This window comes from Phascolarctos cinereus, unplaced genomic scaffold, assembly GCF_003287225.1.
Source record: "Phascolarctos cinereus isolate Bilbo 61053 unplaced genomic scaffold, phaCin_HiC Scaffold_8;HRSCAF=390, whole genome shotgun sequence".
Taxonomy (NCBI): Eukaryota; Metazoa; Chordata; class Mammalia; order Diprotodontia; family Phascolarctidae; genus Phascolarctos; species Phascolarctos cinereus.
Genome location: NW_027556291.1, coordinates 640,979 through 905,970, shown reverse-complemented (window position 1 = coordinate 905,970; position 264,992 = coordinate 640,979). Strand labels below are relative to the sequence as shown.

The window sequence follows — 264,992 nt, the reverse complement described above, 5'->3', positions numbered from 1 at the left end:
GTTCTGTTGCCTCCAAATGGCTGCTGGCTACTTCCCATCCTTGATCCTACCTAGACCCCATTCTCAACCTACTGGCCACTCCCATCAAGATACCCTTTTCCCCAGATCCTTTCCTCCAGTCACCCCAAATTACTTGGCCACTCCTAGATCCCTCCCACAGTCTTTCTGTCTATAAGGTCCATCTTGTCTCCATTAAGGTGCTCAGATTCTTTAAGAGTTTAGCCGATAGCTCGCAAATGTTCAGATTCCTTAAGAGTCTGGCCACTATGGCTGATCTTTAATAAACCTTATCTTTGACTGAAAGATGGTTTGGGTTGAATTCATTCGGGCAGGACCCGGTGTTGCTCTTTTGGGGTCCCAGCACCCCTAAACCTACACATATGGTTCTGTAAACCTCAACACCACTGTCTGCCAGAAGTCTTTCCCTATGAGATGATCTCCAGTTTACCCTGTCTCTAGGTTGCTTGTGGGCTCCCTTCAGAGCAAGGATTGTCTTTTCTCTGTTTGTACTCCCAGCAGGGTGCCAGGTACTTTGGAGGTGCTTAATCAATGTTTACTGACTGGCTACTGTAAGAAAGATTTTAGGGGACTGGCCTTCCACAGCAGGATAAGAAATTCCAAGATCTCGTGGATAGTCCCTGAACCAATCAGAAAGTGCTCCCAACTTTTCTGTAAACAACTAGTTCCTTAAGAAAGAGCCCTGGAGGCTAAACCAGTTCAAGGACCGGACTTCAGTGGGGCAAAGGCTTTTCTCCACTGCCTGGCTTAATAAGCTTATTGAATGTGAACCGAAATGCCCCAAGGGTGGAGATAGCCCCCATTTTTGAACATGGGACCCATGAAGTGGGCAGAGTTAACAGAACATGGACGAACATGTGATGGGCTGTCCAGGAAGGGTGTAACTCAGATGAACTAGACCATTGCGCTCTTACCAACGTTTAAAAGTTGATTCTGCCACTGAACCAGTGCCCACATGCTACTAAAGTGAGCTGTGCCCACTTCTCTCATGGCAAGTGTAATACTTTCCTTCACTCACTCACTGTAGTAGATTTTTGTTTCAGATTTTTCTAACAGCTACCTCTCACCTAAACTATTGGAATAACTTAAGTGGTCTCAGTGCTTTTACTCTCTTTCCCCTCTCTAATCCTTCCTTCAAATAGCTGCCAAAATCAGCTTCCTAATTTTTAGGTATGGCCTTGGCATTAGTGGTTCTGATGCAGTTTGAAGGGCTCAGGGACCCCCAAGGACTGTAGTGCAGGACAGGGTTATCGGGAATGAATTAAAGGACTCAAGCATTGTATAAGTCAAGTGGGCAAAAGTTTGTTACACATTCAGCAGGCAAAAGTTCTTAAGTTAAAGTTTACCTATGAAAAACTATAGTAAAACATGTGCCAAATATGCTAACTAGGTGATTCTGCGAGGAATTAGGGAGTGGTTTAAGGAGTGGTCAGTTCTTAAAGGAACACTCACTTTTTGTATCTACTGCACAGGTGTTTTACCCAGAGTTCACCAGGAAAAGCCCAAGGAGGCCCTCCTCCTCCCCCCACAGGGAAGTGCGGTTTTTAGGTCTGTCACATCACTAAGTTAACTACAGATCAGGGCCCACTGAGGATTGTTCCGTCTGCCAGCAATCAATGTCTTGTTTGACAAGACAGATATAGGGAGGGTACACATGTCTCAAGTCTAGGAGTTGGTATAGATAGTCTGGTGGGTACCGAACATCTTCATGAGCCAGTAAAAGCCAGTTGAAACTAATAATTGCTACAGGTGTGGTTTGTTACTGTACCACGGAGAGATAAGTGTCCTGCTGGGACGCACTCATGAGTCATTGCTAAGCACAGTGTCCTTGAGCTGGGGGGAAACTGCCAGGGATAGTGGTTCTGAGGCTAGGGAGAAACATGGTCTTGGAATTGGGATTCCAGCACAAGCAGATCCTCAGTGCACACAAAAACCCCACAAACCTCCTGATTTGGTACCGGAATCTCTACATTTTGCGGGGTCCTCCCGCTCCTGATTTTCTCTAGGCATAAGCCCAGCTGTGGACTCTTCTCCGTCCTGTTTCTGTCTCAGTCTTGCCTCCTGCTGTACTTTTGCTCAGTCTGTCCCTCAATGCCTGGATTAGAACTGTCATAGCAATTAGTGTAAAAGTGGAACCCAATGCTTTGGGTTTCCTTGGAGGTTCTCACAGGCTGGAGGTGGAAGGGATTTTTGTTCACCTATGGGCTGATCAAGAAGTGATCAGTGTGGCAGCTAGGTGGCGCTGCAGGCGGACCCCCGCCCCCCCAGGTCAGGAAGACCAGAGTTCAAGTGCTGCCACTGACACTTCCTAGCTGTGTGCCCCTGGGCAAGTCACTTCCCCCGTTAGCTTCAGTTTCCTCATCTGTAAAATGAGCTGGAGCAGGAAATGGCAAGTCATTCCAGTATCTCTGCCAAGAAAACCCCGAATGGAGGCACGAGGAGTCGGACAAGACTGAAAAACGAGTAAACAATAGCCTGGGCTCATCAAGAGGACCAGGAAAGTTGCTTGAGCTGACGGTGTGAATGAACTCCCGCCCTTCCTCCCCACTCCCCCATCATTTCAGTCTCTTGGGTCCTAGCAAGTCTGCTGCCCTCTCCTGCCTCACGGGAACGTCTTTGTAAGATAATCACTTGGGCCCGCTTGGGTGTCACCTTGGCCTCCATGACCTCGTGTGCCAGGGGAGGGGACTCGGCGCGGTCAGAAGGACGTGGGAAGGGGGAAAAGGCCTTGGGGCTCATGGCCCCAAGAGCAGGACCAACTCCAGGAAATCCCAAAGCAAACCCAAGCTTCCCGCCCCGCCCCTCCCCCGGGGGCCCACGGCTGTCCACTGCCGGCTCTCATGCTGCCGCGGGACGCTGGCACTGCGCCTGCGCCCCTGCGCGGCTCCGGCCCCTTTTCCTTCCCAGAACCCGGAACCTTCGCCCAGGAGGGCCTCCCGCCTCGTCCCTAGGCAGTGCGCCTGCGCGCCGCCCGGGCCGCCGAGCAGAGGCTGGAGAGCTCGCGGGCCTCGGAGGCCGCACTGAGTCTGCGCACGCACGGCAGGCCAGGGCCTGGGAGGCCTGGAAGGCACCGGAAGCGGAAGTGAGTCGGAGGACAACTCTCGTTCGGAGAGGCTCCCGTTGTTGTCTCGAAGGAGTCTCGAGATCCCGGCGCCGCCATGGTGAGAACGAGGGGCGGAGCCGGCCCGGGGCAATCCCGGGGGGCGGCCCGGGGGAGGAGGCTGAGCGGGTCCGGGACGAGCCCGGGGGCCTTCCTACAGGACGAGGTGGCTGGGGGGGCCCCACTTGGGTGGCTTTGGGCGCCGTCCGGGGAGGGAGGGCTCCCCTGGGGAGGACGGAGGGGGAGGGGGCGGGAGCTGCGGCGTCTCTTGGCTTCCCCCAAGGTTTCGGGGGGCTACCGCGGAGAGGGGCGGGGGGCGCCGCTGCCGCCATCGCCATAGCCATCGACATCGCCATCGCCCGCGCCGCCGCCGCCAGCAGCAGCTCCGGCCCCGGCCCCGCGATCGCCATCACCGCTGTCGCCGCTACCCCCGGCCCCCCCAGCAAAGAGGCTAGGAGAGGCCCCCCAGCGGAAGGTCGTAGAGTTTAGGAGCCAAGGCCCTTGGGGAAGGCGGGCCTGGAGGCCTCCCTGGAGGAGAAGGAAGGAGGAGACAGTGACTGGGAGAGCCTAGGGACAGGACACCCTATCGGGCTTCCCGCAGGAAGAAGAGGTTGGGGGGAAGCAGTTAAAGTCACCCCGAAGGGTTTCCCATCGGTAGAAGAGGAAGAAGCTGAAGGGGAAGGTCTGAGGTCACCGCTGGGGGACGCCCGGGAGGAGGTGGCTGGATTGTTGGGGAGGTTTCTCAGGGAGCTGCTTAGAGGAGGTGGGGGCGGGGAAGAGATTTCCGGAGGAGGTTCGGGGGCAGCCCTGGGGGCAAGTCCTTAGCTAGGAGGTGGGAAGTGGTTCCAGCTGGGGGGGAGGGGGGCGAGTCCTACATGAAAAGGGAGCATTTAGGAGGGAAGACTTGAGTTAGTCCTAGGGGAGTCAGGGCCATTTCCTGGAGGGAGGAATAAGGTTGGAGCATGGAGTAAGGTTCGTTTGGAAGACTGTTAGGAGAAGGAAGAAGGGAAGGCGTCTGGGAAATGGTGGGGGGGGGGGCGGCGGCAGAGTTCCTTAGAGGAAGAAGAGTGAGTAGTTCTCTCTGCTTTCATGACCTTACAGGAGACTGAGTTTTCAGACCCGGAGCCTGGGGCTGCTGGAGGGGAAGAAGCCAGGTCTGAGAATGTGGAGAATGCACCCATTTACTGTGTTTGCCGCAAGCCTGATATCAACTGCTTTATGATGTGAGAGCAGAGGGATGTGGGTGGGTGGGTGGGAGCGAGCTTAGTTGAGATCTGAGTCTGGGCCACAAGGAAGATCTCTAGAGGAGAGCTGAGGGCTCCCCCAAGAAGGATGATGGGGTTCAGGAAGGGGCTGGGCTCCCTAGAAGAGGATGACTGAGTCAGAGCTGGGATTCTGGGCCCATCTTGTTGGACTCTGGGGGGGGGGGGAAGAGAAGCCCAGCAGAGTCTGGCAGCAATACCAAGATCCTCCTTCAGGGAGCAGGTCTTGGTTTGCCATGTATTCCTCCAAGGAGGAATGGGGGAAGGATCAGAATTAAGTTCAGAAAAAGCCTTGAAGCTGAATGCACAGGGGAAAAGGGCTCTCTGCTTTCCAAGCCTCAAACATACCTCATCTTCAGTTTCCTTCTGTTCCTTATGCAGCGGCTGTGACAATTGCAATGAGTGGTTTCATGGTGACTGCATCAAGATCACGGAGAAGATGGCAAAGGCCATCCGAGAGTGGTACTGCCTGCAGTGCCGGGGTGGGTCTTGGGGGAGGGTGGAGCCTGGGGATGATGGGGGGGGCCTGATTTGGGGAGATCTTGGCTATCACCAGAGCAGTGCCTCAAACTATGCTCATTTCCTGTACAGAAAAGGACCCAAAGCTGGAGATCCGATACCGACACAAAAAACCATGCCGTGAGCGTGATGGGGAACATGAGGCTGAGCCCAGGGACGATGCGGCCACCCCACGTAGGAAGGTTGCTTCAGATCTCCTTGTAGAGCCTGTGGGAAGTGGGCCCATGACCATCCCCAAGGGCTTCACCTCTCCCCACAAGGCCCCACCTCATTCAGGACCTGGGCCTGTGCGAGAGGTATCCAGCCAGGTGAGTTGGAGGATCTAGGGCTTATACCAGGAGGAGGGAACCTTGAGTTGCAAAATAATGTGAGGCCTAGAGTGTTAGGCTATTGATGAGGATAAAGGGGCTGCTTAGAACACTGCTAAGCCCAGGAGTGTCTCTCCCCATCTTCTCTCCTTCCATACTCCATCCCCTCAATAGCAAATCAAACGATCAGCTCGGATGTGTGGGGAGTGTGAGGCCTGCCGAAGAACTGAGGATTGTGGCCACTGTGACTTCTGCCGCGACATGAAGAAATTTGGGGGACCCAACAAAATCCGCCAGAAGTGCCGTCTGCGGCAGTGCCAGCTCCGAGCCCGGGTGAGAGAGCACGAGGTGGCTCTGGAATGTTTGGGCCCAGTCCCCACCTGACCTGGACCTCCCCCTCACCTCCTGTGTTCTTCTGTTTTTTCTATGTATAGGAATCCTATAAGTATTTCCCTTCCTCGGTGAGTCTGGCATCAGCTGTGGTGAGTGTTGGGGTTAGGACTGGAACACATTCGGCTTCTTTGGGGTACTGCCCTTACGATAGCCCCAAGTCCAGGAAACATGACAGGGAGGGACACCTTGGCCAGTTTGGGGGGCAGTTGCTAGAATGGAGATACTATCGCTAATTCCTTTGAATCTTTCTTTGTCCCCTTTTTCCTTCCCTCTTCCCCACAGTATATTGGAAGGACCCCTGGGAGAGTATCAGGACCTTCTTCGACCAGGCCCTTCCCCCTCTCTGGGCCTCACCTTGCTCCTGGCTCCATGATCTAATGTTCTGCTGACCTGCTATACCTGTTGCTTCCTCCACAGCAGAAACTTCTTCGGGCACGGGAAGACCATTTCCAGATGTTAAAGGAGCCGCCGGAGGCTGTGGCCACGCCTGAGGCCCTCTCTGATGAGGATCTGCCTTTGGACCCTGAGCTTTATCAGGATTTCTGTGCTGGCGCCTTTGATGACCATGCCTTGGTGAGGGGGTGGGGTCCCTATGCCAAGACCCCTTTGCTTAAGTCCTTTCTCTGTTTTCTCTGCCGCGAGCCGTTGAGTGTCTTCTCTAGCATGAGTGCCGAAGGAAAGAGACAGCATGGGATCTGGACTGGGTGCTAGATTCAGGGTCTAAGGATGGGGGTTGCAATCTGGGCTCTGCTGCTTGGGCAAGTTTTTTCACCTGTGTGTATTCCCCCTGTCACAAATGATAGTGTTGGATTTCTATAGCCTCAAAGGTCTGTTTTAACTCAAAATGTAGGATTTTATGTATTCAAGGGGAGAGAAAGAGGATATCCTTTTTTTTTTCCATGGCTTGGAGCCATGATGGTCTAGCCATAGTGGTTAGACAGTCTTGATGTCAGTGGTCAGAGCTCACGTTCCCCAAAGGGCCAGTCAGTGCCTTTCTGCCATCTCCTTTTTAAGCTGGTCAGGATAGAGGGGTGATGGGCTCAGTGGCCTATCCCTTCCTGCCCCCAGCCATGGTTGAGTGACCCTGAGGATGCTCCCTTCCTGGACCCAGTACTTCGGAAACGTGCAGTGAAAGTAAAACATGTGAAGCGGCGGGAGAAGAAGTCAGAGAAGAAGGTGAGTAGCAGGAGAGACAGTAGTGGCGGGCAGTGGGGAGCTGCACAGGAGGCTCACTGCCTTCCCCCTCCTGCCCCAGAAGGAGGAGAAGTATAAGCGTCACCGGCAGAAGCAGAGGCACAAGGATAAGTGGAAACACACCGAGCGGCCAGATGCCAAGGACCCGGCCTCCTTGCCCCAGTGCCTGGGACCCAGCTGTGTCCAGCCTGCCCAGCCAGGCTCCAAGTACTGCTCTGATGACTGTGGCATGAAGCTGGCTGCCAAGTGAGGATGCATCCTTCTCTTCTCCTCCCCCCCTGCCCCCCCCCGCCCCCGCCCCCGCCCCATCTGTTGCCCACATCACATGAAGCCTAGCTCCTTCCACTGGCAGAAAGCTGCTGTGACCCCTGGGAGGGACTCCAGAGACCAAATGCCCTCTAGGGTCCCTTGCCATGTGCATCTTGCCCTCTTACCCTGGCAGTCGCATCTATGAGATCCTGCCCCAGCGAATCCAGCAGTGGCAACAAAGCCCATGTATCGCAGAAGAACATGGAAAGAAGCTTCTCGAGCGGATCCGGAGGGAGCAGCAGGGGGCTCGGATGCGTCTGCAGGACATGGAACGTCGCTTTCATGAGTTGGAGGCTGTCATCCTCAGAGCCAAGCAACAGGTGGTTCGAGAAGATGAGGAGGTGAGAGGAGGCCAGCTCCCAGGGAGCCCCTGGGAAGTTGGGGGGGGAGGTGTTCTCAGTCTCACTGTGTGGCTGCCTGTCTCCTTGTTTACAGAGCAATGAGGGAGACAGCGAGGACACAGACCTGCAGATCTTCTGCGTCTCCTGTGGCCACCCTATCAACCCGAAGGTGGCATTGAGGCACATGGAACGTTGCTATGCCAAGGTGCCCCACCCCTCCGCAATTTGGGGAAATGCTAGGGAAGATGGGTGATGGTCCTTCTTGGCACTAGGAGTGCAAGCATCAGCAGATGGGCAGGAGAGGAGGGTTGATCCTTGGAGTGACTGACATGTATTATGGGGGGAGGGGGCGGTGGGGAGCGGGAATAGTGGCTGCCCTCAGAACAGTGCAGATTGGACAGACTGTCCTTGGCAAAGTGGGTGCCAGCTAAAGAGACTTTCAGGGGAACAAATACCTGCTAATAAGGGCCCTGGCTCTGTGAAAGGCACATCTGGGACACCGTGGGCTCTAACTTTGTCTTCCACAGTACGAGAGCCAGACATCGTTTGGGTCAATGTACCCCACCAGAATTGAGGGGTGAGAGAGGGCACCTTGGGGGAGGGGAGGGGAGAGCTGGGCCATCTTCTCCGATTTCTGATAATCACGTGGTTCCCTTGCTCCTCACCCCCCCCCCAGGGCCACTCGACTCTTCTGTGATGTCTACAACCCACAGAGCAAAACATATTGCAAGCGCCTGCAAGTCCTGTGCCCTGAACACTCCAGGGACCCCAAGGTGAGTAAGTCGGTTGGGGACACTATGTTGTTTGAAGTAGGTCCTGGGGCATGGTCTTTGCCATTATTTCTCTGGAGGACATTTGTCAAAGCCAGTGTCGGTGTGGCTGTAATGGCTCATCTGGCTTGTGTTCCTGTTTGGGGGAGGGGCAGGTGCCTGCGGATGAAGTGTGTGGCTGCCCCCTGGTACGGGACGTGTTTGAGCTGACCGGAGACTTCTGTCGCCTGCCCAAACGACAGTGCAATCGGCATTATTGCTGGGAGAAGCTTCGGAGGGCTGAGGTGGACCTGGAGCGTGTGCGAGTGGTGAGGCGTTTCTGCTTTGCCCAGGTGGACTTTGGGCAGAAAGGAGGCTGGACCAGCTGGCGTGGAGTGTTGGGCCCAGGTGGAGGCTTCAGAGCAGCTTGCCCTCTCCATTCATCCATCTGGGAGAGCGCACTGTCCTTTTCTATCCATAAGGGCCTGGAGCCCAGGAGGTGGGAAGAAGAACAGTATGAGGCTGGGCCGGTGAGGTAGCCTCCCCTTGGAGCTGGGGGAGAGGCGAGGCTCACTTCGTAGGCGATGGGGAGGTCACCAGGCTGAGGTCAGCCAACAAGTGTTTATGAAGCGCTCAGTACTCTGGGGAAGACAGAGAAAGCCAAAGGCACCCTGCTGTTCAGGAGCTTGCAGTTGCAAACAGCTCTGTGCAGATAACTAGGCAGGATGCATTGGGGGCCTCTCTGTGGGAGGGCACTAAGCTTATGGAGGATCAGAAAAGAGTTCTTGCACAAGGTAGGCCTTTAGTTGAGACGTGACAGGAGCCATGACATCAAGCAAGTGGAGATGCAGAGGGAAAGAGTGCCAGGCATGAGGGACAGCCAGACACACCTGAAGTTAAAACTGGGGGAGGGAATTGGGACTGAAGCCAGTCCCCAACCCTGGGGAGGGCTGGGGTGGAAGGATGGTGGAAGGGTGCAGTCCTTGGGGCCTAGATGAGCAGGTATGCAAATTCCTCCCCACCCCCCACACTGCCAACAACAGTAACAGAGCAAGCTGGTGAAGGAGAGAGAGCTGGGTTGGAGGGGACAGGCTCCAGAGCCCCTTCTTTTCCCTCTTCTCATGCAGTGGTACAAGCTGGATGAACTCTTTGAGCAGGAGCGAAACGTCCGGATGGCCATGACTAACCGGGCCGGCCTCCTGGCCCTCATGCTGCACCAGACCATCCAGCATGATCCCCTTACCACAGACCTGCGCACCAACGCCGACCGCTGAGCCACCGGGCCGGTGTGATTCCACCCCCACTGTCTGAGTGTGGCTGGAGTCCTTCCTCAGCCTGTTGGTCTCTGCCAGAGAATCTTCCACCATTCTGCTCCCCGTTTCCCCCTGTGCCCTTGTTTATTTGCTTCCTTCCTTCGTGGGTCTGCCCCTGTCCCACCCTCCTCCCTGACCCTTTGTTCACTTAGGTACCCCTTCCTAACCTTGGTAGCCCCCACTGCTGTAGCGACTGATGCAAGGAGATGGAGGCCCCAAAGGGGAATCAAGGAAGAATTTGAGGGGGACCCGGGGTTGATGCTCCACCCTGAAGTTTGTTCACAATAAACTTTGGAAGAAATAGGCCACTGGCTTCCTCTTGCCCGTTGTTTGACTTTGATCTGCAGACACCACACTGGGTGGGGTGGTGTAGAACTGAGGTTCAAGATGGCAGACATCCTGGGGTGGCCACTGGAAGGTCACTGCAGTTTGAAGGAGGGGGGGCCCTGAACAGAAACAGGACCCATTTTGTCAGTGCTTCCTCTGAGGCCGTCTTACTAAGCGTTTTAAACTTGGCAACTCCCTTTGTCCATCTCAGTTCCTTGAGCCCACCCTGGCAGGTAGGTGCTATGGTCGTCTCCATTTTGCAGATGAGGAAAGTGCCTGAAGGAGCGTTACAGTCACACAGTAAGTGACTGAGTTAGTATCTGACCTCAGAGCTGGCCAACCATTCCAGTATCTGCCAAGAAAACCTCAAAGGGGGCCCTGAAGAGTTGAACCTGAACCCAAGGCCTCGCTTGCTGGTCTTTGTGGAGACTGGGATGGAGAGGAAAGACCAAGGCCCCAGCTCTTCAGGTGCCAGTGCCCCTGATCTCAGGCTCTACCCTTTCAATGCCTGGGGCCGCCACGGAGGGCCCTCCGTGGCATAGGCCCCCTGGGGCAGCTCGATCCAGGGGCAGACGCGGAGGCTGGCTCCCGGGGCCCAGCTTGGAGTGCAGGCAGGGGACACCTCCCAGCCGCCTGGCCCTTCTCCTTAGGGGGTCTAGGGGCTGGGGCGTCTGGGCCTGCCTCCCGGCCCCGCCCCTCGCCTTTGCTTCGACCTGGGCTGGGACTGCACTCGAGCGGGGGCGGGGCGGGGCCGGATTTCCGGTTCCGGGTTCAACGGATTGTGGGCTTGCAGCAGGGGCGGGCAGGCCTTCGGGAACGGGTGAGGAGCGCGAGCCAGGCCGGGCCGGGCCGGGCCGGGCCCGAGGGAGCGGAGCAGGTAGGAGGGAGCCGGCTCACGGGGCGGGCGCTGGCCGAGCTGCAGGGGCCGGGGCGTGGGAGTGGGGGAGGGTGCCGCTGGGAGGGAGGAAACTGGGGATTCCTCCCGTGGGGGGGGAGGGGAGGAAGGGGACGGACTGCCCACCCCCGCCCAGGTCACTGCGGGTAAAGGCGCGGAGGCGGGCGAAAGAGCAAGTTTTAGAAAAATGCCAGCCTGGGCGCCGGGCTGATGGCGACGGTGCAGGAGAAGGGAGGGAAAGGCCCGGCCCCCGGGCTCTGGAGAGGGAGCAGGCCTGCCTGGCGTGCATCGACCGGGTCTGGGCCCGGCCCCGGCCCCGAGGAAGGAGTGGGGGCGATCCTGCGCGTGCCCAGGGGCTCCTGGGCAGCCTCCTCCCCTCCCCCTCCCCCCTTCTCTTCCCTCCTCCCCCCTTTCCCTCCTCCTCCTCCTCTCCCTCTTTCCTCCTTTCCTTCTCCCCTCTTTCCCTCCTCATCCCTTCTCCTCCCCCATCCTGCCCCCTCTCCTCCCCCCAGAAGTGTTGGCCAGGACAACCAGCTTCAAGCAGTGGGTTAGCCTCCTGCCTCACTAGCAGCCGTGGGCACCATTCACCAAGGGGCAGCTTTCATCTGGGTCTGAGGAAAAAAGAACTGAGAAATCCAAGTTGGGCAAAGAGGGCAGTGGTTGGGGCTCCCTTGAAATGGCAGCAGACTGGGGTCAGTGCCGTTTGGGGCCTCAGTTTCCTTTTCTGTAAAAGAGTGGGTTGGCTTTGACTGCTAGTTCTAAATGTAGGACTTGATGACCAGATGAAAGGAGGGCCTTCTTCCTGATTTCTGTAGCTTCATTCGGGGGGGGGGGGAAGGAAGGGTGCCCTGTGCCTTTCCTTTGCTTCCTCTGGCCGGCCTGGTACCAGGGTGTTTAGCTTGGTGGCAACAGGAGTAAGTTGCAAAGGAGGGAGAATTTGGGCCCTGTTGAGCCAAGAACCAGTTCCTGGTTCGAGGGTAACACCTTGAATTCTGTGTGCAATGCCCCAAGCCCTCTTTCCATTGTTTCTTCCTCTGGTTGGAACCAGGGAGGGCAGAGCGCTGGGGTTGAGAAGTAGGAAGAAGGCCTGGCTGCTGCTTGGCCTGGGGGTCTGGACCCTTGGCTAAGTCACACCTGCCCAGCCTTTGCTTGATCTCAGACGTTCTGAGGAGCCTGTGACCCATCAGGGAGACCATTTGATGGACCCTGGTTGGGATGAGAAGTTACTGAGGCAGTAGGCCCCTATCTGCCCAGTTCCAGAGCAGGGTTTTAGCTGCAGATGAGGGCTTGGAGGACGTGTCTGAGGACAAGGAAGGAGGGGGGGAGACCTTTCCCTAGGTAGCCCAGAGGCTGAGCCAGGATCAGAAGGCCTGAGCTTGCTATGTCCTTCAGGCGTGCCAGCTTGAGCTGACCCACCTAACAAGTTCCTGAGTGCCAGGGCCCGCTAAGCTCCAGGTGTGCAGGCAGTGGCATTGGTGGCTACTGGTCCCCTGGTGGGATGGGACTGGACTCAGGACCTCTTGGGCCCCTGGCAGTGGGCACCTCCCTTCCTCCCTCCATTAATCTTCCATTCTGACACTTTTTTTTTTTCTGTTCCAAGGGAGCCATTTTACCTCTGCTTCCAAGGAGTAGCAGCTCCCATCTTAGGGCACCTTTACTTCCCCAGGTTTTCTTTCCTTTTCTGGACTGAGGGCCCTTGGGACAATTACCTCATTCTCTGTCTCAATAGGGAATGGCTGTGGGGGCCTGACAGTCAGACCTGGACTGCTTTAACCTTGAGCTCCTCCCTTCCCCTCCTTTGGTCTCAGTTTCCCCATTTTTATGTAATTCATACTAAACTCATTGAGACAAGATGCTTTTGCCTTTCATTCATTGGGAGTGGATGGGACCTCCTAGGAAGGTCTTGGTCTTTACTTCAGGGCTAAACTGAGGCTCTTAGGGGTTGTGGACGGGGCAGGCCTATTCCTGGAGTATAATTTATACCTAAATGCAGGCCTCTTAGCTGGAGCTTTGGCCTGCTGGCCTGCCCTTCCTGGGCTCCCTGCACACACTGACTGACCCCTCCCCTCCCTCTTCTGCAGGCGGCCACCTCTGGCGCCCACCACTCTCTCCCTTCCCCTGACCCTGGTCCTCCATGGCGGAGGACTGGCTGGATTGCCCAGTGTTGGGCCCTGGCTGGAAGCGCCGTGAATCCTTCCGAAAATCTGGGGTCACCTGTGGTCGTTCAGACACCTATTATCAGAGGTAGGCGGGAGCCAAGGTCTTCACGGGGCACTGCAGGGAAGGTAGGGGAAGGGCATGACAGCTTGGAGCTTCTTGGCTTTGGGCAGGCAGCCTGCCATGCTGTCACTCTCGGTGCCATGCCCGAGTAGCACCCTGGGTGGGTTGGAATGACTGGCTTAGCCTGGCAGCCTTTGCCCCAGCCCCAACCTCTCAGTTGGGTTGAGGTAGTCATGGGGAGGGGAAGGGAGGAGGGAATGAACTTTTCTAAAGTACCTTCTGCATGCTAGGCCCCATGCCAAGCACTTTACACATATTCTCTCATTGAATCCTCACAACTGCCCTGGGAGGTAGGTGCCATTGTGATCCTCATGTTACAGCAGAGGAAAGTGAGGCAGAGGAGAGGTGACTTGCTCAGGGCCACAGAGCCAGTAAGGGTGTGAGGCCAGATCTGAAGCCAGGCCTCCAGGCCTCTAAGTAAGACCCTTTCTTTTTTAGGAGCAGAGGAAAGCTGTGGGCTCAGCTAGGGTGGACCCAAGGGAGGGGGCAGCTGTGGCCATACTGGGCCTTGGAGTAGGGGTGGCGGTTGGGAGGAGCTGCTCCTGGTAAGCCTTCCTGCCTGGGCCAGGAACATTCAGGGAATTGTCGTCGTCCCCCCCCCCCCCGGTCTCCCCACTGCAGCCCTACTGGAGAGCGGATCCGGAGTAAGGTTGAGCTGACCCGCTTTTTGGGGCCTGACTGTGACCTCAGCTGCTTTGATTTCAAACGGGGTGTTCTCCAGTATTTGCCCGCCAAGGTAGCTCTTACTGCCGGGGTGAGGGAGGAGGCCAGGGAGACTGCCTGGGAGGCTTAGGGCCCTTTGGGAGACCTGCTCTCGTTCTCCCAGGCATCTCCTCAAAAGAAGAAGACACAAGCTTGGCCCAAGAAGGCGGCATCATCCCTCAAGGAGAAGCAGCCTCAGGAGCCCAGACTCACCCCGCCTGCTCCCCAGGGCGCTCTAGATATGTGAGTGGGAGGCCTGCTGGGGGCTCGGCCTCCTGGTCTGTGAGGCTGCTGATGTGGTGTGTGCCCTCGGTGCCCTTGGGCGGGGAAGGGATGAGATTCATGAGTGAATCGGTCATCGGGGTCCTCCTTGCCCTCCAGACTTGCCTTCTCTCTCTCTCCATGCCTTGCCCTGGGGGTTTTACTGGCTAGGCTCCCCTTCTTTCTCAGATGGTGTGAAAACTGCGGAGCCCACATCTCAGGGGATAGCGCCGGGCGCCGGCGCCTTCGGTCTCTGTGTAAAAGCTGCCGAGGTGGGTCTGGGCCAAGCCTCTGGCTGCGGCTTCTCTCTAGGAATTGGGGCTGGAGTTAGGAGGAGGCATTGCTCTTGGCTATTCAGACAGTCTCTTCCTTTCCTCCCCCAGCCCAGAGAAATGCCTTCAACCGGGAGCAGAGAATGTTCAAGGTACTCTTTCTTGTTCCGAGGCCCCACCTGGGGCCAGTTCCTGCCCTCAAGGGGCTTGACGGTCCAGGGTGGGACTTAGGCCTTGGGATCTCCTGTTTCCCTGGCAGCGAGTGGGCTGTGGCGACTGTGCAGCCTGCCGGGTGACTGAGGACTGTGGCGTCTGCTCTGCCTGTGCCATGCAGCTTCCCCAGCTCCCCCGAAGTCAGTGTGTCCAGCGCCGCTGCCTCAAGATCATTAACAAGGTGAGTGAGGCTCCTGGGGCTGGCCTGGGCCAGGCCAGGCTTGGGCCTGGGCCCTCACGGTGCTATTTAGTACCTCCTGCTCCCTAGAGCTTCAGCTGTGGTCTCTGTTCTGGCTGTCAAACCAAGGAGGATTGTGGGACCTGCCGGATTTGTGAGCGCAAAGGGAAGCCAGGCCTCAAAAGGCAATGGAAATGCCTGCAGCGGCGCTGCCTCAAGGTGAGCTGACCCCAAGGGATCAGGGTCTCGGGCCCAGTCGGCACCTTGTGCGATGGGCACGTCAGCGAACGGACCTTCACTCATCAAGGCTAGCCTCCCCTCTTTGTTTTTAATTACTTTCTTTTTCAGTGACAAAACTCAGTTTTCTTGTTGCAAATATCCAGCTCTCTCATTTTATGGATGAGGAAACTGAGGCCCAGGGTTCTACCACTTCTTCCCCACAAAATGGCCCCATTGAGGCTAAGGCCAGGGAGTTATCAGACTGGCCTAGTGTTCTCCCTTCCCACCTCTTCCCTCTCTGCGGTTCAGGCCCTAGTACGGTGGTCGGGGGGGAGTCCCCAGGCATCTAGGCACTTCCCTGTGTCTAACAGTCTCCTTGTCTCCCAGAAGCGGATAATGACGAGACCCCGAGGGTTGGCTGCTAGGAAGCTCCCAGGCAGGTGGCGCCGAGGCCTGGTACCACCGCCTGCAGCTCAAGCCGTCAGCCCTTCCAGCACTGCTAAGGTGGGGAGCACAGCAGCGTGGCCAGTTGGATGAGTGTGGGGAGAGCCAGGTTCTTGTTGTTGACCCCCCCCACTCCTCTCCCCCCGAATTCCCTCCCCTCTTGCCTCTGCTGTGAGGGCCAAGGGAGGTACTTGGCTGCTTCCTGGGGACTTCTGGGGGCTTCTGTGTTGCAGAGGGGTTGGGCATCTTGAGCCCTGCTTTGGTACTGAGGGCTTGGAACCTCGGGAACCTGGGAGGGGGGATGGGGGGCCTGAGGTCTGGACTCTCCAGCTTCCCCTCCCATTGTCCTGCCTTCCTCACTGACAAGTTCTGCTGGGGGGGGGGCACAGCACCCCCCGGTTTCTTCCTCCACTTGTTCTGCCCTCCCTCCTGGGTGCTTGCTTATTCTCCCCACCCTGCCATCACTCCCCAGCGCTGTGCCTAGGGTCTCACCAGGTCCCTCTTCTCTTTTCCAATGTCACCCAGAAATGCATGGAGCTTTGGGGGTCCCGCTCCTCCCCAGGCTCAGTGTCTGCCCTTGCTCTCTGTTTTTTCCTTCGATCCCCTTGGGCCCCATCCTCCCTGCTCAGGACAGGCCACCTTCAAAGCTCCCCAGGAGCCAGGTTCAATGTCTGACAAGGCTCCCCACAGTGGTGACAGTGAGTGGGGCCTCGGGGTGACGGCGTGCATGGTGCATGTGGGGACAGGACTGAGCCAGGCAGTGTGACTCAGCTGCTTCCTTTCTGCTTCTCACCCCTGGGTCTGAGCTACCCTATTGAGCTTATAGCTCCATCTTATCCTAATCCAGGTTTGTCTGTCTGTCTGTCTGCCTGCCTACCTGCCTACCCGCCCACCCGCCCTAGTGGGTGGGAGGCCCTCAAAGCCTGGGAGTGGGCCCTCTGCTTGTTGAGGCCTACCCACCTGCCTGCCTAGTCTGCCAACCCCAGGTTCCAAGCCCCAGTGGGAGCCTTGTGGTGCCATCACTTTGTGGTTGGATATGGCCTGATTTCAAGGAAAGGGGTGGAGGGCTAGGGGGAGGAGGAGAGAAGGCAGGAAGGCCTCCAGAAGTTCATCTCTTTCCCTGCTCTTCCTCATCATCTTTTCTCTCCCTTCCTTGCCTCCCCCTCTTCCTAATCTCCTGTGATCCTCTGTTCCCTCCCTCCCCTGGCCTGGCTGTGAAGGCTCAGGGCTGGCAGAGAGGCGTCACTGCGGCAGCTACAGCAGTGAGTGGATTTTAAACTCAATGTCTGGTTTGAAAGCTGGGGGCAGTGCCCTCCTGGCCCGGGGGGGGGGGCCCTGCCCTGCCCCATCCCGTCCTGCCCCCCCCCACGTAAGTGAACCCTTCATGAAGACCAATCCCATCTCTTTTGTGCAGGGGCCACAGAGAGAGAGAGAGAGAGAGAGAGAGAGAGAGAGAGAGAGAGAGAGAGAGAGAGAGAGAGAGAGAGAGTGTGTGTGTGTGTGTGTGTGTGTGTGTGTGTGTGTGTGTGTGTGTGTGTGTGTGTGTGTGTTTGTAGACGTCTTCACTTCCTTTGTTCTGACTTTTGCTGCCTGTGTGGTTTGTCCACCCTGTGTTCGCAGTCAGTAAGCCACCACCACTTTTGGGGGGAAAGCATGCATTTCTTCCAGGGGGGGGGCAGAGCGGCCACCAAAGTGGGAAGGCCGCAGATCCCTGGCTTCCCTCCGAACTTTGGCTTGTATCCCTGGGGTAGGGGTGGGGGCAGGGAGTACAGACTATGATGCTACATGAGGAGCCCAAGCCCTGGCTCTGGGAAAGGGAAGTATGAGGGAGGGCCCTCAGCTCCTTCACGCTTGAGAGGAACCCCAGGAGATTCTCTGTCACCTGCCTGCCAGCCTCTAGTTCATTCTCCTCTTCCTGTCTCTCCCTGCCATTGCCACTGATGCAAGCGTTTTAGGGTTAATGCCGCCGACTCTAACGCTAAGTACCCCGAAGTGCGTATGCATGCGTTTGCTTGTGTTTGTGTGCACATATACTATCCCAGACAGGGAAGGGAAACATTTGGACTCCTTCCTGGGAATAGTTGTATCAGGCTAGCTTCTAGGAGGCTAGTGGGATTGGAAGTGGATTTCTGGGCAGACCTTACCTTCCCGGGGTGCCTAGCAGAGAGGCATGCTCTGTCTTTGAGGTCTGGCCGAGCCCGGCCCAAGATTTTCCAACGTCTTGCCTATGGGCCCCATCCCCAGAGCTAGGACCTTGATTCCTTGTTAGAGGGCATTGTCCTCCTGCTCCCCAGAAATGAATCGCCTCTGGAGCCTGGCAGAGTAAGTGAGCTAAGGGCTGTGCCCTGCTATCACCTGCATACACACACACACACGCAGGTCTTCACACCCGTGTGGTGCAGGCCCTCCTGTCACTTTGCAGGGAGAGCGGGAGGGGGTGGAATTGGAGGTTCTAGCTGCCAGCTGCCTCCTTCATCAGCTTGTTCCCCCCTCTCCCCCATCCTTGCAGCACGACATTGGTCGTAAGACCAGAGAGCCAAAGCGGGGCCAGGGCTCCCCTGCACCTTCCAAGCTGGTAAGGCCCTGGGTAGGCCATGGGGGTACTGGGTAGGCTGGGCCTTGTTTTGAGTTGGGGGTTGCTTGTAAATGCAGAGGAATGATGTGAGGGGAAAGGCTTGGGGTGTCAGAGCTGGGATGGGGTCTTGCTGCCTGGCCCTGTCACTTCCCAGGGAAACCTCCTGGGAAGCCACCATGTGGCCCCCAGTGGCTAATAAGTTGCTGCCTCTGTTTCCCTCTCCCAGGCTGGGTGTTCAAGGTAGCAAAGTTGCCCTCAGCTCTCATCCTTCTGAGACTAGCTTGCTGCTCCTACCCCTTCCTACCAGGCTCCCTGCCCAGCTCCTGGCCAGTGTGTGTGGTAGAGGTGGGAAGAGGTTTTTCTGGAGCTCCTGGGGGCCAGTAGAAGTATGAGAGGGCAGTTTTCTGTGGGAGAGATGGCCAAGGTAGTTTAAGGAATGGCTTTGGATGTGTGAGGAGCAATTAGCAGGCCCCACTGCCCTGGTGCTCCCTACCCCACCTGTCCCGGCCAGCAGCACTGGCAGCCCAGGTGACCTTGTCTCTCTCACCTGCTGCCCAGCGCTACTCCAGCCGCCGGCAGAGCCGCAGATGTGGGGTGTGTGCAGCGTGCCGGCGCTGTGTGGACTGCGGTCAGTGCGACTTCTGCCAGGACAAGCCCAAATTTGGGGGCTGTAACCAGAAGCGCCAGAAGTGCCGGTGGAGGCAGTGCCTGAAGTTTGCCATGGTGGGTGTGGCAGCTGGCTCTGGGGAGGTTCTGGGTAGGCAGTGGCTCGTGAAGGTGCTCAGCCAAGTGTCTGCCTACAGAAACGTCTGCTGCCTACAGCCAGGTGGGACAGCCCTGCTGTAGAGGGGGCAGCTCTGCCTCGGTGCCGGTCACGCCGTAGGAAGGGGGCCTTGGTTAAGCGGGCCAAATCTGGGGGCCTGCAGGGCCAGAGGCTGGTCACTGAGGCACTCAGCAGTGGGCTTGAGGTAACCCTAATTCCCTACGGCTCCCTCCTTTCCTCCTCCCCTCCCCTCCCCCCAGGATCCTGAGCTGGACCCACCCCCTGTATGGCAGTTTTGGTGGCGGCGCTGCCACCTTCCTCTGATTTCCCTGGGCCCCTGGAGGCCATCTAGCCATTTCCCTTTGTACTCACTCACGCTGATCCCAGCCCCGTCCTTCCTTAGCAGAAGGGGCTCCCTGTGCTGGCGGAGGAGCTCGGTCCTGGCTTTATGCTGCCCCCAGGGACTGACCTGGTCATCCTGCAGGAGCAGGAGGGGGGTGAGGGCATCCCTGTGCTTGTGCCCAGCACCAGGCCACGAGGTTCCCTGCTCCCTGCCCCCGGCTGCATCCTCCTCGAGGTGAGCACTGGCTGCCAGGCCCAGGTTTCCCAGCCCCCTCTTCTCCCCTCCCCACTGTGTAACTCACCAATTCCTTTGCTGGAGGGGCAGTGGAGCAGAGCCCCCTTCAGGATGGGCTGAGGTTGGCCTGACTAAGAGGGGGGGCCATTCAGCTCCTAATGGTCATCTTGGAGAAGTGTGATGTAGGAGCCAGGCATTAGAGGGGCCTGCTAGGCTTTTGGCTCTGAGAACACAGGGCTTGAGCAGACCTGCAATGGAAGTGGAGCCCTGGTTAGGTGGTGCGGGAGGAGAGCCAGAGTGGCCTTGTGCCATCCTCTTGGCCAGGTGGCTAGAGTCTGCTATGACCTTTCTCTTGGGCCCTCCTTGCAGGAGTATGAGTGTCCAGGCCTTGGGGTGTTCATCTCATCCCCCCCAGTGAAGCAGGAGGTTGAGACTTATGGGGACCGAGCTCCTGGAGCTGCCTCCCCACCCCCTGCAGGCTTCTTTCCTGGCCTCTGCAGCAAGGTAACCAGGTAGAAGGGCTGGGGGGGATGGGCACCTTATCGGCACCTCTGCCACCAAGCAGGCCTGGCTCCTGTGTACAAGGCTACCTAACCCTCTTGATGCATCTTGGATCAAGTTTGAATTCTGGCTCCACCTTTGCTCTGCTGCCTTCCCAGGGTTTGCTTCCTGTGTATGTGAGGTACAGGTTTCTGATGTGGCCAGCTCTCCCGGCTGTGCCACTGTCATCCACAGACTGGAAGCTCCCTGAGCCCTGGCCATGCCACCATCTCCCCCACTAGACTTGATGCCGATGCCGATATTTTGACTTGTGTTGGGTTCTTTTTGATTGTTGGGTTTGGTTTGGTTTGGTTTTCTTTAGGGAGCTAATAGGGCCCAACGACAGCATTCCCTGAAACAGGAAGAAGAGGAGGCGGCCAAGGCAAACACTCCTGTGGTGAGTGACTGAGGGCTGGGCCGTGGGTAGTCAGGAGGGCGGGAGTGGACGGCAGCCAGGGAGTAGCAATGGGACTTCTCCCTCCAGATCATGGAGATTTATAGTCTGAGCGGCGCCACCCCAGCAGCAGCAGGGCCCTGTGGAGGCCTGGACAGTGTCCTACGAGAGTTTCTAGCAGAGCTGAATGAGCTGCCCCTGCCTGCTCACTGGGAGGTCCTGCCGCCGAGGGGGCCAGACCTGCGCCTCATCCAGCGCTCCCCCTTGTCCACCATGGCTGCTGCGGTCATCCATATCCAGCCAGGCCTCTACTTCCACGTGGTGGTGCAAGATGTCCCCGTCCCACCCAGCCATGAGCTGTACTCAGCCCACCCATTGCGGCTCACCACTGTGGATGAGGTGGTTGAACTCATCTGCAACCTGGAGGCTTATCATCTGTGCCCTGGCTGGCCGGGCAGCTGGCGGCAGGGCCCACGTTCTCCAGACTGTGCCGTCCTAGTATATGAGGGCCGCTGCCAGGCCTGCTGCCTAAAGCCGTGCACCTCAGGGAGCAACAGTAGCTGAGTACCTGCCTTTTCCCTGGGTTCCCATGCACTGAGCTGGCCCGTGGGCTCCCTTTCCCCTAGCTCTCCCTACTACACTGTGTACGAGTCAGTCTACACTGGAAAGGCTGAGGTGAGGACAGATGTCTTCTCCCCCTGCCTCCCCACAAAAGCCAGCATTTACCCACCTCCCACTATGGACTGCTCTGAGGATCCCCACTTTTCTGGCCTGCCCTGGCTCTCCATGTGGTTTCCAAGAGAACTGTCACAGTCCATGTCCCCATCATCACCCCCCCCCCACACACACACACACACTTTCACCCTAACCTCAGGGACACGGGCTGGGCCCATGTAGAGAAGAGTGAGAGTAAGGGGGGCATGGGAAGCTTGGGTTTGGATTCTGGAAGTGGAGCCCCTAGAGAGGGGCATCTGCAGGGCCAAAGAGCTACTCCTTCCTCCACTGTGCCTTCCCCCCCCCCAAGAGAAGCGAAAGGAATCTATTGTTTTTATGTACTCTAGTGGCCTGCTTAGCTGGCCAGCTGGGCCCTGGCCTTTTCTTTGCTGCCTTTACCTTTATTTTTCTAAATAAACTATGGTGACAGTGTTCTGAGGGAGGTGGGTTCTCTTGGGCATAGACATCAGTCAAAGCTAGCTTGTTTATACATGGGGGTCTTTAGGCCTGGGGTGGGGGCACTATACACTCAGCCCAGAAAGGAGGTTTCCTCAGTTGTCTACCTGCTATAGCCAGACTCCGGTGCCAGTGAAGAGCGAAGGAAATCTGATTGTGACCCACCTGACTTCCAGGGTGTTTGAGAAGACTGGGGCTTCTTGCTATTTTAGGCTGCCTTTTATGTGGCAGTTCTAGCCTTGAGGGTTTCATGGGTTAGTGAGAGGTTAAGTGACTTATCCAGGCAACGCTGTCAGTCTCCTTAGCTTCCTTAACCCAATTCCTCAGGGTTTGGTCAGAAAGTGAGGAAGGCACAAAGCAGGGGGAACTTGGCGTGCCCCTAGTGCATCCTGAAAGGTCAAAGGAGGGGCTCCCTCAGCCTGCTCAGCAGCATTTCTAGAAGTTCTTGCTATCTAGGTAGAAGCCAAGTCCTTTACACTAAGGCTTCCCTGCCTGTGTTTCTGATCGCACCAGCAACTGAGCCAGTGTGCACTGCCCTGGTATTTTGACTCAAGTTGAGGCCACAGGCAGATCCCAACCACACATTATGCCCCCTGGATCCAGCTTGGCTCTAGTCACAGATTCATCTCTACCTTATCCCCTTTCCCCCCAGTTCTAGAATGCCCCCCTCCCGCCAAACCTTACATGATCACTTGCCTCTTCCAATCGGGGACAGGACAGGGAGATGAAGAAACTGATATTGCGCAGGGTTGGCTGAAGTCTTGCCCAAAGGCCCACACACATCTGGATTTTTTTAAACAATATGTTCTTTAAAACACAGATTAAAAAGAAGAAAGACAGTCCCTGCTGCAACACTTTAATGTTATTTGAAAGTTAAAAGCTGTAGTCTGAAGTTTGTTAAGACAAAGCAGTTCCTGGGAAGCTGCCATTGGGTAGAGAATGAATCCGGAACTGAACTAGATTTCCACATCCCATTCCTCTCAGGCCCCTTTGTGCTGTGCTGGCCAGGCTGAGGTTAGTAAAGTGAGTTTTACAGAAAGTCAGGCCCCCGGACGGAAAATTTTGGCCAGCAAAGGCTCATTTGGCTGGGCCTTCTGGGCAAGCTCGTGTATCTGGGCTCCTAGTTGTTGTTCCTTGCCCTGGCTGGCCTGAATCTCTTTGTGCTTTCTGATCTCCAGTTCTGTGGGGCGCTGGATGAAACCCCAGCTCTTCTCTTGGACTACTGATCCCTCCCCATAAGTAGCCAAGGCAGTTTCTGCCTTCTTCAGGAAATGTTTGCTCTTCTCCACGCTCTGCAGGTAAAAGTCTGTTTCCCGCTTGGCCTGAGAGATCTCTGCCCGGACACGCTGCTGCCGGACCTGCCGCTCATAGGCCAGGCGCTCACTCAGATGACTCCACTTGAATCGATGCAAGTACTGGGAAGGAAGGCCACCAGCAGGTCAGCGACGCTGCCCAGCCCGGCCCTCTGACCTGCCCGCCATCTGCCCGGCCTCACCTTCAGGTTCCATAGGTCATAGCGGAAGGGGCTGCGGCGCTGGGCGCCCATGGGCGTGTTGTGCAGGCTGGCAACCACTCGCTTGGCCACCCGCTTGTCCCGGAACTCCACCCAGCCCTCGGTGTAGTCCAGCCCCAGGCGGCGGCTGTCCCCGGAAGCGCCCGTCACTTTCTTCCTTTGGCCTAATCGATCTGGGTGCCGGAGGAGGGCCGGCCAGCCGGAAGGAAAGAACGAAGGAAGGACGGACGGACAGACAGACAGAGACAGACAGACAGACGGGTCAGGGTCAAGGCCCAAGCCTGGGGGAAGGGGAGAACCCCCACCTCTGCCCACCACTAGCTCAAGTGAAGCCCGCGGGAGAGACCTTAGCTTACTTTGCAGGAGGAGAAACTGAAGGTCCCACCAATCCACAGCCTTTGGAAGGCGTTCCTCCTAGCGGGGGGGGTGGGGGAGGAGCTAGGAGCCCAGACTCCGCCTCCTCGCTCCCCTCTTCCTAGCACCCCCACTGGCCGCGCCTGCGCACTAATCGCCCTCCCTGCCCGCCACGTGTGTGCTGAGGCTCACCCTCAGGCTGGAAGAAGACGCGCCCGATCTCGCCATGGACGCTGAGCAAGTTCCGCACGTGCAAGGGCCGGAAGCACGGCGGGATATGGCCCAGGTATATGATACCGGGCACCACCCGCTTCCTGCTCGTCCCGAGTTCCCCTGCCGGCTCCGACGACTCCGACGACGCCGACACAAACTCTGACTCCGACTCCGACTCCGACTCCAACTCCGGTGGAGAGCTCGAACCGAACTCATCGGAGCCTGGCTCCAGCCTTACCGCTCTCATCGCCATCCGGGACACCTCCAACGCCGACAGCAGATAACGCCCAATGAGGAACCCCGCCGGCTGGGCCTGCCCCATCACTGCTCCGCCCCCTCATTGAAGCCCTGGGCGGGGCACCGAGAAGTTGGCTAAGGTGGCCAATCCGGCGAGGCTGGGCGGGGGGGCGGGGGCCACAGGAGCGGCGAGAGCGCAGGCGCAAGCCCCAGGGGGCTGCCCAGGTTGTTCAATGACTTCCGGCCGGTTGTGGAGGTTCGCGCGCTGGGTCGTACGCACGCAGCACGTGCGGAGTACGCACGCAAGGGCGGGGCTACAAATGCACGCACGCACGCAACAAGCAAGCCCGCCCTCTCTGGGCTTCCTTCTGCCCTAGGTCGGTCGCGGCCACTTCTCACCCGTCTTTTCCCTCTGGCGCCGACTGCCCCCTTCCCTTTCGCTCTGCGCACTTCGGTCTGTGCTTGCTGTCTCCCGGCCCCCCCCCATGCTCAGCCCCCCGAGGGCTGCCCGGACTGGTTCTTGGTATCTCGGGGCTTGCGGAGACTGACGGAGGGAGCCGCTCCTGCTAGCGGCCCCCATGCTCTTCCCCAAGCTTCCCAGACACGGGCCTGGTTCTGTGGTGTCTATAGTGGAGAGGCTGTAGAAAGGCAAGCACGTGGGTGGAACGCCGTCCGGGAGCTCCAAATGAGAGCAGCCCTTCTGGAAGCAGCTGGCAATCGGGCAAAGAAAGTCTCTCCCCCGCCCCGAACGAATTCCCGTGCTCTCAGCATCATGAGAATGCAGGGGAAGCTTTGTATGAACTTAAGCAGAGTAAAGCAAGAAAAATGAGGAAAGTAGCATGAGAGTGACTACAGCAAATAGAACAACCTCAGGGGGCAGCTGGGTGGTGCGGTGGATAGAGCACCCAGTCAGGAATACCAGAGTTCAAATGCAGGCACTTGACACTTACTAGCTGTGTGATCCCAGACAAGTCACTTAACCCCCTATTGCCTCACAAAAAAAAAACTACTACAAAGTAACAAAAAATGGATGTTGCAAAATTACAGAGAATAATCTTGGGCTTAGCACAGTGCCTGGTACGTAGTAAGAGCTTAAATGTGTTGCTTGGTTGGTCCCAAAGAAGAGAAAAAAGGGGGGAGGTGCGCAGCACGGTGCAACTCACTAGTTTGCAGAAGTGGGAGGTCAACAAGTGTGGAACTTTGCAAATAATTTAGGGTTAGGTGGTGTTTGGTTTTGGGGGGTTTTTTAATGCATTCTAATGAGGCAGTTTTGCTTAACTTTTTTCTTTTTTGTAACTATTTTTCTTTTTGAAAAAGTTTGTTTTAAGAGATGGCTCTCTTGGAGGTGGCAGGTGGAGGGATAAATCTAGGCAATATAAAATCAAAAGAATCAATACGACCTACTCTGAAACTAAACAAGAAAAAGCAACTTCTTCTGATAGACCTCTCTGTGCACTTAGAACAACATCCAGTTGTCAGCCACTTCCCTTGGACTCTGGGCCTTCAGCCCCTACTCCTGTGACCCTTCCCCCACCCTTTAATCTGGGCCAATGGTTGCTAGATCCTAGGTCCCCAGTTAATCCTAGGCCTCTATCCTCCCCCAGCCTTGCCTTGCCCTGAGAAGATAATCTCTTAAAAGAGCCAACATAATCATCTCATCGAAAGCTCCAGCTGGGATGGATGGTGTTTAGACATCATTTTCTCCAGTCTTACTACTTCAGAGAACTTGGGGCTCTCCAACAGTCTGGGGGACCAGTCTCTGATTAGACACAGGTTTGGGTCTTGTGATGGACCCAAGAGCTTTTCAGTTTGCCCCCCCCTCCCTGTTTAAGACATTTACTTAGTAAATGCTAGAATAGTGAGTGTCCCCTTGACCCAGTAAACGAGGCTCAGAGAGAGAATAGGATTGTCCCATTAGAATGGAAGCTCCTTGAGGATTTTCATTCTCTGTGTTTTGCACATTTCTTGGCATATGGTGGGCATATCCTAAACACTTGTCAGTGATGGATTCTTAGAGTGTGGAGTAGGGATCCAGTTACCAACGTGCTCAATGTAACCGTATTTCACAGCTAAGGAAACTGAGCTTCCCCGGGAAGGGTGGGGACTTGCCAGGGGTCACACCATGGGCCAGAATGGTCTTTGTAGTTGAATGACTGTAGTTTTTAATTAGAAAAAGTCCTTAAGCTAAGAGAAGGCTTGGAGATCCTCTAGCTCACTGTCACTTATTTGTTAAAGGGAGAAACTGAGGGCCCAAGGAGGGACTCATCTGAAGGCACGGCAAAGTTAGGAGTCCAAGATGTCTGTGAGAGACTGTTTCTCCACTGGAACTTGGCCATGGCTGAGGAAATAGAAGGGAAAAGGCTTAGAGATCCAGTGCCCAAAGACTTGGATGAGGGGAGGGGGCAAGATTCGTTCTACTCTAGTTTCCAGTCTCCCTGCCTACAAAATGAGCAGTGTGTTTGGGGGGCTGTGTCTCTGGGGATTTGCTGGGTTTAACCCTAAACCCATCGCCTTCTATTCCTCAACATCTGGCACTCAGGCCTGGGGCCAGGGAAGAACCCTCCCCACTCCCTCCCCATCCAGCTGGCCAGAGGATGCCTGGGCTCCTCTGAATAGGCAGCTCAGTCTCTTGTGGGGGAGCTCAAAGGACAGGGATCTGAGGAGTTCCAGGCTTCAGAGATTGGAATAGTCTGGCAGAGCTGTCCAGGAAGAGGAGGACAAGGTGTAGGAAAAGCTAGAGCCTTGAAAGACATAACTGGTTGGATTTGTAAGCAGTGAAGGGGGGGAGGGGGGGCAGAAATGAACCCCGCAGGGCTTAGGGAAGCCAGGTGTGGAAGCATCAGCTGGAAAAGGATTCCCTTGGAAGGCAGCAGGAATTTCCAGGCAGGTAAGGACTGGGCGGGAGGGGATTGTCATGGAGAGAAAGAAAGGATAAAAGCGGAGGGTGGGGGAATGGGCAAGCAATGTTAAAAACAAGCTGGGGAGGGGTGGCCCAGGGAGAGATTCTCACACCCGTTTCACAGGGTGAAGTGAGGCCCAAAGAAGGCACGAGGTATTTCCAAGGTCACCCAGTGAGCTGGCCAGATGGGTTCCGAATGCAAAGGGCTTCAGGAAAGGAGGAGGGAAAGAGGGAGGACGACCAGAGGAAGGGCCAGCTGGCAATAGAGTGAGCTAGCGACCCTGGGGAAGTCAGGCTGGCAACTGTCTGGCGGCTCAGGGTTGGGTTCTGCATCCCGGATCTCGCTGTCCCCTTCCTCAGGATCCTGCGGCTGCTGTGGCTCTCGCTGGCTGCGGCCGCCGCCGCCGCTGCTGCTCTTGCTGCTGGGACCCTTGGCCTGCATCGGGGCGCAGCACGCTGTTGGGGAAGCAGTGAGGCTCCCGGGGGACGTGACGCTCGGCGGCCTGTTCCCGGTGCACGCGCGGGGAGCAGCAGGAGCCGCCTGCGGGCCGGTGAAGAAGGAGCAGGGTGTGCACCGTTTGGAGGCCATGCTCTATGCCCTGGACCGCATCAATGCCGACCCGAGCCTGTTGCCTGGGGTGCGCCTAGGCGCTCGTCTGCTGGACACGTGCTCCCGAGACACCCACGCCTTGGAGCAGGCCCTCACCTTCGTGCAGGCGCTGCTGCGGCCAGCCTCTGGGGCCCGCTGCCCAGGGGGTGGCCAGCCTATTGGGGCCCTGCCCGAGCAGCGCGTGGCGGCGGTCGTGGGCGCCTCGGCCAGCTCCGTTTCCATCATGGTGGCCAACGTGCTTCGACTCTTTGCTGTGTGTGATCAGGGGTGGGAGCGGAGGGAGGGTTGGAGAGAGAGAGAGAGAGAGAGAATGTGTGTGTGTGTGGTGTGTTGGACGAGGGGAGGGGATCACTCCCAACCCATTGACGGAGACCGAGCTCTTCTCCCCAGATCCCTCAGATCAGCTATGCATCCACAGCCCCCGAGCTCAGCGACAATGCCCGCTATGACTTCTTCTCCCGGGTGGTCCCACCAGATTCCTACCAAGCTCAAGCCATGGTCGATGTTGTGCGGGCTCTGGGCTGGAACTATGTGTCCACTCTGGCTTCTGAGGGCAACTATGGGGAGAGCGGGGTTGAGGCCTTTGTGCAGATCTCCCGAGAAGCTGGTGAGCACAGCAGAGGAGCAAGGGGGAGGGAGAATCTGCCTGGGAAACTGAGGCCACCAGAGAGGTCAGCTAGGCCAAGACCTTCCCACCCAGCCCCCCATTTGACAGAGGATAAAACTTAGGCAGCCCAGAGAGGTGAAGCAACTGTCTCAAGGACACCCTGTAGAGGGATGATTTGAAGCCACATCCTTTAACTGGCTTTTGCCACTGCACCACAAAGAAAAATGAACAATGGCAAAACAAACACAAACAAAAAAACCCCAACAAAACAATGCTTGCTGCCCCCAGGCAGTTTTCTAGTTCCCAGAGGATCCTCCCCATCCCTCCCATAGACTAGATAGACCTTATCAGCTACAGGACCACTGAGGGCCAGTGGCTGGACCCAGTTTTCTGCCAGGGCACTTCCTGAGGCTCAGGAGACCACCCCCCACCCTTCCTTACTCATGAGATTGAGGGTTCTCTCCCCAGTCCAGGCTACAACTGAGCTAAGGTCTCAGTCTGCTTCTCCTTGGGAAACTAATGGATGCAGGAGCTCAGACAGCTGAAAGCAGCATATGGGCTAGGGGGTGGTGAGGGCTGTGAAGGGAAATGGGCCACATCTCTTGTTTGGGGTGGGCCCCAGGAGGCGTCTGCATTGCTCAGTCGATCAAAATCCCCCGGGAACCAAAGCCTGGAGAATTTGACAAGGTCATCAAAAGGCTCATGGAGACACCTAATGCCCGGGGCATCATCATCTTTGCAATTGAGGATGACATCAAGTAAGGAGATGGGGCTGCTATAATAGGGAGGGACCCTTGGTTCAAGAATAATGGAGAGGCCAGACCCAGAAAGGCAGTACAGTGTCTGTTGAAGAGAACCGAAGGCTGCTTCTCCTGAGAAACCATTTTCTTTCTTACCACTGGTCCACAAGGACTCAAGGACCCACAGACACACAGGAGTTATTATTTACCCTGTTGCTGCCATTCAGCTCTGTCTGCTTGGGGTGAAGTACTTGTACGGGAGGGTGGAGGGTGATCCAGCTGACTCCCCTTCCCCCCCCTCCCCAAGCCTCATCGTTCTTTTGGCCCCCATCTCCCTAGGCGGGTCCTGGAAGCTGCCCAACAGGCCAACCTGACAGGCCACTTCCTGTGGGTTGGCTCAGACAGTTGGGGGGCTAAGACCTCCCCCATTCTGAATGTTGAGGACGTGGCAGTGGGCGCCATCACTATTCTTCCCAAGCGGGCTTCCATTGATGGTGAGTAGCTTCTTTGGACACTCAAATGTAAAAGAGGATTCTGAAAAAGAGGGCGTGTTTGATGTGAACACGGGGGTGGTACGGGGAAAACGAGAGGGCTCCTTGAAGGCGAGGATGGTAAAGGCGGCTACCAGGGATCAGAAGGTGCCTTCATTTGGCAGCTTCTTCAGTCATTAGCCTTGAAATGTGTAAGGTGACGTGTAAAGGTAACCCTCGAGTGAGCCTGTGAAGGAAATAAAGGACAGCGTGACGTGGCCCCTTCCCTCACTTCACCCATTCTCAGTACTAGCTCGGTCTGCATCAGAGAGTGTCCCCAGCCATGAGGTTTCACATCCCCTTCGTTTGTTTCCATGTCTCTCTCCCTGCTAAGATCGGGGAAGGCAGTGACTCAACCTGACCTCGAAGCCTGCCAGTGCCCAAAGGCCCTCGCCCCTCTCCCCCCCCCCCGGGCATGCCCTCTTCACTCCTTTCACTCCTTCACCATCTTTCCCTCTGCCAACCAGGGTTTGACCGGTACTTCACCACCCGCTCCTTGGAGAACAACAGGCGTAACGTCTGGTTTGCCGAGTTCTGGGAGGACAATTTTAACTGCAGGCTGCCAGCGAGCTTTGGAGCCCAACCTGACGATGCTGCCGCCCGGAAGTGCACAGGTCAGGGGGCGGGGAAGAGAGGGGCGGGCACAGAGGCGCGGGGCTGGGCCAGGGAGACTGGCCACAAAGCCTTGCCTCCCCTGGGCACAGGCGAAGAGAGAATCGGCCGAGACTCAGCCTACAAGCAGGAGGGCAAGGTGCAGTTCGTGATTGACGCCGTCTACGCCATCGCCCACGCCCTCCACAGCATGCACCAGGCTCTGTGTCCTGGCCACGCTGGCCTTTGTCCCGCCATGAGCCCCACCGACGGCCGTGTGCTCCTGCGCTACATCCGAGCAGTGCACTTCAATGGTAAGCTGGGGCCAGAGCCCCAGGGGGTGCAGACTGGCCCAGGTCACCAAGAATGGCCGACCATTTGCTATTATTAGAAGCCTCACAAACCTGGCACCTTCTGGGAAAGGAGCATGGAGCCAGTCATTAGGAGACTTGGGTCCAAGTCCTGGCTCGGAAAGTCATCGGTTTGGGAACTAGAGCAAGGCCTTTTCTGTTCTCGGCCTCAGTTTCCTCTTTAATAAAATGTGCTCTTGAAGGTCTGACATTAGAGACTTCACACTCTCAGGGGTCCTTCTAGCAGAGCTGGGCCTTCCCCTCAGGAAGCCTTAGCACAGTAAGCCTCTATGTTGGCCGAACTGACTTTTAAGAAGTTTCTGCTCTATTCAACTGAGTCTGTGCGAGAGTAAGGGGAATGCTGGCATCAGGTAGGCCTGTGATGCATGGCTTTTCCAATGATTTACTTTGTTTAAATAATGTACACACAGAAAACTCCCCATCAAAAAGGCAGGACTTAACAGGGATACATTTATATGGCTCTTTACAGTTTGCAAAACGCTATGCAAATATAATCTCAATGGAGCCTCCCAGCATTCTGATCTCCATTTGACAGCTGAGGAAACTGAGGCAGAGGTGAAATGACTTGGCCAGGGTCACACAGCTTGTTAAGTGTCTGAAGTCAGATTCCAATTTGGATCTTTCTTATTCCAGGTCCAGGACTCTATCCAGTGGACCACTTAGTTGTCTCTAATTGTGTTTATAAAGAGCTTGTAAAAAAGATCTGCAGAGGCCTTTCCATGTGTTAGCTCATTTGATTCTTCTAAGAACCCTGTGATGACCCACCCACGTAGGCCTTGAACTGTTTTCCTAGTCTAGACGGGCGTCAGAGATGGAGTCTCTCTTTGGACTCATGATTTGGGCAGGCTCAGACAGGGGCAGTAGGAAGACAGGGCAGGCAGATGTGGTTTCAGGGGAGCTCCTCCAACTCCAGGCAGTGCTGGGACCCCTGTGATGTTCAATGAGAATGGCGATGCTCCTGGGCGCTATGACATCTTCCAGTACCAAGTGACAAATGGTAGTGGAGGCTACCGTGCTGTGGGCCAGTGGACTGAGTCCTTGAAGCTCAATGTGAGTGAGTGGGGCTTGTAGCTGAGAGAGCAGGCAAGGGCGGGCAGGGCACAGGACTTCAGAGTACTCGTGGTCAGATTCCGAGGCAGCCGTGGGGGACACCCCTGCCACGGCAGGTTTGGCACCTTTGTGGACCTTCGGGACTTTCCTTACTATCAGAACCCATGGTGACTTCTTCCTTGTGGATGACCAGCAGGAGCGGGGTGGGGGTGGGGAGTGGGAAGGGAAAGCCAGTGAGGGTCAAGAAGGAAGGGGACTGAGAAGATGCAGCAATGCAACTCGAGACTTGAGATCAAGCTGGGCTCCATGAATAGACTTCAGCGGGGTCCAAGCACTTGGATGGGAAAAACGTGCCATCTTGATTTTCACTCATCTCTAACTCTAATTTAGCATTTCCTTTAATTATTTAAAAAGATGATCCTAGGAGGGGGTCCATGAGGCCCCCCCAAAGGTGAAGAGGGTGTGTTTGAGATGATTCCCTGTAGCCTCTGCCCTCAGGTAGAAGAATTGGAGTGGTTAGGCAGCCCCTTGCTGCCACCAACTTCCCTGTGCAGTCTCCCATGTGGGCCTGGGGAGCGAAAGAAGATGGTGAAAGGCGTCCCCTGCTGTTGGCACTGTGAACCTTGTGATGGCTACCGCTATCAGGTGGACGAGTTTACCTGCGAGGCCTGCCCACTAGGAGCCAGGCCCACGCTGAATCACACTGGCTGCCGGCCCACGCCCGTCATCCGCCTTGACTGGGCCTCTCCCTGGGCTATCTTGCCCCTCCTGCTGGCTGTGGCAGGCATTGTAGCTACTGCCTCCGTGCTGGTCACCTTCATAAGGCACCACAATACCCCCATTGTCCGGGCCTCAGGCCGCGAGCTCAGCTACATCCTCCTCACGGGCATCTTCCTTATCTATGCCATCACCTTCCTCATGGTGGCTGAGCCAGGCCCTACCATCTGCGCTGCCCGCCGCCTCCTTCTCGGGCTAGGCACTGCCTTGAGCTACTCTGCCCTGCTCACCAAGACCAATCGCATCTACCGCATCTTTGAGCGTGGCAAGAGGTCTGTCACCCCCCCCCCCTTCATCAGCCCCACCTCACAGCTCCTCATCACCTTCAGCCTGACTTCTGTGCAGGTTTGTTTTCGACACCCTCTCAAGCAAGTCCCTGCACTATTGTGGCAAGGCCGGAGTCCATAGGAATGGGGGGGGGGCTGTTTCGGCAAGACAAAGACCCCATTCTGGTAAATTCTGTTCCCAAGAAGGGTCTCCTTTAAAAAACGATTAAGGCACTAGAAAGTCAAGAATCTCTTCCTGTAAAGTAGGTCACCAGCCTTGTGTTCTTTTTAAAGTGGAAAATGTGACAGATTCTCTAAACTGGCTTTCCTGTAAAGCTGATTTTTCATGTCTTTTTAGGTCATAGGTGTAGTAGCCTGGTTGGGTTTCCAGCCACCACACAGTGTCATTGACTATGAAGAACAGCGGACGCCAGACCCGGAACAAGCCCGGGGTGTCCTCAAGTGTGACATGTCAGATCTCTCCCTGATTGGCTGCCTTGGCTACAGCCTGGTGCTCATGGTGACCTGCACTGTCTACGCCATCAAAGCTCGTGGGGTTCCGGAGACATTCAATGAGGCAAAGCCCATTGGCTTCACCATGTACACAACCTGTATCGTGTGGCTCGCCTTTGTCCCCATCTTCTTTGGCACGGCCCAGTCTGCCGAGAAGGTAAGGCCCCACCTCCTGCCTACTTGGCAGCCTAGTGAAGAATCTAGAATTCAGTCACTTCTGCATTTGAATGTTCACCAATTAAGTTCATGTCATCGTTAACCTGTTCATACATGTTACCATTCATTTTATCATGTGTTCACTTGGGGGTTTTATTCATTCATCCTTTTCCTTCTCCTCCACCCTGCCATAATCGACCTTTTCTTGCCTGCGGGCCTTTAACCTGGCCATCCTTTCCAACCCCCAAAATGCCATCTATCCTTTTGGCCAAGCCCTCCCCAGGAGAGGCATCTCTTGTGCTTTGCCCATGGGGGGGGGGCCCAATGCCAGGGACAGCATTGGGAAGAGGTCTGGACCAGGCCAACACCCTTTTCCTTTGGATCAGATATATATCCAGACTACAACACTGACTGTGTCCATGAGTCTCAGTGCCTCGGTGTCCCTGGGGATGCTCTATGTGCCCAAGGTGTACACCATCATCTTCCATCCTGAGCAAAATGTTCAAAAGCGCAAACGAAGCTTCAAGGCAACCTCCACCCTGGCGGCCCCCAGTGAGGAGGGCAGTGCTACCAAGTAGCTGGAGGAAGAAGGCTGGCTCCCAGTAGGTGGGGAGTGCTTTGAACAATGTTGTCTTCAAGGCAACAACAGGCTTGACATTGGGCTGTTCTTCTGAGTGTAGCTACTGGGTGTGAGCTGGGGGAGGACAGGAAAAAGGGGAAGTTCACATGGGATGGGAAGGCTTGAAGCCAGGGGGCCTTCGGGGAGGACTGAGATCTCTTGGTGATTACTGGCAGAATTCTTTGTTCTGAGTGGTCTAATGGAGTCAGGTCCCAATCTTCCTGGTGGTCTGAGCAGAGAGCATGGGGGGGGGGGGGTCGGTCTCTGCAGAGGGCAGTCCCCACCCCCTCATTAATCTTGGGAAAGAAAAAAACAGAGCTGAGACCTTTATTGGGCATGCCTTTGTGGGGGTGGGGAGGTGTTACTGCAGAGAGCTTGCTGCAGGTGTTCCAGAGAGGTTTCCATTTCCTCCATCCCCCCAGCACCATGCAGCATCTCCAGAAGTCCTAGGAAGGCGCCAAGCCTGTGGGAATAGAGGCCGATACTCAGCGCCCTGCCTTCCTCTGGCCCCCGGTCACTTTCCTCTTTCCCACCTCTCCCTTTGGGCCCCAAGAGGCAGATCCCTACCTGTGGGCATTCTCTTCTTCTTCATACTGGAGCGTCAGTGCCCGCTCCCTGTTTTTCTTGGCGTTCTCCAGGCGCTCACTCTGGCCTTGGGCTCCGGCCACTAACCGCTGCCTTCGCTTTTCCTATGAGGACAGAAGTGAGACTGCTGCCATGCTGTTGTTGCCCTGGCTTTCTCCCTTCCTCCGCTGCCCTCACCTGCTCTCGCTTCTGCCGGGCCTGGGCCATGTTCTTCCGCTCCTCTAAAGCCTGCCTTTTGGCCTGGGCCTGTCTCAGAGCACTCCCCAATAAAGCCTGCTTCCTCTGGCTGGCCTCCAGTTGCTCTAGGGCCTGCGGCAAGGCAGCCTCAATGGCTTCCACCTGTTTCTGGTGCTCAGCCTTCAGATCCTTCCAGAGCTTTTGGACTGCACTGGCTTCTGCCCCTGGACCAGGGAAGAGGGAAATGGAGTTCAGTTCTCCCTGCTGCCAGCCTCACCCTGCTCCTCCCTCCAGGCAGCACCCACCCCTACAAGGGGTTCTAGAGCTCTCACGAATTTCTTCTTCAGTGTTCACAGTCATGTCCATGTGCTCCAGGAATCCCTGAAGGGCATCTACCACCTGCAGCTGGCCCCACAGCAACTTCTCCTTCTTCCTCGAGTCCTAGAGGGGAGGGTTCAGGAACGCATTTCAAAGCACCCTCACCTCTGATAGAAGCTACACATGAGTAGAGGAGGGCTGCCCCTAAAGTCAGGGTCTCAAAGGGTGGGGAACATTTCTCTTTGAGCTCTGGATGTCAATGGGCTTCACCGTCATGGGGGAGAAGGGGCAACTCTTTAGCTGCACGTTCCAAAGCACTCTCTAGGTATGGGAGGATGGGGGAGGATCTCGGAGCGCTCACCTTCAAGAACTCTGCCAGTAGAGCAGGTGAAACATCCTCCTGAACGCTGGGGGCTGCTAAGGCAGCTGAGGCTGAAGCCAGAGCCCTGAGGGGGGTGGGGGGGGGTGGAGAGGGGAGAGCAGAAAAGAACTTGGAGGGAAGCAGGGCTAGGCTGGAAGAGGAAATGAGCCCCAGTGCAGAGGCACACTTCCATTCCCGGCCCTTAGTCGTCGTTCCCACCCCCCCCCCTTCGATCCCCGGCCCTTGGTTATCCCCGCCCCCCCCCCCCGCCACCTCCACCCCGGCCCTTAGTCGTCGTTCCCCCCCCCACTTCGATCCCCGGCCCTTGGTTATCTCCCCCCCTCCCCCGTCACCTCCACCCCGGCCCCAAGCACCCCCAGTCTGCTTACTCGCCCGCGGCTACTGCCGCAGCCGCTACCCCTTCGGTACCACCCTGAGCCGCCATCACTTCGAAAGGGCCACTGTCAGAGCGCCGAAAGTCGGAGGGGCCGCCGCCGAGCACTGATTGGCTGAGGCGGGAACCTGCGCTCTCCCAATGGCTGCTGCGACGGTCCTCGAGCGCTCATTGGCCGCCCTTGAAGTCGCCCCTTCCTTTGATCCGGCCCTGCCTCCGCCGTCTGGGAACAAACAGTCTGGGTCCGCCCCTTCTGCCGACGGTGGCCTCCTATTGGCTCAGAGGAGCACGGCGAGTGGCTCCTGGCCAACGGCGCGCGGTAAAACCGCCCAGGGAACGCCCCTTTCCGGCGGCGCCGCTAGAGGCTGGCCTGCTCGGCTCCGCGGCCCAGCGTGGGCGAGGGCCCAGCTGCTGGGACTGGCGGGGTTGCGCTGCTGTGGCTGAAAGCGCAGAACTCGGGGGCGCCCCTTCTGGCCCTCCTCAGCTCGGGAGAGGGTGCGGGGCAGCCGTTGGCACTGCCTGGTCGGCTCCTCGCCAGCTTTCCCCGGCTTGCCTTTTCTTTAGCAGGCGCGTTCCTTGTGGGGGGTGGGGGGGCGCGCGTGCGCTCCCGTTCTGGCTTTTTCGTTGGTTCCTTACCAGATTTCTCTGACTTCTCCCTCTTAGTCATTTCTTTGTATTCTCAACACTTAGCGCAACGCCTGGCACATAGTAGGCACTTTGATAGGTGGGGGACAACACCGAGAAAGCTCCACTCTAGATTGATCTTGTCCCGTTTGACCCAAGAGGCCAGAATTAGGAGCAACAGGGGAAGGGAGCAAGGAAGCCTGTGTAGAGAGTTGAGGTCAAGAAAGACTTGCCCCCCATCCCATGGCACTGGAGAGCTTTAAGCAGAGGCTGACTGCCCTCCGGGACGGTGTGATGGGGAATCCTGCTCAGCTGAGTGCCATCGACCCCAGAAAGCTGAGGATTCTTCCTCTACTCTTCAGGGACCTAGAAAAAGCCTCCTAGGGCCAGTAGGCAGCCCCCCCTTATTGCTCTCGAGCCTTCTCTCCACTCGGCCGCCCTCGGGGTGGGGAGTGGGGCGTGGCCCAGGAGAATCCCAGCAGCTCCTTTTGCTTTAGGCCTCAAAAGGAGACAAAACACTTGACCCACAGCAGCCTGGCCTGTCTCAAGGAAAAGTTGATTGGCAGTAAATTCTGCAGCTCGTGCACAAGCCTACCCGAAATTGTGAAAAATTAATCTTTCTTTCATTTCAATTGAAATTCTATCCTATGAGACATTTTGAAGTAGCATTAGGAATCTGGAACAAGGCAAATTTCACAAGGACAAGGTAAGTGAGCAGAAACAGAAGAACGTTGTACACGGTAACAGCCATGTTGTGCGATGAGTAACGTTGATAGACTTAACCCTTCTCGGCAACGCAAGGATCTAAGACATCTCCAAAAGTCTCATGATGGAAAATGCTGTCCACATCCAGAGAAAGAACTATGGAGTCTGAATGCAGATCGAAGCAGACTATTTGCTTTTTTTTTTTCACTTCTATTTTGTTTCTTCTTTCTTGTGGTTCCTCCTATTGGTTCTCATTCTTCTTTACAACATGACTAATGTGAAAATATGTTTAATAGGAATGTATATGTAGAGCCTATATCAAATTACATGCTGTTTTGGGGAGGGAGGTGGGGAGGAAGGGAGGGGGAGAAAATTTAAAACTCAAAAGTTTATGGAAGTGAATGTTGAAAACTAAAAATAAATTAATTTTAAAAAATTCACTTCTCCCAACTCAAACTAACAGAACAAGAGGCACTGGAAAATTATCCTCCCTAAAGCTTGAACCCTTCTTAAAAGACCCCCTTCCAGGACCAAAAAGGCAGCTGGTCACTTTGAGAATCCAAAGCCCTGCTCCCTGGGTGCCCTCCTCCCTGGGTGCCCTGCTCCCTGGGCATCCTCCTCCCTGGGTGCCCTCCCCTAAGCCCTTCAGAAGAGAGGGGGTGCCACCCTTAGGCCTCCCTTTAGGCAGATCAGTGGAGGTTCTCCAGCTCAAATCTTATCTGGTCACTGCCCTGATTGCTTCAAGAGAAGAGTCACTTTTTCCTGAAGCTGATGTGCAGGGCGAATGGACAGGTAAACAAGCAAGTTCTAGGGGAAGGCACCAACTCAAAATCCCACAGCCAGAAAGTATGGACCCTCGTGTGGAGCCCCCCTGGTTCTCTTGACCTCCTTGTGACTTGAAGTGGACATTGTGCCAGGGGATTCGCCATTGGATTTGGGGCCCAAAGACCTCCCCTCTTCTATTGACCCCCAGTGCAACCTTGGCCTTCCCTTCTCTAGGCCTCACCCTTCCATTCTGTAAAATGGACATTCACTAGCCAATTTCTATTATTCTTTCCTATGCAAAGTCCCAGAAGCTTACTTGGGGAAGCCAGGCAGACTAGACCCTGAGTTTTTCCTCCCCACCCCAGAACTGGGATGCTTCTTTCCATACCAACTCCAGATGTAGTCACTTTCCTTAGCTCAGTGGAGCCCTTCTCAGCAACTTGTCAAGGGTAAAACAATCTGATTAAACGAAGCCACTCTAAGGGGAAAATTGCTTGTCCCAATTTTGAGACCTTGTGACCAAGTGGAATTCAAACAAATGAAGCTGGATAGTGGAAAGAAGGCTGAACTGGGACCTATGCCTCTGCTCTGCCTGTGGGACCTTGGCCCAGTCACTTTGCTCTCTGAACCTCAGTTTCCTCATCTGTGAAACAAAGGGGTTGAAGTCAATGGTAGGCTCCAGAGTGAGAGCACACCTCCCAAACCAATCCTGTCTTTTCCTCCTTCCTTTTTCCAGTTTGGAAAGTGCCTTGTGACCACCCTCTCTGGAGCATTTTTGGTGCTGGGAGCACTGCCTCCACTTTGGACCCATTCAGGCTCCTGCAGTTTGGGTCTCGATGGGAGGCTCTTGGTCATTTGGGCCCAAAGCTCCAGGGAAGGCCCAGCTGCCTCTAGGTGACCATTAACACTGAGAGAACTCTGCAGAAGTGTCAGAAAGCAGGGCACGTTTTGAGCCTGCCTGACTTGGCATTTTTGAGGCAACACTGACACCTAGTGGCAGTTTTTAAAACCGCTCCGGAGCTTTTCTGCAATCTCGGTTCTGTCAGATGGGATAGATTGAGTTACACTCTCCTTGGGTTTGTGAGGCTGATTTTGACCCTAAGCTAACCTTTAGCCTGTACAATTTCATTTCTTTATATCCGGTCCAGGGTTCTTGCCCACTCACAACTTTGAGCTCCCGAACCTGTCCCAATCCTCCATGGCAGCTCTCTCTCTGAGCTGAAGCTTTATTCACAGCACTGAGAAAATTAAACATATGGCCACACTTACCTGAATTGATGCAGAGGGAAGCAGGGCCAGAGAAAGACTAGGCTCCCGGACTCCGACAATGTAAATAAAAGGAACCGCGGCTCCGCCACCCAACCCCAATCAATCGCAAATGAGTGAATCGCTGTGAATTTGCAAAGAAAGGCTGGGAGAAGCTCCCTCGCCCCACTTCTTGGCTAAGGTGGGGCCCACGGGTGAGGAAGACTGCGGACAACGACAGAGCTCTCTTCCTGTAGTGATTGGTTTTGCTGAATGGGTTTTTTTTTCCCCTTTTCCTCTTCGTTATTTTTCTTTACAAAAGTTCTTTATTATAAGGGAATGGCTCTCTTGGGAGGGGGCAGGATACAGGGGAAATTCAGGCAATGGAAGGGCAAATGATGTCAATACACATTTATGTTTTAAAAGATGTTGAGGGGCAGCTAGATGGCGCGGTGGATAGAGCACCGGCCCTGAAGTCAGGAGGACCTGAGTTCAAATTCGGCCTCAGACCAAACACTTGACACTTACTAGCTGTGTGACCCTGGGCAAGTCACTTAACCCCAATTGCCTTTAAAAAAGAAAGAAAGAGAGAAAGAAAGAAAGAAAGAAAGAAAGAAAGAAAGAAAGAAAGAAAGAAAGAAAGAAAGAAAGAAAGAAAGAAAGAAAGAAAGAAAAAGATGTTGAACAGCATAGGACCAAGCCCAGATCCTTCCAAACTGACATGAAACCTTAATGAGTACTCCTCTGTGTTTGGCCGTTGAATTGCTTCCGCGCTCTAGTCCCCACATTGCTTCATCTTGTCCAGGAGAACAGCAGGAGAGTCTTGGTGGATGAGAGCTACGGAGTTCGGGATGCTGATTTTGCCTAAGTCTGCTTCTTTGTCAAAAGGCAAAGCTTATGCAGAGCGGGGCCAGGGACTCGGGTGTATCTGGAAATGACTGTGACATCAAATCAAAATCAAAGGCCTCCAGCCGAAAGTGTTATTGGAGCCGGGGCTGGAAGGGACCCCGGAGGGAGGATGAGGATACAGCATGCCAAGCACAGGGACGTGGTATGGGGGGATGCGAAGAAAGGCAGGAGGCCGGGCCGCTGTGTGGAGGGGAGTGAAGCCGGGCGGGGGCAGAACTGGGCCCGTGGTTGGGTCGGGCTGGACGACCTCGGAGAACGCTTGTGGCTTTAAGACTGGGGGAGCCTGGACCGGGGTTGGTTACAGAATCATTTTTGAGAGGCAGTTAGCCATCCGACCACTAGGTGACACTATCGGCCAAAAAAAATCAGATTCGGAAACCGTCTCGACCCGCCCCCCACTTTGTTCTGCTGGAAGGCGCAGGCCGCGCAGGCGCAGGCACCCTCCCCCGCCCGGCAGAAAAGGCGGGGCTGGGGGCGGGCCTGGGCTGGGCGGGGAGGGGCGGAGGCAGCCAGCGGGCCGCGTCGGGGGCTCGAGGGACCCCCCCCGCTTCTCCGCCAGCGGGGGCTGGGCCCAGGTAAGACGAGGTGGGGCGGCAGGAGGCAAGGTGCGACAGGGGAAAGCGGGGGGTGGGGGGTGGTATGAAACTTAGCTCCCGCCCCACTCCACGCATGCGGAGGCTCCTGGGGGCGGGGGAGCGCCGAGCGGGTCTGCAGCCTCCCCTGGTCCCGTGGCTCTCCCGCTCCGCCCGGGCCTGGAAGGGTGAGGCCTGGGGCGGGCCACCGGGCGGGGGGGCCGGAGCTGGGGGAGTTTAGGCCCGGGCCTGGGTGGGGCGGGGCTCGTAGTGTTAGGCCCAGGCGGGTCACGTGGGGAGGGGTGAGGTGGGGTGCCGGAGCTGGGGGGGAGGGTACACCGGGGCCTGGAGGGGACGGGGTGGGGGCGGGGGGGGACCGGAGCTGGGGAAGTTTAGACCCGGGGGGGCGGGGCTCGTAGTGTTAGGCCCGGGGCGGGGGGGAGGTGCCCGAGCATCCTCCCCTGGTCCCATGGTTCTCCCGCGGGTTTAGACCAGGGCCTGGGGGGGGGGTGTTATAGGGCGGAGCTCGGGGGTTAGGCCCAGACCTGGGGTGGGGGCGGGCAGCTCTCCTGCAGGTTTTAGTTACTTTGGATGTCAGGACTAGGGTGGGCCTTGGGCTCCCCATGACTTTGAGGGGTATCTTTCTTGCTGTTGCTTCCTGGCTTGATACAAATGCCAGCAGAGGCTTACTTTTGCTTTCTGCTGTCTTTCTGAAGCTCTTAATGAGTCCAATGTGCTATTTGCCAGTGGGTTCACTTTGCTGTCTTCTCCTTTAACCAGGCAGCGTGACATGTGATTCTCAAACAGACCCTTCCAGTCATTTATTTCTGAATCCCCTTAAGGGAGTGTTGGAGGAGCAGAGACCTGGCCTTGATGTCACATTTCACTGGAAAAAGCAATATGCCCCTAGACTGGATGCTGCTGCTTTAAACGGAGTTGATTCCAGTTCCTTTGATTTGGAGAATGACACCCCACCCCCACCTCATCCCACCTTCCTCTTCACAACTGCTGAAACCTGGAGTTCAGCCAGAGCCAGAGATGGAAATGGGTCTGTGCTGGACAGGACAGAGGTCAGCAGAACCTTTTGACCGTAAGTGAAGAGGATGACACCTCGATTCATTTTCATGGGTATGAGGGGAGGGGAGAGAAAAAATAAGATCAAAGGTTTCCTGCAGCAGATGGCCTAAAGCAATGGCTAACAGCAGGGAGGACACACGCTTGTTTCAGTCAATGAGAGAGGTACCCCGTAAGCTTGTCTTTGCTTACTCTGGTAGGCACTGAGGGAGATGCTAAGGGGGCAGTGAGATGTTGCAGCAAAGTGTGCTACATTTACATGGAATAAGGAGGGCATTTGAGCCCTGATTTCACTACTTACAGGGAACTGTGTATGTGGGACCTTGGTTTTCTGGAAGGTAGGAATTGTGGTGGGTGCTGCCTTGAAGGCCGTAAGAAAACATGGGGAAGGAAGAAAACATTCCAAGTTTAAGAGGCAGCATGAGCCAGGGTAGGGAACCTGGAGGTCTTCATTAGAGTCTATCAGTTTGGTTGGGAGTATAAATAGAAATTGAAATGCCGAGCATTAAGTCTCTGTGTGTCCTCAGCATTGCCCCATCCTAAGGCTGAGGCATAGCAAACTAAAGACAAGTCCTGAGTTCATGCTTAGCCAGTTCTGCTACCAGGAGAGAGAGAGAGAGAGTGTGTGTGTGTGTGAGTGAGTTAGTGTGGGAGAGTACGTGTGTGTGTGTGTGTGTGTGTGTGTGTGTGTGTGTGTGTGTGTGTGTGTGTATGTGGTAATTAAGTGTAAATCCCATGCTGGTGTTCCCATTTTCTCTTGGCACCCTGGGATACCTCTGGTCTAGGTAGTAAGTAGCTTAGAATTTAGAGCTTTCTAGGTTGCAGAGACAGCTCTGAGGAGATTTCTCTTGGTCTAGGGCTGGGCCAGAAGCATTTGTGACAGCTCTCTCCAACACATATAGGATACAAAGCAATACTGGATAGAGACCTGTGTGTGTGTGTGGTGCGCCCATGCAAGCTGAGCCCAGGCCTGTAACCCTCAGGTAGGCACACAGTAAGATGGGTGTGTCTGTGCGCGCGCATGCGTGCAGGTATGTATGTATGTATGTGATAAAGATTAGGAAAGTCCCTCTGCCAAGAAGTTGGTATCTTCTCTGCAACTTACAGATTCAGGGAGCTGCCTAGAGTATAGAGAGGGTCTTGCTCAGTCACTTGCTCAGGATCACACAGTAGGTATGTATCAGAGGTGAGACTTGAACCCAGGTCTTCCTGGCTCCTAGACCACCTTTTTATTTGTTACCTTTCCAACCCGTGGTGAGGGAACCTATGATACCCTTCTAATTGGCAAACATAATGTGATAGCACTGAACACTGGGTTGGAGGCCAGACCTGAGCCATTCAGGTGCTGCTAGTGACAATGTGAACTGACCCAGTCTTTTGGTAGGCAAGTGTTTATTTATGTAGGCCAGCTTGGTGACCTGCTTGTACCCTTGCACTGGTGAGATCGTGAAAAATCACGACAAAAGCTTTCTGTTGGCATCATGAAGTTTATTGCTATACTACTTCATCGTCTTAACAGAAACAATGAGTTGAACAGTGCAAGTGCATTCAGTTCAACATGCATCTCATAGACACATACTCAGTGCTAGCTTCTGGAGCTACAAAGCCAAAATTGGAAGGCTGACTTCTCCAAGAGCTTCCATTCTACAAGGAGATAACTATGGAACATCGCTGTGACAGACTCCTTATACTGCCAGAAAGAATGACACATTTGTGGAATCTTAAGAGAAAGGCTGAATTTTAGAAAAGCAGAACTTGATGGACGTGGCTGGAAGTTATTAGGGCAATGGTGTCCTCCAACAGCTGTACAAGATGGCAAGCCAGCCAGGCCTTCTTGTCCTGTCCTGGGGGCTGGAGCACTTTTCTATGCAAGTTCTATTGGAAGCCATCTTCTGAGTCCTTTAACAATCCATGAGGGCCATCGTGCTCCGCAGGCTTTACAGACTGTACCCACATCTCTTTTTTTTTTGTTTCTAAAAAGAAAGGAAAAGAAAAAATGAGTGTTTGATCCCAGGTACTGAAAACAGATTAGATTTAAATTGACACGTTCTCTTTATAATGTTGGGGTGGCAAAAAGTTTAGTTTAACATTCATGGATTTTGATCCGATTACAACAGTTAAGGATTTAGAGCTACAAGAAACATTCCAGATTACCTAGTCAACCAATTCCCACATTTTACAAATGAAGAAACAGAGATCAAAGCCAATAATTCTGTCCGTAATTCCTGGGGCTGCTAAAGTCCAAATAAAGAAGTGAACTTAATCTCAACCATACAAACTAAAAGATAAACAAAAATAAAGCCTTCAGTGGCCTCCAGAGCTCATGATGGAATACCCCCTCCAAAAGGACACATTTCAACTTCCCACACCTTCTTACCTAGGGGGGACTCTGGTCCATGTCTGCACTTCAACAAGAGAAACCACATGTAGTTCCGATTTAGATAGCCCTCATTCTTAGTATCCGATTTAGTGGATCTCTTAGGGTCCCTTTCAGTAGGTTTTAAATGAAAGGAAGCCCCAGGTGGTACCTGTGAATTAGAGTGACAGAAACTGTGACCTCCCAGATTTAGGCCATGGGGAAAGCAAGCCTTTATTGATAATTTTGCTTTGTTTACATGGTTACTTCTATATCATAAAATAAGGGACACACTGGAGTCAAAAGATCTGTATTTGAATCTCAGCTCTGCTCCTTACTACTGGTGTGACTGAGCAAATCTTTTCTTACCCGTATAATGGGGGTAGGGGAGACTAGATGCCCTACAGGGTTCCTTCCAGATCTATGTTTTCTGATAAAAGATAAGATAATCAGACTTTCATCAAGTCCCATCTGGGATATGGTGGTTCAGTTCTCATTCAGCACTGCATTTTGGAAATGATGCCAAGCTAGTCCTTCAGGATGGAGGTAAAACTTGAAATCATCTTGACGACAAGCAAATGAAGGAGCTGGGAATGTTTAGCCAGGAGGCCAGAAGACTTGAGGGAGACTGTCTTCAAGAGATGGAGGCAGAAGCTGCAAAAAGAAAAAAAACACAAACAGTAAGACAGGAGATAGGGGCCACAAAAAGACACAAAAGATAGCACTTATAAGCCAGAAATCACCCCCCTCCCCCCTAAAAAACAACAAAAAAGAGAGGACAGAAGCTGTAAACAAGACTGGAGGCAAAGGCTGTATCTCCTTCACCAAAGGAAAGGCACAGGTGGTATCTCCCAAGAGCCAGACAGTGTGGCACAGGTGATATTTCCCAAAAACCCAGACGGCGTGGCACAGGTGATACTTCCCAAGAGCCCAGACATTGTGGCACAGGCGATACTTCCCAAGAGCCCAGATGATGTGGCACAGGCGATACTTCCCAAAAGCCCCAACGGAGGCATAGGCGATATTTCCCAAGAGCCCAGACGGTGGCACAGGCGATACTTCCCAAAAGCCCCAACGGGTTTCCCAAAAGCCCCAACGGAGGCATAGGCGATATTTCCCAAGAGCCCAGACGGTGGCACAGGCGATACTTCCCAAAAGCCCCAACGGAGGCATAGGCGATATTTCCCAAGAGCCCAGACGGTGGCACAGGCGATATTTCCCAAAAGCCCAGACAGTGGCACAGGCGATATTTCCCAAAAGCCCCAATGGAGGCACAGGCGATATTTCCCAAAAGCCCAGACGGTGGCACAGGCGATATTTCCCAAAAGCCCCAATGGAGGCACAGGTGATATTTCCCAAAAGCCCCAACGGAGGCATAGGCGATATTTCCCAAGAGCCCAGATGGTGGCACAGGCGATATTTCCCAAAAAGCCAGACAGTGTGGCACAGGCGATATTTCCCAAGAGCCCAGATGGTGGCACAGGCGATACTTCCCAAAAGCCCAGATGATGTGGCACAGGCGATATTTCCCAAAAGCCCCAACGGAGGCATAGGCGATATTTCCCAAGAGCCCAGATGGTGGCACAGGCGATACTTCCCAAAAGCCCAGATGATGTGGCACAGGCGATATTTCCCAAAAGCCCCAACAGAGGCACAGGCGATATTTCCCAAAAGCCCAGACAGTGGCACAGGCGATATTTCCCAAAAGCCCAGATGATGTGGCACAGGCGATATTTCCCAAAAGCCCCAACAGAGGCACAGGCGATATTTCCCAAAAGCCCAGACAGTGGCACAGGCGATATTTCCCAAAAGCCCCAATGGAGGCACAGGCGATATTTCCCAAAAGCCCAGACGGTGGCACAGGCGATATTTCCCAAAAGCCCCAACAGAGGCACAGGCGATATTTCCCAAAAGCCCCAATGGAGGCACAGGCGATATTTCCCAAAAGCCCCAATGGAGGCACAGGCGATATTTCCCAAAAGCCCAGACGGTGGCACAGGCGATATTTCCCAAAAGCCCCAACAGAGGCACAGGCGATATTTCCCAAAAGCCCCAATGGAGGCACAGGCGATATTTCCCAAAAGCCCCAATGGAGGCACAGGCGATATTTCCCAAAAGCCCAGACGGTGGCACAGGCGATATTTCCCAAAAGCCCAGACGGTGGCACAGGCGATATTTCCCAAAAGCCCCAACAGAGGCACAGGCGATATTTCCCAAAAGCCCAGACAGTGGCACAGGCGATATTTCCCAAAAACCCAGACGGTGTGGCACAGGCGATATTTCCCAAAAGCCCCAATGGAGGCACAGGCGATATTTCCCAAAAGCCCAGACGGTGGCACAGGCGATATTTCCCAAAAGCCCCAACAGAGGCACAGGCGATATTTCCCAAAAGCCCAGACAGTGGCACAGGCGATATTTCCCAAAAACCCAGACGGTGTGGCACAGGCGATATTTCCCAAAAGCCCCAATGGAGGCACAGGCGATATTTCCCAAAAGCCCAGACGGTGGCACAGGCGATATTTCCCAAAAGCCCCAACAGAGGCACAGGCGATATTTCCCAAAAGCCCAGACAGTGGCACAGGCGATATTTCCCAAAAACCCAGACGGTGTGGCACAGGCGATATTTCCCAAGAGCCCAGACGGTGGCATAGGCGATATTTCCCAAGAGCCCAGATGGTGGCACAGGCGATATTTCCCAAAAGCCCAGACGGTGGCACAGGCGATACTTCCCAAGAGCCCCGACGGAGGCATAGGCGATACTTCCCAAAAGCCCAGACGGTGGCACAGGCGATACTTCCCAAAAGCCCAGATGATGTGGCACAGGCGATATTTCCCAAAAGCCCAGACGGTGGCACAGGCGATATTTCCCAAAAGCCCAGACGGTGGCACAGGCGATATTTCCCAAAAGCCCCAACAGAGGCACAGGCGGTATTTCCCAAAAGCCCAGACGGTGGCACAGGCGATATTTCCCAAAAGCCCAGACGGTGGCATAGGCGATACTTCCCAAAAGCCCAGACGGTGGCACAGGCGATACTTCCCAAAAGCCCCAACGGAGGCATAGGCGATATTTCCCAAGAGCCCAGATGGTGGCACAGGCGATATTTCCCAAAAGCCCAGACGGGGTGGCACAGATGGTATTTCCCAAAAGGAGATGGAGAGGCACAGGCTGTAGCTCCTGAAAAGGAGGAAGTACATGCTATACCTCCTCAAAGACAAAGATACAGGTTGCCCCTCCCTAAAATGTGATACAAGCATAGGTAATATTTCCCAAAAGAATACAGGCTGTTTCTCCCCAAAGACAGAGAGACTCAAGGCTGTTCCTCCCCAAAGATGGAGAGATTCAGGCTGTAGCTCTGCACCTTCCCCAAAACAGAAAGGCACAGGCTATAGGTCCCAAAAGATGTCTTCACACAGAGCCACAGGCTATATTTCTCCAAAAGGAGACAGAAGCACAGGCTGAAACTCCCCAAAGAGAGCTCCAGATATAAGAACAAGTTGTAATTCCCAAAAACGAAGTTGGTAGCTCAGCTGATAATTCCCAACAAGCGATGTAACCACAGGTGGAAATTCCCAAAGGGTGATGTATCCATGGATGAAAATTCCTAAAAGGAAATATAGGCACAGATTAGGATTTTGAAAAGGAGGAAAAGGTACAGCTGTACCTCTCCATAGGGAGAGATGCAACTTGTACCTCCCCCAGGGGAGAGGCACATGATGCATCTTTCTAAAGATGGAGGCTTAGTCTGGGACCCCCCAAAAGAAACTGGTACAGGCTGTACTCCCCTATTGAAAGCAGTACAACTTGTACCTCCTCAAAGTGGAAGGCTCAGGCTTCAGCCTCCCAAAAGGAGACTGTGGCATGGGCAGTAATTGCCCAAAGACAAGGACACTTGGCTATACCCCTCCCCCCTAAGATAGCACACAGGTAATAATTCCCAAAAGAAGATGGTGACACAGGTGGTAATTCCGAGAAGGCAATGCAGGAGGCACAGGTGGTAATTCCCAGAAGCTGGCTCCAGGTTAATTCCCAAAAGACAACAAAAATATGACCTGTATCTCCACATAATGGCACAGGTGATAGCTCCTTCAAAACCAAGATGAAGGCAGAGGTGGTAATCCTCAAAATACCACAATGAAGACAATGGTGGTCATTTCCACATGGAGATGCAGGCACAAGTGGTCATTTCCAAAAGCGAAAACAGAGGCACAGGCAGTAATTCCCAGCAGGTCACAGAGGCACAGGTTGCAATTTCCAGAAGGCAATTCAGGTACAGGTGGTAATTCTCAGAAGGTGGCTCCAGATACAGGCACAGGTGGTTAATTCTCAAAAGGAGACAGAAGTATGGAGATTGATTCCAAAAATGAAAAATAGAGGCACAGATAGGTGATTCCTCAAATAAAGATGAAGGCGTGGATAGGTGACTCTCACAATGAAGTGAAAAAGCACGAATGGTAATTCCCCAAGTGGGGTGCAGGCACAAGGAGTGTACTTCCCCAAATAAGAGATGGAATGGCAAGTGATAATTCCCCAAATGAAAAGATAGCATCATGGGTGGTGATTCCCCAAATGAAGTGAAGGCACATGAGGCCATCTCCCAAATGAAGAATGGCTCTGACTAGAGCTCTGCTGGTTCCAGGTGGAGGCAGACTCTAATTTCCAAATGCTGGAGGCACAGGCTGGAGCTCCCCAAAGATGGCTCCAGATGGAGACCCAGGCCATATAAATTTCCCTGGCCACAGAGGCCCAGACTGTAGCTCCCCTCCCCCCAAGGACCAATGCACTGGCTATAACTCCCTTTAAAAAATGGAGGCACAAACTGTAGCTCCCCAAATATGGCTCCAGATATAGGCCCAGGTAGTAATTTCCAAAAGAGGTGGTAACTTCCAGAGGAGTTAGCAGCACAGGTGGTAATTCCCAGAAGGCAATGCAGGCACAGGTGGTAATTCCCAAAAGGAGATGATGGTAGATGTGGTTAATTCCCTGAAAGCAACCAGACATACAGCCTCCACATAATGGGAGGCACAGGCTGTAACTCCCCAAATATGACTCCAGATGGAGACCCAGGCCATAAACCTCCCTGCCCTCAAAGGCCCCAGAGGCCCAGACTATAACTCCCCTCCCCCCAAGGACCAACACACAGGCTGTGGCTCCCTCTAAAAAGATGGAGGCACAGGCTGGAGCTCCCCAAAGATGGCTCCAGATGCAGACACAGGTGGTAATTCCCAAAAGGAAGTGGTTATTCCAAAAGGAGGCAGAAGCACAGGTGGTAATTCCCAAAAGGCAATGCAGGCACAGGTGGTAATTCCCAAAAGATGGCTCCAGATGCTAGAGGCTAGCTCCCCAAGTGACTCCAGATGGAGACTGAGGCTGTAGACCTCCCTGCCCCCAAAGGCAACAGAGGCCCATTGTAGCTCCCCTTCCCCCAAAGACCATTACACAGGCTGGAGCTCCCCAAAGATGGCTCCAGATGCAGGCACAGGTGGTAATTCCCAAAAGGCAATGCAGGCACAGGTTGTAATTTCCAGAAGGCAATTCAGGTACAGGTGGTAATTCTCAGAAGGTGGCTCCAGATACAGGCACAGGTGGTTAATTCTCAAAAGGAGACAGAAGTATGGAGATTGATTCCAAAAATGAAAAATGGAGGCACAGATAGGTGATTTCTCAAATAAAAGATGAAGGCGTGGATAGGTGACTCTCACAATGAAGTGAAAAAGCACGAATGGTAATTCCCCAAGTGGGGTGCAGGCACAAGGAGTGTACTTCCCCAAATAAGAGATGGAATGGCAAGTGGTAATTCCCCAAATGAAAAGATGGCGTCATGGGTGGTGATTCCCCAAATGAAGTGAAGGCACATGAGGCCATCTCCCAAATGAAAAATGGCTCTGACTGGAGCTCCCAAAAGCTGGTTCCAGGTGGAGGCAGACTCCAATTTCCAAATGCTGGAGGCACAGGCTGGAGCTCCCCAAAGATGGCTCCAGATGCAGGCACAGGTGGTAATTCCCAAAAGGCAAAGGCACAGGAGGTAATTCCCAAAGGTAGCTCCAGATGCTAGAGGCACGGGCTGTAGCTCCCCAAATATGACTCCAGATGGAGACCCAGGCCATAAACCTCCCTGCCCTCAAAGGCCCCAGAGGCCCAGACTATAACTCCCCTCCCCCCAAGGACCAACACACAGGCTGTGGCTCCCTCTAAAAAGATGGAGGCACAGGCTGGAGCTCCCCAGAGATGGCTCCAGATGCAGACACAGGTGGTAATTCCCAAAAGGAAGTGGTTATTCCAAAAGGAGGCAGAAGCACAGGTGGTAATTCCCAAAAGGCAATGCAGGCACAGGTGGTGATTCCCAAAAGATGGCTCCAGATGCTAGAGGCTAGCTCCCCAAGTGACTCCAGATGGAGACTGAGGCTGTAGACCTCCCTGCCCCCAAAGGCAACAGAGGCCCATTGTAGCTCCCCTTCCCCCAAAGACCATTACACAGGCTGGAGCTCCCCAAAGATGGCTCCAGATGCAGGCACAGGTGGTAATTCCCAAAAGGCAATGCAGGCACAGGTTATAATTTCCAGAAGGCAATTCAGGTACAGGTGGTAATTCTCAGAAGGTGGCTCCAGATACAGGCACAGGTGGTTAATTCTCAAAAGGAGACAGAAGTATGGAGATTGATTCCAAAAATGAAAGATGGAGGCACAGATAGGTGATTCCTCAAATAAAAGATGAAGGCGTGGATAGGTGACTCTCACAATGAAGTGAAAAAGCACGAATGGTAATTCCCCAAGTGGGGTGCAGGCACAAGGAGTGTACTTCCCCAAATAAGAGATGGAATGGCAAGTGGTAATTCCCCAAATGAAAAGATGGCGTCATGGGTGGTGATTCCCCAAATGAAGTGAAGGCACATGAGAGGCCATCTCCCAAATGAAAAATGGCTCTGACTGGAGCTCCCAAAAGCTGGTTCCAGGTGGAGGCAGACTCCAATTTCCAAATGCTGGAGGCACAGGCTGGAGCTCCCCAAAGATGGCTCCAGATGCAGGCACAGGTGGTAATTCCCAAAAGGCAAAGGCACAGGAGGTAATTCCCAAAGGTAGCTCCAGATGCTAGAGGCACGGGCTGTAGCTCCCCAAATATGACTCCAGATGGAGACCCAAGCCATAAACCTCCCTGCCCTCAAAGGCCCCAGAGGCCCAGACTGTAACTCCCCTCCCCCCAAGGACCAACACACAGGCTGTGGCTCCCTCTAAAAAGATGGAGGCACAGGCTGGAGCTCCCCAGAGATGGCTCCAGATGCAGACACAGGTGGTAATTCCCAAAAGGAAGTGGTTATTCCAAAAGGAGGCAGAAGCACAGGTGGTAATTCCCAAAAGGCAATGCAGGCACAGGTGGTGATTCCCAAAAGATGGCTCCAGATGCTAGAGGCTAGCTCGCCAAGTGACTCCAGATGGAGACTGAGGCTGTAGACCTCCCTGCCCCCAAAGGCAACAGAGGCCCATTGTAGCTCCCCTTCCCCCAAGGACCATTACACAGGCTGGAGCTCCCCAAAGATGGCTCCACATGCAGGCACAAGTAGTAATTCCCAAAAGGTGACGTAGGCCCAAGTATCAATTCCCGGAGAGTGGTAACAGGCACCGGCACTAACTCCCACAAGATGGCTGCAGGGGTAGGCACAGGAGGTAATTCTCAGAAGGGAATGGACATACACCATATATCTCTGCATAATGGGAGGCGCAGGCAGTAATTCCCCCAAACCGAGGTGTAGGCAAAGGCAGGAATTCCCAAAAGGTCATGGAGGCACGGGCTGCAATTTCCAAAGGGAGACAGAAACATGGGCAGTGATTCTCTAAATGAAAAACAGAGGCACAGATAGATGATTTCCCTAAGTAAAAGATGGCGGTATGGAGGGATGAGTCTCCAAATGAGGCAAAGGCAGAAATAGTAATTCCCCAAATGAGGTATAGGCACCAGGAAATGTGTACTTCCCCAAATATAAGATGGAGTCCTGGGTGGTAATTCCCCAAATATAGCAGAGGCCTAAGTGGTAATTTCCTCAGATGAAAGCTGGCTCCAGGTGAAGGCAGACTGATTTCCAGATGCTAGAGGCACAGGCTGGAGCTCCCCAAATATGACTCCAGATAGAGACCCAGGCCACGAGCCTCCCTCCCCTCAAAGGCAGTAGGGGCCTTACCGTGGCTCCCCTCCCCCTAAGGACAATGGCACAGGCTAGAATTTCCCCAAATGGCCCCTGATGGTGGCACAGACTTTCCAAACAAGAGATGGGTCCAGATGGAGGTAAGGTTTATACCTCCCAAATACGAAGACAGAAGAAAAGAGCAGATGGCGAAGAGCTGGCTTCTGGTGCAGGGACATGGTGAGTGCACTGAGGCCTCCTGGCTTTTTATCTGATTCCTTGTTCAGGTTACACAGCTAGTTGGACAGTGTTTCTTTTGCTCTTTTAGCTGTAAACATAAAATTGTGAGTAAGAAAGCTATAGAAACACAGCGTACCAACAAAAAGTCTGCCACCAGGGAAGCTCTCTAAAACTTGGACTCAAATGGCCACATTCGAGGACCTAGAAAGCCATGCGTGGCCTCAAGGCAACAGGTTCCCTACCTGGGTCTACTATAAAGGGGCCCTGTTGCTTCAGCCCAATGGTGTGCATGCAGGATGACATGAGGCACAGAAGCAGCTTCCCTAGACCTGTCTGAGCTTGAGGACGTGTGGGCCAGGCCCTCTTACCTCACTGGCCAGCAGTCTCTTCCTCTCTGCAAAGGAAAATGTCCTCAGAACTACTAGCCTTTAATTTTCTAACTACTTTTGCCAAAAACATACTGAAAATATTTGGGCATGTCTTTCATGTTTACCTCAGTCATTTCGTAGTCCCCCCCCCTCCAGCCTACACCCAATGCAGAACAATCCCATTGGGAACCCTTCTCCCCCCTTGTTTGAGGGAGGAAAAATGGCTTCTGGGGTTGGTCCTCGGGGGCCATGGTTTCCCACTTATTCCAAGTTCAAGCTTTTTTGACTGAGCTTGGCGTTTGTATTGCAGGCATCACTCTGGGTGGTGCTTTACTGGTGCTGCTTACCGAGCAACCGTATCTGCACCCTTGAAGTCCTTGGTGTCTTTCAAAGTTGTATTTCATTGCCTGCAGGTGCCAGGGCTTATCTAGCTAATCCTTTGGCAGTGGGCACCCTCTTTGTTTCTGACTCTCTGCTACCACTAAGAGTATTGTCACGAAGGTCTGGGTATCTGTGTTTGGTCTTTGGCCACCCTGGGCGACAAGCCCAGGAGAGTGAGAGCTGGGCCACCCACTATGGCCAGGCAACCTCACTTTTTCTGGCAGAATTCTAACCCACACCTAGAATGGATGGGCCATTTTAGAACTCCACTAACAGTACATCCATGTGCCTGCCCTCAATGTTGTCACACCCTTCATTTTTTGCCAATATCTGGTGTGATGTGAAACCTCAAAGTTCTCTTTCCGTATGTTTCCTAGACCAGTAGTGATGTGGAATAGGTTTTTATGGGGTCATTTATACTTTGCAATCCTTCCTTTGAAAAGTGCTCATTATCCTTTGACTTGGTATCTTATTACGGAGCATTTCTTGTGGTAGGTTAACTCCTTTTGAACACAACGGCTGAACAGATTTGCCAGTGTGAGGGGCACCGAAGTCTGTTTGTGATGTATCCTCCTGGTGCAGGCCTTACTCAGCTAGAAAGGCTTTGGAGTGTGAACTCATCACCCCCCCTGACCTCTATGGGCTTTCACTCTAGTTGCCATCTGATTTCAACCCATCTCAGTTGATAACAATCTTGTTCATGTACGTGGATTTTCATTTTTTGCAGTCCTCTATGGAGGGCCCCCTTAAAGTGCTTGGATTCTTCTCTAGATAGCAAAGAATAGAAAACAGAGTTCAGATTTTTGGTGTGTGTATACCTTATCCTGTCCACCCCCTCCGCCCCACAAGTTGTAGGTTGGGTACAATTTCTCCTTCCTCTCTCACCCCAAGCCTGTGACTTTAGCTCAGAGCCTCTGGACATGTTTGTTATTATAGACTGCTATCTCCACACTCCCCAGTGCTATGCCAAAGGCTAGGGATGCGCCCCTTCCCTCAGAGGAATTGCTCAGTGTGCAGTGAAGTGATAGAAAAATGAAGCCAATATCCAGGAAGGCCATTGGACTGAAATGTAGATAATAACTTTTTTTTTTCTTAACATTCCCAGACTCCAGCTTAAAAACTCTTGGACCAGACTTGCTTTCACACGAACCTTGTTAGATTTATCATCTGCTGATTCCTTGGTAAGAAGTCTCTAGAAAAAGAATGAACAGCTTGCTTTGTCAGACAGTACAACTTGGACATTCTTTTAGAGGAGGGAGGGGGAGGAGGAGTGAGGGAGGAGCAAATACCATCTGGGAAGGGAGGAGCGAGGGAGGATTGACAGAGGTGGGAGGAGCAAATGAGGTATGAGAAGGGAGGTGTGGTCTAGCTCAGGGCCCGCCCACAGAGGCAGGCAAAAGGGAGGGGGAGGGAGAGGCAGATGGGGCATGCGCGGGAAATGCCTGATTCTCTCTGAACCACCCACAAGGGGTAGCAATGCCGCAGTCAGTGCAGTTGTTTTTTTTCTAGAATGATCTGGCCCTTGGCTTGCCGGCGCCATTTTGGGGTGTTGTCCGCCCGCTCAATCCCACAATGAAAGGGACCTTCACGCACTCCTTTCGAGCCTTGCCTTGCCCCCGGCGCAGTCTGGGGGGGGGGGCGCGCCAGGTCAGGGCTGAGCTTTACTAGCGGGGAAAGCCCCTTGTCTGGCCCCCTGCCCCCGGCATTTTTCTTCCCTAACGATCTGGCTTCTCGTAACCCCCCACCCTCCCGGCCATTCGCCTCCTCCCTACCTGGCTCTCTCAGGGAAGACTGAAGGGCTGTCCGGGGCGTTGTCGGGTGCAGCTGGGGCCACCGCGCGGCGGGGTGGGGGCTTCGCATACGGAGGATGGCCCATCGATCGGCAGTGCCTAGTGGGGCACCGTGCATCATTCGGCGCCGCCACGAGCTCCAGGATTGCCCAAAGCAGGATGGGTAGGTGGCGAGTGGGGGTGAGCAGCATTGGGCAGTGGCGGGGTTGTGGCTATGGCAGAGGCGGGAGGCAAGATCGCGGCGGCGGTGGATCATCGGGCGGCGGCGGATCATCGGCGGTTCCGGATCTGCCGGAGCCGCAGATGCTCGTCAGACTGATAGGTGATCGCCGCCACCGCCGCCAAGGCCAGCTCAGCAGACCATTGGGGATGGGGGGAGGGCCGACGGGCCTAATGCCGCATTGCGGAACTGCGCAGCTCTTTGCCAAGCCGCCAGCCTTATCGAGAGCTCGCTGCCCACTGCGGCAGACCCAACCCGATCAGAACTGACGTGTGCTTTGGTGACGTTACTGAACCCAGGGAGGGCAGGCGGGCGGGCCAGCGGGCATGCGCAGAAGGGGATGGAAAATTCCAGCTGCCCCTCCACTCGCCAGCCTGGCCACTCCTGCGGAAGGCTCGTTGGCCCCTTCCCCCACAGCCCCCTCCCCACTCCTATTGCACTTACCTTTCTAGGTCACCAGGGGCCAGTGGTTGCATGCCAATCGAGCTGGCTGGCCATCCTTGGGTTCTAGCTTGGCTTGATCCCAATTGGCACACAATTGCTCATTTCTTTTCTTTTCATTTTCTTTGTTTTAATAGCACCAGATGCAGATGTGCTATATGTCTACCGTCTCCCTAACCATCAACAAACCAAGTGGTTTTTACTCTTTGAAAAACAAAGATTCGAACCAGCATCAAAAGGATCTAGGGATTGAAAGGAGAAAACCAATTTAGCCACAGCTCAAGCTAGCAAAGTGCTCCCGACCTGGGCAAATGGGAAAAGATCGTGGAGTCAAGGTAACGAGCAATTATCAAGTGCCTATGGTATACCAAGTACTGGGGACAGGAAAAAAGACAAAAGAGAGGCCATGACTTCAAGGAGCTCCCAGTTTAATGGGGAAAAAATATGTAAATAACTATGTCAAGCCATTATACAGACAAGAGAGATTAGAGATAGTCACTGAGAGAAGACACTGACATGAATGGAAATGGAGTGTCACTGCATTGGTGAGTAAGGAAAAGTAGGAGAGCTCCAGATTGCCAAGGGTGTGAAAACACCAGAAGGTTTTATTTGTGATCCTTGAGATGATAGGAAGCACTGATGTTTATTGAATTGGGTGAATGACATGGTCACACTTTAGAAAGATAAATTTGGCAGCTCAGTAGAAGATGGATTGAAGTAGGGAATTTATATATGAGAGAAATTGTACAGATAAACTTGCCAGGCCTTAGCAGCTGATGGTGGGATAAGAGAGAATGCAAAGGCAAGGAGAACACCTGGACTGGGAACTTGGGCAATGGTGCACTTGACAGTAATAGAGAAGTGAATTAGGGAGAGAATTTGGGGAGAAAGTGAATTCTGTTTTGGACACATTGAGTTGAAGAGGTCTACGGGATAGCCAGTTCAAGATGTCCAATAGACAGTTAGAAATGGGAGATAGGAGAGGTTCAAGTAATGGAGATTCCTCAGCGTCCCCCCCCATCCTCCTTTGCTTACTCCAGGCTCCCCACTTTACTGTGAGACTCCTCCACATCATCCCCTACCCTCTCCTCTTTTACTCCAGTATCTGAGGGGGACATGTCTTCTTCATGTTAATACAAGGTACCTTTCTACTGTCTTCTTACCTCCTGGGAAACCTTGTTCCTTCAATTGTCCCCTTTCTCCCTAATTTTCAACTTTTCTGTATCTACTGGTTCCTGTGAGGCTGCCTATAAACATGTCTCGATTTCTTAGCCTGTGGTCTCCTTCAAGGTCGAGAAACTGTTGACCAAAACTACTTGACTTATTGGCTCTTCTTTCTCACCTCTGACTCACATTTGAACCAGTTATAGTCTGGCTTATGTCCCCACCACTCAACAAGACTTCCTCTCTCTCAGTCATCAGTGATCTTTCTATAGCAAATGTCAAAGCCCTTTTCTCAGTCCTTAGCCTTGATTTCTCTGGACCGTCTTACCCTGTTGACTTCTTATACAGTCTCTCCTTCCTTGCTTGTGGTGACCCTGTTCTCTCCTGGTTTTCTTCCCACCTGTCTGACCACCCCGTCTTGGTCTCCTTTACTTTTTCCTCATCCAACTCCTTTAGGTCTCCTTTGTATGATCTTTGACCCCACCCCACCCTCTCTTTCCTTCTCTCTCTTTCCTTCTCCTCATCTTCTACATGTTTTCTCAATCTGAGTCAATAGGCACTTGTGGAAGGGCTGTATATGCCAGACACGGGGTACAGTCCCTCCTCTCAGAGTGGGGGGGGCACATAAGGAGGCACAGAATGTCTACAGATACAGAGCCATTTCAGGGAGATAGGGTGGGGAAAGGCATCCTGTGAGAAATATCACCTAAGCTGTGTTTTCAAAAGAACTAGGGATTGTACTAGGCAGAGGTGAGAAGGGAGATAGGCATAGGGGGTACCCTATGCAAAGGTTTGGAAGTGGAACACAAATATTTAGGCTGATTTGGCCTGAGCACAGAGTGAATGATGGGGAGTACCCAAGGAGGTATGAGGGGCACCACGGTGTGCAAAGCACTGGGCCTAGAGTCAAGAAGACTTGAGTTCAAATCCATCATCAGATATTTATTAGCTGTGTGAGCCTGACCAAGTCGAGTGACTTCTGTTTGCCTCACTGTCCTCAACTGTAAAACGGGGATAACAGTAGAGCCTGCTTCCTAGGGTTGTTGGTAGAACCAAATGAGATCATATTTGTAAAGCACTTAGCACAGTGCCTGGCACATAGTAGGCACTATATAAACATTCCCTTCTCCCTCTCCTACTGTGTGTCAGTCTGAAAAGATAGATTGGAACCAGATTATGAAAGGTTTTAAATGTCAAACAGGGGAGACCATATTTTGTCCTAGAGGCAATAGGAAACTCCTGGAAGTTCCTAAATAGGAGATTAACATAATGACACCTACGTTTTGACGATGTCAACTTGGCAACTGTGGACGATGAAGATGAGGAAGAGAGAGAACAGAGGCTAGTTGCAGGGAGGCCAGTTAGAGGGGATTGAAATATTTCAGGTGAGAAAGGACGAGGGCCTGAACCAACGTGGTGGCCTTGTGAGTCAAGAAGAGGGAGGGGATGGATTGGAGAGATGTTGTGGAAGTACCATTGACAAACTTGGCCACTGATTGGTTATCTGGAGATTAAAAAGGCAAGTATGACTCAGCTTGCAAAGCTGGAGGTATCTGGGAAGGTGCCCTGAACAGAAAGAGGGAAGTTGGGAATTAGGTAGCTCCCATAGGTTCATGTGTCATACCTATACAGATGACTCTGAAATCTTTACATCCAAATGGAATCTCTCTCCCTACCTATTCTGTAGCATCACCAATGGCCTACTGGACATCTCTCATGGGACCATAGAGGTCATTGAGTCACCTCGCCAGCTTGGTGGCTGACTGGATACAGTGCTGGGCCTGGAGTCAATAAAGCTGTTGTTCAGTTGTGACCCCATTTAGGGTTTTCTTGGCAAAGACAGAGGAGTGGTTGGCCATTTCCTTTTCTAGCTCATTTTACAGATGAAGAAACTGAGGCAAACAGGGTAAAGTGACCTGCCCAGGGTCACACAGCAGGTAAGGGTCTGAGGTCAGAGTTGAACTCAGGGCTTCCTAACTCCAGGCTCAGCATTCTATCTACTGCATTGTTTAGCTGGCCACAATCAAGAAAATCTGAGTTCAAATCCATCTTCAGATACTTACTTGCTGTGTGACCCTGGGTAAGTCACTTCCTCTCCATTTGCCTAAGTTTCCTCAGCTATAAAACAGGATCATAATAGCATCTATCTCCCGTTGTTGTTGTGATTGTATTTGTAAAATGCTTAGGATAGCGCTAGGCACATAGCAGGTGCTCTATAAATGCTTTATTCCTTTCTTTTCCCTTCTCCAGTTCAACTTGTAGATTAGATGCTCAGGCCTAGAGAGGTTAAATGATTTGCCCAAGGTCACTCCATTGGTAAGTGGCAGAGCTGGGATGCAAACCCAGGTCCTTTGCTTCTAAATTGAATGCTTTTTTCACTGGACCAGACTGCCTCTCAGCTGTCCCACTGGTCTGTCAAACCTCAACATGTGCAAAACAACTGATTCTCTAACTTCCTAAATCTGCCTCTACTCTAAATGTCTTATTTCTGTTTTTCTTTTAAGTGAGGCAGTCAGAGTTAAGTAACTTGCCCAAGGTCACACAGCTAGTACATGTCAAGTGATTGGTCTGAGGCCGGATTTGAACTCAGGTCCTCCTGACTTCAGGGCCGGTGTTCTATCCTCTGGGCCACTTGGCTGCCCCTCATTTCTGTTTCTTACAACATCACAGAAACCTTTGATTCTTCCTTAACCTTCTCCCCCCCCCCATCCAGTCTTTTGCTAGATCCTATTGATCCTAACATCCATCCACAATGTCTCTTGCAACAATCCACTTCTTTCCACTGCCCTACTTCAGACCCTCATCACTTCAAAACAAATCAGCACCTTTGAAACATACTCCCCCAGAAGTGTCCATAAACACTCTGGCAGCAGCCATGGCTGAGTCGCTCTTTGCCAAGGTGTGATGTCTTGTCTGGCCTTCCAGTGTGATGACATTGTTGGCCACTTCCCCCGAGAGGTTCATGCTTTCGTCAGTCTATCATCGTAAGGCACCTTGGTGGTAGTCGTTCTGACTAGCCTGGACTACAAAAGAGCCCTTTTGTCATTCAGTGATGTCAGATCTCTTATGCTGTACAGACACAGGCACCCACTGCTTGGTCCAATCGAATTTCTCCCCCCACCGATGCCGTTAGGGGAGCCAGCCTATCTGGGTCTGGGCAGTGATGGACCCAGATAACCAAATAAAGAAATCAGTCTGATTTCTTTAGATGGAGGAAGTCTTTGTCTGGCAAGGCAGCACTTTTTCTGGGATTTGTGGCCAGCTTTGGTAGAACTAGCTCTTGCACGCACCAAAGATGGTTTGGGGTATATGGAGGCCGTATCTAGGGGGATGGGAGCTGCCTCTTAATTGATCTCCTTCCAGTGTGTCTTGCCCCTGTAGAAGCCAATCACCACACAGCTGCCAAACTCAATTCTTAATGCAGGTCTGACCATGTTACTCTCTCACTCACAAGCCTTTAATAGCTCCCCATTGCCTGGAATGCCTGGAAGTTAAAAAGTAGACTCCTTAGCCTGACCATTAAGGCCTGTCCCGCCCACATTTCTGCCCTAAATTCATTTCCTGTTAGAAATCTACATTCCAGTCCAAGTAGGAAACTTTTTCCTGAACAGCACACAGATTTACCCACTTCCTCCATGCGAGTACATGGAGCACACATGCCATATCCCATATTTGTGAGGTTCTCACTCATTTCTGGCTCTCCAAAATCTTTTCTTTTTTTAAGATTTCACCTATTTGCCAACTCCTCTGAAAAGTCTTCCCTGATATCAATTGTTCCTGAGAGCTCCCTGCTCAGTTTTTCTCCCATTAAATGTCTTTGTGGACATTTGTATCTCCACCCACGGCCCCCAATAGAACATAGGCTCTGTGAGAGCAGAGACCATTTCCTCATTGTCTTATGTCTTTAGGGCCTGGCACGTAGGCACCTAGTAAATGCTTGTTAAATTGGTAAATCTGTTCACCATCCAGTCTATCACCCTTGCTTTATACAAGAGGTCACAGGCCCAGACATGATCTTCAAGATGATCTTATTTTAGAAACTGGGATGGGTACTTATCTAGGCTTCTAGGGAGCCTGTTGGCCAGGAAGGAAGAGTCCTGCTTCTCAGCAGCAGGAAACAGTGTGATCTGGAGGTCTTAGCAGAGAATGGAATTCTGTGTTGGGTCCTTTGGACTGTCATTGCTGGCTCCTGCCAAGTAGAGTCAGAGAGCCTTTGCATCCAAGGGTCAGTGGCCAAGTGTCACAGGAGGAAGAATTTCCTTGTCCTTGCTTCTCAGAGCTCAGGCCCACAAATGGGCTACCCCAGATAAACAAGGGACTGTAGGAGAGTTTTATTGTGGCCTTATTGTTGTTTGTATTTCTGTCACTGCCAGGTAATGAAGAATATGTTTTTATTTTGAAAGTATCAGAGAGAATGAAGTGTTTCTTGAAAACATTTTAAAAAGGGGTTTCAACAAGAAAATGATGAAGAAAAATAATGTCGAAGCAGAGGGAAATTCTTCCCTCACTAGACCAAGATGCTGGAGGGTGGATGATTGTGATGCAACCAGTGAAGGGAAAAGGCAGGACCACTGCTCTGGGGGAGCTTTCTAAGAGGGGCATCATTTCCTGGATTCACTCTGGAAGGAGCAGCAGGGAAGAAGAGGGCACCTGGAAGCAGCTAGGAACTTGATGGCCAGAAAGAAACCACAGAGAGACCTGTTGTTTGCCTGCCTCGGCTGGGGTGATGCAGGAGAAGACGGTACAAAGGAAGGAGGGAGGGAGGAAGGGCAGACACACTGGAGGACAGAATCAAGAACCAAAGAGAATGTGACAGCTTAGGAACTGGGACAAAGGTGAAGCACATGAAGTTTAATAGGGATTAATGGAAAGTCATATACAGGTTCAGAAAGGAGAAGTTGGGAGAGACATCAGGGCTGTTACCAAAGAGCTCATAGGATTAGTGAGCAGTAGGCTCAATGTGAGTAAACTGAGGGAGATGGCACACTCGAAACCTGCATTGGGGGCAGCTAGGTGGTATAGTGGATAGAGCAGCGGCCCTGAAGTCAGGAGGACCTGAGTTCAAATCCAGCCTCAGACACATAACACTCACTAGCTGTGTGACCCTGGGCAAGTCACTTCACCCCAGTTGCTCACCAGAAACAAACAAACAAACCTGCCTTGAACATAGTATAAATGGATAGAAGTAAGGTGTTAAGAATTAGAGAAACAAGTGGCTCTGGGCCTGTGTATTTCCGCCTTTCCTTGAATGTCAATGTGACCATGAGAGTTTTGGGGGGGATCTCCCTTCATTTTTTGGGGTGGCTACGTGCCGAGACATTGACATATGGAGCTTTTTTTCCTCTTTTAATATCATTGTGTTCATTGTTTTCTGAATATCATATCACCCTTGAATCTCTGGTATAATTCTAACTTGGTCATTATCAAATCTGGTTTGGATTTGACATAATAATAGTCCTAGTCCAATTGGGTTGTTTTGCTTGGATTTTATTTAAAAGTGTTGGTCAGTGTCTGCTTCATTTCTGCATGATCTCAGTATCAGAAGCATCGTTTTCCACATCGATGGAGATGGGCTGACTGCTTTCCTTTTGGCTTGCTGAGAATCGCTTTGGTGGCAGGGGTGGGATTCAGTTGCAAATCCGTCTTGCTTTCCTACTTTGTCAGTTCTTTTGTTTGTTAGTTTAGTTAGTTCTTTTCTAGCTTGTTCAGTTTCAGTCTCTGAGATTGAGATAAAGATTGAAGATCTTTCCTTCCTTGCCTAACAATTTAGTTACTGTACATTTTTGTGGGTTGGGGTTGGGGTTTCCTTTAAGTTCTCAATTTTGTGAGCATTGGATTGTGTAAAGATTGGCATTGCTGATGTTGTTTTCTCTCTCTTGTGAGTTCATCTTTTTCATTTTGTTTTCCAGATACGGGACAGATATTTATCTTGTCTACTACAAAAACACTCCAGAATTCATAAGCATGCACTGACTGAGACGTGACATGTGGAACAGTAGCTCGTAATTCCTATTATGCCTCCCTGGAAGGCTAAGACATAAAACAGGAAAAGAAGAAAAACCATGAGATTGCTGAACTGCCATCTTTCCTTCCCACATCTCCCTGCAGCTGGTTATCAGAGCCTCTCCTCCTGTCACCTGGACACAAAATAGATGGTAAGCCTGTGAAAGCATCCCTATCAGAGCTGCTCCGAGAAAGAATCCCTGAGGAGCAGAGAAGCCAGGGCCTATCACTGCCACATTCTTCAAGACTCCGTTCAAACACCACCTTGTGCCAGCCTCCTCCGCCACTCAGGTGTTACCCTTTTCAGACTTGAATGCCAAACATAGGAGTTTATATTTGATCCTGGAGGTCATAGGGAGCCACTGAGGTTCATTTAGGGGGATAGGGTAGATGCAGAGTAGGATGCAACCTTGGCAGCTGAGTGGAGGATGGAGCAGAGTGGGGAGAGACTTGCAGCAGGAAGACCAGTTAGTTAGGTGACTATTGCAGTAGTCAAGGTGAGAGGTGAGAAGGACCTTGGTAGGCTGTGACTGTGTCAGAACAGACTTTGTGAAGGTAGAATCAACAGACCTTGACAGCAGCTTGGCTGTGGAGGGGTAGGTGGTGAGTGAGAGTGAGGAGGTGAGGATGACCTCTAGGTTGTGAACCCTAGTGATTGGAAGGGTGATGATGTCCTTGACAGTAATAAGGAAGGTAGAAGGAGGGACTGAGCTTTTATACAAAAGCTGAAGAGTTCTGTTTGAGATGCTTAGGGGACATCCAAGAAGCAGCTGAACACATACTAGAGAGGGAGCAGTGAGCTCACGTGCTCATTTTTTTATTCGGATCATTTTGTAATTCCCTCCTCTCTCTCCCTCTCCCTCTCTCCCCCTCTCCCTCTCTCCCTCTCTCCCCCTCCCCCCTCCTCTCTCTCGCTTTCTCTCTCTCCCCCCTCCCCCTCCCTCCCTCCACCCCTCCCTTCCTCTCTCTTTTCTCTCTCTCCGTCTCTCTCTTTCTCTCTCTCTCTCTCTCTCTCTCTCTCTCTCTCTCTCTCTCTCTCTCTCTCTCTCTCTCGCTTTTTCTCTCTCTCTCCCTCCTCTCTCTCTCTCCCCCCCCTCATCTGTCTCTGTCTTTCTCTCTCCCTCTCCCTCTCCCTCCCTGTCTCCCTCCCACCCCCCTCCCCTCTCCATCTATCCATCCTTTTTGAACAGGTTAGCTAAGGTTTGTTGGTTTGGATATTCTTTTGGGGGTAAAAAAAGCCCATTTGGTTCTTCCTTAGGTTTATTGCATCTGTCATGATCATTTTTGGTTTTCCATTGTATCTATTTCTTCTCCAGTTTTGTGCTTCTTTTGAGATAGCTCAGTTTTCTATTTTCTCATTTTCAAAAATGACCTGCTCAGTTCATTAAATGTCTCTTTTCTGATTTGTCAATGAACTTCGGGTTTCTGAAGAGTTTCCTTTAAGGACTCTTTCACTATGTCATCAAAATGTGAGGATGTCATTTCATTATTTTCCTTTACTTTTATTTAGTCAATCGTTGTTTCAGCAGCCCTGACTCATGTAGGCTTGTCTACTTCTCTTGTAAGAGACCTACATCTATGAACTGCAGGTGGAGTTCTCATGGGAAAGGTTGAGAAAACTTTGACTCTTGGCATGGCCTGAGGTAAGAGTCTCCTGACTCAGTTTCCCCAATATATCTTTTTTTGAATGGAAAATATTCTACCTGGCTCAGTGCAATTGCTTAGGCCATGGAATGACAACAAATGCAGATCAAAAGAGCAAGATCTTCCTCCTTTCAGCTTATTACGGTAATTCAGATGCCTCAATATTAATCTAATAACTAATAGATTCAGTATTGCAATAACGGCTTACAGATAAAATTTAGTAGACCTTCTAAAAATCACACAAAAGTTGTTTTGGTTTTTTTTACAAAAGATTTTTTTTTAAACATTCCTTCTAAAAGTATTTCTCTTTCTTAAAAACAGCTTAAAATTTATCCTGATGTTAAAAAGATAATCACTAAACTTTCATGAAGTAAATTAGTTGGAAACATCTAAACTTAGAGATGTCTTTCTTATTAAACCTTAAAGCAAAAATAAATCTTTAAAATTGTGACTTATCAAAACTGAGTTGGTATAAATTATCTTTAAGTATCATAAATCCCAAAGGTCTTAAAAACAAAATAAATTCCTAATCATCACAAATTTTTAAGTACCACCCTCCTCTAGTTAAAAGATGTTTGCAATGGGGAGGAGATTCAGTTTTTCTAAACCAAAAAATATATATACCCAATTAAATTAGCCTTATCACAATAACAAAGTTTACCAGGCCTTTAAAATTTTACTCAAAATCCTTTTCTTCCCTTTATCTTATGTCACTAGAAATCAAGAAAAATAATTACATTTTGGAATCCCATATAGATAGTGAATATGTGGTAGTTCACTTAAATCCCTAGGAAAACAATACTGACCAATTGTTGTAAACTTCCAGATTTTTTTATTCATATGTATATATATATGTATGTATGTACGTATGTATGCAAGTATATGTATATGTATGTGTCTAAAACTTTAAATGAAACTCACTCTACATCCTAAGCAGGCTTGAAAATTACACTCCCTGTTTTATACAAAGATACTCATTTACTCAGTGGGAATTCCACAGCACAGGAACCTCTTGCACAGGACTGATAAGAATTTATGACTAGATGGTTCCAGGAATCCTTGTAAGTTTACAAAAGAGATTTGCCAAGGTCTTTTCTTTGTACAATTACCAGTTTTCCCTGTTTTAAAAATACCTATGTAAATACTTGATGGGTTTTTTAAATGATGACAGTAACACCAAGTAACTTAGTTAACAGTCTCATCATTTTCCTAAGCGATAGCCAGATAATTTGAGGTGGAACTTCCTCTTAAATATAGTGACACTTGAAAGTTTAACAGCTGGGGGTGCAGTGGCTAGAGCTCTAGCCTTGGAGACAGGAGGACCTCAGACACTTGACGCTTTCTAGCTGTGTGACCCTAGGCAAGCCACTTAACCCCAAATGCCTCACCAAAAAAAGAAAAGAAAAAAAAACTTGGAAGTTCAAATTCTTACTGTGCTTCAGAATATTGCAACACATGGTCAGCAGGGCTGATAAAATGACCTAAGAGCTTCCTAAATCTTTTTTTTCTTTTAACAGTACAATTCTTAATTTAACAGCATCTAGATTATAGGAGAAATTGCTTATTGTTTACCAGATTACACAATATAAGAAAATTTAGAAACATATCAATGCCATAAATAACATCATGTGTTTGAAACTTGAAACAAAACCTGTTACCAATCAGGTGATCTCATTTCAGGTGAATGAGCTTCCAAATTACCTTACACAGAAAATCATTCATCTCTTTGCCATTGGAATTGTATACTGATCACATCTAAAAACCCATATGAAGTTATCAAATATGAAGCAATTACATCTAATTAAAGAAATAATAAAAATAGTTAACATTCATATGCCAAGCACTGTGTTAAGCACCTTACAAGCATCTGATTCTCACAGTGACCCCTTACAGAACAGTAAACTGAGGTAAATAGACATAAAATAACTTGCTTGGGGCCACACAGCTAATAAATTTCTTAATGGCAAAAAACAAGTGTCTTTTGTGTTAGATTCTAGTTTGCCACAATTATCCTGATTGGAGAACACACTCAGACCCGGTTCTTAATTCCTTCAGAACCGATTTTGGCTTAAATTAAATCAAATCTGGATTTATAATCACTAATGTTAACATTTTAATTTCCAAGGCTCTTAACACTTCAGAAGAAAAAATATTATTATCCATAAATGCATGTGTTTCTGTTTTTTTAAAAGGCACATGATGACATTTCCCAGCTCCATATAATTTTTTCCTCTACTTCAGTTCTCAATCCCCTGCCTCCCTTTACCTTTCTTTGAGACTTATCAGATAAAGAACTGCCATAAGCATTCCAGCTTCCAATTCCAATCCTCCCAGGAATTTCAAGCTGCATATTCTAGGAAATACATGTAAAGTTTTACAAACAGTTTGAAATCACACCTGTTATCATTAAGTTAGCTTAAATTGTGCTAGGCTAAAACATTATTAGATTCTAAGTTGAAGAAAGAGCAGAGGGACCTAAGGAATTTGATTTAACACTTGCAGGGCATGGCTGCTTTCCCTGGGCCAAAACCTTCAAGAGCTTCCATAGAGGGAGTACATGAAATAGTTGAATTAAATAATAATTGAACAGTACAAGGAAACATGGAAGACTTTTATATAATAATCACCAATAATTTAACCATATCCAGTAGTTTGTGTAGTGTTAGATTTAATAAGGGCTTCCTACAGACTTAGCCTGAAAGGTGGGTGGACATGATTAACCAGTTGATTATCCAACCTTACTCTCAGACTTAAAGCTAGTTACAGCCTGATTTCTAAAACTCTTTTCCTTTGCAATTTCAGGTTCTTAACTGAAGTCAAATCATTGCATTTGGACCACCTAACTGTGGGGCTAGATCCTGAAATGTCAAAAATACTGATACCCTAATTTAGTTACTAATCTGCTACAGATTTTTGTTGCATGTTTACATCAGTCTTTTAACAATTAAATCCATAACCTAAAGACAATCAGGGTGGTGGCTCAACCCTATGTCATTTTTGAGGAGGCATATTCTGATTGGTTAAAAATTAGTGAGAGAATGAATGTTACAATGAGGGGGCTGGGGCTGGACCTGAACTTTGATTGTCCCCACCCAGACCTGAGCTGAACACAATGGCTGCCCCACCTGGGTGGGGTCTGGCTAGAGAAGGGTAGCTCAGCCTTCCGAGGTTTGAGGTCTTGAAATGAAGATGAGAGAACAAGGGGAAAATCATTGGTTAGTTATAGAATTTTTATGATTTTTTCTTTTTTTTTTACAATTCATTTGTCATTGGTTATTAATAATCATTTCTCACTATTTCAAAGTAGCATATCAAAGATGCTGGTAAAAACCACAGCTGCCCAACAAATAGAGGGAATCAAGCTCCTGATATACCTTCTTATTACTGATCCCCAACTGAAAAATCAGAATTGCTCCTTTCCAAACTAAAAAACAATAATCTTGACTTACAAAGGTGGTGTGATTTTCCAGGTCGGTTGTTTCACCAATGAGGTATTTTAAGTTTCCATCCATTTTTTCATTTCTGTTTGACTGATTCTTGCTCTCTCATAGAGTCATTAGTTCACATTTGTCCAATTCTAGTTTTTAACAGATTGTTTTCTTCTGTTAATTTTTGTACTTCCTTCTTCAATTGGCCAATTGTGCTTTTTAAGAGATTTGTTTTCTTCAGTGTATTTTTTTTCCAATTGGCCAATTTTATTTTTGAAGGACTCTTCTGCCTCTCTCATTAGACTTTTAAAATCCTTCGTGAGCTCTTCTAAGAAGGCTTTTTGGCTTCAGACCAGTTCATATTCTCTTTTGTTGTTGCAGATGTGGGTTTGTTGACAATGTCATCCTCTTCAGAATTTCTGTCTTGATCTTCACTCTTCTCATAATATGAATCTGTGGAACGTTTCTTTTTACTCATGGTGTTTCTTTATTCCCTGGCCTTTAAAGATATTGAGCTCTCTTGCTGGGGAACAGAGGGCGCTGACCCAAGCTTCTTGTGTTGGGAGCCTAGGTCTTGGTCGGTGGCTTTGTATGCTGGAGCCTCTTATGTTGGCAATTGGAGGCTGTAGATTTCTGGCAGCTTACCTCGTGTTGGGCTGGAATCAGCAAGGCTGGAACTTTCAGGCAATTCTAGGTTGCCTGCTTTTCCTTTCCTTTAGCTTTCTTCTGCTCCTTTTAGATGGGTGCTGCAGGATGTTTATCTTCCTGGGGCCCCCTGCAGTGTTGTCTCCCTCGTTTCTGCTAACGCACTGGGAGATTCCTTTGTGGTGGAGTGCCGAGGAAGCTGGTAGTTTTCTGAGCTGGTTTCTCCTGGTTCCCCCTGCCCTCACTGAGGCACTCGGAGGTCCAGGTGTTGGTGTTTGCCTGCTCTACCACCTGGGCTTCAGGATCTCCTCCTAGTTGACAGTTGGAGTTGTTGGGCTGGAATCAGCAAGGCTGGGACTTTAGGAAGACTCTAGGTTGTTTTCTTCAGCTCCTTGCAGATGAATGCTGCAGGGTGCTTATTTGCCTGGGGCCCTTTGTAGTGCTGCTCCCCTTATTTTTGCTGAGGCACTGGGAGACTAGTTTTCTGGGTTGCTGCACTACTGTTCCCTGTCTTTCTTCTAGTTCAGGTGTTCCAGGCGTTTTTTTTCTGGGGTGATATTTTCTGGGTTTTCAGAGGTTGATAGGGGAGGGTGAGAGCAACTACCTTTTCACTCTGCCATTTTGGCTCCTGGAAGCGGAAGTCGAGGCCTACTTTCAAGAGTACAAAGAGTAGAAAATATCAAACCACTTGGTTGAGTGTGTGCATGTGTGCACGTGTGTGTGTGTGTGTGTGTGTGTGTGTGTGTGTATGAGAGAGAGAGAGAGAGATGAGAAAATTGTGTTTTGGATTTGTTGTTTTTTGTTGTTCAATCATTTCAGTCATCTCTGACTCTGTGACCCCACTTGGGGTTTTCTTGACAAAGATACTGGAGTGGTTTCCCATTTCCTTCTTCAGCTTATTTTACAGATGAGGAAACTGAGGCAACCAGGGTGAAGTGACTTACCCAGAGTCACACAGCTAGTAAGTGTCTGAGGCCAAATTTGAACTCAGGAAGATGAGTCTTCCTGACTCTAGGCCTGGGGCTCTATCTACTGACGCTCTGCCTTGCTGTTCATGTTGGATTTAGCTTTTTCCATCAAGTGGCACAGAGGTAATGCTTACTACATATCAACTCATTTAGATACCATTTACAGTTAAATGTCAGTTTGATCACATCTTGTACCTTTGGAATTAGTCCAATGAACCCAGTGCATCTGGTAACAAGGATGGGATATGGTTTGGGCTTTTTTTTTTTTTTTGGTGACCTGCCTGCCATCACAGTGAAAGATGATATAGGTTCAATAATAGGAATCTTATTCTTGGCTTTCAGTTGGCATTTTAATTGTGTGGATTCTTTCAAAAAGATTGTTCCATGGTTTCTGTAAAGGTGGGCCTAAGCAGGTTTAGTTGTCTGGGAAGTGGCTCCATGACTTGTGGGTGTTGACCCAGGGTTTGGATACAAGTGCTGAGCCCAGCTGGCAATGCCTGAGTAGGACTGACCTGAGTTCTGCCTCTTGCTAGAGTATCCTTAAAGGGAAAAGCCATCACCATTCCTGTAACCGAAACACAAATTGGGGGCCCTTTGAGCTAATACTATTGCTTTAGCAAGAAACCCTTGCCCACCTCAATGAGCCCCTGTAGATATCATAAATCAGGGGGCCACTAAGAGTTGGGACTTCCACATAGTTGGGAATATGAAGGTCTCTGGGAGAGTCTCTTTGAGCATTGGCCAGTTGAGAGGGCCTCCCACAAGCATAACAGTACTGGGACAAATTCTCAGTGCCAGGAGTTTCCTAGCAAAATGTGGGCTCAAAAGAAGAAAGTGAACACTGAAGCTAGTTTCCCAAAGATAACACAGTGTACAGTGTTGCACCGCAGTGGAACCCTAGCCCTAAGTTGGGAATTTTCTCAGGACAGGACCCATGTCCCACTGGAGAAGGAACATGGGTTGTCTAGGTCAGAGACGTGTCAGAAGCATTGCAGCATCACCATATACCTGAAATAGGAAAGGGATCTGAAGACTTCAAGTCCAAGTCATGTGGCAGAGATGTTTGTAGAGCCTAGAAAGGCATTTGGGTGGTGGTAGGACACTGCAGTGGGCATATACTGAATTTATCCAGTCTACTTCTCACCAAAGTAGATAGCCAACCACATAGACTGCTGACTGAGACTTGAAGGCACCTAATTAGTCTTGAGTTGAAAGAAAAGACACCATAGCTTGATCTGATGCTGAAAAGAATGAGTTTAAGCACAGTTTCCAAGCTGCAGAGTATGATCTGACTGCCTTAGGAAGCTGAGTGAAAGCCAGGAACCCAGAGAAACTGCTGAGAGATGTGCCAGCAGAAAGGAATGTTTGACTTGGAGAAGCTGGGGTCCAGGGACCAGTGGTAGCATCATGACCATGTGACCCAAGGATGCCCCCATATATAGTTATATGAGTGATAGTGTCACTTTGCTGGGTCCAGACCCAGAGATTATCTCTGGTTTATCATCGTGGAGACAGCCTCTAGCTTCTTGAAGATGCTAGCAGACTTTGGACAAGAGGACTAAAGTTGACCAACACACTACACCGGTAGTTCAGGATGCTCTGGTCAACTTGATAAGTTGTTAGTGGTTTTCAGTTTTGAGTTTGCTCAACAGATACTTCCAGATCTTGATGGCAGAGGAAGAAAAAGAGAAGGCAGTGTTCATCTCTCCTGTTGGATTTGACATCTTAGGGAGCACCTACCAATTTTCAGCAGCTTATGGGAGTGTTGGGAGACCTGGATGAGCTCATTTTCTTTGGAAAGATACTGGAAGAAGATGGGGATAAACTTATGAGTATGTTAGGCCAGCTAATTGAAAAGTGCCTCTGTCAGGTACACATAGTGTCTCAATATGGAGTGAGCACTGATCCAGAAATGAGAGAATCACCCAAAGAACCTTTGCAAATTAAGAAATTGTCTAGGACGGGGTGGGGAACCTGCGACCTCGAGGCCACCTCTAGGTCCTCCAGTGTAGCCTTTGGCCTGAGTCCAAATGTTACAGAACAAATCCTTTTATTAAGGGGATTTGTTATACAAAGTTCAGATTCAGTCAAAGGGCCACCTGTGGCCTCAAGGCCATAGATTCCCCACCCCTGGTCTAGGATTCAGTGGCTGCCATCACAGTTTTCCAAAGAATAGTTCAGCTGTTGCTTTACTTCTCAGCAGTCTCTCTCAAGCCATCACTGGGAAAAACCAAAAGCAGAAAGACAACAAAGGTCAGTTTGGCTTAAACTCTTAAAGCCTTCTTTTGAAGATTATTGGGGTGGGAAACGAGCACTTTTTTAAAAAATTAATTTATTTTGATTTATCAACAATCACTTCCAGAAGCTTTTGAGTTTTAAATTTTTCTCCCTCTCCCTCCCCAAGACGGCATGCAATCTGATAGAGGCTCTACGTATACATTCCTATTAAACATATTTTCACATTAGTCATGTTGTAAGGAAGAATTAAAACCAATAGGAAGAACCATAAGAAAGAGGAAACAAAATAAAACAGAAGAAAAAAAAAGGAGCAAATAGTATGCTTCAATCTGCACTCAAACTCCGTAGTTCTTTCTCTGGATGTGGATAGCATTTTCCATCATGAGACTTGGAGATGTCTTAGATCTTTGCATTGGTGAGAAGAGCTAAGTCTATCAAAGTTAGTCATCTCATGACGGGCTGTTACTGTGTACATTCTCCTGGTTCTGCTCACTTCACTCAGCATCAGTCCATACCAGTCTTTCCAGGTTTTTCTGAAGTCTGCCTGCTCATCATTTCTTATAGCACAATACTATTCCATTCCATTCCATTCATATACCACAACTTGCTCAGCCATTCCCCAATGGATGGGCATCCTCTCAATTTCTAATTCTAAAAACCTAGGCTAGTCATCCTAGTGACCTAGAAATGTGTAAACCTAGCAAGATAGACATCTAGAGCCTGAGATCTGGTAACCTGGAACCTTCCAGATCAAAGTACTTAGAATACCAGAGACTTAAAGAAATAGAGCCTAGACCTAGAGATGTAGAGCTTTAAACTGAGAGATTTTGAGCTTTAAACCAAAAGACTTCGAGTCCTCAGCCTTGATCCCTAGAAACCTGGAGTGCGAACGAGTACTAACTAGTCACTTAGAACTAGAGATCTAGAAAAAGTCAGATCTGTCCATTGAACCCTAGAGACTTAGCCTTAAATGTGTCTCCTTCTAGACCCAGACTTTGAATAACTTTGAGGCCTAGTATTCTAGAGAAGACTTAAGACACCCAGAGTTCTATAGACTAAGGCTGAGAGTGTTAGAGACAGAGAAACTTGGAGAACCCTAGATGATTGTAACCTGAGGCTGGGAAACCTGGAGATCTAATGAGCAGTAGAGACTTAAGAGGTGAGTGTACAAACTAGAGACAGAGTTAGAGCTGGAAATCTAGAGACCTAGAGAAGTAAAAGCCTAGGCTGAGAACAAAGAAGCCTATAAACTTAGCCCTCTCAGGCTCAGAGTGACCTTGAAATCTTATTGGAGAAACTTGGCACCATAGAGCCTTAGACACCCAGATTTCTAAAAACCTAAGCTTGTAGTTGAAGAGACCTAGAAATTTAGGGACTTGGATTCTAAAAGCCTACACCTAAGATCGGTAAATGTAGGGGTTGATTTCCAGCACCTTAGAAACTTAGTCAATGGGCATGTGTTAAGCACCTCCTATATTCCAGGCACTGTGCTAAGTCCCAAAGATACAAAGAAAGGCAAAAGCCAGTCTCTGCCCTTGAGAAGCTCACAATCCAATGAGGTAGGGGGCCAACATGTGAACAAGTAAGTACAAACAAACTCAATGTAGAATGAATAGGAAATTATTAATGTGAGGGAAGCCAGGGAGGTCAGTCGTGGGAGCAGAGGAGGGAGAGCGTTCCAGGCCCAGAGCCCAGAGATGGAGGGGATGGAACACCCAGGAGGCCAGAGTCACTGGATGGAAGGGGACCAGGGTGGGGGAGTGAGGTCCGGCAAGACTGGAAAGGGAGGAGGGGGCGGGGCATGAAGGGCATTGAACGCCAAGGAGACCATCTTGTATTTGCTCCTGGAGGCCCTAGGGAGCCACTGGGGTTTATTGAGTAAGAGAGTGACCTGGTCATATTAGCACTTTGGTGGCTGAATGGAGGATGGATGAGTAGGGAGAGCCTTCAGCAGGCCATTAGGTCAGACATAAGGTAAAGAGGGCCTGCACCAGGGGTGGGGGGCAGTGTCAGAGGAGAGAAGGGGGGCATATTCGAGAGATGCTACAAAGGTGAGATGGTCAGGCCTTGGTGAAGGATTGGATGGGGGGGGGGTTAGAGAGGATGAGGAGTCCAGAATGATTCCTGGAGTGGGAGCCTGAGGGCCTATGAGGATGAGAGCATGGGGCCAAGGGACACCTCACACATCCTAGTTGTTGCAATTCCTTTTCTCCCATTGTGTCTCTGCTTCATGAGCAGTTTCTCAGGCCCTTCTAGAGCCAGTCGTGTATTGCTGTATGGAGAATGATCTTCTCAGGGGGCTGCTAGCCTCAGAGGAGGTGGAACCAAGTGACCTGTGCTTGGGAAAGAAGTCAGACCGCTGCCTTCATGGACACAGGTGCCGCTCCAGCCTCTTGGGGAAATGACCCAGATGCCCTCAGTGAGCTCTCTTCATTCATGAAGATTACACCTCCTGGCAGGGTTAGTGTCTAGGTTAGGCTCTTTGATCAAAATTTGAATCCGTCTTTAATACAGCCTTGTCAGGAGTAATTACAAAACCCTTCTGGATCTATCCTTCTTTGTCTTCCCTGTCATCTTTGGAAATTCTGGGCCCCTCTTCTTTGTATGTTGGAATAAGCTCCTTCCAAGCTCTGCCTCCCCCACCCTACCCCCATTTAATGGGCCTCATTTCAAAACCAAATCAAATCAAAGCCTCAAGGTAGTGAGATCCCAAGCAAGTATCTTTTTTGGTTTTTTTTTAAATTTTTTTTTAAGTATCTTCTTCACAAGAGAGACCCCCCCCCACCCCATGTACCTGCAAATGAGAACATGGAACCCCTTGGACCTTGGGTGGTCAACTTGGAAGGAGTTTTCTTTTTTGAGGGGGGAGATATTCTCTGAAATTCTCAGGTATCAGTCTGCCCTTTGAATCATATGCTTTTATTTTTTAAAAATTGTCTTTTGTTTTTAACATCAGTCATTTTAGGATATACCCTCTGCCTTCAGACACACAGACTTTTACTTTGGATCAAAACACATGTGAACACACATGTACACACGCACACACCAGGCCCATTGAGAGCATTTAAGCTTGCTTTACTTACCCTGCTAGGCACTGTCCACTCTAGGTGAGAGGGAAAATACAGAATTAAAGAGGGAAATCTTCCCTCTCCTTTCATGATTTATTGCGTATATAATTAATCTCTGTTCTTTGTGAAGAGAAAAATAGCCACAGACAATTGAGCAATTATAATCTCTGTAACAATGACCCTGTTCCACCGGTCCTGCTTCTAGCCCAGCCCTTACAGCCATCTCCCGCCACCTGCCACTAACTGAGCAGCCAGGCCCCCTGAGGGAGAGAAGAGGCCGCATGTGCCAACCACGACCAGCTCCCCTCAGCCCAGGCAGCCCAGGCCCCTGAGCCCAAGGGCCTTGGGACCAGCCAGACTTCCAGCCTCAGGCCCTCAGCCATCCTCCTGGGAAGTAAACCCTGGGGACGGCCAGCTCCTGAGGCCTCAGAAAGGGAAGTCCTGGCCACGGTGCTCCAGTGGCTCCACAGTGGAGCCTGTTGCCGTTCTATGGGTAACATTAGAGAAGAGGCCTGAGCGCATGCTTGGCCGCTCCACCCTAAGCACCCTGGGACCTTGACTTCCATTGGATTTATGGTGAATGGGAGCTCCTCTAGGGCAGGGACATCTGGCTTTTCTGTCCGTGTTCTGTTGTTTCAGTGGTGTCTAACTCTTTGTGACCGCATTTGGGGTTTTCTTGGCAAAGATACTGGAGTGGTTTGCCATTTCCTTCTCCAGCTCATTTTACAGAGGAGGAAACTGAGGCAGACAGGGTTAAGTGACTTGCCCAGGGTCACTGAGACCAGATTTGAACTCCCAAAGATGAGACTTTGTGATTCCAGGCCTGTCATTTTATCCAGTCCAGTGCCCCCTAGCGGCCTGTAGCACAGTGTGAGCACACAATAAATGCTTAATCAGTTTTGTAGAATGTGAGAATGATGTCTCACTGGCTCGTATATTAAATTGCACAAAGTTCCTAAGGAGTGTTGAAGATTCCAGTGAGGTAAAATGCAGCCAGGGTGATTTATTCATGGGACTAGAAACTGGCCATAGTGTGTTGTTATATGGAAACACTGGTGCTTTATCCCTTCAGGTTTTTCTATACCTGAAAGAATATTAACTGCATATGTAGTTTAAAAGAAAATGTTTAAATTGTAATTGTCAATTGAAAGGCAAACAGCCTTGAAAGATAAAGAAACGCACATTACTGTCTTTGCAAAGAGCAAAGCATTGTGGATTTTTCCTGAGTTTAAAGCCTCTAATAACGCTAACCCTGGGCTCGCTCTGCTAGGCTCTTGTCTGATAAGGCAGATTTGGAAAGTCCTCCCTGAAATGGATGAATGCTTGTGATCATGTCTCCAGTTAGGGTAGACTGGGGAGCGAGTCAAGCCAGCAAGCATGGGTTAAGCACCTACTGTGTGCAAAGAGCCAGGGATACAAAGAAAGGCCAAAGATTGGCCCTGCTCTCAAGGAGTTCTCAGTCTAATGAGGAAGTGGACACCAGGAGAGGGAAACAGCCCCAGGAAGCAGTAGCTGAGAAGAGGCTCCTTCCCTCCCCACTACCCCGACTTCCCCCTTCTGTCTCCTAGTGTCCCTTAGCCTTCAGATCTGATCTTGCCTTAGATTCTGCTTTTCCCATTCCTAGGGTCTTTAGCACCTTCAGCATCTTAAAATCAACTCTAATTATGCATGTGTTTCAGCCTCCGATGACTCTGTCACTACTTTTCCTAGTTATTGCTATTAGATTATTTTTTGAGTTGTAAATAATTATGGACAATTGTAAAAAGTTTATTTGTTCTCAACAGCTCCCCAACTTATCTGTTGACCTAATGTTCCTTCACTAAAGATGAATGCTAGCTTCTCTGCAGAGCCGTAACATAATGGACCTGATTTTAAAGAGATAGTTAACACAAAACTCAATTACATGACCACCAGATTGTATTTATTGCCTTGAATCTTGAAATCTAAATTGAAAATTTATTGAAATTGAGCTTGAAACTTATGGACTGACATGTAATATGAAAAACATATGGAACTCTATATATACACATATATACATATGTATATATATGTATATATATACACACACACACACATATACACAATTCTCTCTATATATAGATATATAATATCTATCTATATATATTAATAAAAATACACACCTAGAGGAAGCCCGGTGGCATGTGCTGGGCTTGGAGTCAGAAAAGTCTTACATTCAAATATGACCTCAGACATTTACTAGCTGTGTGATCTTAAACAAGTCACTAACCTCTTCCTTGCTCAGTTTCCTCACTTGTAAAAATGGGGATGCCTCCTAGGATTGTTGTATCACATGAGATAATATGTGTAAAGTGCTTTGCAAACCCTAAAACACTCTATAAATGTGTGCTACTTCTTCTTACTATTATTATTATCCTTATACAACTACATTTCATCTGCAATCTGCTGACTCCACATGAATGTAACTCTTCAGAAATAAAACTGTCATGAAGTGAAACTGAAAGTTTTATTAACATTGCCAGAACCTGTAGCAAGCAGTAAACTACCAGAAAGCTGACACTGACCTTTAGGTGGAGACTATCGATTTCTGTTCAGTGTCAGTTTTCTCAGACCTAAGATGAGCAAACCGTGAACTCTAGTCAGGCAAGCTTAAGTTCTTCTTTATAGGAAGAAACCATGTAATGCCCTTGTGAACAAGGTAACTTCTTATGAGGAGAATTTTGGATCTTGGCTTATTTCAATTCTAAAGTCACCCAGCTCTCTTGAGACTTCTCTCTCTTGTAGATGGCATGCCTGCACAGCTTGCTAGACATATTCCCAGAAATGGCTGCATTGATGACAGCTGCACGTCTATACTGCAGTTGGCCAAGACCAAGAATTCAAAGAAATGGAAATGAGGGTGCATGGTCGATTATGTCTGCTCTTGTCATGTCTGAGAGATCTTGGATGACTGCCTGTGAAATCCAAGTAACCCTTTATTTGCTCATATGCATTGTGAAATTAAACATATGACCAAAGAGTTGTTGGCAGCAGACTACTATGGAATCATTGAATGATAATGATTAGATAATTAATGGATAAATATTTTGCCCCACAGATGCTTATTTTCCTTATGCAACAGCACAAACTGACTGCATACCCCAAAGTTTTTTACTTGTCCCACCTGCTAGTCACATAATGTTGAGAAATAGCAGCCTCCTTTACAACTCTGTGTATGAGAAACTATTCAGATGTTCTAAGACAATGCCATTGTGTGTCCACAGCTTTCATTCTTAGGCTATTGAGGAGAAAGAGTGAGCCATGAAGCTTGCTGGGAAAAGACCTCACCAGATGCCCTGGGCCCTGACCTTCAACCTTAGATCCACAGGTAAAAGTAAAGCAAAAGGGCAGAGTGCTTGTCTTGAAGGTACCTTCTTTCCTGCCCAGAAACAAGATAAAAAATGATGTCTTCCCCAGAACCTCAGAGATATCTTTGATAATGATGTACTTTATTTTATTTTTTTCCCCAGTTACACATTAAGAAAATTTTTAGGGGCAGCTAGGTGGCGCAGTGGATAGAGTATCGGCCCTGAAGTCAGGAGGACCTGAGTTCAAATTTGGCCTCAGACCAAACACTTGACACTTACTAGCTGTGTGACCCTGGGCAAGTCACTTAACCCCAATTGACCCCCAAAAAATATTTAGCATTCATTTTTACAAGATTTTGAGTTCCAAGCTTTTCTCCCTCCCTCCCTTCCCCTCTTCAGAAAATGGTAGGCAGTTTGATAGAATTTATACATGTGTTGTCATGTAAAAACATTTCCACATTAGTCACAGTTGTAAAAGAAGAAACAAATCAAAAGGGAACAAACCCACAGACCTCCAAGATATTAAACTCCCTTGTGCATCATAACATGAGCCTTTTGGTTTTGTCACTTTATTACACACTGTCGTAATAGTATTTTGGTGAATGTTTGTTATTAAAATTGTTCCTGCTTCACCTGGCAAAGGAAAACGCCAACAGCTCATACAGGCCTAGGACAGAGCCCTTGGGGATACTTGTGGTTCCAGCAAAGGAGATAGAGCAGGAGGAGAATGAGGACATAGACCTCGAGTGAAGAGAGGATTGAGGAGGAGACAGAGGCCGCAGAGAGGTCAAGGAGAATGAGGATGGATAGTAGGCCACTGGATTTGGCAACGAAGAGACCCCTGGCAACTTTGGAAAGCACAGTTCTAGTGGAAGGGAAAAGTCAGAAGGCAGATTGTCAGTGTGAGGAGAGAGAGCTAATGCCCCGAGTGGAGATGGACTTTCCGACAACAAGGAGATAGAGGACGTGATCGCAGAGATGAGTGAGGGGGTTTTCAGGGTGGGGAGACACAGACCTGTTTGCAGGCAGTAGGGAAGGCGCCAGGAGCCAGGGAGAGGGTGAAGATAAGTGAGGGAGAGGGGGTGGCTGAGGGGGCCATCTGCTGGAGGAGATAAGATATAATGGGATCCCTTGTGCAGGGGGAGGGGTTAGCCTTGGTAAGGAGCCAGGCAGACAATAGTAAAGAAGGAGAGAGAGAGAATCATGGGAAATGGGCATTTTTGTTCTGTCAAATATGTGGCAAGGTCCCCAGCTGAGAGAGAGGGAGGAGAAGGTGCAGTGTGTCTTGGCGGGGGTGGCTGAGGAGGCTGTGTCATCAGCAGGGAGAGGAAGATTTTCCTTCCATGTGTCTGCTTTTGAATTTGTTGAATTTGCTGTTGAATTCTCCATCAAATTGTATTTGTCCTTCCTTTGTCCACTTTATGTGAGTGAGTCTGATGTTATGGCCACTCCCTTACCACTTCCACGTTTGCACCCCAGTTATGAGAAGTGACAAGTTCCTTCCTCCTTTCTACACTTTGTTCCTTTTCCCCTCCCTTCTTTTTTCCCCTCTCAGAAAAGAACCAATCTGCTCTCAGTTCCTGTTTTTCCTATTTAACTCCCTCAGAACCTTTTGAAGACATTTAGGTTCTAGAGGGATATTTGTTTCTTCTCTGCCTGTATAAATCTTACTACAAGGAAAAACCCAGAAATAATTGATTGTGAAAGGGATGACCTCACCCATAAAACCAAGGAGGCCAGCAGAATGGGTTTAGAGAATTATCTTAAACAATGCTTTTTGTTCACCAAAAGCACTCAGAGTTAACATGAGGTAAGTGCTAGGGATGCAGAGAAAGGCAGACCCGTGGTCACTGCTTTCACGGAGCTCATTCAAATGAGAGAGGCAACATGCAAGCAACTCTATGTGAACAGGCTGTGTTGTTTGTTCTTTGTTTTTTGAAGGGGACCAAAGATGTCCCAGGTGATGTCTTGACTTGTGCATGAATTGGATGGAAGTGAGGCCAGGCTGCATGACGTCAGCAGCCTCACTCTCTCTTCCTGGGTCACTGGAAGTCCAGTGGCGGGACAAAAATCAGGACTGGTGATGGCCCGGGATTCAGGGGATGACCTTGGTGTCCTCGACGTCCACCCAAGCTCCAAGCACTCTACGGCGCCTGCTTCGGCTGCCTTCACGGACGTTGGAACAAGTTGTTCTCATCCACTCATTCCACCCGAGCAAGACTTCACATCCATGGGGTAGATGTCCCCCTAACTCACCAATGGTTTTGAGGTCTTCCTGTTACCCTCAACCTGGTTTAGCCCGTTTGCCAAGACAGTTTACCAGGGTGTGGGCACTGCATATGCTCCAGCTTCCTGGAGCTGCTGGTGAGAGTTGGGTGACAGGTAGACACCAAAGGTGGGTGAGGGGCGAGTCTTCCTGGAATACCCCTACCCTCCTACTGAAATAATTTTAAACCGCAAGCCCCTAGATTGGGCACCTTTTCTCTCTTAATGCCACCCCAGATCCTGACCATCCAGTATGATCCCAGCCATCCTGACTGAACAGCTCTGACATGGCTCCTCAGCTTGGAACTTGGAGCCCTCCATAATCTGGCTCCCATCTTACTGCTCCCTTGTAGCAGTCCTTGCTTACAAGCTCTTCCTCAAGGTTTGCCTCAGATGCCACCTCCTATGAGTAGCATTCTCTGAGACCTCCCCCCAGATGTTTGTGCGGCTGCAGTTAAGACCACTTTTGCTCCTTATCAGCTGTGTGACCTTGGGTAAGTTCTTTAACCTCTCTAGGCCTCTGTTTCCTCTGTAAAATGGGATAAATAATAATAGCTGGCTCAGAGTTGCAGTGAGGCCCAACCAAACAAGATAATATAGGTGCTAGAGAAATCCATGACTATGCCGTGTCCTCCATTCGCCTCTGGGGGGCAGGAGCCATGTTCTTTTTGTCTTTGTACATGCAGCTCCTCATACAGGGCCTGACACCAAATCAGTGTGTAATTAATCCACCTGAAGTTACTCTCCAGTGAGGGAATGTGTGGACAAGCTTGTAGGTGCCAAGGGTTGGTGTAGATGGGTTAAAGTCTCCCCAAAGGATGATGTGTGTAGACCAAGTAATAACTCTCTTCCACCCCTACCCCAGAGGGTGTGTGTAGATGAGTTGATATCCAGATGGTACAGAGGGATTAGTACCCCAAAGGGGAGAGTGTAGAGAGGTTAAAATGCCCCTAGGGACAATGTAGATGGATTTGACATTCCATGAGGGATAGTAATATTGCTGTTTAGTTGGGTCAGACTCTGCGTGACCCCATTTGGGGTTTTCTTGGCAGAGATACTGGAGTGATTTTCCATTTCCTTCCCCAGCTCATTTTACGGAGGAGGAAACTGAGGCAGAGGTGAAGTGACTTGCCCAGGGTCACAGCTGACTGAGGTCAAATTTGAATTCAGGTCTTCCTGGCTCCAGCCTGGGTGCTCTGTGCACTGTAGCGCCACCTAACTGCCACACAACAACAGGGACAGTGTAGATAGATTTAATATTCTGTGGGGGGGTAGTAGAGTTAACTAAAACCTCACAGGGGATGGTGTAGATGGATTTCCATCCCATGGGAACACTGGAGACAAGCTACTTCTGACACAGGATTGTGTAGAAGAGTTAACAAGACACGAGGATTGTGTAAATAGGTTGCCCCTTTCTGAGGAGGGCTGGAGGAACCGGGGGTGGGCCGACGGTCGGCCCGGCCAGGTGCAGCCCTCCCTCGGGAACCAGGTGTGGCCCAGCTCCAGACCGAAGAGGGGGGAGGGGCCGGCCGGCCGGGCCAGGTGCAGCCCTCCCTCGGGAACCAGGTGTGGCTCCGCCCCAGACCCGCGCAGACTCGGGCTGGGCCGGTAGTGTGGCGGCTACTCGATGTGGCAATCCGGGTGTGTGTGCGGGCTAGTCCAGGGGCCTTCGCTCCCGCAGATGGCCCAGCGGGGCCCAGCCCGAGAACACCGTCCCCCTGGGGGGCGGTCTCTGCCAAAGTAAGGGGCTGGGACGGGGGGGGGAAGTGGGGGGGGAAACGGACTCTGCTGGACTCGGCGCACGCCGCCTTTGGGTTGCGTAGACCCTGAGAGAAGTCTGACTCGGAACTGGGGGGGAGGGAGGCGGACGGCGCCATGCGGGGGCGGGGCCCCGATCCCTCGCCGGGGGAGGGGAGGCGGGAACAGCTACGCCAGCCCCCCCTCCCTCCTCTGCCCTCGGAGGGCGGGGCCAGGCGCCTGCGCAGAGTCCAGTCCTGCCAGGAGGCTGAGAAGGGCCTGAGGGGGCTCTGAACTGGAGCTGAGCCGAAGGTGGGGGGGGGGAGTGGGAGGGAGGTGAAAGGCGGGAGGTGGACGAGCCCCAGGCCCCGCCCCATAAGGTGAGCCTCCTGGTGGGGGAGGGTGTGGGCGTGAGGGCTAGGGCAGGAGTGAGTTTCCATGTCAACGGGGAGGTGATGACTACCATTGTATGGCGCATGCACTGGCAAGGAGCTTGGCTTGTACCTTTCCCATCCCCCACCCCACTCTAGACCACAGAGAGAGGGGGGAGGGGGAGGGCGCATGCGCTCAGGGTTTAACCTAGGCTAATTGTGGCGGGGCTGGCTTCCTGCCTCCCTCCCCTCCGTTCCCTCTGGTCCCAGGCTACCCCGGGCGGACTCCTTGGAGAAAGCGGCCAGGCCGGGCATGGCCGCTGTTTGGCAGCAGGTGCTGGCTGTGGATGCAAGGTGAGGTCTTATATTGCCTTGCATGCCCACACCGCCCCCCCAACCCCACCCCCATTCCCCTTCCCCAACCCCCTGCCGGGCTCCAGCCTCCCCACTTCCTATTATGCCCCCATGCTCCCCCACTTCTTGATGTTCCCAGATGCCTTCCAAAGGACCCCAACTCTCCCCCATCCCCACGCCCCTGCTGGGCCTCTCTAGCCCTGGGCTGCCCCCCCCACTGTGGCCCATCCCACTGTTGTACACTGGTGCCTCCCCCAGGGCCCCCCCTTCTCCATGTGCTGACTGGACCCCCCCAGCCCCCTGCTGGCCCACTGTCCTCATCGTCAGGGCTGGTCCCACGCAAGCCCCAGGATCGCGGCCCTGACATCGATCCCCCTTTCTCCCCAAGGGACAGCACATAGCAGTCTCCTCCCTTCCCCAGCATTATTACCCCCCTCAGGTACAACGCATACCGCACACCCACCTTCCCACAGTTCCGGACACAATACATCCGGCGCAGAAGCCAGCTGCTGAGAGAAAATGCCAAAGCAGGGCATGAGCCTGCCGTTCGAAGGCAGTACCTAAAACTGAGGGCCCAGCTGTTGGGGCAGCGCTATGGGCCTCTGTCGGAGCCAGGGAGCTTCCGGGCCTACAGCAACAGTGTTGTCCGAAGCAGTCGAACCACACTGGATCGGATGGAGGTGGGTCCTGTAGGAGGACTCTGCTGACTCTGCTCCCCCAGCTCCCAGAGTCCATAGCCTTAGCCTTGAACTACAGAAGGTAATTTCCTACTCCAGAATGGGATCCCCAATGCTGAGGGTTTAAGTTGACTCCCTCTGCCTGGCAGGACTTTGATGAGGACCCCCGGTCTCTGGGGGCCCGAGGGCACCGCCGCTCCATCAGCCGTGGATCCTATCAGTTGCAGGCCCAGATGAATCGGGTCATCTATGATGAGCGGTGAGGGAGAAGAATTGGGGGGATTGGCTTTGGTTTGATTGCCTTTTTGGGTGTGGAGGGGCTTGCTTTTTCTGGTCCTCATGATCTATCTCCCCTGACCCTGTTTTCTAACACTAGGACCCCAGGCAGTGTCGTACCCACATCAGTGGCAGAGGCCAGCCGGGCCATGGCTGGGGACACTTCACTGAGTGAAAACTATGCTTTTGCTGGGATGTACCACGTCTTTGACCAGCATGTGGATGAGGCTGGTGAGAGCCAGTGGGAGGGAGCTTTGTAAATCTTTGCTATGGAACTTGGGGCACATCACTTCTCTCGTAAGCCAGTGCCTAGTGCAGAGTAGGTGCTTAATATATACTTGTTCCCTCCCCCTCCCTCACCATCTTTAACACTGAAAGGAAAATTTAATTTTAGGTAGTCTATGTGGAAGCCATTACCCGACAGCACCAGGTTTGGGTGCTTAAAATGCTAATGGGGTCAAATCTTCCCAATTCTTCAACTGCTACTTTCCTCCTTCAGTAAAATCCAGTGACTGGCTCATGGCCTGACACTCCTTGTTTGGGAAATAAATGTCTTCTCCCTCATTTCCCCCAGTTCCCAAGGTCCAGTTTGCCAATGATGACCGCCACCTGCTAGCCTGTTGCTCCCTGGATGGCAGCATCTCTGTGTGCCAGCTGGTACCTGCCCCCCCTGTGGTCCTGCGTGTGCTCCGTGGGCACTCACGTGGCGTGTCTGACTTTGCCTGGTCCCTGTCCAATGATGTCCTTGTGTCCACTTCGCTGGATGCCACCATGCGCATCTGGGCCACTGAGGATGGCCGCTGCATCCGGGAGATCCCTGACCCAGATGGGGCTGAACTGCTTTGCTGTACCTTCCAGCCAGTCAACAATAATCTCACTGTGGTAAGGTGCCCCTACCGCTCCTGTCCAGTCCCTTGTCCTTCCTCCCATTTTGGTCCTTTTTGCAGGTCAAAAGAACCTATTGGTGGCGCAGTGGATAAAGCCCCTGCCTTGGAGTCGGGAGGACCTGAGTTCAAATCTGGCCTCAGACACTTGATACTTGCTAGCTGTGTGACTCAGAGCAGGCCACTTAACCCCATTGCCTAGAACCTACTGGGTTGTATGTATAAAGTGTCTGTGCTCTCCGCACTGACCCTGGCTTCCAAGAGCTTTAGAGCCCATCCTCTGTGGAAGAATAACCTTCTGGAAACTTCTTTGGTGCTGTGGCTCCTGCTCCAAGGCCAAGACAGGGTTAACAGCATTGTTTCTAGAGCCCCAGAGTCTCTGCTGGTGTGTCCCAATTGTGTCCCGTGGGCTCTGCCACACTTTCCTTTGCTGTCCATCCTCCTCTTCCTCCTCCCCCTGCCCCAAGGCAGGAGAATCTCTCAGGGGTCCCCCAGTCTCAGGCTGCAGGAGCTCCATGACCTGCATTCTCCACCAGGTGGGCAACGGGAAGCATAATGTGCACGTCATGAACATCTCCACGGGCAAGAAAGTGAAGGGCGGCTCCAGCAAGCTGACCGGCCGTGTGCTGGCCCTGTCCTTTGATTCACCTGGACACATCTTATGGGCCGGGGATGATCGCGGCAGCGTCTTCTCCTTCCTTTTTGACATGGCTACAGGTAAGAGGAGGGGAGCAACTCCAGGGGAGCAGCCCCCCAAGAACAGGGACTCAGAAGACTCCCTGCCCACACAGGGAAGCTGACCAAAGCCAAGCGGTTGGTGGTACACGAGGGCAGCTCCATCACTAGTATCAGCGCACGTTCCTGGATCAGCCGGGAAGCCCGTGACCCCTCTCTGCTCATCAATGCCTGCATCAACAAACTACTCCTGTACCGGTGAGGGGCGGCCCCTTCTGTCAGGGCCTTTTTCCCTCCTGAGTCCCCTGAGTGAATTCTTATTCTGTGAGACTGTGAAGGCCAACCCTAGCCCCCCACCCCACCTCTTTCCTACAGAGTGGTGGATAACGAGGGCACTCTGCAGCTGAAGAGGAGCTTCCCAATTGAACAGAGCCTGCACCCTATTCGAAGCATCTTCTGTCCCCTCATGTCCTTCCGCCAGGGGGCCTGTGTAGGTGAGCTCAGGGGCTTGCAGAACGTTGGAGAGAGGGTGGGGATGAGAACTCTGCCTCTGCTGACTCTTCTTTCTCTCATTCCACTCCCCTTCCCCATCTGCTCTCAGTCACAGGCAGTGAGGACATGTGTGTCTATTTTTTTGATGTGGAACGGGCCACCAGGGCCATCGTCAACAAACTGCAGGGCCACAGCGCTGCTGTGCTGGATGTCAGTTTTAACTGTGATGAGAGCCTTCTGGCCTCGAGTGATGCTGGCGGGATGGTCATTGTGTGGCGACGAGAGCAAAAGTAGCCATTGCGTGGCGACGAGAGCAAAAGTAGCCATTGCCTACCTTGAAGGAGGGCCCAGGCCTAGGCCAGGCACACGGTCTCAGTGAACTAGGGATGGGCACAGCAGTAGCAGTAGTGGGGAGGAGCTTTGTAAATAATAAAAATCCATGCCCGGTGACCACTGTGCCTTCCTATGTCCCCCCTTTTGGCTAGGGGAGATGACCTAAAGAAGTGAGGCCTACTCTCGCTCCCTTCCCCTCCCCTCCCCAGCCAGGAGCCCACCCCGCAAGAGGAAGCAGTGAGACAAAGACCGGATAAAGAACACAAATCAATGTATTATAAGCTGAGAAACAGCCCAAAGGAAACTGTTGAAAACAAATGTGATGAGCTAAACATAGCAACCTCTTGGGGAAAAAGGATGGATCCACTTCCCAAGCACCCCCTGCAGGGGACTGAAAAACTATCATCAAAACATGTGAACTCAACTGAAGTGCAAACTGGGAGAGGAGGGTGAGGGACTGGGACAGGTAAACTCTGGATACCACCCCCCCTCCCCCGCAGCCCAAGGGAAATGGGGGGGGGGGCAGTCATTTTGCTGCCCTGAAAGGTAGGTCAAGAGCCCAGGGGAGCCATTGTGCTAGCCCACAACTTTGTCCTGGGCTGTCTTGAAAACGAAGGTGACAGGTACTAGAAGAGGTACTTCCGGCAGGATTCGGTTCCGCATTTACACTCAATCCGCACCCGCTTCTTGGGAGAGCCTGTGAGACCAGCCAGACCGAAGTTAGAGTCCATACGTGTGCTTTCCACATCTATGGGGTCCACTGTGAAAAGAGGGCTTGGTCAAAGGAGTCAGGGCCCAGATGTCTTTGACATGTCATTGACCTCCTGGGCTCTGCCCTGCTCAGCTCAGCAGCTTCATCTCCGCCCCTCTTATGGTGGGGGTGGGGGGGGGGAATCTCCCCAGGCCCTTGGTCTTCTTTCCCCCTCCCCAACTCTCAAGATCCAAGCCTGATCACTGAAGGCACATCTAGGCCTCAAATTCAATGGTGCCCCATCATACCAACCCCTCCCCTTCCCCCAAATAGTTCTGCTTCCCCCCCCCCAACACCTGCACAACCTTGCATATTGTAGTCAAAGGTTAACTCCTCGCCTGCCCAGATAGTTCGGGTGGCAAAAAAGGCAATTCGTGGTAGGCGCTCGTCCAGATTATCGACGAAGACATTGTAGACCTGAAGGTTGGGGCTACACTGCCCAGAAGAAAGAGGGGCAAAGATCAGCGTGGAGGAGGTAGAAGGGAGGGGCCAGTGTGGACCCACCCTTACCCCCCAGCCACCTACGCTATGGTTAACAAAGTGGGAGACGTTCCCATAGTAGGCTGCATCCACTGTGTAGACGTCCTCCACGTAGTCCAAATCAAAAAGGTAGGTGATTCCCTGCCGGTCATAGATCTGCCCACGCCGTTCTGCCTCCTCAGAGGTGATGATCTGAGGATTCCAGAATCAGGGGAGCTTAAGTCAGAGTCAAACGACTACCATTTCTAGAGCAGATTAGGTCATCTCACTTAACCTCCAAGATAACCCAGGGAGGGTCTGAGACCCATAGAAACAACAGAGGTGGAAGGATTTTTGGCAGAGGACAGGCTCTTGCTCCTCTTTACACATCCTTAGGGGGCGTCCTGAAGCAGTACCTTCCTCCATTTCTGGATAGTTGTGATCATTTGAAAGCCTAAATCTGTCTCCCTGGATGCATGCCACCTCCCAAGTCCTAGTCTTGCCTCTTAGACCCTGGGCGAGGGGACCCAGTCTGCCCAAGGCACCTGGCTGGGTATTTAAGGGTCACTTTCCTTCCTTTTCAGACCTACCCAAGGAGCTTCTGAATCAGCAGTCTACTCTTTTGATTCTACTTCCTTTGCCCCAACCTGCTCTTGGAATCCACCTCTAGGGAGCCTATCAGTGAGGCCCTATCCCAACTCTTCCTCCCTTCAAGGCCTGGCCAGAGCCCCTCCTCAGCATCCCCAGTTTCTCCACAGGCAGCTTCTAGGCACCCATCTCACAAGTATGGCCCCCAAGTAACTGCTGGGCCCAGGTCTTCTTGGCTAGCACTCTCCAGCAGTGCCCAAAACACAGGGCTCCTGCCACTCAAGAGTAAACCTGCTCCTTTAGGACAGTTGAGTCCCACCAAGAAAGTCTTTTCTCTAGGCTACACACCCTCACCCTCTGGTCACATCTTATGGTTTTACAGATATGAGGAAAATTGAGGCCCAGAGTAGGAAAGAGACTAACCTTGAGTCACACGGGGCACTAGGAGATTAAGGAAATCCACTATGTTGCCTAAATCAGGGGTTAACCATCTTTTTTTTTCAACATGCTGCACCCATGTTATTGAATGGTAGAAGTGGAAGGGGGCTTAGAGAGATCATCCAGTTAAAACCCCCCCTGACCTATATCAGAGGAGAAACTGAGGCCCAGAAAAGGAGATCACAAAATAAGTTGGGGAGGCCAAGTGAGCTCTGTGTGACTCCATGAGGGTTGGCCAGGTCCCAGACTGGACAGAGCTAGAAAGAAGCTTGGAGATCTAGCAAAGCCAATCCTCGTGTTTTTGAGCCTCGCCAAAGGCTAGTCATGGAGCTTGTAAGAAGCAGGGCCAAGACTCAAATCCAGGCCTCCAGAGTTTAGCCTAGCATTCTCTGTGAATGATCATGTCCCTCAGTCACAAGTTGGAGCAAATTCTCCACCCTATCCCAGCCAAGAAATCACTGACTCCACCCCACCTCAGGGTGGGTGACTGAGGCCCAGAGATCACACAACTGGCTGATCAGGGAGGCAAGGACAGCTCTTGGGACTTCTTCTGGGACCCAAGGCTAGAAGAGGGCTTAAATACCCTCCACTGACATTCCCGCCCACAGAAAGCACTCATCCAGAGTCACCCAGAAAGTTTAGAGGGTCCACATATCTGTAACACTGTTTCCAAATCTGGGGCTCCCAACCTTTTAGACTTGCTGAACTCCTCCATCAAAATGTCAGATGGAAGATGTAGAAGGGGCCTTGGAGCCCATTGATTCTGACCCCACTGCTGAACAGATAAAGGGGTAACTAAAACCCACAGAGGGAAAATCCCCGAGGGAACTGGGGTGGGGGCAGATACCTGAATGACTGTGTTCATCAGCAAGAAGTCAGCTCTTTAGAGATGAGGTCCAGTACTAGAAGGAGGCTTAGGGAACTTCCTGTCAAAGACCGTTAATGTGGGATGGATCTTATATTAGAGAAAACAAGACTGAGGTCAAGAAAGCAGAAACAGCTTGCCCTGGGCCACACAGAAAAGCCACGCCCACAGGCATTCACTGGCTCCCTGAAATAAGCATTCCTTAGTGTCCACATTAGCCTTACCTCACCCACATACTCCATGACAAAGCTGTGGTTGCGAATCTTCTCAAGTGTGCGGACCCCCCAGCCTCGCCCGTTGGCTGTGCGGAAGATGCACAGATTGTAACTGATGCCCCTCTGCACCACGCGGTTGGGGCAGTCGCTGCTACAGCGGCAGCGGGCATTACACTCATAGATGGGCTGGCCAGCTTGCAGCCGCACCTGGCCTTGGACATTATAGGCAAACTTCTTGAGCAATGCACCTGGGCAGCAGCCATTGGCCTGATCGTCCAGACAGTCCTTGCATTCACAGCCGGTGGCCATCTGGCTCAGGGTGATCCCTTCGCCCATCTTGTACTCATTAATGTATGTGAAGTCCTGGGGGGGCCCATGTAAGTCCACTTCATTTTCCACAGAGATGCGGCCCTTGTGAGCCCGCTTGGCATTCAGCTCCCTCTCCCAACGCTGCAGGGCCTTGCGCTGCCTGCCCTTCTGCACTAGGAAATCTACCAGGGCTGCATCCAGGTGTCGAGGGGGCCGGACCCTGGGCCGCCTCCCACTACGGCGGAATAACTCCTGCTCCAGGTCTCGATGGAACTGCTTCAAGATCCCGGCACACCTCAGGTTCCGGCGTGGCTCCCATGTGTTCTCAGAGTCTGGGTAACCTCTCCACTTCACAAGGTAGTATTCTTGCTCCTGGAGGATGAGCCAGAGAACAGCATGTGGGGGGTGCCTTCAAGGGCCTCCAGACACTCACTCGGCACCCACTCCCATCCAGTTCCCCTGTAAGGCCTGTGAGTCAGCTGGGAAGGAATAAGGCACCCCACCCTCCAACCAGGCTGCCCTTACCCCAGGGGACTTACCCGGACCTTCTTATAGTTGCACAGGTAGTCCACCTCAAAGATACACAGGTTCTTTCGGGAGATGCCAAGAGCAGGGCAGGAGGTCTTGGCCAGCCGGCACAAGTCCTGTAGTTGGCTCCATGAAGATTTGCCACACACTCTGCAGTCTGTAAGCCCCAAGAGAAGCTGTGAGGGGGGTGCTCTGGGCCAACAGGAGAGCAGTGAAGAGGCCCAGGCTCCCCTCTCCTCAGAACAAGAGGCAACTGAGGGAAGGCCAGAGGAAGAGGAATACCCCAGCCTCCCCCCACAACATAGTGCTGCAGGGAAAGGAAATGAAGGTCCTGGAGTCAGGGCACCTAGCTTCAAGTCCCTACTATGGAACTTTTCTGGGACTCAGTAACTTCATATGTAAACTGAGGGGCTGACAAGTAAATCTCCAAAGGCTCTTCCAGCCTGCAACTGGAGAACATTTAGAACCCTCAGGGTTCCCCTCTCTGAGCTCGTCCCACCTGAGGCCTCTCCCTGCTCACCTCTCTCAGATGATCTCTTCCACCCAAACTGTGAGGGAGGCTTACTTCCCTCTCTTCTGAGATCTCCCCCTCAGTGAACTGCTATTGCTATCATGCACATCCCTCCTATTCCTGTCAGACATGCCTCCTCGGTATCCCCTTACTGCCGTCCAACATTTTTGCATGGTGCCCCCCAATTTCTGACATATCTCAGAGTGCCTCATTCCTCTCAGACATGTCCCCCCAGGAGTTCCCCACTCGTGTCTGATGTGTTCTTCCTACTCCTCCCTAGCGTCCCTCTGTTCCTGTCAGATACAGCCCCCTTAGGGTCCCCAAATTCATATTAGCCATCTCCCCCTTAGGGCCCCTGTTCTCATCAGCCATCTTCTCAAGGCACCCCCTTTCTGTTGGATGTCCCCTCAGAGCTCCCTTCTTTCTGTCAGACATTTCCCCCTCAGTTCTGCCCATTCCTATCAAACTCACTGCTGTCAAATACATCCCCCCTTTTCTACCACACTTCCAGCCCCAAAGCCCACTCTTGTCTCTCCCCTAGTCCTGTCCATTTTCTTTCCCATCAAACTACTCTCCCCTTTATCTTAGGCATCCCCGCAGAGCCCCATTCCTATCAAACATGTCCCCCAAAGTGCCTCCATTTCTGACTCCATGTCCCCTTCTATTGCTCAGACATCTCTTCCCGTCGTCTTGCACATTCTTCTCAGACGTATAACCTTAAACCATCCTTCCTTTCCATCAGACATTTCTCTTCAGAGCTCCCCATACCTGTCACATGTATCCCCTCTGATCCCCCCATTTTTGGCAGCCACTTCCTGCTCCAAGCCCCACCCCATCTCTCCTAGACATCTTTCCCTCAGAGTCCTGCCCATTCCTGTCCAGACATGTTCCATAAAATGCACCTGCCTATTTGTCAGACTTCTTCCCTTCACAGTACCCCCATTTCTGTCAAACACCTCAACCTCAGAGTCCGCGAGGTTTCTTACATGTCCCCCTCTGAGCTCTATTCCTGTCACACATCCCCGGCATGGCTAGGGATTTCTATTAGGCACTTCCTGCTCCAAGCCCCACCCGTTCCTCTCAGACATCTTTCCCTCAGTCATTCCCATTCCTGTCTGATATCTCCCCTCAAACTGTTCCCCTTTTCTATCCAACATGCCCTCAAAGTGCCCCCTTTATGTCCCACAACTCCTTGGAGCGCTCCATTTCTATCAAATCTTCCAATTCCTATCAGGTACTTCCTGCTTAAACCCATGCCCCATTCCACTGAGACATCTCCCCCTCAGAGCCCCTCATTTCTGCCAGGCACTTCCTGATCAATGCCCCACCCATTCTTCTAAGGCATCTCTCTCTTAGTTCCCATTCCTGCTGCTGTCTACTCTTAAACTGCTCCCCGTTTCTGTCAGACATGTCCTCTCAGGGCTCTTTCCTGCAACTTGCCTTCCCTCAGATCCCTCGATTTCTTTAAGACTTCTCCTCAAAGGCCCTGTCAGACACTGCCCCCCCCAATTCCTGTAAGATTCTTGTCAGAAACGGCCTTTTCAAAAAAAGAAAGAAAAAAGAAATGGCCTTTTCCTGTCAGTATTTACCCCCCCCATTCCTCTCAGACATCACCCCCATTTCGTCACACAACCCCCACTCCTGTCAGTGACCCTCCATTTGTCAAATATTATCCCCGCTGTCAGACACTGGCCCCCCATTCCTGTCAGGCATCGGCCCCAATTCTTGTCAGGAATGGCCTTTTCCTGTCAGACGTTGCCCCCCTATCCCTGTTAGATATTGTCACCCCTTCCTGTCAGTTATGGTCCCCTCATTCCTGTTCCAGGGCTCCCCGCCTTCTTTCCTAGTCCCAGGGCTCCGTCTCCCTCGGCCCCCCGCCGCACTGGGCTGGCGGTTCTCAGGGCCGCGTCGGGCGCTCGCCCGCGCTACGGGGTCCCCGCCCGCGGCCTCGCCACGAGGCGCCCCCCCTCCCTGGTCAGCAGAGCCTTTTCCGGCCTGCGCGTCCCCGCCCCGGCCAGGCTGCGGTCCGGCCGCGCACTCCCGCCCTCGTGCCCGCGCCCTGGCTCGGGCCGGGCTAGCCGGCCGGCCCACTCCACTTCACCTTTTAAATTTTCCGCCATCTTCCCCCCCCCGAGCGCTAAGGACATTGGCGAGGGAAGCCCCGAGCCGCGCGAGAACAGCGCGCGGGCGGGGCCTGGGCGGGGCCGGGGTTGGGGCCGGGGGTGGGGCCGCGGCGGTGGCGGCCCTGGCGGCGCCGGCGGCCCTGGCGGCGGCCCTGGCGGCGTCCCTGGCGGCGTCCCGGCCCGGGTGGGCGGGCAGCCAGCCAGAGAGGGAGGGCTGACTGAGCCGAGCTGCCGGGTTCTGCACCGAGGACGCGGCTAAGAGCGCTCTAGGGGCGGGGACAGCGCCGAGACCATCAGCCATTGGTTGGCCGCCGGGGCCACTAACCAATTCGCAGCCGGCTCCGCCAATTGGCGGAAAAAGGCCGGTTCTTCCTCCAATGGCCAGCCGCATTCGGCCCTGCGCTCCGCCTCCTCCTTCCCCCCCCCCCCGGGGTGGGGGCGGGGGCAGCGGGGGCGGCAGAGTTCGAGTCAGAACCTTGCCTGGCGACTGCCTAGTTTGCATGTCCCCCACTCCGGCCCAATCAGTGGGCTGAGCCTCCCGCTGCTGCGTCCCTGCCCCGCCCCTCTGCCCGCTGGGCCTCCCAGACTTGTTGCCTCGCCGGCTTCTTCCTGAAATCGGCAGTTCCTCCCACTGCCCCGGCTCCATCTCTGCTCTCCGTGCCTTGCACGCGCTGTGACCCAGGCCTGGACTGGAGTCCTCCTGGAATACCAAATTTTCTGGGCTCTGCGCAGCTTTAAGGACCACTTCCTCCTTGCAGACCTGATTGCCCTACCCCCACCCCACATCTCCCCATGGGCTGCTCGCAGCCCCGAAATCACCCGAAGAGCAAGGCCTCTGGAGCTGTGGGGCTTGGCACGGATTGGAGGCAGGTCCTTTAAACCCTAACTTTTCTCCCTGTAGATGTGGGAGAAGAGGATGACTCCCCACTACAGACTTCTTCACTTAGTCCTCTCTGAAGTTCATACCCTTAAGCACTCTCATAATATAACCCGAATTATAGTTTTCACATTTCTTACACAGCTTGTTCAGTTGTCCGATAGCAGGGGCACCCCCTCAGTTTGCAGTTCTTCGGCACCACAAACAGCCGCTGTAAACACTTTGGTACAAATGAGGACTTTTCCTCTTTGATCTCTTTGGGGCCTGGGCCTCATCCTGCTGGTATCTGAACTTTTCCTGAGGAAAGGCACATTGAGCACTTTCCTAAGGAACCCAGCAAAAAAGCTGCGAAGTGTTGAAGGGGAACTGCAGAAGACCTAGAAGGCAGCTCAGTTACTCTGTGGCTGGAACACCTAACAGGAGTGAGGAAGATCTGAGTTCAAATCCAGCCTCAGATGCTTCCTAGCTGTGTGACCCTAGGCAAGTCACTGGATCTCCATCTGCCTCAATTTACTCACTTGTAAAAATGGGGATAATAGCATTCACCTCCAAGAGTTATGGCAAAGATCAAATTAAATAATATTTGTAAAGTACTTAGCACAGGGCCTGGCATACAGTAGGCACATAATAAATACCTGCTCTCTTCTCAAACCTAATGAAGTCAAGCAACCCCCAGTCCTTGAGGCAAACATGCTGATGGGGCCTCAGGAATTAGAGCCCTGCCCCCCTCTCCTCCCAGCCCCTCACTACTGAAGACAGAAGCAAGCACCTTCTGCATTCCTAGACTGCCAATGAACATGAGGATTTGGGTTAGGCCTGTAGGCATGCTGCCCTCAGCGGCTTGACAAGGCTACACACTGGGCCCTTTGCATTTGGGCAGAGCCTAAAGGGATCCACCACCAGGACCTCATTCCTTGTGGGCTAGCCTCGTTCTCCAGCTGCTCCAGAAAAGAGAGAGCAGCTTTGGCCAATGTAATTGTACAGCGTTTCTAGTGTTTCTCTTTCCAAGTCCAAGCTGCCTGTCTGGGGTCACTACTGCTGGCTTCATGTATCCACTCCAAATACTGAAGCCCCAGGACCCCAGCTCAGCTCATGCACATTGTCTTCAGTTTTCTTTTCAGGAGTCCCTTAGGGCCTCCAGGCAGCTTGTGACCAGCTATTTCTAGGTCAACAAAGCTTTCCCAGAGAAAGGCACAAGGCACTGGTGAGGAGGGCATTAGGAAAGGAAAAGAAGGAACTTCCCAAGTCACTGCAGCAGGACTTGGGAGGGGCAACGTGACTAAAACATAGGCCAGTATCTGGGACGTCTACTGAGGAGGGCAAATGGCCAACTGGGCCAAAGACCCCTTTCTTGTGCCCTCTTGGGCAAGACCTTTCCTCCCATTGGTCTGTGTGCTCTTGGTGCTGTTGTCTGCCCCCTGCAGGCCAAGCACTGGCCCTCACCCTTTTTGGTCACCCAGAGAGGGCAGCTGCAGCCCAAGCCTGGACTCCTTCCCCCGCCCCCCCAACCCAGCCCAGCCCAGCCCAGCCCAGCCCAGCCTATCTTGTGAACCAGCTTCAAACAGTACAAAGATTTGGACACGTCCTGGGCGTCAGAACCACAGCCAGGTTTTCGTCAGGCTCCAAGGTCAAGGCCGAGGCTCTATTGATTCGTGGAGTGATTTAAGAAAGTAATGGAGAAAATGGGGCTGATGCATTCTCAGCTGAAAGGTGCCCCCGGCTCCCACAATTCCCTCTCAGGCACCCTGGTTCCATCCTTCAGTTATGCCCTGCCAGTCGGGAGTCAATCAGTAACCTCTGCTGGCAGCTTCAGTGGCACGCTCCAGTGAGTGCCAGGCCCCCAGCTGCCACTTCCCCTGGAATGTCTATGTCAAGGTTGACCTGAGGGACATTTTTCTTTTCGTTTCTTTTTAAAAACTTCAAGTTAATTTTTCTTTATTTTATGTTTAATTTTTGTTTTGAGTTCCAAATTCTTTCCCTCCCTCCACCCCCTCCTCATCTGTTGAAACGGCCATTATATATATGAAGTCATACATTAGCCATGTTGCCAAAAAAAAAAGGCAAGAAAAATAAGGGGGAAGAAATCCAAACCATTGATAGCCACGTGAAAAAAAAAACCTCCAAAAGGGTAATAATGAGAGCAATGCACATCAAAGCCAATCTGAGGCCATGCCTCACCCAAAGTTGACGTTAAAAAAATAATTGGCAAAAAGGAAAATGCCAAATGCAGAAGGCTCTGCAGGAAAACAGGCACACAGATGCACAGATGCACAGATGCATGGGCAGTGGAATTGTGAACTACTCTGTTTCTTGAAGCCAGTTTGGAACTGTTAGCCTGTGCACAGCATTAGACTCAGTGGTACCACTACCAGATCTGTACCACCCCCCCCCAAAGAGATCAAAGAAAGAAGAAAAGGACTCAGCTACCAAGATATTTCTAGCACCTCTGTTTGCGGTGGCCAAGAATTGGAAAGTGAAGAGACGCCATCCATTGTGGAACGGCTGACCAAGTTCTGGTATACAGATCTGATAAAATGCCATTGTGCTGTAAGAGACGATGAACAGGGATGGGTTCAGAGAAACCTGGGAAGATTGGTAGATACTGATTCAAAGGGAAGGCGGCAGAATCAGGAGAACAATTTCTACAATTATAGAAAAATTGTGAAGATAATAACTCTGAGAGATTTAGGAACTCCAATTACTACAACCAGCATTCCAGAGGAGTCCCGACGAAAACTGCTGCTCACCTCCAGAAAGGGCAGATTGGGGTATATTTCCTGCTCTTTCTTTTTCTTTCTTTCCACCTCCCTCCAACCTTCTTTCCTTCCTTCTGTCCCTCCTTCCCTTCCTTTCTTTTCCTGGTTTTGCGGGGCTCCACAGTTTGGAATGGCTCTTGTTTTTGCCTTCTCCATAGGTAGGGGACAAGAAGGGGGAAGCAAGGAAATTTGGAAGTGAAAATCTAATAAAAGAAGCGTGGGAAGTGATGGTTCCAGAGAAACCTGGAAAGCTTTGAACGAACCAATCAGACAATTTATACACTAACAACAAAAAACTTGGTTTTTTAAAATCTTTTTTTCAATTAACAAGGATTGTCATTAATTCGTCCCTCTCACTTCCCTTTACCTATGGAAGAAATTTTAAAAGAGAAACACCCTCCACCCACACCATATTGCCCTGTATCTCAGCCAAGCCCAAGTTGGCAGGAGCCACAGCCGAAGATGCTTGGCTCTTTTTGCATTTTCCCTTCATCATTTCTTCTTTCAGACTCGCGGTGAGCTTTGTAGTGAGCTTGAGATTTTTTTGTTTTTTGAGGCAATCGGGGTTTAGTGACTTGCCCAGGGTCACACAGTTAGTAAGTGTTAAAAGTGTCTGAGGCTGCATTTGAACTCAGGTCCTCCTAACTGCAGGGTCAGTGCTCTATCCACTGCACCACCTAACTGCCCCTAGAGATTTCCTAGAGCACAGCAAGTGTCCATTCTATTCATCTAGCCAATCCCCATTAGTTTCCCATCTTGGGCTACCACAAAAAAACTATAATAATATAATATACGTATTCGTGTACGTATTTCAGTATTTACACATTTGAAAATGTTCTTGTACGTTTGTCTTTCTTTGATCTTCTTTGGGATATAGACCTACTAGTGGCACATACAGTCCAGTGACCTTTTGGGCGGCTCTCCAAACTCGGCACATTTCACAGCTCCACCTCCCCTGTGCTCAGAGTAGCTAAACCAGCGAGTCCTTTGCAAGCCTTCAGAACCCTGCTCATTTCGATAGCCAACAACCACTCCAGAGGACTGATGGAGACCGAGCTGGCCATTCGCTGGCTGCCGGGAATGGGAGGTCGAAAGGTACAGACTGACAGAGACATTTGTGGACGTGGACATAAAAAGGAAGTGGGGGAGCAGAGTACAAGAGTCTTGCTTTTCTTTGGGGGAGAAGGGGGGAAGGTGAATGGGAGAGAAAATATTTGAATATTTGTGCATTATTCCTTAGAATCTCCTAGTTTAAATTCTAGATCTGGCTTCTGAAGTTTGAGACTGATCTGCATGGCCTTATGGGGAAGAAGCCTTGGAACCTTCCTGACTAAGACTCCCTACCATCTAGTCTGTACATAAGTTCTAGGTACCTATTTACATGAACATTTAAGCTCCTGGAGGGCTAGCACTGACTTAAAAACAAATGTGCTTAATATTTTATATTTAAAATCGATTTTCCCCCCAATTAACAGTCTTTTCTCTCTCCCTTCCACCCCACCCTACCCCCAACTGAAAAAGAAAGAAAAGCTAAATGCTTGTAACAAATCAGGCCAACAGATTCCCACATCGACCACGGCCCAAAATGTGTGTCTCCTTCTGACCCTCGTCATCAGTTCTCTGGATCAGGTGTGGCTATTACATTAATTTTCATTCTTGACTCTTTCTTTCAAAGTTTGTCTTAAAAATGTACAAAAATATCCTGGCTCTTTTCATGATAACCAGACATTGGAAATTAAGGGGGTGCTCATCAATTGGACAACTAAGCAAATTACACACATTTTCTCCCCCTAGTAAGTAGCCGGCCTTGCATAGTGACCATGCTCTCTCCCAGCTGATTTTCTGCTCCCCTCCCTCCACAGCTCTGCAGTTCCCACCATGACCTCCAGGTCCTTGAGCCCTCCATTCTCTCCTAGGCCATCTCCCCTGCACTGACCACCCCCTCCTCTTCTCCCCATTCTGACCCAAGGTGACCACATTCAATTCTACCCTTTCTTCTTCTCTTAATGACTCGCCCTCCCCCACTCTCTCAGCTGGGCACTTTGCCTTCTGCCCCCATCTCCTCCTTCACCCCTCTCTCACACGACGAACTGACCTTACCCCTGAACAAGGCTACCCCTCTACTTGTCCATCCCACCTCCTCCAGCAGATCACCCCCTCTGCCATCTCTGCTACTTCTCATCTTCAATCTCCCCTGGTCTCCTGGCTGCTTCCCTCCTGCCCCACACATGCCCACGTCTGCCCCATCACTTGACCCTTCCATCCCCACTAGCTACCATCCCATATCTCTCTTCTCCTTTGTAGCTAAACTCCCTGAGGTCAGATACAACCAGTGACTCCTCTTCCTCTCCTCTTTGTCTTCTCTGCAGTCTGACCTCTGACCTCATCACTCTGATGATCTCTCTCTCTTTTTTTTTTTTTTTGCTTTTTGATGAGGCAGTCGGGGTTAAGTGACTTGCCCAGGGTCACACAGCTAGTAAGTGTCAAGTGTCTGAGGTCAGATTTGAACTCAGGTCCTTCTGACTCCAAGGCCAGAGTTCTATCCACTGTGCCATCTAGGTGCCATCTAGCTGCCCCCCCCCACTGATCTCTTAATGGCCAAATGCAGTGGCCTTTTTTCAAGCCTCATCCTTCTTAAGCTCAATTGCCCTCTTCTCCTTAAACTCTCTTCTCTCTAGGACACCCTCCAATCCTGGTTTTCCTCCTCCTTCTCTGACCACTCCTTCTCTGTCTCTTTTGCTGGATTTTAATCTAGGCCAAGCCCGCTAACCATTGGTGTCCTCCAAGGCTCTGTCCTGAGTCCTTTGCTCTTTTCCCTTTGTATGACTTCACTTGGATCTCATCAGCTCCCATGGTTTTAATGATCATTTCTATGCTCATGATTCTGAAATCTACCGGTCCAGCTCTAACCTCTCTCTGGATGTCCAGTCTCACATCTCCAACTGCCTGTTGGATATCCCAAACTAGATGTCCAGTAGACATCTTAAATCCAGAATGTCTGAAAAAGAGCTCATTATCTTTCTTCCCCAGACCCTCCGTCCTTCCTAGGAAAGATCTTCCCTTATCGTCACAGGCTCCCAGTCTAAGGTAACCTTTCTGGAATGGCCTCCTTTGAAGCAGGCTCCCCAGATTCTCAGCATGGAGCCCCACTGACCAGGCCCCTTGGTGTGTGTAGAAATGTTTCATTTACTTTGGAAGGCTTGCATTCTGTTTGGACAAGCTGGATATATAAAAAGTTATTTTGTTAAATATTTCCCAATTATTACACGTAAAAAAATTCATTTTTGAAAATTTTGCATTCCCAGTTCTCCCCCTCTTTCCCACTCCTCCCCCAGGCAAGCGATGTGACGTGGATCATATGTGGGAAATGATGGCAAACCCTATGGCCATGTTCGCTGCCTCTGGCACCCGGGACCTCTTGACTCTGGCTTCGGCTTCCTGTGGCATCCGCCAGCAGGGGGCGTGCTGCAGGGCACCGACCCCTCCAGCCCCAGAAACCCTTTCTTTGTCGCTGCTTGGCCTCTGCTTGGTCTCTGGCCCTGCCGCTGCTGCAGCCTTGCCGAGACATCTCACTTTGGTTCTGTCCTTTATGGAACCAACAGAAAGTGCCAGAGGTGGTTGGTTTTTGTTTTGGGGGGGCTTTTGGGGGGGGTGTCCAAAAGGGGAGGGGCTTTTCAAGAAGATTTTTCCTTGCTTTCCTCACTAGGTATAAACAATATATTCATTGATTCATTCATCAAACACTTAGGAGGCAGCTTTGTCAAATGGGAAGAGCACCGGGTTCCAATGTAGACTTTGCTTCTTGCCACCTAAGTGACCCTTGCCAAGTCCTTTCTCTTCTCTGGGCCTCAGTTTCTTTATCTGTAAAATGAGGGGATTGGACTAGAGCTCTTCTGTGTGACTTTGGGACTAATTAGCTTCCAACATCATCTGTAGCCATGTTTAGGGGCTCCAAGGTGGTAGCACAGTGGACCCAGGCCTAGAGACCTAAAGACTGGAATTCAGACACTTCCTAGACAAGGCACTTCACCTCTGCCTGCCTCAGTTTCCTCAACTGTAAAATGGGGGCAATGGGAGCCCCTCCCTCTCAGGCCATGTCCCCTGCACAAGCTTGCCTAAGTCTCTCACCAGCCAAAAGTCCTGCCCTGTTGCTGTGCAGATGAAACTTGTGTTTCCTGGGAGCCGCTGGTGCTTTCCGGAGTTTGCTTGGCTTTCTTTCTCTATTTCTTTAACAAGTTCACTTAGAGCAATACAACTGAAAGGAAATCAAAATCCAGTGAATGATTTCAAGCGAGGCCTCAGAATTTAATACAAACACCAAGACCCGCATCTGAAAGTATCCATATTATATCTCAAAATGGGGCCCCGTTAACTTCATTTTCTTTACTTTGGAGGCATTCGGGAAGAAGTGACTTGCCTATAGTCATACAGCTAGTAAGTGTCTGAGGCCAAATTTGAACTCAAGTCCTCCTGACTCCAGGGCCGCTTTGTCCACTACCTAGCTGCCCCTCCCATTAACTTAAAAAAAAAAAAGGTTAAAACTACATGCCTCGGAGGAGACTAAAGGAAAGACAAAAGGCCGCAGAACCAGAGTGTTCTGGGTTTCCCTTTTCACTGGCAGACTCAGTTCTTAGATTTGTTCAAGCAAAAAGCATGTCTCCCAACATGTATCTCAAACAGCGTTCCAGGCAATGCGTTATGAGAGCAACACTGAACACACTTGAACCTGCTTTTTCCTAAAAACCTGCTTTACCCTTTCACTTAAACTTACACCCAAAACGCTGTGAGAAAAGCTCTTCTCAGCCTTAGCCAGATTGGTTATTACATTGCAGGGGAACCTCTGTCTGCGTTCAAAAACACTGAACCTGAAGTTTTGGAAATAATCACGATTTCACTGAGAGCGAGCACCAGCTGGCATCGTAGAATGGTTCAGCATTGTTTGGGGGTTTGTTTCTTTGAAAAAAAGAAAAACAGTTCAAGTTGACCAGGAGTCAGCAATCTCCGTGGGCCACTTATGATGGTCAGTCCAGACGCCCTCCCTTTCTAGCCACGTCCCTCACTGCTGTGCACTGTTTGATTAAACATCCCTGCCATGTTCCTCCCTCCCCCGCTGCTTCCCGGAGCACCTGTGTAACAGGGCTCCAGCCTCCGCATCCCATCATTTCCTGGTACCGAATCCAAGAAGGGGGGATAGAACAGGGCGTCTGCACAAGTCGCATATGGGACTTTCACCTGTCTGGTGTCATTTTGATGTGTACTTACGGACGGGATGGCAGGATGAGAAAAAAACATAAATACCTTTTGAGTAACTTTGTCACACACACACACACACACACACACACAGAGTGGCCTGCTGTACTCTTCCAAAGGCCTTGCAGTCACTACAGCCGCACCAGGCCAGCTCCTCTCCCAGGGCTGTCTTAAGGAGCCATTAGGGCAAACTCGACAATTTCAATGCACCTGGGCCTTTGCTTTTGTCTCTCCTTGTGTTTCTTTACAGCCTTTTCTGCTACTTCCTGTTCCGTGGCTCCTTTCACCTGGAATATTATCCCTGCACAAAGGGGACCAATTTCTTCCTTGTTCCAGCCCAGTGGAAGTCCTGGGAGACTTCCAAAGTCCTCACTGGCAGGGTGGGCACTGTCTGGCCCAGTGGACTCAACACCCACTCCACGGCCATGGGGCTTGACTGGAACGCTTGGAAAGTTCAGTCTCTCAGAGTTTCTCTGTCTTTTTACAATGTGAGTTTGATTTCCTCTTCTGATTCAAGTTCAACAAATGTTTCTCCTCTTGGGCTGCCTAATGCCCATTTTGAATTTTGTTGGACTTTCTTGGCTGAGCAGGGCCTCAAAGCATTCTCTGCCTTCAGCCCTCATGATCATTTTGTTCAGTTAGAGACAGCAGCTTGATCATTGACTTTCATGTGGCTAGGAACAAGTCTGACCTATGCTTTCTACAAATTGTGCTTCTGGTTATAGACCCCAGTATCCCCTTTGGGGACAGTTTTTGTTTGCTTTTTTTCCTACTAGTATTTTGTCACTGATTCAAATTCTGCTCGAGGTCCTTAACTCTTTAAAAAATGTTGTTATTGTTGTTTACTGTAACCAGTTGCTTTTGCATTATATAAGCTCCATTATTCTTTTCTAACATTAGCATTTATACATATGACAAGATACTGACTGGTCCTGAGTTCAAATGTGACCTCAGACGTTTGACACTTACTAGTTGTGTGACCCTGGGCAACTCACTTAACCCCCATTGGCTAGCAAAAAGAAAAAAAGAAGAGAAAAAAGATACTGACTAGTCCAAAAACCCTGTTTTTAGACTCCAAGATTTTTCATAACTTAATGATTGCTGTGGCTCAAGGCCAGTCACTTAGTCAATGAGCATTTATTAAGAGCCTCCCAAGAGGTCTTCCCAGCTTCCTCTCAAAGGCTGGAACGTAACTAATTACGACCATTTGCCCAGGAACACAAACAAAGTCAAAATCAATGTGAGTCTTCTCCTGGATTTTTGGGATTTTGCTCTTTTAGTAGAATTCAAGGTTCTGTGGCTTCTTACAAGCATCTCCAGCATCACTGACCAGTGGGAGAGGCTGTGGGGAGGAGAGGGCTGCTTCCTGTGAGGTAGCACCCTCTGATGCTCCTACTCTGACAGTGCTGGAGTGAAACCAGCCCACCAGAGGTTGGAAAGGGGGCCCTAATATGAGGGCTGGGGCTGGGCAGCCTGAGCAGGTAAGGCCTGTTCCCAACACTGAGACAACAGCCAAAACAGGGGGAGCACAAGAGACAGAGACAGAGACAGAGAGACAGAGACAGAGAGAGAGAGACAGAGAGAGAGGCAGAGAGAGAGAGGAGAGTGAGGAGAGATAAGAGAGGGAGAGAAAGACGAGAGAGATCGAGAGACAGACAGAGAGAGACAGAGACAGAGAGACAGAGAGAGAGACAGAGACAGAGAGACAGAGAGAGAGGCAGAGAGAGAGAGGAGAGTGAGGAGAGATAAGAGAGGGAGAGAAAGACGAGAGAGATCGAGAGACAGACAGAGACAGAGAGAGAGACAGAGAGAGAGAGACAGAGAGAGAGAGAGAGAGAGAAAGAGAGAGAAACCTTTTGAGGCACAGACCCCCATCCTAGGCCTGAGTGCAACTGCAGCTGGTAAGCTTTTGAGGGTCCTCACAGAGCAGGAAGTCTGGGAAGCGTTCCCTTGGTTTCCAGTACTTTGCCACCGCACAAATAGCTGCTAACAAGATTTTGGGTACAGATGGGCCCTTTCCCTCTTTCTTTGCTCTCTTTTGGTTTAGCCAATAATTTTTCTTTGCCATGTTGCTATGTTAGATACTACGTGGCTACAGAAATCTGTTTGTCTACACATAATATTATAATATCTAGATATAATATCCAACAGAAATATTAGCAATCTAGACGAGCCAACCTGAATCCTGGCTGGGGGCTCTGCTGGAGCTTCCTAAGATCCTGGCAGGTAAGCCTCCTCAGCCTTGCAGCTGGGGGAACAGCTTGGCCATGGCCGTGGGCAGAATCTGGGAGGATGAGACCTTGAAGTTCCTTCCTGGCTGTGACTGTTCCATAGCGCTGGTCTGTGCCAATACTCCAGTATTGTCTCTTGGTAGTTAACAAATGGTAAAGAGCTCCTGTGTTTGCCTGTGAGCTTAAGTCAGGCCACACCTCAAGAGTGATCTGGGAGCCCCATGAAATCAATGCAAAGCCCAGATCTGGCCTCCCAGAATCCATACTACCTCCCAAGGAGCTGCGTGCCCAGAGGCAAGTCACCCTTCAGTAAAAGCCCTCAGTTTCCTCATCTGTTTAATAGGGGCCTTGGAAACCCCATAATGAGGACCTCTGCTTCAAAGAGTGCTTGTAAGATTCAATGAAATAGAATCACAGAATTCCCATGATGGTCATGAGGAGGCCTCAACAACAGCCAGTCCAACCCATGATAGACAACACAGCCAAGTGGTCAGTGCACTGCCACTACGTCATGAGGGAGCCACTTCCACTTGGGGCCAGCTTTCCTGCCCTTGATCTGCCTCCTGGGTCAGCCATACTCCTAGTCCAGAATGTGCACCCACACCCGTGTGCTTGGCCAAGGTTCCTAGTTCCCTCACTGATTGTCATCTGGCATGGTCTTCAGGCCCTTCCTCATCCTGGTCGCCTTCCTCTTACCCATGTTCTTCCTAAAACTGAACATGGGAGGACGCATGTGGCCAGGCATTCCAAGCCGGAATTGGATGAGCTTTGGGGGTTATCATATCCCAACTGGGGACTCCTGGAGCTTGCAAGCCACTCAGAGCCCCAGCTCTTTCTCAGAAGCCTTCACCAATCACAGAGCTGAGAACATCAAAGGAAAGTTCTGCCAGCTCTGCTACTGGGGAGCAACCGTGAAGGGGCAGGAGGCCAGTGAGTGGGGCCAAGTGAGAGCAGAAGCCAATTGGGTTTCGGAGATACCAATGTTTCCAGTTCAGTCATAGATTGCAGACTGGCAAAAGGACCTTAAGTGTCTATCCTCCCACCCATTCTGCAGATAAGAAACTGAGCACCAGGAAAAGGAAGGCTATACTTTATCCATTATCAGAATGCAGGGACTTCCAGGAGGCAAGATGATGGAGTAAGCAGGAAATTGCCCGAACTGCCTCAAATTCAGTGACCAAGGCCCTGCTGCCCCAATACGGCAGCAAACGAGTGGCCAGCCCTTCCCCAGCCCGGCCCTGCCCCATCCCAGACTCCCCTCCTTCCCAGCAGGCCCCCGTCCCTGTGGTCCCAGCACAGCACCAGGTCCCTTGTGGCAAACAGCTAGGGCCTGCAGCCCCCAACACAAGAAGCCACTGCAGGAGCCGAGCTCAACTTTAAAAGTAACTAAACAGGCTGGAAAGGATGAGAAAGAAAAAAACAAAAACAAAACAAAACCTGACCCTAGAAACAATCAATAATTTCACCAGAGAATGAGAACAGTGAGACGACGTAGCCAAGTTTTATGCTCCAGCAGAGCGCAATTAGGGGACATTTTATTTTATTTCTCTGACCTCTTCCATCGTTATCACATTGGGGGCTAGGAGCAGGACTTCAAGAAGTGAGGAGGTCTATTTGAGAGCTTGGGGCAGGCAGACGGAAGAGGGCGCTCTTCGGTTCGCCAGGGCTTCCTCAATCTTCCCATTCATCCTCGTCATCCTCCTCACCCCCCTGATCCTCCCCTTCATCTGGGAGTGAAAGAGGGTGCAGAGTGAGTGAGTAGGACCAGAGCCCCGGGCCCCCCTCCACCCCAGCCCAGCCCAGCCCACCAAGATGCTCCCACCCTGCCTTGGGGAGGAGGGGAAGGCTGGGGGTTATTTCACTTCTCACCTGAAGAGTGGATCACTTTGCTCCGCTTTTGCATGACATGCATGAGGGCCCCCACCAGCCCCTCAGAGCTTGAGGGCGGAGGAGCTGGGAACTCCTGGGCCCCAGGTGTCTGCAGAGAGGGCCCGATCCAGTCTAAATCTCCGGCTCAGCACAGCAAGCCAAACCCTCATCCCAGCCTTTCGGCTTCCCCATCTTGCCCTCCTGTTCAGCTTTCATATTCTTTCCCTTCGACTCAGAACTGCCACCAAGATCTCCCAATAGCCTCTTCCCAATGTTGACCCAAAGATCCCCACCCCCGACAAGCACCAGCCAGCCCCACCTTGTTGAGCTGGATGCCCTGTCGGATCTCTTCAAGCAGGGCCCCCCGGCCTCTAGGGGCCACACTCCCCCCCAGATATAGGTGCAGGTGGTGCAGGTGGTACAGATGATGCAGATGGTACAGGTGGTGGAGATGGTACAGGTGGTGGTGGTGGGGGGGGAGGGGGTGGTGGCCCTGCCCCAGAGGCTGGTGGCAGCAGCTGGGGGGGTGCTGGCAACCCCAAGTGGGAGGCAGGTGGTGGTGGAGGTGGGGGACCCCCCCGGCCAGGAGGAGGTGGGGGCCCCCGTGGAACTGGTGGAGGTCCACTAGGCCCCCCAGCAATCCCAGAGGGCACTGGAGGGAGGGGACCTGACCGGCCCCCCCGGCTCCCAGCCACAGAGGAGCCAGGGAATCGCTGAGAGGGCCCAGCACGAGATGGGGGTGGAGGGGGTGGAACGTGGCCTACAGACACCAGAAAGGCAAGAAGGGAGTGCATGGTTAGATGGGGGGGGGGCATGAATACCTCCCTTCCTCTATCCCTTCTCCCTCTGCCCCCCTCCCCCCTCCAGATCTCCCTAGGAAGGATGGGCAGGGGCTGGAGCTTCTGGGGCCTGGCCTCAAGATTTGGAGGTTTTCATGAAAGGATGAGGTTTCCAGGGCCCTGGGGTGAACCTCTCAAGGGGCCAGGCCAGGGGTGCTTACCTTGCCGCCTCATCTCTTCTCTGACAGCCTCTAGCCCACCTTGGTCTTCAATGAAGTCGTAAATGAGCTTGGAGGTCTCTGCATCAGTCAACTGGGCCTCGCTAATCCCAGCTCTGGAGAAGAGGCTCCGCAGGTCAGGGTCCAAGTTATTCACCTGTTGGAGGCAGGGTCACAGATCCCACTCACCCTAAGGCCCAATCCTACCTCCTGTGGGGAGGGTTTAGAGGAGCTAAGAGGAAGGACTGTGTCCAATGGGGATATGGGAACATACATCAAATCCGCTGTGAGGGTCCCATCCGACATGGCTGACGTGCCTGGAGAGTACAGAAGGTTTGGGTTAGGCACAGGTTAGAGCCATGGTGAAGGCATCTCACCCTCCCCAGATTCCCCTCCCCTCTTCCCCTGTGCTCTTTCCCAATTCTGGGGCTGCTCCCCACCAATAGGAAGGGAAGGGCTGCTTACTGTGGCCCCACCATTGCCCCCCTCTCAATCCTAGCCTTTTAGAAGCTCCTCCAGGAAGCCACCCTTGGGGATCAGCTTCTCCTTCTCTGACTTTCGTCACTGGCTCTTCTTTCTGGGCTTCCACCGTCTTAAATAAGCCTTCTCTTTGCTGCTCCCCTTGCAAGGGGAATGGGAGGTTCTGGGTCTCCCACTCCCCACCCTTTAATCTGACTGAACAGAATGGACTCTTCCCAAGGTCATCAATGGCCTAATTTCAAAGACCAAGTTCGGGGGCCTTTTCTCAGGCTCCTTCCTCCTTTTCCAGGACTTGATCTACTTCTGGTCATCTTCCTACTCATCTGATAACATCTGAGCCATTGCCATCTCATTTCCCCCAAAGGTGGGGAGCCCCAGAAGTCCTGGCCTGGACTCCTCACCTTCCAAGATTTCCAATGTCACCTCTAGGCCAGGCTCTGTCTCCAACCACCTGAATTGGCTAAAGCTGAGCTCAAACCCAGACTTTCCAATTCCTACCAAGGCCACCAACAGCCCCTCCCCCTGGCTTCCAGGAGCTACTCCAGAGGCCTCAGCCCTTCCCCAAGGGTCTCCTTGGAGGTTTCTGCCAACCCTGCACACTCTGGTCTCTGAGCTGTCCCCAGAGTCCCCTCCCCCCACAATTCCTCCAGGTGAAAGGGATCTCCCAGGCCTCAGAGTCCCCTGGAAAGGTCTGCTGGGCTCTCTGCCTCCCATGGGTCCCAGGCTGATTAGAGCAGATGCTTGCTGAGGGCTGGAAGGAGGAGCACCACTGCTGGGTTTGGGCTCCACCTCCCAAGCACTTTCTAAATGTCTAGCACACCCATTCACGTGGGGGAAGGGCAGGAAGGAGACAAGCGGGGCTGTGGCAGGGGAGAAAGGGCCTCACTTGAACCCACTCGGGGCCCCAATGTCGGCCTTGCTGATCTTCTTTTTCCCTGAGCGCTTCTTGTCCGGGGGAGGAGGAGTTGGTGCAGGGAGCCCCCGGTACCTTGAGGATGTAATGTCTGGGTTCTGTATGTCCACAGCAACCAGGCTCAAAGATGGGGAGCCCAGGGAACTGGCTGGGACTAGAGATGGAGGAGGAAAAATAGGACAAGATTGATTGAAGTGGGAAGGGTCAGACTCAGTTTGTGCATTCCGGTCTGGCCCTTTCTCCCTGCTTACCACTGGGGTCTCCACTGGGTTGGGGAGGAAGGGGTGCAGTGCCCCCTCTTCTCTCTGTGCTGAGAGATCCTGGAGGGTGAAGGGCAAAGGTCATGACCTTTCCCTTGTCCAGCCTTCCCCCCAGCTCAGCACCCACCCCAAGAGAACATCATCATCTGGAGCACAGGCAACAGGAAGGTGATGTGTGTGTGTGTGTGTGTGTGTGTGTGTGTGTGTGTGTGTGTGTGTATGTGTGTGAGAGAGAGAGAGAGAGAGAGAGAGAGGGAGACAGACAGAGAGAGGAGACAGAGACAGACAGACACACAGAGAGAAACAGAGACTCAAAAGGAGAGACCTTGAGATGGGGAGAGAGATGGAAGGCCTGGAAAGCCATGGGACGGAAATGGAGAGGCAGGCTCCCTAGCGTTCCTCTCCTCTCTGGCTCTCACCAGCATTCTGTTTCTGGCTTCGTTTCTGGATCTTCTCCTCCACCAAAGTTTTGAAGGCTTGGGCCTCAGTCTCATCAGCGAAGTTCAGGCCAGCTTGACAGTCCTGGGAATGGACCCAATCCCCATGTTCCCCCCCACCCCAAAGTGGTTAGCTCCAATTCTCAGGGGACTGCCTCATCTTCCATCAAACACCAGACTCTCAGATCCTTGAAGCCATGTAAAAACCCTCATCCCTGAGTCATCCCAACACCCTCGCCCTCTACTCCCACCCCCTTGGCCAGTTACTCACATCACCAGGAAAGGTGTGGAAGAATGGAGTGGGAGCAGAGTAGACAAACTGAGTGTAGATTTCCTGCTCCCAGAGGAGGCGTCCTTCCTAGTAAAAAGAAACTGAGAGAGTGAGACAGAACATGAGACAGACAGTCACGGAGAGACCTTGTACTGGCCTGTACCTGGAGGCCATAGAGTCGAATGAAATAAGAACGTTGAGGGTTGTCTTTCACAAAGCAAATGGCTCCACTCCGTTCCTTCTGCCAGCGCCCGCCAGTGCTGGGTAGTGCCAGGTACAGCTGGGCCACTGAGGTTGCCAGAGTCTGTCTCCAGGCAGCCCCCAAGACAAAGAGAGAGACAAAGTCAGTGGAGACTTGAAAGGGACCTGAGAACATTAGGCAGCACCCCCCAGGAATCTGGCTTTAGCCCCCCCCTTTCCTGAGGGAGGGTCCCCAGCAGAGCAAATAGAAAGGGGGAAAGCTTCCCTGGAAACACTCACCAAGCACTTTCGGCCCAGGAGGCCAAAGAGCCGCTGGTTCTCATGATCCTGCAGAAGGCCAGAGGGTACATTCTGCTGGTGTTGCGGGGGCCCTCCCCGATACCCCCGGCTCATGGCAGCCACCCCTTCTTGCCTTCTTCCTCGCCTCGCCTTCCTAAGCTGCCCTAGTGACCGGGTAAGAAGGGGAACTTCCGCACCCAGTGAACAGGAAGCCAAGAAAACCACATTGCCCCAAGCCCAACCAATGGGCTCCTGGGGCCCCAGCCTGGCCTGGTCCTCCCTCCCAGGGGCTGCTCTCCATCTTCCTCTCTCTTTCTCTCCTCTCTCTCTCCTCCTTCTCTCCTCTCTCTCTCTCTCTCTCTCTCTCTCTCTCTCTCTCTCTCTCTCTCTCTCTCTCTCTCTCTCTCTCTCTCTCTCTCCCCTTTCTCTCTTCAGCTCTCTTATCTCTTGCCATCTCACCCTACATTTCCCTCTCTGGCCCTGGGAAGACAAAGGAGCACTGAGGACAGGCCCTGAAAGGATGATGATTGCGTCTACGTCTCTCTTCATTTCCCAGGCTCTGCTTCTCACTGTCTCTGTTCCTATCTTCCACTCCCTTTTTGGGCTTTATTCTGTCTGTTTTCTACCATTCTATGTTTCTCTTCTCTTCCCATCTCTGCCTCATAAGGAAAATAAGAAGTTCTTGGAATAGGTCTCATGGGAGAAAAACCTAGGTCTCTTGTGAGCTTCCCCCTTCTATTTGCTCGGTCGAGGGAGGCCAGTGAGCTTGACTTGGATTCTTGAGCAAATTCGTTGTTGTTTCAGCTGTGTCGGAATCTTCAGGACCCTATTTGGGGTTTTCTTGGCAAAGTTGTTGGAGTGGTTGCCATTTCCTTCTCTGGCTCCTTTTACAATAAGGAAATGAGGCAAGCAGGTTTAAGGGACTTGCCCAGGGTCACACAGCTAGGAAGGGTCTGAGGCTGGGTTTGAACTCAGTAAGTTAAGGGTTCCTAACTCCAGGCCCAATGCACTATGGCGCCACCTGGCTGCTGCAGTCAAATTCAAGCATGCATTAAGAAAGGGAGGGTTGTTATCATCGAGAAGAAGCAGCAGCACGGCTTCCTCAACGCCAAGAATGGATCATGTTGGACTGAACAGTTTGCTGTCAGACTGGAAGACCACAAAGGTGTGTGGGTCCAGGCCAGGGGCATGTGGGTGTTAGCCAAAGGGGAGTTGAGTCAGTTAGATTTAGAACCAGCAGGACCCCCAAAGTAGTCACTAATAGTTCTAATTTCAACTTGGAAGGTGTCCAGTGGAGTGCCTTGGGGAGCTATGCTTGGACCTATTTGTATCTGTGAGGTAGACAAACACACACACACACACACACACACACACACACACACACACACACACACAGTGTTTAGCAAATTTGAAAAAGGTACCAAGCAGAAGGAAAGCCAACTGAACCAGGGGCCAGAAAGATCTTGGGCCCAAGTGACTGCACTGAGCTTCAGAAAGAGCAGAAGGGAGAACTGGCTTGACAGACATGCAGCAGAGGAAGATATCGAGGGGCTAGAAACTCTCACTAACTAGAAGTCCACGGTGTGTGTGTGTGTGTGTGTGTGTGTGTGTGTGTGTGTGTGTGTGCACGCGTGCATGTGTGTGTTTGAGCATGTATGTGTGTATATGTGTGATGTACTGTGTGCGTATATCTCTGTTGTCTAGGTGTGATATGTGTGCATGTGATTTTTGTGTGTATGTGGGATGGTGTATATACACATGTATATATTGTGTGGTATATGTTGTATATGTATGTGGCATGCATGCGTGGATGTGCCTGCTGTTGTATGTGGTGTATGTGATGTGTGTGCATGGTATGGTATGTAGGGGTGGGCATGGCAGCTGTGATTTGGGGCTACATCATTATGAAGAGGCCTGAGGAGGTGCCTCGTTCAGACCTTGCTGAGAGGCCTGGCCTCTCTTCTGAGAACCAGATTTGAGAAAGGACATTGAGTGGCTAAGGGCCATCCTGAAGAAGCAATGGTTCAAGGGGATGTGAGAACTGGGCCCAGAAGCAGCCAGTGGGGAATGTTTAGACGTGACATGTCCTCAGTCCCAGGGCCATTCCAAGGGGCCCAGCAGGCCTATAGACAGAGGTAGCAGTCCTTGTTTAGGTCCAGGTTAGACTAGAGGCCAACTCTAGGATTCTGGGAACCGGGAGGTTTGTCATGTGAATCCTGGCCCTCCTTTCTTCCTCTCTGGGGCTGAGGACTTAGACACAACCACACAAGAGCCAGGGTTCCCAGATTCTCTTTATTTTTTGCATTTTCTCAAACATGAAGCCAACAAGTCAATCTCCTCCCCACTGGGGAAAGGGGTCCACAGACACCAGGCCTGGGGTTGCTTCCTCCTGGGGACTTTGATCCCTGCAGGGAGAGGGAACCCAGCCCAGCCTGGCCCTTCCTCTGGATTGTTCTCAGCCCCAGGAGCCCTCCTCCCCCCTCGCCTGTCTCTTCCCCTTTCTCCCTCCTCCCCCCTCCCCTCACCCAGACACACAAACGCTCAGGGTCTCCCACATCTCCCCATGCATGCCTGACAGCAGATGGAATGCATGGTGGTCACAGGCTGGGGAAGGCTCCAGCTGGGCTTCTGAGTCAGTGGCCTGCCCCCTTGCTCTGGCCAGTTACTGCCCAGTCAGTGAAGATGAATGCCAGACTCATGATCATGATCACAATGCCCAGAGCTGCGAAGGTGGCTGCCTATGGGAGCCGGAAGGAGAGCTAAAGACCAGGGCAAGAGTCCTGGCTTAGCCCCACACAATCTCATACAAACACTTCCCTGGGCCTTGGCTCTCAGCCTCCTCCTGCCTCCCACCCCACTGCCCCTCCTTCCTGATCTTCACTCTTTGGTGGGCATTTCTACCCCCCCACCTGGATCTTAGGGCGAGAAGCCAAGGATTCGTGCTCCCTGGGGATGATTCGGATATAGAAAATGCTGGGAAGGATGAAGATGAGACTGGGGGCCGAGGTGGCTCCTGGGAGGAAGGAAAGGGTGGTCATGGTGGCCCTCTGGGGGCAGCAGTTGGGAGGGGCAGAGGAAAGAGGGGAAACTGACCAATGACTCCAAAGATGTCCCGGATGTTGGGCACAAATATGACAAGAATGTTGACCAAGGTGAGGAGCCCAAGGGCGATGGCACCGTGGCGGGCCCAGCTGAAGGCCTTGGTCGGGAACAGCAGCTGCTGGATAGCTCGGCGGATCTGGAGGCAGTAAGACAATGCAGGGGTCATGGAAGGCTGCAGGAGCCTTCCCCCTTCCCTCTTGGCCACCCTCTGCCCTCCCTGCCCACTCTGTCCATGCACACCCACCGGGAAGAGGACGACAGGGACAGTGAGGGTGACAGCCATGAGCACGGCCAGTCTCACACAAAGGATCAGCAAGTCTGTCTGACTGTACAGATGTAGCATCTCTGCCTCCACGTAGCCTGAGAAGGGGGCATGCGCACACATGCATGTGCATACACACATACACGCGCACGCATGTACACACACACACACACACACACACACACACACACGCACATGCACATCGACCCAGGGCAGGAGCCTCCCCACCCCCCTGTCGCTGGGCCCAGGGCCTCAGCCTCCCTCCTCTCACCAAAGAAAGTAAGGTAACCAAACGTTGCTGTCAGTCCATACATAAGAAACATCGCCCCAATGGACATGTTGGCCACAGCCTGCATCCGGCGCTGGGATGGTCTGGGCACAAACAAAGGTCACGTGTCCGCATTCCTCTGAAGCTTTTCCTCATTTAGGGGCCCCCATCCCATTCTCTTGCCCTGGCTCCTCAATCCCCAATCTCCAGGTCCCACCATCATCCCAAGCCTTGGCCCTGGCTTCCCTGGCCCCCCCAGCTGTGGCGTCCCTCCGTACCTGCGCAGCTCTGTGTAAATGGGGAGGACCTCCGGATGGCAGACAAAAGCAAAGGCCAGGATGGGGATGGTGTAGGCTGTCTGGGGGGAAATCTGGGCTGGAGCCAGCAGGGATGGTGGCATGATGGCCCTCCTGTCACTTTCCCCCGAATGGGCTCTCCCCCACCTCCATTCTGTCCCCCTCCTGGGAACTGGTTGGTCCTCCCCACGATGGGGAAGGGAGTGATCTTCCAGGCGCCCAGCACTGGGAAACACAGCAGGCTGGAGGGCGGCGAGCAGGGAAGGCAGGGGAGGGAGGGCGAGCAGGGAAGGCAGCCTGACCTGGGAGTTGATGGTGAAGAGCCGGACTTCACAGGTGTCATTGAGGCCCTTGAAAGTCTCCACAGTAGAGTTCCCATCAGTCAGCGGGCACTTGATTGAGAATTTCTTATAGATCACCTGCAAGGGGATGGGAGCAGAGACAGATGGGGTGGGGTTCCTATCCCGAGGATCCCCCCTCCCCAATCTCAAAGGCCCTCAAACTCACAGAAGCAAGGAAGAAGACCATGCAGGTGAGGGAGAGGCCGCTGGTATAGCCCAGGTACCCTGTTCAGGATAGGGATGGGAACACACATGGGCAAAGGATTAGATTTGGGAGCCCTCCGATCCAGTCCCTCTTCCTTGCCGCCCCTGTCTTTCCCCCAGGGAATTCACTTTCTCCTGCCTGACTCACCCAGGTGTCTCATGAGGGCCAGCGGCAAGATGATGCCGGCGCTGACTAGGATGATGAGAACGTTGCCATCCAGGAACCAGGGGCTGCAAAAGACAGCAGGGGTGAGCGAGAGACAGGCCAGGAGGTTGAGGTGTCCCAAGGATCCCAGGCAGACAGCCTGCTTCCGGCAGCACCCCCAAGCCCTTCAAAAAAGCAAACCCAGTCGGTCTGGGTCAGACACACATTCTCAGACACTGACACTCCTGGGCAGAACCCTCACAGCTGAGTAGTCAAATGGCTGCAAGAGATGGCCAGTCAGTTGTGACGCGGGACAGCCGGTGCCCACGGCTGGCTGGCCAAATTGAGACAGGCGGCAGAGCACAGCCAGCCAGGTCTGGGGAGGTGGGGGGCTCCCCTTCTTTTGGCTGGGGCCCACTTGGCAGGGATATTGCGGAAAGGAAGCCTCGATCAAATATGGGCTGGTTTCTGGGGTACCTCCCAACTCTTCCATGCTTGGCTTCCAGCTCCCTCCCCACTCCCCCCACCCCCCCAGCCCCCTAGGCAGAGTGCCAACTGGACAGCCAGGTCAAGGTGGCAAGATCAAAAAGAGGGACCAGGAGTGCTCCCAGCAGGAGAGTCCAAGCAAGACAGACAGTCAGTTCGAGATGGCCAGACATCCTAATTGGGACAGCTGGACAGCCAGTCGGGCCAAAACAGCTGTTCACACAGAGCCAGATAGTCACAGCTGGACAGTAAGATCAAAACAGCTGGGCTGTCAAAAGCCAGGTTGAGACAGATGACTGCTCAGAGCGAGACAGCCAGAACAAGGTGAGCTGGTCCCTCCGTGCTGGCCAGAGAGAGCAAGGGGACTCGGGCCATTCCCAGCAGAAAGCTGAGTTAAACCAGATGCAGAGAGAGTGAGACATCTCTGTACAAAACTGAGACGGTTAGAAAGACAAGGAACAGGGGAAGGCCTGAGTGTATGCGTGTGTGTGTGTGTGTATGTGTGCAAGTGTGCATGTGCATGTGCATGCGTGTGTGTCTGTGTGTGTGCTCACCTGGAGTCAGTGACCTTGGAGTCCAGGAAAGTCCAAATGACCAAAGGAAGCTCTGATTTGATGATGTAGAGGTAACTGGACATGGCTAAAAGGAAGGAGGGTGGCAGAAGGGAGGATTGAGCCTTGGGCCACATGAGACCCGCAAGCCCAGGCCCCTCTCCCTGCAGGGTCCTGGACTTTCATCCGGCCTCACCCCCAATGTTGTGCAGGCAGATGACTCCAGCAGCAGCTACTTTTCCGGATGTCCCAAAGGCACGGCGCCCCAGCTCCTCGTATGCCCGGATTCCTGTAGAGGGGAGCGGATTGGCAGGGATTAGGGGTGGAACAGAACAGGACAGGACAGGCCAAGGGAAGGGCAGAGCGGCAGAGACGGGTTTGTTTGATGGAGAGAGGGAAGGACTTACCAACAAAGCCAGCACACGTGAGCAGGAGGTGGATGGAGTAGGCCGAGAGGAGGGCCATGCACAACAGGAGGGCTCTGGGGGAGGTAGCAAATGGGGCTGGGCTCAGTGGGGAAGCCCTCCACGCAGTGCCCAGAACCCACCCCAGGCCTAGCGGCTGGACTCACAAAAACAGCAGGATGCCCGTGTTGGCCATGGCATAGGCCAGCCCCAGGATTCCGCTGCCCATGATGGCATTGCTGAGGTTGAACATTGACATGCCCAGAGAAGTCTTCCCTTCAAACTGCAACATGGGACAGGAGGAGAACGTGAGACTCAGAGGCCAGGGGAGAAGCGTGGGAAGAAGGGGGAAGGTGGGCCACTCACATCAGAGAACGAGACTGCCTTCTTCCCGGGGGGCGGCCGGGGCAGGAAGCCAGCAAGCTCAGCCTGGGGTCTGGAGGGGGGAGAGGGGCTTGGCTCAGGATTTCTGGGCCCTACTGCCTAGACCCAGCTTGGGCCAAGTTGGCCTCCCCAGCTCCAGCCCATTACTTACTGCTCAGGCTCCGGGGGCCCCCTGGGGACCAAGCCATTCATCCTAGGCTCCCCCATCATGAGTTCCATCCTGGAAGAGAGAGAGGCTGGGCCTAGGGAGGAGGCTCAGGGCTGGAGAAGGACAGAAAAGAATTCCCTGTAACTCTGCTCCCCCCCCCCCCCCCCGAGCCAGGCTAGACAGCCAGGGCACCCCCCCCCCAGCTCTAAGCACATGCTTCTGTCCATGTGTAAGGGAGGGTGTCTGGGAACATAAGGGCTGATGTAACCTCCTGAGATGGAGAGAGGAGGGAGAGACAGACAAAATGTAGCTGCTGGGGCCAGGGTTGAAACTTCTCTTTCTATACGTTCCCAATGCCTAGACCCATACCTGACCTCGAGTAAGAGGTATTTCAGAAATGCTGGGGATGGGGGAGGTAGTGCCATAAGCATGTGGGGGCCACGAATGTGGCAAAGGGAGAGAGCCACAGACGGGGTGGGGGGGGGGAACAGGGCCAGGGAGTGGAGGGACAGGGCCACGGATGGGGAGGGGGGGAGGCCACGGACAGGGGGAAGGGGGGGACAGGGTCGTGAGGGGGGGGACATGGCCGGGGGGGGTGGAAACAGGGCCACGGATCGGGGGAAAGAGGGACAGGAAGGGGGAGCATGGCCGGGGGGGGGTGCGAAGGCCACGGATGGGGTTGCGGGGGGAGACAGTCCGGGCTGGCCAGAGCCCGGGAGCATCCGGCGAGGCTAGGGGCAGGGGCAGGCGGGAGAAGCCCCGGCTCCCCGGCTCCAAGGCCCGCTCGCTCACCCTGGCTTCCCTCGGGATCGGATGCCGAGCCGTCTAGCTGCGCGCTGGCGGGGCTCAGTGGCCAGACCTCAGCCTCTCCCGCCTCCTCCCCCTCCTCCTCCTGCCAGGAGCCCAGGCTCCGCCCCCGGCCCCATAGGCGCCCCGCCCCCGGCCCCAGGAGCCCGCGTTTTCTCTTGGGGCAGCACCATCAGTTTCCCTTCTTCCTGCCCCCCCCCCGCCCCGCGCCTCTCCCTCTCCCCTGGGTTCCTCCCCGCCACCCTCCCCACCTCCCCCACCTCTCCTCCAATGGAGTGTGTGACAGTGTGTGACAGTCCTGGGGGGCGCCTCTCCCAGATGAGCCGCCGCCAAACCCAGGACCCCCTTCCCCTTAAGCTCTCAGCTAGGGCCCTAGGGCCGGAGCCTTTTCCTATTACCTCCTGACTATATGGACTAGCTTCCAATCATTTGGAAATGATCATGGGACTTTGGGACTTTGGCTGGAAGGTGGGGAGGAGTGAACCCAGAGGGGGCCTCATACTGCACCCTCATCACCTCCCGTCTGAACCTTCCCAAGGGCAGCATGCAAGGAGAAAGTCCTCCTGGCACCCAGCGCTGGGAGTTCACTGGCCACACGCCTGATCCCCGACAGCCCACAGCTTCCAAAGACACTCTTCCCATACATCTGTGTGTCTCCGTGTTTCCGGGGAAAAAGCAGCCAAGCTTTGGGGTGGGGTGGGGGGATGATTTGTGCTAACTGTTGCTTGGTAAACGACATTTTGGAAAAGCCAGGTTTGGGGAAGCATTGCAGTGGCCAAAGCCCTCAGGATGCCTCTTAGGATACTGAGAAAAGAAATGAAATCAGAGTTAGCTGGGGCACAGCTGAGTATTTACATTATTATCATTACTTCGAGTGCAGCTAAACGTCATTCTCTGGAGACTTCAGTGACTCCACATAAGGCTCCTCAGTATTCTCTGTAACTTGTCCATTTTGGCATTTCTTATGGTACAAATGACATTCCATTATATTTACAGTCATTCCCTAATTGATGGGAAGCCACTTAATTTGTCAGATTTTTGCTACTATAATAATACCCACCCAGGGCATTTTCCTGTTTCTTTGATCTCTTTGGGCCTTAGGCCTAGAAAAAGACCTTTCCTGGGACAAAGGGTGGACACAATTTAGTGACTTTCCAGAACAGCAGCACAAATTCATAGCTCCACCAACAATGTACAAGTAGGCCTGTTTTCCCACAGCCCCTCCAACATTTTTCATTTTCCTTTTTTTGTCATCTTTGCCAATCGGGTGGGCAAGAAGTAGGACCTTACAGTTGTTTTGCTTTGCATTTCTCTAATGATTAGTAATTTGGAGCATTCTTTAATGTTTGTTAAAAAGCTTGAGAAGTGCCTGTTCATATCCTTTGACCATTTATCTATTATGAAATGGCTCTTATTCTTATATATTGGATTCAGTTCTTTGTCTATCTTGGAAATGAGACCTTGATTAGAGAAACTTGTTGCAGAGATTTCCCCCCCTCCCCAATCACTGGCTTCCCTTCTCATTCAAACTGCACTGGGTTTGTCGGTGCAAAAACATGTACAATTTTCGGCTATCCAAGGTGTCCATTTGACTTTCTGTGATCCTCCACATTCCCTGGCAGGCTGCAGTTGCAAAAGGCTCTTCATTCTTGCACTTGTGATTTATTTATGATGTGATTTTTTTCTATGTGGAGTTTACTGTGGTTGTTCTAAATGGCACTTCTGCCCAAATGCACTGTCCAGCGTCAAATGGTGAGTCCTAACCTCAGTACTTTCTATTTATCAAAACAATGCTACTGTAGTGGATAAAGAGTCAGCCTATGTAGTAGACAAAGAACTGGGCTCAGAGTCAGGAAGCCCTGGGTCCCACCCAGGACACACAGTGGCCTGGGTCACTCTGGACAAGGCCCCAAACTTCTCTGAGCCTCAGTTTGCCCATCTGCAGCACGGAGATGGTGCTACCTGGCATTACCATTAGTATTGGCCCAGACCCCGGGACAGGCCCTCAGCTCAGTCTCCTCTTTCCCTCTCTCTCCCTGTTTGCCTATCTGTCTCTTTCTCTCATTTCCCCCCTTACTTTTCTCTCCTTTTCTCTGTATTCTTCTTTCAGCCTTTTCCTACCTCTTGCCCTCAGTTCTGTGTGTCTCTCTATGCCTTTTTTTGACTCTCGCTGTCCAACTCTCTCCTCTCTCTTTGTATCTCTGTCTCTCTATTGCTCAGTGTTGCTTTCCTTGGCCTTCACCCTGTGTTTTGTCTCTGAGAAGAATGAGGCTCGAAATAGTCAATGGAGGACTGCCGCCCCCCCTCCCGCCAGCTTTAGCCTCCCTGCCATCACCAGACACATTGAAGCTTTCTCTTTTTTTCACCTGTTTAAAATGTGCAATCCAGGAAAGGGAGTGGGGGTGGGAAATGCTCTGGGCCTGGCTGGGGTCAGGGAAAGGGAGGGGAGGAAATGCTTCCTCCAGAGGAGTTTGATCCCAGTGGGTGGCCTGAGGGCCTTCCCTTAAAAGGAAGCTAAATTGTTCTCAGCCCCTGAGGGGTCATCCCTTCCCACTGACACAATCACACATGTGTTGTCTTCAAAACTCAAGCCTTTCTGAAAAGGGAGTCACCAGGCCAAAGAAAGAGAGGAGTTGGTTAAGGTCTGGCTAGGACCAAGACCAGTTAATGAGACACCTCAGAGGGTTAGGATTCACCCTGCTGACCCTTGCTCCCCATTGCAGGAAGCTACCCCCTCCCCAAGAGGTATGCTCTGTGTTTTCCATAATCCCAGCTCTAGGCCCCCACCAAGGCTCTGTCCTTTGCAAGAAATCTCCACCTCTCTTTTCCTTTCGGTATCCCTGTCTTCCTTCAAGCCTTCCCAAATTCCTCTCCCCAGATCCACTCAACTGCTTAGTGTCCTCACTCTCCTCAAATTACCATGGATTCACTTCTCTGCACACATGTTGTAACTTGCAAAAGAGTCACCAAATTGGAGAGCCAGCCACAGACTTCGGCACCTACCCAGTTGGACACATATGTCAGCGAAATCCCCCTTCAGCATATACAAGTCATCCAGACTCTACTTGGGGACTTACGGACCTCCTTCTACTCTTCATCAGGAATATTTCTCCTGACACGGGCTTTAAATAGGTCTCTCTACGCTTTCCCTCCATCGGTCCTCCTGGCACTGCCCTCTGGGGCCAAGCAGAACAAGGCAAATAATCTCCCTTCCACATGGCCTTTAAGTACAGGAAGACAGTCAATGCCCTCTTCTTCAGAATAACCATCCCCACTTCCTTCAACAAATCCTCACATGTCATGGACGCCAGGCCCTTACCTGTCCTGGGTGCCCTCCTCTGGATGCTCCCCAGCTTAGCAATTTTCCTTTTGCCTCCTAAAAGTGCAGTGGCTTCTTCCAGTTAAGAGGACCATATGAGAGATCATAGAGATGCCCAGCTCTCCCACATCATTCCCCCTCCTCAAATAGCTGAAAAGGACCTAGAAAGAGCAATAACGAGGCAAACCCCAGAGAAATGGATCTGACCCAGAACTGGACTTCGACCTTTCAGAGGAGGAGGAAAGGCTCATGGAAGGCAAACAGGTCTGAAGTCAATGGAGGCCATACCAAGAAAGCCATCATGAACTCCAACAAACAAGCCTGAAGCCAGCCCAAGCCAGGTGGGTGAGCTCCAGCAATTAGGTCCTAGAAACAAGATCCCGGCCCATCAGAACAGAAGCGGAGAAAGAACTCGTCCCCATATTTCACTGCATGCACTTCACTCTTCAAAGCCCTAGGAGACACAATAGGAAATAGGAGCAACTTAGAAAATGGGGCCAACTTAGTACCTATGTGCCCGAGCCAGAGGTCCTTTGAAGGAGGCCTGAGACCCATCATGGGCCTCTCAGGGCCACTACAGGGAGAAGATGGTGTTGGGCTGAGGTCAGATCCCACAGTGGATTACCAGGAGACTGAGATGTGTGAGAAATGAGTCATTTTGACCCCTACTTTATTCCAGTTAGTTTGATATGATTCCAAAGGGGTAGTGAGTGTAAGTTCTGCATATTAGGTTCCAGAGTTGTGAATCATAGACTGTAAATTCACTTGCTTAATCCTAGGAAACCAAGTAGAGCCCTTTTGCCCTTGTTTTTCCTTGTTACGGTGACCAAGCCTAGTGTGGTGGAGTCAACTCAATTACATGGAAAGTCCCCCAGTTTATTTTTGTACCTCCAGACCACCCTCTCTTGCCCAATATCTTATGTCAGTGGAGATGTCTCATGGTTTGCCCAACCTGAGACCCCACCCCCCCACTGATATACCAATTTTTGACTGATACAACATTTTTTGGCCCTCAAGGCAAGGTCTATCAACCAATGGGATTCTGCATTTTATGTAGCCCCTCTAGAGTGTTTAGGTATCAAACCTTATGAAAATAGAGCCCTGGAGGAAGGGGGTATCTCAGATCATGAGGAAGATCTGAAGTCTACTTCATTAGAGAGGACCAGGGACCCTTTAATAAAGTGCCATTGGCTCAGAGCTCTGCCTCAGTTTCTTTTGTTGTAGGTTGGACAATTTTAAAATCTACACTATTGGCAACCCAGATGGGACAATGATGAGTGGACCTCAACCTCTCGGCCAGCCCCTGCAAAGGACCCAAAAAGAAAACACACACCAAGATGAATTTTTGCCAATGGTTCTCCCATGAACACAGGCCCTGGGAGGTTGGACTCCCCTCGCTGTCTGTACCCAAATTCTTTGAGCCTGAGGTAAGTCTCTACAAGCTGAAGATTGGTGAGTCTGCCTTGAATTACCCTAAACTCATTTTTTTTTTTGCTTTTAGGCAATTAGGGTTAAGTGATTTGCCCAGGGTCACACAGCTAGTAAGTGTCAAATGTTTAGTCTGGGGTCGGATTGAACTCAGGTTCTCCTGACTTCAGGGCCGGTGCTCTATCCACTTTGCCACCTAGCGGCCCCTAAATTCATTTTCTTTAAGAAAGGTTCTTGATTGGGCTAAGAGGGACTGTTTGAATTTGAGACTAATCTGTCTAAATTTATAAGCTCTGGAGCACTCAAATTCAATTTTTATAAAAATTATATAGCCATAATTTTAACTTTTTATACACAGGCTACAGTCTTTCTTCTTTTTCCTCTGTTTTCTTTACTTTCATTTTGTTAGAGATTCAGCAGTGGAATTGCTAGTTCCTCCTTTTCAGCCAGCTAGCCACCTAGCTAACTTTAAAACTTCTTATTGGCAGAGTTAATATAGATTTTTTGACTTTAAATTCTTTTCAATGAGAAATAATTAAATCATTCTTGTCATTAGTGATCTCTTAAATTTGTTGAAGGAGAACTTTCGGTGGCTCACAGAGGGCCCAGGAACCCATCTAGAGGATTCTGTGGCCAGTCCCTGGATGGGTGAGGCTTGGGGGAGTGATTCCCCACTCGATACCACCTTGAGGTAGCAATAACTGGAGCCAGGCCCATGGCCTTGGGGGAGATGGCCCACCTCAGTGGCCTGGGCGGCCCAGGCTGTGATCACCCTCTTCTGACCTGAGAAGAGAGCTCAATGTAGCTTTACAGAGATGAGGAAAGCATTTAGGAAGATGATTTTCACTTATATTTGCTTAGGATTAAGTCACTTATTGACAATCAGAGCTAAATGTTTTTAGAAAGTTTTAAAGGAAGACTAGCATAAATTCTGTTGAAAATTTGGTCTCCATTGAAATTATAAAATTGTTCCTTGGGTCTCTTCAGCATAGAGTTTCCAGAGATCAACAACCTGATTTGTAATATTTCTATTCACTTATAAAGAACCTTTGGGCTCTACTTGACCAGTCTTAGGACCCTGGAGTTTAAGCCCAGAAATGAAGAATTAGAAGTATTGGAGAATCTGCCAAAACAAATTCCTGAATATTGGAATGTTAGCTGTAGGAAAGGACTCCCATAAAGGTGGAACTCAGATGGTCAGGGGACCATCAAGGTCAAGGGGGAGCACGGATTTTCAGTTTTTTGTTTTTGGAGGTTTTTTTTGTGTGTGGGTTTCCCCTTTTGTTCTGTTTCTTATTTCACAACATGACTAATGTGGAAATATGTTTAACATGATTGCACATGTATAACCTATATCAGATTGCTTGCCGTCTTGGGGAGGGTGGAGGGGAAGGAGGGAGGGAGAAGAATTTGGAACTCAGAATCTTCTAAAAAATGAATGTTGAAAATTATCTTTACATGAAATTGGGAAAAAATGCTATAAAAAAAAAGAAAAAAGGCAAGGAGAAGTGTCTCCAGCATCGTCAGTGGGGAGCTCCTTAGACAAAATAAGCCAAAAGGCACCCAGGATGCCTTGGGAATCTAGTCAGAGGAATGCCACTCCTGGCTGGGAACACTCCCAGAGACATGGGCTCAGGCCCTGGAGGACAAATGCCCCCTATAGGATCCATGTTGGGACAAGGGTGGACTTCCTATTGGGAATCACTAGAGAAGGAGCTATGAAGCTGTGTGAAGTTGGGTTTAGGGGATTGCTTTGGCCAAAGCATGCAGCTTTGCATTACTCTACCCTTAGAAAGTTAGCAGCAATCTCCTAAAACTAGGGAAACTTGATTTGGGCTAACTACCCCGCCCCCATCTTCACAATATTTGACATTTTTTAGTTTTACTCAGTCTCCTTTTTTCTTCCTGTGATGATACTTTGGCAAAAGGTCTGTAGGAATGGAACTTAAACCAGCTCTTCTATCTGTTAGGGACTTGTTCTCAATACAAAGTGCACTTTAAATGGGTGAACCCAATTGGCAAATTAGACCAAAGCAATTTTGGATTGTTACTAAATTACATTTTTAATAAGATTCCAAAAGCATTCATGTAATTAGGAAGCAGAAGAATGATCTTAAGCTGACAGCAGGACCCCAGCCACAAGATGACCCTAAGTTCTTAAGAGACTTAGAGGGGACAAGTAGGATCCTGACTTCAGAATCTTCTAGAGAAAAAAAAAAACTCAGGAGAAGTTCAGGCCTGGTTTCATGTTGTGTCTTGTTCTGTGCTCTGTGTGTCTTCATTTTGTGAATGATGAAACGGAGTTTAGGAATAGTGGCTTCCTTACTTCAGCTAGATGGGGCCTTCGACAATGAGGAAAACCTTGAAGAGAAAGGGAGATAAATGTCTGCTTTGTCTGTGCTGTGCTAACCCATAGCCAACAGGTGTTCTACTCACTTGACCCGAGCAACCAAAAGAAGCAGGCTGGAAAAAGGAAATTTTCCAAAATGTGTTAAGAGAAGACAGATCTCTCTTTTGTCTCTGTTTCTGACACTGGCCATGTTGGAGATTGCTGAGAGGGAAGACAGATGCAGGAATTCATTGAAAACTAAGATACAAAAACCACTCAAAAACCAAATTTATGAAAAAGGAAGCAGTAATTTCTTTCACTTCTAAATTATAATCTGGACGTCTTGATAAAATATTTTGATGAGCTTATGGGGTACTAGCAAACTCTGCAGAGTTTAATGAAAACAACTAAATTCACAGATCAGTTACTCCTTAAAAGGGACTTTGGGGGGCAGTTAGGAGGTGATAGAGCACCGGCCCTGAAGTCGGGAGGACCTGAGTTCAAATCTGGTCTCAGACCAAACACTTGACACTTACTAGCTGTGTGACCCTGGGCAAGTCACTTAACCCCAATTGCCCAAAAAGAAAGAAAAAAAGGGGGGAAAAAAGGGACTTTGAAAATGCTTGAAGTTTGCATTTTAAGAAGTGTCTTATTAGTCATGAGGTATGTTCAGGAGAGATTCTGTGAAATAGGAATTCAGGGAAGTACTAAAATAAGAAAAACTTAGGAAATAGTATAGGAGAAATTAGAATAAAACTGTTGTGAACGTAAGTAATTCCACAACTCAGAACTGAAAGAGGAAACACATTTGCTAAGCCTGAAGAAGTTTCAGCTAGCCAAGCTCTAAGTCTGAAGTTTGGGGGTTTCAATCTGTGAAATGGGTTTTAATTTTACTGTGGAATTAAGGCATACTTAAAAACTGTACTTAAAGTTAGGGTAAGTGTACTGCAGGAAGGAATTTGTATTATTAGAAGGAAGAACAAGGAAATTTTAGACCGTCTTCAGAAAAGAATAAAAGTGAGTAGAATTGGGGTTAAGCAACCACCCTAAGGGCACCAGGCAAGTCCTGACTGGGCCTCCTGATGGGCGGGGAATGCCGAAGTGCTCCCAGAAAAGGAAAAGCTTGTTTTCAAATCAGAAAGCAACCGAAGGTAAGTGAAATTAAATAATACAACCGCAGTTTAAATTAATTGGTTAGGTAAATCAAAACACAGTAAAACCTGTGTCGAAATCAATTGTTTAGTGAAAATAAGTTCAAATTGTATAAATAAGGCTATAATAAGTTAGGGAGAGAATCATTGAAGATAGAATTAAACAAGAATAAAAAAAGATAGATATAGGAATAAATTAAGTGCATGCACACCTAATAGAGGGTGCTCAGATTATAAAAGATCAGATTAAAATGAGCATATGGCTTATAAAAAGTATAAAATACTGAAATTTTGAGAGGGAAAAGCAGAACTTGCAAATTATTTCAGAACAAATAAACATTTTATAGGATGAAATAAGGAAACTTAAAATATAAAATAATTCTTATCAGTTAGAAGCTTGTAAGGTCAATAAAACAAACCACAGTGTTTTGGAATTTCTACTAAATGATATATTACATTAGGTTAGGTCAAGAAAAAAAACAACAAGTAAATGGAGTGATTTTCAAAGGAAATAGGGAAAAAGTCACACCAGAAAAGTCTAATCGCCATCAGATAGTTTTCCAGTAGTGTGATCCCTGTTAACACTATATGTAGTCGAAATGGTGTTTTAGTAAAAATAGAAACTTTAAATCAAGAAATTATCAAACTACAACTAAAAGGATCTTTCTAATCCAAATCATTGTAAAAAAGCAGGAGCATGGTGATGATATTGGGCTCTGAAATTTGAAATCTTGACAGTTAATGGCCTTTGTGGAAGTTGAGATTTAAAAAAAAAATGATCGAACTATATTTCATTTAGGTGAATTCAAAGTTAATTAGATAATAAAGATTTCTGTTCATTTATAAGCATTAAGAAATTAGCTCTTCTTTTGATGAGAGGCAAACATAAAATTCCTAACATGGAAACTACAGTTTTGGAAAGGATCAGAACTTTGAAAAAGAAAGAAGCAATTAGCAATCGGGATCCTTCGCTGTCAACAAACACCCAATGGAAGTTGCCTTTGAGAAAATCAGTCAGTGTTTCACTGAGGGAACAGTCAAGAAGAGAGTAATAATGATAACTTCCTATTGGGAGAAGAATGGCAGAGAGCCTTTTAGGGTGCCAATGCCTGTGACATTCCTGTGCCATAGTTGGGCTTTGCCTGATCCCCTTGGGCACTGCCAAAATAGCTGGCTGAATGCCTTGCCAGCATAAAAGAGGTTAACTTTGAGAAGGAGACAGATGATTTCTTCTCCAAAGTTTTGCGGCTTACTGAAATCTGAGACACCCTACAAGGAGGGTTTTCAAGTTACAAGTTGTTTTGGGGTCTATTTGCCCATCTCTTACAAAAACTATGCAGCTATACCCAATTCTAATTGCCCAAAGTCCCTTAAAGAAATTGGTCTGAACTGTGCATTATAACCGCTAAGGAACCAAAAAAAGGTGACAGGTTTTCAGCTAGCTGATTTTGTGCAATAAAACTTTTTGCTAATGTGCAAAGCAAAATTCACTGGAATAAAGAAAAAAAATTATTAAGTCTGTATGAATGGGAAGTAAAAATGAGAGGAATCAGAGAAAGAATTTTTGGTCCCACTGAAATAGAAAAGATCTAGGAATTTTTAAAGCAACGCCTTTATGATAGTTTCTGCACGTCTCCCTTCCCCCATCAATACGACTACAAAAATAAGTTTCATAAAATGCATATTAGTTAATTGATTGATAGAGAAATGGTTATCTCTTTGCTCTGGTTTAAAGGATTAGTCAGAACATTTCAAGGAATTGGTTTGGCTCTTTGGGTAACTCAAAGAAACAAAGAAACAGGAATGGGGAGCTGGGAGTGTCACCATGATCTTTTTTAAAATAGAAACCAACTACAAATAATGGAACCTCGTGCAAAATAAAATTTCGTTATTGTCACCGGTCATTCTAAATCAAAACTGATTGGGCTGAAAATATTGTAATGGTAGTAAATGAGAGAATCCAATCAGTCCTTATATGTGCAAAGGGAGTAATAAACATTTCCACCTCTCTCCCAGGGCTGTTGGGAGAAACACATAGTTATGCAGTGCTAACCCAGAGCCTGACTTATGTAAAGGGTGAACACCGCACTGTTCAGACCTTGCAGGAATACAATTGAATAAAATGCTATCCCATTTACAGGTACTCTTCCTAGTGGGCATGGAATGTTAACAACATTGGGAAATTATAGACTAAACATTTTAAAATAATACTTAAGCAACTTTCAAGACATAGAAGATGCCTGGCATGTGGCAGGCACTGCATAAACTACTGTGATTTGTATGAATAAGATCAATGACTTTCTATGAACTGAGAAGTTTCAAAAAGGATTTATCCAAATCCTTATCACCAGATTGGTGGTGTCCATCCAAGAAGTACCTACTCTTTTCCAATCTGAAATGGTGTTCCATTATAAATGCAGAGCATATTTTGTTTGAAAAAAATAAAACAACAAACAAACCCTAGAAAATACTACTACTACTGTTGTCCTTGCTGTTGGGGGAAAAGCAGAGTAAAGTCCTGATAGGAGAGCTTTGTCTGTGAGCTTCCTTGGGCTGAGCCCTGCTGACAGGGCATTGCCGTCTGGGGCACCAGGGCCTTTCTCACCCAAAATGAAGAAATGAAACTTTTGAACAAGAAGCGAGTGTCATTTGGGATCATTTAGAAGCTCGTGTAATGTTACCTTTTCTTTTTTCTCTTTCTTTTTTTTAAATTAATTTCTTTTGATTTATCAACAATCACTTCCATATGCTTTTGAATTTAAAAATTTTCTCCCCCCCACCTCCCTCCTATCCATATACATTCCTATTAAACATGTTTTCACATTAGTCATGTTGTAAGTAAGAATTAGAACCAATAGGAGAAACCACCAGAAAGAGGAAACAAAACTCAACAGAAGAGAAAAAAAAATAGCAAATAGTCTGCTTCGATCTGCATTATAATGATACCTTTGATGCTATTATTTTGAACCAACTATTTATTCACTGTGTATGAACTTGGGGTGAATAAGCAGGAACAGCAATCCAACCCTAACCAGGCCCCTTGGGTCTGGGTGACTGGGATAGGAAAGCCAAACACTCCTCCCCCCGGGGATACTGTTTCAGCTCATAAGGGGCTCATTGTGGCCCACAAGGGATAATGGATTCAATTAAGCAAGGGTGAGTTACTCCAGTGAATCAGCTGGCCTTTCAAGTCACATCCACTGGTAGCCATCTACTAGCTTTCGCCCCTCTTGGAGCCCTTACAGAAAATGATCATTACTGTGCCCAAGTCAGTCCCTGACCAAGGTTGAACTATTGCCTAGTTCTAAAGCCACAGCTCCCTCTGATGCCATGGCTTTCACCAAGGAAATTGTGCCCAGATATGAGCCACTTGTCTACAGGGACTCTGATGGGGGTCTTGGCTCTTGTATTGCAGAAACAGCCTGACGTTCTCCCTCCAGCTTTATCTGCAGACTAAGGAGGGGAATGATGAATAGATGAATAAATGAAATTTGTAAATGATAATTGTAAATAGATGAAACATATGAATAGTTGAAACATTCTAGATGAAATTTTGAGCCTACTATATGAGAAAAAATAAAAATTGTCTAGCCTTAAGCTGAAATTAGGGAAATTTTGCTGTTTGAGGAAGAGTCTCTTGGAACTTTAACTTGCTGCTGTTCTAAGTCTTGAATCCAGGTTATAAGTGCCTGAGCCCTCATAAGGCTGCTGGGTCATCATTCAAGGGAAATGCCATGTGCCCCTGCAGTCTGAGGACTGCTGTAGGTGGATGTCCATCTCTGGGAGACTCGAGAGAAAGACCTTGGGAAGGTGAAGATAGGGTCCTCTTGACCTATACCCATCTTGGTAAACAAGACATTTTCCCAGCTGGTTAGTTCTGGGCCTGGCTAGAACATCCTGTTATACAGTGTGCTGACCATGCATGCCTGAGATCGAACAAAACTAATGCAGCTATGGCCCTGTCTTTCTCTTCACATAGCAAATTCCATTGATAAGGGCGAGTGTAAAAGAAGATGAACTCTATTAGTGATCTATGATAATATATGCTAGTATAGTGAGGGATCATTTGGCACTGTCATTTGAATCACAAATAATGAAGACCAGAAAGCCTTACAATTAGTGGGTTATTTAGTTTATAAGAGACCACCTTATCATATTCTTTCGTTACGTTAACGTTATTAGTGGGAGATGTCACTTAGTGAAAAATGTGACACAATTTTCAAAATTGGATTAAGAATTTTACATGTAAAAACTCGTTTGAAACATCTATCTAATAATATTAAGAAAGACAAAAGACTTATTTTCCAATTCAGGCGCTCATGCCAAAACAATTAAAATTGTGTATTCTTAACGTAATGATTCTTTTTATGGGTCTATTTTAAACTAGTTTGTATTAAGTCTTGGCACCTACCTGAGACACAGATCGAGAAGGAAGACACTCCTTCAGAGCTGACCTAAGAACATGGCTTGTTCTAGAATTGTCTATAAAATTATAGACCTGGAACTTTTTTCATCTACATCAAGGACATGTGATCCTTAATAACCAAATCCACCTAAAGCTACCAAGCTATGATTACTGGAATTGCTGTTAGACCTCGTGGGATTGTAATTGACATTATGCTAATTCTGATTCCAGGTGTGGTCATCCAGAAGTCCTATTAGACCAACGATCCATGAGGCTGACATCCATGAAGTACAGACAGAGTTCTCATATGGAAGGCTGGGAGAACTACTTTTGGCATGGAATGAGATGGGATTATCCTGACTCAGTTTCCTCAGTATGACATTTCCTCTTGAATAGAAAATATCCCACCCTTTAAGCCTGGCTCAATACAATTGGCCATCTATATGACTCTAGCCTGGAATTTACATGAAATTAGGGAAGCATTTTTTTCCCTTACTAGATAACATCCCTGTTTTCTTTCTAGGGCAAATTTCTATAATCATGGCAGGTTATCAGCATAAATACAATATTAAATCCTTATTTCTTAGGATTCATAGGAGCACATCTGAACTATTATAATAAGATGCTGGTATGGGGCAGCTAGGTGGTGCAGTGGATAGAGCACTGGCCCTGAAGTCAGGAGGACCTGAGTTCAAATCCGGCCTCAGACCAAATACTTGACACTAGCTGTGTGACCCTGGGCAAGTCACTTAACCCCAGTTGCCTAAAGATTTAAAAAAAAATAAGATGGGCGTATAAGATTTGATCTATTTAGCCTAAAATTAATGTGAGAATAATTGGGCATTGATTGAACAGTTTATGGGACCTAACTATTGTTCTATTAATTATTAAGCCTAACACAGAAACATCTTCACTTTTGGTTTGAAGAAAAGGATGTTAGAATATCTTGTGTTACCTAAATGGGAAAAGCCAATTGTATTTGGGTTTATTATTAGTACTTGGATGTTGGGCACGTCTTGTAAGGCTAATGTGTTTTATTATAAATCACTTATTTGATATGTACTGTCTTGAAATGAACTATTCAGTGTATTTATACATCCCATCCCAGAACTTTTTCTGACAATTGCAGTTATTGACAACTTTTAAATGAATTTATTTTTGTATCAGAGGTCATTATCTTATATTTTTTAAGTGTTTTGTTAATAGCTCCCTAGCAGAATCTCATCCTCCTAAGGGGGATGAGCAGCTAAAAGAAAATAGCTAGAAAAGAAAATAGCTAGAGTGAAAATTTGTCATTTGGTTTCAATAAATAGTTGTAACAAGATTAGGTAATTACATATACCAAATATAAAATCTGGGTTCGGAATTTTTAAAATTTTCAGTTATTTGAATTTACCAACCTAAAAATGGACATTCTCTGGTCTAGTGATGTTCATATTAGGTTTGAGCTAGGTCTCCCTACCTGACCTGGTTATTGTCATAGCAAATTAGAATTGTATTAAGATCTATTTTGTCGGAGGTGTTTTTAACAGAGAGGGGATCTCTACAAGTGACCTGAACTGGAGAAGCAAATCCACAAGAAACCACTCTGAAGCTCCACTCATTCCAGTATGCCTAAGAGGAGAGATCTCCAGAGGAGAATGCATCAGAGGAGGCTTCAGAGAGATGGAATGTTTGAATCTTGACATATGATGAACTAATTCAAGGGACAGGAGGGAATGGGTTACTGAGAAAGAGATATCGCCCAAAGGGAACTGCCCCCAATGGCTTCTGTCAATGCCTCAAATAACTTTGCTCCCTTTTCCCCTCACACTATTAATTACTCCTCTCCCCTCCCCCCGCCATTTTGCATCACCCATAGGACTACCCTCTATGCATTTAGATTGTAACAATCCAAAAAAAGCCTGACGTCTTTCTGTGGATCAAAGTGGGGGAATGTGAGAAATGATTCGTTTGGACCCCTACTTTATTCCAATCAGTTTGATATGATTCCAAAGGGGTAGTGAGTGTAAGTTCTATATATTAGACTCCAGACTTGTGTATCATAGACTGTAAATTCACTTGCTTGATCCTAGGGAACCCACTAGAGGCCTTCTGCCCTTATTTTCCCTTATTATGGGTGACCAAGCCCAGTGTGGTGGAGTCAACTCAATTACATGGAAAGTCCTCCAACTCATTTTTGCACCTCCAGACCACCCTCTCTTGCCTAACATCTTGTGTCAGTGGAGATGTCCCATGCTTCACCCAACCTGAGACCCACCCCCCACCCCCATATACCTTTTTTGGCTGAGACATCACTTTTGGCCTTCGAAGCAAGATCTATCAACCAATGAGATTCCGTATTTTGTGTAGCCCCTCTAGAGTGTTCAGGTATCACTCCTTATAAAAATAAGGCCCTGGAGGAAGGGGGCATCTCAGATCATGAGGAAGATCTGAAGTCTACTTCATTAGAGAGGACCATGGACCCCTTAATAAAGTGCCATTGGCTCAGAGCTCTGCCTCAGTTTCTTTCATTGTAGATTGGACAATTTTACACTCCAAAGATGAGGAGGATGGAAGGTGTCTACTGTCAAAAACAATTGGCCTAGAAAACAGGTTGTTGTAGGTATGGCTCAAAAGCCAGCACTCTGTTAGTTCAGATTCAATGTTGGGACAAAATGAGGCACTTGTGAGTCACTGAACATTTAACAAAGCAAGTTTACTTTACCCTAACACAGCAAAGATATGCCACAAAGACAGGGAGGTCCTTAGCTTCTCTGAACATGGCCCCCTCTTCTCCATCTGGAAACTCATCTAGCCAGTAATACATACATACATACATACATACATACATACATACATACATACATACATATGAAGTAGAGGTCAAAGTGAGAATAAAAAAAAAAAATCCATTGATCATCTTATGAAAGAAACCTCAAGATGAAAACACCCAGGAATGTTATTACCAAGATCCAGAACTTTCAGATTAAAGACAAAATACTTCAAGCAGCCAGGATAAAGAATTCAAGTACCAAGAAAGAACAATCAGGATAACAAAAAAATTATGCTACAACTGCTATAGAAGAAAACAAAAAAGAGTAAATGATAATGTTTACAAGCTTCTCTGTATTCATCATGTTCATCATTTCTTATAGCATAGTGAGCTTCTATTCCATTCATGGACCACTTGGTTGAATCATTTCCCAATGGATGGGCATCGACTTTGTAGTTCTTTGCTGCCACAGAAAGTATTGCTATAAACATCTTGGCCTTTTATATTTCTGTTAGTTGTGTGTATATATCTTGTACCAGGCCCTTTTAGAGATATTTGGTACAAAGCAGAGTTCTCTTTAGAATTCTAATGCCTTTAAAGGTTAAGTGAGGGGTCAAATAAGCACCAGGACCAGGGTGTAGTTTTATTCTGTTTTGTCAGTTTTAAGAGAGGAAAGGAAAGGTGGGGGTGGGAGGAGGAATCTAATAAGGAAGAAGAGGGAGGAATTTACTATTTTGCATAAATGGAACATGAGAGAGAAGTATATAACATGAAGGAAAGGGTGAGGGGAGAAGGTATCTCATAAATTCATTCTTTACCTAAACCAAATAAAGGAGAACTGAACATACTCCAAAACATAAATTTCCTAGAACTTCTAGAAGTTAACTTTAGATCTAATCTTAAAGCACTTTTCACAACAAATCAAAAATAGATACAAGAATTCACTGAATAAAATAACTCCTTAAAAAGCAGAATTGGCCAAATGGAAAAAGAGGTACAAAAGGTCACTGAGGAAAACAATTCCTTAAAAATTAGAATTGGGCAACTGAAAGACATCAAGAAACAATAAAACAAAGTCAAAAGAATGAAAAATATTGCATTGGAAAACAACTGACCTGGAAAATAGATTGAGGAGAAATAATTTAAGAATTATTTGACTACCTAAAAGCCACAATTAAAAAAAGAGCCTAGACATCATATTTTAAGAAACTGCCCCAATATCTTAGATCGAGAGGGTAAAACAGAAATTGAAAGAATCCACTGATCACTTCCTCAAAGAGATCCCAAAATGAAAACTCCCAGGAATATTATAGCCAAATTCCAGAGCTCCCATGTCAAGAGGGAGAAGAACCAGAAAGAAACACTTCAAATATTGTGGAGCCACAGTCAGGATCACACAGGATTTAGCAACTTATACATTAAAGGAGCAGAGGGCTTGGAATATGATATTCCAGGAGGCAAAGGAGCTAGGATTACAACCAAGAATAACCTACCCAGCAAAGCTCAGCACATTCCTTCAGGAGAAAAAAAAAATTTAATGAAATAAAGGACTTTCAAGCATTCCTGATGAAAAGACTAGAGCTGAATAGAAAATATGACATTCAAACACAACACTCAAGAGATGCATAAAAAAGTAAACATGTAAGAGCAATAAAAAGAGACTCAATAAAGTTAAAGTGTTTACATTCCTATCTGGGAAGATGATACATATAACTCCTAATAACTTTATCCTTATTAGGGCTGTTAGAAGCAATCTACATAGACAGATGGCATGAGTGTGGGTTGATTACGTTGGGATGATCTAAAAAAAAAATGAAAGGTGAAAAAGAGAAATGCCCTGGGAAAAGAAGAAAGGGAAAGAAAAAATAGAGGAAATTATTTCACACAAAGGAGGGCTTTTATGGTGAAGGGGAAAATGGAGGGGGAGGCAGACAATGCTTGAACCTTACTCTCATCTGAATTGGTTCAAAGAGCAAAGAACATATATACACACTCAGGTATAAAAATCAGTCTTACCCAATGGGGAAGTTGGACATGTGAAGGGGATAAGAGAAAGGGAGGGTGGAATGATAAAAGAAAGGGCAGATTAAGTAAGGCAGTGATCAGAAATAAAAGAGACTTTTGGGAGAGAGGGGTGGAGCCAAGATGGCAGAGTGAAAGCAGTGACTTGTTTGAGCTCTCCCCCAAACCCTTCCAAATACTTGTAAAAAATGGCTCTAAACAAATTCTAAAGCAGCAGAACCCACAAAAGGACAGAGTGAAACAAATTTCCAGCCCAAGACCATCTGAATGATTAATCGGAAAGGTCTATCACACTAGGCAGAGAGAGGAGCGCAGTTTGTCATGGGCGCATAGGCAAGGCAGGCCTCAGTGAACCTGGAGCAGGCCTCAAAGGACTGAATCATAGGCAGCTGTGGCGGTTTCCAGACCTCTCAACCCATGAACACCAAAGACAACTTACAAGGTCAGTGGGAAAAGTCTGTGACTGCAGTAACAGAGAGAAGCACTAGGTCCCAGGGCGATGGCTGCTTCCTGAGCTTCCAGCCTACAGACTGAGGGGGAATCGAGTAACTGATCAGAGGGGGATTTCAGGAATCTCTTTGCTGGTGCTGAGGCAGGTTTCTCTTGCTTTGTCCGTGCTTGGATCTGGGTCACAGTTCTGGGTGGCAATCCTGGGGCAAGAAGGAACGCTGGGGTGGTGGAGCTTGTAGTGGCTGTGCAGAGAAAATCCTCCTCACAGTACCAAGGCAGAAAAGAGCACTTGTGGTCACTCATAGACCACAGCCCAGGCCAGGAAAGGAGTAAACACCTTGCCCCTTATCATACCACCTTGAAAGAATTGAAAATTTACAGGTCTCTACAAGTATCTCTGAAAACAGCTGTATAAACCCCCAAAGCTTGGGACAGTACATTCCCCACACTGGAAGCAGACCCCTACCTTAACAAAGAGTTTATAACTCAAGTAATTGGCTGGGACATGAGCAAACACGCAAAAAAGTCAGATTATAGAATCTTTCTTTGGTGACAAAGATCAAAACGTACAACCAGAAGAAGAGAAAAAAGTCAAAGCTCCTACATCCAAACCCTCCAAGAAAAATATGAATCAGTCCCAGGCCATGGAGGAGCTTAAAAATGAATTTGAGAAACAAGTAAGAGAAGTAGAGGAAAAACTGGGAAGAGAAATGAGACTGATGCAAGAAAGTCATGAAAAACAAGTCAACAGCTTGCTAAAGGAAACCCAAAAAAATACTGGAGAAAATAACACCTTAAAAAATAGCCTAACCCAAATGGCAAAAGAGGTCCAAAAAGCCAATGAGGAGAAGAATGCCTAAAAAGCGAATTGGCCAAATGGAAAAGGAAGTCCAAAAATTACTGAAGAAAATACTTCCTTAAAAATTAGAATGGAGCAATTGGAAGCTAGTGACTTTATGAGAAATCAAGACACTGTAAAACAAATCCAAAAGAATAAAAAATAAAAACAATGTGAAATATCTCATTGGAAAAACAACTGACCTGGAAAATAGATCCAGGAGAGAGAATTTAAAAATTATTGGACTATCTGAAAGCCATGATCAAAAAAAGAGCCTAGACATCATCTTTCAAGAAATTATCAAGGAAAACTGCCCTGATATTTAAGAACCAGAGGGCAAAATAGAAATGGAAAGAATCCACTAATCACCTCCTGAAAGAGATCCCCAAAGGAAAACTCCTAGGAATATTGTAGCCAAATTCCAGAGTTCCCAGGTCAAGGAGAAAATATTGCAAGCAGCCAGAAAGAAACAATTCAAGTATTGTGGAAACACAATCAGGATAACACAAGATTTAGCAGCTTCTACATTAAAGGATCAGAGGGCTTGGAATATAATATTCTGGAGGGCAAAGGAGATAGGGTTACAACCAAGAATCACCTACCCAGCAAAACTGAGTATAATCCTTCAGGGGAAAAAATGGTCATTCAGTGAAATAGAGGACTTTCGAGCATTCTTGATGAAAAGACCAGAGCTGAATAGAAAATTTGACTTTCAAATACAAGACTCAAGGGAAACATGAAGAGGTAAACAGGAAAGAGAAATCACAAAAGACTTATTAAGGTTGAACTGCTTACATTCCTGCATGGAAAGATGATATTTGTAATTCACGAGACCTTTGTCAGTATTAGGGTAGTTGGAGAGAAAAAATTATATGTATATAGATAGATAGATAGATAGATAGATAGATAGATAGATAGAGGGCACAGGATGAGTTGAAGATGAAGGGGTGATATCTGAAGAATAAAATTACGGGGTGAGAGATTATACTGGGAGAAGGAGAAAGGGAGAGGTAGAATGGGGGTAAATTATCTCACACGAAACAGACAAGAAAAGGCTTTTACAGTGGAGGGGAAGTGGGGGAAGGTGAGAGGGAATGAGTGAATCTTATTCTCATAGGATTTGGCTTAAGGAGGGAATAACATACACACTCAATTGAGTATGGAAATCTATCTTACCCTACAGGAAAATAGGGGGGGAAGGGGACAAGAGAACAGGGGGATGATAGAGGGGAGGGCAGAGTAGGGGAAGGGGTATACAGAATGCTTTCCATCTTGGGGTGGGGGGAGGGATGAGATAGGGAGAAAATTTGGAACTCAAAATCTTGTGGAAGTGAATGTTGAAAACTAAAAATAAATAATTTTTTTTTAAAAAAGAGAGAGAGAGAAAGATAAATAGAAGAAAATAGGATGGAGGGAAATACAGTTAGTAATCATAACTGAATGTGAACAAGATGAACTCATCCATAAAAATGGAAACAGAATGGATTAGAAACCAGAATCTAACAAGTTGTTTACAAGAGACACACTTGAAACAGAAAGACATGCACAGAGTTCAAATAAAGTGCTGCAGCAGAATCTATTATGATCAAGCATGTTTCCATAGGATCAGTGATGAAGAATGCTATCCAATTCCTGATGGAAAGTCCTGATCGACTAAATATGCAGAATGAAACACTTTTTTTTTTTAAATACTCTTTGTCCTATGGGATGGTTCTGTGGGAGGAGGAGAGGATACTGGGAGAAATGTTGGTGATGTAAAAACAAAAGACATCAATAAAGTTTACTTTTAAAAATAAATGCTGGCTCTTTAGAAGGAGCTGGGTGGATATGGTGGGAAATCTAGGTGATATAAAAACAAAATGTCAATAAAAATTTATTTTGAATATAAGATATATTTCTAAAATAAGGAGGGATTGATGCAAATAGAATCAGGCATGTAACTAATCAAAAGACCTCGAACAAATAGAAATTTTGACAATTAAGGAGGATATAAACAAAACTGAAAGCCAAAACACCATTGAATTTTATAACACTATTGTATAAGTACAAAAAGGGGCTGGTTTTTGTTTTTGTTTTTGTGGGGAAGGAGGGGGCTAATAAAATAGAGCAGTAATCTGATTTTTTAAAAGAGAAAGGAAAACCATACTGCCAATATAAAATGAATTTTTATTGTAGTGTGTTCAGTAAAAAGTATGTTTAATATTTCTACTTTTCTTCATTTCTTGTGGTTTTCTATGTCCTCAAACATGGTCAGTTTTTGTATAAGTGTCATGCATAGCTGTGAAATATGTGTGTTCCTTTTGGTTTCCACTCTGTATCATCAGAGAGCTATCATATCTACTGTTACAAAATTTTATTTAGTTGCTTCATTTCTTTCTTATTTATCTATTTGTTAGACTTGTCTGAGTTTGAAAGAAGAACATTGATATCTCCAACTATTATAGTTTTGTTGTCTTTGTCTCCCTATAGTTCTGTCAACTTTCTCTTCAAGTAATCTTTTGGTGCATATAATCAATCAATCAACAAGCATTTATTAACTGCCTATTGTATGCCAGGCAGTGTGCTAGGCACTAGAGATACAAGTACAAAGAGTGAAATAATCTCCATTTGCAAAGAGCTTACATTCTAATGAGGGAGAAAAGAAATACACAAAGAAATATATTGTTGTTGTTATTCAGTCGCTGGCTCAATCTGACAGTTCATTTGAGCTTCTCTTGGTAAAGACACTGGAGTGGTTTGCCATTTCCTTCTCCAACTCATTTTACAGATGAGAAAATAGAGGCAAACAGGGTTAAGTGATTTGCCCAGGGTCACACAGCCAGGAAGTGCCCAAGGCTGGATTTGAACTCAGGTCTTCCTGACTGCAGGCTCAGCACTCTATCCACTGCATCGCCTAACTACACATAGAAATAAATACAACATAAATATTACGTTAATAAATACAAATATATATGAAGGAGTTAAATACAAGGTAATGCAGGACTTAAAGCTAGAGAGCTGAGTGAATCAAAGAATACATCAATCAGTATGAACAATTAGTGCAAATCTAATTCCCTGACAACTGCAAACAGATACTCAAAAGGGGAAGAGTTTTACACAAGGACTTCTATGACTATGTAAAAGAAATGAAAGGGGAAAAAAGAAAGAAAAAGCTCTAAAGGAAAGGATTGGAAGGAGAATAAACAAATTAGAAGAGAATGTGGCCAATTTAACTCAAATAACGGACTCCCTGAAAACTAGAATAGACCAAAGAGAAATCAGTGACTCCAAGAAATAACAAGCAATGTTAGAATAAAATCAAAAGAGAGATGATTTAAGAATCTTTTTGGATTCTTTGAAAACCATGCTTTTTTTAAAAAGTCTGGACACTCCATTTCAAGAAATTATGCGTGAAAACTACCTAAATTTATTAGAGCCAGTAGGCTCTAAGACAGAAAGAATCCATCAATCATCTCCTGAGAGAAATTCCAACAGGAAAAGGCCCAGGAATGTCATAGCCACAATCCAGAACTTCCACCTGAAAGCAAAAATACTGCAAGTATCTAAAAAGTTGTTTGTCCATCATTTTTGGAGAGGACCAATGACATCCCAGGGTGAGGCCTTGACTCGTTTATGAATTGGATTTAAGAGTGAGGTCCAGCTGCACAAAGTCATGAGCCCCCCTCTCTCTTCCAGAGTCATCAGAGTCTAGTGGCAGGACAAAAGTCAAGATGACTGGCGATGGCTCAGGATGCAAGGGATGATGAGTTTGGCGTCTGCAATGGCTGACCAAGCTGTGCCGCACCTGCCTCAGCTGCCTTTGTGACTGTTGGAACAAATGGTTCTCATCCACCCATTCTGCTGACAGAAGTCTTCACATGCTTGGGGTAGACACCCCCCTCACTCACCAGCAGGTGGGAGGCCTGTCAGTTACCCTCAACCTGGTTTAACCCAACTGCTGGGACGGTTTTACCAGGGTATGGCCACTGAACATACCATAGCTTCTTGGAGACACGGGTGAGAGTTGGTGAACACTGGACACCAAAGGCAATGAACAGCCCTGAAAAGGGCCCAGCAGCCCTCATGGAAGAGGGGCTAGTCCTCCATGAACATCCCCTACACCCCATCCAAAAAGGAGTATTTCAAGCACCAGGTAAATACAGTCAAGATCCCACAAGATCTAGCAACCTCAATAGTAAAGGAGAGGATATGTTAGAATATAATGTTTCAAAAGGCAAGATCGATCAATCAATCAATCAATCAATAAAGCCTTAAATTCAAGAATAACTTACTTTGCAAAGCTGTGTCACCTTACAGGGGGAAAAAACAAACCTTTAAAGCAACAGAGGAATTTAAGTCATGTCTGGTGAAAAGCCAGAGCTGGGTAGGGACTTTGAAATAGAAGGGAAAAAGTGAAAAGAAACCTAGAAAGGAAAATTTATCTGAACAATTGGAGTTATATGCTGACATTAGGCTAACATTTGACTAGAGGGAGAAGAAACAAGTGTCCCCTCAGGCCTTTAATATCTTCAAAGGGTACCAAAGGAGGGGTAAGAAAAAGGGGGGGCAGTGTAATCGAAAGGATTATATACTGTACAGATTCAATTTAGGGTTATTATGGGGATAGGCAGTAGAACATTTATTGATTACTACTATTCTTAATACCATATGTGTCCCTACTGGATATATATTTGTATGTGGAAGATCCAATATTCTTTTAATAGTGTGTGAAGCTTTACCAAATTTGATTCTTTGGGATATGATTACTACATTAAATGCTTTCCAATGTTTAAGCCCATACAAAAATTATGGCCAATGTACACTAGGAGTAATAAATCCTGGAATATAATTATATAATTATACTAATTCCGTAAACCATAACAGAAGAAGAAATTCTTGGGATAATTTTTTATGGTGGATACAAAAGGCTACTGCCTTTCTAATCCCTTGGGTAGGATATATTGATCATGAAATGGTATTGACTATTACCAAAACTATCAAAATTATTGCTACATATATTATTAGTAATAGTCTTATTATTGATTTTTGGACCTTGTATTTTACAATGTTTGGTTTCTTTTGTTTCTGTGTGACTACACTTCTTTCTGTGAGCTCATGGTTTCCCCTGTAATAGATATGTGAACTTTCTCCAATATCAAGGTGAAAAGTTTTCTTGGCCTCCCCTCTTCTTAGGGGATGATGTGTGATGTTTGTTGTTTGTATTAAAGTTAAGTGTTTTTTTGTGTATTGTTTCTGATCAGGGATTGGGTCGGATCTAGAGGCCAAATGTAAGGGAAACGGAGGAGGGTAGATCCTGCCCAGCTCCCTGTGTAACTGTCTTATGACCTGACATAAAGGTAAAATGGAGTCATCAAAGCGTGGCCAGGATCAAGGAGACTGGAATATTAAATAACAACTAAACAATGTTACCTGGGAAAACAATCTATCTCAAGGAACATTTTTTTTTCTTGAGAAAAGCACGTGATTGTCCAAGGAATTGATCACTCCTTGGATAACCACACAACAAACAGGTAGTTGGAGCTCTGATCGAGCTCCAACCATTGTTAGAATGTGTACATACCCTGGATCTGCCTACTCACTACGGAGACGTACACAAAACGAAATATCAAGATTGTCTTTCCCTGGTTTACATGGATACAAAAAGGGTCATTGGAAAGGGAGATTTTGGAGACTTTGGTTGCAGAGATAGGGACACCGATTCATTGCCAGAAGCGGATGGCGTGCACGGCTTTCGTTGTGTTTTGGGGTAGGACGCTCCCCGTTGCCTCCCTGCCCAGACCTTTTGGCCATTCTCCAGTCTCCCCAGTCTATTAGATATTTGAGCTCACCTGGTCAGTGAGTATGTATCCTTTCTTTTCTTACTCCTACTTTCCTTTATGTTGATTATTACTTATTGCATTGAATGTTACTCTTACCTTTATTGCCCGTGTGGTTTTTAATCATTATTAATCATTGTAATTAAATGTGATTATTGGTTAAGCTTATCCTGAGTACGTGTCATTATATCTTGAGATCCGAACCTAAATTGAATCTGCGCAGTATGTAATCCTTCTGATTACACCCAGATTGGTTCTGTTCCGAAGATCTGAAGAGGAGAAAGAAAAAGGAGGGTAAGAGGAGGAAGACACTTAGGTAGAAAGGAGGAGGAAGGAGGGGATGGCTCTTACTATTTCTTCTAAGTAGCTTATGTGAGAAGTATATATAAACATGGAGGCAGGCAGGCATGGGGGGCGGGGGGCGCTGGCAACAGAGGATCTGCACTCTTATCTCAGTCAGACTAGGGTTGAACACACACATATTGTTGAGGAAATCTTCTTCCAGGAGGCCTATACCTCACTTGATCTCAGGACTATCCATGAGGTAATCCCCAGGGTCAACAATGTCCATTTTCAGGAATTCTGGTCTCTTACTTGTTCACCTCAGAAAAGGGAACAGAAAGGCAAAATGAGACAGCCAGGAACTGGAGATATAGGAACTCTTCTCTCAAGCTCGCCTTGGCTAGCCCAGGTCACCCAGCCGGGGCTTCTGCTATGAGTAGTCATTTTTCACCTGGCCGTTGGGGCTTGCCAGGTATCTGTCAGATAGCTGGGCCTGCACGCTCCACTTTGCTGCACTCTGGGCTGGAAGGCCAAAGGATTATAATCATTCCAAGGGGCAAAGATACCAATCAGAGTGTTCTGTTTCCTCTCAGTTCATGGGTTGGGGATCTTGTCTGCCTCCTATGGGTGGTGCCCTTCAGACAAAAGTCCCTGACATGTAATTTCATTGAAATGATAAGGCTTATCTGTTTGGGAAAGTCAAATGATTGAACTGTTTTCACTATCTACAAATCCGCAAGTCCTCACTACTGCTCAATAATCCTTCTCCTCTACTTGCCAATTTATTTTATTCCCCATAGAGATTGTTTCAAACTTTTTTCCAGTCTCTAATTCCACTCCAGCCTTGAGGCATTTGATGATGGAGAAGACTGAGGCCATCTCCCCAGAACTCCCTGTGCGTTCAAATAAGATAGCTTTACTCATTCCTAAAGTGAATCTCTCAACGTACGCTCCTGAATCTCTCTTCCTTCTATTCCTTCTTCCAGTACCTTGCTTTCTCATCTCTAATCTCCCCCTCAGCAGGAGATTCCCCCCCACCTCAAATGTTCTTTATCCTCATAGACCAGCTGGGTACCTCTCCAGCTCTCTCCCCACTTTTATTGTTCAACTTTGGGGACAAAGCCATCTAGATCTCAAATGGGGTTTTCTTAGTCATCCTCTTTACCTTTCTCTGTGGCTGGAAAATGTCTTCTCTCTTGATTTCCAATTTCTCTGTTTCTCTGACCTCTCTGTCTTCAGCCTCGATGGGATCTGTCCTTGGGCTGCTTCTCTCTGTTGGACTCGCTCTTTCTCTCTTCTTCCTCGATAATCTCATTCATGACCCCGTTATCAACTACTACCTCTATGTAAATGACTATAAAACCATTCTCTCCAGCAGGCCCCAAACCCCTATGTCCAATTAGCCACAGGACCTTTCTTGCCAGCTAGATGTACAATCAACCTGTTTAGCATTGAGCTAATTCTCTTCTCACCAAGTCTCTCCCATCTGTTCCCACCTGCCACCATCCTACCTATTCTGCAGTCACTTCCCACCTCTAATCCAGCTTTCGGATGAATATGTAGTTTGGCTCAGAACCCTGCAAGGCCTCCGTGTTCCCTATCAAGTCAAGGGCAGACTCTTCCCCTTGGCATTCCACAAACCCTTTCGATTCTTTTCTCACTCTTCTCCAGACTCCACTTAGGCTAAACTGGACCCACTTTCCCCTCTCCTACCTTGCAGCCTTTGCCTTTGCTCCTCCCCTTCCCTCTCCACGCTACTTCCTTACTCATCCTTTAAAGCCCAACCGAATGCCACCTTGTCCAGGAGCCCCCTCTCCCTTCCACCCCCTCGTTGGCCTTCTACCTCAGGTCTTACCAAGTACTTTTCTTGCACCTTTGTAACACACACATGTAGAAAGGGCTTAAAAACCCTTCTCTTCCTCAAGTGAGATGAGAGGACTTCCCCAGACCTAGCATCTTCACATCTTCAGTTCTCAAATCTTTCTCCCCCTTGAATCTGTCCCACAGCCAGTTGGGTCTCTCTCTCTGTTACTTTCTCCTTCCTCAAATTACTCTGTCTTTACTTATCTGTGGAAATACTGCCTCTGCCCCCCCCAAATAGAGGCTGCTGAAAGTCAAGCTGGATAGACAAAGGAAGCTGTGATCCCACTCTCCTGGGTTTGTCTCCTATCACGCAGCACCTAGTCAGTCAATAAATGTTCATGAAGCACGTACTATGTGCCAGACACTGTGGCTGCCAAGACTCTGCCTCCAGTGTATAATCTCACGTTCCTCCTGGTTCATTTTTACAGACCTCCATCGGTGCACGAACAACGTAAGTGCTGCCATGCAGACTCTTTGTCTGAAAACCAGGACTCCTAGCAATTCTGGGCTTTTGACCAGAGAGAAAATCTTTCCCCCCACTACTCGGCCCCTTCCCTGCACGTGAGATGCTCACAGGGTTCTGCACTGCACATATGGGGCTGTCTCAATAAACCGTTGCTGCTCTGAATCCGCATAACCACGTATTTGGGGTCCTACCTGTCCCGTGCTCAGCACAGGCCCTGGCACACAATCAAGCTTCGTAAATGTTGCAGTATTACACTCTTCCCTTCCTAGGCTGTGAGTGCCAAAGAACGAGCCTTCTCCTCAAAATTCCGCACCCCTCTGTCATTCTGTATCTCTCTCTCTGTCTCAGCACCCAACTGCCAACGAAGTGTAACGTTTGCCTCTAGGGATCTAGAATTAAGTGTCTGTGACCAGTAAACGTATGCACCCTCCCCTCCCCCCCCAGCTCTCCTGCCTCATACGTGTAAATAGACTTTACCGCTTTGCAGACAAAGCTGAAAAGCGGTGATGGAAGAAAACCAGGCACTGGACCCCAACTCCAAGAAAACAAGGTGGAAAGCTTGTTCCCATGCAGGAATGACCTTTGTTTAAAAAAGGAACAGGAAGCCAGGCCTTGGAAGTTGGCAGGTGTTTATTGTTCACACAATAAAGCAGCTGATTCCAAGGAACGCCTGGTGGTAGCTCCCTCACCTCCCCAGTGGATGGGACAAGCAGCCACAGTAATTGTATCTGTATTCTGTCCAAATCTCCCATCACTGTGATGTGGGCCAGCCAGTCCTGTTTCACTCGATAAAAGTGAGAATGTAAACAGAGATACAGGGTTCTGGAAACCCACTACCCAAGAGTGTTTGCTGGGTCAAAAGGAGGCATTGAAATACCCTAACCAAATGCCCCTCAAAACAAAGAGGAGACCTAGAGGCTGCACTGAGAAGCAATGGGAAAAGCCTCTCAACTTAGGGCAACCGACAGAAGGAAACTGGGCTATACGTGTGGAGGCCTAGCTATGTCATCTTCCTTGGGAGGCAGGCAGATGAGGGGAATGCAGAGACAGAGGCAGAGGGAGGTAGTGGGCGACTCGTTCCACCCAGGATCCCCTTTCTTGGCAGCAGCTGGCACAGAGAGGATGGAGAGGGGAAAAGGAGAAGGGGAGGTTCCTGGGGTCAGGAGGTCGTGGCCATGGTGGCGGCTGCAGGAGGGGGAGAGTCCGCTGCAGCTTCATCGCCTTCCTCGGAGTCCCACATCTCAGACTGCAGGTAGTCAGCGAACAGCGTCTTAGCCCTGTGCAGGACCTTCCCAAGGTGATGCCTGCGCACCAGACGGTCAAAGTGCATGGCCAGCTCATTGTAGTCCATACTCCGCTTCATGATGTGGTCCCGGTGCTCAAGCAGGAGGGCCAAGCACAAGAAGAGCATGAAGGGATTCCCCCGGCCAAACTCCTGGGGCGGAGGGAGGCTCACGGCCGCCCCAGCCGGTGGCGGTGGCGGCGGCAGAAGCGAAGACGAGCAGGGTGACGACAGGCTTTTCCCCAGAGAGCCACCCTTGTCAGAGGGGCTCCTGGTGCCGCCGCTCTCCTCCGCCCGGTCGGACTCTGTGGACAGTGGGGATCCGGCTGCCGAAGGGGAGGAAGGCACCATCAAAGGCCTCAGGGAAGGAGCTGAGAAGGACTTGGTCATATGAAGAGGCAGTGCCAGTGGAAGGAGAACACTGGCTGGCACGTCGCCCTCCTCCGCTGCCAACTGTTCCAGCAGCTGATGGGGGATGCCCCACTGCGTGTCCTCCCCGGCCTGGGCCCCGTGAGGCTCATGGTCACCAACACTGGCCTGTCTGGCTAAGGGTCTCTTGCGAAGGCTCGCCTCCTTGCTCTCCTCCATCCCCAGGCTTTCTTCCTTCTCTCCCCTCGTGTGCAGCGCCTTGTCTCCAGCCTCATCCAAGCCATAGTATGTGGGTCTCAGCATGTGCCTCTGGCGGACGGGCTGCTCGCCGTCTCTGGCCGGGGCAGGAAAGCCCACAAGTTCTACCTCTTTTTCAGGTGGGTCTGGGGGCAAGGAGCTCCAAGTTACCTCCAGCATCCTCAGAGCATCTTCAAAGGCAAACTCCCGCTTGAGCTCAAGCAATAGCCAACGGTAGCAAAAGAAGAGGTCATCAGCCCCAGTGGAGAGGAGGTAGCTATAGAATTCTGGGTCTGAATACTGGAGCAGAAGCTTCAAGTGGGAGAACTTGATGGACATGGCCTCTCCATCCACGCGGAAGTTGGCCTCCAGACGCTTCATGATGCCACAGAAACAGATAAAAGCATGGCCTTCGTTGTCCATGACTGCCAGGATGGGAGAGGCAATGTCACTCATGCCCTGGCAGTAAGAAATCTGGGGGTGAGTGACTGCGTACGTGGTGAGCAGGTCATGCAGGGCGATGAGGTGGGGGTTGTCCTCGGGGCCTGCATAGTAGGGGTGCGCCCGGTCTGTACGCAGCACGTCCTTGAGAACGCTGCTCCGGATGAACTCCAAGTCCTCAGCGCTGGCACGCTGGTGCCACTCACTCTTCAGCTGGTTGTATTCAAGTGTCTTCCGTTTCATGTAATCCATCCGCTCTTGGCCCGTCAGCCCGTCAGGGTACACATTCAGCAGGTATCGCCACACCACCTGGTGCCAAGAACAAACGGCCCAGTGAGGAGAGAAGCTTCTCCGGGCTCAGGCCACTTGAGCCTGCGCTAACACGTTGCTAGACTCTGATCCTGTGTGCCCACCCGCACACGCACATGCAGTCCCACGCGGTCCCACACAGTCCCATGCCCGCGTGCCTGGCTATGCTGAAGCCAGAGGTGGGAGAGGCACTGGGGCTTAGCAGAACCTCCCTCTGTGCCCTCCCTGACAGTGGCTGAGGCTGAGCTCCTACAGCCCCATCAAACAACCCTGAGCAGAAGGCTTCAGGCTCAAGATTGGGAGAAACACGGGGTCAAGATAGCAAGGTCTAAGGAGAAGGCCAGACAGTGGAATCAGCCCGTGCCCTCTTGTGTCACGTCGCACTGAGGAGTGGCCAAGCCCAGCCCCAGGCCAAGGAGCTCACCTTGCGGAGGGAAGGCTCCACTCCTCCGTGGTAAATTCGCAGCCGCAGCTCTTCAGGCCGGCACAGCTGGCCCTCCCGATTCAGGTAGGTGTGAAACTCCGCATCACTGAGTGGGGGCTTAAAAGGTTTGACGTCTTCCCCGTAGGACCAGCTCAGGACCTGCTGGACCTTGGACAGGGTCCGACCCACCTAGAAAACATACAGAAGTGGGGGTGGGGAACAGAGCTCACCATGACCAACCTATTCTCTGAGCTGTGCCCACCCCTACCTCCCCACAGAGAGAGATGCACCAAGAAACTGGAGAAGCTGGCAAAACCAGAGAGAAACGAGGGCATATCTGAGTTCAGTTCAATAACAAGGACTCCCATTTCTCTAAGTATTTTGAAGTTAACAAAGATGGGCAGGTAAAACAAATATGTTTATCCCCATTTGACAGATGAGGAAACTGAGGCTCAGAAACAAAATAACTTGTTCAAAGTTCCACACATACAGTGGGTGAGAGTAGAACTCAGATCTCCTAATTGCAAGTTCCACTTTCTTTCAGCTGCTCCACAATGTGCAGCGTGGTACCTAAACGGGGCAAGTAAGGCAGCTGCTAGGAGGCCCCAGGGCTCTCCAAGCCGAAGATGGCGTTTACACACCTGAGAGATGATGGACTGTGTGAAAGGCAGAGCCACAGCCGTCAGGGAACGCTTCTCTGCAGGCAGCAGGTCAGCGCCGATGACGTCCTTGGGACTAATGATGTCCCAGTCTTCCAAAAGGGGACCTGAATGAGGCACAGCAGTAAACCAGATCTGTATGAGATTGTGCCCCTGACCCCCCTCCCCAAAAGTGGCCCAATTCCTGACCTGCCAGGAGGCCGGCTAACCAGCCTGTAAAATTCTCTCTCTACAATCTGCACTAACATATGAACTCGATGAAGGGAAGGAGGGGGCTTCGTGGGGGCTCCATACATACTATCTTCCAAAGGCCGGACATCCACTCGAAGCTGCAGGTACGGCTGGGAGGCGCCGCTGAATGCTGCACTCAGATCTCCCTCTGAGGTCAGGGGGATGTAGGCCTCAGGCCCCAGCTTCTCTCGGCCCAGATAACTGATACCAAAGTGCTTCTTCCTGGGAAGACAGAAGTTCAGGACAACCTCGGGCCGGGTTCTGCCTTTGCCTCGGCTAGCTTCTGAGGTGCCCTGGGCAGAGCAGCTGAGTCATTGGGAGGCCCTGGCCTCCAACAGTCCCCAGCTAAGCTCCATTTAACCCAGGCTGGAAGGGGGCTCCTCACCCCCTTAAGCTGTGGTGAAGGACCAGCAGAAGAAAATGGAACAGGTATGTGGGGAAGAAATCTGGGGTCACAGCTAGGTACAGGGGGCGCCACGCAGGAAGAGACAGACCAGCAAGGCAACTGAGCAAAAGGTAGCAGGCTTTAGGGATACCCTTGTTTCTGATTCCTCCCTGGACTTTGTCTATGGCATGTTCCCCAGAAGCCTCATGTGCCCTGGACTTCCTCTGACCAGCTGCTTCCTCTCAGAATCTCTGCTTCATCGCCTCCAGGCTCCTCTCCTGCGTCTCAGGCTTTTCTCTTTCACCTCCTTGCTTGGGCACCTTCTGTCCGACACTCCCTCCCCAACCTCCGCCCCACTCCATTTTTCGGCACCCTTTGTCATTAGAACAAAAGCACCTCGACGGCAGGGACTATCTTTCTCTCTACATGTCTTTGTGTTCCCCAGGTCACACAGCACAGTGCTTGGCCCTCTGTAAGTGCTTAATAAATGTTTCTTGACTTGACTTGATTTTGTCTGCTTAAACCCGTACTGGGTTTCTTGGGTTTAGAGGCAAGAGCTGCTTCAAAACGTCCTACGCTGCCCTTGCTTGGAAGGAACAGGGGACTGGGATTCTTTTCAGTGACAAACCTCTGCACAGTGCCCAGCACTGACTAACAGGGATCGTTTGCCTCCTCCTTTTTGGAAACGAAATCCTTCCGGAATATAGGGCTGGCAGTGGTCTGCATCGCTGAGGCAGAAGCACCGGCTCCGTTCCTAGCTCCTTCCCAGGTTCTCAGGGGCCTGTCTTCCCACAGCCTCTGCCTCCTCCCAGTAGAACGGAAGCTACCTGAGAGCGTGCACTATTGCCCAGCACCAAACAGCATTTCTCACGGCTGAGAAGAGCCTCAGGCAGCCAGGGGAGCTGGCCCGAATTGCTCACGTGCTTGCCCACTCACCCACTCAGGTCAAAGGCCCGCATCAAGATGTGCTGCAGGACGTCTAAGGAGGTGATCTGCGGATCCACAGCAAACGTCCGGAAGTCAGGCTGCAGAAAGCCTTCGAACTTCTGAGGGAGACAGGACATCCTAGCAGGCAAGTTGGCCTGGCTCCCCACGAGTGAAAACCAAATTGAGAATAACAGACCCCCAGAGACTTCACTCCTTCCGGGATCCCAGAGTTCCTTAGGCTGGGTCAACTGTCACCAACATTGCCTCAACAACCAGGCCTCCCACCTGGGAAGCTCCCAAGAGGCAGGACCTAAACAGTCAAGGTTCACTGGGCCCACGGGGCCCACTTACCTCCTTTTTAGGCTTGCTGCCATTCAGGAAGACTGGGGCTCCTTGACTGTCTAAATATAAGAACTGGTTCAAGGCCCAAATTGCCTGCCAATAACAGGGGACTGAACTGAATCCAACCAGGTATGGTGGGAAGGAGCCAACTCCAGGTGGTCTCCCCTCATCCCCAGTTTCTAGAAGCTGTTTAGAACTTTCCTTTGCCCCACCCCCAGTTTGGACCTGGGGTTGGAGGTAGATAGCTGGGGAGCTGGTTAGAGAGGGCATTCCCCCAGAAATGAGATGCAAAAGCTGACCTCCTCACAGCACTGAGAGGGTTTTTCTGCTATCACACTTCCATCCCCCAGATGGATTAAATGCCTGGTCTGGAGCTTACCCACAGTATGTTAGCTGAAAAATCCCCAAGGATCCCTAAGGCCAAATTCCAAACACCCAACCCCCACTCAAAGTCTAGCTCTGACTTGACCTCCCTCAGATGCTCCAATCCTTCTGGCTCCCACATACCTCAAGCACCTGTTTAGTGAGAACACAAAGTTTTCAGAGTCAGGGTTTCCAATGTAGCAGTTGATGCCAACATGGAGTCACTGTTCAGCCTTATAGCTAAGCTGGTCTTTCTCTGGGGCCCATGCCCTAACTCTTGGAGTGTCCTGACTGCCGCCACCAAGGGCCAGACTCAGTACCTGGTCAGGTCTCTGATTCTCTGACTTGACCCCATAGATGTACTGGGACGTGAAGAGAGGGTGGAAAGGACCTGGGACAGGGCCAAAGGGGGCAAGCCCCAAGGTCAGCTGTGGGGGGTTAGCAGCTGCTTTTGAGAGTTCTAGTCAGTTCAGGACCCCTGTTTTGAAACTTAGAGGCCTCAGCGGAAGAAGCCCAGGTTCCTATTCGTTAACAGGGAGGCTCTCCCCCTGCTACCTCAATTTCCTCCTCTGTAGAGGCGGCGGAGGGCGGTGGGGCGCGCCCGGGCGTCTTGCCAAACAGCTTCTGGGGTCCCCGCCAGCCACAGGCTGTCCTCAGAATCTGTGTGTCTGCGGGGGTGTCACACGAGCGCAGCCCCTTCCCCATCGACTTCCATCCAGTCTCTGGGTGGAGCTGCCCCCGACCCCCGCCCCGGGTCAAGAGGGCTCGAGACCTCACCTTGACTCGGACCCGGACCACCTCCCGCTGCTCCTCGTCTTCGGCTGCCCCCGCCGCTCCTCCGCTCCCCGGGGAGGCCGCCATCCCGTCTCCTGTGACCCGGGGCCCAGCGGCCTCGCACCGGCACCAACACCGCCGCCACCTCCCAGGGTGACAGTTACCTTCCGAGTGCGCAGGCGCATACGCCCACAGGGGGCTCTCGAAGAGGTCCGCTCCCCAGCCCCCAGGAGCCGTGCGCCTGCGCACTCCCTCGTGGCCGGGACTAGCCGGCCCTCTCCCACCCCTTCGAGATTTCCGTTACTATTGCCCCGCCTTCTGCATCCCGGTAGGCGAGCGAGCACAGCTCCACCCCGTCCTGCTGCTCTAGAGTGCGTATCCCCTTCTTCTCTCCCGAAGGTGACAGTCCCCGCCGCTCTGGGCCGGGGGATCTCGGGTCAGCCGACGCTAAGCTGAGCCCGATGCGCAGGCGCAGGGCGGAGACCAGGCGCGCCCACGTCACAGCGGTGGGCGGAGCTTCCCGTGCGTGCATGAGTTCCCTCCCTCTCCCACGCAGCCGGGTACAGAGTTACCCGCGGGCCTCGGCTAGTGACCTGGCACCGTTCGCCGTGCCGCCTACCAGTGAAATCGGATGGCCCAAGTTCCCAGGGCCCCTGCCAGCCCTCCACTACTGTGTCTTTCCTGAACACTCATTCTTGTGCCAGCCATGACTGCCTCCCCCCAGCACCTGCCGGGAGGTGGGGTGGGTATCTCCTCCCTGATTCTGCACCACCGTACTCATTCACTCACTGGGCATTTGGGGCCTCCTTCAGCAGCCTTTATTAACACTGTCACGGGCAGATCTTTGGGGGTGGGATGGGGGGTGGTGGTGAAGACCAGGTCCCTGCACTGCCCCACAAGTTAAGCAAGTGAGGAAGAAGCTACCCGAACAATACACTGCTACAAAAATCCAACAGTGCCAGGAGGGAGGGATGGCTCAATGTGAGAAAGTGCTTCCAAGGGACCCTCTTCCCACTCCCCCACCCCCACCCCAGTGGAGGTCTTCACTGGAGATGCTCGTGCTGCCTTCTCCAGGCTTGGGGGCCAGCAGCAACATCTGCCAACGACTGGGCAAGCACCAGTTGTCGCCAGGCATCCAGGAGGAGGGCAGAAGGCACAATGATCCACAAGGCATTCAGGAAAACGAAGTAGAACCAAAAATAGAGTGGATGCCCAAGCTCCCCATGCTGGAAGCCATCTCGATACTCAGTGAGGAAATAAAGGACATCACCATACAGCTGGCCTGAGAGCAAAGCCCCCCAGAGACTAGTCAACATACAGGAAGGAGAACCAGGATCCAGCAACCCAGCCTTCAAAGTCTCCCTGCCTCCCTCCCCCACTCCCAAAAGGCCCACTCACCTAAGGAAATAACAAGCTGGAGAAGGAAACGCTCTGGCCTCTGTTGCAGAAAGGCCCCCACAGCCCACAAGCTGAGTGGGCCCCACACCCAGGCTGTCACTGTCTCCATACACACAGTGAAGTTGTCTGCTCTGTCCCGGAAGTACAATACATGACATTGGGAAAATTCCTACCACTTCCAAAGACTTCATCCATTTGCCCCAACACAGAGAAGAGCTAAGACATCCCAAAGGGAGAGGACCAATATGAGGACTCGGGGTTACTTACAGAACATAGCGGCTGTCACCCTTGGAGTACTCCTTCCCTGCAAGAGAACACAAGCCATAAAACAGCAGTCCAGGCTTGGGAGGGCTTCCCAGGGATGACTGAGTGGCTGCTGAGGGCAAAGGGCTAGGCTAGGGAAATCTTGCACTCAGTCCAGCTGAAAAGCACCAAGTGCTGGTCTGTCCTCCCTCCAAGGAAGAGGACAGCTCCCAAGAACTCCCCAAGGCCCAAGTGTCCGGCACAGGACACTCAGCAAGCTGAGATAAGAACCCCGGCCTCCCCTTCCCAACGACTCACACAACTGCGACAAGAAGGCCTGGTCCCTAGCAATGTCCTGATTGTAGACGCTGAACCAGCCTTCAATCACCATGTGCACAAAGGCACACATGGCAAACCAGCAGATTGCCAGGCGACGCCAGGGGCCCAGAGGTGGCACCAGGTTTCCACTCTCTCTCCTCCTCTGGCCAGATAACAGCCAGGTAACCACCAGGAGCGCCCCCGAGACAGAAAAGAAGACTGTGAGGATCTGCCACACTGGTCTATCGTTGGGTACATAACCACTGAGCTGGAGGTTTCGGGGCCAGTAAGGGTGTGCCACGTGAAGAGAGTTCATGGCGAGGGACAGGGAAGGAAACTTCTCTGGCCAGGATCCTAGGATGAGAAACAGAAAATGGGCTGAAGGCCGGGGGAGGCCTGAGAGGCGCCAAGAGGGGGGCTGCCCCTACCCTCGAGGATCTGGGGGTGCTGAGGCAGCGCCCCGGAGGGAAAGCTCACTTGAGTGGGGTGGGGGAGGGAGCCAGCCGAAGGTACCCGGAGGAGTCAGAAACGCATTAAGGGAAAACGAAGGAGCCAGGTGCCAGTGGGCCTGCTCATTCGGGGCTCCCAGGGTGAGGTCACCCTGCGAGGAGGGCTTCCTGGAGGCGGGGGCGGAAAGTCAAGGGAAGCCAACGTAAGCTCGGAGGAGACGGGGATACATTTTGGCTCCTGCAGAGACAGAAATGAGAGTTAGGGCGCGCACCTCCTCCCTCCCAAGCGTGAGCCCGAGGTCAGGTCAAAGCCAAGGACTCACAAGACTTCCCAGAGGCTCCCTCTGCGGCCCGACGTGGCGCGGTCTCGCTGGGGCAGTCCCGACTACCGAGACCGTTGCCAACAACAGCCCCGCCAGTCCCAGCCCTTCCCCTCCCCATCCTCCCCTCCATCCCTCCACCCCTCCGCGCAGGTTTCGGGAGGTGTCTCCACCGGGGCTCGGCCCCGCCGAGCAGCCGACCAATCACCGCCATAGGAGCTCCCCAAGGCCCGCCCCTCCGGCCTAAGCCGGTCAATGGGAGTTGAGCGCGCGTCCCTGGACTCCCTGCCCCGCCCAGGCTCCTGACTGGAGGACCACCCTAAGCCGATATGGCGCTGTCCCGTGGCCAATTGGAAGCCGCGGAACGTCCCCGGAGCCTCGCCCTGCCTGGAGCGGGCCAATGAGTGCCCACTGCGCGACCCCTACACACGTACCTCTGCCGCACCACACACGCCCAGGAACATACAAAACCCACGCACGCACACACCGTCCTCCCCACCCCCCAAACCCGCCGGTGCCGCCATCTCGGCTCTGGGAACGCCAGTCCCCGCCCCCTGGCTTAAGGGGACCAATAGGAGCTTCTAGCGCTAGAAGCTCCGCCCCCGCCCCATGCCGGTCCCCTTAGCTGCTCTCCTCAGTCCGCGGGTGGCAGAAGCCCCGGAGATCCTTTGTCGCCTTCCGGGCCCCCAGGAAGTCCCTAACCTATGTCCCTCGTTCGAGACAGGCTTATTCCTGCCTCCTTTCAGAAGACCGCAGGTCAAACCTGGAAGGTGCTACAGTCTAACCCTGACCCTCAATTTTGAATAGGAAACTGAGACTCCGGGAGAGGCAGGGCCATCTGAGCTGGAAAGGAAGGGTCCGCGAAGAAAACTCTTTTCAAAACGTTCGCGTAACCAACTAAGAGGACACTGATGAGGAGCACTGAGGAGGCCGGAGGTGCTGGGGGTGGGGGTCCCTGCCACACTTAAAGGCATTCCCATGATAATCACTTCTACCAGCACTTCTTCACACATGACCCTCCATTTCCCACCTCTGGGACTGCACCTGCTTGTGTTCCTCAGGTCTGGAAGACACTCCACCTCTGCCTCCTAGAATTTCTTTTAGGTTCTGCTCAGGTGCTGCCCACGACAAGGGCCAGCTTTCCTGACTTCCCTGTATTGTTAGCGCTCTCTCTCTCCTTCCCCAAATTCTCGTGTGAAATTCACCTGGGAACATGTCTCCCCCTTTATAATGCAATCTCTCGGAGGCCAGGCTGGGGCTGTTTCCCTTCACTCTTTTGTCTCCGTCGCCGCGCACCCACAGAGTAGGCTTGACAAAAATGCTGGTGGCTTTTGATAGAGTAGGAAGGAAAGTCCTTAAGGATATAGAATCTGCAAATCCGGCTTCAGATACTTGACACTTACTAGCTGTGTGACCCTGGGCAAGTCACTTAACCCCGATTGCCTCATCAGAAAAAAAAAAAAAAGGTATAGAATCTGGGTAGCTCTAAAACTCCAAAGAGCCGCCAACATCAAGGCAGGACTGAGGCAGACTGGGACCCACATCTTCTGACCCGCCTGCACCGCCAGCCTCACAACTTACACTGGCTGTCCAGCCTATCCAAAATCGGATGGAGAAGTCTCAAACAGCGCTGTGAAGACGCTGCTCCCTTTTCCCTCCTCCCCTCGGGTCCCCCTGCTCCCTTTTTCCTTCTTCCTCTCTTCTTTGGTCCCTCTTCTCCCTTTTTTCTTTACACCTCCTCCCTCCCCTCCTCCTCTTTGTCAGTTAATCGACATTTATTAAGCAACTACTATGTACCAGGCACTATACCTGCCCTCATGGAGTTTACAATCTAATCGGAGATTGGTTCCCCTTCTCTTCTTTTCCTCCTCCTCTTTCCCTTCGCACTCTTTGGTCTCTCTTTTCTCTTATTCTTCCCTTCCTCTTTTTCTCCTTTTTGATCCTCTTCTCTTTTTCCTCCTCCTCCTCCTCCTCCTCCTCCTCCTCCTCCTCCTCCTCCTCCTCCTCCTCCTCCTCCTCCTCCTCCTCCTCCTCCTCCTCCTCCTCCTCCTCCTCCTCCTCCTCCTCCTCCTCCTCCTCCGCCCGCGCCACACTCCCATTGGTCACGCAAATATTCTGCGCGTGTCCATTGGCAGCAGCCTTCCCCTCCACTCACCTCCTCCAGCCCCGGTAATGTACCTTTTCCCGGCTTCGACGGGCTCCCATTGGTCTACCCAACGTTCGACTCAACCTCATTGGTCACCTCTTTCATTTTTCAACCCCCCCCCCCGCTCTCTTGGCTGCCTCGGCTCCTTCTGCTCCCCCTACTTCACCCCAGTCCCATTGGTTGCGCAAACGATCTAAGCGTCTTCATTGGCTCCGAACTCTCTGGCTTAGAGCCGGCCTCCCCGCTGCGTTAAAGGGGCCGCCGTCAACCCTACGTGATTGGGGCCGGTGGAGAAGGTGGCTGGAAGGGAAGCCGCCTCGGTGGCCAACGGAGGACAAGCCGGCCAGGTAAGGGATAGGTGGAGGAAAATCCCTTCCCCATCCTCTGGGCCATAGATGGAGAAGAAAGGGGAAAGGAGGGAAAGAGAGGAGGTCCCTGGTCAGCATCCCCCCCATCTTTTCCCATCTCCTCCATCATCCCCCTCCATCCCCCTCCACTCGGACCAAAGGGGGAGGGGGAACGATGGCAAAGAGAGGGACACGCGCAGCCCCTTAACGCTCCCCCCCCCCACGGGATGCACTAGCAGGCGAACCCATCACACACACATACACACCTGCAAGGCAGCCCGTCTCACACACACACACACACACACACACACACACACACACACACTCACTCACTCACTCACTCACTTACGGCTGTACTGGCCAGTAGGCCAGCCTATCACACACAAGGATACACTGCTCGCCCAGCCCATCAGACACACACAGACACACAGACACACACCCTATACTGGCCAACAGGCCAGCCTCACAATTACACACAACAGCATGTGGCAAGCCCCTCACACATCACACCAGCATGCCAGCTCTTTACATACACACACACACACACAAATTCATGGGGATACAGCAGCAGGCCTGCCCCCTGAACTCACATATGAAGAGTGCAGCCACAGTCCTAGTCACATGCCCAGCCTGATGTGCAGGGAGGAGGGGTGGACCCAGCCTCATGACGACTTGTGCTGGGATCCCATTTCCCCCACTCTCTCATCCTTGACCAGCTCTTCGGCCCTGTCCCTGGGCTCATCGTCGCCATGGCTACCTTCAGCCGGCAGGATTTCTTCCAGCAGTTGGTGCAGGGCTGCGTGGTCCCCACTGCCCAGCAGGGCCTGGACCAGCTGTGGCTTCTGCTGGCTGTCTGCCTGACCTGCCGCCTCCTTTGGAGACTTGGTGAGTGGGCTGCGCCATTCCTTGATCCCTCTGGGAGGAGAGGAGGGCAGAGGAGCAGGGGGCTTCCTGGAGGCTGGGTCCTGGGGGGGACCCAGACTTTGAAGAGGCTGGCTCCTTGGGGTTGGGGGGGCTTTCTGGAAGTTGGCTGAGAGGTACTTCCTGGAGGGGAACTGGGCTTCCTAGAAGCTGACTCCTCAGGGTTGCAGGGGAAGTTTTCCTGAAGGCTGGCTTGGGGCGGAGGGTACTTCCTGGAGGCTAGCTATTGGGGGAGAGCTTTCTGGAAGGGAACCAGGCTTCCTCGAGGGGGCTTTTCAGGGTACAGGGTAGGGTGAAGGGCACTTCCTGAAGGCTGGCTTGGGGGGGGTGGCTTCCTAGAGGCTGGCTCCTCAGGGTTGGGGGGAGGCCTTTCTGGAGACTGACTTCTAGGGGAGGGCACTTCCTGGAGGCTGCCTTTGGAGGAGGCCTTTCTGGAGGCTGGCTCCTCAGCCGGGGTGGGTGGGGTCCTCCCTGTCACTCTGCAGGGTTACCCCCAGCTGTGAAACATGCTAGCACGGTGGCTGGCGGCTTCTTCAGCCTCTACCACTTCTTCCAACGGCACATGGTGTGGGTGGTGCTGCTCAGCCTTCTGTGCTACCTGGTCCTCTTCCTGTGCCGACACTCATCTCACCGCGGGGTCTTCCTCTCTGTCACCATCCTCATCTACCTTCTGATGGGGGTAGGGGCCCTGGGCCGAGGGACAGGGAAGCTAGAGGAGATGGGGCGCTTTGCTGGGGTGGCCAGAGGGAGCTGGGGAAGAGAAACAAACAATGGACCTTAAGGCATCTCGCAGGGAGATGCACATGGTGGATACTGTGACCTGGCACAAGATGAGGGGTAAGTACCCCACCCAGGGCAGAAGCCCCCAATCCTGAGCCCTTTCCCCTCCCATCCCTCAGTACCTTCCTTGGCCCCTGGTTGGTTGGCTGGTCCCCCCCCCCCCACGCTGGCCCCTTGGGTGCATGCGCCTGCCGTCGTCCGCCTGCTCGCTCACCTGCAGGGGCCCAGATGATCGTCGCCATGAAGGCTGTGTCCCTGGGTTTTGACCTGGATCGGGGTGAGCTGGGCGCAGTCCCCTCCCCTGTGGAGTTCATGGGCTACCTCTACTTCGTGGGCACCATCGTCTTCGGGCCCTGGCTTCACTTCCGCAGCTATCTCCATGCTGTCGAGGGCCGACCACTGGTGACAGGGCAGGGGCTGTGGGCTGGTGACAGGGTGGGAGGAGGCCGGCCAGGGCAGCCCCTGACAGCCATCTCCCCGCCTCCCCCATGTCCTTGCAGAGCTTCACATGGCTGGGGAAGGTGGCCGGGAGCCTGGCCCCGGGCCCTCCTATGCCTGGTGGTCTCCACTTGCGTGGGCCCTTACCTCTTTCCCTACTTCATCCCGCTCTATGGGGACCGGCTGCTGCGCAGGTGAGCCAAAGTGCAGACTGTAGGGCCTGTGGCCCACCCCTAGCATCGCCCCTTCTTCCGCCTTCTAACCTACACTCTGGTCTGCCTCCCATTCCGAGTACCCCTGACTTTTTCTCCTCTCCCCTCCCCATGCCTCCATATCTACAGCAAGAAACGCCAAGTGAGGTAAGTGGCGCCCTGCTTACCCACTCAGGCTTGTCAGCCCCTCCTCATGTCCTCCGTGTTCCTGCTGACGCTTCTCTCTTCTCTCTTCTCCCTCCTTTGTACTTCATCCCTCAGGGGCGCTGTGGCCAGGTGAGTCTCTGTGGAGGTGAAGCAGGTTAAAGTCTGGGTGGCTGGTGGGGGGGGGCACTACGACACCCCGCTCTTCTCCCACCCCAGGTGGCTGCGCGCCTATGAGAGCGCCATCTCATTCCACTTCAGTAACTACTTTGTGGGTTTCCTGTCAGAAGGCACAATGACGCTGGCTGGGGCAGGCTTCACAGAGGAGAAGGACCACTTGCGGTGGTAGGGGATCACCCTCAGGAGGCTGGGCTTTGTGGGGGGCGGTGGCCAGCATAGCCCTTCCTCCTAACCACTCACCCCCTGCAGGGACCTTACTGTGTCGAGGCCCCTGAACGTGGAGCTCCCCAGGTCCATGGCTGAGGTTGTCACCAGCTGGAACCTGCCCATGTCACACTGGCTCAATTCCTGTGAGACCCATCCCTGGCCCGCTGCGGGAGGCCAGGCCAGGGATCTGGCCCTGGGGAGGGAGGAAGCTGGGCACTTCTCTCTCTCCGTCCCCTTTTCTTCCCAGATGGCATGACAGACCTTGATCTGTCCCAGGGTTGGAGGTGGGGAAGGGGAGGGGAAAGAGGCTGGGAACCTGCCCTGCCCCCAACAAACCAAAGCAATCTGGGAAGAGTGAAGCTCATTCCCTGACCTTCTCCAGATGTTTTCAAGAATTCCCTTCGCCTCGGCAAGCTCTCAGCCCTCCTTGTGACCTATGCTGCCAGCGCCCTCCTGCATGTAAGCAGTGGGCGAGGTGGAGGTTCGGGGCTTTCCCTTCTTGCCCCACCTCTGCCCCATGGCCTCGCCTTCTCTCCACCCCCCAGGGCTTCAGTTTCCATTTGGGGGCTGTGCTGCTCACCCTCGCCTTCATCACGTATGTGGAACATGGTGAGATGCCTCTTTTCCCCCCTCTTCAACTCACCTCATCTTCTAGAGGACCTTATCTTTCCCTCCCCTTTCCTGCGTGCCTCATCCCCTTCCCCAGGCCCTGAAAGCCTCCCTTTGGAACCTCGACCTTCAAAGAACTGCCAATTCTCCTCTCCTCGTCCTCAGTGCTCCGGAAGCGGCTGGCTACCATCTTCAATGCGTGTGTCCTCTCTAAGCGCTGCCCCCCAGACTGTCCGCACCAACATCGCAGGGTGAGATGACTTGCCCTTTCCTTCCCCCAGAACCTGCCTCAACCGACCAAGGTGCCCTTGTTTCCCTCCCTGACCTCTCCTCCCTTCCTCCTAAAGCCTGGACATAGTCATCATGCCCACCCCTTCTGGGATACTCTCACCTCTCTTTCAGACCAGCTCCAAATCTCACCACCCCATTCCCCGTGTCCTCCCCAGGGTCTGGGCGTGCAGGTGCTGAACCTGTTCTTCAGAGCCCTAGCTGTCTTCCATTTGGCCTATCTGGGCTCCCTCTTTGATGTGGACACTGATGATGCCACTGAGGAACAGGTAGGGTTTGGATGAAATCACCCACAAACCAACGGAGGGTCTGGAAAGGCCTGAGGGATGGGGAGTTGCTTGGCCATTCTTTGGGTGGCCATCACTAATAATGCCCAGCAGTTACCCCTGTCCTGTCCCCAGGCCCGTCAGGGCAGGGGTGGCCAGGGCCTCTTTACCACTGCCATCCTCATCCCCTTCCCAGGGTTACGGCATGTCCCACACCATCCGCAAGTGGTCTGAGCTTGGCTGGGCCAGTCACTGGCTCACTTTCAGCTGCTGGATCTTCTATCGCCTCATCAGCTGAGGGCCCTCCCCCACCTCCCCTTCTCTTTCTTCCCCCTTGTGGGTCCTAAGTACCTGCCCCTGGGCATACAGTGGAGTCCTGGCCACTGTGGCTCCCCTCCCCCAAAGGGGCTCTGGGGCTTTGGGGGGGAGGGGTCCTTGGAGGGCAGGACCCTGAGACCATGTCTTCCACCCCCACATTCTGCTAGAAAGTTCCCCTTTTTATAAATGGTTTGTTATTGTCAGATAAAACTAGGTAAGGCACAAGTGGCCGAGCTGTGTGTGTGAGCTATTTCCCTAATTTGGAGCTGCTTGCTCTGAGCCCTCCCACCAATCAAGAGGCAGGACACACTGGGGCTATGGAATTCAGAGGGCCTTTTATTGGCCAGGTTGGGAGCCCAGGGCTTTGCTCCTTGTCCACTTGCTCCTGCTCTGGCCTGTGAGGGCTCCTAGATGCACAAGCCAGGTCCCCAGTCTTCTTTGAGGATGCAGGCCTCTTGCCAAGACAAGTAGACTCAGGGCCTCCTGCAGGCTGACCCAGAAGGAACAAAGGGACCATCAGAGAGACCTGGATGATGTGCAGGTCTTGGGTGGCAAGAAGGGCTGAGTTAGACCACAGAGGCTGTGAAAGGAGACCAGGAACCAGCAGAGAGAGCTCCTTACTTTCTCCAGCTGTGACCTAGTGGGGGGCTCAGCATGCTGGGGGACACAAACAGATCAAGGGCACATGGCCCTGGCAGACCACACATGCCCCCAGGAGGGCGGGGAAGAGGGAAGGTTGGCTGTGGAAAGTGGGAGAGTGATGGTCCAGAATGGAAAGCAAGACCCCAGGAGACTCTAACGATGGACTCTGGAGTAGAGATGGGACAGCAGGGAGGGGGCGTTCCAACCCTAACCCTCATTTTACAAGTGAGGAAACTGAGGATGGTGCCTAGAGAAGGGCCACAGGTAGGAGCAGGTCAGAGATTCTCCCCCAGATCCTGTAGCCCATTCATTACAACCTGCTGCTGCCTTCTCTCTAATCCAGTCTGAAGACCGCCCCAAATCCTCACCTTCTGAGTGTTCTGATGGCCATGCTCAGAGCTGCCTGGGCTACTGCTACTTCTTCCTGCATGGCCTTTCTGCCATTATAACCTGCCTTGCCAAATTCACTTTTCCAAAGCCCAGGCCCAACCCAGTTCCTCCTCAGCTCCCAAAGCTCCCCATGGTTCAGAGGATCAAGTTGGGCCCCATTGACACAAGCCAGCTTCTAGCTGTTCCTCCATAGCTGGCAGGCAGCTCTCCCCTGTCCCTGGGTCTGTCCTCTAATAGCTCTGGATTGGAAGGTCAGAAGGTCAGCGCTGGAAGGTATGGTCACGTGTCCCCACCCTCCTCACATGTCCCTGCCCTCCTCCTCGGCTTGGACCAGACTCTTAAGCTACAGAGGTCAGGGGCTGGATTTGATGCCACTCCAAGAGATCATGGGCTCTGGGGCCAGAATCCGTCTGCCCCTGAGGAAGGGGCAGAGTCAGAGTCAAGGTCAAGGAAGGGTCAAGAGTCAAACTGCAGGGAGAGGAAACTTGGACGGACCCTGGAGGGAGAGGCTGCGCTGGCCACAGAGTGGAAAAGGGGAAGAAGCAGAGGATAGACGTGGGAAAATCAGCCTCTTGAAAGAAGCTGACTGGCAAGGGGCACAATGGACTGGAGGTAGGCAAGTCAAGAGGTTGCCTCCCTTCCCCCACTCACCAGTGCTAGAGTTGTGGCTGCTCCTGGGCTTGGCACAGATGACATTAGGGAGAAGGAGCTGAAGCTGGAAGAAAAGCAGAGTCAAGGCTTGGCCCTGAGGGGATGGGGCAAGAGGTGACTCCCCTACCAGAACATTTGCTCTAGTCCTTACCTTTGCAAGAAAGCTCCTTCCAGGCTTCAGAATAAGGAGACAGGGATGGGCTTGGGTCATCCTTAATCCCTGGAGGCCTGGGCTTCAGGCGGGTGGGAAGACCCAGAAGAGATGTGGGAGGTCTTCAGGGGCAGGCCAGGGGGCTTTTCAAGGATACTGGGACCAGGGAGGGTGATGAGACACAGTCAAAAGGAGTGGAGTCTAGGTGTACTCATCTGTGATGTGTAGCCCAGTGACTATGGGGAAAGAGGCAGTTGGAGACAGTCACCAAAAGCTGTAACAAGGGACTAGGAATTACAAGAGAAGACAAAAGCAGATGGGTACAAGGCAAGAGAGCAGTGGCATTTGCTGGGCTGAACTAACTTGCTGCCTGAGCTCCTAACCTGGAGCTAGGCCCTTGCCCTGCCCACCATCAGTAGCCCTGTCCCCTAGAACAAAGCCAGCTGGTTGCCCCTTGAAGTGGTAAATGATTTCCTGGGCAGTGGCCACCTGGTAGGGATGGATAGGGTCTACGACAGAGGAGAGGACTCCCGCCTTGCAGGTAATAGTAATGTCTACCTGGAGCGGTGACCACAATACCGGCCAGGAAGAGAAGCTGGTGGCAGAAGCGGGCCATAAGGGCTTTGCACCTGCTAGCTTCCGTTTCCCAGATCCCTAGGGCTTGGATGCATATCTCCAAAGGCACAACCCGAGTCCGATGAGGCAGGCAAGAGCACACACGAAGGCAGCTGGAGGCAGCCTTACCCTAGTTTCTGGCTCAGGTTTCTGGGGGCAGTGAAAAGGTCCACAGCCCAGCTCATCCCCATCAGCCAGCTCTGGGGGACTCGGGGGAGAAACACTTCCTGGGCGGCCCTCCCAGCCCAGAATCTTAAAAGCTGCCAGGAAAGTCCTCCCTCCTCCAGCCCCAGGGATGGCTACACAGATGCACCGATGGACGCTCCCATCTGACCCGCGGACCCGAGAGAAGCGAGAGCCTCTTTCCCAGCAGAGGCCGCAGGTCCCGGGACACGCGGCCTGCAAACAACGTGACCCAAAGGCGCCCGCCCCCCGACATTAGGAGGCGCGGCGGGGCGGGGGGGGGGAGTGGGGTTAATTGAGCGCAGGCGCCCTAGCCCCAACACGCCGGCGTGCAATCTACGCAGGTGCAAGCGCACTACCCTCTGGGGCTTGTAGTCCTTTCCACTTTTCCTTCCCGCGAGCGCCGTTGCCCAGTACCCTGAGCTGGGGCTAAGCCACGCAGGAACACGCCAGGTGCTTTCTCTCCCTAGCTGCGACACTGGCGGCGGGAGCCAGAAAGACCCGCTCCCCTCTTTCTTTCCTTCTGGATAATTCCTCAAACGGGCGCGGTTGTCCTCGCGGGGGCGGGGCGGTCACGTCGCGTCCCGGCTGGCGGAGGGGTGGGGTGGGGGTGGGCGGAGGAAGACTAGCCTGGGAGGGAGGCTTGGATTGGCTCGGCGGGTCGGTGGGCGGTGCCGCGGCCGCCCCCTGACCTCCAGGCCAAGCCCGCTCAGAGGCGGCGGGCGTGCGCCTCGGCCTGGGCCTTAGCCCTGTCGCATAAACGCCGAAGCCGGGTCCGGAAGGCCTCAACCTGGGAGCAGATGGCGGCCACTTCCGTGCAGAGGGTCTGGGCGTGTGCGCACACGCTCTCCTCCTCGGCCGCGGCCCTGACCTTGGGTCGAGCCTCGCTCCCTCCGGGAGCCCACCGGCTTTGAGGGCCAGGGCTGGGTAGGGACCAGGGCCTAAAGCTGCGGAGCCGGAGAGTCGGGAAGGCCCGCATCAGCCTTGCGGCGAGGGCAGGCGGAGAGGAGCAGCAGGAGCCGCGAGCAGCTCCGGACTGCGGGCCCGACGTCCGATTGGGCAGCCGCATGGGTGACGTCACAGGGCTCTGGGCGGGGCTCCTGGGGGCGGGGCCGAGGCTCACCCAGAGTGGGGCGGCCCCTCCTCCCCACCAAGTGGCTTTTTGGGCACTTCGCCGGCCCTATCGACTCACCCTGCCCCCTTTGGATCCTCCCGAGATTCTTTTTTTTATTTCCATTTTATTTTCAGTTTCGAATTTCTCCTCCCCCTCCTCCACCCATTGAGAAAACAAGAAAAATACATCGACAGGTACAAACATGAATAGTCAAATAAAACAAATTAGCCACGTCCCAAAAAATTGACTCAGTCACCCTCAGAGTCCATCACTGTCCAGAAGTGGAACGCAGGCTTCATCCCGAGTCTTTTGGAATTGTGGTTGGTCGCTATAGTGATGAGAGTTCCCAAGTCTTTCACAGTTAAATATCCTTACACCATCACTGTTAGCGTCCAAGTTGTCCTTGGGATTCTGCTCACTTCCCACTGCATCAGTTCATACAAGTCTCCCCAGGTTTCTCAGACACCACCCCCTTCATCATTTCTTCCAGCACAGTCATATGCCATAGTTGATTCAGCCACTCCCCAGTTGTTGGGCGTCCCTCAGATCCCAATTCTCTGCCGCTACACAAAGAGCTGCTATAAATATTTTGTACAAATGGGTGGGTCCTTTTCTTTGTTTCCCAGCTTGCTATTTTCCATCTAATCTTGGTTGCATTGGTTTTGTTTGTGCAGAAACTTTTTAATTTGATGTAATCAAAATGATCCATTTTACATCTCATAATGCTTTCTACGTCCCATTTAGTCAACAATTCTTTCTTTCTCTATAAATCTAACACATAAACTATTCCTTGCTCTCTTAATTTGCTTGTGGTATCACCCTTTATGTCTAAAGCATGTACCCATTTTGATCTTATCATGATATATTGTATAAGGTGTTGGTCTATACCTCGTTTCTGCCATACTCTTTTCCAGTTTTCCCAGCAGTTTTTGTCAAATAGTTTTTATTCCAGAAGGTGGGGTCTTTGGGTTTATCTAATACTAGATTACTGTGATCATTTACTGCTGTGTCTTGTGTACCTAATCTATTCCACTGATCAACTACTCTATTTCTTAGCCAGTGCCAGATAGTTTCTATGATTGACATTTTATATTATAGTTTGAGATCTGATATGGCTAGACCACTTTTTTGCATTTTTAAAATTAATTTCCTTGATATTCTTTTTTTTAAGCTTTTATTTAGTATTTTATTTTCCCCCAGTTACATGTAAAAACAACTTTTAACATTCTAGTTTTTTTTTTTAGGCAGTTGGGGTTAAGTGACTTGCCCAGGGTCACACAGCTAGTAAGTGTCAAGTGTTTGGTCTGAAGCTGGATTTAAACTCAGGTCTCCTGACTCCAGGGCCAGTGCTTTATCCACTGTGCCACCTAGCTGCCCCAACATTAATTTTTAAAAATTCTCTCCCTCCCTTCCCATCCCCCCTGATTGAGAAGGCAAGCAGTTTGATATAGGTTATACATGTATAATCATATAAAACATATCCATGATAGTCATGTTGTGAAAAAACAGGCAAAAAAACTCAAGAAAAATAAAATTTTAAAAAGTATGCTTCCTTATGGAAGTGATTGCTGATAATTCAAAATAAATTAATTAAAAATTAAAAAAATAAAAATAAAAAAGTATGCTTCAATCTGTATTCAGACATCATCCGTTCTTTCTCTGGAGATGGATAGCATTTTTCTTTTTTTTATAATTAATTTATTTTTAGTTTTCAACATTCACTTCCATAAGATTTTGAGTTTTAAATTTTCTCCCGGGGCAGCTAGGTGGCACAGGGCATAGAACACTGGCCCTGGAGTCAGGAGGACATGAGTTCAAATCCAGCCTCAGACCAGACACTTGACACTTACCAGCTGTGTGACCCTGGGCAGGTCACTTAAACCCAATTGTCTCACCAAAAAAAAAAAATTCTCCCCCTCCCATTTATTCCCCCCCCCAGATGGTGTACAATCTACATATACATTCATGTTAAGCATATTTTCCCATTAGTCATGATGTAAAGAACAATTAGAACTAATGGGAGGAACCACAGGAATGAAGCAATAAAACAAAACAACAAAGGAAAAGGAGAGAAAATAGTGTGCTTCGATCTGCATTTAAACTCCATAGTTTTCTTCTTTGTGGACAGCATTTTCCATCATGAGCCCCTTGGAGATGTCTTAGATCCTTGTATTGCTGAGAAGGGTTAAGTCTATCAAAGTCAGTCATCACACAACGTGGCTGTCACTGTGTACAACATTCTCCTGGTTCTGCTCACTTCACTCAGCATCAGTCCATACAAGTCTTTCCAGGTTTTTCTGAAGTCTGCCTGCTCGTCATTTCTTACAGCACAATAGTATTCCATTACATTCATATACCGCAGCTTGTTCAGCCATTCCCCAATGGATGGGCATCCTCTCAATTTCCAATTCTTTACCACCACACAAAGAGCTGCTATGAGTATTTTTGTGCATGTGGGTCCTTTTCCCATTCTTATGATCTCTTTGGGATACAGACCTAGAAGTGGTATTGCTCTGTCAAAGGGTATGCACATTTTTGTAGCCCTTTGGGCATAGTTCTAAATTGCTCTCCAGAATGGTTGGATCATTTCACAACTGGTGGGTAGCATTTTTCATCATAAGTCCTTCAGAGTTGTCTTGGATCATTGTACTGCTGGGAATAGCTAAGTCATTCACAGCTGATCATTGTACAATATTGCTGTTACTTTGTACACAGTACATTTCGCTTTGCATCAGCCCATGCAAATATTTCCAGGTTTTTCTGAGAGCATCCTGCTCCTCATTTCTTATAATGCAATAGTATTCCATCATAATCACATACTACAACTTGTTTACCCATCCCGCAATTGATGGGCTTCCCCTCAACTTCTAATTCTTCACTCCCAGAAAAGAACTGCTATAAATATTTTTACACATATAGGTCCTTTTCCTTTTTGTTTTTTTATCTTTTATGGGATACAGATCTAGTAGTGGTGCTGCTGAGTCAAAGGGTATGCATGGTTTTATAGCCCTTTGGGCATAGTTCCAAATTGCTCTATAGAATGGTTGAATCAGTTTACAACTCCACCAACAGTGCATTAAAATTTCATTTTTCCCACATCCCCTCCAACATTTGTCATTCTCCTTTTCTGTCCTATTAGCCAATCTGATAGGTATGAGGTAGTACCTCAGAATTGTTTTAGTTTGCATTTCTCCAATCCATAGTGAGTTAGAATATTTTTTCATATGGCTATAGATAGCTTTGATGACTTCATCTGAAAACTGATCATATCTTTTGATCACTTATCAATTGGGGAATGGCTCTTATTTTTATAAATTTGATTCACTTCCCTATATGTTTGAGAAATGAGGCCTTTATCAGAGAAACTTGTTTCAAAAATTTTTTTCACAGTTACTACTGCTAACTCTATCCTCCCATTTATTCTATTCTCTGTCCCTTCACCCTGTCCCTCCTCAAGTATTTTGCTTCTGACTACCCCCTCCTCCAATCTGCCCTCCCTTCTATCACCCCCCCTTCTCTTACTCCCTTCCCCACCAACTTTCATAGATTTCTATACCCAATTGAGTGTGTATGTTATTCCTTCTTTGAGCCAGTTCTGATGAGAGTAAGGTTCACTCATTAGCCCTCACTTCCAACCTCTTCCCCTCCACTGTAAAAGCTTTTTCTTGCCTCTTTTATGTGAGATAATTTACCCCATTATACCTCTCCCTTTGTCTTTCTCCCAGTACATTCTTCTCTCATTCATTTTATTTTTTAGATATCATTCCTTCATATTCAACTCACACCTATGCCCTCTGTCTATATATATTCCTCCTAATAATGAGAAAGGTCTTATGAATTACAGATATTATCTTTCCCTGCAGGAATGCACACAGTTCTACCTTAATAAGTCCCTTATGATTTCTCTTTCCTGTTTACTTTTTCATGTTTCTCTTGAGTCTTGTATTTGAAAGTCAAATTTTCTCTTCAGCTCTGGTCTTTTCATCAAGAATGCTTGAAAATCCTCCATTTTATTGAATGACCATTTTTCCCCTGAAGGATTATACTCAGTTTTGCTGAGTAGGTGATTCTTGGCTGTAATCCTTTCTCCTTTGCCCTCCAGAATATCATATTCCAAGCCCTCCAATCCTTCAACATAGAAGCTGCTAAATCTTGTGTGATCCTGACCCGTGTTTCCACAACACTTGAATTGTTTCTTTCTGGATGCTTGCAATATTTTCTCCTTGATCTGGGAACTCTGGAATTTGGCTACAATATTCCTAGTAGTTTTCCTTTGGGGATCTCTTTCAGGAGGTGATTGGTGAATTCTTTCAAATTCTATTTTTCCCTCCAGGAAAACTAGGGCAGTTTTCCTTGATAATTTCTTGAAAGATGATGTCTAAGGGGCAACTAGGTGGTGCAGTGGATAGAGCTTCAGCCTTGGAGTCAGGAGGACCTCTGAGTGGTAAGACTGTGTCTTCACCTATTTTCCCAAATAGTCTATATGGTATAGAAATTAATTGTTTTTTAAATGTTTGATAGAATTTGCTTGTAAATCCATCTGGCCCTGGAGATTTTTTTCCTAGGGAGTTCATTGATGGCTTGTTCAATTTCTTTTTCTGAAATGCGGTTATTTAGGTATTAAATATTTTACTTCTTCTTCTGTCAATCTGGGCAATTTATATTTTTGTAAATATTTATCCATTTCACTAAGATTGTTAAATTTATTGGCATACAGTTGGGCAAAATAGTTCCTAATTATTGTTTTAATTTCCTCTTCATGGGTGGTGAACTCACCCTTTTCATTTTTTATACTGGTAATTTGTTTTCTTCTTTCTTTAATTAAATTAACCAAAGGTTTGTCTATTTTGTTGGTTTTTTCATAAAACCAGCTCTTAGTTTTATTTATTAGTTCAATAGTTTTCTTAATTTCAATTTTATTAATCTCTCCTTTGGTTTTTAGTATTTATAATTTGGTATTTAATTGGGGATTTTTAATTTGTTCTTTTTCTAGTTTTTTTTAGTTGCATGCCCAATTCATTGATCTCTTTATTTTATTCATGTAAGCATTTAGAGATATAAAACTTCCCTTAAGAACTGCTTTTGTTGCATCCCATAAATTTTGGTATGTTGTCTCATTATTGTCATTCTCTTGGAAGAACTTATTGATTGTTTCTATGATTTGTTGTTTAAACCCACTCATTATTTAGGATTAGATTTAGTTTCCAATTAAATTTTTAGTCTATCTTTCCATGGCCCTTTGTTACATATAATTTTTATTGCATCGTGATCTGAAAAGGATGCATTTGATATTTCTGCCTTTCTGTATCAGATTGTGAGGTTTTATTCTTTAGTACACAGTCAGTTTTTGTGTATGTGCCATGTACCGCTGAGAGAAAAAAGTGTATTCCTTCCTATCCTCATTCAGTTTTCTCCAGAGGTCTACCATATCTAACTTTTCTAAAATTGTATTCACCTCCTTAACTTCTTTCTTGTTTATTTTGTGGTTAGATTTATCTAGTTCAGAGAGGGGGAGGTTGAGGTCCCCTACTAGTATAGTTTTGCTATTTCTTCCTTTAACTCCCTGAACTTCTCCTCTAAGAATTTAGATGCCATACCACTTGGTGCGTATATGTTTAGTAATAATATACTTCATTGTCTGTGGTGCCTTTTAGTAGGATGTAGTTTCCTTCCTTATCTCGTTTAATAAGATCTATTTTTGGTTTTGCTTTGTCTGACATCAGGATTGCTACCCCTGCTTTTTTTACTTCAGCTGAAGCATAATATATTCTACTCCAGCCTTTTGCCTTTATCCTGTGCGTTACTCTGTTTCAAATGTGTTTCTTGTAAACAACATATTGTAGGATTATGGTTTTTATTTTATTTTATTTTTTTACTCTTTTTTTTTTAGGCAGTTGGGCTTAAGTGACTTGCCCAGGGTCACACAGCTAGTAAGTGTGAAGTGTCAGAGGCCGTATTTGAACTCAGGTCCTCCTGACTCCAATGCCAGTGCTCTAAACATTGCACCACCTAGCTGCCCCAGGATTATGGTTTTTAATCCATTCTGCTATCTGCTTCCATTTTATGGGAGAGTTCATCCCATTCACATTCACAGTTATGATTACTATATGTGTTTTTCTCTTCATCCTGTTCCCCCTCCCCTGTTTATCCTTTTCTTTCTCTTTTTCTCCCTTTCCCTCCTCACTTTTGCTTTTGACCACCACCTCCCTTAATTTTCTCTCCCTTCTATCAGCCTCCTCCCTTCTCTTTCCCCTTTCCCCTCTTACTGCCTATATGGCAAGTTAATTTTTTATACCTGTGTATGTTATTCCCTCCTTGAGCCAAATTGGGTGAGAGTAAAGTTCAAACAATGCCCATCTTCCTCCCTTTTCTCCCTCTACTGTAATATGTCTCTGTGCCTCTTCATTTGATGTAATTTACCCTTTTCTGCTTCCTCCTTTCCTCTTCTCCCATTACAATTCCTTTTTACCACTTCATTAGATTTTTTTTTTTTATCATTACATCAAAGTCAACTTAAACCCACACCCTTTGTCTATGTATATCTGGTCTAAATGTCATAATAAATATACAGTTCTCAAGAGTTATAAGTATCATCTTCCCATGTAGGGATGTAAACAGTTTACCCTTATTGAATAACATGGTGTTTTGGGGTTTTTTTGCCCTTTCCTGTTTACCTTTTTATGTCTTTCTTGAGTCTTGTATTTGAAGATTAAATTTTCCATTGAACTCTGGTCTTTTCATCAGGAAAGTCTGGAAGTTCCCTATTTCATTGAATGTCCATCTCCTCCTCTGAAAGATTGTGCTCAGTTTTGCTGGGTAGTTGGTCCTTGGTTGTAATCCAAGCTCTTTTGCCTTATGGAATATCATATTCCAAGCCCTCCAATCTTTTAATGTTGATGCTGCAACGTCCTGTGTAATCCTGACTATGGTTCCATGATATTTGAATAAATAAATAAATTTAATTAATTAAAAAAGAGAGAAAATAGTATGCCTTGATTTGCATTGACACTCCATTGTTCTTTCTCTGGATTCGGATGGCATTTTCCACCATGAGTCTTTTGAAATTGTCTTAAATCATTGTATTGCTAAGAAGAGCAGTGCATTTATTTATTTATTTTTGGCTTTCGACATTCATTTCCATAAGATTTTGAATTCAAATTTTCTCCCCCTCCCTCCTCCCCAAGATGGCGTGCAATCTGATATAGGCTGTACTTACACATTCATATTAAGCATATTTTCACATTAGTCATGATGTATAGAAGAATTAGAACTAATGGGAGGAACCAAGAGAAAGAAGAAACAAAACAAAACATTGAAAGAAAAGGAGAGCAAATAGTCTGGTTCCATCTGCATTCAGACTCCTGGTTCTTTCTCTGGAGGTGGAGAGCTTTTTCCATCATGAGTCTTTTGGAGATGTCTTAGGTCCTTGCATTGCTGAGAAGGGTCAAGTCTATCAAAGTTAGTCATCACACAACATGGCTGTTACTGTGTACAACATTCTCCTGGTTCTGCTCACTTCACTCAGCATCAGTTCATGTAAGTTTTTCCAGGTTTTTCTGAAGTCCACTTGCTCATCATTTCTTATAGTACAATAATATTACATTACATTCATGTACCATGACTTGTTCAGCCATTCTCCAATGGATGGGCATCCTCTTAATTTCCAATTCTTGGCCACCACATAAAGAGCTGCTATCAATATTTTTGTACATGTGGGTCCTTTTCCCTTTTTTTAATGATCTCTTTGGGATACAGACCTAGTAGTGGTATTGCTGGATCAAAGGGTATGCACAATTTTAGAACCCTTTGGGCATAGTTCCAAATTGCTCTCCAAAATGGTTGGAGCATTTCACAACTCCACTAACAATGCATTAGTGTTCCAATTTTCCCACATCTTCTTCAATATTTATCATCATCCTGTTTTGTCACGTTAACCAATCTGATAGGTGTGATGTGGTACCTCAGAGTTGTTTTGATTTGCATTTTTCTAATCAGTAGTGGTTTAGAGGGGCAGCTAGGTGGTGCAATGGATAGAGCTCCAGCCTTGGAGTCAGAAGGACTTGAGTTCAAATCCAGCCTCAGACCCATCATGCTTACTAGCTGTGTGACCCTGGGCAAGTCACTTAACTCTAATTGCCTCCAAAAAAAAAGGGGGGGATTTAGAGCATTTTTTCATATGACTAGAGATAGCTTTAATTTCTTCATCTGAAAACTGCCTGTTCATATCCTTTGACCATTTGTCAACTGGGGAATGACTTGTATTCTTATAAATTTGACTCAGTTCTCCATGTATTTTAGAAATGAGGCCTGCTGTGAAAATTGTTTCCCAGCTTTCTGCTTCCCTTCTAATCTTGGTTGCATTGGCTTTGTGTATGCAAAACATTTTCAGTTTAATGTACTCAAAATTATCCATGTTCTCTGTCTATTGTTTGGTCATAAAGTCTTCTGTTCTCCATAGATCTGACAGGTAAACTCTTCCTTGCTCTCCTAGTTTGCTTACAGTATCAGCCTTTATATCTAAATGATGTATCATTTTGACTTTATTTTGGTATTTGGTGTGAGATTTTGATCTGTGCCTAATTTCTGCCATATTCTTTTCCCAGCAGTTTTTGTCAAATAGTGGGTTCTTATCCCAGAAGCTGGGATCTTTGGGTTTATCAAACAGATTACTATAGTCATTGACTACTGTCTTGCACACCTAACCTGTTCCACTGATCCACCTCCCTATTTCTTAGCCAGTACCAAGCAGTTTTGATGATTGCTGCTTTATAATACAATTTAAGATCTGGTATGGCTATGCCACCTTCCCCTGCATTTCTTTTCATTAGTTTCCTTGATATTCTGGACCTTTTGTTCTTCCAGATGAATTTCGTTATTATTTTTTCTAAGTCTATAAAATTGTTTTTTGGTATTTTGATTGGCATGGTACTGAATAAGTAAATTAATTTAGGTAGAATTATCATTTTTATTATATTAACTTGGCCTACCCATGAGTAACTGATATTTTCCCAATTATTGGGGCAGCTAGGTGGTGCAGTGGACAGAGCACTGGCCCTGGAGTCAGGAGGACCTGAGTTCAAATCTGACCTCAGACACATAACACTAGCTGACCTTGGGCAAGTCACTTAACCCCATTTCCTAGCTCCCCCCCCCAAATCCAATCCAACTATTTAGATCCGACATTATTTGTGTGAAAAGTGTTTTGTAATTGTATTCATATTCAAAATTCCTGGGTTGGTAGGTAGACTACCTTCCTTGGCAGGTAGACTCCCCAATATTTTCTATTGTCTACAATTATTTTAAATGGCATTCCTCTTTCTATCTATTGCTGTTGGGCTTTGTTAGTAATATATAGAAATGCCAATGATTTATGTGGGTTTATTTTATATCCTGCAACTTTGCTAAAGTTGTTCATTATTTCAAGCAGTTTTTTACTTGATTCTCTAGGATTCTCTAAGTATAACTCCACATATCATCTGCAGAGAGTGATAGCTTTGCCTCTTCCTGGCCTAGTCTAATTCCTTCCATTTTTTTCTTCTCTTATTGCTAAAGCTAACGTTTCGAGTACAATATTGAACAACAGTGGTGATAATGGACATCCTTGTTTCTCCCTTGATCTTATGGGAAGTAAGATCATATTCTGTTCTTTCCTTTGATTTCTCATGGCCAAGAAATAGGGCTCTGCCTCCCTGCCACAGTTCTTTGTGATGTAATATATCTTGGTTGGTTTTGAAGTTCTCCATTTTTACCTCCGTATTTCTGGGATCAGACTGAGGAGGCTGGGGGATGGGATTGGGGTGGAGAGGTTCAGAGTCATGGCCTGAAGGAAGAATTGGAAGCACAATTAGGGTTAGCGTTGGGGGTGGGGGAGGACTCAGTGAGTCACACTGAAAGCCAGAGCTCAGGTCAAAGACTCCTCTTTAACTGTAATTGTGAGTGGGGTCAGTTTCCTCCAGAGGGTTGGACTGGATGGATTGCTAAAGTCTCTTCCAGCTCTGATCTCCTAGGATCCTAAGACAAGGAAGGGCAAGAGGAATGTGCATTAGAAGCTGTTGCAGGACTGCGCGTGCGCTGACAGGAGAGGAAGGAGGGAGGGAGGAGCAAGCCACAGGCTGGAGGAGGAGGAGGAGGAGGAGGAGGAGGAGGAGGAGGAGGAGGATGGCAGCAGCTTTGCAGCCACTGCTGGTCACCTTGGTTTGGGCTGGTGTCCTGCTCCTCCCAACAGCGACCCATGGCGCCGCCCTCGCTCAGGTATTCCTCCCACCCAGATTTCCTCGAGTCCTCTTCAGACTGGCTCTGCCCAAGGATTATGCCGGGAATGGATTGCCCTGGGAATGGTCGGGGGAGGAGAAGGTCTGAAGCTTAAGGGTTCCTGCAGCTGCCATCACTGAGGTTACTGGGATCAGGCAGAGGGAGGAGCCTTAGCAGAGTTTGGAGCTGTCCAGGGTCCTGGAGGAAAGGAAAAAGGCTGGGCTGCAAGTCTGGCTGTATTTGGGTCTTTGTGTGACACTGATTGTGCGTGTGATCGTGTTAAGTCTTTGGGTGATGATTCTTTAGACATTTGGCCTGTGGTTGTGTGATGTTTCTGTGTCATTCTGTGTCATTGTGTCTTCATGACGAGCTTAATCGCGGCTGTGGCTTTGTGGAGTTCGTGTGGGGTCATATGTCTCTATGTATGTCTGGGGGCAGTGCATCTAGTGTCAGCAGTTGCGGGGTGGGGGCAGCAAAGAGCATGTGTCACGGCAGCCCCCACACTCTCCCCTTCCTGCTCAGTCTCTTTCAAGCTCCTCCAAGCTGGCGCGGACTGGGTATGGGGAGAGGAGGGGAAAAGGAGGCAGTCAGTTTCGAGAGCAGGCTTGTAGCTCCCAAGGGCCTGTGTCCTGGGATAGCCTTGGAGATTTCAAGGACTAAGCAGCTTGGTTTGGTTTTATTAATATTTTTGTGCTATCCAGCTTTATGTCACATTCATTTCTCCATCACGAGTATCATTTTTGTCTTGTCTCAGATATGAAAAAGGCACTTTGTGCCAAAGCACAGGCTCTCCACCCTACCGAGTGGCCTTTTGGTAGACTTTGAGGAAGGCTCTGAAGAGCTCTGGCCCACACAGCCAAGTGGCTCTTACTGAGTCATTTGGAGACACTGAGCAGGGGGATTTCTGCAGGGGGAGCTTCTGCTAGTCCTCACAGAAGTGATTCAAGATTGTAATGTGCTGAAACAGGTGGCAAAGCATAGGAAAGAGATCTGCCAGGCTTTGGACTGAGGATTTGGATTCCAACTCAGTTCTGTGTTTGTGACCTTGGACGAGTCCCTTCCCCTCTGTGGACCTGATTCTTCCCCTGTAAAATGAGAGTAATTTGAGTTGGACTCTATGGTCTTGGAGGTCTTTTCTGGATTAAAAGAGGATAACTCCCATATGCACACACATACAGAAATTTCCCATTACCAGAGACCTGGCAAAGAGCTCTAGAGCTATTGCTTTCCCTGTCCTTTGTCGAAGCCTCAAGTCAGCCATTGTGGTGCTGGTCTTGGCGGGGCACTAGGGAGGGAACACGGAGTCGGGAGTCGCGGCCAAATAAGACATTCCAAAGCCCTTTCAAGACGTCTCCCTTACCCACAAACGATTGGTAGTTAGACACTTCCATGTTTCCAATGACATGAAAACTCACTCATTTTTAGATTTCCTAAGGATGGAGAGGTGCTACATTTTAAGAAGGGCATTCACTAGGTAGACCGAATTCAGCAGGCTGTTGACAGGATATTTGGGGGTCCTGATGGCAAACCAAAGCACTGTGGATCAGTTAGAAGAATGTGTAGCTTGGAAAAGGGAAAACTGAAGAGGGTATACATGCTTGGCTGTCTTTATTTAACTGAAGGGCAGTCATGGAGAAGAGGGATTGGATTTGTTCGACTTGGCCCAAAGGCAGGAGCAGGGGTCATGGATGGGAGGTACATCTAGGCTTGCTATCAGGAAAAACTTCCTATGAAAGCTACCCCAGAGTGGAATGGGCCGCCTTGGGGTGGGGGTGGGGGTGTGCTTACTTTTTCTCCTGGTGGCCTTCCAGCAAAGGGGCAATGGCCAATTGTCAGGCACATGGTAGATATTCAGGGAATGGTTGGAGGAGTTGGGTCTTTTAAGTTTAAGTCTTTTAAGAACATTGTCTGTTCTTGAGTCACATATAACATCTACTCTTTCTGGGTCCCACAGCCCCGGACCCTGCCTTTCTCTTGGAACCTTGGGCAAATGGCAAGGGCCCTGCAGTTGGACTGGCCACCTGGTTCCCCCAAGGCAGCCCTGCTGGCCCAGGCCCTAGAGCGGCTCCTCGAGGCAGAGGCCGGGTGGCAGGAGTGGGAACGGGAGACCAAGGCTGAAGCTGCTGCCCTGGCCCAGCTCCTCTTGCGCCTGTGGCGGGGCTCCCATCTTGAGCCTGAGGTCAGCATGGAAGAGGCAGTGTCACTTGGTCCCCAGACCCAAGCCAACGATGAGGCAGCAGATTCCAAGCAGGCACTACTCAGGTACCACTGGAGGGAAAGTGGATGGGTGTGGGGAGAGGCAGAATGGGTGGCACTGGAGACTTCTGGCTATTTCCATCCACAGATTTCTGATGAGCCGGCTGTTGGCCAAGATGTCGGAGACCCGAATCCCTCCCACCTTGGTCTGGGCGGGACCGTGGCCCCGGCAACGTCGTCATTTGCGCCGGCCCCTGGGCCTGGCTCCTGCTTCCATGTCACATGGGACCGCACTACTCGGCCTGAACCATCTGGAGGCCTTGGCAGTGCAGCAGGGGGTACCGCTTGCTAGCACACGCTACTGGCCAGAGTGACGGGGTCTCCAGCCACCCAAGGTTCCTTGCTGCCTGGCTCTCTCCTCCAGCGTGCATGTTTATCCCCACCTTGGCACCCAAGCTTAATAAAATAGCCTCCTTCGTGCCCCTGCAAGCAAAGCCGAGCCTGTCTCATCTCTGGTCCCCACACCCCCTGCCAGCCTCTGAGGCATTTTCCCAGCCCCTTTTGGGTTTCATCGCTCAACTCACTCCAGTCGAACTCCTGGAAACAAGTCTCTTCCACACCAGCTCACCCGGGCACTGACGCCAGCTTGCCTTGCATTAACGATGTTTATTGCTACCTTATGGTGGCACTTTTGACCCTCCCCTCCCTCATCAACTGCAAAATGGGTGGGTGGATGGGTGGCAAAGCAAGTGTCTTTCGTTTTCTTTTATTTAGGGAAACCAGTGTCTTTGCTAGAGAGACATAGGAATGATTGTTCTCATTAATCAATAATCCAAAAGAATGGCAACATCGAGGAGGGGCCACAGGGCACTCAGCTGTCATGGCAGTGCTGGCATCTCCTCCCCAAATTTGGACCGGTATGCAGCCTTCTTGGCCTCTGACAGAACCTAGACAAAGGTGAAAGAGTTGGAGGGAGCCCGTCTCTTGATGCCCAGCCCATGGGACCCAGCAGCCACTTCCAGGGGACTCACCTCATGGTTCACATAGGCCTGGCAAGTGTAACACCAGGCTGAGAGATCGGCATAGCTTAGGACCAGTGGGTGGCCTGAGGCCTCATGGTGCTGAAGCATGTGAGCCTGAATGTAGCGGCCACAATGAACCTAAAGGAAGCCGGGGAAGGAAGGACTCATCATTTATCAACGGGCACTGTATACTAAGCCCTTTACAAATATTTTATTTTGTCCTCATGACTGCCCTGGGAGGTAGATGCTATTATGATCCCCATTTCACAGGTGAAGAAATTGAGGCAGATGTAAAGTGACTTGCCTAGTGTCACAGAGCTAGTGTGTGAGGCAGGATTTGAATTGGGGACTTCCTAACTCCAGGCCCAGCCCTCTGTGCACTGTGGTGCCCCCTGGCAACCATAAGAATGAGGGTAATCCCTTCTAGTACCCAGGAGTTGGAATGACTCCAAGGTCAGGTACACTCTTTTACACACGTGCCCCTGTTCTCTGCCGACCCCACACCTCCACACTGCACTCTATACCACCTTCCCTGGCCCACCTGATAGCAAGACAGGCAGAGCCAATTCTCCAGACAGGTGCTGCAGTCCCAGCATGGCTGGGTCACATCCAGGCCCCCCTCTGGCACTGAGCGCACAGTCACCAGGTGTGGGCACCACGACAGCGGGGTCACAGCATAGAATGTGGTCTAAAAGGTTGTTGGAGACAGTAATGAGTCCAAGGCCACGAAGGGTATTCTCACCACATCTTCATCAGTTGGGGGCCTGGGGGGTGACACAGAGACTCACCCCCTCAGCATCAAATTGGTCCCCTATCATCAGCAGGGTGGGAGTGGCTGGGCCCCCTTCCCCAGCTGCCTCCCCAGGGTCCTCTTCGTTGGCCACGACAGATTCAGCCTCTGGTTCCCCTGGAGCGCATGCACTGAGCCGAAGGGACTCCAGGCCTAGGGTCTCCTCGAGCAGGGGTGATGGAGGCCGTCTCTCTAGCTTTAGTCCTGTGGCCAGTGCCTCTGCAGGGCTCTCTTCAGGAAGCTCGTGCCCCAGGGTGCTCTCCATCTCAACCAGCTCCAGTGAGGTCTCCTTTGTTTCCTCCTGGTCTTTACTGCTGGACAGTGAATGGAACGGGGAGACACCAATCATCCCCCCTGTCCTGTTGGGTCCTCCATGGCCCTGACCGAAGCTCTGCTCACCAGTAAGCCGAAGGCTCTGCCAGTACTTCCGGTGGGTCTGGGCAACCTCAGCCAGGGAGAGGAAGGCCCCAGGCAGCGGAGGCCGAAGCCAGGGGAGCGATGGGGGTGGGTCACCTAGAAGGGTCCGGGTACAAGCAGCCATAGATTCTGAGATGGATGTTAGGTTGTAGCCACCCTAGTTAGGGGAAGAGAGGTAGGCGGGCATGGAGGGCCCAGAGTCATGGGCAAGGAAGATCGAGGGAAGACCACAGGCAAGGGAAATTCGGGAGGGTCCTGAAGGAATCGTACCTCGAGGACCAGGGCAATGTGGCCACCAGCCAACCCCATCAGCAGATGAGTCATGTGTGCGTAGCCCTCTGGGGAGACTAGGCAACCTCCTAGTGGGTCCCCCCGAGCAGCATCAAAGCCAGCAGACACCAGCACCAACTCAGGGTTGAACTATAACATAATCGAAGCACTAGAAATGTTTGCCCAGCCTCTCAGGTAGATGCAAGTGCCAGGAGAGGCCACACCACCCTCAACCATCTTCTTTAGCTGCCAATCTCACCTCGTAGGCAATGGGCATCACAATATGGTGCATGGCGGTGAGGTAGTCAGGATCGCCAATGCGGGGCCCGTTCCATGCCACATTGACGTTGAAACCCTCTCCCTGGCCCTGGCCCACACAGCTGCTAGCACCATCCTCAGCCACGGGGAAGAAGGCGCCGTGATCATAGCGGTGCAAGGATACGTACAGCACACTAGCCAGGGAAAAGCCTGTTAGAAGACAAAGGCAGAGGCAGAGCCGACCCCTGTCCTAGCACCTCCCCGTGGGCTTCCCGTCCTGCCTCAGGCCTTACCTTGGGTCTTCCTCAAATATGTGCTGTGTTCCATTGCCATGATGAATGTCCCAATCCACAATCAGGATTCTGCAAGAAGAGAAAAGAAGCCTCCCCCAGCTCTTTCCCTTCAGCTCCCCTTAGACCGAGCACTCAGCAGCTTTTGTGTGGCCTGGCCTCATGGGCAGTCAGGCTGGTGATGCCAGAGGATTACCAAGGACACTGATTCTAACGAACCCCATCTCTCCAGATAGAAACCCAAGAAAGCCAAGGTCACAGAGGCCAAGTTAGAAAGCCCTGCCGTTGAGGGTGAAGGTGAGCAGTACTCCTTTCACCCTTTCTGGCTTCCTGCCTCAGCTGTACTCACCGGAGGGCCCGGCCTGCCACCTCCTGAGCATGGCGAGCAGCCACGGCCACAGAATTGAAGAAGCAGAAACCACAGGCAGCATCTCTTTCAGCGTGGTGGCCTGGTGGGCGGACAATGGCAAGCCCATTCTGCACCTGTGCTGAGGCCAAAAGGCAAAGGATAGCCTCATTTCTTGCCCTCTGTTATCTGCCTCCTCTCCACACCCCACGTTGGAACCAAGCCATGTTATGCCACACCATGCCATAAGAATTCCATCCCACCCCACATCCTCCACCGTGGTGGAGCCCCTTCCCTTTTACTACGTGCCTCCCTGGCCAAGATGGCCTCCACCAAACTGCAAGCAGCTCCGGCAGCAAGCCGGGCACAGCTGAAGGAATGGGGGGAGATGTAGATGGAGTTATAACTTTCACCCTCCCTGTGCAGGTCCCGAGGCTTCAGCCCACTTGTGGCCCGAACACGGTCAATATACTCCTCGCTGGATAGGAGGAAGAGAGAAAAAGGTGGGAAGAGGCACTTTGTGAGAAGAAGAAAGAACAAAGAGAAGAAAGAAAGAAAGAAAGAAAGAAAGAAAGAAAGAAAGAAAGAAAGAAAGAAAGAAAGAAAGAAAGAAAGGAAGGAAGGAAGGAAGGAAGGAAGGAAGGAGGGAGAAGAGGAGAGAGCGGACGAGGGGCAGCCTCTACCTGTGGCAGCTCAACAGCTCATCATCCGTAGCGGAACGGGCAGGCAAAGGGAGGCATCGAGGGCTCAGCCCAAGCTCCGTGTGGTGCTGTGCGATCTGGGCGATGCGTTCTGGCCGCTCTGGGTGGTGGCTGGGGAAGGGCCAGGTAGGCTCATCAAAGGGAAGGGAGGTCATGTGACCCCCAGCAAATGGTCCCCTCAGCCACCAACCCAAGCCCAGTACCTGTCCCACATATTGAAATGCTCCATCATCCTCTCATCATATACCAAGCCTGTTCGGTTCAGAGGCAGGGGCAGGGCCTGTTCCAAGGGTTTCCCCAGGGCCTCAAGATTGGGCGGGGGGCCTAGGCTCACCTCCCTGTGATCTTTCTCCTTGTCCTCAGGGGCAGACTCTGTTAGAGGGGGTGGGAGGTGGGGATCAAAAGATCACAGATTTAAAGCTCAAGATCATGTGGTCAGTCCCACCTGCTCCTTTTAGCAGGCCCTGAGAGAGGAAAAGGACTTGTTCAAGGTCAAGCCACCATTTGAACCTAGTCCTGAGATCTCCAGTATACTAGGTATATAGTCTGGCTGGCCCTCAGAGGCCCACCTGTCCCCAGCCTTAGCCACCAGTGGAATCCCTTGATCCTCTTCCCTCCCAGCCCATCACCCTCATTCCTCATTCAGGGCAGCCCTGGGGCCTCCACCTCTGAGGACTGAGATCATAGACACCTTTGGGTGGGCATGGGCAAGGGGAGTGGGGCCCACTTCTTTCAGACCCCCAGCCCTCCCAAGTCCCCTTGACCCTCTCAGTTGTCTCACTTACGAAACCTCTGTATAACCTTCCAGAAAGGTCTGTGAGCAGCCAGGGTACAGGACAAGGAAGCCAGAGCACTGCCAGTTGGAAAAAAAAAATAGGAGTGATCAGAGGAAATCAGAAAATAGAGCTGAAAGAGATCTGATGTCACTTAGTCTAAGGCTCTCATGATCTGAAGGCAGGACAAGGGACTCAAAACCAGAGAATGTCTGAGACAGAAGAAACCCTACAGGTCACCGATGACAATCCACAGAGAGGTGGAGTGATTTGTCCAAGGTCACTCAGATCCTAAGCAACAGTCATCCACCTTCCTCCTTCTTCTCCCCCCGGCCCCGGCCCTGGGGTTTCTTGAGGGCCTCTCACCTGGGGCAGGGGACACAAGGTGTGGCCAACATGGGACATGGGTCTCCCAGGAGGGTCTGAAGAGTGGCACTGACCCCCAAAGCAAGAGAACACAAATTGTAGCCGCCCTGCAGGAAGGGAGACACAACTCAGAGAAGGAAAGGCCAAGAATTATGGAGGGAATCGGTCACTCTCAGAGGTAAAGCAGCTAGGTGTCTCGTGGGAACCTAGCATGCAAGTGGGAATACATTGAAAATAAAGGGAGGAGCAGTGGGATAAGATGGAAAAGGCAGAGCGGAAGCCAGGCTCCCAGGCCCCTCCCTAGGACGCTTCTGCCCGGATTTGACCCCGGCCTCTTCCCAGATCCAATGAGCAAGGTGTGAAGGCGGCTACGTGTGTAAACACAAAGAAGAGATGGAGAGAAAAAAGCGGCAGACACAGAGACTGAAAGACACTGAGATGATTCCTCACCTCCAGACACAGAATCAGCTTCCCCCTAGCCAGACTCATGAGCAAGTGAGTGAGGTGGGCAAAACCCCCCGGAGTGGCCGCCATTTCTCCCTGGGGAAAGAAAGAGGGAGGAGCTGAATGCTGCCTCCTAGATCTCACCCCCATTCTGCCAGGGGTGAATGAGAGGGACCCAAAGCCCATGATCCTGCCCTCCTCCTGAATCCAATCTGGCCCTCCTGCCAAGAGGCCTACCTTGGGGTCCCCCAGCATGGCATCAAAGCCAGCGGCCACCAGAACCATCTGAGGCTGAAACTAGAGACGAAGGAGAGAAAGAGCACATTAGCCTGGCGTTCTGCCCTGCCCACTTAGCTTCTCCCTACCAGACTTCACTTTGGATTCCAAGATCCCAGCAGCCTGCATTCCATTCTGAACCGTCCTCCCAAGCCCTCCCACCCTGTTCCTACCAGCCAAGATCCTGAGCATTCCAAATTCCTGGCAGCGGCTGCTACTGCTATTATCTCCACTCCGACCTTTCCTTACCCCCCCCAAACAGAAGTCTTCCATGTCCCCCCCAAGCTCTCATCTAGTCAGTCCCCTCAGGCCAGACTCCATCTCCTTCCCAGACCTCACCACTCTGGCTCAGTCTCTCAGCTTCTGCCTTCCAGCCCTCACCACTAGGTCTCTTAACACTCTTGTGTTTAAGGGTCCCCCTCTGCCCTGCCCCCCCCCGCCTGAGTTCCATTACCTCCAGAGCGATGGGCAGCAGCACATGTAAGAAGGAGCTGATGTAATCCCCATCCCTCATCCCCACCTAGGGAGGGAGACACAGCAAGACAGAGAAATGGCCCAATGAGTGTACGCATATAAGAAGGTCTCTTAGACCAGGGCATTCAAGTGCTAGGGGCCTGACCTGGTTCCAAGGCACATTGACAGTGTATCCCTGACCCTTGCCACTCCCTGTTGCCCGCCAGTCAGAAGCTTTTAGGTGGGGCCAGAATCGACCCTGCTCATAGCGGTGAACGGAGAAGTAGAGGACGCTGGAGAAGGAAAAGGAGGACTTTAGAGGAGATGGCTTGGGGCACGGGGGCAGCAGGGGAAGGAATTCCAAGCCCCCTAACTATACTAAGGGGAGGACCCACTCTGAATATACCTTGGGTCCTGCTCGAAGATGAACTGTATGCCTTGACCATGGTGGACATCCCAATCCACAATGAGTATCCTGGAAAAGGTTAAGGGTCCCCTGAGAATTCACTGCTTGCCCAGAGAAGCAGGGGACCATCACTGGGCAAAGTCTTGCTGAATGGATTCCCTAGAAAGCCCAGATCGCCCCCAGCCTCACCGTGACACATGGTGCTTTTCCTGGGCATAGCGGGCAGCAATGGCAACATTGTTGAACATACAGTAGCCATTCATGTTCTCACGCTGGGCATGATGGCCAGGGGGCCTAGGACCAGAGGACGAAGCACAAGTTCAGAGGGGATCTAGGCACTGATTTAAGGCAGAGCTCAGAACAAATTGCTTAAAAAAAAAAAGGCAATGATGAAGCCCTATATCTTATATCAACATCACAGTAAAAATGTAATAGTACAGGGAGAGTCAGTGATACCAGAGAAGGGATGAGCCTTAGAAATTATCTGGACCAACTTCTGTTTTCCAGAAGTGGAGCATGAGGTCCTGAGAGGACACAGAGACAGATCTCCTCATATGAGGAATGGAAGGATGAAGGGAGATTCACCTTCCCTCCCAGCACCTACCTGACAAGAGCTAGTCCGTTCCGGATCTCGCCTACCATCAAGGCATCCACCAGCCGAAGCAGCGCCCCAGTAGCCAAGAGGGCACAAGGAAATGAGTTCTGTTCCAGGATTGGGGAGGGGGGAGGGGGTGAAGAAGGGGAAACAAGAGACCAGTGTGAACACAGCAAAAGATCAGAGAGTAGAGACAAGGAGAGGTGGGTGGAGACCGGGGGGTGATGGGAGAGCGAGGGAGACAAACAGGAAGACAGAGAAAAGAAGGAAAAGACAAAGAAGAAAGAAGGCAGGGAAAGAGAAAGAAAAACATGAAGGAAAGAAACAGACAGAAAGACGATGAAAGAGAGGGAAGAATAAACCAAAACACAGAGGGGGAGAAAGAGACAAAGAGAGAGTGGGAGGAGAGAGAGAGGGGAAGCTTGCAGGCTGCCAGTCAGTTTCTGGTATCTGCAGTCTTCTATCCCTGTTAATGTCCCAGAGGCAGCCTGCTGGAAAGCTGGTGGCTCACCGGGTGCAGGTAGACAGAATCGTAGGTGTCTGAGAGGGTCCGAAGCTCCGATTCAGTCATCTGTGGTGTGGATGCCATCAGCTCTATGTATTCTTGGCTGTTATTCCACAGAAAGCTGGATATAGGATTCTACACTCTTGGGAGGCTTGATGCTACCCAAGAAGGAAGAACCCCCAAGGGGAGGAAGAACTGGGGCTCAGTATCCAGCCCTTTGTGCTCACCTATGGACAAGCTGCAGCTCCTGGGGAGTAGCTGGACGGGCCTATGGGAGCAAACACAGGGAAGGCGTCCTTTATGGACAGCCCGCTCTGGCCTTGGGGGACTCAGGCTGGAGGCAATCGTGTCTGGACCAGAGTCTAAGCACTTCTTAATGTTTGCTGATGATTTGGAAGGGAAGAAACCCCTGGACAGGATGGAGATGTAAGCCGTGAGCCTGTCCACTTTCCTCAATGACAGTGTAAGAGGTGACACTGCCCTCACCTCAATGTGGACACACCGCTCAAGCAGACCGTCCCTGGCCAGTTGTTCCTGCACAGCCTGAAGGCGTTCCGGTCTTTCAGGGAAACTAAGGAAACCGTAAAGTGAAAAAGTCGAATGTGCTTTTGTCTTCTGGCTGAGCACCCTTTTCTCCTTCCCCTTGCCTGGCTCACCTTTCATCCCAGGAGCAGTGGAATCCACCCATTCTCTCATCCAGCACCAGGCCAGTCCCTGAGGGTACTGCTGACTCTGCCTCAAGGTCCTAGAAGGGAACCGGAAAGGAAGAGAACAAACAGTAGAGGAGGTCAGCCCCTAAGGAGATCCTCTTTCCCCAACTGGGAACGAGAAAGAGGAGTAAACTGAGGCCCAAGTGAAGGGAAGGGACAGAAACTCACCAGGTCTTGCAGGTTGGTCACCAGGTCTTGCTCAGACACTTGACTCAATTTCTTTGCTCGCCCTCTGCGACGGGCCTCAGCTAAACTTGGGCTGGCTCTCGGGACTGGTGATCCCTTCCGGCCTCCTCGCTTTTGCCCCTAGAGACACCACAGAAAGTAAGCAGACAACGGTTCCTTGAGCTCTTGGCCTCTTTGGGGAGACAGCTGTTCCATCTCCTCCACCCTCAGGCAGGGTTTCCAAGACCCTCATGGGCTCTCCTCTGCTCCTCCTCATGTTGGGAGCTTTCCCTGGCCTCCCTCCAGCCTCACGAAGGAGTTCCCTGATGCCCCCTCCCTCATCCTACAGAAGGGATTCTCACGGCAACTGAACTGACCATCATCCGGGTTCCGGCCGAGGGAGATCTGCTGGGGCTCCCTCCTCGATGACTCGGGCCTGGCTTCTCCTGCTGGGATGCCATGAGCGGCTAGGACTGCTCACCTGACCCACCTGGTGGCCTCACCGGAATGGAGGAGACAGCTAGATTTCTCAGGATGATGGCCCACCACAGCCCCCCAACCGTCCAAATAGCATCCAGTCACAACCCCCCGCCCCCCTCAGCCTCAGACCCGGCTCTTCCTCCCGCCCCCCCCACTCGGCCCCTCCCACCTCAAACTCGGCCCTCCCCTTCCCCTTCCCCCTCTCCGCTCTCGGCCGCAGACCTGGCCCCTCCCCCTCCGGCCCTCCCCTCCCCTCCACCCCCCCTGACTCCCGCTCTCGGCCTCAGACCCGGCCCCGCCCCCCCTCACTGGGCCCCAGGAGTCCGCTGGCTCCGCCTCCTCAGCCCTTCTTTGCTCTTCGGGGCCCCGCCTCCCTGAGCTGGGACCGGAGTTTGGGGTACAGGCTGAAGGACCCCAGCCCGCGCGCCCGATCAGTCACTGGCCTCAGCGACAGTGGAGGGAGCCCGTGCGGCACCCCAGCGACGGCAGGGTCACGTGCCATTCGCCCGGGCCTACGCCGGGATAGCACCACGTGATGCCCCGGCCCTGCCCCGCCGCGCCCCCCCCCCGACGGACGCATGGACGCACGCAGGGACGCATAAAAAGCCAGCTTCCTGGTTGTGGTGGAGCATCCGCGGGTTTATTGTCCTGAAGCCACGGGAGGGGGAGCAAGCGGGGCCGATCAGGGAGGGCTAAGGCCGTAGGGACGGGGTCTGGACGGGGCTACTGGAGCAGCCTGAGGTGGGTCGCGGCCCAAGCCCAGGCCCCGGCTCAGGCTCAGGCGATCACGCTGCTGTTTTCACGATCCTAGGGCCGAGACCACCCCCGCGGCCCCGGAAAAGGGGGCTCCAGTGCCCCCAAGCAGGGGGGGCGCAGACCCGGGAAAGGGGACCAGGTGACCCACTGAGGCCATGTGGCTCGAGAGCACCACGGGCCCTAGGCTCGGGTAGAGCGGTTCTGCCGCCAGATCCCCTGAGCCTGCCGACGCCACTGCAGCCACTGCTGTCCCCTGCCCAGCGGCCATCAGGGCCTGGCCCACCCGGGCCTTCTTCTTGGCCTTGCCTGACACCTTGCGGTTCCGGGTCTGGATGCCATCCTTTCGCATAGTCAGCGGCCTGTTCACCTGGGGTGGGGGGACAAACCCAGAGTCTGGTACCCCGAAAAGTGCCACCCCCAGAGACTGGGTTTCCCCTCTTCTCCCTTCCCCCCCTGTCCGCAGCTCAGCGACCTAGGACGGAGGGTCGAGGTCTTGGAGATTCCCCAGCCCAGCCCTTCTGGAGACAGGAGTCTTAAGAGCCCTACCCCCAAAGTCACACAGACCCGAGCCCAACTGTCACTCTCATCTCATCAGCCATCAAACACAGCAGGTTGCAGAAGGGGCTTGGAGATCATCCAGGCCCCAATCCTTCATTTTGAAGGCCCAGAGAAGCTAGCCCAGGTCCCACAAGGAGGGGAAGGGGAGGCTTACGTTGTGTAGCTTGTAGTAGAGACCACAAGCATTACACACGGGCTCCCCGCTGGCATTGCGCCGCCACAGTGTTGTTGTCGTCGTCTGGCAGTTGGTGCACTGGGTACCTGCCCGCTTACTGACGATCTGTAAAGAGCCCAGGGAGCTGGGTGAGGTCACTGCTGCCCCCTCCTTGCCTTCCTGTCCCCTAGGCCCTCCCTCCTCACCAGGCGCTTCTTGGGCCGGATGAGGGGCCGGTTCTGCCCATTCATCTTGTGGTACAGGCCACAAGCATTGCACAGGTAGTGCCCAGTGCCATCTCGACGCCACAGCGGGGTAGCAGTTGCTCCACAGTTCACACACTCTCTGGCCTCTGGGTGGGAGGAAAGGCAAGAAATTGGACAGAAAGTGAGAGCTGAGCCTCAGCTCAGCCCCTCAACTCTTTTCCTCCTCCTTAGGATTTCTCCCCCCATCCTGAAGCCAGGTCCTCACCACAGGGAGACAGGGGAAGTGCCCCACGTAGCTTTGGAGAGTAGGCGCCGCCTCCACCTGCCACTGAGAGGGGGCTTCCAGCAGGTGAGAAGAAGGTAGCAGTAGTGAAATCAGGAGGACTTGATGCCATGTAGTGGGAGGGCCCCACAGCTGCTGGGACACCCAGGGTGAGCAGGTCTGGGCTCAGCCGCTCTGTCTTCAAGGTCTCCAGGAAGCCCCTTGGACTCCCTTTCACATCAGGGCCCTCAGGAGCTGGCTGTGGGGAAGCCTCTCGAACAGTAGGGGCCAGGGCTGAGGCTGGGTACAACCCTGCCTTACCATAGGCCCAACTTGCAGCTGCATATGGGGCTCCCCCAAGCCCTCCATCCATCCAGTTGAGAATTGGGTATACTTGGCACACTGTAAGGAGTGGGGGGGGGGAGGGATGGTCAGGCCCCAGACCCCCAGTATGGCCTACTTCTAGTCAGGGTTATGGAAAGGCCAAGTCATCCAGGGAGGGGTCCATTCCCCATTTACTCTGTCTCTGCTGGTGTAGGACCTCTCAGTCGGACCCCTAACATGACTTCCTCAATTCTGACTCCCAGCATTAAATGCCTAATCCTTGAGAAGCATTTGTTCACTGACTGACTGACTGACTGGTACTATGGCCTTGGCCAGTGCCCTGAACCTCATATGATCTAATCACAATTCTCTCTGCTCCAGCATCTTCCCTCAGTCCCAGACTCAGCCCTCACCCCAACAGAGACTTGACCGAGCTCTCTAAACCACCCCCCCCCTCAAAGGGCATGGGCCCTTTGCTCCGGTCTCAGAAGAGAAGCTGCCTTTTCCTCCTTGTAGGTAAGCTACACAACACATGTGGCCACACATCTTCGGGTGTGGCCAATGTCAGAATTGTGCCAAGCCTTTGATTTGGATTTTTCTTTTCCCGTGGGGTGGGGGGGTGGGGGTGGGGTTGAGTGGGAAAGAAAATAAAGACTTGTTAACTGGAAAAAAAAATAAATCCAAAACAAAATTAAAAATCTCCATGAACAGGCTCCTGTGTCTCATGCCACCAGCTCCTCACCCCACCATCTGGCCACCAACCCGCAGCTACCTCTCACTCTAATTCTTTGAGCTCAGGGGATCCAGGACAATCCAATTCCCTAACGGTGCGAAGATGTTTTCATTTCTAAGAAGGTAAGTAGCCATAACTATAACCCACATCAAAGCTCAATGACTTTTAAGAGCAGAAGGAAATCCGCAAGTTTGCAAATAGCTGCTCACTGTTCCCAGCAATCTCCCCTACCCGTACAAGCCAATGGCCTTTTCTCAGCCCTAAGCACTCCAGATCTCTCTGCAGTTTTTGGACATTGTCTCCCACCCCTTTCTCATCAACGTTCTCTCCTCCTTTGGCTCGGTCCTGGTTCTCCTCCCCCAGTCTGACTGTTCCTTCTCTGTCTCCTTCACTGGCTCATTCCCCGTCCCCTGGGTGATCTACCCACTTCTCTCTTGGCTTTCCCCCAAGTGATCTCATTTGCTCCCTGGGTACAGTTCACCTCTAGGCAGATGACTCCCAGATCCAGCCACCTCAGCCGGAATCCTCCTGAGCTGTAGTCCCATACTGCCAACTACATGGCTGGCCAGCTTTGTCCACCCGCACATGCCGTAAGCATCAACACGTCCAAAACAGAGCTCATGTTCTCCCTTCCAAGCTTCCTTATTCCCTTTGAAGGCATGGTCATTTCTTCACAGCTACAGTCTCATCCTCAACACTGACTTCTCTCCCTCACTCCTCCTAGCCAAGCAGTTGCTGATTTGTCCCCTGGGAATCAATCCATCTCTTCCCCTCTACTCTCAGACAGTTAATACCTCTATTTAGGCCCTAATAGCACTCCTCACTTCAGACCATTACCACCCCAGCCTTCTAATGGGTATCCCAGCCTCAAGCCTCTCCTCTCTCCAGTCCTTCTTCTTAGCTGCCCAATAAACTTTCTGCTCTGCCCATGTCACTCCTTGCTCTGTAGGCTAGTAAGTAAACTCCTACGGCTGGCATTAAAAACCCTCCGTGTCCCTAGCTGACTTGTCTGGGAGCTCCCCTTCCTGCTATCAACCATCCGAGCCACCTAAACTGCTAACTGCTCTCCAAACGCAGCATTCTGTCTCCACTGGACCTGCCTCCCAGCTTAGCTCAGAACACCGTCCATTAAATGAAGGCTTGCTTAACCCCAATCTAACCTGGGGAGAGGGGGAGGAAGGGTGGTCAATACCATGTATGGAAGATTGAGGCCAAGCGGTAACAGGGAAGGGAAGAAACATCTTTATAGCACCTACTATGTGCCAGGCACTGTGTTAAGTGCTTTTATAAATATTCCAGAATGTAATTCATTAGCTGGCATCACTGGTACCACTCCACAACCATAGGGATAGACAAAATGGTGCCCCAAAGGCCTCCCCCACAGGATACCTGGTGAGTGTCTGTAAGCATCAGCGGCTGTTCCCCGATGGTAGTAGGACAGTGTGGCAGCAGCACTGGTGGTATCGGCCCCCTCAGGCCCTTGGAAGAAGAGTCCCGGCTCTTCAGTAGCACTGACAGAGGCCGATGAGGGCAGCAAGGTAGGCTCAGCAAAAGGGACCAGGGCCTCTGGCTCCCCCAGGCCAGGTGGGAAATCCATGGGGCCTCCCAGGTGGTGGCAGCAGAAACAGGGACAGTGGTGCCTCCCTGAGGGGGGGGGGGCAGGACTGTCAGCCCCAAGAGATTTTCCTAAGCTTGGTCCTTAGATAGGCCCATGGCCCAGCAGAGGGGCCATGGTCTGGGCCCCCTAACCCAACTAAGTGGGCACTCCTGGGCTCAGAGCCTTGGGTTTCACACACAGAATGTGCTGAGCCATGCATGTGTGTGTGTGTGGGGGGGGGCGTGCACGTGCACACACACACACACACACACATACATATTATATATACACACATATATATATATGTATGCTTGGGCAACTGGAGGCTAAAGATTGGGGGGTTATTTTGGCTCCAGGGAGGTAGAGAATAAGGAAAGGGGTAGACTAGATCGGGGCTCATCATTCCCTCAGGCTCCTTCTTACCCAGCCCTCCCTACTCTAATCAGTCTGTGTGCCCCCCCCATTTTTCTTTTCTCTTCTAGTCTTTCGCCCTCCCCTCACCCTTCTTTGCCTGTTTCTCATCCCCTCCAGGCCCAGAGTGGGAGCTCCTACCCCCAGTTATCACCCCAATGCAGAGATAACCCTTATCTCAGGGCTGGGGGATATGAAAACCTCTTATTAGCCGCCTGGGGCTAGTGTGTTCCCAGCAGGCCTGGGAACTCCAGGCAGGCGGTTCCAAGCCCAAGCCAGGCAGCCAGTTCCTAGCCCAGCTTGGCCCAGCCCAGCCAGGTCTGGCCAAGGCCAGCCAGGTATGGTCCACCCTTAAAGAATGGCTTTTATTTTTATTTTAGAGGAATTGGGGGCATCAGATATGGGGTTGGTTTTGAAGAGGAAATCAGAGCCAAAGACCCTCAGCCAGGACAGGATCAGAGATGGGGCTCAGGATCCTTGGAGACAGAATTAGGAGCCTTTGGGGGCTGACAGATTGGGGCCCCTCAAAGATGTAATTTGAGGGGGGCTGAGGTATGGGGCTGGAAGAGGGATGAGAGATAAGGTTGGAAGGGCAGAGAGAATTAAGGGAGAGAACAGAAGGAAGGTTGGGGGAGACCCAGCTTGGGGTTCAAGCTTACGAGGGTAACTCAGAGGTACAGGGTTAGGGGTTTGGGATAATTAGAGACAGGGCTCAAGCCCTCCTGAAATGGGGGTTCAGAGGGCTTGGAGGCACTGACCTGAGCAGGTGTTGAGGCTGGGGGGGGCAGTCTCTCTTGGATCTCCTCAGGGTCCAGGCTGCGACCAAGACAACGCTGTCTCCCTCCCTCACACCCCCCTCCTGCTGTGGCTACGGGCGGGGCCGGGGGGGGGGGAGATGGGGCCCAGCCTTGGGACCGCCCCCTGCTGGCACCAGTGCCCGAGCATGGCTTAGATGACTGGGGACACCTTCCTCGCCCGCCCATCACAGACCTCCCCCACTGGCCAACAGCCATGGCAGCAGCCAACCAAGACCCTGGTTCTCCATGCATTTCTCTCCTGGTCCCTTACCTCGGCCCCACCTTTAGCTTCCTTTCCCTCAGGGTCTCAGTCTCCATTCCTTTAGAGCACTGTCCCTCCAAGCCCTGGACCTGGGGCTTTTCCTTTCCCTTCTCTGGCCCCTCAGGGATGCCTGGTCTCAATTTCTCCTTAGTCCTGGATCTCATATGTAACCCTTCCACTATCTCTCCATTTCTCTCTCTGTCATCCCCACTCTCCCTTAGTTTTTTTTTTTGGTTTTGTTTTGTTTTGTGGGGGAGGTGTCTCCCATTAGGTCCTGGGAAGAGGGCCTAGGATACACTGGGGTAGATACCCAAACTAAGATGTCAGGGAAGATGAGGGACACCCTCCCTTCCTCCCCCCACCCCCACTTACACCAGCTCCCTGCTGGGCCAAGGCTGGGGCCTGCTGATAAGTCTTATCAGATGGAGGGCCGGACCTCGGTTGTTGGGGTTGAGGCAACTAGCAGCCCCACAGGAGGTTGGGGGAAAGAAGAGAGCGGATACTGGGGCCTCCCTGGCCCTGTCTATACCCCTCACCCCCTGCTTTCTGCCCCTGTGTGACAGGGAAATTCATATCTTCTTCTCCCCCCCCAAAAAAAAAAAGTAACACCTTGGTCCCTCTGCTCTGAGGGAGGGCAGGACAGGTGGGAATCATCAAGCCCAGCTCACAGCTGGGAAAACTGAGGCCTCCTTCCCACTTCCAGTCACTCTGAATATTCCCATTGACCCTGCCTTTGGAGTCCAAGGTAGTGTTTATTGTTATTAGGGAAACTGAGGCACAGCCAAGGTTAGAAGTCTGTTCTCCTGAACCTCCAGAGGGAGGGAAGCCGGACGCCTGAGTCCCCTCCCACCCTGGCCGCAGGAAGGCCAGGGGGAGCAGCTGGGAGTGCCCAGATAAGGCAATCTCTTGGGGCCAGGCAGAGCTGGGTGGAGGCCAGGGCAGTGGGAGGCTCATCCCTCCGGGAGGTAGGGCCGAATCAACTCCGGATCTGGCAACGACTCAGCCAGGGGCTGCTCTACCCTGAAGTCGTGGACATGAGGAGGACCTGGTCGGGCCTTGGAGCCGGGCCCCCCCCCCACGCTGTGGAATGGGCAGCTCTGAGGGGTGGGCTGGCAGCGGGGTTCTGAAGAAGTACTCATGTAGCAGGGCCTGTGGGGATGTGGGGGGAGTAAGAAGGGGTGGCCCAACCCAGCCCAGTCCTGCCTCACCCCTAGATCCCTGGCTTTGTCCCTTTTCAGTCCCCCCAATGGGCACCGTTTTCCTTGAAACGAAGGCTTGGCTGAATTCACTCGACGCCAAAAACGGGGGGTGGGGGGGTGGGGTGGGGGGGCAAGGGGGGCAGTGAGAAGGAGGAGAAACAGTTCCCCTTTGAGCACTGTGGCGAGTCGGTAGATTTTTATCAAGTACTGGGCTCACTTAAAAAGAAACAAGGGGCGTATGTTCCTCAAAGGTATCCACAGACCAGGCTTCTCCCCTCTGCTGGCTTGAGTGAAGGAGACATTCAAACATTCGGACAGTAAGCAATTTTTATCTGTTCATTAAAGCAGGCCCCCTAAGGGCATTAAACAAGATTGAGTTAGACATCAGTCAGACTCATGCTGAAGGGACAGATGAAGAACTATCCTTCTCTGTTCATTAAAGCAGGCCCACTAAAGGGCCTGGAGCTGGCCCAACCTTTGGGGGTCTAGCCTGAGTTACCTTATTTGAGCATCTGGAGGTGAGCAAAGCACTGGCCTCTATGGGGGCTATTGCTGAGGAAACTGAAGCCCAGGACCATGGGAGACCTGCCCAAGGGCACCCAGGTAGTCCTAATAAGAGGCAGAATTGGAACCCAGGGCTGCAGGGCCAAGAGCCCTTCCCACTGTATCAAATCAAATCAAATCAATTCATTTCTCTTCTGGGGATAATTTGTCAATTCAGTGCCTCTCTGCTAAAATGCTATTTTGTCACCCTAAAACCAGAAGTCTACCCTTCCTCTTCTGATCTCAAAGCACCTTTTACCTCCTCTTTCCATCTTTGCTGGCCAGTGCTCCTGGGGTCTCAGCCCAAGTTCCCTTGGCCAGGGGGCCGGGGCACCCCTTTGCCTTGCCTTGAGGTTGCCACCCAATTCATCCACCAGCCAATGCGTCTTTCTAAGAGGGTGTCTAGGGCTTTGGTGGGGGTGGGGGTAGTTGTTATTCCCCAGACACAGACAGAGCAGGAGGCCTAGCTGGAGCTGCAGGGCCTCAACCAAAGTGTCCGAGGGGCGGGGTGGGGGTGGGGGCCTTCCTTAACAGTTCTGCTCGTTATCTACACCTCCACACTCCCCCATGAGTCACAAGAATAGTGACAAATGGTGCCCCATTGCAGCCAATCCCAGTGGAAAAGACAAGTCAGCGGGCAGCCCCTCCCCCTGGCCCTGGCCTTGGGTGCCTCCTCGCAGTATTTCTCAGCTTCAGCTCTTGCCCTGTTCACACTGTGCGCCCTCACAGGCCTCTCTGTAAGCCCCAAGTTCAGCACCCATTGGCCTCTGGCCTCAAACCCCTTTGGGCTCTTTGCTTGACCTTGAAACAAGGCTCCCCCCAACACCACCTCCACTCTTCCTTCCCCAGCCATGCCAACAGGGGCTGCTCTCTCGTGTGCACTGTGCCTTTCCCACAACTCCCATCCCCCTCCACTTCTCTCACTCCCTAGTTGGTGCTATCTTTGGGGAGCTCCCTCCCATCTTTTTCTCCACACTTCACAAAGCCCACTAGGGCATCTCCTCTCCCACCCTGCTTCAGATGTTCCCAGGTCACTCACATGGAATTTCTCCTTCCTGGCCCATCTCCTCAGATATCTAGAGCTCCTTTGGGATCTCCCCACACTCCAAAGGTTACAAAGTTTATCCCTCAGTCCCTCACAATGTGGTGGAAACCATCCTCTCCCAGACTGCCAAATCAGTCTTCTCCTTGATCTCTCCACTTCATCTCTCCTTCCTGGACAGTCTCCCCTCCCTTGGTTTCTACAGCTTGGGCTCCTGGTTTTTCTCTTGCCCACGGGCCTAACCGCTCCCTTGCCGCCCCCCTGACCATGGGGGCTCCTGCAGGGCTCTCTGACAGGCTCCCATAGGTTAGGGCCTTGCACGCAGCAGGAGTTTAATGACCATTTGTACGCACATGACTCCCAGTGTGCACAGTAAATATCTGGATGACGATGGGGGGAGCTGGCATGTCATAAATGTCTGACATTGCATTGCAGGTCGGGCCCAGGGGTGCCCCCGAGGGGAAAGAAGGATACCTGATCAGCCGGGATCCGATGGCGAGGGGGATAGATCAGAAAGCTGCTAAGGAGCCGTAGGGCTTGGGGAGAAGCATCGGGCAGCACCTCATCCAGGGGCAGGGGCAGCTGCTCCTTGAATGAGATCTTGTTGTAATCTGGGAGTTCAGTTATCTCCTGGGGCAGAGGAATATTATTGCATTATTATTATGACGGAGCTGCCAACAGCAAAGTGGGAGAATTCCTCTCCCTCTCTCCTGCTACGCACCGGCCACACCTGGGGGCTGGGTGTCCCAAGGACCCGGAGAACACAGCAGAGCTGTTCAATGTCATTCTCACCAGGAAAGAGAGGGGAGCCATTCAGGAGCTCACCGAGGATGCAGCCCACAGCCCTGTGAACACAAGTGGATACGGTTTGGGCAGTTGTGGGCATCCCACTTCTTGTGGAGCCAGTTACCCCAAACAGGGAGCCGGCCAGCCGAGGCCCTCTCACTCTTGTCCCATCTTCCAGGGCCTTACCACAGGTCCACACCCTCATCGTACTGCCTGGCACCATAGAGAAGCTCTGGAGCCCGATACCACCTGCAGTAAAGTAAGGAGACATGATTAGCAAGCAAGAGGGTGAGAAAAAGCAGCTGCTCTGATGAGGTTGGAGAAACATGCCAAGGAACACCTCCTACCACAAAGCTTGAAACTGATGCCTGTTCCCCCCGCCTACCCTACACCCCCCCACTGCCAGACTCAGGAGTGTACCTAGTGGCCACCTGGTGGCTATAGAGTCGGTCACCCTCATGGGAGAAGACTCGGGCTAGGCCAAAGTCTGCAATCTTCAGTTGGCCCGAGGAGCTAATGAGCAGGTTAGCTGGCTTCAGGTCCTGGGGAAGGAAGGGAGGAAGGGAGGGAGGGAGGGAGGAAGGAAGGAAAGAAAGAGGAAGCGGGGAGGAAGGAAAGGAAGGAGAAAAGGAGGGAGGAAGGAAGGAAGGAAAGAAGAAAGGAAGGAAGAAGTTTAAGGCCCAACGTCTAGCCCCCTTGCCAAGGCTCGACTGAGCCCCCCCACCCCCGGCCCCACCCATCCCCATCCCAGCTCCCCCTCCCCCAAAAGGCTCGGGCACTGGCCCTCTGGGTATTCGTACCCGGTGTACAATGTTGTTGGCGTGGCAGAAGGCTACACCCTTGAGCAGCATTTGCATGTACGCTTTAACCTGAGCTGGGGCCAGAGGCCACTTCCCATGCCGGATGACCTCAGACAGGTCAGAAAGCATGAACTCAAAAGCCAGGACGAAGCCTGCTCCATGCGGGAACACAGCCTTCAACTTCACCACCTGTGGGTGCCAGGACACCTGATAAGGGTACTTAGAGAATTTTATAGAAGGTAGGAAATCAAGGCACAAGGGATCACTGCATCCTAAGCCCTCCTGCCACCAAAGTTCTTTCATTCTGTAGGGGAAACTGAGGCCAGAAAGTGTTGCTGGATCATCTGGTCAAACCTGAGCCCAAACTCCTCTTTCCTAGGATGGGGAAAACATGAGGCTTGAGAGGGCTTCGAGATTGTCCCACCTGGGCCCCCATTCAAGGGTGCTTGGAGGTCACTGTGTCCACAAACTCATTTCACAAGATGAGAGAAGCCAAGGCATGAAAGTGCCACATGCTTCATGGGATGTTTAGAGACTGACTACCCAACCTAGGCCTAACCCTTTCACAGGATAAGGGAAACTAAGGCAAGGGCCTCTTTGCAGCTAGGTGATGCTGTGGATAGAAGGTTGGGTCTCAAAATCTAGCCCCAGGCACTTATTGGCTGTATGACCCTGGGCAAGTCACTTCACTGCCTCAGTTTTCTCAGTTGTAAAATGGGGATCATCATAGCACCGACGTCTGAAGGTGGTTGTGAGGGTCTCGTGAGAAAATAACTGTGAATGACTCACTTAGTAGGCACTTAATAATTGCTTGTTCTCTTAACCCTTTCCACCTCCTCCAACACCAGTGTGTGCACATTGACTCAATTCATAGAACAGGAGAAACTGAAGCAAAGCAAAAGGTGTTTGGAAATGGTCCGTTAGCTCAAGCAGCATGTATTAAGTGCCCACTGTGTGCTGAGCGCTGGGGATACGAAGGGAGGTGAGACCAAAGTCCCTGCCTTCGAGAAGGGGAGGCCACAAGTGAGGAGGCCACCCAGAGGCCAGAAGGAAAAGGAGGCCATGGAACGGGCGAAATGCCAAACGGAAGGCTCAGCTCGCTCCATCAGGCACTGGCTTCCAGGAAGGCAGAGAGGCCAGGAGGATGGCGGAGGCCCAGAGATGAGGAGAGAGGCCAGGGCTGGTGACATACATCTGAGCATGGTCACTGAATCCAAGAGAAGTGATGAGCTCGTCAAGTGAGAGGGTGCAGAAAGAGCCAAGGGCCCAGGACAGAGCTTTCGGCGTCACCCATGGCTACGTGGCCTTGAGTCAAAAAGACCTGAGTTCCAATCCAGCCTCAGACATGTGTGACCTCAGGCAAGTCACTGCACTGCTGCCTGCCTCAGTTTCCCCAACTGTACAATGAGAATAAGAACAGGGTTGTCATGAGGATCAAGTCAAGTGCTTAGTCCAGTGCCTGGCACACAGTAGGTGCTGTAGAAATCCTACCTATGATGATGGTGATGCAGCAAAGGAGCCTGAGAAGCAGAGAGGCAGGAGGAGAATGCGGGGAGACAGGAGAGGAGAGAAGAAAAGAGCCTCCGCGGCTCCAGAGAGACCAGGCCACTGGGCAAAGGCCACTTTGGAGAGATGAGGGCAGAAGCCGAGCATAGGAAGCCTTCCCAAGATGGCCAGGGAACATTCAATCCGTGCCCTCCTTCCCCACTTCTCTGGCTCATTTTATGGAATGGGGAAAACAGGCAAATGTATGCTTAGACATTGTCACTTTCCAACCAGCTCCAGTTCCAGAATGAGGGCACGGATTCAAAGGTGCTTAAGAATTCACCAAACCCAACCTCTCCTGCCCACTTTGAACCCACAAGGAACCCCAAGAGCTAACACTGCTTCGAGATCATCCTTGGGGCTGGGGAAGCTTCCCCGAGATCATCTAAACGTCTTCTCTGGAGCTCACTGATCACAAGAGCCCCGATCTAGCATTGGAAGGAATCGGATGAGCAAACAGAGGGCCAGACAGGGAAGTGGAAGGAATGACTTACATACTGGTTGTCCTCAATCTCCTGGAGAGCCTTGATCTCCCGCAGGGCCTGGTTGGGGATCCCATCCTCCAGCCGCCGCAAGGCAACCTTCTTTAGAGCCACTGTCTCCCCCGTCTAGGAAAGAAAGACACACCCAGACACGGGGGAGACTGAGGCAGGCAGTCAAGGAGAAGGGCTTGTATGCAGCAGACAGGCAGAACCAGAGGAAAGTACAAAGACTGATGGAGAGAGACAAAAAGGCTGAGAAACCAGTTCGTTGTTGTTAAGTCGCGTCCAATTCTTCGTGACCCCATTTGGGGTTTTCTGGGCAAAGATGCTGGAGTGGTTTGCTATGTCCTTCTCCAGCTCATTTTACAGATGAGGAAACTGAGGCAAGCAGGGTGAAGCGACTTGCCCAGAGTCACACAGCTAGGAAGCGTCTGAGGCCAGAATGGAACTCAGAAAGATTTCTGACTCCAGGTCTGGCCGGCACTCTATGCACCACGCCACTAATCCAAGAAACCAGATCTTCTACCATTCAAAAAGTATTTACTAAGGTCTACATGTATAGCTGGTGCCATGCTGAGCCCTAGCAAAACCTGGACAAAACCAAACTCATCCCTGGCCTCTCTGGGTTTACACATTCTACAGAGAGAAAACGAACCAAGTGCCTAGATGATTTCATAGCTAGCGAGTGTATATGAAGTAAGTATGGGGTCACTTCAAGGGTGGAGACAGAGGCATTGATCCCTGGGGGGCTGAGGAAAGGCCCCAGGGAGGAAGAAGGGAGAGCCACAGCTTCTGCCCATGGAGGAGGCTGGGCTGGAGCTCAGACACAAACAGAAAGCCTGGGAGGAAGGGGGAACAGGTTGCTGTGAAAGGCTCTGAAGGCCTGAGCGTTTGGGATTTGATGTTGGAGGTAACGGGAAGCCTCTGGAGTCGACTGAGCAGGAGGGGGACGTGGTCAGATATGCTCTTTAGGAAAAGCCCTTTGGTGGCTGAACGGAGAGGGGACTGGAGTTGGGGGAGACAAGCGGGGCAGGCAGAGCATCCGCCTCCTCCCCTCCCCTCCCCCCACCAGCAACAGTAAGCAGGCCATTAGCCCAGGTGGGGACAGTGGCAGGGGAGAGATGTTGTGGAGGTGGAAATGACAAGACTGGACCAGTGACTAAGGGTTCGAAGGCCAGAAATAAAGATGCTCAGAAGAACTGAGGGCAGGGAGAGCTTGGAAGATCATAATAGGCTGTTTTAGCTGAAGAGGTCCAGAGGGCATCCAGGGGGCCAGCAGGCAGTTAGAGGGGATATACCGATGGCAGCTAGAGATGGCAGTGAATCAGCCACACGGGGATGACGGCTGGATGCAGGAAAACACCAACCGAGAGAAGAAGAGAGGAGAGGGCCCAGGGAACCCATGAAGGGAGACAAAGGGCCAAAGGGAGAATGGAGAGACAAAGGCAAACGTGGGCAAAGAAGAGAAAACAAGAGAGAAAGAAGCAGGGGAAGAAAGGGAGACAGGGAACGAAAGAGGGGAGGAGGGATGGAAAGGAGAGGAGAAGAGTGAGACATCGAGGGGAGAGCCAGACAGAGAGAAAAAGAAGTGAAAAGGAGAAAGGGAACAGAAAGGAAGGAGGGAGAGAAAGGAATATGGGAGGAGAAAGATGGAGAAAGGAGGGAGACAGCGAGAGACAAGAGGCAGACAAAGAGAAGAGAGGCCAGGCTGGAGGAGCCTCCAGAGGATTTCTTCACAAGGGCCACGGATTGCTTCCTGCACCAGCCTGGTCCCCACTTACCTCTACATGCTTGGCCTTCAAGATGATGCCATGGGCCCCTTCACCTATTCGGCCCAGGATGTTGTACTGGTCCATGGTCCAGCTTGTGGAAGAAGGGAGCGAGCCCAGTGACTCCCCAGGCTTCCCAAGTGGAGCGTGCTGTCTCTCCAGGACTTCCTTCAAGGCCCTCTCCCCAGCTGCGAGCTTGGAGCCTCCACTAGTCACATGGTGTTGCCATTCCTCTTTTGCACTGGTCTCCTGGCTAACTCCAATTCCAAGCACGCTGCTTCTAAGGGACCTTTGGCCTCACCTTGGTAAAGCATTGAGCTCCCTGCACTTCCTAAAGGCTTCTTCCCACCCCCAGCCCCTGCTCCTCACGTTCACCTTCTCACTTTGAGTTTGGGCAGCCTTTTCCAGGGAGTCCTCAGAGCCCCAAGCCCCCTCCTCCAGGATGCCCACACATGGACACACAACCATACGCACCCCTTGGGGGCTTCCCCTCAAAGAGAAGCGCTTATGCCACCTCCTCCAGGAAGCCCTCTCGGCCTTGGCAAGTAGCATTCCAGGCTCCGATCTGGGGCCACCACATGCCCTCTCCTCCCTCAGCTTGGGGGAGCGCTGGAGCCCCCAGCCCTAAGAGCCCACTCAAGGCTCAGCTCCTCCAGGAAGCCCGGTCAGGAGTGCCTGGGCCCTGGAGGGGAGATCCCCGTGGGCTGGGGGCTCCCTCTTCTCTGGGGATCGTGCGAGGCCTGGAGCAGCCTCGGCTCAGGATCACCGCCTCCACCACCCCCCTCCCACCCGCCCCCGCCCCCGCTACCGCTACCGTGCGCGGGCCGGGGCCAACACGAGGCTGCCGTCTGGCACCCGAGGACTCTGCGAGGCTCCCGGATAGCCCCGGATGTGCACCCCAAAGTGAAGAAGGCCCGCCCACCTCCTCCCCCGCAGCTCTCCACCTAGTCCCCTCCCCGGCGCGGCCCGGCCCGGCCCCGGCCCGGCCCGGCCCGGCCCGGCCCGGCCCGGCCTAAGCCACCTCCAACCTCCTCCCAGCAGCCCGGTGTCCCGCACGCAGCTTCCTTAGCAACGGCTCAGCGCAGGCGCACTCGGCGCCTCTCGGAGCAGTGAGCCCGGGCGGCTCAGTCAGGTGACACGGCCCAGGATGGGGGGCGCGGGGGCGGGGCCTGCGCGAAGCCAGGCCAGAGCCTGGAGAGGGGCGGACCCAAGTACTCCTTTACGTGGTACGTGAGGCCCGGCCAGCCCGGGACTGGGCGGAAGCTGGGTCGGAGGCGGCCGCGCCTAGGAGCGAAGTGCCCTGTCACGTGGTCCATGAGGCTCCGCCCCGTCGGAGCACGTTGGGCTTCTGCGTTCTTCCTGCCACGGTCATGGAGGATGGCTATGTCCTCTTGAATATTCAGTCTCCTCTTCCTGTGCTGTGGAGAGAGGCCTGGCCCTGCAGTCAGTCCCGGAAACGAGTTCAGATTCCACCTTATGCACTTGACAAGCTGGGCTAGCCTGCCTCAGTTTCCTCCTAGAGAAAATGTGGATCAGAATAGCCCTTGCAGGCACGGCATTTCCTTTCTTCCGCAAACAGTTTTTCCTTTAAAAATGCCGGTCATTTGTGGACATCTCTCAAAAGCACCCAGTCATCTGGCCCTCTCTAGATGTAGGCTAAAGTGGGAAGAGGTGGATGAAAAGATGTCCACGTGAATGCCCAGGCGACCTGATCTCTCTGTCTCCCTGGCTTCCTGGGAATGACATTTCATTTGGCTCAGTGAGGTTTCTATTCTATTCATGGGCCACTGGACTACATTAGAAATGAATTATTTGAGTTGGGAAACCACAAACTCCAATTGGGGGGGAGGGGGTGGTTGTCATATATTGACTTAGAAAAAACCAGATATTAACATTATCTATGTTCTTGTTGTATTGTATTCTCAGTTATTTTTGTGAAAAATTTCCCAATTACATTTTAATTGGGTTCTGGCTGAACTTTTTGCCACTTCTGCTCCATTGAATAACCATTGCCAGAAGACAATGATCCCGACTTTTTATTGACCAAATTTTGAAACCAATACTTATCAAAGGGAGATGATGCATTCCCAGCCCTGGTCCTGTTGGGTCTCAGAAAAATTGGAGGGGCTGTACCTCCAGGGGCCAATGTCTCTTCAGGAGGCCCATGGAACAGGTGCCAGGAACAATTTTTTCCTTTCTACCACGTGAAAAAGGGGGTTGTGTTGATTCCACAACAATCTGCCAAATCCTTTCATCTCTGTGCATATGGATGATAAATAAGGGTAGAAATTGCCCAAAGTGAGGAGTTGAAGATAACATCTAAGTTGTAAGCCTGGGTGCCTGAAAGGATGGTGGTGTCTTCCACGGTAATAGGGAAATTAGGATGAAGGGAGGGGCTTCAGGGGAAAGAGAATAAATTCCATTTGAGACATGTTGAGTTGAAACATGTCTCGGGAACATCCAGTTTGAAACAATCTGAAGTGTGAGACTGGAGGTCAGGAGAGAGGTTAGAGCTGGAGAGACATAATAACTGAATCCACAGAGCTGATGAGGTCACCAAATGAGAGCGTATAGAGGGAGAAGAGGACCCAGAACAGAGCCTTGGGGACACTCATGAGCTTGACATGGCTGAAGTTCCCAACAAAACAGATGAGGAGTGGTCAGATCGAGGGAGAACCAGGAGATGGCGATGTCCAGGAGGAGCCGGAGATGGACAGTGTCAAAGACTGCAGAGAGATCAAGAAAGATGAAGATTGAGAAAAGGCCATGAGCAATCTGATGATGAAGACATCATTGAGAACTTAGGAGAGCCTGGCCTCAGCAGAATGGTGAGGTTGGAAGACAGACCACATAGTTTTGAAGAGAGTGAGATGAGAAGGAGAGGCACCTGTCAGAGACGGCCTTCTCAAGGAGTTTGGCTACGAAAGGGAGGACAGATAAAAGACACTACCAAGTGGAGATGCACCGATCAAGTGCAAGTTCTTTGAGCATGGGGAAGACTCGGCTGTGTTTGCATCAGGGAAGGAGCCAATGGGAACGATGGATGGAAGGAGATTACTTGTTGCCTTTGTAAGGAGAAGGACCACTTCTTCAAGTGACACAGGGGTTACTTCTTAAATGCCTCCTATGTGTCATATGGATGAGAAACATAGTCTAAAAGATGTATTTCCAGCTACTGCATCTTTAAGGCCCAGGTACTTCCTATCTGTGATGTCCTGCCAACCAATGGAAGTGCCAGCCCCGATCAGGAACAGACAACTAGACAAAGACCCTGAGATTGTGTGGAAGGCCAGCAAAAATAAAATTCAAATTCAAGATCATTTGGAGTCAGAAGGCTTTTCTTCTCTGACAAAACTGGCAAGTCTCTTCTGGGCAGAACAAAAAATAGTTAAGGAGGTCAGAGCCAAGCTGGCGGAGGGATAGGAAAGAGTGTGGTGAACTCCCATCCACAGACTTTTCCAGACAGATGTAGAAAATGCACCAGACTGAATCTTGATGGGGAAATCCAGAAAATGGCACATTGAGTCCTTTGTTTAGCCCACCTCAGCACAGAAAGATAGAAATAGATATCTGCAGACTGAGGACAAGGCAGAGCACTGCAGTTCCCAGGGAGAGGCCACCAGGGCAAGAGGAGGGCACTGAGAAGGGGACAGGTGCCAAGCAACAGCTGAGGCACAGATCTGGGTCAGACTGAGAAGAGAACTTATGCATAGGTCAGGGAGGCCCCTGGCTGTTCAATGGAAAAGAGGAAGTGCAGAAGTCGGAATTAGTGGTGCTAGGGCTCAGAGCAAGCTCTCACTTCCAGCATCCAGCCCAGCCTACAGAGGAGCAGCCAGGGCGAGAACCCCAGACCAAAGGGGAGCTTACAATTCTGCCGCTCTGAACCAGCAGAGCTTGCCAGCTGGCTGACAGGGGCTGAGGCCTGTAGTGTCTACTGTTGCTCAGACTCAAACCCAGGTCAGGAAATTGCAGAGCTCAGAGCAGGGGGCAGTAATGAGCTTCTGCCCTGGATCAGACCCCTCTGGGCACTGAAAGCTTGCAGGTGCCCAGCCTGAGCTGTCCCTGAGATCCTGGAACAACCCAACGCTCAATACACAGAGAAAGCAGCAGCGAGAAGAGCCCAGACGTTCCCTCCACAAGTGTGACATAGCCCAGCCCTGCCATCAAGTCTGCAGTCAGGAAGCAGGCTGGAAGGATGGGCAAACACACAAAGAAGCCCACCATGAGCTATTATGGTGGCAGGGACATGCTGGACACAAATGCAGAAGAGAGTGACTCTAAAACAACTTCAAGCAAAGCCTCAGGAAAAAAAAAACATAGCTTGGGCACAAACTCAACTGGAATTCTGGAAGAGATGAAATAAGAGTATTTTTAAAAAGAGTTAAAAATGTTTCTATAAATGAAATGAGAGTGCTTGAGGAAAAAATTGGAAAAGAATTTAGAAGAATTCCCTGGAAAGGGAATTGACAGCTTGGTACAAGAGGTACAAAACCTTACCTAAGCAACAAGCTGCCTGAAAATTAGAGTAGACCAAATAGAAGCCAATGACCCCATGAAGCAACAAGAATTATTAAAACAAAGACAAAAGGCTGGAAAAAAGAAGAAAATGTCAAATATCTCATAGCAAAAACAACTGAACTGGCAAACAGATTGAGGAGAAAAAATGTAAGAATCACTGGAGTATGTGGATGCCAAGACCACAAAATGAGTGTAAGCATCCTATTTCAAGAAATCCTAAAAGAAAACCGCCAAGATCTTTTAGAACCAGGGGGCAAAGTGGAAACAGAAAAGAATCCACCAGTCACTTCCTGAAAGAAACCCCCAAATGAAAACTCCCAAGAACATCAAAGCCAAAATCCAGACCTTCCAGGTCAAAGAAAAAAAATCCTAGAAGCAGCCAGAAAAAAAGAATTCATGTACTGAGGAGCAGTCAGGATCACACAGCCAAGAATAACTTCCTCAGCAAAACTGAGTATAATGCTACTGGGGGAAAATGGACTTTTAGTGAACTAGAAGACTTCCAAGCATTCCTGATGAGAAGACCAGAGCTGTGGAGAAACCCTGAGGTTCAAACACAGAAGTGAAAAGAAGCATAAAAAGGTCAACGTGAACAAACAGTGAGAAGGACCACACAAGGACGAACTGCTTCCATCCAATTGTGGAGAGAGGATATGTGTGCCCCCACCCCCCATCCCACGTCCTGCCATCATCATGGCTTATAGAGGGCGTCCAATCAGACATGGCCTGGGAGTCTTGAACAAGTTATGGTATATTAATGTGATAGACTATTGTGCTATAAGAAATGATGAAGGGGATGTTTCAGAAAAACCTGGAAAGATGTGTGTGAACTGACACATGGTGAAGTGAGCAGAATCAAGACACCTATTTATAGGAAGCCAACAATATTGTAAAGATAATCAACTTTAAAAGTCTTCACTGCTCTGCTCAATTCCAAAGCACTCATGATGAAACATACTACCCCACCTCCAGACAGAAAGCTGATGGACTCAGAGGGAAGCTGATTTTTGTTCTTTTTTTTTCTAACATGGCTAACGTGGAAGTTTGTTTTGTGTGACTTCATATTTGTAAACGGTTTTCTATTTCTTACCTTCTCAGTGGGTGGGGGAAGGGTGATAAGAGGGAAAGACTCTGGAATTGAAAATAAAATAAAATTGAATGTTTATATCTTGACCTTAAGAAAACAGTGAAGGAAAGGAAGACAAATACACTCGAGGGGAGGAAGGAAGGTTAGGAAAAATTCTTCCCCGTAATCAGGGTACACAAGTAGACATCTAGACAAACAAGGACGAGAGGGTGGAGGGAAGCAGCTGACACTTGACTCTCACTCTCATCTGAACTGGGGGAAAGAAAGAAAAAGACACACACACACACACACACACACACACATATACAGGTGAATACAGAAATCCATTTCACTCAACAGGGAAATGGGAAGAAAAGAGAATAGGAATTAGAAGGAAGGTAGATTAAAGGAAGGATTCATTCAAAAATATTTCTAGCTCTTTTTGGGAATAGATGAACAAACTAAGGTTGGCTGTTGTCCTTAGTACTTGAAGAGGACTAAAATGACATCACTGTGTCAGGGTCAAGTGCAGTGCATCTGAATGGGGCTGATCAGACCAATAGCAGCTCAGAAGGCTCGACCACACTTTGGACACAAAGAGTCTGTCTGAACATTTGGGGTGGAGATATCTCTAAATCTGCACATCTCACATTTTTTTGAGCTACTGCAATTCTGCTTTGCTCAAAGATCACAGGGCCTTGTTTAATGTGGGCAAGCCATGCTGTTCTGTGCCAGTCTCTCTCACATCTCACAATTCCAAAGTTCTTCAGAGAGAATTGGCATTAAGAATGCCTTTGGTGGTTTCTTCTGACCTCCATGTGAGCGCCTGCCTCATGTTGAGTTCTCTGTAAAATAGTCATTAGTTTGCATCAACACACATTATTTTAGTGTGTCAACCCCACCATCTATGTGGACATCCCTGGAAAGTATACTGCCAAAGCAAGTGAATTTATCCATAACGTTTAACATTTTCCATTTGCTATAATTGATGATTCCATGTATGGATGATGTGGTGTTGGTTGATGGAGAACCTGTGTTTTCTTGGTATTAATTGTTAGGCCAAAATTAGCACAAGAAGTGAAGAATCAATCCACACTCAGCCTCAGAGGCTGCAGTGAGTGCAGGATCATTTGCGAACAAGTCATGCGCCAACTCCCCTTTTACTTTAGTCTCGGCTTATAGCCTTCTTAAGTTAATTTGTTGTCCTTCGTTTTTGACGAATGCGTTGCCAGAGCTAGCTCAGTGTTTGGGATGCTTGGAAGGAAAGTATGGGAGAGAAGAGGCATTACACCATTTACCATCAGTGCAGTAGCTGACCTTGATGCCGTTTTCGTCCTCATTGAGGGCATCTTGCTTCACTCCTTTGGGGACTGAGAATGGTTAGATGAAGCAAGCCATTTTTAGGGCACCTTTTCTAGCCCCTTCCTCACACCAGGAGGTGAGCAATGCCTGTTGGTAGGATTGTGATTACAGCTCCCAGTGTGTCCGCACCTGCTGCTTCATCACTTGCCTGTAAAATGGGATGGATGATGTCTCTCGACAGGCACATACGTGATTTCAGTGAGGCAGAGTTGTGCAGAGTTGGTGGCCTCACTCTTTTCCAGAGTCTTCAGAGTCCAGTGTCAAGACAACAAGTCGGGATGACCGGCGATGGTCCAGGCTGCAGTGGAGGGTCTTGTCTTCTTGGATGTCTAACCAAATCCTAAGCGTTCCACAGCACCTGCTTTAGCTGCCTTCATGGACTGCTGGCAAATTGTTCGCATCCACTCATTCTACCAGGGAAAGTCTTCACATCTCTCCCCCTGCTCCCTAAGTCACCACTTATCAGTTACCTTCACTCAAACTGGTTTAGCCCTTCTTGCCAAAATGGTTTTACCAGGGTGTGGATACTGCATGTGCTCCAGCTTCTTGGAGTCACAGCTGAGAGTTGGGATGGGTAGACACTAAATGTGGATGAGCATCCCAGAAAAGGGCTCAGCAGCCTGCCCAGCACAGGGGCTTGTTCTCCTGAACATCCCATACACCTCAAATTGTGATGGAATATGATTGTGCTGAACTCTTCTCAGCGTAATGACCAGCCATGGTTCTAGAGGACTCAGGATGAAACCTGCTCCCAGAAGGGAAGGACACCAAATACACACTGAGACAAATCTTTTTTGGACACATAGTTGGTTTGGCTTATCTGTGTTCTCAGGCCAGGAGAGTTGAAATGGGAGGATGAGAAGGCAGACCGTGGCCTATTAAAGCCGCTTTTTAAAAAAGTTGGGGAACTGTGATCAATAGAATGAGCAACTAGGATTCCAGAGGACTCAGATAATGCCTGCTGCTGTCTCCTGCCCAAACTGAAGGACTCCAAGCATGAACTGAGCCATACTGTTTTTAGGCCTGGCTGGTAAGAAATTCTTGCTTTCTTGATGGGAGGTAGGGAAAGGAAATTAGGAGGGAGAGAAGGCTGTTTGTTTGAAAATACAATTTAATTTAAAAAAAAAAAGGTTAAGACCCCCCACAAAAGCATGCCAGGGATTCTTATTGTTAAGAATCATATGGGGCACTGGACAGCAAAGCACTTGGAAGCTCCTTTGCTCCTTTTTACCTTTTCCCATCTCCCCTCTCTCCTAGCCTAACCACCACCACCACCTTCTGCCCTGGGGCCCTTCCGCAGCCCCATAGGCTCCATTTCCTGGTTGGGAAGTCTCTCATTTTGCCCTTCCATGGGGACCGTGTACGTCCATCAATGAAGAAACTGGGTTAAGGCTATGAGTGTGCTGGAGCCAGCTCAGACTGAGTACCCCATCATTAAATGCTCAGTGTGATTATTCATTTACTCCTCAGAAATCAGCAAATACTACAAATCAGGGCATTTGGGGCAGCTAGGTGGCGCTGCAGTGGCTAGAGTGCTGGGCCTAGAATCAGGAAGACTCACCTTCCTGAGTTCCAATCTGGCCTCAGACACTTGCTAGCTGTGTGGCCCTGGCCAAGTCACTTCCCCCTGTTGGCCTCAGTTTCCTCATCTGTACAATGAGCTGGAGAAGGAAAGGGCAAACCACGCCAGCATCTTTGCCAAGAAAACCCCAAATGGGACAGGACTGAGCAGGAAAAACACATCTAGGCTTGACTATTTTGTTGATTGTCTAGACTTAAGAAAAATGATGGAGAAAATGTCAGAAATGTAGATGCAAAGGATGCCAGCACACCCTGGACTGGGACTGCTGACCCATCTCAAAAATGCACAATTCTGAACAGAAAGGCCCAAAGTCTCCCTGTCCACTGTGCCTACTGTAGGTTTTTGGTGTCACAGACCCTTTGGGTAATTGAGTGTAATCCCAGTCCCCAAGCCCATGGGGGTGGAGGCACTCTCTCCTTGATGCCAGAATGGAGGAAAGTGGTGAGAAAGGGGGTGGGGAGGCTCAAGTTGGCTTTGAATTGCTGCGTCTCTTTGGACTTGTACTCAGTCTTATAAAATCCATGCCTCTGCTTTGTTTTTCATTTCTTACAATCAAGGTCGAGTGCGATTCATTGTTCTCCTTTGACCTGTGAAGGGCCTCTTCTTAGCTGCCTGGAACAAGGCACTGGCATGCCAAGGCATCCTCTAGCTAATCTGCTTGCATGCTTGCTTGCACGATCTTCTGGCTTTGGGCTGGCTGCACCATGTCCTGTATTGAGGTCAATCACTTGTACTGTATCTTGGGTTTGCTGCACGTCTAACCCTAATCCTTTTTTGATTTTGGCATCATCTCCACCTTTTCTAAATTGTCCACTACGTCATGAACATTCTTTACCTTCTGCTCCATAGCCTTAGCCTCGTCACCTTCAGGCTTGCCCTCCTTGAGATGCCTCTTGTCCTAGGCTGCCACCCAAGCTGGGATCCCATTTGAGGAGGGACTCCCACCATCCAAACAAGACCACTTCAGCTCCGGCTTAACTCCCTCCCAGACTTCTCCACCCCAGTACTCCCTAGGACTTAGCACGGTGCTCAGCACATACTTCCTTATTCACCCTTCTCTCTCGGCCATCCACATATAGCTACCTGAACTGCACAATGGCTTTTGGGACGTTTTTTAAATACCTGCACAGACTTGGTGCACAGAAATACAAATAGTGTCCTTGCTCCAGCATAGTGGGACAGGCTCAGGCCCTGAAGCACTCCTACTGAGGCATTGTGCCTAGCAGGGCCGACTCAGGCCATGGCGGGTGGCAGCATGACAGCGCTCAGGCCCATTAAAGGCCACAAGAGCTCAAGTCCTTCTGCCCTGGCACAGGGGGTGGCAATAGACTCTGGCAAAGCAGGTACAAATCTGGGCTTCAACGGTGCTGGATGAAGAGGAAGAGGAGGAGGCAGAGATGCCAGCTCCTAGGAGGCCAGTTGGAGAAAAGGGAGCCCTGGAAAATGGAATGGCCAAAGGCTGGCCTGTGGAAGCTCACTGTTTACCGTCTTGTAAAACTGCCTGGCCCTTCCCCATTACTACCAGCAAGTCCTGGAGGAGACCAAGGGGCGGCAACAGGGAGGAGGTGAAAGCATCTGAGCAGCCCCTATGGAAGGCCTCTCATTAGGCAAAGATTTGGTAGTGCACCTCCCCAGACCCACCAAGGAAAACGAAGGGGGCAGCAGTCTGGAACCGTCCTCTGTGCTGCTGCTCAGGGTCACCCTGCTGACACGGAGACAGACCCACTCTGAACTGCCACCACCTAACCCACGAGTCTAAAACCCAGGCCTCAACCCTCCCTGCGACTCTCTCCGATTTGTTCCTCTTTCAGGTGCTGCCTGGGTCAGGCTTCTGGAATATCTGAGGCCAGGGCTGCCCCCAAATCATTTAAGGTGCTAGAAGGTCCCCTCCGACAGAGGCGTTAAACAGGTGGCCTGCAATCCACTCACAAGTCGGGCCCAAATCGGATTGAAATGTCACGGGGCAACGTGCAACAAATCCATCAAAATCCAACACAGATGTTAACATGTGGTTTTCTAAGTGTGCTAAGTGACCCCACTTCTATTTGAGTTGAACACCGTTCATCTGGAAGACCTTAAGGACCTCACCCCCATGAGGGGAGGGGGCAGGAGTAACATCCCAGCCCCTCCCCCCATGCTTGAGGGAAAGAAAATGGCAAACCACTTCAGTATCTTTGCCAAAAAACTTTTCCCTCAAAAGGTACGAAGACATTCCTCTAGCCCTGGTTAGCCAAGGGGTCCAAAAGCTGAGCCGGTTGCCATCATATTTCCTCATTCCTCAAATACAAAGCAACCCTGAGGAGGGTCACAATGTGTAAAACAGGCAAGGAAGCTTCACTCAGCTCCACCAAGTCAGTTCGCCCTCTGTTAACTGTCCACCTAGATGGCTTTTTTTTTAGTGTCAAACCCAAACTATCAGGGAACTGGCCTAAGTCAAGCCCAGCCCAGAACAGCTGTCTCCTAAGCTCTGGTATGTCGTCACCGTTCTCTGATGAAATTCTCTGCTCTTGGGCTCAATTTAGCTAATGGCTTATGGGTGCTACTGGTGTTTAAGAAACAATAAAAACCATGGACCAGAAAGGGTAAGAGACAGGATCACAGAGCTGGCGGGAACATTAGAGATGAGGAAGTCTACCAACCTTGTTTGGCAGGAGGAAAGTAAATAAAGCCAGTGAGGAAAAGAATCAACTCCAGGTTACAAAGGTATTAAGCCGTGGCGGATTGGAACCCAGGCCTTCTTGCTTGCTCCAAAGCTACTTTTGCCTCAAGCTCTTAAATTCCGTATGTAGCCTCATCGGTGTCATCAGCCCTCTCAAACGATTACTTTCTGCACCCCCAAAGGGCTACTGAAGTCCGGGTGACAGAGTTCTGTGAGCTTAAGTTTCCAGAGGCCATAGTAGGGTGGGAGCCATTGTTCGGAGAGAGTTCACCCCAAGGGGGCTCAGAGAGAGTTCACTCCACTTTGGCTCAAGAGGGAAACTCTCAGCTCATGGGACAATAACCCTAATCCAAAATCACTTAAATGGCATTTTCTCCTGACTCTGGCACAGGAAGTAGGTGGCGTGGTACTAAGGCTGCCAGCTCCAAGCAGGGACTGTCCAAGGCATCCTTATCTTCCAAGAGTCCAGTAATGGCTTCCCTCCCTTTCCCCCCCAAAGGGATTCACCAACAAGATGTGACTCTATCTTTAGGCCGCAGTGACAGAAAAAAAGACACACATAGGTTTCAGAACCAGCTTTAAATAAAGAGGGAGAAATATGATGAAGAAAAATTGGAAAGGAGAAAAGACCAGATTTTTTTTTTCTTTGTGGGGGTAGGGGTCTGTGGAATTGGAGGCGGCGGGGGGGGGCTATATATGAGCTGGGAGCCAACAATGACTTGGTCTCAATGAATTCATTTCTTGGGAAAGTAGAAGGGGCCCCCTCTGTGGCAGCACTGAATAGTCAATCTGGCCCTCCAATCCAACCCTCATCTCTAGGAATGGCATTCACACTCCCTGAGATGATGTGAACCCCTGCCTAGCCAGCCCCACTCTCTGGAGCAAAGCCAGGAGGGGACATTGAGGGCTCCCCTGCCCTGAAGCACCAGCTCAGAGAGGTAGTGAAAAAGAGTCGGAGTCCAGTTCATTGCCCCCAACACTCAAGGATTCAAGTGTCCCCCTGTTCTCCCCATGTTCTCCCTCTCCCGCCCCCCACGGCCTGGTGGCTTCACTGGTACTGTCCGTAGCCTGGGTAACTGGGGGGCGGGGCAGAACCTTCCTTGGGGGGCAGCTGTCCAGGATCTTCTATGAAGGGGGGTGCTGGAAAAAGAGACAAGAGAAAAGAGGGGAGAATGGTAGAGATAAGGCCTAGGAAAAGGGAAAGAGTGAAGAGAAATCCAGGAGACAGAAAATGGAGGACAAGGACAAAAGAAGGTGAAGATGGGTAGGACCAAAGGAAGAGAAACGAGGGAGACAGAGGCGGGTAGGAGGGAGTGAAAAAAGAACAAGAAAGAGTGGACCCAGGAGAAACAGAAGAGAGACTTCAGGAAGGTGGTTAGATAAAAGACAATGGCAGAGGAACCCAAGCAAATAGAGGAAGGAGAATGAAGGGGGTGGCATGAGGCCCCCTCAAGCATGTCTCAAGAGAGTGACTCACTGTTCCGGAACTGCTGAGCTGTGTAGCGGGTGAGGAGGATGCCCACACCTTCGATCAGGGCCAGCAGGATCCCTCCCATCATGGCTGATCCAACCATGGCCAGAGGTCCACCTGGGCAACAGAAAGGTGAGATGTAAGTGGCCTGATGCCCGCAGGGCCTTCAGGGAACCTCCTGCCCTGCTTCCCACAGTAATGGGGTAAAGGGATAACGAAGGGCTGGGGGTAGGGATAGAGAGGTCGGTTCACAAGTCACTCACTGCGAGCTGCCAGCACAGCACCCGTGAGGGCCCCACTAGTGATGGAATTCCACGGGTCCTCCTTCCCTCGGAGTCGGACGAGCCCACAATCAATGGTAGAAAACAGGCCACCCCAGACAGCAAAGCTACCTGGAAAAGGAGTCCAGGCGGTAAGGCCATGGCGGGGCTGCCACTCGGAAGCCCCAAGCCTGACCTGGTAACTGAGGATCTGCCTGGCCAAGGCCACCTCTCCCCAAGCAGCAGCCATGTGCCTCCCACTTTGGGCATGTCCAGCCTGTTCTGCCAGCAGCTAGCTGCTGCCTCCCCTCCAGATTCCTTACCTCCAATCTGAGGGGCCCGGATTCTCACTGCACTGACACTCCCCCGGAAGCGGTGCCTGATGCCCTGGGGAGGACCAAGGAGAGGAGAGAAATGGAGGGCAGGCAAGCGAGCAAGGGCAAGGCTGAGCAGGCCCCATCAAGCTCCCCTTCTGTTTTGGCAGACAGAAGAAAGGACAGACAGGATGTCATGGTAGACGGGCCCTTTGACGTTGTTTGCTGGCCTTCCCTCCCAACTCACAGGCACTTCACAGGAAAGGGGGAAACCCAAGTCTAGGGGACTCACTACTGGGGCATTTCGGAAGCCCTTGATAGCCTGGAAAACGCCTCCTCCGATGACTCCCATGGTGAAGGCTCCACCGCAGTCGTCCACAATCCTCCAGGGGCTGCAGAGGCAGGTGCGGGGGGGGGGGGGTTGAGACTGCTCAGAGGTATGCTGGAAGGGTCCCCCTCTCCCCTCGCTCCCAACCCTGTAGGCACCTGGGAGCATCTCCAGCAGTGGGGAGGGGGCGCGGGGGCAGGGCAAGGAGGGACACCCTCCCACCCCCCCACCCCCTGCTGCCCCGCCCTCGGGGTCAGCCCGGTCCGGCCTGATGACCAGAAGCTGTCAGAGGGCAGACAGGCCGGCAGGAGGGCTGGCAGCTACCTAGCCGTCACTCCTGTCCCCCTTCCCCCCCCCAGTAGAATCATCCATCGCAGTCGTGGGGGAGCAGGAGAGACCTAGCATCCAGACGCGGGGCAGCCACGATACCTCCCCCTACCCACCTGTAATGGAAAAGTCTACAGCGAGCTAGGACCAAGCCTGGCAGAGACCAAGTGTGTGGGTGGCGGGGGGGTGGGGCGATGGTAGGCCAAATTCCCTCTCTCAGGGGTTCAAGCGTCGGTCCCCGTCTCCCCTTCGCCCTAACCCTACCCCGTACCAGGGCTCACGTGCGTACTCCTCCATAACTCCTTAGCTCAAGAGCTTCGGTCAGGATCCGGGATACCCACTCCAAAGGCGACCGTCCCACCTTGAAGCCTCTCAAGCCGCCCCTCTCTACGACTCCTCCCCCCCTTCCCGCCTCTTTCTGAACTCCACCCCCAGGACCTAGAGAAGGGACGCTGCAGTCGCCGGACGCTTGCGCAATCTACCACCTCCCCTGTGTACCGAAAGATTGCCGGGGAAACTGTTACGCGCGTTTATTGGCTGTTTCTTCCCTTGGCCCCTCCCCAATATTCCTCTTTGTATTCACTCATAGGTCGACCTCGGAACTAGAGAAGAAAGAAGTGTTTTGCGCGCGCTCTCACAGGCTGCCTGCCAGTCGTAAGTGACACGTGATGAGAGCGCCAAAGGAAGGCCGAGTCCTACGGGGAGGGGGATGAAGAAACCTCCCAGAATTGAAGAGAAAAAAAAAGGGGGGGGTTAACCGCTGCTGGTCATTGGCTGACAAGCGCGCGCACATGCGCACAACTGGTAGGGCGAGGGGCTGGCTGGGCCAGATCTGGAAGGTCCGCTGCTGGCAGCCCCGTAAGCCGGGGTGGGGGTGGGGAAAAGCCCGCCAGAGGGAAGTGACGTCACCGCGGCGGCCGGGCCCGGTGGCTTTCCTCTTAGAACGTTGACAAGAAGCGCCTGCCACTCTGCGCCAGCCCTATTCCTCCGAATTCCGCCCCCCCTCGGGATCGCCCCGAACGAACGAACGAACGAGCGAACGCCGGTCGAAAGGTCTCGCCATGCCGCTCCCCGTGGCCCTGCAATCCCGTCTGGCCAAGCGCGGCATCCTTAAACACATGGAGCCCGGTGAGGCGGCGGCCCGCGGCGGGGAGGGGTTGGGGGGCAGAGGGCACCGGCAGCCCCCGCCCTGACCTCCAACCGGCTCCCTGCAGAGCCAGAGGAAGAGATTATCGCCGAGGACTATGACGATGACCCCGTGGACTACGAGGGCACCAGGATCGAGGGCCTGCCGCCCAACTGGTACAAGGTGTTCGACCCAGTCTGGTGAGCCCTGCCTACCGCGAGACAGAGGCAGCGTCCGTAGGGGCTTGCTTCCCGGGCAGTTGGGTGGGGGGCCCTTGCAAGGGCCTTTGGGGAGTGTGCCCCCGGATCCCCAGGCCTCACCTTCAAGGCTCTCTTGTCCAATCTCTCAGTGGTCTTCCTTACTATTGGAATGTGGAGACAGACCTTGTGTCCTGGCTGAACCCCCATGATCCCAGCTCTGTCATCACCAAGGCAGCCAAGAAACTCAGAAGCAACTTGGGTAAGTGCCTTGCCCCTCCCTGGGCCCAGTGTTTGGTCATTCTGTAAAGTCAAGTCATGGAGAGAATGTTTGCTCTTTTGGAGAAGCCCCTCCCTTTCCCCTTCCCCTTCTTGTTTCTGATTCTCTGCTTTACCTGGCTTCTATGCCTTAGAGCCAGAAGATAAACTGGACCGTGGCTATGAAAAGCTGGAAAGGGAGGAGATGAAGGAACGACGTTACCACCGAAGGGAAGAGTTGGCCCCCTACCCCAAAGGCAAGAAAGGTAGGTGGCAGTGTGAGTGCAGCCAGTGGACAGAACCCTCCCCAGGTCCCCAACACTAGGGCTTGGTATGTATTCACTCAGCCCTGTTCTTGTGCCACCTGGCTTTCTTAGATTAAGCTGGCGTTTACTGGGCTTGTTGTGCCAGGCTTTGGACGTGGAAAGTTGCTTGTGATGACACTGTGATGATAGGACACAGAGACAATTACCAGAGAAAGGTCGAGGGAGCGTTTTAACACCTGCTGCCGGACAATAATTTCACAGAGAAGATAGCACAGGAGCCAAGCCACAGAAGCAGGCCGAGAGGCAGGAGTAAGCAGGGGAGGGCATTCCAGGCTCAGGGAAAATAGCCTCTGCGAAGGAATGGAACCACAATTTAAGGAACATAGTCTACAAAAAAGAATGTGGGGTTCTATGAGGCACATAGTGGAGGACCTTTAAGGCCAGGCTGAGGAATTGGGTTCATTCTAGAGCTAATAAGAGCCCAGAAGATTTCTGAGAAAGGAAAATGACATGGTTAAACATGAACCTTAGGAAAATTATTTTAATGAAAAAAGGATTAGAGGGAGGAGTCTGGGAAACCAGGCTGTCAATTAGGAATCTATTACAATAGACTAGTCGAGAGGCAATCTGAAGTAGGGTGGTTGTGCTAAGTAGGAAATAGGGCAGAGACTGGGAAGCTGACTGCATGTGTGAAAGAAGGTAGAGGAGGCTGCCTCCTGTACTTAGAAGGCTGCCGTTGACAGGCCAGGTCTGAGGAGGTTCCCTCTTGGCCATTTTGAGGTGGGAATGTCCTGCAAGCAATTGGAGGTGCAGGCCTAAGGCTCAGGGAGTGATTCTGGGTTTGTAGATTTGGGAGTCATCTGCACAGAGATGACTGAAACCACCAGCAGGAGCTGCTATATTCAGAGATAGGAAGAGACTACCGCCAGCCTCTCAAGTTGCTGAGTTTCACAACTTCTATCTATGAACAGAGTGGAAGCTCCTTAAAAGCATATGGTAAAAACTTAACACTTGGTTCACTGTCCTAAACAGAACAAGGGAAATTCATTTGAGACAGCCGAGGACATCCGCGTTTCATTTAGCAGGTTCTAGAACATGAACACGCCCATGCCCACCCTGCGGAACAGTCAGAGAAGGGAACTGGGAGAGCAAATTAGAATGTGGAATGTCATGCTATTGAGGCGTGGCAGAATTTTGCAGGAGTGGCTCTCTCTTTTTTGGGCCTTGGTTTCCCCCTGTTCGAAATGAGGGGGTTGGACTAGGTGGTCCCTCAAGGGCCCTTTCCATCAGTAACATGTCACAAATGGTGATATCAAAGTGGGTGCTAGCATCTTTACTCTCTCCATAGCCAGCCGGAAGGATGAAGAATTGGACCCTATGGACCCCAGTGCCTATTCCGATGCCCCTCGGTGAGTACCTTTGGAGGCCCAGCAGGGTCCCAGGTTTGGAGTCTCAGGCCTTCTGTGTGCTGGCATAGTCTCCCATCAAATGGATCATGGGACGGAGGTGGGAGAACAAGACTGGTTCTCTCTTTTGCTACCAATTTCCACCCTATTGATTCCTTTCATCTCCAGAGGTACATGGTCTACAGGTCTCCCCAAGCGGAATGAGGCAAAGACAGGGGCCGACACAACAGCAGCTGGGCCTCTATTCCAGCAACGGCCATACCCCTCCCCAGGGGCAGTGCTTCGAGCCAATGCTGAGGCCTCCCGGGCCAAACAGCAAGACTGAGACTGAGCCCACCCTCTCCAACCTTTGTGTTCATAATAAAGTGTTTTCCTTTCAAGTTTTGTCATTGGAACTCCTTGGGGGAGGGGGGGCACAGAGGAAGAAGCTGTTACAAATTTATTTTCAGAGGAAATATTCCCTACAGAACTTGGCTCAATCAATACTTTGTATAAGTCTCAGCCAATGAACAGGGGAGGATCAGAGGTCAGTAGTGTTAACCCTGGGGAGTTAGAGGAGAAGACCCTGAATCCCCATCAGCCCAAACTTGGCAAAGCAGAGGGGTGGGGGGAGGGAAGAGAATGTTTAACGCCTTAATACTGAAGAAGCTGCCTCCAGTTCCACAGGGAAGCCACAGGACCAGGGGATCCTCAGAGCAGACATGGGAGGTGCTGGGAATCTTCGGTCCCCCAATCAGACAAGGGGGTGGCTACGACCCCTTCTCCTTGGCCAGCAGCCTGCAGGGGAAAGAGAGAGAGAGCCCAGGTGGCTTTCTTTCAGACGTTGCCATGAACCTCCTTGGGTTGGAGGGTCGGGGAAATTAAAAGAGGTCCCACTGCCTTTTCTGTAGATAAACCCCAGTGTTAATTGGGTTAAATACAGCAAGGTCCCATCTCCCCCTATTTAGTAAGTTGCACATCAACTACATAAATAGAATTTCTTTATTTTGGCATTTGTACACTTGACCCCGGCCAATGAAGAAATTGGTCATTTTCCTGTCTTACAAAAATTAGGGCTGATAACCATCATCACCACCACCACCCTCCCCCCCTAACTGCACTCCCCAAAAAGCCTGGCCACAGCAGCAACTCTCAAGTCCTCTGTGTAGTAGGAGCCTTTGGGGAAAGGGTAGGTTAAAGGGTTAATCAAAGTGGGAGAGGGGGGTGGGGAATGAGATCTCTTTCTGAGCCAGGATTGTATGTCTTCATACAATCTGAAGCTTCATCTCATTCTACCCGCCCCCTTCCCAAACCAATAATCTTCTTTGGTCTCAGATTCAGACTTGATTCTTTTCCTTTTCTTGTCTTTCAGACTCCCCCTCACCCTGACTTCTCCAGTTTATGTTCTGACTGAATGTCTCCCCGTAATCCAATGCTCACTGCCCATCTGGCCCAATCCCCCTGCTCAGTCTTATTCCACCACCCATCCCCAACACCATAGGGTAGCCAGTGGGACGCTCCTCCTGGATCCGTTCCCCTTTGAGGATTAGAGGGGCGGTGGGGAGCCAGACAGATCCAATTCCTGCCCCTCCCTAGAAGCTGGCCCTGGATGGAAGGAGGTGGAAGGCTTAAACCATTCTTCCTTTGCTGTGAGGCATCAAATGCTGGGAAAAGGGAAAGGGGGAGCTGTTTCCCTGACTTGCCAGGGCTGGCTGGAGCCTGAGATGAGACTGGCATAGAGATACAGGAGAAAGGCTTTCTATGATGGGAAAAGAAGGGTAGAAGCAGTTCCATGGAATTGCAGGAGATAAAGATATTGAATAAGAGAAAATGTGTGCTGGAAAGCATGTCCTGATGCCCCTCTCGCATGGTACAGACCCTGACGGAAGTGGGTCAAAGCGAGGGCATCGAATGCTGAAAAATGGAAATGGGAAACTGACCTTAGAAAACTGGGTAAGGCCCCTAGGGAGGGGCCCGTGATCTGGAAAAATGAGTGAGACGTGTCAAAATAACAGGAAAGGGACGAAAAGTGAGCAGCGTGACTTTACCCCAACTATCTTTTAAACATCTTTTAAAAACAGCCTCTATGCTGAGTCAGAGTGCCCCACGAGACCTTAGGGCAAGGGAGGCAGGGAGGGAGATAGGCACACGCTGTGTGTGTGTGGGGGGGGGCAGGGCAGCGGAGAACTGAAGGGAAGGGGCTGGGAGATCTGGACTCCCTGGTGTTTCCCCAAACTCCAGCTCTGCTCCCAGATGTCACTTCCCCAGTACTGACTTGGGCAGGAAGGGCTCCTCCTCAGGGTCCGCATGGCGGCCACTGGCCAGCGGTGCTGTGTTCAGAGGGGGAGGAGTGACCACGGCAGCAGTTCGGGGCAGGCTGTAGAGGTAGACGGCCCCGATGACCAGGCCAGCCCCAAGTGCAAAGAGTGGATCCACCTGGAAGCCAAACAGGCGGACGGAGGCTGCTGTGGAAACGACAATGGAGAGGGAGGTGGCGAAGCCTTTGAGGATGTTGTCCGCGTATTTGACCACTACGGCCACGAGCAGGCCACCGAAGGCCTGGTTCAGCACCACCCCCCACACAGCTGGCGTGTAGCCGAAAAAGAAGCCTCGACTGGCTACGGCCCCACCCTCTGCCCACCACAGCCCTGCCAGGCCCAGCAAAGTCCCAAAGAGGCCCAGCTGTACGTTCCTCAGCCACACCGACCCTGAACTACCCTTCAAGATCTTCTCAAAGTAAACGCCAGCAAAGCCTGATGACAGGCATGAAGCCACCACAGCTGCCAGCCCCACGCCAGGGTTCTGGCCCCCTGGGCGTGGTGACCCATTGCTACCACCTGCCTGCTGGACCTGGACGAGGGCCACACCCAGGAAGAGCAGGAGCAAGGAGGCCCACTGCAGGCGGGACAGGCTCCGGCGGAGCATGAGGACTGAGAACAGGGCTGTGGTAAGGATTTTCAGCTGGTATGTGACCTGTGGAAGTGGAGGTAGAAGGCAGGGGTCTGAGGGACAAGGATCCCCCATGGAGGAAAAAGTAGGTCCACCCTATCTCTTTCCCCCATGCCTAGCCTAGCCTAGCCTAGCTTGGCCTGGCCTAGCCTAGCCTAACCTAGCCTAGCCACACCTGGCCCAGCTTCCTCCTTTTCTTCTTCCTTTCCCTGCTCCCTTTCTCCCTCCACCCCTTAACTGACCTGGAAGGTGGCAGCTGGCAGATTGGAGATGGCCACATACTGCAGATTGTTTTGGAGGGTATAGATGAGGGAGGGCACTGCCAGCTTCAATGTGTCCACATACTGGACCAGGACAGCTTCATGAAGGAAGAGCACAAAATGTTTCACGTTCCCTGCGCCGGGAGGACGAGAAGAAAGGTTGCCTCCTAAACCCATTAGAGCTCTGGGTCCCGGGTCCCCTCGCCGCCCCCCCCCTCGGCCCCCCCCGTGTGATCGATTTCTCCAGCTCCGTACCCCTCTTCTGTGCGAATAGCAGCAGGAGACAGGCAGCTCCCTTCAGCACCTCGGCCATGACCACGGCAGTGGTGGCAAAGAAGCGGTCCCCGGGCAGGGTCCGAGCGTAGCGGATGCTCAGGATCAGTGACGCGTTCTGTACCACCAGCACTGCCAGCGATGCCTGTTTCAACCACCGGTGGTGACCTGCGGGGGAGCCCGCATCAGAGCCTCCCCTCGCCCTCCTCGCTGGGCTGGTGCGCCCCCATTCTCTCGTCAGAAGGCCGCCCTGGACACCCATGGGTGCCAAAGGAGAAGGGGCCGGCCGACTTGGGGCGCTCCGAACCCGAGGAAGAGGCCCCCGCAGCCGGACACGCGTGCGGCCGGCTGGCCGGGTTCCCCCCTCCAGACACACCCATGACCACAGTGGCGGGCACGCGCCCCGCACACACTCGCGGACGCGCCGCTCCCCCCCCTCCCTTACTTGCGCTGGGTAGCCCAGGCTGGTGGTGCCCCCCCGGCGGCCCGACGGCTCCAGCCGCTGCCCCTGCCGCCGCGTCCCCTCCGCCTGCGCCCGCCGCTGCCATGTTGGCACCTGCCCGGGTCCGTCCCCTCGGCAACGGCCCGGGCCGCCGTTTCCTTCCGCAGGCTTCGTCATTTCCGCTTCCGAGGACCAAAGAGCCTCATTGGCCGCGTCCGCTCGGGGACCCGCCCCATGCGCCGCCGCCAGCCCCGCCCCCCGCCTCCCCCCCCTCGGGCTCCCCGCGTCCTCATTGGCTGGCTACCACCCAGGAGCCCTCCCCCTCGACTCCCTCGCCCCGTCCCGGCTCCAGCCTTCGGGGAGCCAGGGCAACAGGTTGGCTGGGTCGGAAGCACGCCCGGCGCCCCGAAAACCTCAGCGGGCAGGCCCCGCTGCCAGTCCCGGAGGCCCCCCTCTAGGAGAGATCGATGCCACAGCCTAGTCCAGGCCTGGGGTTGCAAGGGCCTCCTAGGGCTCGTTTTAATGTTATGCACAGGTTCGAGGGGCTGAGAGCCTGCTGGCCACCGACCGCCCTCCCTTCCCCCTCCCGGCGTCCTCTGGTTCAACCGTGGCCAATTGTCCAAAGTATTGGCACAGCCTCGGGAGGCAGCAGCCGCCTTCATAGGGGGAAGGTGAAGAAGTCAGCCTCACTAGACAATCATCGACACAGGCCCTCTGGCTGGGCAGGGGCAGGGGCAGGGGCAGGGGCAGCTGCTTCAAGGAAATGTCCGGGTTTGAAGAAGCCAGGAGGAAGAAAGCCTTAAGCTCCCAGCCTTCTTTTCCACCCCAACCTCGGGATCTCTAAACAACCTATAAAGGAAAGGGGGAATGGGGGAGGGGGGTCTAGTGTCTGAAAAAGTCCCCATCCATCCTTGAAAGCCCAATTAGGAGAATGGGGAATGGGCTAGTAGGTCCCTTGGGTGAGGTCCAGAGAAGCATCTCTAAACAACCTGTAAAACCAGGTCAACAGTGCAGCCTCAAGAGACTGGTCCCATTTGGGGGACCACAAGTATACATGCTTCTGTTCCTCCTCCACCACTATTAGAAAGCTGGCCACTCTGGGGTACTGGCATCACAGGAGACAGTGGATTCACCAGAGAGAGGAGGCAGGATTTCCGAAGTAAGTGCTAAGTGCTCCTCCCCGTCCTGCATCCAAGGGTCTCGAAGAATCTGCTCCAGTGAGGGTCGGTTGGCAGGGTCAGGGGCCAGGCAACGTCGGATCAGGGCCTCACAACCTGGAGAATTAGGCAGCAAGTCTGTGGCCCAGAGGGGAAGGAAAGGGCAGGGGAGGGAGGGGGCATGGGAGTAATCCCAGGAACTGTACCTTACCTGGGGAGACATGGCAGTGGAAGCGCAGTCGAGCACCTAGGATCTCCCGGTCATGCTCAAAGGGGATGTCTCCACAGGCCATGTCATAAAGGAGGATGCCTAGGGACCACACAGTGGCGGGTAGCGCATGGTACTGCTGCTGCGAGATCCATTCTGGTGGGCTATACACCCTTGTTCCTACAAAGCCAGAAGGCCCAGGGACCCATGTTTGAGACTCACCAGGCACTAGACTGCCCTGTCCTGAGTTCATCCACTCCAGCAATCCCCAAACACCATTGGCCTGGGCTCTCACCATCAAAGTCAGTGTAGGGCTCATCCCGGAGCAGGGCGCCAGAGCCAAAATCAATGAGCTTCACTTCACCCCGCCTCAAGTCCACTAGGATGTTCTCATCCTTGATGTCTCGGTGGACTACGCCTCGGGCATGGCAGTGGCGCACAGCAGCTACCACCTGGCTGAAGAAGCGGCGGCAGCGGCTGTCTCCCAGGGGTCCCCGCTCAGTGATATAATCAAACAAATCCTGGCCATGCTCTGGTCGCTCAAGCACCAGCAGGAAGCTCTCAGGGGTCTCAAACCAATCCAGTAGTCGGATCACACCCCGATGACCACCCCCAGCCCCGACCTTCCTCAGCAGGGCCACCTCCAGTGGGCATGGGCCTGAGTCAGACTGCAGGAAGGCAGAAAGTACAGGGAAGAGCTGCATCACAGAGGAGCCTCCCCACTTGGAGAGGGAAAACCTCCCTCCTCTATGTGCATATATAAGGGGGTGCAAACCTGTCTCTTGCTCAAGAGTCAGCTGGGGACAGCAGTAGGAAAAGCCCTGAACTTAGCCTCAAAAAGACTGAGTTGAATCCAGCCTCAGACTCTAGACACTCACTAGCTGTGTGACCCTGGGCAAGTCACTTAACCCCGATTGCCTCACCAAAAAAAAAAAAAAAGACAAGGAGACAAGGTTGAAATTTCAGCTCTGCCACTTTCTACCTGTGGGACCATGAGCCACTCAGTACTCTCCAAGTCTAAGGGTCCTCGATCTCATTATCACCAATTAACATTCCCACCCAGCAGCACAAGAGAAGCCCAAGGACACACAAAATTCCCATGTCTCACCCAGATAAAGGGAGGGGGGAGGGTCTTCCTACAAGGGAATGTCTTCAACACAAGCACCCCTTCCCCACATGCACAAGAATGTGTCCTACAGCTGAGGGGGAGTGTCCTGTGCCCAGAGCAGGTCCCAGAGAGAACATGCCCCAATATGGAGGTGAGTGATGGTGCCTAGGACACTCACCCAACCTGGTCAACTATGAACTCCCACAGATGGGTTACAGACTTCTCCCCTTCGGGGATGCAGACCTAGCCCATCCTTGGGCAAAGGGGCAGACAGCCCCTTAAAAGAGGAGATGAGTCACCCACGGGGGAAGGAGATGGGGAGCATACACACCAGGGGGGCCCAGCCCAGGACGCGGCTCCGGGGGATCAGCTTCACAGCAACCTGAGAGAAAAGACGAGGAGCCCAGGGAGATGATGGAGAAGCAAGGGAGGGAGTAGATCCGAGGGGAGGGGCGAGCGGGGGAGATCCGAGGAGAGGGATGGGCGGGGGAGATCGAAGGGGAGACTGGAAGAGAAGAGTGGGCGGGGGACATTCGTGGAGAGGGATGGACTGGGGAGATGGGGCGGTGGAGGGGGGAGGGTAGCCAAGGGGAGGGGCGGAGGAGAATAGAAGAGATGGAAGGGGGCGATCCTAGCGGGAACCCGAGAGGAAGGGCGGGCGGCGCCGATCCGAGGAGGGGACCCGAGGGGAGGGGCGAGCGAGGGTCATAACAGGAGAGGTTTGGGAGGGGGGAGACCCGAGGAGAGGGGCGGGTTGGGGGGGATCCGAGGGAAGGCGGCAGGTGGGGTGCAGTCACCTGCAGGCGGTCGGCCAGGCGGTGCGCAGAGAAGACGGAGCCGAAACCGCCCTTGCCCAGCAGGGGCCCCAGGCGGTAGGTAGCCTCCAGGGCCTCCTGGCCCTTGCCTGGCCGGCCCGGGGGCTCCGGGGACGGGAGCTGAGGCAGCGCCTCGGGGCCCTTGGTCAGCATGGCCCGGCTGGCCTGGGGGGCTGGCCGCTGAAGCGAATTGCCCGGCTCCGCCCGGGACGGAGGCTCGCACTCTACTGGTCACCGGGCGGCCGAGCCAGCGGAGAGGTCAGCCCCGAACGCCCCGCCCTCCCCGGCCGGGCCAATCGGCAACCAGACATTTGCATGGCAGCCCCGCCCCAGGCCTCCTCTCATTCCGAGTCGGGGCCTGAATGCAAATGAGGGGAGGGGGGCCAAGGAAGGATTTTTCTCGAATCGTGACTTGAGAGGTTTAATTAAAGCAGAAATAGGTTTTGTGGCGGGTCTGGAGACCCCAAACTCGGAGAGCCCGGCAGGCGATCCCTCTGGGATCGGCCTAGCTCCCACTCTCAAACGCTAGGGTAGCCCAGCCTCCATGGCCTCCGCTGTCCCCTTCCCCCCACAAGTCTCCCAGGAAACGAGACTCTTGGGTGGGGGGCGCCAAGAGGAGGAGGAAATAGAATCTCCTGGCAACCTCAGCCCGACCCAGGGTCTGGGGAGAGCTAGGCCCTTGAGAAACTGGGCCTGCCCTCGCCCCCCCACAAGAGACAAAGGCCGAGCGCAGAGAGGGGCCCCCCCAGCACAGCTCAGCCCAGCGCCGCGCCAGCAGGGTTATTCTGCCAAGGTGGGGGGAGGAGGGGTGCTGTGCCCTGGCTTGCCAGCTTGGGGTGGGGGCTACAAATGCCCTTCTCTCCTCTCCGAAGTCCAGGGAAGCAGCTAAACAATTCTATACCCAGGCTCTGAGACAGTGAGAGAAATGGGGGGGGGGGGAAAGCACCCAGGGTAGTCACTTTGGACACAGGTCAGTTTTATTGTCCAAAATCTGTGGTTTGGGGTGGTGGGTACCCAGTCTCAAGGCACCTGCTTCCCGCCCTACCACTCCTTCCCACCCCTTAAAAGGAGAGAGGGGGAGAGGGAGAGCAAGCAAGGGAGAGAGAGACAGAGAGGGGGAGAGGGAGGGAGATGGAGACAGAGAGAGATGGAGAGATGGGAAGGGGGGAGAGAGGGGGGGGGGGGAGAGAGATGGAGAGAGGGAGGGAGAGAGGAGAGAGGGAGATGGGGGAGAGAGAGAGAGAGAGAGAAAAAGAGAGAGGGGAGGGAGACGGAGAGATGGAGAGACAGGGAAATGGGGAGAGGTAGAGGGGGGGAGGGGAAGAGGAGGAAGAGGAGAAAGAGAAAAGACAGGAGCTACCCGTCCGGTCCAGCCCAGGGCCCCAGCCCCCAGGACGCAGCTGGGCCAGGATCTGAATTTTTTTAGAAGATAAAATTACATTTTAATAAAGGGAGAAGGGGTAAAGACACCCAAACGCTGATGACTCAGACGTCTTCCAGGCTGGGGGGGCGGTGTTCTATGGATTCCCCCACCCCACCATCACCCCCCCAAGAGGGGGCAGCAGAGATGGTGGGCACAATTTCCCTCCATTGATAGGCGTATCCAAAAGGCTGTGGGGACAATGGTGTCTAAGGGGCCACTGTGGCTCTCTGGTGTTTCTCAGGGCCTGCCCACATTCATTCCGCTACTGAATCCATGTTGGAGTTTAGGTGCAGAGGAGCTCAAGGAAGAAGGTGGGCATGATTTGAGGGAGCTGGGGGCAAGGGTAGAGGGGGTGGTGGAGAGAGGCATGTGATCCAAAGGGTGGTCAAGGCTGGACCAGAGTGCGAGAATCCCCCAAGGACTGGCCAGGCCAGGGGAGGGAAGAGCGGTGGAAGGCAGAAGGAAGGGGAGAGGGCAGGCAGGGGGCTCCAGTCCCTGGTTATCAACTCTTGTCTGGTGGGGGGTCTCTGTGTACTGTGTTTTTCTTCATACTGTCCAAATATTCCTGTTGGGAGACGGCAAGGACGGAAGCCAGGATTTCATCATCGTCCCAGTCGTTCAGACCTGGCGGGCAAGGGGAGAAGAATGGAAATGAGGCCTGGCAGGAGGGGACCCAGCAGCCTGATGGGGGAAAGGAGATGCTGGGCCCTAAAGGGCCTTACCAAAGGCGCTAGGTGACATCTGCTGGATGAGGGCCCGGCATTCCAGAGCAGGGTACAGGGACACAAGGGGGGACGTTGCTCGGTCTCCTCCCGTCACCAACTGGCTGCTTGGACCTAAGATAGACGGATGGGTGTCAGAAGGCCCCACCCAGAAAGACAAAGAGCCACCCCCCTCCCCCCCAAAGACCCTGCCAGGTCACCAGGAAACACTGACCTGGTGCACAGGGTGAGGGGGGTTTGGCGAGAGTGAGGGCATGGCCTGGTGAGGGTGGCTTGGGGCCCAGCTCTGGGTGAAGGTCCTGCTGCTCAGGGGAGGGGGCGGTGCTCCGCTGTCTGGGGGACCTGCCACTCCACTCCTCCAGACCACTAGAGGCCGCTGCTGTGGCCGAGCTGCAAGTGGCGCTGGCTTTCCGGGGCTGGGAGAAAGGGTAGTGGATGCCCGTGGGATTAAATCTCACCGAGAAGCAGGCCAAGCCTGGCACCCAAAGCCTCTGTTCCCCCGGCCCTGGCCTCAGTGGGCAAGACCACCTACCTGTGCTTGGCCCCTGACCTGCCGGGCTTGCTTCTCCTGGTCCCGAAGCCACTGCAGGTAAGACTCTCTGGCTACCTGCTCCTCAATAGCCTCGTTGGTGGCTTCCCAGTCCGTGGCCCGCTTCTTATCCTCTAGCATCTGCTGCTCAATCCACGACTCCTCTGATGTTTTAATGGCATTCTTCATCAGAGACTGGTCAGCAAACTAGGGGGAGACAGAAGGAAGTGACATTTAAAAGGCGAGGTCAGGGCAGAAATAAGGCTGCCCACCCGGGGGGGGGAGGGGAGGAGGAGCCTCTGGCCAGAAGATTCAGCTTCTCAGTAGGGGGGGTGGGGGTGGGGGTGGGGTGCATGAACGGGGCCTGGGAAGAACAGTGGGGTCATGACATCCCAAAGGGAAGGGCAACCCAACAACACCAAGGCCCTTGGCCATTAAGGTCCACCTCCCCCCAACCCTTTCAGGTAGGGCCTCAGCTTAGCCTGCTGCTAACTAGGGTGGTCCCAGGCTGCAAAGGAAGACAGGAGGGGAGACAGGCAGCAGAAAGTAGCAACTCAACGAGGCCCCCTTGAACACAGGCCAGGGACTGGGGTCCCAGCTCTCTCTCTGCCCACATACTGCCTCCTTCCCTTGTGGTGATCAAGACTCTGAGGCAGACTGGGAAAATAAGACATTTTAAGGGTCCTCTCCCCGCCGCCCCGCCCCCCCCTTTCCCACCCCCACCCCCCCAGCCTTCCCAACTCATCCCCCAGGGATCTACCTCCTCCCAAAGGTCAGCAGGGCCAAAAGGAGGGAGGCCATAGGAACAACTCCCCCCTTCAACAAAACATGGAATGAACTGAGGGAGGTACAGGGGAGAGTCCAGAGACCACTATTGTGGACACACAGAGAAAAGATGGCTTCCAGAGGCCCTTTTGGTTCTGAGTTTATGTGCATGTACATGTGTCTACGTGGGTGTGTGCACACTCCTGTGTAAAAAGACAGGCCTGAATAGGAAAGGGGAGGAGGGCAGACAGTAGACAGAAGAGCAGCTGGGTCCAGCTTAAGAGCTGCTCACTCACCCCTGGCTTGAAGGAGGGGAGCCCCAGCCCCACACCAATGGTGGCCTTGTTGGGGTTCACCACTGAGTTGTAGTGGACGTTGCGATGATAGCTGACCCGGATGGGCTCGTCCTCATTCTGCTGAATGCCATGAAACGTGTTGATGGGCTCTGGGGGGACGGGGATACTTGTGCTGTGACGGATGGGGTGGGGCAGGGCCCAGGCCGGCTCCCCCTGCCACCCCCCCCCATGGCCCTCACTGGCCCTACCTGTACTGTACTGGTACACCTCGACAGGCCGGTTGTACATCTCCGCCATGGCCTGCATCTCAATGTGGTTCCCGTGACAATTGTTCTTCCTCTTCCGGTTGATGTAGGTGGTGAAGTCTTCAGTGACATAATTGGAGAAGTAGTCAGCATTCTTCATCTGGGGGAGAAGGGAGCACAGACTCAGCAGGGGACAAAGAGGGGAGGAGCAGGTCCCCAGCAAGCCCAAGCAGGCCCCAATCTCACCAGATAATCCATGCAATGTTTCCGGACAACCTCATGCATGTCCTGGTCACCATACACTTGGTCCGCTGCAGAAAGGTGGTACAAAGTCAGAGGTTCAGGAGGGCGAAGCCAAAGTGAGGAAACAGGCCCCAAGAGGGGCCCAGGTTCCAGGTCTCACAGCACACCAGGACCAGGGCAGGTTCTTGCCATCCAACCCAATCCCAGAATTTTACTGTTCAGTTACCAGCTGTGCTGTGGGAAGAGATATCACCGCCCTCCCTTCTTTCTAGGTCCATTCAGAACCGCCACTGTCCCGGGGCAGTGAAATGGGAAAGAGGGGTGGGGGGAAGAGAGGAGTTTGAGGCCTCCACCAAGTGAGCACCACATCCTTCAGGCCAGCCCCTTGAACAAGTCCAGCCTAGGAAAAGGCAGGCTTCCAAGGAGTCAAAGTTAGCTGGGGGAGAAAGGTCAGAGGGTTGAGCCTAGAAGGTGCCCAACTTCTGAGAAAGGACCTGGGCTTGGGGGGGGGCACTGAGGCTGTGCCCACCATCTAGGCACAGCTCTGCCAAGGGAGCACAACCTTAGGGAGGCAGCAGCAGCCTGACATGGTGGTCAGAGAAAGAAGAACGGCTCCCACCCTCCACTATTTTTGTGTAGTGTAAGTGAGGGAGTGGTAAGCCATTTGCCAATGGAAACCTGCCACGGGCTTAGATGTTCCAGCAAGTTGTCAGAAGCCTGGGTACCCACCCCACTGGGGGTGCAGCAGGAAAGGAACAGAACTGCCCCTTGTCAAGCCCTCTTCCTCTAAAGCCCTTAGTCCAAATGACTAGGACCTAGTCAAGACCCTTTCTCTGCTTCTCTCATTCCGAGGCTGTGCAGAGGTGGGGGAGCAAATCAAAGAACACATTTTGATGGAAACAGCCCCTCGTTCTTTATGCCAAGCTACTTCCAAAGGGGACCAGGAGCAGAAGGGCTAAGACTGGTCCTCCTACCCTAAACCTTAAGGCTTCTACTGAAATCTGTCATCTTGTCTCTCAGACCTGAGGAGGGAAGGGACGCCCCAACTGGGCTCAGGGTCAGGACCGGGATTCTCCTAATGGCCCAGACCCTAGCTCTGTTTCTTCATCTCTATGGAAACAACCCTGGGCCACTCAGGAAGACTTCCAGTGCCTAGCCCTCCTGTCTCCTCAAGCAAGAGGGTAGGTAGGCTCAGCCCTCCAGCCCTGTGCCCTGCCCCCCACCCTTACTCAGAGCCAGAGGCCTCACACTGGAATGACTGCAAAAGGTCCTGGGTCCCAGTCCTGGCTGTTCCTGTCTCTGTTTCTTCAGCTACGAAATAGGGCTGCTTCCCCTCACTTCCTTCCCAAAGCTGCTGATGCTGACAGGGCTCTGGAGGAAATGATAGAAGGTGGCCAGAGTTTCTTTCCACCATCAGGAGGAGAAAGTTGGGATCCAATGGGACAAAGAGGTGCTCAGGGCCCTTGCCAAGCTGGTTTCCCTAGCAAGCCCAATCCAGGCTCTCGGCCTTGGCAGAGAACACCACTCCTCCTCTCTCTCCCACAGGGTCAGGCTAGCAACCTCCCCCACATTGGTAGGAGCTACTTATGTCCACAAGGCAAGAGCTTGGCTGGCCAAGGGAATGTGGGAAGAGGAGCCCCCAAGAAAGGAGGAGCCTAGCCTCACTTCCATGCTCTTTCTCATCCCACAAACCCTTGGCACCATCCCAAATGCCTCGCTCCCAGTCTCTGTAGCCTTGGACACCACAGCCCCCTCCCTGCTCTCGAGTATCTCTCCTCTCTGGGTTTTCCTGAGATGGTCACATTCATTCAGTGCAGGTGTGTCTAGGTTCCCCCCCACCCCCCATCTCATCAGCAACCAATGACTTCATGCCAATGACATCTCGATTCCAATGACTCCCATGGAGAATCAATTCTAGGCTCTCTCCTACTGGAACTGCCATAGGCACCCCACCCCAACACATCCAAAACAGAACTCCGGCTTCCTTCTACCCATCTCACCCACTCAAAAACGCCAGTGTTATCTGAGTCATTTCCCCATCTCGGGCAGGCCCTCACGCCTAGACTATTGTAATAGTCCTGCCTACTCTTCAAGGTGACCTTCCTCAAGTGCCAGTCTGACCACCACAAATCCAACGCCAAGTCCCCTTACCAATCCAAGTGGCCTCCTTTCCGCCCCTCCCCTCTCCTCTCAGAATCAATCCCTGGCTACACTGTAGGCCCGCCCCCCTCCCCACTGCCACCCAGGCTGCCTTGTGTTCATTCCTGTCTATACTCGGCTCTCTGTGGCATTGCCCTCATCTGAAAGCCAAGCTCTTTGGGGGCAGGGATGGCTCCCCTTGGGCAAGTGAGGCCTCAGGCCTGTCAGTCTAGCACCTCATAGTAACAAGCTCCCATTTATGTAGCACTTTAAAGTTTGCAAAGCAATCTAGAAATATTATCTCATTTGATCCTCACAACTCTGGAAGATAAAGGCTGTTATTATCCCCATTTTATAGCTGAGGAAACTGAAGCAAAGCTGAAGTGACTAGTCCAGGGTCCCACAACTAGGAAGTATCTGAGGCTGGATTTGAACTCAGGTCTTCCTGACTCCAGGCACAGCGCTCAGGGCACTGTGGTGCCCCCTAGCTGTCCCTGTCCACAGCCTATACTTCAATAAATGAATGTCCATCAGCAGATGGAAACCAAGGAGCGGAGGGAAGGTTCCTTCCTCTCCAGACAGACCCCCCCCACACACCCCCTGCAGAGACAAGCCACAGAACATTCCGGATCCCATTTCCTCCCACACTTCAAGGGTTACAAAGTACCCTTAGAGCACATGGAGTCCAACCCCCTCAGAGAGGAAGAGGCCCAGAGAAGGGTCCATTCTCTCCACATACCCCCACCCCACCCCCCAAGGATTGAATTTAGAGCTGAGCTGGGGCCTAGGAGGGGAAAAGGGCTGGGCACAAGGCCAGACTGCCAGGGTCCTGCCGAGCCCACACGGCGGAGAGGATGATGTACACTCACTCACTTTCCCAAGGAACTGTTGCAGGTAAGACACCCTGCCAGTACCCAGGAGAGGACTCTGATGCCAGGCCATGGGGGACTGGAGGGCAGGACAGGGCCATAGGCTAGCATAGAAAGAATAATGGGATTGGGAGTCAGATTTGGAACCCTGCTCTCCCTCATTTGTAAAGGGATGTAGTTGGGCTAGACGAGCCTGCAGCTCCAAACGGGCCTATGGTCCCAAGTGGATGGCTTCCTGGGGTCCCGAGGGAGCCAGATCCCCCTGGTCAGGCTTGGAGACAGCTCCAAATTCTCCCTTCAGCAGTGACCATATGGATCTCCAAGCCAGAGCCAGATAATGCTCCTCCCAAGTGCCCCCCATGCTCTTTTATCCCATCAGGAATCTGAGCTCCACTCCAAGCCCCTAGTAGCTTGCCCGTGTGGTCCTGGGGCAAAGTCCTCCCAGAGCAGAGAGAGGCCTATGGCTACAGCCTCCCCACCTCCTCCAGCGGAGGCTGAGGAAGCAAGCCTCACCACCTGCCCCCATGGCTCCAGCAGCTGCTTTAGAGTTAGGGATCCTAAAAGAACTCGGATGGGCAGGAGGCACAGCTGCATTTCCCAAGAAAAAGGCCTGGCTGGCTGCTGGCCTGCCCCATTCCACCATCTGCCAGGGGGACTGCCTCCAGCCAGCAGGCGATTCATTCTCACTGAATAAAGACCCACTGATTGGCATGAGAGAGAGAAGGGTAACCCCTCAGGCCCAGCATCACCTCAGGGGATACCCCCCAATACATACACCTGGCAGGAAAGAGAATAAGCATTTCTGTGGCACCTTCTAGAGAGGCCAGGCACTGTGCTCAGTGCTTTCTAAATAGTGATTCTCTGATCTTCACAACAACTCTGGGAGGGAGAGGCTGTTCCCCCTATTTTTGCCATGGAAGAAATCAAGGCACACATGGGTTAAGTGACTTGCCCAGGATTTGTCTGAGGCTGGATTTGAACTCAGGTCTTCCCAACTCCAAGTCCAGAACTCTAACACCACCAGCTACTAGGACAGACTAAATGTGCACCAGCCCCACCAGACAGGCAGCTAGCAGACACACAAAGCATCATGCAGCCAAGGAGCCACATGGAGCTCGGGGCAGTGGTTCTTAGGCCCCTACTGCCCAGCGGTACGGAGGGCCGCAGGACAAGCTCCCAATCATTCTACCTTTCTAGGGGCACAGAGAGGTGGGGAAAGGCAGGGGAAGGGGTGGGGGAACCAGAGGCATTTCCTGAGAGGCTCCTCCTTCCTGCCTCCCCAGCCCACAGGACAGCAGCAGCAGCGGCAGCAGCAGCAACAACTCACCCACTGCCCGGAACAAGCAGGCCCCGTCCTCCTTCATCTGTTTGATAATGAACCCTTTCTTGTCCCGAAGGGCCTTCTCAAACCAGTGCTCCTGCTGAAGATGAGAGACAGCAAGAGCTTAGAGACCAGCCAGTTGGAGCAGCCTGGCCACCTTGGCCCCACAGAGGCTGCCCAACCTCCGTGTGGGGCCAGGCTGGCCAAAGGGCCTGCAGGGCTTTAAGAGGAGCTGCCCAGTGGTCATCTTGTCTTTATTCCTTCTGCCAGAGCTGAAGGAGAGGCACAGAGACTAGGAGTCCTTCAGCCTGGGCCCAAAGGGAACCCCCCCACCCCAATCCTGGCAGAATGGGAACTAAGGCAGGCAGATGTGGCTGCAACGTTAGCAGAGAAAAAGGATTCTAGCTCCAGCCCCAGGTGGAATCCACTGGCACAGCCTGAGCCTCAGCCTCTGCTACCCAACTGCAGTCAGTCAGAACTCAGAAGACGGCAAAGGGAGGGAATTGGGGAGCTACCCCACAAAGCCCCGTAATACGGGAAGCACTCCAACTCCTGGGAGCCTCCGACCAGTGAACCTCCCCTTGTCCAAGATCACCAAGAGGTAGGGTGAGTGCACACATGCATGTGGCGTGGTATGGCCACAGACAAGCTTCTTGGCCCTGCATTGCTGGCTGAGGAAATAGGAGCACCATGCAGGCCCGGGCACATCAGTCCAAATGGACAAGCTGACCCCCTTCCCCTGATGGGGGTGGCTTTTGGCTAGATGAGGGGGTAAGGGGCATGGACACATCTACTGCCTGGTGCAAGGCTTGCCCTCGTCCCCCAGCTGCCCATATGCTGCTGACACCTGGTGTCTGGCACGAGAAAAAAAAAAAAAAACCAATGTTCCCAGAAAGTTGCTAGTTGGGCTCTGGGCCAGGCCTGGAAGTGGGGGCAGGACACCAAGGGCAGCTCAGATCCTGGTCCTACTCTTTCCTTAGCCCACAGTGGCCTTGCAGGTAATGATGGTAAGGAGCCTCCAGGCTCACCATCCCCTCTCTTCTTGGGAGCCCCTAAGCAGCCCTTGCTAGGGGGTGACAGGAGCTTGCTTGGGGGAGGGAGAACAGAACATGGAATCCAAGTTGAGCAGTGGTGCTCAGGGCTGCCCCAATGGGGCAAACGGCTCCTCTTGGTCCCTGGAGCTCCCCTTCCTCTCCTGCCTTTCTCAGTCCATCCTTGTCCCCCTCTGCCGCCCCACACCCAAAGGCAGCCTTCGGGCCGGTCCAACCAAGGACAAGACACCAGCATCTATCCATCCATCCATCTCCTGCTTGAGAGGAGAAACAAGAGCCCCCAGAGGACAGAAGGGGTAGGAAAGGGGCAAACACTGTACTAAGCACTCTGTACTATCTCTGGCCCAAGATCACACAGCTAGGAATCATCTGATGCTGCATGTGGATTCAGAGCTTCCCAACTCCAGGTGTTCTATGCACTGGACCACCTACAACTAAAAGAGGGCCTGAGCCCCAAAGGAAGTAGGTCAGGAACCAAAGCTGACAAGTAGGGATCATGGGCCTCAAGGCACTATCAAGGGTCTCTCCCAAGATGCTAGGCCAGCTGCCCAGCAAGAGAAGTAGGGGCCCTACCAAAGGCATGCCCCCATGCCTCACCAGTCAGTGGCCACCTGCAGGGCGCTAATGTTGCCCGATTTTGGCCACCGGTAGGCCTGGGAGCAGGAGGGCCTTAAAGCAGCTCCCAACCTAAGGACAGTTCCTCCAGGAGCCTGGAGGCCAGGAACCATGCAGATGGGGGAGGAAACCTCTTCTCCAGATTGGAAGGAGCTGGCCCAGGCCACAAAGCCCAGCAACTGTGGCATTTGCTTCATCCTTGGACAAGGCCCTAGGGAAGAAGCTGCCCTGTTGTCCTGAGGAGCTCGATGGACAGAGACAGAGGAAGAGAGTCCTGCCAGCCAGCTCCCTCCTCAGGGGCCCTGAGGAGGACACTGACAGCTTCCTAGAGCCCCAGAAATGGTTAAGAAGATAAAGATGATAGACTGTAACGAGATGGGAGGCTCATGAAAGATGAGGGGAGAGCACTTGGTGCTACAAGGGACCTTTCAAGGCACCGAAGTCAAGGCCCTCAATTCTAGAAGGATTACAGAGACTCAGCTGGAGATCCTGCTGTCCTCCCTGCCCCAGCTCTGCCCCAAGAGAGCATTTAGGGGAAGAGAAGGGGAGCAGGGAAGAACCAGGAGAAGGCAGGTGGGCAAGTAGGCAGGCTGCGGCCTGGCAAGAAAAGGACCCCAACAGAGAGGAAGAAAAGAGAGTGGCTTTTTGGGAGGAAAGTTACAAGAGAAAGCAGAAGCAGGGGTCCCCCCCCACCCTGGAGAAGCAAGGATGAAAGATGGAGTAAGAAAAGCAGGGGAGGTACTAGGGGACTCTAGGGATTGGGGGGGGGAGGGCTAGAGACCAAAAATGTAGTAAGAAAAGCCAGGGGACTCTAGGATGGGGGCTAAGACATTTAAAAATTGGGGGACACGGGGGTCTACGGACCAAGGGAGAAACACTAGGTAAGAAAAGCAGGGGGTCATGGAGACCCAGGATGGAATAAGAAAAGATGGGGGGGAGTGCTAGGACAAGGGGTAAGAAAAGCAGGAAGGGACCCAGTGGGCTGGGGGTGGGGCACTCTGGGGGCCAAGCATGAAGAAAGGAACAGAGAGGGTCCTGGGGATACAGAGGAGGGGAGTAAGCAAAGCGGTAAGGCAAGGGAGCTCTAGGCACGGGGTGGGGGTGGGGGGAGAACACAAAGATAGGGGACATAGGGAATCAAAGACAGAACAAAGATGAGGGATCCTGGGGATCAAGGGGGGACAAACATGGGGGGCCCTAGGGAACAAAGGTGGGACAAAGATGGAGGACCCTAGGGGTCAAAGAGAGGACAAAGATGGGGGTTCTAAGGACAAGAGACAAAAGATGGGGGCTCTAAGGACTAACTAAAAGGAAGGAACAAAGATGAGAGTTATAGGGATCAAAGAGGGAACAAAGATGGGGGGCTCAGGAACAAAGTAGGGGACCAAGATGGGAAGGCTGAGGACCGAAGGGGGAACAAAGATGGGGAGCCCCAGAGATCAAAAAGGGAACAAAGATGGGGACTCAGGATCAAAGGGGGGTCAAAGATGGGGGGCTCAGGACCTAAGGGGGACAAAGATTGGGAGCTCAGGGATCAAAGAGAAGACAAAGATAGGGAGCTCAGGACCGAAGAGGGGGACAAAGATGGAGGGCTTGGAACGAAGGGACGGGGACAAAGATGGGGACCCCTACGGATCAAAGAAGGGACAAAGATGGGGAGCCCCGGGGATCAAAGTGCGGACAAAAATGGGAACCTCAGGGCCGAAGGGGACAAAGATGGGGGGGCTCAGATCCAAAGTGGGTATGCGAAGTAATCACAGCAGAAAGGCCGCAGCAACAGCCCTGAGCAGCCCCCCCCCTCATCCCCACCCCGTACCTGCTCCACAGTGGCCGGATCCATGGCCTCGACTCGGGCCGCCGCCGTGTCGTACTCGTCCTCGCTGTTGTAGCCGGCGCCGCCTTCGTCGCGCTCGGGGCTGCCCCCCGAGCCTGGGCCCACACCGCCGACGCCGACGCCCGGAGGCCCACCGGGGTTGCCCCCGGGGCCCGCCTGCTGCCGCCGCCTCTTGCTGTGGCCCGGGCCCGAGCAGCAGCCACCTCCCGGACCGCCGCCGGGGCCGCCCACGGCGCCCAGGCCTAGGCCCAGACCCAGCGCGTCGGCGGCCCCGGCGGAGGCCGGCCCCCCGGGGCCCGGGGGCGGCGGCGAGGCCTGCGGCCGGGAAGCCGCGGAGCCCGCGCCCGAGGCCCAGCGCGCCAGTGGCGGCGGCGAGGCCCGCGGGCGGCCGCCCGACGACGGTCCGGCGCCCGGGACGCCCTCGCCGCCGCCCGGGCCGCCGGGCCCGCCGCCGCCCGGGCCGCCGGGCCCGCCGCCAGGCTCGCCGTCCGGGCCCGAGTCGGCATCCGAGCCGGCGGGCGGCGGCCCGGGCGGCGGCGGCGGCGGCTTCTTCTTGGGCAGGATGGTCATGGCGCTCCGGGGCCCTGACGCCGGCGGGCTCGGCCTGGGCCTGGGGCTCAGCGGCTCCGGCTCCGACGCCCCCTCAGGGCCGCCGGGGCCGGGGCCGGGCCGGAGCCAGGCCGGCCCGAGGCGCGGGGCGGGGACGGGGGGAGGGGGAGGGCCGACGACCAGGAGAGGCCGGAGCCGCCAGGCCCCGCGGAGCCGCAACGCCGAGCGCCGCCTCCCCGCCCGCCTCCTTCGCCTCCTCCTCCTCCTCCTCGCCGCCGCCGCCGCCGCCGCCGCCCGGGCCGGGAGCAGGAGGAGCGGGAGGTGGCGGCGGCGGGAAGGGAAGGGAAGGGAAGGAAGGGCAGGAAAGGAAGGGAAGGGAAGGGAAGGGCAAGGCCAGGCGAGGCGAGGGGAGGCCGGAAAAGAGCCGGCGGACCCCGGGAAACTGAAGGGAGAAGGGGCGGGGCGAGGGCCCGAGGCCCCGGATGAGCAGGGGCGGGGCCAGGCCGAAGCCCCGGATGGGGAGGGGCAGGCAGGGAAGGGCAGAGAGCTAGGCGAGGCGAGGGGGAGGGCTAGCTCTGGGAGGCCCACGGGCCGGGGACCGAGAGCCCGGCTAGGCCCTGACCACGTAGGGCGGCGAGCAGAGCGCGCAGGGCGGGAACTGCCCGGCTGAGGAAGCCGCGGGGGGAGGCGGGGGGGCGGGGCGCGGGCCCTTCAGCCGCCGCTGACTTTTCCTCCTCTTCTTCTTCTTCTTCCTCCTCCTCCTCCTCTCCCTCCCGACTCCAGTCTGGAGGCCCCGCCCCGCTCCACCTGGTGACTGACAAAAACAAACACCCTGACGCGGCCGACCGGCCCGCACAGGCGCACTGGCCGGGGAGGAAAGCCCTCCCCCTCCCCTTCCATTCTCCGCCCCGCCCCCGTCGTTGATGGCGGGCAGTGTACCGGGCGGGGCGGAGAGTGGGACGGGGTGCGGGTTAAGTCCGGGCCCAAACCCCCTGTTACGTCTCGGCGAGCAGCGGAGGGCACGGAGGCCTTTTGCGACTTCCACAGCCAGGGACTGAGGGGAGGCGCAGTGTCCAGACACAGCAATTCCACCACGGGCGCCTGCCCCTCCCCGCCTGGCGAGTTGCCACAGGCCGTGTCACACACTCCTCCGCAACGTCACTTCCGCCCCTCGCCCCATCACCCCCGCCTCGCCGCGCAGGTGAGAAAGGGGCGGAGCTCTCCGCTCTTCTCTCATTGCTCGCCCTTGCCTGTCAGTCAAACTAGAGGCTCGCTCCGCCCACGCCCCGCGCAGTCAGGTCCTTTATCTTGCCCCGCCCCACCAGCTTGCCGATTCGTCCCCCCACCCCCACCCCACCCATGCACAGCCACCATTGCTATTCTGCGGTCCATGCTGCCCCCTAGTGGTAGTCAAGGTCTCCGTGTCCTGAGGTCCCATGCCCTTTTCCTCTCTCCCACCCCCCACCCCCTTTAAAAGCTCCCGCACCTCTATAAGCTCACAAAACCATCATTTCCTCGATGAGCTTTCTAAAGTTGGCAGCGCCCCTGGGCTCTGCTTCCCAGACCTCTCTCTCTCTCTCTTTTTCTCTCTCTCGGTGGGTCAGCCAGAGCATTTAGGTCCTTGCTTTCCCACCATCCACTGGGGCAGGCTAGCTTAGCCTGGGCTGGAATAGCAGGGGAAGCAGGCATCAGACCCATTTCCCAGATAAGCAAGTTGAGACCCAGACTGGGAAAGAGTGGCTGCCGGAACCCAACTCAAGCCCTTTCTGATGTCACCTCCAGTCCAGTACCCCATATTGCACACACACCCCACCCCCACCCTGGCCCATTCCCCACTTGTGGGCCACGTTCTCTTTTCATTTGTGTGTAGGTTTTTATTGGTTTGAACTGCATCCAGTAGGCCACTGGCTTTGAGCATGGGGCAGGTGGGGAAACCTGAGACGTGCCAGGAAAAAGGCAAGCAAGTGAGGCAGGCAGCAAACCCCAGCTGATGGAGGGGATCTAGGACACAGAAGAGAAACTGAGGCAGGCTCTAAGAGCTCTGGAGACCTTAAAACACCTCTCCTCCTGGCCCTTAGTCCTCTCCCCAAGAATTCAGCTGGATCTCAAGGGCAGAATGGCGGGATAGCAGAGGCTCTTTGCATCAAAGAGCTAGGCTGAGAGCTACTGCTGCCTATGTCATGGGGGCAGGGAGGGCACCAGAAGGCTGGATGTTGGACCTCCCTTCCTAGGGAGCTGAGCTTGTGCTCCAAAGGGCCAGGACTCCGCTTCTCTGGCCAAGACCCCGTGGATCACTTTCCACTATGCTTTCCTCGCTGATCTCCGTGCCTGAGGAGGACGGGAGGAGATGGGGGAAGGCTCCCCTTCTGCTGTTCAGCTTAGTCACCTGTCTCCACATGAAGAAGGCCAATCCATGGAGAGAGGCTACAGCAGTGTGGTGGAGGCTCCCTCTGCCGGCTGACATCTCCCAGGCAGCCTCTGCTAGCCCAGGTGCTGACACATGTCCTCCTGAGACACCCATTTCAGCTAGGTTCCTTCCTGCTGGCCCAGTCAGTGACAGGTCCTAGGAATAGGGAGGCTATGGGGAGACCCAAAGGCTCATCCTCTGCCAGCCCAACTCATGGTGTCCATGTCTCTGGGGGACAGAGAAGAGGGGACATGAGTGGAGCTAGGGTTCTCCCTTCCCCCAACTGGCTTCTTGGATTAGAGCACTTAGCTAACTCCCCCACCCCCCCATTCCATTGCACCACAAAATTGTCCTGTTCAGGGCAGTGGAGGAGGCTGAAGAGGGACTGAGATGGGGCCCCCCCCCACCACTAGAATATTCCATTGCATAGCTTGGGGCAGGAAGAGAAGGTCAGTGAGTCCCTCATCTGCAACACTTTGCCCCCTCCAAATATGGCTTTGAAAACAAAACAGGGAAACATCCAAGGTGGTGAAGCCCTCTAGTCACAGGGAGGAGATTTTGACAGCATTGTGCAGAAGGTAAGAAGGGCCCAGGCTGGAGTTCCGGAGGGCCCCCCTGCTGCTGCTGCTGCTGCCTGAAGAGGGTCTACCAGGCCCCTCCCCCCTGTCACTGGCAGGGGAACGTGGCCGGCTCTCATCTGGGGTGTTAGCTGGGGGGGTGGGGATGCTGATGATGGCCGCCACCAGGTCCTGACTGTCACAGTTCAGAGTCAGAGTATCATGAGTCTTGGCATTGAGGCTGGCTCGGCTGCTGGATGGAAGCAGAAAGTGAGAGAAGGCCCTAGGGGAGGATCCCAAGATCTGCAACCCAGCTGTTATGCCACCTTGGGTAAGTCAGTCTGACCCCCCCCCAAGCCTCAATTTCCTTATCCATAAAATGGGAGGGGCATGGGAAGACTAAATGATAACTAAGATTCCTTCCAGGGTGAATGGCTAGAGTCCCTGGGCAGTGAAAGGATCAGTGAGTGGGGGCACTCCGTGGTACACATGGCTGTTGACTTTTGCTATAAATTCTCATCTTAGTGGGAATGAGTCACTTGGTGGACAAGGGACTGGATTCAGCTTTATTTGCACCTGAGGCACCTAGGGCCCCCTACCCAAATCTTCAGTTCCTGGCTCCAGGTAATGAAGGCCACGTTACCTCTGGGGTCCTGGGCTATGGTGCCCAGCAAGAGTGTCCAGCTCCTGCATGCTGCCTCGGCTAACAGAGGCCGTGGAGTTGGCCAGGCGAATGGCCCGGCGCTGCTTGTTCTGTCGGGGGCAGCAAGAAGAGATCAGACTACTAGCCCGAGTGCTGGTGCCTATGACAGCCTGGGAAGACACAGATGTGCTCCGGCTGGTTTGGCCACCCAGGGAAATGACTCCCAGTGCCTCACTGAAGGTGGACTCATCTGTGAACTCATGTGACTGGGAGGAGAGAAGAGACAGAGACAGAGAGAAGAACAGAGAGAGAGAGAGAGAGGGAGGGAGGGAGGGGGACAGAGAGAGAGAGAAAGAGAGAGAGAGAGGGAGAGAGAGAGGGAGGGAGGGAGAGGGAGAGGGAGAGAGAGAGGGAGAGGAAGGGAGAGAGGGAGGGAGGGAGGGAGAGAGAGAGAGAGAGAGAGAGAGAGAGAGAGAGAGAGAGAGAGAGAGAGTAAGTAAGCATCATCGGGGGCAGACAGAGCCCTAAGGGAGCAGGGAATGGCAGGGAGGACCCAATGAAGGAAATGTTCCTGAAGGAGCATAGGAAGCAGGCATTTACAGGGAGACAGACGGGAAAGGATCTCACCGTGGTCTTTTCTAGACAGTGCAAAAGATGATGGTGTTGCTGTTCAAAAGCTGAGCTGCTTCGTGTGCTCAGCGCTGGCCTTTCAGCACCATCTTGGTCCTAGGTCACATGGGTGGAGCATCAGATGGGCCACTCTGGCAACAAACCCTCATGCCCCCCCCCCACCATGCCCACCACCCAGGGCAAAGCCCCACCTCCAGGCCCCTGTTGCGCTTGTACTGAAGGAAGGCTGTCGTGGTCCCGCTCTTGGCCATTCGGATCCTTGCCAGTCGCACCTTCTGCTGGGCCCGGCGCTTGTCAGCACGCTGGTTCTGATGGTAGATTCGGCTGAAGTTGGAGACAATAACAGGCACCGGCAGGGCAATGACCAGCACCCCGCTGAGTGAGCAGATGGAGCCAAAGATCTTTCCAGCAATTGTGCTGGGCACCATGTCCCCGTACCTGCAGGCACACACCCAATGCTGGATTGGGGCTCTCCGTCGGCCTCACAGGCCGAGTGGAAGGAGTCCTCGCTGAACACTGCTCACTGACCTGAACCCTAAATGCACTGCAAAGGAACAGATGGGGGAATGGAGACGGGGGACCTAGTGCCCTCTTTGTCTAACCCTCTCGGGAAAAGCCATTTGTGATATGCAGGTGCACCCCAGACATTTGACAGAGAGGGAAACCAAAGCCCACATTGGAGACAACACTTCCTCAAAGCCACGTGGCAGGACTTCAAGCTCCCTCAGGACCTCAGCTTTCCCTTCTTTATAATGACATGTTCTCTATCCCTAAGCTCCTATCTGACTTGGAGATGCCACAGTGGAGGAAGAGTCAGGCACCCGCAGGGGCCTGGATCCGCTCTGCTGGGTGGGTGGCCTCAGCTGACTATACACAGACAATGAAGAACTGCTCAAAGACTCTTCCGCAACATGCACACCCACCCCGAGCCCTGCTGGAGATCCACATGAGTGCCTGCCTGGTAATTCCCGAGTGACCTGGGCCAAGTCCTTCACCTTCTCTTTGCCCCAGTGCCCAATGCCCTTTCCACCTCTAGAACCACCATGAGCCATTTGGAAAGCCAGGCAGCAAGTGCAGAAACGTGAGAGGGGACAGACTCAGGATGCAGAATGAGACACACATGTTTGGACATGGCCAACGTGGGCATCTGGCTTGTTTGATGCTGCGTGTTTCTCATGGAGATTTTCCTTTTCTTAACCGTTCAGTGGGGAGGGCAGGGAGAAAAAGAAACACTAATTGAAAGAGAATAAAATTGATCTGGAGGGAAATAAAAAGAAGAAATCAAGGCTCTCTTAAGTTTCCCCGAGCCTCTGGAATTCCATGGCTTGGCCATTTCTGAGAGATTATGGAGGCCTGACTAAGAAGCATGATACCACCTAGGTCCCCTCAGAACAAATCCCTCAGTGACTCCATTTATCCCTCAGCCTCTCTGAGACCCCCTCTATGACATGGGAACTGTCATCACACCTGTCAATTTCAGAGCCATCATCCTTTCCGTCCAAGTCACTTACCCAAGAGTGGTCATAGTAACGATGGTGTACCAGAAGGCAGCTGGGATGCTGGTAAAGTTCGTCTTGCTAGTGCCCTTCTCAGCATAAAACATGACGGTGGCGAAGATGATGATGGCCATGGTGAGGGAGAAGAGGAGAAAGCCCAGTTCAGAGGCACAGCTCTTGAGTGTGTAGCCCAGAATCCGAAGGCCCTGGGAATGTCTGGAGAACTTGAAGATTCGGAAGACCCGGAAAACACGCAAGGTCACAAAGGCCCCAGACAGGTCGTCATTCTTGGGCACAAAGAGCCCAATGTAATAGGGCAGGATGGCTACGGCGTCAATGAGGCTCATGACACTGCGGAGGAAGCGGCCCCGACTGGGCGCCGCAAACAGCCGCAGGAGGTACTCCCCGGTGAAGATGAGCACACAGGCTGTGTCCATGCAGAAGAAGGCCAGTGGGAAGCGGTCCCCACAGGGCTCCTCCCGCCAGCCAGCCCGGCCACCAGCTGCACAGGGGATGGTCTCTACGACATTGGCGATGACGGAGACCGCGATGAAGAAGCCCGTCACGTAGTAGAATACCAGAGCCATGGTGCTTGTATGTGGGTTCTCAAAGGCTCGCCACAGGCGCTGGCGAAAGGGGCTGCCAGGTGGCAAGGCCCAGTCGGCCCCAGCCCCTCCAGGACCCCCCAGCTCAGCCTCCTCATCCTCAGCCAGGCGTTCGGCATTCTCCTTCTTGCGGTCTCGGTACTCTTCCAGGCAACAGTCACCAATGAGCTCTGGCACTATGCCATAGAATGCTAACTCCTCATCAAAAGCCTGAAGGACAGGAAGGAACTGGAGAGGAGAGGAGGGGGGGGCAAGGGGGCAACTGCCCCTCTCAATGTGCCCCCCCCCTCGCCCTAGGGAGGAAGTCTCCCAATCTCCTTGGCCCTGGCCATTTTCTCTCTTTGGGGAGGCTGGGCCCTGACTGCCCAGCAGTCACCCTGAGTAGGAGCCTGAGACTGACCCTCTCCATTTGCTGCCAGGAAACCCCTGGCGGCATCTAAATTTGTTGGGCTGCCCAGACAGGGACAGAAGGAATATGGGTGGAGTCCCACCCCTCTCTCCCAAGAAAATATTGGCCCTGTCTGAAGCGATCGGGCCACCTTCTCTGATTGCCCAGGGAGAGCCCTGAAGTCTTTCGCAGAGTCCTGCTGGGGTCCCCAGACACTCTTTTCCCTGCCCATGCCATTCCCCACCCCACCCTCAACTTTATATACTGAGGCAAGTGGTGACCTTCCCTCAAGCAGGCCCAAGGCTCACCTGGATGCACTCCTGTCTGGGACAGTGGAGGCGCCCAGTTCTGTAGAAGTTGAGGACATGCCTGAAGAGGTCCGGGTCCCGGTCAAAGAAGTATTCACCCGAGTCTGGGTCAAAAAAAAATTCCTTTTCTGAGCTGCCCCAACAGTGTATCTGGGTATCGGTCCAACGTATTCTTCCACGTCTGGAAGCGTCGCCCACTGACATTCACCACCAGCACTTCATCACTGCGGGCCTCACATCCCTGGGGGGCAGCAGGCAGTGGCTGCTGAGCTAGGGGGAGCCAGCCCACAGCAGCTGCCCTGGCAAAAGGCAGCCAGGTTGCTACCCCAGCTGCCATGCTCTAAGCACTCAGCCCTGTACAGGCAGGGCTGGGCACAGGCTGCCAGGACTGCCTGACCAACTCAGGCGGGCATCTGCCTCAGAAACACCAGGATGCAGCTGCAAGAGAGGACCAGCTCAAGATCAAGGCTGAGGTGGCACAGCCCCAAAGTCAGACCGGGCTGAGGAGAAAGAGGAGGGGGCCGAGGGGGAAGGCTGCGTGCCAGGTGAGGGTCAGAGAGGAAAAGGGGCTCTGAGGGCCAGAAGCAAGGCTGAGGCAGCCTCAGGGGATCAGAGAGCCAGGCTGAGCTGGAGGAAGAGCTGCAAACGGAGGGCCTGAGCGCTGGCAGGGGAGGGGGCTGGGCTGGGGCCCCCCTGGCCAAGGGACCGGGGTTGGGGCTTAAACTCCAACGGGCAGAACAGGGATTTTTCCCGGGAAGGGACTGCCAGGGGCCAGGTGGCGGCTGCTACTGGGATGGGAGTAGGGAGTAAAGCTGTGGGGCTGGGGCTGGGCTCTGCGCAGGGGAGGAGATTGAGGCTAGGGGGCTGGGCCTTGAGGGGCGGGGCAGCAGCAGGGACCCGGGTCTCCCCACAAGCTGGGGATGGAGCAATGGTCGTAGGGAGGTTCCCCTTCCACTCTGCCCTCAGCCCGGCCCGGCCTGCTGCCTTCTCCTGGCCCCTCCCCTTGATCCTCCCCGGGGCGGGGTGCCTGGGCTCCCCACTGCAGCAGCAGCAGCAGCAGCAGCAGCAGCTCCTCTGTCCTGGCTTCTCCTCCTCCTCTAGCAAACAGGACGCTGCAGGAGAGGAGGGAGGGGCCCTGACACTAGTTAGGAGCTTTCCTGGCTCCCAGCCCCCAAGCCTCCATTCTCTCCTGGGGGGAATTGCTAGCTCTCAGTGATGGAGATCAGTACCTCTGCCTCCCAATTCCCTTCTCCGTGTCTAACCCAGTTCTCCACTGCCCAGTCCCGAATGCCAGCCGCCTCCTCTTCCTGAGCGACACCAGACCACCCCCACAACCCCATCAGTTCTCTCATGAGCCAAGCTTGCCCTCCCTCCCTCCCTTGGTCCCTGGGGTTGGAGTTCAGCAGCACTTAGCTGGAAACGGCTCGGATCGATGGGCTGTAGAAGCCACGGGAGCCTTTAATGGGCCTTGGAGGAAGAGGGGGAGGGAGGGAGTGCAATTCTCGCTGTGTCGTCCTTCAGTGGGGGGAGGGAAGCCAGTGTTGCTGTATGGGGGAAGGGGGCAGGAGCAGGGAGGTTGTCCCCACTAAGACCCAGACACCTAATGGGCCCATTCTAGATAATCTTGGATAAGTTCCTCTGAAAAATGAGTGTTCATACATAGGAGGAATGGATTCCTCGCTGCAAGGAGGCCATGATGTGCAGCTGTAATGGAAAGGATTACGGACTTCGATCTCCTCAGTTTCCCTTACAGCAGCCAAAGCAAGGTTTTGGGATGAAGGGGGAGGCAAGTGGAGGCACCATCCTTAGAGCCCCAGTCTAGCCCTGGACGCTTAGCAAATAAGAGGCAACCAGATTTTCAGGCAGGAGAGGAAGATAGGACATTATTCTTTCAGGGAGATAGGGCCACACAAATCAGGACCTTGACAGAGCACACAGGCGCAGCACAATACATTTGGACTTTGAACCTCTTTCCCCGGTTCTCCCGCCCCCCCCCCCAAAAAAAGTGCAACAGCCACAGTGGGCCAGGAAACATAAATAGAGAGAGAGCTGAGTCACACCAAGTCATGCACAGGGACAGATGCGGGCTGGGGGGCCTGGCTAGCCTGCGCCCCTGCCCAGGCTGGGCCAGCCGGCTGGGCTGCATCTTGTCCTCAGCTGGCATCTCCAGATACAGAAGGGGAGGATTCCGCACCCCCAACACACTCCTTGCTGAGCCTCACGATTTCCTGTGAGAGCACTTCCATGTCCTGGGGGTAGAAGGAGGGAGATGCAGAGAGCATAGAGCCAGAGTCAGAGCCCACCCCACGCCCCCAGCACTTGGGGTGTTCCAGAACCTAGAACCGCTACGGAGAAGGGGGCAAAGGAACAGTCCTCCCCAGTGCTTCGCCCTGAGCCAATTTCCAGCCACCCTTCCGGTCCGGGAGGTGGGCAGTGGGGCCGGGCCATCCCTGCACCATGCACACCTTGTGGAGGTGCATGTTTTTGGTGAGCTGCTCTTCCAGCATGTTCCGCAGCTTCTTATTCATCTCCCGCAGGTTCTCGTCCCCTGGCTTCACCAAGTCCCGAAGGACACTGCCCAGGCCACTCCTGTCTGTGTGGCCTGAAGGGCCAGACACGTCTACAGGGGGGAGAAGCAGGGCCTGAGACTTGTGCCTTGGGCTCTTCCCACCCCCACCTCCAGACCTGGACACGGCCCCATGAGGAGACAGGGAAGGAAGGAGGGGAGGCCAAGCAAGTGGGGGCAGAGCTGACCGATGCGGCTATCCATGACATAAGTCTCGATGATGGCGCTCTTCCGGCACAGGTCTTCAGCCATTGAGGCACTGCTCACCTCCAGGTGCTTGACCTGGGAAGACCCAGAGTTACAAATGTCCTCCCAGGCCCAGCCTGGGCCCACTGTCCCTCCCCCGAAGGCCCAGGGTGGGCACCTTCTCCTCCAGCATCCACTTCTCCTGCTGAGTCTCCGCCAGCCGTTCAAATAGCTCAGCCACTTCTTCATCTGACAGCTCTGCTGGCCGAGCTGGGCCTGGAGGGCTCCCTGAGGAGGACTAAAGAGGGCCACGAAACCTTGGGCCGCAAAGTCCCCCCAATCCCTCCCCATTGGACCCCTGGCTGAGCTACATTTAACAAAGATGGCCTCCAGACCTGAACTCTCTTCTGAGCAAACTTTCTAAGCCTATAGTCTTTTTGCTACTCAGCTGCCTCGCCCTCCCAGCCTCCTGCCCTCCCTTCTCCCCAGGGCTGGGGGGTGGGGACATGGAAGTTAATTCCCTGTACCCGAGCAGGACCAGCTGAGCCCTCCTTCTCCCGGAGGATCTCCCGATAGCTAAAGGAGGAGACACTACTGCTATCACCCGTCTGTGCCCGGCTGGGTGAGCTCATCTCTGACAGGACTAGCTCCTCAAAGCCTGAGGGATAGAGGGGGAGAGGGAAGAGGACTCAGTCCTCACTCTCTAACCCCAGGAGGAAGACAGACACACAGACACAGGTACGGGCACGCATGCACGCATGCAGCCAGGACAGAAGCAGCCTTAAGAGGCTGCCAGGTCCACTCCCCAGCTCCCGTGACCTCCCCATGAGGGAGAGGGCTCTCCCCCTCCCTGGGCAGGTGCCCTCTGGTACTCTGGCTCACCTGAGCGGCTCTTGCTATTCGTCAGGAGTTCCTGGAGTCGCTCCTGAAGCTTGTCAGCACGTTTCCGTTCTAGCTGCAGCTGTCTCTTCAGGTCTTTCAGCTTTGGAAGGGGACACAAGGAGGAAGATGCTCAGAGGGCAGGGGCTGGTGCTCGCCCTGGAGCTTGGAGGACTGGTGGCCCAGGCTGTCTGCTCACCGCGGCACTCCCTTTCTTCTCAAGGATCCGCTGCCCGTCTGCCACATCCTTCACCTCCTGCTGCAGCCGAGCGATGGTGTTGAGGTGGTCGCCACATGAGGCCTCAGCCTCTCGAAGCTGGCCCTCCGCTGCCTGCACTTCCTCTTCTTTCCGCTAAGGACAGCAGGCTTGATGAGCCCAATGGGCCAGGTCTGGCTAGGCCCTGCCCCTGCCCCTGCCCCGGCCCCCCTCATCAGGGCCCCTGGGCCCACCTGCAGCTCAGCTTTGTGGCGCTCCTCCTCGGCACGAAGGCTCTCCTGGTGCCCCTGATGTTGCTCCTCTAGGGCCTCCTGCTTGTAAAGACAGCAGGCCTGAGCACAGCCAGCCTGGGCTGCTGGGATCTGGAAGGCGGCTGGGGGCAGAAGGGCGGGGACATGCTTTACCTCTGCCTCTTTCAGGCGCCGCTCAAACCAGCCCTTAGCTCCTTCCATTGACTGCAGCTGGGTCCGCAGCTCCTCCACCATCTGCTGCAGGCTCTCCAGCTCCCGGGTCCGAGCCTGAGGGAAGAGGAGTCCTGGTGGAACAGCTGCCTCCCCTTCCACCACCTTGGAGAGCACCCCAAACTCATCCAATCTCAAATGGAAAGGAGCCTTTCCCTTGCTGACTCTATTGCTCTTCTGCCAGGTCGCCCTGCCTCTGTGTCTAACCCCTCTCTCCAATTCAGCTTCCTCCCCCTTCTCAATAAAGTCCAGTGGTTCCCTAGGGCCTCAAAGATCAAATATAAGGCCCTCCCCATTTAGTTCTCACCAGCTTTTGTCTTCTTACCACACACTCCATGCTGGGCCTTTACCGAGTCGTGCTTCTAGTGGGAATGCCCGCCCGCCCTCCTCTACCCCCCAGCCCCAACTTCACCTTCTCTTCTCGGATCTGGGCCCGGAGCTCTTCCTCCTGTTGCCGCCGGCCATCATGGAGCTGCCGGAGCTCCCGCTCATAGCGAGCCCGCACTGCCAGCACGTCCTTTTCTGCCTGCAGCCTGGCCAAGCCCAGCTCCTCCTTGTGCCTTGACTTTTCCTGCAGTGCCTCAGCCGCCACCTCATCCAGGAGGACCTTCCTCTTTTCAGCACTCTGTAGGGCACAGCTGAGCTGGACTCCCAAGGCCCCAGGACCCCAATCTTGTGGACTTCAGCAAGGCTGCTAGGACGCCACTAGGGACTTCCCAAAGGGAGCTGACCATGCTCCGTTCTCAACGACCTTGCCCATAAGATCATAAAGCATTCTAGCATCCCCTTGGCCAAAAAGGAAGCCCAAGGAGTTGGGGCCCACAGGCTTTGGGATCACGGTTCTTTTCAGCTGTTTCCTGACCATCCTTTTATCACCAAGAGGCTGGTGGGACTGGAATGTAACAGGCAGCAGGATCCCCAGTTTCCCAAGAAAGCCAGCCATTCCGGCCCAAACATCCTAAAAGAGCTAACTCCAAAGCCCACATCGGAGCCCCGAAAACCCCTAAGCGACCTGCCAGACCCTCAGGGTTTTCCTAGAGCCCTGAAGAGTCCCCCAAATCCCCAGGACATTCCAGAGAATTACTGAGAGACTTGGGGAAAGCAGCCCCACCTCCAAGGTCTGTGCTCCTCAAGAACCCAGGCAGCCTGAGCTTCTGCTCACCTTCCGGGCCTCCTCCAGTTCCCGACTAAGATGTTCTTTCTCTTGCCCCAGGACCTGGAGCTGTTCCAGAAGCCGCCCATTTGCCCGGAGTGATTCCTGAAGAGTGTTAAGGAGTGTTAACCCACTCAAACCCCCCCCCCAAACCATGGCCCTAGCGCAACAGGGAAAAGGGAGGCAGGTAATCATTACTCACCTGGAGCTGGGAGCGAAGATCATCTCTCTGGCCTGCCAAGACCTCAAATTCTGCCTGGCACTGCTGCAGCTCTGTGGCCAGGCCTGCAGTCTGCTCCCGCAAGGCACACAGCTCCTGAGTCTTGGCTGTCTGGATCTGAGGGGGCCCCAGGAGGCATAGGGGCCTAAGAGGGCCATCCCACAGACACCGAGGAAAAAGAGCAAGGGGGGAGAGGGAGAGCACACACCAAAGGGAGATGCAGAGAGCCAAAGCCAGGGCCACATGGAGAGGGCACACCCCAGCCCCAATACCTGCTCTAGGGCAGCCAGGTTGGTCCGCAGGGCATCATTCTCTGCCAACAGTGCCTGCACCTGCTCCTGTGAGTCTGCACTTTGGCAGGCTGCCTGGCTCCCCAGGAGTGCAAAGCCCAGGGAGAAGACACAGAGGGATCCAGAGGAAGAGAAAGGGAGAGAGAGAAAAAGAGAAACACAAAATCCACACAGACCATGTGATGCCAAGTTTTCCTAAGACCTGCTTTTTGCCAGTGGACAGAGCAGCCTCAAACCATACCTGGTCCTGGAGGGCACGGAGGGCACTCGCGTGGTCCTGGCGCTCAGTCTGGCATTGTTCCCTTAGCTCGGCTAGGCTCTGGATGGGACAGGGCAAAGCAAAGTCAGACTGCTTGGCTCTCTGGCTCACTATCCCTCCCCTCTAACCATGGGCAACCTGGTTGGCCGCCTGGAGCTCCTGTTGCAGCTTCTGAGTCCGCACTAGCTGGGCTTTGAGATCCGCCTCTTGGTGCTGCCGAAGTTCTTCAATCTTATTCCTGCCAGGGGATAGGATGAGGTGTGCATGCCGGTGACCTGGCTCCTCCTCTCCCTCAGGTCTTCCAAGCCACGCCCAGCCCCATACCTGCTGTCATTATACAAAGCCTCCTTCTCAGTCTGCAGGCGGAAGAAGCTAAGCAAGGGAAGGAAAGATAAGTGGGCTGGGCAGCTTTGAGACCCTCCCCCTGGGTCCCTCCCTGAAGCCCCGGCTCTCAAGGGGTCCCCATGTACCTCTCCTGTTTCTTCTTCAGCTTCTCCGACAACTGTGGGACAGAAAGGCCACGGACCTCAAGACACAACGAAGCCAACATAAGGGACTAGGAACGTTGGGAATTGAAGGAACAGAGGGTGACTGGGAGATGAGCAGGACAGAAGCCTGGCTCAGGACCAGGCACGAGGGAGTGGCTACCACTGAAAGCTACCATGTGCTGGCAAGAGGGCAATGACAGATTGCCAGGCTCCTCCCACCCAACAGACTGGAGGGGATTCTGGGAGAAAGGGACAAAGGCTCACTAGAAACCAAAGCAGCTGGGCCAATTACAGGGCAAGAGAACCAAAGTGATTTGGTGCTAGGAAAGGGAGGAGGAGCTGAAGTGCCAGGGAAACTGTGGCCTGGAGGAGGGGGAAGGGGATACCAGCTGTGGCCTCCTGTCACAAGGTGCCACGCAAAGTCCCACCTTGGCCACCTCCTCCTGCAGCTTTGCCGTCTCCTCCTGCTTCGAGCTCTGTAGACAGATGTATGAGGTGTAACTGGTGACCTGACCTCCTTGAGGCACCTCCCACCAGCCCCAGACCTGCCTACCTCAAGTCCCTGTAAACGCTCCCGAAGTAGCCTCTTCTCCTCCTTCTCCACTTCCCACTTCAGCTCGGCCTCTGCCAACAGGGGTGGGGCTACTGGGCCTCCTGGAGGGTCCCCACAGCCCCCTGCCTCATCCTTTCCAGCAGTCCCCAGCAGGCCCAGGGAACCTGTCTGCTCTTTCTCATAGCGTTCCTGCAGGGCTGAGCACGTGGGGTGGGGGAGGGGGGCTCAGCCCCTGCCACCTCCTCAGGGAACCCCAGGTCCCCTCCTGCCACCACCTTTTGGGACCCCAGGCTTCTACCTGTCACATTCCTCTGGAGGGCTGTGTTCTCGGCCTGCAGGCGCAGAAGCTCCCCATCCATGGGGCTGCTGGCTGTGCTCGGAGGCCCTGGACCCAGGGAGCTCTCCTTTAACTGCTGATTCTCTTGCTCCAGCTGCTCGATCTGTGCACAAAGCTGAAGGATAAAGAGGCCCCAGCATGAGAATCACAGGCACCACGACTACAGAAGCAGGCAGGGACAGGGGCAGGCCTCAAGACCCCCAGCCAGGCCCTTCCTCATTCCCCTCCCCCGGCCAGGAATCCCAGACCTTGCTGAGCTCTTGAAGGAGCGTGCTGTTCTGCAGCCGAAAATCATCTTCCTGACTGTGGAGTTTCCCCTGCAGCATCTGGTTCTCACTGAGTAGAACTTCTACTTCCTAGGACACGCAGAGGTATGCACATGTGTGCACCAGGAAGAAAGAGCATACAGAACACACACAGGCATGAAGGGGGGAGGGGGTGTTGTGGCAGGGAGGTAGAAGAAAGGGGAGGGGGAGAGGAAGGGGGGGGAGGGAGGGAGAGGGGGAGAGAGAGAGAGAGAGAGAGAGAGAGAGAGAGAGAGAGAGAGAGAGAGAGAGAGGGAGGGAGAGAGGAGGGGGAAGGGGAGGGGAGAGAGGGGGAGAGGGAAAGAAAACATCCCTCTCAGCCTTCTCTGAGATCTAAGGGATTCCCTAGAGTATCTTCTGTGAGCTCCTAGCATTGACATCTACAGGGGCCTTTAGTCTTCCCCGCAAGCTCTACAAAGCTCTCCTGTGCCTTTGTTTCACTTCACGGCATTGAACATTAGAGGGACTTTCAAGGAAGTGTCGGGGGGGGGGGAACTTTCTTCTAGGAGAGAGAGAGAACTCAGGAATCTCAGAATCTCAAACCCAGAAGGGTACTTAAAGATTAACTTTGTCCAAACTCCCTCACTCTCTTATATTTCACTGATGGAGGAGACTGAGGTCCCAGAAGGGTCAAGGCCTGGTCTAACGTTACACAGTGAGTCCAAGGACCCAGGTTTTTCCTCCAGGCAAGAGCTGATAATGTCCAGGCGCTGAAATCAGCTATGTCTAACCAGTCCCCGAAAGCTGCCCAACTCCTGCTCCTTCAAGTCCTCCTCACCTGGGCTCTCTTGCTCTTGCTCAGGGCCTATGAGATAAGACAGAAACAAGGAAAGAAATGGTCACAAGAGAAATCACTAAGGAACAAGAATGGGAAGAGGCAGTTTAAGGGAATGGGAAATGAAGTAAAACTTTAGGGGGAGGGAAGGGAAATTCAAGGAGAAACTAGTGAGGATAAGAACTAGGGAAGAGCCACTTCAGGGAAAAGAGAGAAGAGGGGAAAGAGGGTAAGCCTCAGGGGAAACTACTGAAATGGAAAGAACTTGAAATAGAGACGTGGAGAGAGACTTGGGGGGGGGGACGAGCAGATGCTATTGTCGGGGACTAAGAGCTGGGAGGCCAGGGAGACCCTGAAGCAGTGGTTGGGAGGATGGTGACAGAGACTTAGATGATCCTGGCCACCTTCTGGGCTCGGGCAAACTCCTTATCCAGAAACATGATTCTCTGCCGGAGGGAAGTGAGCTCTGCAGAGGGAGAAAAGAGGAATGGCTGTTTGTCCGGGGCTGCAAGAGGCTGCAGCTGCTCCTCAATCCACTTGACAGCTTCCCTGGTCCCAGCATCAAAGCTCAGAGAAGGTACTGTGGAGCCCCAGGCCCAGCCTCGATCTAGCCCTTCGCCCACCCCAGACCCAACACTCCTTTTTCCCCTGCAGCCTCACCAACACCATTTTTTCTCAGCTCGTCTGATAGCTGGTAGTTCTGGGTCCGAAGCTCCAGTAGCTGGGCCTGGGGGAGGGGGTAGGGCGGGAGTCCCCCCTTTGTCATTATTACTTCTTCCCTCCCTTCCAGGTTTTACCTTCCCCCCACCTCGGGTTTCTCTGCCCCCCCCATCCCTTTGAAATCAGCACAGCAGCTCCCCTCCCCCATTCGCTGGTGCAGCAGGGACTTATGCAGGGTCACACAGTCACTGGGGGAGGCGCTCTTCTTCCAGAATTTGAAGACCCCTTTTTTAACACTGTTCTGCGGCCCCTTCCGGTCCCATGGGTCCTCCCACCTCCCTCCAATGTCCTCCTTGGATCCCTATTGGTTCTTCCTGTCCCCAGTGCCCTGGACCCTGCCTTCCTCTGACCCTCATTGAGCACCCCGCCTCTCACTGCTTCCTTTGGATTCCTATTGGTCGTCCTTCCGTTCAGAGCCCTGCTGTGCCCGCCCTCCCTGGACCCCTATTGGCCCCTCACTCGCTAAGCCCCACCGGCCCCGCCCCCAGAATATCCCCCTCGAAGCAATCGATCCCGCTCCCCTCCCCCCCAGCCCCTTACCGGCTCTTCCCGCAAAATTCCTAGGCAGCCCCCCACCCCTTCCTTCCAGCCGGTATCCTCAGAACCCCGCCCAGCCCTCCCCGGGCCCCCGCGCCTCGCCTCCAGCCACCTGCATCCGTTGGAACTCCTCCTCGGAAAGAGCCTGCGCCATGTTCCTGGCCCCCCCCCTCCCCGGCCGCCCCCTCCGGCGCCGTGCGCGCAGGCGCAGTCGGCTCAGCTGGGCTGCGACTCCGGGAAGGTGGGACGCTACCAATGGCAGGGGGTGAGAAAGGGAAGGGCGTTGAGAAGAGGGAGGGACCAAGACGACGACTCGATGTCTCTCCCTCTTTTTCCCCCATCTACTCCACTTTTGGTGGTTCCTGGGGGGAAGAGAGGGTGCTGGGAAGGCCGACGTCTCCTTACGCCGGAAGTCCCGGCGTGTCCTCCCCCGCCCCGCCCTTTTCCCCCATTCCGGCTTTATACTTTGCGGGGGGGGGAGACCGGAAAGAGCGGGGTGAGTCGGCGGGTGCCCTGGCCTCCTATCTGTTGGTGCTTCCAGGCCCAAAAGAGCTCTAGGATGGCGTGCAGTGCGGCGCCCCCCCTTCCGAAAAGGACGGAGCCGACTTCAAAGCGCTTTAACAAAGTTGAGCCATGTTTTATTGTGTCTGCCAAGAGAAGTGGAGCCCGCGGGCTGTCAGCCCCTCCCCCCACCCCCGTCCAACCTGCAGCCTGGTAGCCCCGGGGTCAACACGGAGCTTCCGCGGTTATAGCTGCGGGGCCAGGGGAGGGGGGGAGGAGGGAGGAAGCACCCCTTCTTCCGTCCAGGCCCCGCCCCCTCTCCCTCACCAACGGGAGGGGAAAGTGGGAAGGAATGAATGCGTCCGCGCCAGGGGGCTCCCGGGAGGCGGGGCTTCATCAGGATTCCTCCTCCATGCTGAAACTGCTCCGACGGCTGCTGCTCCCCTTGGACTGAGCCGGGGAGACGGAGGAGAGCAAGGGGTCAGTGGCGGCCCGAAGAGGGGACAGCCCCGCCGCAGGGCTCGGGCCCAGGGCTCCCGCTGCCTCCTCCTCCTCCATCAGAATGTCCTCCAGGCCGAGCTGGAAGGGATCTTCGCCCAGCTCCCCCAGGGGATCCCCGGGAAAGTGCAGATCTAGGAGAGCTTCCGGCGGGGGTGGCAGGGGGGGTGGGCCACTGCACTCAGCTGGCTCAGCCTTGGGGGCAGGGGACAAGGGCAGGCCGTGGATCTGGGCTTGGAGTTCCAGCTCCTGCAAGGGGCACAAAGCTAGAAGGCCGACTCAGGAAGCTGCCACCCCCTGACCCCAAAGTGCTTGACAGAGGTCGGTTCCTTTCTCCCTGCCCACCCTGGGGGAAGGAGCTACAGTTATCCCCACTGTGCAGATAACAAAATTGAGGAGGAGAATGGTTAGGTGACTTGTGTAGTGTCTGGAGCACCATTGTAACTCCTGCCTTCCTGACTCCAGGTCCACCTTCCAACCCCTGGGCGCCTCTCTTTCAGACTCTTGCTTCCCACTTCAGCACTCCCAGGTAAAAGTCAACATCCTGAGCTCGGGAAGCTTTTCTTCTCCCCCAAATTCAAAAGCCATGTTCCCCCTTCCCTCCCCTTCTGGAGGGAAAAGAAGGGAAGTGGGCAGGCCCACCTGGACCCTGAGCTGCAGGCTTCGGTTGGCTTGCTCCAGCACCCGCTGGCGGTTCTCCAAGTCCTTGGCTCTCTGCTGCTCCTTCTGGAGTTTTCGGATATAGTCCACTGAGGCCTTCAGTATGGTTCCCTTGTTCAATCGAATTTCCCTAGGCCATGGAGCAGGAGTCTTAAGAACAGGTGCCCCAGTCTCTGCCATTCCCCTCCCCCCCTGCACCTAGGCTCTGGGAGGACCAACAGGAAGGCTGGCACTGCTAGTGGGAGACAGGGCGGAGCTAGAACAGCAAACACTGACTAAAGAAACCCTCTTTTTACAGAGAAAGGGAAGACCATGCTGAAGGTCACAGGTAGCAGTCAGGAATCAAACCCGGATCTTGCCTCCAAATCTGCTCTCCTTCAGCACCCTAGTTTTCTCCTCTGAAATGAGTAGATATTGTCAGGTCCCAGCACTCATTTCATGGATTGAGAAAAGTTACTTGCCCAGGGAGGCTTAGGGCCTTGCTCTGGATTAAAAGGAGAAAATCTTGCCCCAACCCTGAGAAGCCAGGCTTGCAGAGCCATTTCCATCCCCAGAAGGACTCACGGGTCACTGGACTTGGGGATCAGGGTGCCCAGCTCCTTGATCCGGTCATTGATGTTAAACCGTCTCCGCCGTTCAACTGGGAAAAGGGTTAGAAGCAGAGCCATGTGGTCTGTCTGAGAAGGAGCCAGCCCTAGAATCCCAGGCCCCAGGAATCCCTAGCCCCCATCTCCCCCAAAGCTCACTAAGATTATGATTGTCCTTCTTCTGCCGTTCCTTTAGAAGGGCCTTGGCCTCGTTCTCTGCAGGGAAGGGACAGAGAGGAGCCATGTCAAGGAAGGGAGCCACACTCCCCCCACCTCATGGCCCCCCCCCACCTCCTAGCCCTGATGCTAGTCCACAAACATTGTCCTTTAATTCCCCTCCCAACAGCCACCCAATTGTAGTCTCCATCAGATGTTTCTGAAGCTCCCCTGTACCCCAGCCCTTGAGTCCCCACTACTTGGGTCATGGCTCCTGGAGGGCTGGACTTTCTAGCACTGGGGGGGGGGGGAGTGGGGGAGGAGAGCAGCTCACCAGAGATCTCCTGCTTGATACTGGTCAGCTCAGCAGGGCAGGAGTTGCTGACAGGGACAGCTGGGGTCACGGCACTGGGGCCACTGTAAACATCCAGCAGGTTCCCAGAAACGGGCAGCTTTTTTGGGGGGGGTGGGGATGAGACTTACCAGGTCTCCCCCCCACCAAGTTCACCCTCTATCTGCCCCCAGAAATCCCTGGCAAAACTTTACAATGTCCAGAAGGAGCCCTTAAAGGGGATATTGGAATCCAAAGGCCAGGGTCCCCAGTCTCCATCCCAGGGGCAAAGGGACACTCATAAATGGGACAACTTAGTCCCAATCTCCACCCGTGGGAGAAAGGGATGGGGTAAAAGGGGCACACTGCAATTCCCCATGTCATCTGCTTCCTTTTTATCCTGACCAAATGAGGGCCTTTGCTCTTAAAGTGAATATCCCCATAGCCCTCCTCCCCATATCCTGGGCACATCTGAGGCTCACTGTGCTTGGAAGCTGCAGTCCCCCAGGGCCTCCAGGCAGGTAGCCAAGCATCTCATCATTGTAACTGGACTCCAAGCTGATGATCTCATCAATCACATCATCAATCTGTGAGCCAGAGAGAAAACCAGGTGGCAGGGGAAGGTTTGACTTGAGCTAGGTACTCTGCCCCAGGCCCCCATGGGCAGCTTACCTCCTTTTCTGAACTGGAGCCGATGTTTAGAAGGGCCATGGGGCTATTGGGGGCACTTCCTGCAGCTGGCTGGGACCTCTCAGCTGAAGTGCCCTCCGCAGGTGGCGGTGTCAGGGCCTGAGAAGCCAGCTTGGGGCCAAGTGTAGTCGACAGGTACTGTTTGACCTGCTGGCGCCGGGCCTGCTGCAGGTGGTAGCGGGTAGGGTTCTCTAGGTGTGTCTGGACCTGGGACAGAGGGGCCAGGGAACAATCAGGATACTAGAATCCCCTTTAGGAACCTAGGCCAGGCCCCAGCTGGTCTATGCCCTCAGAGAATTATCTATTTCCACTTGGAAGGGACTTTAGCCATCACTTCTTCTCTCATCCCTTCATTTTAGGGTTGAGAACTGAGGCTCAGAATTAGAACATTGGCAAATGCCAAGACCGGCATGCAGCTCCTCTGCCTGCCAGAGCAAGCTCAGAGCTGTCAGAGAACAGCCTGGCAGAGCTGAAAGGGCCCTTCAAAGCCCAGCTAGGCCAGGTACTCTTTGCCTTCTTTGTAGCATGAAGAAGTGAAGGAAATTCTCCATTTTAGTTAGAAGTGAGTAAAAAGCAAGGGGACTTTTCTCATCTAAGCTCACATATTCCCTACTGAAATTGATTTCTGGGGAAATCCCTGTTCTAAAGCCAGCCTCCTCATTGGCTCCCTTCCGAGAACCTGCAGACAAATCTCCTCACCTTCAGCACCTCCACTGGCACCTGAGCAGAGGCCGGCCGGGTAAGCCCCACCCCACCAGAAGGGCCGCCCGGGCTAGCCCCAACTACCACCGAGATGGCTGGGGATGCTGGAGGGGCTGGCCCACTAGGGAAAGTGGTGGAGGCCGCCCGCTCCCGCCGCTCCCGCTGCTCTTGCTCTTGCGCTTGGGCCCTCATTAGCTGCTGGCGAAGGAGGATTCGGGAAGACATGACTAAAGACGATGAAGCTGGAGGCTGTGAGGAGGCTGCTGGGGCTGCCTGGGAAGGGAGGCTAAAAAGGAAACAAGAAAGACAGAAGGGGTGGCTGATGGGCCACAGTGGCAGGCAGACCTGAGGATCTGGGACTCCCCATGGGAGCTATGGAATTGAGCAACAAGAAAGAGACAGGGACAAGAGGGACAAAGATTTCCCAATCATACCCAGAACACAGATGACTCAGCACATTCCTTTTTCAGTGCCCAGGGAGGGACAGACAGAAGAGGGGGAGCCTGGACCCCTGGTGGCCTGAGAGGAGGGAACACAGGGAGGGATGGGCCAGAGGTCATGTGGCATGAGGAGTGGGTCCCTTGGTACCTGGAATGGAGGGGCTGACTCTTCAGCTCATAGAAGCTATCTGGGGTCAGGGATAAGGCGTTCTCCAGCTCAATGTCGGCCACAATCCCGGACTCAGGGAGCAGGGAGTTCAGGCTACAAGGAGAACAGGTGGATATTTGGGGGGGGTCATGTGATCCTCATCTTAACCGCCCCCCCCATTCCCCGTTATGGCTCTCTCACAGACACACAGGGACAGGCCCTTGGTCACAGGGCTTACTCCTAGCCCTCTGGTGAAATTCCTGAGGCTCTCTGGGCCCTGGGGTCCTGAGCGTGACATGAGGAGAGTCTGTGCTTGAGTATTTTTCCTGTTCTGTGATTGTGGGAAGAGAGTTGGGAAGGTGTGCAAAGGGTTTGGCAAAGGGTCAGGAAGAGGTTCACTGTGGGCATGTTGTCTTCTCTAGAAGACTGGGAGCTCCCTGAGGGCAGGGACTGTCTTTTGCCTCCTCATCACTCAGCACAGCACCTGGCACATAGTTGGCACTTAATGTTTACTAATTGACCTAAGAAAAGAGTCAGAGAAAAAGTCAAACATCTGGGAACTGAGAAGGATTTCTGAATAGGGAAAAGGCAAAGGGACCCAAAGATCTGGGCACTGGAAAATACTTGAGAACTCATGGGAATTAGAGCCAGAAGGACCTTAGGACTAAGCAGGCTCAACTTTCTAATTTTCCAAGGAAGAAACTGAGGCCCAGAGTAATGAACTGTCTTGCCCAATGACATGAAGAGAGTGAAGTAAGTACCAGAGCCAGAATATCAGCAAGAGATGTGGGGACTTGAAAGAGGGACCAGGAACGAATAAGGAAACAGAGAAGGGCGAGACAAAACAAGAGCAAAGGAGAGATTTCACATTCAGGGGATTGGGGGGGGCAATGTTAGAATTGGAAACTGTGTCCAGGAGAATTTTATGGCTCCAAGAAATGACAAGGCCCTCAGAGCACCCCAACTTCTTAGCATGTCCAAGAATGGCAAACCAAGGATCAGTAAAGAAATTTGGAGATGTGGGTCTCAACGAGTTAGTAAAGGACTGAAAAAGAGGTTCTAAGAGCTAAAGAAATGTTCAGGGACTGGAGCCAAGCTGCTCCATTCCAGGATGGAGCCAGAGAAGAGACAAATTGGGGGAGGGGAGGGGCAGGTTAAGCCAAATCCAGATGACATGAAGAGACACCACGAGCACTGGAAGGGGCTTCAGAAGTGGGAGGTTAGAACAGATGAAACATCTATTAATTCTCTTACGGGCTAGATGGGGGGGTGGTGTACGGGCCGGTGGCTAGAAGCGGCCAGGAAAAGAAAGGCTACAACCAAAACAAAAACAGGCAATGGGAGCCAACTCGGCACCCTCCCTTCTTTCCTTGCCTCCCTCCCACAGGTCTATTTCCAAGAGGAGGAGTTTCCTCCAAGGGGGAACACTCAAACTCTGGACAGAGGGGAGAACGGATGGGGGAGGGGGGACCTAAAGGGCTCAGGGCAGAGAGCAGTTCCAATCCTAGACAACCAAGAGATTAAGCCTGGAGTTCCAACAGTGCAAGGGGAGGGGGATGACTAATCCAGGCCCTCCTTAAGCCAGTCTTTGCCTTTTCCCAGGCCGCCGGGTCCCTTTGCACAAAGGGGGACCATCTCCCTTCCCGAGGCCAAGGGCCTTCCTAGACTCCCGGTTCCCTCCTCCTCCTTTCTCCCAAGGCCTGGAAGACCCCCCCCGAGACTCAACGGCTGCCCTATCCTGGGGCCCCAACCTCTGAGTGGGCCCCGATCAGAGGTGGGCTAAGTGACCCTCCACATCGGAGGTGGGGGGGGGACGCCTGCCCCGCCCTCTCGAAGATCCACGGGGCTCTGGAGCCCCAAACCCGGGCCCCCTCCGACCTGAGCAGCGAACCCGAGCTGCTGCCGCTGCCGCCGCCGCCGCCGCCGCCGCTGCTGCTTCCGGAGGGCCCTCCGGGCCGCCGCTCTTCCAACAGTACGAAGACGGCGGGGGCGCCGGCGGTTCCCCGCGCTCCAGGCCCGGAGATCGCGGGCTCCGCTGAGTCCCGGCCCGGCTCCGCCCCAGACACCGACATGGGCACCGACATGGAAGAGGACGTTGACATGGACGCCGGCGGCCGCGGGATCGTTCCCTCCCTCACGGCCCGCTGGCCGCCATCGGCGCCGGCCCGCCGGCCAGGAGCCGAGCCGAGCCGAGCGGAGCCGGACACAGCAAGGGGAAAGAGCAGGAGGCGGCCTCGGGCCTCCTCCAGGCGCCGGCGTCAGCCACCCGGGCTGGGCCCTGACTCATCGCCAGCCCGACCCCTCCTCTCCCCGGCCCTCCGCACCGGGGGAGGGGGGGAACGCCTCCGGAAGTGACGACAACGGTGGCACAGGCCGGCTCCGGAGCCATTCACTGAACGCTAATGGAACTAGGGCCTCGCCCCCGGAAACCCCTTGCCCTCCGAAGTTATGGGAGGTGGGTCTAGGCGAAATGGACCACGCCCCCTCTCCCAGCCATTGATCAAATACTCCCGCAGACACCGCCGCTCTCGTGACGTGATCGAGTTCACAGGCGGAGCTACCCAAAGGCACCACCTTCCTTTCTCATCCCTCCCCTTATGCAGAATTTGGAGGCGGAGCTACTCCAAGGCGGGCGCCCGCCCACACACACACACACACACACACACACACACACACACACACACACACACACACACACACACACACACACACACACACACACACACACACACAGTCGGAGGGGCGGGGCTATATACCCTACCACAGCGACACATTCCGCAACTGAGCAATACCCAGTCCCCGCCCCTGCCCCGCTCCTCCCCTCCCAGCCACTGAGAACGTTACGCACCGGCACCTCCCCCCTCCGAGGACGACGGATTTACATGCGGAGTTATGACCAGGACCGCCTTGGCGGGTACCCCTGGAGTCCCTCCAGAGCGCTGGCTCCTCGTGATATCGCGAGAAGGGCCCGGGACTCCCCTCCATGTGACCTGCCCTGCTTCTCAGCGGGCCAGCCGGCCGCCATCGGTCCTCCTCCTCGAGTGGCCTGTGTTACGGCCTTCTGGCATCCTGGTTGGTTGCGGCCTCCATGTGCCCCAAAGCTGGGCCTCCGATCCCCCCCCTCTTAGCTTCCGGAGCGCTGCAGGTGGTGAGCGCCCGCCGTGCCCTAAAGGCCAGCGCTCTGTGGCCTCTGGCACAATTGGGAGAGGACCCGAGTTCAGATCCTGACTCAAATACTCCCCTACTAGCTTTCTTACTGCACCTCTCTGTGCCTCAGTTTCCTCGTCTGGAAAATGGGCATAGTACTTAGGACCCAGGATTCCTGTGAGCATCCAGGGAGGTTTTATGTGCAAAGTGCTTTGCAAACTTTGAAGCTCATGTTAATTATTGCTCATCTATACGAGTCAGCTTGCCAGCACCCTGTGCACCACCGCACTGCCTTCTGGGTCTTCCTCAGGTTCATTTCCTAACCCAGCACCTAGCATAGCGCCTGCCACCTAACAGCAGCACCCATAAAATGTTAGGCTAGAAAAGACACACCTGTGCTTTCCTGGGGAGCTTGAGGACAGTTTCCCCAAAGCAAAACAATCCGGTCTTTAGGCCTTTTCAACCCTGGACAAAGCCATTGTCTGTACAGTCCTTCCTAGATGGTTTATCTATCAAGAAGCATTTGTTTAGGTGGCGCAGTGAATAGAGCACCGGCCCTGAAGTCAGGAGGACCTGAGTTCAAATCCAGCCTCAGACACTTAACAGTCACTAGCTGTGTGACCCTGGGCAAGTCGCTTAACCCCAATTGCCTCATCAAAAAAAAAAAAAAGCAGCATTTATTAAGTGCCAGGCACTATGCTAAGCACCGGGGATACAAAGGGGGCAAAAGACAATCCCTGCCCTCAAAGAGCTCACAACTCATTGGGGAGGGTTTTTTATATGTGTGTGTGTGTGTGTGTATCTACATATGCATATATATTATACATATGCATATGTAGATACATATGTGTGACATAGATATGCAGATACAGATGCAGTGCCCCCTCTTAATGGCAAAGCCTGCCAGAGCCCCTCAGAGTTTGAGGGCTAACCGAACAGTTGTAGCTTCAGTACTGCCAGCAGTGTGCTCCCAGTTAAGCTGTGGCAGTCTATCAGCTTTTTTTTTTTTTTGGTTATCCTATGTACCTTTTACAAGGGAATGTAAGATACAGCAAGAAGATAGTCACAAAGCCTTCCCTCCAAACCAAGTCTCACGCAAGGTTCCCGAGGAAGGTGGGTTCAGGCTTAGGGTGCAATAGCAGTAAGGCACACAAGTGGAGAAGCTGGCCCCAGGTCCCGGCCCTGAAAGGCCTTTCCTCCCTTCATGGAGTCCTCATTAAGCTCAGGCTCTGAGGATCAGTGCCTTTCTAGATTCCATACAGTTCTCTGCTCTCTATGACAAGAGGTCACAGCCGTCCTCGAGTGATTCTCTTTTCACATCTGACCACCTCTACCAGCAGCTGCCACTACTTGGACGGTCGACGCCTTGAACTCCAGTTGGCAATGTGATGTTGATGGATCTCCTGAGCTCAGAGTCACCTGGGTACCTCCGAATATCCATTTACCTAAGATGAGGAGAGAAGAAATACAAAAGAAACATGTGGCATGCGCTGCTGCTCCTCCACCCAGTAGTCTTGACTCCCAACTAAGAAGGAAAAAAGACACTGACTGGTCAGGAAGTCTATTGGCTGAGCACATCTTGAGTCACTTAAAAACCTTTTCATCATCACATAATATCAGCACCTTAGTCATCCATGGCTGAAACCAAGCTTTGAAAGTTGCACACGTTGTTGTTAATATGGAAATGTTTTACATGACTTCACATATATAACAGGTATCCTATTGATAGGGGAGGGGCTGGAAGGAGGGAGAGAATTTGGAACTCAAACTTTTTCAAAATGAATGTTAAAAATATAAAGTTTCACATGTTGCATTGGAGCAGGGCAGGAAATATCTGTGCATGCATTCCATAAGCCAAGGACAAATCCAAACATATTCTAAATACTGGTCCCTGACTGGTCCCTCATTGCACTCACACCAAGAGATAAGCTCCATAGGATTTCTATCCAAATGCATGTTAAAATTTGGACAGTAACATTCTTCACCCACTTGCTCTTTCTCAAATGGACAGACCAAATTTCTCTCCCAGGAGATCTGAGCAGTGTCCAGGGGCTTGATGCAGGTAGCACAGTGCCACCCACCAAAAGGAGCTTCTAGAGGCCCTCCCCATCCATGGGACATCCCTCATAGGCCTAGACTACGCCCTGGATCTCCCCAATCACAGCGCAGTAAACAAGTTTCTGTGTTAAACCTCACTTAATGTCTGTGTGTGATAATGACTGCCCAATGGTATTCCAGGTGCCACATGCTCCGAGGAGTAGAGAATGATCTTGATATATCTGAATGAATGACAATTTATAAAAGAGCTTGGAAGGTGATATTTTGTTCTACTGATTCTATATGTGTATATATGTGTGGGTTTATATATAAATATATATCCTCATTTCATTGTAGCCTTCGGGGGGGGAGGTTGAGGGAGGGAGAAAGAAAATAATAAAGTACAAAGTGCACAGCAGAGAACAAAAGAAAACCTACAAGGAGGCAAAGAAAAGCTGGGTAGCTTTAAAAACAATGTGTAGTATTTATTATGTTGGCTTTCCTGAAATGGAAATTTATTGTTTTATATTGAATCCTCTCTTATGTTCTGCTGTGTACAAGATAATAAAAAGAAAACAAGAAACATTAAAACAAAGTGAAAAAAACTGGGCAAAAAATTGGAAAAATACATAGTATCTCATAGCAAAAACAACTGACCCAGAAAACAGGTCAAGGCAAGATCATATAAAAATCACTGGACTTCCAAGAACACCTTTATTCCCCCCCCCCAAAAAAAAGAGCCTACATACTGTATTTCAAGAAATCTTAAAATAAAACTGCCCGGCTGTTTTAGAGCCAGAGGGCAAAGTAGAAATAGAATAAAATCCATTTGCTCCCTCCTGATAGATACCTCCAAATAAAAACTTCCACCAACATTATAGCCAAATCCCCAACATCTAGGTCAAAGAAAAAACACAGCCAGAAAGAAGTGGTGTGCTGAGCCACAGTGTGTACCACACATGATTTCACCACCACTCTAATTCTAAAGGAGTGGAGAGCTTGAAGTGAAATTCTAGGAAGTAGAAGATAGAGACTCAAGACCCATCGAAATAAGAGTCCAGTCCTTCAGGGGGAAATAAAGGCTTCCAAAAAATCCTGATGAAAACACCACAGCTGAATGGAAATTTTGATGCGCAAACACAGGAGTCAAGAGAAATATAAAGGGGGAAACATGAATGCAAAATGATAAGGACTAAGGAGGGATAAACTGCTTCATTGTAACAAGAGGAGATGATAGGCATGTCCTCTCTGAATCCCATTATCATCAGAGGAGACAAAGAGATTATAATTCCGACTGGTTTTGTTATGCTTTGATAATCTTAAAAGAACAGAGAGGGAAATGAACATGCTAGAGGGGCAAACGAAGAAGAAGGTGGGAGAAATATTTTCATGTGATCTGGGCAAGTGGGCAATGCGGAGATGATCCCAAGAAGGAGGAAAGGTGCCACGCGAACATCCTTTTTATCTGAACTGGCCAAAGGAGGAATGAA

The 264,992-nt window shown here is 52.0% G+C and overlaps 25 protein-coding genes and 3 long non-coding RNA genes across 92 annotated transcripts; 10 read left to right on the top strand and 18 right to left on the bottom strand.

The window, feature by feature from the left end:
- Positions 1-2,665: 2,665 nt before the first annotated feature.
- Positions 2,666-9,811, top strand: CXXC1 (CXXC finger protein 1). Of its 7 annotated transcripts, none has more exons than XM_078147760.1 (16): positions 2,666-3,179; positions 3,720-3,835; positions 4,220-4,341; positions 4,762-4,862; positions 4,972-5,207; positions 5,382-5,540; positions 5,642-5,668; positions 6,021-6,173; positions 6,669-6,776; positions 6,856-7,040; positions 7,237-7,444; positions 7,539-7,649; positions 7,972-8,021; positions 8,121-8,217; positions 8,370-8,522; positions 9,321-9,811. In XM_078147760.1, exons 1-16 carry the CDS (start codon positions 2,681-2,683, stop codon positions 9,465-9,467), a joined length of 2,472 nt encoding a protein of 823 aa, XP_078003886.1. In that variant the 5' UTR covers positions 2,666-2,680; the 3' UTR covers positions 9,468-9,811. The 7 variants fall into 7 exon arrangements, with proteins under 7 accessions (XP_078003886.1, XP_078003885.1, XP_078003883.1 ...); XM_078147759.1 differs by having other exon boundaries at positions 6,018-6,173; XM_078147757.1 differs by having other exon boundaries at positions 5,642-5,689.
- A 771-nt stretch (positions 9,812-10,582) lies between these two features.
- LOC110201014 (methyl-CpG-binding domain protein 1-like) lies at positions 10,583-21,292 on the top strand. 9 transcript variants are annotated; one of them, XM_078147762.1, is made up of 17 exons: positions 10,583-10,710; positions 12,810-12,972; positions 13,630-13,744; positions 13,835-13,953; positions 14,161-14,243; positions 14,355-14,395; positions 14,503-14,637; positions 14,725-14,853; positions 15,241-15,357; positions 16,518-16,559; positions 17,807-17,872; positions 18,431-18,595; positions 18,676-18,840; positions 19,042-19,212; positions 19,582-19,716; positions 20,075-20,149; positions 20,237-21,292. In XM_078147762.1, exons 2-17 carry the CDS (start codon positions 12,863-12,865, stop codon positions 20,708-20,710), a joined length of 2,142 nt encoding a protein of 713 aa, XP_078003888.1. In that variant the 5' UTR covers positions 10,583-10,710; positions 12,810-12,862; the 3' UTR covers positions 20,711-21,292. The 9 variants fall into 9 exon arrangements, with proteins under 9 accessions (XP_078003888.1, XP_020832109.1, XP_078003891.1 ...); XM_020976450.2 differs by having other exon boundaries at positions 19,039-19,212; XM_078147765.1 differs by lacking the exon at positions 18,676-18,840.
- An 864-nt stretch (positions 21,293-22,156) lies between these two features.
- Positions 22,157-23,747, bottom strand: ABT1 (activator of basal transcription 1). The gene is made up of 3 exons (XM_020976460.2): positions 23,376-23,747; positions 22,812-23,002; positions 22,157-22,731 (listed from the first exon to the last, which is right to left on the bottom strand). The coding sequence occupies exons 1-3, from the start codon at positions 23,716-23,718 to the stop codon at positions 22,357-22,359; spliced, it is 909 nt and encodes a 302-aa protein (XP_020832119.1). The 5' UTR covers positions 23,719-23,747; the 3' UTR covers positions 22,157-22,356.
- A 3,258-nt stretch (positions 23,748-27,005) lies between these two features.
- On the top strand, positions 27,006-33,321 carry GRM6 (glutamate metabotropic receptor 6). The gene is made up of 10 exons (XM_020976499.2): positions 27,006-27,395; positions 27,533-27,749; positions 28,372-28,507; positions 28,829-28,983; positions 29,487-29,633; positions 29,724-29,924; positions 30,895-31,031; positions 31,530-32,153; positions 32,433-32,744; positions 33,130-33,321. The coding sequence occupies exons 1-10, from the start codon at positions 27,120-27,122 to the stop codon at positions 33,319-33,321; spliced, it is 2,397 nt and encodes a 798-aa protein (XP_020832158.2). The 5' UTR covers positions 27,006-27,119.
- ZWINT (ZW10 interacting kinetochore protein) lies at positions 32,867-35,301 on the bottom strand. 3 transcript variants are annotated; one of them, XM_020976557.2, is made up of 7 exons: positions 35,193-35,301; positions 34,804-34,888; positions 34,430-34,565; positions 34,125-34,348; positions 33,930-34,051; positions 33,688-33,825; positions 32,867-33,437 (listed from the first exon to the last, which is right to left on the bottom strand). In XM_020976557.2, exons 1-6 carry the CDS (start codon positions 35,246-35,248, stop codon positions 33,690-33,692), a joined length of 759 nt encoding a protein of 252 aa, XP_020832216.1. In that variant the 5' UTR covers positions 35,249-35,301; the 3' UTR covers positions 32,867-33,437; positions 33,688-33,689. The 3 variants fall into 3 exon arrangements, with proteins under 3 accessions (XP_020832216.1, XP_078003895.1, XP_078003896.1); XM_078147769.1 differs by having other exon boundaries at positions 32,867-33,591; positions 34,436-34,565; XM_078147770.1 differs by having other exon boundaries at positions 32,867-33,591; positions 34,457-34,565.
- Positions 35,302-39,943: 4,642 nt separating this feature from the next.
- On the top strand, positions 39,944-85,666 carry WDR13 (WD repeat domain 13). Of its 7 annotated transcripts, none has more exons than XM_078147724.1 (19): positions 39,944-40,020; positions 40,798-41,107; positions 53,656-53,731; positions 55,139-55,336; positions 62,075-62,320; positions 73,330-73,551; positions 77,402-77,505; positions 79,427-79,720; positions 79,988-80,244; positions 80,837-81,490; positions 82,129-82,212; positions 82,634-82,892; positions 83,039-83,148; positions 83,266-83,396; positions 83,740-84,047; positions 84,586-84,766; positions 84,841-84,982; positions 85,100-85,218; positions 85,326-85,666. In XM_078147724.1, the coding sequence occupies exons 10-19, from the start codon at positions 81,378-81,380 to the stop codon at positions 85,508-85,510; spliced, it is 1,632 nt and encodes a 543-aa protein (XP_078003850.1). In that variant the 5' UTR covers positions 39,944-40,020; positions 40,798-41,107; positions 53,656-53,731; positions 55,139-55,336; positions 62,075-62,320; positions 73,330-73,551; positions 77,402-77,505; positions 79,427-79,720; positions 79,988-80,244; positions 80,837-81,377; the 3' UTR covers positions 85,511-85,666. The 7 variants fall into 7 exon arrangements, with proteins under 7 accessions (XP_078003850.1, XP_078003852.1, XP_078003853.1 ...); XM_078147726.1 differs by having other exon boundaries at positions 79,427-79,849; XM_020976582.2 differs by having other exon boundaries at positions 39,945-40,020; positions 79,427-80,244; positions 82,652-82,892.
- LOC110201036 (uncharacterized) lies at positions 42,559-54,829 on the bottom strand. Of its 9 annotated transcripts, none has more exons than XR_013483508.1 (8): positions 54,323-54,412; positions 53,701-53,742; positions 52,517-53,317; positions 51,736-51,889; positions 51,134-51,231; positions 43,817-44,101; positions 43,469-43,619; positions 42,559-43,064 (listed from the first exon to the last, which is right to left on the bottom strand). XR_013483508.1 is itself a non-coding variant. In XM_078147728.1 (4 exons), exons 1-3 carry the CDS (start codon positions 54,529-54,531, stop codon positions 43,975-43,977), a joined length of 378 nt encoding a protein of 125 aa, XP_078003854.1. In that variant the 5' UTR covers positions 54,532-54,829; the 3' UTR covers positions 43,469-43,619; positions 43,817-43,974. The 9 variants fall into 9 exon arrangements, 2 of the variants coding, with proteins under 2 accessions (XP_078003854.1, XP_078003855.1); XR_013483510.1 differs by having other exon boundaries at positions 51,134-51,273; positions 53,175-53,317; XR_013483507.1 differs by having other exon boundaries at positions 53,175-53,317.
- Positions 85,667-85,803: 137 nt separating the features above from the next.
- On the bottom strand, positions 85,804-92,420 carry SUV39H1 (SUV39H1 histone lysine methyltransferase). Of its 3 annotated transcripts, none has more exons than XM_020976585.2 (6): positions 92,315-92,420; positions 89,714-89,859; positions 88,875-89,546; positions 86,826-86,972; positions 86,606-86,735; positions 85,804-86,309 (listed from the first exon to the last, which is right to left on the bottom strand). In XM_020976585.2, the coding sequence occupies exons 1-6, from the start codon at positions 92,358-92,360 to the stop codon at positions 86,176-86,178; spliced, it is 1,275 nt and encodes a 424-aa protein (XP_020832244.1). In that variant the 5' UTR covers positions 92,361-92,420; the 3' UTR covers positions 85,804-86,175. The 3 variants fall into 3 exon arrangements, with proteins under 3 accessions (XP_020832244.1, XP_020832247.1, XP_020832246.1); XM_020976588.2 differs by having other exon boundaries at positions 85,804-86,246; XM_020976587.2 differs by having other exon boundaries at positions 89,720-89,859.
- A 12,526-nt stretch (positions 92,421-104,946) lies between these two features.
- On the bottom strand, positions 104,947-109,350 carry WAS (WASP actin nucleation promoting factor). The gene is given in 12 exon segments (XM_020976532.2): positions 104,947-105,177; positions 105,320-105,428; positions 105,639-105,693; positions 105,695-106,079; positions 106,320-106,473; positions 106,591-106,633; positions 107,683-107,863; positions 107,961-108,029; positions 108,389-108,491; positions 108,678-108,764; positions 108,841-108,981; positions 109,158-109,350. Coding segments are annotated over 12 exon segments (1,497 nt in total). The 5' UTR covers positions 109,272-109,350; the 3' UTR covers positions 104,947-105,121.
- A 2,080-nt stretch (positions 109,351-111,430) lies between these two features.
- SLC38A5 (solute carrier family 38 member 5) lies at positions 111,431-116,646 on the bottom strand. Of its 2 annotated transcripts, none has more exons than XM_020976533.2 (16): positions 116,541-116,646; positions 115,752-115,861; positions 115,583-115,652; positions 115,384-115,499; positions 115,220-115,293; positions 115,009-115,101; positions 114,816-114,900; positions 113,779-113,861; positions 113,593-113,651; positions 113,388-113,504; positions 113,068-113,147; positions 112,793-112,893; positions 112,504-112,619; positions 112,251-112,395; positions 112,067-112,170; positions 111,431-111,895 (listed from the first exon to the last, which is right to left on the bottom strand). In XM_020976533.2, exons 2-16 carry the CDS (start codon positions 115,817-115,819, stop codon positions 111,791-111,793), a joined length of 1,416 nt encoding a protein of 471 aa, XP_020832192.1. In that variant the 5' UTR covers positions 115,820-115,861; positions 116,541-116,646; the 3' UTR covers positions 111,431-111,790. The 2 variants fall into 2 exon arrangements, with proteins under 2 accessions (XP_020832192.1, XP_020832193.1); XM_020976534.2 differs by having other exon boundaries at positions 115,752-115,820; positions 116,541-116,645.
- A 7,782-nt stretch (positions 116,647-124,428) lies between these two features.
- Positions 124,429-131,679, top strand: LOC144454985 (uncharacterized). Its single transcript, XR_013483588.1, has 2 exons — positions 124,429-124,782; positions 129,419-131,679. It is a non-coding gene; the product is annotated as an uncharacterized LOC144454985 (long non-coding RNA).
- Positions 131,680-144,291: 12,612 nt separating this feature from the next.
- TBC1D25 (TBC1 domain family member 25) lies at positions 144,292-151,128 on the bottom strand. Of its 4 annotated transcripts, XM_020976421.2 has the most exons (7): positions 150,426-151,128; positions 149,295-149,378; positions 148,953-149,062; positions 147,699-147,853; positions 147,383-147,507; positions 146,742-146,930; positions 144,292-146,317 (listed from the first exon to the last, which is right to left on the bottom strand). In XM_020976421.2, exons 1-7 carry the CDS (start codon positions 150,507-150,509, stop codon positions 144,839-144,841), a joined length of 2,226 nt encoding a protein of 741 aa, XP_020832080.1. In that variant the 5' UTR covers positions 150,510-151,128; the 3' UTR covers positions 144,292-144,838. The 4 variants fall into 4 exon arrangements, with proteins under 4 accessions (XP_020832080.1, XP_020832081.1, XP_020832082.1 ...); XM_020976422.2 differs by lacking the exon at positions 149,295-149,378 and having other exon boundaries at positions 148,953-149,098; XM_020976423.2 differs by lacking the exon at positions 149,295-149,378.
- Positions 151,129-151,217: 89 nt separating this feature from the next.
- Positions 151,218-156,366, bottom strand: EBP (EBP cholestenol delta-isomerase). 6 transcript variants are annotated; one of them, XM_020976432.2, is made up of 6 exons: positions 156,234-156,366; positions 152,859-153,068; positions 152,382-152,735; positions 152,088-152,124; positions 151,821-151,951; positions 151,218-151,704 (listed from the first exon to the last, which is right to left on the bottom strand). In XM_020976432.2, the coding sequence occupies exons 3-6, from the start codon at positions 152,695-152,697 to the stop codon at positions 151,466-151,468; spliced, it is 723 nt and encodes a 240-aa protein (XP_020832091.1). In that variant the 5' UTR covers positions 152,698-152,735; positions 152,859-153,068; positions 156,234-156,366; the 3' UTR covers positions 151,218-151,465. The 6 variants fall into 6 exon arrangements, with proteins under 6 accessions (XP_020832091.1, XP_078003967.1, XP_020832088.1 ...); XM_078147841.1 differs by lacking the exon at positions 156,234-156,366 and adding an exon at positions 154,356-154,582; XM_020976429.2 differs by lacking the exon at positions 156,234-156,366 and adding an exon at positions 153,154-153,269.
- A 26-nt stretch (positions 156,367-156,392) lies between these two features.
- On the top strand, positions 156,393-160,234 carry PORCN (porcupine O-acyltransferase). Its single transcript, XM_078147833.1, is given in 15 exon segments — positions 156,393-156,528; positions 157,050-157,244; positions 157,360-157,401; positions 157,565-157,746; positions 157,845-157,883; positions 157,885-157,976; positions 158,124-158,141; positions 158,256-158,270; positions 158,358-158,483; positions 158,568-158,668; positions 158,908-158,984; positions 159,071-159,134; positions 159,300-159,385; positions 159,581-159,691; positions 159,885-160,234. Coding segments are annotated over 15 exon segments (1,386 nt in total). The 3' UTR covers positions 159,987-160,234.
- An 88-nt stretch (positions 160,235-160,322) lies between these two features.
- LOC110201008 (uncharacterized) lies at positions 160,323-163,709 on the bottom strand. 6 transcript variants are annotated; one of them, XR_013483627.1, is made up of 4 exons: positions 163,510-163,699; positions 161,841-162,076; positions 161,690-161,753; positions 160,323-160,496 (listed from the first exon to the last, which is right to left on the bottom strand). XR_013483627.1 is itself a non-coding variant. In XM_078147844.1 (4 exons), the coding sequence occupies exon 1, from the start codon at positions 163,705-163,707 to the stop codon at positions 163,348-163,350; it is 360 nt and encodes a 119-aa protein (XP_078003970.1). In that variant the 5' UTR covers positions 163,708-163,709; the 3' UTR covers positions 160,323-160,586; positions 161,690-161,753; positions 161,841-162,076; positions 163,269-163,347. The 6 variants fall into 6 exon arrangements, 2 of the variants coding, with proteins under 2 accessions (XP_078003970.1, XP_078003969.1); XR_002322360.1 differs by lacking the exon at positions 163,510-163,699 and adding an exon at positions 162,998-163,249; XR_013483626.1 differs by lacking the exon at positions 163,510-163,699 and adding an exon at positions 163,056-163,249.
- Positions 163,710-173,891: 10,182 nt separating this feature from the next.
- LOC110201007 (uncharacterized) lies at positions 173,892-176,693 on the top strand. The gene is made up of 3 exons (XM_020976435.2): positions 173,892-174,003; positions 175,958-176,265; positions 176,348-176,693. Exons 1-3 carry the CDS (start codon positions 173,911-173,913, stop codon positions 176,571-176,573), a joined length of 627 nt encoding a protein of 208 aa, XP_020832094.1. The 5' UTR covers positions 173,892-173,910; the 3' UTR covers positions 176,574-176,693.
- A 256-nt stretch (positions 176,694-176,949) lies between these two features.
- On the bottom strand, positions 176,950-185,945 carry HDAC6 (histone deacetylase 6). 4 transcript variants are annotated; one of them, XM_078147831.1, is made up of 27 exons: positions 185,776-185,945; positions 185,364-185,484; positions 184,990-185,127; positions 184,768-184,856; positions 184,598-184,682; positions 184,339-184,379; positions 184,118-184,214; positions 183,616-183,713; positions 183,201-183,305; positions 183,012-183,080; positions 182,772-182,898; positions 182,607-182,672; positions 182,114-182,173; positions 181,883-181,972; positions 181,433-181,539; positions 181,079-181,146; positions 180,497-180,665; positions 180,276-180,404; positions 179,902-180,070; positions 179,596-179,729; positions 179,250-179,318; positions 178,958-179,150; positions 178,699-178,848; positions 178,010-178,585; positions 177,763-177,909; positions 177,231-177,359; positions 176,950-177,146 (listed from the first exon to the last, which is right to left on the bottom strand). In XM_078147831.1, exons 2-27 carry the CDS (start codon positions 185,445-185,447, stop codon positions 177,078-177,080), a joined length of 3,258 nt encoding a protein of 1,085 aa, XP_078003957.1. In that variant the 5' UTR covers positions 185,448-185,484; positions 185,776-185,945; the 3' UTR covers positions 176,950-177,077. The 4 variants fall into 4 exon arrangements, with proteins under 4 accessions (XP_078003957.1, XP_078003958.1, XP_020832073.1 ...); XM_078147832.1 differs by having other exon boundaries at positions 185,364-185,476; XM_020976414.2 differs by lacking the exons at positions 176,950-177,146; positions 177,231-177,359; positions 177,763-177,909; positions 185,776-185,945 and having other exon boundaries at positions 178,109-178,325; positions 178,411-178,585; positions 185,364-185,569.
- Positions 185,946-187,175: 1,230 nt separating this feature from the next.
- On the bottom strand, positions 187,176-200,479 carry CDK20 (cyclin dependent kinase 20). 8 transcript variants are annotated; one of them, XM_078147837.1, is made up of 10 exons: positions 200,167-200,478; positions 199,705-199,786; positions 197,936-198,049; positions 195,897-196,085; positions 195,517-195,638; positions 195,283-195,345; positions 195,032-195,155; positions 194,785-194,940; positions 189,849-190,103; positions 187,176-187,286 (listed from the first exon to the last, which is right to left on the bottom strand). In XM_078147837.1, the coding sequence occupies exons 2-10, from the start codon at positions 199,777-199,779 to the stop codon at positions 187,269-187,271; spliced, it is 1,116 nt and encodes a 371-aa protein (XP_078003963.1). In that variant the 5' UTR covers positions 199,780-199,786; positions 200,167-200,478; the 3' UTR covers positions 187,176-187,268. The 8 variants fall into 8 exon arrangements, 7 of the variants coding, with proteins under 7 accessions (XP_078003963.1, XP_078003961.1, XP_078003960.1 ...); XM_078147835.1 differs by lacking the exon at positions 187,176-187,286 and adding an exon at positions 187,545-187,804 and having other exon boundaries at positions 195,041-195,155; positions 200,167-200,479; XM_078147834.1 differs by lacking the exon at positions 187,176-187,286 and adding an exon at positions 187,545-187,804.
- LOC144454998 (uncharacterized) lies at positions 187,269-189,393 on the top strand. 2 transcript variants are annotated; one of them, XR_013483629.1, is made up of 4 exons: positions 187,269-187,489; positions 188,108-188,242; positions 188,438-188,581; positions 188,936-189,393. It is a non-coding gene; the product is annotated as an uncharacterized LOC144454998 (long non-coding RNA). The 2 variants fall into 2 exon arrangements; XR_013483628.1 differs by having other exon boundaries at positions 188,438-189,393.
- A 10,960-nt stretch (positions 200,480-211,439) lies between the features above and the next one.
- TIMM17B (translocase of inner mitochondrial membrane 17B) lies at positions 211,440-213,978 on the bottom strand. The gene is made up of 6 exons (XM_020976469.2): positions 213,851-213,978; positions 213,217-213,316; positions 212,934-212,997; positions 212,614-212,742; positions 212,357-212,467; positions 211,440-212,019 (listed from the first exon to the last, which is right to left on the bottom strand). The coding sequence occupies exons 1-6, from the start codon at positions 213,874-213,876 to the stop codon at positions 211,928-211,930; spliced, it is 522 nt and encodes a 173-aa protein (XP_020832128.1). The 5' UTR covers positions 213,877-213,978; the 3' UTR covers positions 211,440-211,927.
- Positions 213,979-214,075: 97 nt separating this feature from the next.
- Positions 214,076-217,212, top strand: PQBP1 (polyglutamine binding protein 1). Its single transcript, XM_020976468.2, has 6 exons — positions 214,076-214,707; positions 214,794-214,905; positions 215,055-215,164; positions 215,316-215,426; positions 216,775-216,835; positions 217,001-217,212. Exons 1-6 carry the CDS (start codon positions 214,641-214,643, stop codon positions 217,155-217,157), a joined length of 618 nt encoding a protein of 205 aa, XP_020832127.1. The 5' UTR covers positions 214,076-214,640; the 3' UTR covers positions 217,158-217,212.
- Positions 217,213-217,256: 44 nt separating this feature from the next.
- On the bottom strand, positions 217,257-220,927 carry SLC35A2 (solute carrier family 35 member A2). Its single transcript, XM_020976467.2, is given in 6 exon segments — positions 217,257-217,609; positions 219,087-219,784; positions 220,003-220,154; positions 220,276-220,461; positions 220,739-220,886; positions 220,889-220,927. Coding segments are annotated over 6 exon segments (1,236 nt in total). The 5' UTR covers positions 220,913-220,927; the 3' UTR covers positions 217,257-217,581.
- A 297-nt stretch (positions 220,928-221,224) lies between these two features.
- On the bottom strand, positions 221,225-225,220 carry PIM2 (Pim-2 proto-oncogene, serine/threonine kinase). Its single transcript, XM_020976598.2, has 5 exons — positions 224,006-225,220; positions 223,540-223,590; positions 222,396-222,768; positions 222,104-222,280; positions 221,225-222,009 (listed from the first exon to the last, which is right to left on the bottom strand). The coding sequence occupies exons 1-5, from the start codon at positions 224,174-224,176 to the stop codon at positions 221,816-221,818; spliced, it is 966 nt and encodes a 321-aa protein (XP_020832257.1). The 5' UTR covers positions 224,177-225,220; the 3' UTR covers positions 221,225-221,815.
- A 216-nt stretch (positions 225,221-225,436) lies between these two features.
- On the bottom strand, positions 225,437-237,745 carry OTUD5 (OTU deubiquitinase 5). 3 transcript variants are annotated; one of them, XM_078147929.1, is made up of 10 exons: positions 237,565-237,745; positions 236,059-237,439; positions 232,582-232,675; positions 228,250-228,314; positions 228,007-228,163; positions 227,759-227,907; positions 226,701-226,904; positions 226,383-226,584; positions 226,169-226,282; positions 225,437-226,070 (listed from the first exon to the last, which is right to left on the bottom strand). In XM_078147929.1, exons 2-10 carry the CDS (start codon positions 236,644-236,646, stop codon positions 225,949-225,951), a joined length of 1,695 nt encoding a protein of 564 aa, XP_078004055.1. In that variant the 5' UTR covers positions 236,647-237,439; positions 237,565-237,745; the 3' UTR covers positions 225,437-225,948. The 3 variants fall into 3 exon arrangements, with proteins under 3 accessions (XP_078004055.1, XP_020832194.2, XP_078004056.1); XM_020976535.2 differs by having other exon boundaries at positions 236,059-237,745; XM_078147930.1 differs by lacking the exon at positions 237,565-237,745 and having other exon boundaries at positions 232,582-232,672; positions 236,059-236,175.
- A 728-nt stretch (positions 237,746-238,473) lies between these two features.
- Positions 238,474-245,408, bottom strand: KCND1 (potassium voltage-gated channel subfamily D member 1). The gene is given in 7 exon segments (XM_020976572.2): positions 238,474-239,842; positions 240,233-240,498; positions 240,860-240,958; positions 241,054-241,300; positions 242,374-243,173; positions 243,660-243,797; positions 243,799-245,408. Coding segments are annotated over 7 exon segments (2,016 nt in total). The 5' UTR covers positions 243,997-245,408; the 3' UTR covers positions 238,474-239,574.
- A 106-nt stretch (positions 245,409-245,514) lies between these two features.
- GRIPAP1 (GRIP1 associated protein 1) lies at positions 245,515-253,962 on the bottom strand. 5 transcript variants are annotated; one of them, XM_020976566.2, is made up of 25 exons: positions 253,718-253,962; positions 253,009-253,075; positions 252,753-252,814; positions 252,352-252,378; positions 251,517-251,624; positions 251,230-251,383; positions 250,932-251,128; positions 250,807-250,854; positions 250,361-250,416; positions 250,215-250,262; positions 250,029-250,128; positions 249,873-249,950; positions 249,614-249,706; positions 249,324-249,458; positions 249,131-249,226; positions 248,381-248,593; positions 247,912-248,025; positions 247,741-247,818; positions 247,490-247,642; positions 247,294-247,393; positions 246,939-247,069; positions 246,590-246,709; positions 246,414-246,507; positions 246,125-246,279; positions 245,515-245,908 (listed from the first exon to the last, which is right to left on the bottom strand). In XM_020976566.2, the coding sequence occupies exons 1-25, from the start codon at positions 253,757-253,759 to the stop codon at positions 245,813-245,815; spliced, it is 2,565 nt and encodes an 854-aa protein (XP_020832225.1). In that variant the 5' UTR covers positions 253,760-253,962; the 3' UTR covers positions 245,515-245,812. The 5 variants fall into 5 exon arrangements, with proteins under 5 accessions (XP_020832225.1, XP_020832230.1, XP_020832226.1 ...); XM_020976571.2 differs by having other exon boundaries at positions 250,932-251,002; XM_020976567.1 differs by having other exon boundaries at positions 250,361-250,392; positions 253,718-253,860.
- A 259-nt stretch (positions 253,963-254,221) lies between these two features.
- TFE3 (transcription factor binding to IGHM enhancer 3) lies at positions 254,222-261,318 on the bottom strand. Of its 2 annotated transcripts, none has more exons than XM_078147931.1 (10): positions 261,167-261,318; positions 258,319-258,432; positions 257,728-258,016; positions 257,011-257,235; positions 256,821-256,925; positions 256,342-256,459; positions 256,011-256,067; positions 255,829-255,904; positions 255,247-255,394; positions 254,222-254,853 (listed from the first exon to the last, which is right to left on the bottom strand). In XM_078147931.1, the coding sequence occupies exons 1-10, from the start codon at positions 261,301-261,303 to the stop codon at positions 254,503-254,505; spliced, it is 1,620 nt and encodes a 539-aa protein (XP_078004057.1). In that variant the 5' UTR covers positions 261,304-261,318; the 3' UTR covers positions 254,222-254,502. The 2 variants fall into 2 exon arrangements, with proteins under 2 accessions (XP_078004057.1, XP_020832233.1); XM_020976574.2 differs by lacking the exon at positions 261,167-261,318 and adding an exon at positions 260,197-260,644.
- LOC110201083 (uncharacterized) lies at positions 254,850-255,922 on the top strand. Its single transcript, XR_002322380.2, has 2 exons — positions 254,850-255,133; positions 255,563-255,922. It is a non-coding gene; the product is annotated as an uncharacterized LOC110201083 (long non-coding RNA).
- Positions 261,319-264,992: the final 3,674 nt, after the last annotated feature.

Excerpts from the sequence above, each read along its gene's own strand:
- CXXC1 (XM_078147756.1), top strand. The coding sequence starts at position 2,681 with ATGACCTCGTGTGCCAGGGGAGGGGACTCGGCGCGGTCAGAAGGACGT. Across the intron at positions 3,180-3,719 it reads GAGATCCCGGCGCCGCCATG|GAAGAAGAGGTTGGGGGGAA; the intron begins GTGAGAACGAGG and ends GGCTTCCCGCAG. Across the intron at positions 5,541-5,641 it reads AGTGCCAGCTCCGAGCCCGG|GAATCCTATAAGTATTTCCC; the intron begins GTGAGAGAGCAC and ends TTCTATGTATAG.
- EBP (XM_020976432.2), bottom strand. The coding sequence starts at position 152,697 with ATGAACTCTCTTCACGTGGCACACCCTTACTGGCCCCGAAACCTCCAG. Across the intron at positions 152,125-152,381 it reads GGCCTTCTTGTCGCAGTTGT|GGAAGGAGTACTCCAAGGGT; the intron begins GTGAGTCGTTGG and ends GTTCTCTTGCAG. Across the intron at positions 151,952-152,087 it reads GGTGACAGCCGCTATGTTCT|AGCAGACAACTTCACTGTGT; the intron begins GTAAGTAACCCC and ends CTTCCGGGACAG.
- LOC110201008 (XM_078147844.1), bottom strand. The coding sequence starts at position 163,707 with ATGCGGCTGCCCAATCGGACGTCGGGCCCGCAGTCCGGAGCTGCTCGC.
- WDR13 (XM_078147727.1), top strand. The coding sequence starts at position 81,378 with ATGTGGCAATCCGGGTGTGTGTGCGGGCTAGTCCAGGGGCCTTCGCTC. Across the intron at positions 82,893-83,038 it reads CCACACTGGATCGGATGGAG|GACTTTGATGAGGACCCCCG; the intron begins GTGGGTCCTGTA and ends TCTGCCTGGCAG. Across the intron at positions 84,048-84,585 it reads TCAACAATAATCTCACTGTG|GTGGGCAACGGGAAGCATAA; the intron begins GTAAGGTGCCCC and ends ATTCTCCACCAG.
- ZWINT (XM_020976557.2), bottom strand. The coding sequence starts at position 35,248 with ATGGCGGCTCAGGGTGGTACCGAAGGGGTAGCGGCTGCGGCAGTAGCC. Across the intron at positions 34,566-34,803 it reads TACTGGCAGAGTTCTTGAAG|GACTCGAGGAAGAAGGAGAA; the intron begins GTGAGCGCTCCG and ends CCTCCCCTCTAG. Across the intron at positions 34,052-34,124 it reads CCCGGCAGAAGCGAGAGCAG|GAAAAGCGAAGGCAGCGGTT; the intron begins GTGAGGGCAGCG and ends CTGTCCTCATAG.
- TFE3 (XM_020976574.2), bottom strand. The coding sequence starts at position 260,420 with ATGTCAACGTCCTCTTCCATGTCGGTGCCCATGTCGGTGTCTGGGGCG. Across the intron at positions 257,236-257,727 it reads TGCCAGTGGAGGTGCTGAAG|GTCCAGACACACCTAGAGAA; the intron begins GTGAGGAGATTT and ends CCTCTGTCCCAG. Across the intron at positions 256,926-257,010 it reads GCTCCAGTTCAGAAAAGGAG|ATTGATGATGTGATTGATGA; the intron begins GTAAGCTGCCCA and ends TCTGGCTCACAG.
- TIMM17B (XM_020976469.2), bottom strand. The coding sequence starts at position 213,876 with ATGGAGGAGTACGCACGTGAGCCCTG. Across the intron at positions 213,317-213,850 it reads GAGTACGCACGTGAGCCCTG|CCCCTGGAGGATTGTGGACG; the intron begins GTACGGGGTAGG and ends CTGCCTCTGCAG. Across the intron at positions 212,998-213,216 it reads GCTTCCGAAATGCCCCAGTA|GGCATCAGGCACCGCTTCCG; the intron begins GTGAGTCCCCTA and ends GGTCCTCCCCAG.
- LOC110201007 (XM_020976435.2), top strand. The coding sequence starts at position 173,911 with ATGGCAGCAGCTTTGCAGCCACTGCTGGTCACCTTGGTTTGGGCTGGT. Across the intron at positions 174,004-175,957 it reads ATGGCGCCGCCCTCGCTCAG|CCCCGGACCCTGCCTTTCTC; the intron begins GTATTCCTCCCA and ends TGGGTCCCACAG. Across the intron at positions 176,266-176,347 it reads TCCAAGCAGGCACTACTCAG|ATTTCTGATGAGCCGGCTGT; the intron begins GTACCACTGGAG and ends TTCCATCCACAG.
- ABT1 (XM_020976460.2), bottom strand. The coding sequence starts at position 23,718 with ATGGGGCAGGCCCAGCCGGCGGGGTTCCTCATTGGGCGTTATCTGCTG. Across the intron at positions 23,003-23,375 it reads CGTCTTCTTCCAGCCTGAGG|ATCGATTAGGCCAAAGGAAG; the intron begins GTGAGCCTCAGC and ends TCCGGCACCCAG. Across the intron at positions 22,732-22,811 it reads ATGACCTATGGAACCTGAAG|TACTTGCATCGATTCAAGTG; the intron begins GTGAGGCCGGGC and ends CTTCCTTCCCAG.
- GRM6 (XM_020976499.2), top strand. The coding sequence starts at position 27,120 with ATGCTCTATGCCCTGGACCGCATCAATGCCGACCCGAGCCTGTTGCCT. Across the intron at positions 27,750-28,371 it reads GCAGATCTCCCGAGAAGCTG|GAGGCGTCTGCATTGCTCAG; the intron begins GTGAGCACAGCA and ends GGTGGGCCCCAG. Across the intron at positions 29,634-29,723 it reads TGCCGCCCGGAAGTGCACAG|GCGAAGAGAGAATCGGCCGA; the intron begins GTCAGGGGGCGG and ends CCCTGGGCACAG.
- PIM2 (XM_020976598.2), bottom strand. The coding sequence starts at position 224,176 with ATGCTGACCAAGGGCCCCGAGGCGCTGCCTCAGCTCCCGTCCCCGGAG. Across the intron at positions 223,591-224,005 it reads GCCTGGCCGACCGCCTGCAG|GTTGCTGTGAAGCTGATCCC; the intron begins GTGACTGCACCC and ends CTTTTCTCTCAG. Across the intron at positions 222,281-222,395 it reads GCCCTACACTGACTTTGATG|GAACAAGGGTGTATAGCCCA; the intron begins GTGAGAGCCCAG and ends CTGGCTTTGTAG.
- LOC110201036 (XM_078147728.1), bottom strand. The coding sequence starts at position 54,531 with ATGCTGCTCACCCCCACTCGCCACCTACCCATCCTGCTTTGGGCAATC. Across the intron at positions 53,743-54,322 it reads GTCTTCCCTGAGAGAGCCAG|AGACTTCTTACCAAGGAATC; the intron begins GTAGGGAGGAGG and ends TTCTTTTTCTAG. Across the intron at positions 44,102-53,700 it reads CAGATGATAAATCTAACAAG|CTTCTGCCTCCATCTCTTGA; the intron begins GTTCGTGTGAAA and ends TTCTTTTTGCAG.
- TBC1D25 (XM_020976420.2), bottom strand. The coding sequence starts at position 149,555 with ATGCCCTCTCTAACCAGCTCCCCAGCTATCTACCTCCAACCCCAGGTC. Across the intron at positions 147,854-148,952 it reads CGGGCCTTTGACCTGAGTGG|GAAGAAGCACTTTGGTATCA; the intron begins GTGAGTGGGCAA and ends CTGTCTTCCCAG. Across the intron at positions 146,931-147,382 it reads CACAGTCCATCATCTCTCAG|GTGGGTCGGACCCTGTCCAA; the intron begins GTGTGTAAACGC and ends TATGTTTTCTAG.
- CDK20 (XM_078147834.1), bottom strand. The coding sequence starts at position 199,779 with ATGGACCAGTACAACATCCTGGGCCGAATAGGTGAAGGGGCCCATGGC. Across the intron at positions 198,050-199,704 it reads TGAAGGCCAAGCATGTAGAG|ACGGGGGAGACAGTGGCTCT; the intron begins GTAAGTGGGGAC and ends TTTCTTTCCTAG. Across the intron at positions 190,104-194,784 it reads ATCGGATCCCGGCTGATCAG|GGAGGCACCACTGTCCCTGT; the intron begins GTATCCTTCTTT and ends CCCCCCCCTCAG.
- SLC38A5 (XM_020976533.2), bottom strand. The coding sequence starts at position 115,819 with ATGGAACTCATGATGGGGGAGCCTAGGATGAATGGCTTGGTCCCCAGG. Across the intron at positions 113,148-113,387 it reads TCTTCACCATCAACTCCCAG|ACAGCCTACACCATCCCCAT; the intron begins GTCAGGCTGCCT and ends ATTTCCCCCCAG. Across the intron at positions 112,894-113,067 it reads ATTTACACAGAGCTGCGCAG|ACCATCCCAGCGCCGGATGC; the intron begins GTACGGAGGGAC and ends GTTTGTGCCCAG.
- SUV39H1 (XM_020976585.2), bottom strand. The coding sequence starts at position 92,360 with ATGTCCTTAGCGCTCGGGGGGGGGAAGATGGCGGAAAATTTAAAAG. Across the intron at positions 86,973-88,874 it reads TCATGGAGTATGTGGGTGAG|ATCATCACCTCTGAGGAGGC; the intron begins GTAAGGCTAATG and ends TGGAATCCTCAG. Across the intron at positions 86,736-86,825 it reads CCCACTTTGTTAACCATAGC|TGTAGCCCCAACCTTCAGGT; the intron begins GTAGGTGGCTGG and ends TCTTCTGGGCAG.
- GRIPAP1 (XM_020976566.2), bottom strand. The coding sequence starts at position 253,759 with ATGGCGCAGGCTCTTTCCGAGGAGGAGTTCCAACGGATGCAG. Across the intron at positions 251,625-252,351 it reads GCAAGAGCAAGAGAGCCCAG|GAAGTAGAAGTTCTACTCAG; the intron begins GTGAGGAGGACT and ends TGCGTGTCCTAG. Across the intron at positions 251,384-251,516 it reads TCCTTCAAGAGCTCAGCAAG|CTTTGTGCACAGATCGAGCA; the intron begins GTCTGGGATTCC and ends TTTATCCTTCAG.
- OTUD5 (XM_020976535.2), bottom strand. The coding sequence starts at position 236,646 with ATGACCATCCTGCCCAAGAAGAAGCCGCCGCCGCCGCCGCCCGGGCCG. Across the intron at positions 226,585-226,700 it reads AGGTCAGGGGCCAAGCACAG|CCCCGGAAAGCCAGCGCCAC; the intron begins GTAGGTGGTCTT and ends CCTTTCTCCCAG. Across the intron at positions 226,283-226,382 it reads CCCCTCACCCTGTGCACCAG|GTCCAAGCAGCCAGTTGGTG; the intron begins GTCAGTGTTTCC and ends CGTCTATCTTAG.
- LOC110201014 (XM_020976450.2), top strand. The coding sequence starts at position 12,863 with ATGGCGGAGGACTGGCTGGATTGCCCAGTGTTGGGCCCTGGCTGGAAG. Across the intron at positions 14,638-14,724 it reads GCCTCAAGATCATTAACAAG|AGCTTCAGCTGTGGTCTCTG; the intron begins GTGAGTGAGGCT and ends CCTGCTCCCTAG. Across the intron at positions 19,717-20,074 it reads TTCCTGGCCTCTGCAGCAAG|GGAGCTAATAGGGCCCAACG; the intron begins GTAACCAGGTAG and ends GGTTTTCTTTAG.
- HDAC6 (XM_078147831.1), bottom strand. The coding sequence starts at position 185,447 with ATGGCATCCCAGCAGGAGAAGCCAGGCCCGAGTCATCGAGGAGGGAGC. Across the intron at positions 183,081-183,200 it reads GAAAAGCACCATGTGTCACG|GATACTCATTGTGGATTGGG; the intron begins GTGAGGCTGGGG and ends AACCTTTTCCAG. Across the intron at positions 177,910-178,009 it reads ACCAATTTGATGCTGAGGGG|ACCACATTCTATGCTGTGAC; the intron begins GTGAGTCTCTGT and ends ACAACCTTTTAG.
- PQBP1 (XM_020976468.2), top strand. The coding sequence starts at position 214,641 with ATGCCGCTCCCCGTGGCCCTGCAATCCCGTCTGGCCAAGCGCGGCATC. Across the intron at positions 214,906-215,054 it reads AAGGTGTTCGACCCAGTCTG|TGGTCTTCCTTACTATTGGA; the intron begins GTGAGCCCTGCC and ends CCAATCTCTCAG. Across the intron at positions 215,165-215,315 it reads GAAACTCAGAAGCAACTTGG|AGCCAGAAGATAAACTGGAC; the intron begins GTAAGTGCCTTG and ends TCTATGCCTTAG.